Source organism: Delphinus delphis, chromosome 21 (assembly GCF_949987515.2).
Source record: "Delphinus delphis chromosome 21, mDelDel1.2, whole genome shotgun sequence".
Lineage (NCBI taxonomy): Eukaryota > Metazoa > Chordata > Mammalia > Artiodactyla > Delphinidae > Delphinus > Delphinus delphis.
The window spans coordinates 23,507,691-23,796,048 of record NC_082703.1 but is presented as its reverse complement, the minus strand read 5'-3'; the positions used below and the strand labels follow the sequence as shown (position 1 = coordinate 23,796,048).

The window sequence follows — 288,358 nt, the reverse complement described above, 5'->3', positions numbered from 1 at the left end:
TCTCTCCCTTCTATTGCAAATCATTAATATTTTGAGGCCAAATACACAGATTCACTTTGTTAAGCTTCAGATATATTACAAAATCAGGTAGAACAAATTTCCTCTTCTCCATGATTTTTTAGGTATTCCTGACATTAATTCAGTACTAATGTGTGCAGTTTCTTTAATCTTGGTCTATAGTACATCCAGATCTGGTCACTATGCAATCCCTACTGGCAAATCTTACTGACACTATGGTGCCCAGTCCTTGTCTCTAATTAATGTCTGGGCATGCAGCATTTCTCATAACGATCCCCCAAATGGAGCCACTTCACAAGTTCCATGTCACTGGTTGACAGTGAGATAGAATTGGTCTGGAGATAGGAGAGGCCATCAGTGAGTGAGGAAATGTGTTAGGCAGGATATCTGAGAGTCAAATTTTAGCACCTCCTAAAAACAGCATTTCAGGAAGGAGAGGACAGAACAATCAACAGATAATATGACCTTTTCCAGATAAAGATTTATTCCTGACTCCTCATCTTCTTCCTCCTCCGAGTGTCTCTCTCAGGCAAGATGTCACTCCTGAGTGTTGAGAATGTGCCATTCAGGTCTTCAAATAACTTATCCCCTTCCTGGCCACAACCACATATGTAGGGAGAAATTCAACATTTGGAAAAAATAGTCCTCTGCTGTCTAATGAACTATCAGGGAGCAGGGACGATAAACTCCTACATGGAGACCAACAGCTAAGTTTCTCTGCCCTTTACTCCATACACCCTTCTACCCTGTAAAGCCCACACATCACATGGCAGATATGGGAATGTGAGTTGGTGTGACCCTACCTTTCAAGTCACCATCCTCACAGTGTCTTCTAGTACCTGCTGAGCACAGGATCCCCAAGTAAGGATGGGCAGAGGTCTCCTTTTCTCCTATTCCTGAGCTTCCCAGGCTCTCTTCCATTCCTTAACATCCAAACTGCATTGCCCTTTCTCCTCCAGCTCCCTTCCCAGAGCCAAGTGTCATCTCCTCATTGGAGAAATAACTTTGCTCTGTGCTTAGTTTAAAAACTCTTGGTCTTTCCCTACCAGCTGCCTTTGTACTATGTGTGTGTGTTTGGGGGCAGGAAGAGATGTGAACAGGAGAGAGTAACCGTTACTGGCCTCACAGGCATGGGGTGGTCTGGACTGGATAGTGGCAAGGCTTAACCATTCCCACCCCTGCCCCTAAAGATTCCAGATCATATTTAACTCTCCCGAGCAAGAGCAAGTTCTCTGTCATGTTTTTAATCATACTGATTAAAATCATTTAATTTCTCTTTTCCATAATAAATATCAAAATATACATTTCCATGAATATATCAAAAAATATAACATTAAGAACACTTAATTATCGGCATTGGAAAACACAAAAGTTCAGCTGTGGAAATAGCTCTGAATAATGTATTCATCATGAACAAATGAGGTCTGTGAGAACAAAGTTCTAGAACCATCCAGCCTATCATTCAATATTTGCAAAACAAACAAAAAAACAAAGGGAATTTGAAAAGAGCATATACTTAGTTGGAAACTAGCTCACAGACCAATAAATTAAAAAGTGGTCTCCTTGTTCTGTCTCATCCTCCCCCGCCCACTCGACTTCCACAGGGGTGGAACAAAGATGCTCTGCCCAGAAGAGCACACTTTCCCGTGAGACATCGGGAATGTGGACACACGTTGGTCGGTATCGCCAGCGGATAGGATTTGGGACAGAAGGGCACGGGGTGTCACTTCACAGGACTGATCCCCTGCCCCCAGCCCGGGGCTCTAGGGCCTTTCTGAGGCGTTGACCGCGAAGCGCAGCGATTGGCACGGCCGGGCCGCAGGAGGCCCAGGATGGGCAGGTGGTCTCAGGAGAACACTGGGGTCGGTGGAGTCCCAGGGCCGCGGGAGGGTGCGGCGTCCCGGGCTGCCCCGAGGGGCCGAGAGGGGCGATGCGGGGCGCGAAGGGCGAGAGTCCACGTCGCGAGTGGGGGCCTGACACGGCGCGGGTCGGGCCGGGAGAAGGTGAAGAGACCGAAGGCAGAAAGGCCTGACGGGGACGGCCTCGGAGCGATTTTGACCGGAAACGGACGCGGACTCGGACCCGGCAGCCGAGCGCCCGGCATCCCGAGTCTCAGGGCGACGCGGGCTGGAGATGCGAGAACGGGGACCCCCAGAACCTGCGTGTGAAGGATGCGGTCGGGAGGGGGCTGTGGAGCGCGGCTCTGACTCTCAGAGCCGAGGGGCTCACTCACCCTAAGGAACCTTCGCTCCCGAAATCCGCTTCCGCGTCGGCAGGAAATTACGCAATCAGGGCGGGGCCTTAGTCGGGGAGAGGCGGGGCGGAGCAGCGTGGGCGTGGGCGAGGCCTGAGCCTTCCCGCCCAGCTCCCGGCCGTTTCCGGGTCAGCCCCTACCCCGGCCGGACACACCACCAGCCTCAGCGTTTGGGTGCGTTTTATTAGGCTGGTGTCCGGGGAGCCGGGCTGCTTCCTCGGGGCTTCAAGTTAAGTGTTTCGGACAACTCTAGGTACGAGCTTAGAGCTGTGAGCCCTTTCGTGGTAAATGCTGGGATGTTTCCCTGTTAACATGTTGCAAACGGTTTAGGTCGCGCCTGGAGACTCGTGTCCTGCGAGTGCTCGGGGCGCGACTCGGCCTCGGGCGGGGACCTCGCTGGGTCCAAGTGGGCCGTGGTGGGATCCCGAACAACGTCTGTGGTTCCTGCGCTTGGAATGGGTTATTCAGTTTAGTAAGGGCTGGAATTGTCTGTGCTGGCGATGGAAACCAGAGCGACCATGATTTCCATTTCTGCTGCCGGTTCACCAGAGACGCAGCCCTGGGCTCAGTATCGGGGACTTCATGGGGCCAAGCGTGGATGGCATCACATAATTTGTTGTTAATTTCTAAATATTTTCCCATTTTCCTTATCTATATTGCCACAGCTATCCGAAAGAATGTTAGTGTTAAAGAAAAAACTTCAGTAATACTTGTTAAAGCTGATGAAATAAATTTATATTTTAAGGCGGGACAAGAAAAAAATTAAACATAAAATTTTCTGTATTTGGACCTCCTCCCTCCATAACGTGCTGCGTGCATCTGCATTACGTGTTAACCAGAGCTCCTCAAAGATGGGGGTGCCTGCTCAATCATAAAGATCAATTTTTTTTTCTTTCTTCTTAAGCTAGTAATGTAACTTCTTAAAACAATAATGTTCTTTCCCAGCCCTGTAGGGGGTAATGATGACTTGCAGCTCGCTTTGTATGGGCTTACCTGGACTATGCATGCTTGGTGAACTTTCTGTAAAATATCAGTATGTCATTTTGATGTATGATCGTTTGTCTCAAAAATGTACTTGACTATGTCCTAGAGTTCTAACAGTCAGAGCTTTCTGAGAATCTGCTTCCCGACTTATAATCCTCAGTTTGGTTCAAATAAAAATTCCCTTTTTTCTTCTTAATTCAATTAACTATCAAGTTTTCTTCTTAACTTGACAGTTAATTGAATGTTCCTCGACAAAGCATCATAAGGAAGATTTTATTCTGGGGGTGGGCTCTCTCTCCAATTGGTATAGGAACCACTGCAGTGGGATTTTGTATTGGGTGAGAGAGATTGGGCTGAACTCCAAATACAGGATGAAGTGGGAATTTATAGCCAATGAGCAGGGTTGGGGGGGGTGTCAGTGGATAGAAAATTACTAAGAGGAAGCATCATGGGTAAGGGGAATTCTGGCTAAACTGATGAGCAGGTTTCTTTCAGAAGACACTCCATGGTGATCAGACATCACCTGTGTAATAGTAGAGAATGAGGAACCTGAGCAGATATCGAGGGTGGTGGATTCTCGTTGAACTAAGTTAGCAGCATTCTTGCTAAAACTGGATTTTACAAGGAAGTGCATAGATGGGCATAAGAGAAGCTTTAGGAGCCTAAAGTTTGGTCAAGCAAAGAATGTTTGTCTTCAACCCAATCAAAAAATGACAGAAGACCTAAATAGATATTTCTCCAAAGAAGACATACAGATGGCCAAGAGGCACATGAAAAGCTGCTCAACATCACTAATCATTAGAGAAATGCAAATCAAAGCTACAATGGGGTATCACCTCACACCAGTTAGAATGGGCATCATCAGAAAATCTACAAACAACAAATGCTGGAGAGGGTGTGGAGAAAAGGGAACCTTCTTGTACTGTTGGTGGGAATGTAAATTGATACAGCCACTATGGAGAACAGCATGGATGTTCCTTAAAAAACTCAAAATAGAATTACCATATGACTCTGCAATCCCACTACTGGACATATATCCAGAGAAAACAATAATTCAAAAAGACACATGAACCCCAATGTTCATTGCAGCACTATTTACAATAGCCATGTCATGGAAGCAACCTAAATGCCCATCAACAGACAAATGGATAAAGAAGATGTGGTACATATATACAATGGAATATTAGCCATAAAAAGGAACGAAATTGGGTCATTTGTAGAGACGTGGATGGACCTAGTGACTGTCATACAGAGTGAAGTAAGTCAGAAAGAGAAAAACAAATATCGTATATTAACACATATATGTGGAATCTAGAAGAATGGTACAGAACTGGTTTGCAAAGCAGAAATTGAGACACAGATGTAGAGAACAAATGTATGGATACCAAGGGGCAAAGGCGACTGGGGTGGTGGGTGGGATGAATTGGGAGATTGGGATTGACATATATACACTAATACATATAAAATAAATAATAGAAAAAGAATGTTTTAAGTTAATATCTATTTATTTTGGAAAATTTGAAGTTCATGCTGGCTAGAATTTGGCAAGATCAGATCCCAACTATTCACGCTACAGAGATTTTTCCAAAAGAAGACACGCTTCTGATTTTCCCAGAACTGTGAAAGGAAAATCAAAATGGAGTCAGTATTGCTGAGAGAGTTCTCTAAAATGGAGCCAGGAGACCGTTAAGGAAGTGTGACCTAATGCATCTCTCAGCCTGGATGGAATCTGACCTTTTGACCTGATGAAGGCATCCAGAACATCTGCCAGAAACTCATGACAGCCTATCTACGTATTGCACCCCTACCCTAAAACAACTTGTGATTCCCAAGGACAAATAATTTCTGACTCTCATCAGCATTAATTACAATTCTCACCAGGCAAGTTTTAGCAACTTTGTGGCTTTTTGTCTTTATAAGCCCCTGACTCTTGCTGTTCTCCTGAACACTCCTCTGGGGTTACCAAGTCTGTGTCTCCTGAATTGCAATTCTTAAGACCCTCCAAAATAAACTCTTTTGTTGTTTGCAGCCTCCTGCATTATTTTTTGGTTGATAGAACAAATACCATCTTCTCCAAGTTTAACATTTTTTCATATTAACGTGAACCAAAATCAATTTAAATTTTGGAAGATATCTTTTTCTTAGGCAGTAGAACTGGAACTACCCTGGGTTTCATATAGAGGAGGGGGAGCAGCTCTGCTCACTGCTCCTCCAGGTCTCTAGGGCTGAGTTCATGTCCCCCGAGCTCAGCTTACCCCTCTAATTGCATTGAAGAGCTTTCTGTAAATGCCTCTGTACCTAAAACTAGAGCTCAAGAATTCCCAGGTTTAAGCAGTCATGAGCAGTTTCTCTTTTTCTCAGCATTCCCTCTTCTGCTGCCCCGGGTAGTCTTTTCCCATAATATGCACAGATGCATGTCCCCAAACCTAGGAGGTGGGAATCTCAGGCTATATAATGGGAAAGGGGAGATGCAGGGAGCTTGGAGGACTGGTAGTTAATCCCTGGACGCTAAGTGAGACACCTCTACGCATCCCCTGATCACTTTCTGAGTGTCACTTAGTTGGACAGTTCTGTGGATCCCAGGTAGCCTCGTGCCCTTAAGTCTCTTAGGGTATTTCCCATAGAGGTTGGTGCTTACTTCACTTTGCAAGCCATACATTGAATTTAGAAAAAAAAAGTCTTTTCTTTTCTTCAGAAGGAGACTGCCTAAGTAAGCAGATTCCTGTAGAATGAGATAAAGTCCAGGAGGGCAAAGTTGGGAATGAAAAGGTTCCAGTAAAAAGGCCATGTGTGGACAAGACAGTAAAGCAGACCAGCATGTGTCCCATAAAGGAAATGCTGGTGCTTCTGTTCAAGGGAAATATGAGTAACACTGAAATGACCCCGCTGGCCATACCTGACGAGAGTTGAGCCGTGTTAAGAACGGGCCCTTATCTTGTCAGCCATGCTTTCACAAGTTTCACTCGTAAGGATCCCTGGTGCACTTGTCAAACATGCAGAGTCCTGGTGTCCATCACTGACTAGAGAGGAAGGGCCACTGATTCATTCTCATTTCCACATTCTGCAGGGGATTAATAACCTTTGAGAACTGTGGCTGGTGTTTCTCAAGCCTCACAAATGCACGTGTGGTGTGCATGCAGTTTTTCCCACACCAATGACCGATACTCTGACACCAACTGGATGTCCTACCTTACTCTTTGGGCTGGAAAAAAATCTCTGGGTTTTGACAAACGCATAGTGGTGTGTGTCAGTAAAGAATTGCATGGCATATTTCTACCCCAACCCCACCCCATGAACTGATTACCATCTGTGTAGTTTTGCCTTTTCCAGAATGTTGTGTAAATTGGTCGCACTGTGTAGCCTCTTCAGAGTGGATTCTTTCACTTGGCAATGCATACATAAAATTCATCCATGTCTTTGCATGGGTTGATGGTCCATTCCTTGCTATTGCTGCATAGTACTCAACTGCATGGATAAGGATGAAAAATAATTTTCCCTATACATTTCTAGGTTCTTGGCTTAGGCCCTCCTGTAATAAGTGAGAAAAAACAGAAGTTTAATAGCATGTATACTTCTTGTATACTTGGGAGATACCCAGGAAAACTGAGTCACTCTCTGAAATGGCCCAAGCCATCACCTTAAGTGCCATCTTCAGCTAAAAACAGAAGAAAGATGTTGGGGGAAGGGGGTACCCAGTTAAGGAAGGTTATTAGGCAAAGCACAAGGTGAGGCCCCAAAGTGGGGTCTGAACCCACCACCCACCCAGGGTGACTGCCCACACTCAACAGGTTCCACATGTCCCCTCTGAGGGGACCAGCTCCCAGAGCCTCCTCTTAGGGGGATTCACTTTGCAAAACCTTCCCTTCAGCAGATTCACATTACAAAATCTTTTAACAGGATTCGTCTCACAATCCTTTTTTTTTGGCAGGGCAGTCACGTGGGAGGCTTGTCACCCTGCAGTGGGTTCAGTCTCACGTCACCAGGCCAGCTTTCCTGGGCCACACTCACCACCTGCTTGTCCATTCCCAGCTTCGGCCCAGAAATGCCCCCTCGGTCCCCACCCCACGGCTCCACCTGGGCACCCACTCCTATCCTGCTTGGTCCTTCCCTTCCGTGTCCCCTGCAAGGTCACCAGGAGCTTCCACCTGCCCCAGGCAGGCTGTCTGTTCTGTCCTGGGGAGGCCTCTGTGGTGTCAGGTGGAAGAAACAAGAGGTACCCGTGGGGCTTCCCCTCATGCAGCACAGTGGCCAGCACCCGTCTACTGACCTCATCACTCTGGATGGGCCCAGGCAGGGGCTCAGGGGGTCCGCAGTAGCTCTTTGTTCTCATCTCACCCCAGCACCACCCACCGGGGAGTTGCTAAGCAGCTGTGCTGCCTGCGAAGGGAGGACGCTCATTCACATGCCACTCCCAGCCCATGGGGCTTTCGTGGGCAGGCCCTTCCCAGAATATGGAGCTCACCTGGGCAGGCACGCTGGCAGGGCTCAGCGCACAGGAACCGTGCCCATAGCCCTTGTTGCAGAGCACCCCCAGCCTGAGCACCTCAGAGCAGGATCTGAACTAACAAACAGCAGCTCCTGGACAGGGTGATCCTGGGCTTCACTCTGTGCGGCCTCCCTCTACCGGGTCTTCCAGAGGCTTCCACTGCAGCCGGGGCACCAGGCCTCCGTCTCCACCCACCACCCCTCCTCTCCCTGACTTCCAGATTCCTCCTGTGTGGAGAGGGTCTTCTTGAAGTTGTTTCCTACTCATGGGCCAGTTAAAATGATTAGAAAACAAGCCAGAGCTGCAGCCCCTTGTGTATCCTGACTCTCAGGACCCTACACCTGTTACTCGGACCTGGCTGGTACAGCAAGGCCAATTTTCTGTAACTATGAGCCCCTGATGGGCGAGGATTGGCTGGCCTGGGAAGCCTGACCCTGCCAGCCAGCCAGCCCTTCCCAGGTGTGCCTGGGTTGAGGTCAATATAACCACCCCGCCCACCTCTCCAGGCAGCAAGATTTCCTGTACCTGTGCCTGACACCATACTTCCTGCTCCATCAGCAGCCGCGGGACTGGGCTGGTGGGAGGGAGTGAGCGGCCACGGCCTTGTGGGTGTCCCGGCCTAAGTGGGGCTCTGCTGGACTGTCTATAGGAGTTGCCAGGCTGCCACCTGCTAAGGAAGAAGGTGTGTCACCCATACATGCTGTTGAAAGTTCTCCCCAGGCAGAGGTGAGGAAGCAAGAAGAAAAGAAGTAGGAGCCAGGACAGGAGGGGTAACTCAGGTAGGTAAGTGGAAAGCTTTCCGAAGAGCATCTGGGCCAGGACCATCCCACATGGCCTGCAGGAGCCAATTCAGCAAGCGCGCTGTCCCTGGTGTGGCTCCAGGCCCTTTCCTCCAGCCTGTAAGGTCCTTGCACATATTTAGGTTTGCTTCCCTGGGAAGGGTGGATCTAGCTCAGGAGCAGCTGGCCTGGGGTTCAGCTAACGTCTACTCAGAGACGCCTCCGCAGGGCCCACGAGCTTTCCAATGAGGACCCTCCTTGTGGGGACTGCTGGCTGCATGTGAGAAAATTCCCCACCTCCGACCATCTTCAGAATTATTCATCGGTGTAGTAAGTGTCCTGATTGGGTTTTATCTGTGTAACTGGCGGGTTCTTAATTAGCAACGTGAATGGTGACATTAAATAGCCTCATCAGGGTTGAGATACCTCCCCCCACATTTACAGGTGTAAGGACATGGGCAGGCCGTGGGCAGCCGGCACCCTTAGGGATGGACTTCCGACTGACCCGTCCACATTCTGGTGTCCAGCCACTGCTTTAGAATTTCTGGGGGCCCAATGCTGACTCTAAGGTTTCTGCAATCCAGCCTCTGTCTGCCTTTAGTGAGACCCACACTTCCAGGATCCTACCAAGCAGGGTCTGTGTGACTGTTCTGTGGCTTCTGTAACAAATGACCACAAGCTGGGTGGTTTAAATCAACGGGAATTCATCCTCCCCCAGTCCTGGAGACCAGACATCTGAGATCAAGGTGTTGTAAGGATGAAGTCCCTCCAGAGGCTCCAGGATAGGGTTCTTCCTGCCTCTTCCAGTCTGTGGGTTCCAGGCGTCCCCAGGCTTGCAGCTGCATCCCTCCCATCACTGCCTCCATCTTCACGTGGCTTCTCCTCTGTGTCTGTCTCTCCTCTTTTGTCTCCTTTAAGGACTTTGTCAATGGGATTGAGGGCTACCCTAATCCAAGATGACCTCACCTCGAGATCCTTAACTACATCTACAAAGACCGTTTTTCCCAGAAATGGTCCTGTTCATGTGTTCTTGGGGGCCATCATCTTTTGGGGCCACCATTCAACCCGTTATCTGTGTATAAATTAACCCACATTTTAGGAGATTACTAAGGTCCCGTATAGACTGGCACAGACAGCAGCCATGTGGGTGGGGGTCTGGGGAGAATGAGAACCCTGGCATCACCTGGAAAGGATCAAGGCCTGGTTTCATCAGAAGGTGAGCTCTTCCACCACAGGGCCCGTGAAAGCAGCGACTCCATCCTGTCCGTGGAAAGGGACCTAGTGCCAAGTGCGGAAGTGGCTACCTTGCAAAGCTGGCTCTTCTGGGATTTCATGATCAATAGGTTACAGTCATGTAACCAATAACTATGGGCTTGGAGGAATTGCTTTCTGGCACGTGATGACGGCACTGTCACTTTAGGCTCATCAAGCCTAGAATAGGAATGTTTGAAGGAGAAGAGTTCCGGAGATTGCGAAACTTTGTTGTCAAGGAAACCAAGCAGTTTTGTCAAGGTTGTCAAGGAACCTTCCCCTTTAAGCCAAAGGCAGAGCTCGGGGAGCTGAACTCCAGGGATATTTTAAAGGGGCTGCTCTGAAGCACCATTACAAGAGTGGTGGTCTCAGCCTGGGCTATGGTTTGAGAAAAGTGTGATCAAATTAAGCCTTACTTTCTGTTACAGTTGGGGAGGGTTTTGTAAAGCACTTCGGCTTTTAGGGCAAATGTTTGTTACTGGAACAAAGTGTCCCCTCCAAAATGTGCTGAAGCTCAAGGTGTCTCTGTCCCCTTCATGTGAAAGTCCAGGGCAGGTGGGTGCCAGGGCCCAGGATGTGTCCACCTTGTTTCTCCTCCTTGCTTCCAGGTGAGGGGTCCAACCAGCAGGGTGGGGTGACCATATGGGCACCGTGCCCTCCATCCTAGGATGCAGGCTGGCCAAGGCCCTCACCACCTCCACCCCTTCCCCTTGGTAACATGAGACACAGTGCCACAGACATTTTGGTGGTCCCAGTTGCAAAGGGTGGGATCGCTGGGAGGTGCAGGGTAGCCGGGAGCAAGAAAAATGAAAACAGGCTCACCTGTGGCAGAGTTGCCAGGACGCTAACCCACAGTCCCTGTGGGCTAATGAAATGTGATTACACATCAGCATAAGCTCTTTGATGCTTTGTGGTTCTGGAAATCCTATAGGAGGTGGTTCACAGCAGGTGAAGCTAATGCCCTCAGTGGAGGTGGTGAAGCCAAAGGTCTGCAGTTCAGACTGAAGGTGCCAGTGTGGGTGTATATACAGGACAAAACCATCTCGTGTGAGTGTAGTTCAGGCACGTTTAATGTGAATGTAGTCGTGTTATGCCTAAGGTCTTGTATCTTGTGTCTCTCTTCAGGGAACCCCCTCCTCAGTTCCTGAGGCTCCTGTAACTCACATACAGGGGGAATGGAGAGTGGGCTCTGTCCAGTCTGAGCCCTGAGTTATCCTGTGTGTGAGTCTGCTCGGGGCTGCCATAACAAACACCACAGACAGGCAGCTAAAACAACAGACATCTCCCAGTCTTGGATGCTGTCTGAGATCAAGGTGTTTCTCCTGAGGACTCTCTCCTTGGCGTGTAGACAGCCATCTTCTCCCCAGGTCCGCACATGGTCTCCCCCTGTGCCAATCTGTGTCCTAATCTCTTCTTGTAGGACATCAGTCCTATTGGACTAGGATCCACCATAGTGACTGCATTTTACTTTGATCACTTCTTTAAAAACTCCATCTCGAAATACAGCCACATCCTGGGGTCCTGGGGGTTAGGGATTAAGCATGTGAATTTTGGGGGACGCGACTGAGCCCACACCATCCTGCTTAGGAACTAACATGTGCCTTGGTCCCTCCTTTCCTCAAGTCCCACGGGGGTGATGTGATGGCCGAGGGAGAGACCACTCCTACAGTGATTGTGTCCCAGCTGGGGAAGCCTTCTCCGCTCCCTTTCATCAGGCAGCGGCAGTGCCAGCTCCCTCTTGAGGTGAGCAGTTCTGGGTCTGTCCCGGGAAGGCCCCATTGGGTCCTGCTCGGTTACACCAGGTGTCTGGGGCTCAGCAACCAGAGGAGGTGGGGAGCAGCAGGATCACAGTCCGCTGAGGGACCTGTTAGCCCCCAAGGTCTCCTGGCCTGCTGAGGTGCTCAGTGTCAGGGAACCTAGGAACCGGCAGTCTAGCGGGGATGTCGGGGACTCTCAGGGCCATGGGGGATGCCTCCCCCACCAGACACTCCAGCAAATGAGGGAAAACCTTCAGGGGATCACAGAAGGGAGAGAGTCAAGGTCTTGTTTGTGCTTCAGAAAGACCACATTGGGGTGGGATGTGAGATGCACCGTGGGGTGGGGAGCTTTGTCAGGGCCTGATGGAGAAATCAGGCACAAGATCGGGCTTGGGCCGGGGCTGTGGGTGTAGAGGGGAATTAGTGTGGGGACTGGCCACAGACTCTGGAGGAGGTGCTGACAGTCACTGGGGCACAAGGAAGGGGGAAACTGGGAAACCCCAGTGTTATTGAACCAAACTTGGGTCTGCTTGCCCCAGTGAAGTAAAGCCAACCTACTGATACCGGTTGTGGTGAAGGAAAGTGCAGCTTTAATTGTAAAAGCGCCAAGGAGGACGGGTGGCCTGTGCTCTAAAACCTGAATTCCCTGAGGGATTTCAGTAAAGCATTCTAAAGGCCAGTTTAAGGAGGTGGGTCACAAGGTATGTGATCAGCTGGTGCACAGTTCTCTGGTTGATGGTGAGGTCACAGGGCATTTAACGTTGTAAATTCTTAGGCACCAGAAGCTCTGGGGATACCTGTTCATGATCATCAAGTAGTTAATTTCTTCCACTTGGTGGTGGTTTTAGCATCTGTAAAACAACTCGGGAAGCATGCATCAGATACTATTATCCAGGTACTTCAGGGAGGAGCTACATCAGAGGATATGGGGGAGGGGTCTGTCCTGGGAAGGCCCCGTAGGGTCCTGCTCGGTTACACCGGGTGCCCGGGCTCGGCAACCTGGGAAGCTGGGGCTGCTCCTGGGTGTGGGGAGCTGCAGGATCACAGTCCTCTGAGCGACCTGTTAGCCCCCAAGGTGAGATGGGGATGTGGTGGCTGGACAGAGGCGTCTGGCCTGGAAGAGGGGTCCGGGCTGGAAATGTCACTGGAATCATCGCAGGGAGGGAGAGGAAAGGCCAATGGGGGCATGTAGGTCACAGCAGACCACGTGCAGGTGACTGCGGTCCTGTTGGAAGCAACTCAGAGCCAAAAAGGAGTGGCCATCAGGGGCTCAGCTTCATTCTCTTGTTCCTTTGCTTATCTGTAACTTCCCACTCCCACCGTGAGGAGCCTGGCTCCCACCATCTGCCATTTATCAATTCATTTCTCCTCTTCAGGTTACATGTGCAGAGGTTTCCTAATTGTTAGCTACTACACTCTGGAAAGAACTTCATAAAATAAAGCCCACTGTTTATGTACGGTCCATTTTGCCTTTAGTCTACAGATTCTGTTCATTTCCAAAGGTAACTTAGGTCAGCACCTTATACCCCATCCCCTACAGTGAGTTTTTTTCCATGCGTTTCTAATGCAGTTAGATGCTGTCGCATTGTGTGTTTCACCCTGTGGCACTCTTACACCCTAAATAACTAAATTTGAATAGATTATGATTAACCCTCTGGGCTATACAAGTCTGTGGGCTTAGACAAATGCACAGTGCCATGTATCCCTCCTAAAGTATCACTTCAAACCAGTGAAGTGATCTGCTTATCATCTATGTGGCTTTGCTTTCCCCAGAATGGCATCAAGGGGGTCACACTGTGTGCAGCCCCTCAGACCGGACACTTTCACTTAGCAGTATATACTGAAGATTTATCCATGTCTTTCCATAGGTTGATGGTGCATTCCCTTCTGCTGTTGAGTAGTATTCCATTGCACATGTATGGGAGAAAAAACAATTCTCACAAACTCTGCACGAGTGGCCTCTCCTTCAGCCATTACATCGCCTCGTGTGACTGGAGGGAAGGAAGGACCGAGGCACATGTTAGTTCCTAAGCAGGATGGTGTGGGCTCAGTCATGTCCCCCCAAATTCACATGCTGAATCCCTAACCCCCAGGACCCCAGGATGTGGCTGTATTTGGAGATGGGGTTTTTAAAGAGGTGATTACGGTAAAAATGAGGTCACTAAGGGTGGATCCTAATCCAATAGGATTGATGTCCTACAAGAAGAGATTAGGGCACAGATAGGCACAGGGGGAGACCATGTGAGGACCTGGGGAGAAGATGGCTGTCTAAGCACCAAGGAGAGAGGCCTCAGGAGAAGCCAGCCTGCAGACACCTTGGTCTCAGACAGCATCCAGGACTGGGAGTTAGGTCTGTAATTCAAGCTGCCCAGTCTGTGGTATTTGTTACAGCGGTCCTGAGCAGACTCACGTGCAGGGTAACTCAGGGCTCACACGGGACAGAGCCCACTCTCCATCCCCCTGTACGTGAGTTACAGAAGCCCCAGGAACTGAGGAGGGGGTCCCTGATGGGAGGCACAAGACAGAAGATGCTAGGCATTAACATGGCTGCATTCATGTTAAACGTGCCTGAAGTCCAATCACACGAGAAGGTTTTGTCCTGTATGTACATCGGCACCTTCAGTCTGAACTGCAGATCTTTGGCTTCAACTCCACTGAGGTCATTAGCTTCACCTGCTGTGGACCGTCTCCTATAGGATTTCCAGAACCACAAAGCATCGAAGCTTCATAGGACCCAGAGTCTGTGCGTTAGCGTCCAGGTGACCCTCACAGCAGAGCCGCTCAGCTGCCCGTCAGAAACCATTTCCCTTTTGCCTGTTCATGGCTACCCTGCACCTCCCAGCCTTCCCACCCCTTACAGCTGAGGCGCAGTTTCTCGTGTTACCAAGGGGAAGGGGTGGAGGTGGTGAGGGCCTTGGCCAGCCTGCATCCTAGGATGGAGGGCATGAAGCCCAGCTGGTCACCCCACCCTGCTGGTTAGAGCCCTCACCTGGAAGCAAGGAGGAGAAACAAGGGGGGCAGAGCCCGGGACCTGACACCCACCTGCCCTGGACTCTCACAAGGGGACAGAGACATCTTGAGCTTCAGCCCAGTTTTGGGAGACACTTTGTTCCAGCAACAAACTTTGCCTTAAAAGCCAAGGTGCTTTACAAACCCCTCCCCAGCTGTCACAGAAAGCCAGGCTTCATCTCATCACACTTTTCGCAAACCCCAGCTCACGCTGAGACCACCTCTCAGGTGATGGTGCTTCAGAGCAGCGACTTTAAAAGATCCCTGGAGTTCAGCTCTCCCAGCCCTGCTTTCAGTGTAAGGGAGAAGTTTCCTTGACAAACCTGCTCAGTTTCCTTGACAAGCTTCACAATCTCCCAAACTCTTCTCCTTCAAATATTCCTATTCTAGGCTGGATGAGCCTAAAGTGACAGTGCTGTCATCATGTGCCAGAGAGTGACTCCTCCAAGCCCGTAGTTACTGGTTACATGATGCTATTGATGATGAAATCCCAGAAGAGCCAGCTTTGCAACATAACCATTTCTGGACTCGCCACTGGGTCCCCTTCCACGGACAGAGTGGAGTGGTTGTTTCCACAGGCCCCGCGGTGTAAGAGCTCATCTAATGCAGCCAGGACTTCATCCTTTCCAGGTGATTCCAGGGTCCTCATTCTCCCCAGACCCTCACCCACGTGGCTGCTGTCTGTGCCAGTCTATATGGGACCTTGGTAATCTCCTAAAATCAGGGTTATTTTATACACAGGTAATGGGTTGAATGCTGGCCCCGAAAGATGTGCTCCCCCCAGAACACGTGAACAGGACCATATCTGGGAAAAGGGTCTCTGTATATGTAGTTAAAGATCTAGAAGTGAGGTCATCTTGGGTTAGGGTGGCCCTCAATCCAATTGAGAGAGTCCTTATGAGAGACAAAAGAGGAGAAACACAGACATAGGGGAGAAGCCACGTGAAGAGAGAGGCAGAGATGGTAGGGATGAAGCCTTAAGCCTGGGGATGCCTGAAGCCCCCAGAAGCTGGAAAAGGCAGGAAGAACCCTATCCTGGAGCCTGTGGAGAGACGTCCGCCCTGCAACACCTTGATCTCAGATGTCTGGTCTCCAGGACTAGGGGAGGATGAATTCCCGTTGATTTAAACCACACAACTTGTGGTCATTTGTTACAGAAGCCACAGAATGGTCACACAGACCCTACTCTGTAGGATCCTGGAAGTGTGGGTCTCATTAAAGGCTGACAGAGGCTGGATTGCAGAACCCTTAGAGTCAGCACTGGGCCCCAGAAATCCTAAAGCAGTGGCTGGACACCAGAATATTGAGGGGTCAGTCGGAAGCCCATTCCTAAGGGTGCCGGCTGCACACGGTATCCCCAGGTTTTTATGCCTGTACCTGTTGGGGGTAAGTATTTCCATCCTGAATCAGGACTTCTGATGTCACCGTTCACGTTGCTAATTAAGAACCCACTAGTTACACAGATGAAAACCCTATCATAACACTTGCTCCAGTGGTAAACAATTCTGAAGTTGGTCAGAGGTGGGAAATCGTCTCCCATGCAGCCAGCAGTCCCCCCGCAAGGAGCGTCCTCATTGCAAAGCTGGGGGACCATGCCGAGGCGTCTCTGAGTAAACGTGAGCTGAGCCCCAGGCCAGCTGCTGTTGAGCTTTTCCCACCCTTCCCAGGTAAAACACCTGAATATGTACAAGGACTTGAAAGCCTAGAGGAAGGGCCGTGGAGCCACACCAGCGACAGCACGCCGTCTGACTTGGTGCCTGCAGGCCAGCCAGGATTGTCCTGGCCCCGGGCGCTCTTCTGGAAGCTTTCCATTTCCCTGCCTGAGGTACCCCTCCTGTCCCGGCCCCCACTGCTTTTTCCCTTCCTCACCTCTGCCCAGGGAGAAATTCCAGCGGCAGGTATGGGCGACACATCCTCTTCTTTAGCAGGTGGCAGCCTGGCAACTCCTGTAGAAAGTCCAGGAGAGCCCCACTCACACCGGGCCACCCACAGAGCCGTAGCCCCTCACTCCCACCTACCAGCCCAGCCCTGACACTGCTGACGGGGCAGAGAATATGGCGTCAGCCACAGCTGCAGGTACTCTTGCTGCCTGGAGCGGTGTTTATATAGACCTCAACCCAGGCACACCTAGGGAGGGCTGGCCAGCCGGGTCAGGCTGCCCAGGTCAGCCAATCCTTGCACATCAGGGACTCAGAGTTGCAGAAAATGGGCCTTGCTGCACCGGCCAGCTCCAAGGAACAGGTGTGGGGTCCTGAGGGTCAGGATAGACATGGAGCTGCAACTCTGCTTGTTTTCTCAACATTTTGTCTGGTCCATGAGTGGGAGACAACTTCAAGAAGACCCTCTCCTAATGAGAAGAAGCCAGGAGTAAGGGAGAGGAGGGGTGGTGGGTGGAGACAGAGGCCTGGTGCCCCAGCTGCAGTGGAAGCCTCTGGAAGACCCGGTGGAAGGAGGCCGCACAGAGTGAAGCCCAGGGTCACAGACCTGTCCTGGAGCTGCTGTTTGTCAGTTCAGGTCCTGCTCTGAGGTGCTTTGTATCAGCTCTGGCCAACAGGTGGGCTGGGGGTGCTCTGCAATGAGGGCTACGTGCACGGTTCCTGTGTGTCCAGCCTTGCTGGGTGCCTGCCCAGGTGACCTCCATACCTGGGGAGGGGCCTGACCACGAGAGCCCCGTGGGCTGCAAGCGGGGGCGTATGTATAAGCGTCCTCTCTGTGCAGCCAGCACAGAGTTACTTAGCAACTTCCCTGTGGGCTGTGCTGGGGTGAAATGAGAACCAGGAGATGCCACGGACCCCTTGAACCCCTGTCCATCTAGAGTGATGAGGTCAATAGGTGGGTGCTGGACACTGTGCTGCATGAGGGAGACCCCACAAGTACCTCTTGTGTCTTCCACCTGACACCACGGAGGCCTCCCCAGGACAGAGCAGACAGCCTACCTGGGGCAGGTGGGAGCTCCTGGTGACCCTGCAGGGGACATGAAAGGGACGGACCAGGCAGGAGGGGGTGGGAGCCCAGGCAGAGCCATGGGGCTCGGGGCCGAGGGGGTCTTTCTGGGTCTGAGCTGAGAGTGGACGTGCAGGTGGTGAGTGTGATCCAGGAAAGCTGCCCTGGTGACGTGAGGCTGAACCTGCTTCAGAGTGACAAGCCTTCCGGATGATCCCAAAACAAGATAGTGAGACGGATCCTGTTAGAAGAAGGTAAGTGAATCCCCCCAAGAGGAGGCTCTGTGAGCTGGTCCCGGGAGGGGGGTGAAGGCAACAGGTGTGGAAGCTGCGGAGAGTGGGCAGTCCCCCTGGACAGGTGGCGGGTGCAAACGCCACTCCGTGGTCCCACGTCTGTGCTTCCGGCTGGATTACTTGGCTTCCCGGAGCCTCAGCTTCCTAGTCTGCTCGTGGGGTGATGAGTGAGATTCTCTGACTCTTTTTCACTGTCTGCCCCTCGAGCCTGTGAGAAATGGAATATTTCTTGCCATCTCAGTAAACAAAGGCTGTCACAGTCATCAGCACTTGCAGCCCTCCAGTGTGAGCCGCGGGCCCTGAGGAGCTCAGGATATGCAAATACAGAATGCAGGCCCCAGAGAGCTGAGGTGCACATCAAAGGAAGGATTTCAGTGAGCCCAGACTCTGGCATCTTCGCATACAAAGAAAAGCGCTACATTCCTCACGTTGGGAGAGCTGGTTTTCCTTAGTTAACAATCACCTTTTAATGTTCCCCATTACCTGCGCCAGGCCCCTGCCCTGTCCCCTACCCCGCCCCCCCCCCCCCCCCCCCGTACTTTAGCTCAGGAAAGAAGGAGCGCAGAGGGGCTCGGCTGAATAAGGGCCCTGCGAGCCTCGGGAGGAGTTTTCGGCCGCTTTCCCCGCAGTCGGGAGGAGGGGCGCTGACGAGGCAGCCGGACCCTGCGCCTCCCTTGCCCCGTTTCCCCTCAGGACGCTCAGGCTGACCCCCTCCCCACGCCCCCCAGGCCCCGCGAGCCAGGCCGAGGGCAGGGGCGAGAGGTGGGACTGAAGTTCCCCGGACCAGACGCTGGGGGCCGCTCTTTCTACACAGCAGCGGCGGGTGGCAGCGAACCCCTGCCCCTCGGAAGCTGGTCTTGCGCTGCCGCCCGAGCACCGGACCAGGCGGAGGGTCGGCGCCCACTTACCCGGCCCGCCGTCCGCACGACTGTCGCGGCTTCGGCCGCCGGGGCCCCTCCAGAGCCGGCAGCCTCAGTGAGGCCGCCCTCCCCTCGGGCACCGGGGCAGTTCCGTGACGGCGGAGGGAAAAGACCCCGAGCGGGAGTTCCAGCTCTGCGGAAACGCGGGCTCCTTTCTGGGCGCAGGGGGTGGGACCGCTCTGCCCCGAGGCCTTCTGGGAGGGAGGGGGCGTCGGGGGAGGGAGCCGTCAGGAGCGCAGGGTCCCTTCGGGCGTCCTGGAGGGGCGGCCCGGCCTGGGGGCCCCGCCCACTGTGGCCGCAGCCCAGGGCTTTTTTCTGTAATCCTACACAAAAACGTTAGCAAGATAGATACACAGTCTACAGTAAATATTCGCAAATGATTGTTGCTGTTGTGCTTACTATTCTATTAAACGTGTAAATTCCATAAAACACTTTATGTTCAAAGTTAAATATGAATTTTTACCTTGTTATCTACTATTCACAGTTGTGGTTAACGAATCAGAGACTGTGGCATCACTAGTTAAAAATGAGCTTGTTAAAAAAAAAATGGAATTCAGGCCCACCAGAACTACTGAATCAGAATCTGCACTTTTACAATCTCCCCAGTGTACTTGTGTACCCATGAATAGTTGAAAGGTACATTTCTACCTCGACATGTCTTTTCTGTCTGAAAACTACACACATTTTAACCAGTTTGATATAAATAAAACACTCAAAAATGCATATACCTGTGTTGAAACCCTCATTTTATCATTTCTTTTCCAGATAAGTATAGTCTCTATACTGGTTTTGTGGATCACATGCCATACTCTTTTCTTATAGTTAGAAATAAGGTAGAGAATGTTACTTTGTGAAAAAATATATATATAAGTGGATAATTCAAGACACTCTTCTAAATTAAAACCAGTTCTCTTGCTGTTTTCTTCTTGGGTCACATTATGAACTCTTCCCGTGGCCACATGGCATGTGTACTTTTAATTTCAGGGACAGGTGACATTCCAGGATGTGGCCATAGATTTCTCTCAAGAGGAGTGGGAATGCCTGAGCCAAGATCAATGGGAATTGTACAGGGATATGATGTTAGAGAACTATAGGAACCTGCTCTCCTTGGGTGAGGATACCTTCCTTCCAGAATTCCTTATCCACCCCCAGGGTTTAGAGTCCTTCATTTGTAGAATGTCTCCTGGAATCTTCTGCTTCCTACAATAGGGTTTCAGATTACAACTTTTCAGGAAAAATTGGGAGTTTGTGGGTATATTTTATCTTATTCTTTTAAAATTGCAGCCTCCCTTTCAATATACTTTGTAACTGCTTGGGATGTGTCTATATAAACTGTGTACTATATGCTTCTGTTATAGTCCTTACAATATTTTATTGTCTTATTTTCTGTAACAATTTTCCATGGATTCTTTGGACTTAAGGTATATTAAAAGGGAGACTGTGATTCTGGGACTTCCCTGGTGACGCAGTGGTTAAGAATTCACCTGCCAATGCAGGGGACACGGGTTCGATCCCTGGTCCGGGAAGATCCCACGTGCCATGGAGCAACTAAACCAGTGGACCACAACTACTGAGCCTGCGTGCCACAACTACTGAAGCCGGTGCACCTTGAGCCCGTGCACCATTTATTTTTTGGAGAATAAAAACACCTCAGAGTCATTAAAATTTAGACCAGCTAGTCAAAATGCTTTATCACCTGTTGTTCTAAAACACTGATCAACAGAACAAGTTATACTCGGGATAACAGTGTAATTGTATTCTTGAGTTCATATCGACAATACGGTTTATGACCTTCATACTGGATCAGGACATTTCAATGGTATAACTGCTATTAATGGTCTGTTTGTTCGATTAAAGTCCCACGTGATCTGAGTTCAGACTGGAGTCATCCTGGTTGGTTTCTATTACAGATTTCTCCCAGTGTGAAAGGACAAGAGAAATACGGCTTACTTTACAAAATGTCTTCAAACTAAATGATGATATAATCTACATTCAATTAATTGATACATACCCTACTGTAGAACAGGGTTTGTTACGGTGGCAGAGCCCAGTAATTATGTAAAACTGAAACCTTTATCTACAGTGGCTCAAGTCTTCTTCCTAAGAATATATTTATAATCAACATTCTTTCATAAATTACCCAATTTAATTCACCATAGCATTCCTCATATTAACTAAATGGAAAATCCTAGGCTATATACAAATCCAGAAAGGGCCAAAAATCATGAGCCCCTATGGATTATTACAACCCATTGCTGAGGCATTCAAATTATTTATTAAAGGACCACTATGACCGTCAACATCATCAATTTATATATTATTGCCCCAATGCTAGCCTTAACCCTGGCTCTCACAACATGAATTCCTCTTCCCATATCCTTTCCACTAATTAATATAAATGTAGGCATACTATTTACATTAGCCATAACAAGCCTAGCCATTTATTCCACCCTCTGATCTGGATGAGCTTCAAATTCAAAATACTCACTCATTGGAGCTCCACGGACAGTAGCACAGACAATCTCATATGAAGTAACGTTAGCAGTTATTCTATTCTCAGTCCTACTGATAAATGGCTAATTTACACTTTCAACAGTAATTATTACACAAGAACATCTATGACTGATTTTCTCCTGACCCCTACCCAGAATTTGATTATCTCTGCAGTAGCAGAAATCCAATGAAGCCCCACTTGATTTAACAGAAGTAGAATCAAAACCTGTATTTGGCTTCAATGTAGAAAATGTAGCAGGCTCATTCACCCCGTCCTTCCTAGAGAATATGTCAATTTCCTTATAATAAACATTTCCACAACAATCTATTTTTAGGAGCATTGGACAATCCTTACCTGCCAGAATTATATACAGCCCAAGTCATCATTAAAACACATCTAACAATCTCCTTTCTATGAATAAAGGCATCCTACCCACAATTTTGATATGATCAACATGTACATCTCTTACAAAAAAATTTTTTACTACTAACATTAGCCCTGTGTATATGAGAGCTTTCACTACCTGTCATCATACCAGGCAACCCACCACAACCTTAAGAAATATGTCTGACAAAAGAGTGACTTTGATAGAGTAAATCATAGAGGTTTCAATGCTCTTATTCCTGGAACTGAATTCTTCCTAAGAATTTTACATTCCCCATGCTACCACATTACACCACATGCTATATAATAAGGTTCTCTAAGGAAGCTTCAGGCCCATACCCCCAAAATGTTGTCGTATATCCTTCCTGTACTAATAAGCTCTCATTGTTTTTACTATCATTCTACTGACCATTATCTCAGGAAATATAATTGTATAACAAACTCACACTGGTTAATGGTATCCCCATTCTAATAAAAAACATGAACCCATAAGCTACAGAAGAATCCAACAAATATCTTCTAAAACAATCCACCGCATCAATACTACTTATAATGGCTATTAATCTATCATTAATCTAATATATTCTGGTCAAAGAACACGACGAATTACAAAAATCTTTAATCCAGCAGCAGCCACCCTCATGACAATCGCCCTTGTCACAAAAGTAGGGCTTTCCCCATTTCACTTCTGAGTGTCTGAAGTCACACAAGGCATCCCGTGAACAGCAGGCCTGATGCTATTAACATGACAAAAGTGCACCCCTATCAGTTTTATACCACATGTCACCATCCATCAACCTAAATATACTATTAATCATAGTGATATTATAAATCATAGCTGGAGGCTGAGGCAGACTTAGCCATACTTACCTGGAAAAAATTACACCCTCCTCATCAACTGCCCATACAGGATGGATAACAGCTCTTATAATGTATATTCAGATTATAACAATCCTAAACATACTAATTTATATCTCACAACACTCTCTTATTATTTATGCCCAGATCATGTACTGCAAGAGTATCATTATCACACACACGAGATAAAACACCTCCCATCACAATCCTTTCCCTCACCATTATAGTATCATTAGGACATCACCCATCACTATCAGGGTTTTTAACCCAAATGAATAATTATCCAAGAGATAACAAAAATGATAACATCATTCTACCAACACTAATAGCCATCATAGCAGTCCTCAGCATATATTTCTACTTGCAGCTAACATACTCCACATCACTAACTATGTTCCCTTCAATAAACAACACAAAAATAAAACAATTTGAACATACAAAGAAATAACCTTCCTATCATTACCAATCAAAATAGTCACACGATTACTACCCATAATACCCATTCTATCAGTGCTGGACTAGGAATTTAGGTTAGTTTAGACCAAGAGCTTTCAAAACCCTAAACAAGTACAATTTACTTAATTCCTAAAAATAAAATAAGGATCGCTAGACTTTATCCTACATCAATTGAATGCAAAGCAAACATTGTAATTAAGCCAAATCCTTACGAGATTGATGAGTTTTAACCCCAGGAAATTTTAGTTAACATTCAAATTCTCTAGTCAACTGGCTTCAATCTACTTTTCCTGCCTTTGAGAAAGAAAAGACAAAAGGCAGGAATATCACCGGCAGAATTGAAGCCGCTTCTCTGAAGTTACAATTCAGTTTGTTGATTCACCAAAGGGTTTGCCAGAAAGAGGGCTCAATCTCTGTCTTTAGATTTACAGTCTAATGCTAGCTCATTCATTGTACCTCTGTTCACACACTGCTGATTATTTTCAACAAATCACAAAGATATCGGCATTTTATATTTACTCTTCGGTGCTTGAGCGGGAGTAGCAGGCAGCACCTTAAGTATATTAATCCAGGCTGAGCTATGCTAACCTGCTGCGCTATTTGGAGATGCCCAAATCTGTAAGGTAGTCATAACAGTCCCTGCACTTGTAATAATTTTCTTTATAGATGCACCCATTATGATTGCAGGGTTTGAAAACTGACTTGGGCCACTAATAACTGGGACACCTGAGGTGGCATTTCCCCAAATAAATCATATAAACTTTTGACTACTTCCCCCATCATTCTTACTCCTACTCATATCACCAATAGAAGCTGGTTCTGGTACAAGTGGACCCGTATATTCAGCTCTTGCCTGCAATCTGGCCCACGCAGGAGCCTCTGTCGACCTAACCATTTCCTCCTTACATTTAGCAGGTGTCTCTTCAATTCTTGGTGCTATTACTTTTATGACTATAGTCTTTAATACAAAACCAGCAGTCATATCCTAATACCAAACACCATTATTTGTTTAATCTTCCCCAACTATAGCCATATGACTGTAGTTACCACTCTCAGTCCGAGCAGCCAGAATTGCCATACTGTTAAGAGATAGAAACCTCAACACTACTTTCTTTGACCCTGCAGGAGGAGACCGAGTCCTATACCAACACCTATTTTGATTCTTTGGTCACCCTGAAGTCTGCATTCATGGCCTACCAGGGCTTGTTATAACCTCACATATCATTACATACTATTTAGGACAAAAAGTGCCTTTCAGCTATTTGGGAATAGTAGGAGACATGTCCACTGGCTTTTTAGGATTTCTCTTGTGAGTCCATCATATGTTTACCATAGGGATAGCTGTCGACTCAGGAGCATACTTTGCATCAGCTACCGTAATTACTTCTATTCCTACAGGAGTAAAAGTATCTAGCTGATTAGCAACTCTTTTTTTAAGTTACTTTTTTTTTTTCTTTTTTGGCTCCGTTGGGTCTTAGTTACTGCACGCAGGCTTTCTCTAGTTGCGGCGAGTGGGGGCTATTCTCCATTGCGGTGCACGGCCTTGTCATTGCGGTGGCTTCTCTTGTTGCGGAGCACGGGCTGTAGGCGCGCAGGCTTCAGTGGTTGTGGCACACGGGCTTTGTTGCTCCGCGGCACGTGGGATCTTCCCAGATGAGAGCTTGAACCCGTGTCCCCTGCATTGGCAGGTGAATTCTTAACCACTGTGTCACCAGGGAAGTCCCTGATTAGCAACTCTTCACGGAGGTAATATTATATGACCTCCCTTCACTGAGGTAATATTATATGACCTCCCGCTCTATTATGAGTTTTAGGCTTTATTTTTCTTTTTACAGTAGGTGGTTTGACAGGAATCATCTTAGCCAACTCATCCCCGGACATTGTCCTCCAGGATACATACTATGTAGTAGGACACCTCCATGACCTAATGTCCATGGGAGCAGTCTTCATTATTATAGGAGGCTTCCTATACTGATTCCCCCTATTTTCAGGTTATACACTTAGCATGAGCAAAAATTCACTTCACAAGTATATTTGTAATAGTAAATATGACTTCCTGCAGCACTTTCTTGGCCTCTCAGGGATGTCACTACGTTAGTCTGAGTACCCTGAGGCACACAGAACATGAAATATGTTGTCTTTAGGCTCATTCACCTCAGTAGCAGCAGTAATGCTAATAATCTTCATACTTTGAAAAGCATTTGCATCCAAACAAGAAGTCTCAGCAGTGGAAACTGCTACTCCTAACCTAGAATGGTTACACGGATGCCCTCCACCATATCCTATGTTTGAAGATCCTACCTATGTAAATGTAAAATAAGGAAGGACTCAAGTCCTTTTCAACCAGTTTCAAGGCAACACCATAACAATTATGTCTTTCTCAATATATGAGATAAAAGTAAAAAGTGATGCAACTTTGTCAAAGTTAAATCATACGCTAAAATCCTGTATATCATTAAGGCATGTCAATTTCACCTAGGCTCTCAAGATGCCACATCACCGATTATGGAAGAACTTTTACATTTTCATAATCACACATTAATAGTTATTTTTAAAATAAGTTCTCTAGTCCTCTATATTATTTCACTAATATTGACAAACTAACTCATATACGTACAATAGATGCACAGGTTGAGAAAATTTGAACAATTTACCAGCCATTATTGTAATCTTAATTGCCCTATCATCATTGTGAATCCTTTGTATGATACATGAAATCAACAACTCTTCCCAAACCATAAAAACTATGAGTCAGTCATGATATTGAAGCTACGAATACACAGATTATGAAGATTTAAATGTTGACTCCTCTGTAATCCCCACATGAAAGCTAAAACCAGGAGAATAATGATTAATAGAAGTCAACAACCTAGCAGTATAGAGATAGTCATTGAATATTAGTTTCATCTGAAATTGTTGTACACTCCTGAGCTGTTCCTTCTTAGGCCTAAAAAGAGCTGCTATCCCAGGATGCCTAAATTAAAGAATCTTAATACCGACAGGATGGCCCTTCTGACGGATGCAAAGTGATACTTTTTGTAGTATTGATTTGCATCGCCCGCCTGTTTGTAGTGTTGATTTGCATCGCCCGCCAACAACTGCATTGTTGGCGAAGTTCAGCCGCTTTTCATGTGCTTTAAGGATGAATCCAATCTACCTCTTGAAATCCCTTTCCTGCAATTCTGCCTTGCTTACAAGTCCAAAATGTTTTAAATGTTTGGAAACACCAACCTCTTCCTCATTATCATCATCATTGCCACTGAGATTTACTGAGAATTCGCAAGTATTACATCAGTTAATTATCATAACAACGCGGGAGAAATAGAATTATACCCATTTCACAGATTAGAAAAGTGAGATTTTAGAAGTTCAGTATCCCACCCAAAGTCACACAGATCGTAAGTGGTGAAGCTAGGAGTCAAACCCAGGCATTTTGTTTGACTCTGGAGCCTGCCAATATGCTATGCTGTTCTAGTTTCTACATTGTGCTGTTAACCAAAAGGGATGGACATAGAGTTCATAAATACTCTGGAATGCTAAACAACCAGAAAGAATCCTATATTTGAAAAAACACTAGTTGGTAAATTTTCATAATACCTTAAAGAAAAGCGAAAAATTTCTTGAGTATGTACCTCCAGACATTATGGTAAGCTGCTATATATACAATTATTTCTTTTAATCCTCAAGTTGACTGAGGACATAATTCATTCTGCTATTCTTTCCATTTTTAAAATATGGGAACTGACTCAGAGATTTAAGAATCTTGGCCAAGATCACACAGCTAGTAAATGGTGGAGCCAGCAAGCATTTGAACTTAGCTTTCCTTTCTTCGAATTTATTCTCCGGGTTAGACTCCACAGCCTATCTTTAATCACCTAGCCTCTCTCTCCCTCCATCACACTTGCCTGAACCGACTCGGATTCCCACCAGCTCCAAGTCTGCACCCAGCAGTTGAACTCTGCCAGATTCACACAACTGGGCAAACTGGCTTCACTTCACACTTCACCATCCCACACCCCAGATGGGCTGTCATTATAACCCAGCAAGCCAGTGCTTGTTTGCAAATAAGATTATTGTCCTTGTCTCCACGAGAACCATTTCTTCTCTCAAACCTTCTGCCCTTCCTAGTGGCTTCCTCACATCCTCCATCTACTTCACCTTCTACTTGGTTGAGAAAATAGGACCTTCGCACCATCTGATTTACAAACTTACCTGCACTTGGGCCATTGTCCCTGTTTTGCTTCCTTTGGCAACTGAGCAAACAGCTTCCTTTCCTAGCAAGGGCAATCCTTCATGTGTTTTCTGGATCTCATCCCTTCTCAAGGATCCCATCCCTTCTCAAGGAATTTGCTCCTCAGTTTTCCCTTATTTCATCTTCAATTTTCCCTTCACTCATTTCCTAAAAAAACAAGAATCTTCCATCTTTTAACATCTCAGAATATTCTAGCCAAGGCCAAGTTAGGGTGAATGATGGGACCACTTTTTATTGGAATGAGCTAGTGTCAGGGTTAGTCCACAAGGCTTAGACCAGACTCACCTGCATCTGTTACAGCCTGACCACACGAAAGGACCCCCTTTGCTCCCGGAGCACTGTCCTTGTTTGTCTTCCGAGAGAACAGGAATGGCGTGTGCATCACCTCTTCTAGAAACCAGGTGCTCTGGCTGGATATGATGTGTTCTTGCTGAGGTAGGGTGTCCTGGTGTGGGAAACACCATGGTGATGCAGTGATCTCTTTTAAGAGGTTTATATTCTAAACCACTTGGAATAATTCTGGGGGCTCCAGCCTCACAAAGCTGACCCCGCTAGAGGCCAATTGTCACATAGATGTTCATGAGACAGGTGAGAGACAGGATAAAGACTGTTGCCCAGGTAACAATGGGAGACTGTGAGTACTGACCATGCGCTTGGGCTTTGGCTGTACACTCTCAGTATGCCAGCACATAACGACTGTCGTCCTTCAACCTTTCATTTATTGCTGGGCAATGAACTAAATGTACTGTCTGGACAGTCACTTCCCTGGAGAGGGTTTATTCCAGTAAATTATGTAGATCTTGAGGCTCTAAGCCTCTTCAAGAGTTCCAGGAATCTCTGCCGATCTCTCTGCCCTCCGACTTACCATTACAGATGGTGAAGTTCCTAGACCCAGAAATCTGTTACCCTAGCTTCATCTGACACATTGCCAGTCTGACTGCCCATGGATAGACTGCTATGAAGGAGACAAAGGAAGTGTTTCAGAAAAGTGAGATTGATCACAGAGTCAAATATGCCAGGCTATCGATCTTAGCAAGAGAGAGAGTGGTCTATCTTATAGATGCTCCAGTCAGAGGGATTTGACAAACTTAATTCTTACAGACTACTAGCTGTCTTCCCAAGACCCTCCCAGGAATAGCCCAATTCTCCATGCCCTTGACCATACAGGAAAGCCCAGTAGGATGAACTCCAAGAGGAAGACAGAGATGCAGAAAAGGAGAGAGTCAGGGGGGAAGGACCTCTCCTAGACATAGAGCCCGGCTGACCCTGAATGAGATGATAGGAACCAATGAGAAAGGAAGGAAATAATTCACCTGCCCTTTGAAACTGTTGTCCTCAAAGTGTGGTCCATACACCAGTGCCTGTCTTTGAACTATTTGTTAAGTGTATGTGGCAAGTACAGAAATAACAGTTTAGAAACTTCAAAAGCAATTTGACAGAGTAATTTTCTGTCCGTTGAATGTTGGGATTTGTATTTTGTATGTCTTTATTTTTTCCTAGAAATTCATTTTTATCCTATTTTAAAAAACTATAGATCTGGTAGAGATTGTGGGGGGCAATTCCGTTTTGTTTTGGGTTTTTTTCAGAAATTATTTGAGAAGCACTGCTTCAGATTCATGTTGTAGTTAACTCATGGTACGAGCCTCCTCCTTTTGGTGATAAACACACCACCACTTGCCCTCCTGTCCTGCCAGGCTTTACCTGAGAGCCATCCGCATGCTTCAGGCCAGAAAAGGAACAGAGTCTTTGGCGAAGGAGAGGATGAAGATAATAGAAGAAAAAGAAAAGAATGTTATTTATTAACTATTTATGATTTATATTCTACCTTATTTTCTTAAAGAACTGGAAAGACAACAAATGGGATATGTTTGGGAATAAACTACCTCCTGGGCAGGAAAAGGGATTTAGAGCCAGGAAGTGAGGTATCTCTTCCTTTAAGTTCAAAGAGAGATATAAGAAGGTAAATGAGGAGACAGATGAGAAAAGAGGAGGCAAGCATAACCGTTTGTATTCATTTGCTAGGCTTGCCATGACAATTACCAGAGACATGGTGGCTTAAACAACAGGAATTTATGTTCTCATGGTTCTGAACGTTGGAAGTTTAAGATCAAGGTGGCGGCAGTGTTAGTTTCTGGTGAGACCTCTCTCCTTGGCTTGCAGGTGGCCACCTTCTTGCTGCACCTTCACACGGCCTTTCCTCTGTGTACTCGCATCCTTAGTGTCTCTTCCTCTTCTTAGAAGGATACCAGTCATATCCTTAGGGCCCCACCCTTATGACCTCACCTTAACTACTTCCTTAAAAGCCCTACCTCTGCATACAGTCACCTTGGGGGTTAAGCTTCATTATGTGTATTTTTGGGGAAAACAGTTCAGTCCATGACAGGACCAGGCCTCGGCCGCTACTCAGAGAGTTGTCCTCAGTGTGGGCTACATGGCAGCAGCAGGATGTACGGCAAGCTTGTGTAGAGAGGAAGAAGGACACATTCCTGGCCTGCAGTCGTACCATATGCATTTCCTCACCATTCATTCTTGGTCATCTGGTACTTCACTTCACACCCTTGCTCCCCTGCCATGTCTCTGATAATTCAGAATCTGTAGAGTGTGAGAAGTGGATTCTTTCTTAACTCTGGTACCTAAGGTCATCAAAATGAAACCAAAATTAATTGAAATTGACAAGGCAGGACATTGTATAGGGAAAACTCTTAAAAGTATGGCTAAAGACCAAGTAGCTGAGGTCTATCACTTGCTCATAAAGTAAGTTTAAAAGGTCATTATAGTGGAATATTACTCAGCCACAAAAAGAATGAAATAATGCCATTTGCAGCAACATGGATGGACCTAGAGATTATCATACTAAGTGAAGTAAGTCAGACAGAGAAAAACAAATATTATATGATATTACTTATATGTGGAATCTAAAAAAATGATACAAATGAACTTATTTATGAAATAGAAATAGATCCACAGACATAGAAAACAAATTTATGGTTACCAAAGGGGAAAGGATGGGGGAGGAATAAATTAGGAGTTGGGGATTAACAGATACACACTACTATATATAAAATAGATTAACAACAAGGACCTACTGTATAGCACGGGGATCTATATTCAATATCTTGTAATAACCTATAATAGAAAAAAATCTGAAAAAGAATATATATACATATAAACATGTGTATATATATATTTCATATGTATATTCCATGTACATATACATTCCATATATATATTCCTAATCACTTTGATGTATACTAGGAACTAACATAACACTGTAAATCAACTATAAATAGATAAATAAGTAAAGGCAGGCGATTGTAGCAGATGGTGTCTGTGCCCTGGCCATCCCCCTCAGCCTTAACATTGTGAAACACAAGCACCCAAAGGCCTCAGGGCTTTCTCCAGTCCCAGAGCCAGCTCTGCCTGCAGGCAGAGGAGGGTGGAAACTCCAGAGAATTAAGCAACTCAGCCCCACCCCAGTAGCCCCCAGCTGGAGACTGAGAAAGTATTCTGTTCCACACTGGCTCCCAGTGGGATTGAGCTCTGCAACCACAGTGATGATTAGCTTGATGCTCCACCCCACCTAGGCTGCTTTCCTGCCCTGTCTCACTCTTCCCCTCTCCCACCTGTGTAGGAGCTTCCAAATAATGACTTGCTTTGCATCTTGTCTTCATTTTCTCCTCACCCTCACAGATTACTTATTAATTACTTATTAATAACAAAAGAAATCTGGCAGACCCCACCCTAAGTGAACAAATTTAGCATCGCCAATAATGGGAGAAACTGATTCAGTTGGAAGTACCCCACATCACTTATGAAATATTCTCGACAAAAATCTTCAAGCTCAATTCAATCATAAGAAACAATCATGCTATTACAGGTTGAATTGTGTTTTCCTCAAAATTCATATGTTGAGGCCCTAACCCCCAGTACCTCACAATGTGACCTTATTTGGAAATAGTGTCTTTGCAGATATAATTAGTTAGATCAAAATAAGGTCATACTGGAGTAGGGTGGACCCTAAATCCAACAAGTGGTGTCCTTATAAGAATACCATGTGAAGACACAAAGGCAGAGATTGGAGTTATGTTATCCAAGGCCAAGGAACACCAAGAGCCACCAGAAGCTGGAAGAAGCAAGAAAGGATTCTCCCCTAGAGCCTTTGGAGGGAGTGTGGCCCTGTCAACTCCTTGATATTGGACTTCTAGCCTCTAGAACTGTGAATCAACAAATTCCTGTTGTTTCAAGCCACCTGGTTTGTGGTACTTTATTACAGTAGCCCTAGTAAACTGTTAACACACAAATTCAGATTGTGGGATATTCTACAAGACAACTAGTTTGATTCTTTAAACATATCCATGTCATAAACAGCACCAACACAAAAAAATAGGTGGGGATTGTTCTAGGTTGAAGGAGACTAAGGAGACATGATAATTAAATGTAGTGTGTGACTCTTGATTAGATCTTGGCTATTAAAGGGACAACTGGGGAGATCTAAATATGGATAGATGAGATTACTATGCCAATATGTACACTTCTTGGGTTTGCTAATGCTGCTGTGGTTATACAGGAGATTTCCTCATTCTTAGGAATATGTGTCATGATGTCTACAACTTATTTTCAAATGGTTCCAAGAAAACTATTTAAGAAAAAAAATGTCAAAAAAAAAATGTCCCCACATACAGACTGATCAAGCAAATGTGGCTAAACAACTGGTGATTCTAGATGAAAGGTAAATAAATGCACTACTCTTTCAACTTTTCTTTAGTTTTGTAAATTTTCAAGATAATAAGTTGAAGGAACTAGTATATTTTTTGTGGATGGTGGTTTATGGCAACCACCATAAACCTTCACAGATATGATGCTTACACTTATTTTGTAACAAATTAACTAGTTGTGAAAAACTGGCTGACTTTTGTTCAATCCACATCTTGTTTAAGTGGGTGGCTATATGGGATATAAGAATGCATCCCTGGGACTTCCCTGGCGGTCCAGTGGTTGGGACTCCATGCTTCCACTGCAGGGGGCATGGGTTCGATCCCTGGTCAGGGAACTAAGATCCTGCATGATGCATGGCTAAAAAAAAAAAAAAAAGAAGAATGCATCCCCTTTGAGAAACCAGAAGGAAACTGAGCAGATCATCTAAAACTTATACCCCTTTGGGAAGTGTGCACCATTTCCTGCTCATATATGCCATACTGCCTCTTAGGCAATCTAGACTCTAGATGTGTCATTGGGCAGACATCCCATAAAACCGATACACACACATGCAAGCACCACATCTAACAAGTAATTTTCTGAGTTTCAACTAACTTGTATTTCAGCCCTGAAAGACTAGTATCTCAGTTTTGGATTTCAACATTCTTTTTGAGGTTATTATAAAATGCTGTAACCTTAACTCATGGAATAAACCTTTTAAAATGTGTTTTTCTCATTCAATTATTTAGATTCAAGGTTTACGTGACAGTGTTGAGAACTCTGAATATGTTTCCATCATATTCAAAATATTTCTACTCTCTGGACACCTCAGGGTAATTTCTGACATTATGACAAATATAAAAACCTGAGTGGCTGAATTTGTGAGTGCAAAGTAGTTATATTATGGCATTATAAAGAATCTCTGAAAAGGATCCTTTCAGTCATATATTAGAGTTCATTTCTAGAACATGGAATTTCATTTTTACACTGGGGAATCTCAGGAATAGTTGCTCTATATGGTTCCAGGCTTTGCTTCAAGCACAGTAAGAAACAATGCCTCTGGCATAACCATAAGAATACAAGAGTGAAGATGTACTGGTCTGGTCATAATTGTTAGCTGTAATGTCTGTAATTTGACCATGTATATTTTAAGTAATTTATTTAAACATAATATTTTTATATTTAGTATCTAATATGAATAGAATATAAATTTCAATTGGTCAAAAAATTATCAAAGAGAGTGAGTCAGGCACAGACTGTCTTCCTGGTCACTGTTGACTGTTTCCACTTTTGGAAACTCCTCCTCCACTGGCTTCCATGATACACATTCTCTTTGTTTTCTTCTGGCCTCTCTATTTACTCAAGTTTACTCTTCCTTTGATGGTTCCTCTTCCTCCAATCACTGCTTAAATATTATCTTTCCCTGGAGACTTTACCTGGTTCTCTCTTCATTCTACACATTCTCTCTGAGGATCCTACACATAGTTCCACCTAACACTGATGACTCCCAAATATTTCCTTTGAGCCAACATTGCTCTTCAGAACTTCAAACTCAAGTATGTTTCTTCCTGCTGGACATCTCTGCTTATATGACCCATAGGTACTCAAGCACAGCATGTCCAAAACTCATATTACCTGTGCCCCAACTATGTTCCTCCTTCTGCATCCCCATGCTCAGCAAGTGATATCTTTTTCCCACACAAAACTTTGGGATTATCTGAGACTTTTCTCTCTTCCTTGCCCAAAAATTAATTGTTCATTGTGTCTATTGAAACTACAGCATAAACATCTTTTAAATCTGTCTCTTATTCTCCATCTTCACTTTCAATGACTTGATTGATGACTCAATATTTCTGTAATATTCCAAAATCATCTCCCTTTTTTGTGACTATTTGTGAATCTACTCCTTACATTATTGTCAGAAGGACTTTCTTAATATGCAAATAATATCATGTCCCCTCACTGCTCAGAGTCCTTTAATAAAACCTCCCCTTTATTCTCAGGGAACATCCAAACTCCTTAGAATCCCCTACATAGCTCTTTCTGATCTTGATTTTTGCCCATTCATACCTGTTATGTCATGATAATGAACTGCATTTAATTTCCAAATCTTGCTCTGCTGTCTCACACCTCTTTGCCCCTGCATACACTGCTTTCTTTCTCTGCAATGACTTTCTTCCATTTGCTTTCCTAGCTGACTCCTACTGTCCTTGAAAGAGTGAGCTGAAGCATCAGCTCATCTGGGAAGACTGTCCCAGTCTGATTAGGTACTTCTCTATGTGTTGACATGCTATTCTGTTTATACGTCTATCATGCAATATAATATAGTGATATTATTTTATCTTCTTGTCTGTGTCCTTCACTGGATCATGAAATTCCTAAAGTCAGAGTCTGTCTTTTTTATTTTTATCTTTTAATAAATTTATTTATTTATTTGTGGCTGCGTTGGGTCTTTGTTGCTGCGCGCGGGCTTTCTTTAGTTGCGGCGAGCAGGGGCTACTCTTTGTTGTGGTGCGCGTCTTCTGATTGCGGTGACATCTCTTGTTGCGGAGCACGGGCTCTAGGCTTGTGGGCTTCAGAAGTTGTGGCACGAGGGCTCAGTAGTTGTGGTGCACAGGCTTAGTTGCTCTGCAGCATGTGGGATCTTCCCGGACCAGGGCTGGAACCTGTGTTCCCTGCACTGGTAGGTGGACTCCTAACCACTGCACCACAAGGGAAGCCCCCAGACTCTTTTTAATCTCTGTATCTGCATGGCCTGGCATATAACATCTGCAAACAAACATTTATTAAATGGAAATCTATGTTAAAAACTTGCATCAAAGAAGAATTTCAGTGCACTGAGTGATTCAAGTGTTACAGTTAATACTGAAGTTGAACATTGGTGGTGAGATCCACAATCAAACACTAGTTTTTCTCAGTGTCAAGTGACCAGAGATTTGTTGCCATAGAAAGGAAAAAGTAAGTTTTTAAATGGTCTACTGGAATTTGCTATAATGGTTGTAAATTCTCTAATGACATTACAGTAGAACCACTGATAACAAGATATTGTTCTGTTTTTCTAAGTTCTCAATATACTTTTACTTATATGAGAAACCTAACTATTTTTCAACACTCTGGATGTCACTTAAGCTTTCTACTTTGCATTCAGTTGAACTTCAGATAGCTGGAGATTTAAAGAGGAAACACTCTTTCATCATTTATATAACAAGTGCTGCAGGTTCTACAATCTTTATGAGATTCATGTGAACCACTGATTCGTGACAACATCAGTTGACATTTTATAGATCATCAGAATCTTCCTCAAGGCAGAAATTTACAGTCTGTTTCTAATAGCCAATAGTCACAGAAGTATTCATGTACTTGCTAACATTTATATTCTTGAGCCTCACTGTACAACTTCATTGTACTGTATTGTCTTTGACAGTACTTCTTTCACCTATTTTCAATCATTCTTGGTTATGAAGCTATAAAATTAAGAAAACATGAGTATTACAATCTTCTTTTAACTTCTTCCTTGACTGTGTTTTTTCAACAGAGAAATGAAATGATTCAGCTAATATGGAGACTTTCTTAAATCCTCCATTTTTTTTAATTCTCAGTCTGCTTCTTTCCAAGGAAAAGAGATACTTTGTTCTTCAGTATGGAGGAAAAAGAATCTTTACTCCTCTGGAATTCCGTATTAGGAGCTAGAATCCTATTGAGAGTATAGTCTATAGCATTTCCTTTTGTTTAAAAAATATGGAGGAGGGACTTCCCTGGAGGTCCAGGTCGTTTGGACGTGGCACTTTCACTTCCGAGAGCCCGGTTTCAATCCCTGGTTGGGGAACTAAGATCCCACAAGCTGCGCAGCGTGGCCAAAAACAAACAAACAAAATAAACAGGAGTTTTGTTTTTTTTTTTAATATGGGGGAAAGTTAGACAGGAATCCCCAGTATCCGAAGGTCAGGAGATACGATGATGCGGTAATGTGCAATCACAGTTCAGCACCACGGACAGTGGAACAGCACTCCACTGCCCCCTCTCTAATTTTTAAAAATATTCTGCCTACATGTAATTACCCAAAATGAGTTGCACTAAATGTTCCTTTGGGATGGCAGAAGAAAAATATTAGAATTTCCATTTATAATTATTTTTATCTAAAAATGTTTAAAGTTAAGCTTAATTAATATCAAGTATATGTAGAGATAGGAGTACACACGTATGATTTATAAATAAATACATATATATATATATATATTAGGGATGCATGCTCAAAATACTTTTACTGATATGTACACAGTCAAATGAGTTTTGAGATTACTACTAGAGATGATGGGGCACCACTGAAAATTTTGGCCAGGGAAATGACATGATGAAAGGAGAATCCGGGGAAAAACAATCTAAAAGCAGTATAGGGGTTAGATTGGAAAGAGTGTATGTTGAAGTTAGAAAGACTACTTAGGAGGCTATTGCAAGTATCTAAATATCAACTAGGGTGGTGACAAGGGGGAAGCAGAAAGCCATACTTGCAAGAGATGTTGTAAAAGAAGAATCTTAAATATTAGGAATGATAAAATGTCAAAGAATAAGTGGAAATTTTGAGCTAGGCTGGCTGGGAAGAAACAAGGGGAATCAGTTATGAGAGGTGAACCACACTGTAATTGCCACTGACAAAAAGGCCCACATAAATAATGCAGAATCTACAGTATTATCGTCTTGAACAGGAGAGTTAAGATCCTGAAAAAGCCCATAGTAGGAGATACATAGTTGAATAACTTAAAACCTTATAGGAGAAAAACAGAATTGTGGGGCAAGGATTGTACCCAAACTTGTGAAAGCTGTATGAATTTTTATGTTCAGAAAAATAAAATAATAAATACTGAGACCCCTCTGAGTAGTTTTGTATCCACAAAGTAAGTAATAAATATTAGATAAGAAACAGCAATCAATTAAGGAAATAGCAATTAAATGTACATATATATGTAACTGGTAATAATAATTACTATGTTATTTTCATTTGCCAGCTATAATATACTGGGAACTTTTCAGGTACTTCCTCTCCCATTTTCAAGACGTGCCTTGAAATTTGTTTTTATTTTTTGTTGGACAAATGCATAATAAAAATTTCTTTGTTGCTGTTGAGTCTTATCCTCCAAATTTCTTTCTGATTTTTGACTCGGATATATTGCTTTCTGTTTCTTGGACCCCACTGTGACTCCAAAGATACAAAGTAATTGGGATGTTTAAGGTACAAAATCTTTGGGTAACATTCAAATCACCTTAACCTTGGCTCTGCCCATGATAAAGTAGGGCTAAACTACCCGACACCAGTGCACCTTAAACTTCTCCCACAGAACCTCTGCTAGCCTTTGTGCAACTAGAAAAAGTCCTCCCTTTGTGTAGATGCAGCCCTGAAAATCACTGTGTGCATTTCAGTCTCCCTTCTCACCATTGGCCAGACACCAATGTACAGTGCACAATTTCTGTTGTTTTAAGCCACTCGGTCTGTGATATTCTGTTACAGCAGCCCTAGAAAACGAATTCATGCACCATCACCTCTCTCTCATCTCACACCTATGGCCAGTTCACCAGAAGAAAATATGGGCTGGTTCAAAGATGAGTCAACAGGCTATGTTGAAGTGAGCTAAAGCAGACAGCTGCTGCCCTGTAGATCCACTCAGAGATGCCCTTGAAAGGCAGCGATTACACTGGGCAAAGCAATGGGCACTGTACCTGGTGATCCCTCTGTATCGAGACAGAAGTTGTCGAAGGTAAGTATATATGCAGACTCTTGGGCAGTGGTGAATAATTTTGGCACATTTGTTATGGGCATCAGAGGGGTAGGTTTGGAAGGGGACAAGGAGGTCTAGGGAAGAAACATATGGATGAACCTACGGAAGTGGACACAAAGTGTGAGGCTCTTTCCATTGTGCGGTAATGCCTATCGGAGAGCTTCTGCCACATACAGGGCATTAAACAGCCAGACAGATGGTATGGCTCATCCAGCTGATGTTAGCCAGCCTCTATCCTTGCCACCCCAGTGCTTGCAAAAGTGCTCATGAACAAAACAGCCAGGTGGCACAGATGGAGACTGTTATGGAATTTGCTCTAGCTGTTCCCTCTTCCTGGAACAGTCTTTTGCAGATTTCTCTGCCCTTCAAGTCCTGGACAAATCTTCCCTTCTCAGTGAGACACACCTGCAGAGGCAGAGTGATGTGTGAAGCTAGCGAAGTTTCAGTCGCCAGACACATCACTCACACAAGCCTCCGTGAGGGCTGGAAGTTGCTGGTAGTTGAGTGTGAAGAACAGGACACGGGTTTACAGTTAGGAAATATTTCTATGTAAACACTTCTGATAAATGGTTTAATCAGAAGATAGGGACCTATAACTCTGATGTGACTAATTTCTTATAATCTTTTCTCATTCCACAAATGTTCACTTTGGGGACTAAGTTTTTAATTCCCAATTTTGCATTTATTTCTTAAGGAGGAAGCCCCCCAAACTTTACAAGCTTTGGGTACCACAAAGCCCGGCTGTCCCTGCCTCTTCCATCCACTCTGTTTTACTGCTCTACTGCCCGTTCCCGCATGGTGACCTCATTTACCCTGCTTTAAGTTTTCTCTTCTTTTTCCCACAGCCCTCATCACCTTTGAACATACTATTCGATTTACTGCTTGTTGCTTATTGTTTGAGCCCCCTCATTAAAATGTAAGCTCCAAGGAGGCAGGGTCTTGGCGTTAGTCCTGGACTCCATGTCCTAATGCAGTGCTTTACACATAGCAGATACTCAACAAATATTAGTGGAGGAGAAGACAGAAGGCAGGGAGAGAGAAATGGAGGAAGGGAGCACGGAGGGAGAAAGGCAGAAAGGAATGAGTGAAGGGAGGAAGCAAAGGCAGAAGGTGGAAACCATTAAGAGTCATAGCGACAGTAACGGCAAGAGCTGAGGTAGGATTGAGATGGCACGCGACGACAACAGAGCCCTGACCAGCCGAGAGGATAGACCACAAGCTCATCAGCCACAGGTGTCAACAGTGACTGCCAGCAGTGCGCAGGCAGAAGGCGATGGGGACTTCAACCCCAAAACCAGCAAAGGCTCAGAGGACAGCACAGGACCTGAACTTGAGGACCTGAGGCCTCCTCTCCTGACCACCAAGAGGACACTGAAGCTTGTCTCTATACCCAACATCTGGAGGAGGAAAAAGCAAGGGGGAAAAACTCTGAACACCTGAGCATGTACCTGGAGGAGTGTATTTGAACTGGAAGAGAAAGCATTAATTGGCAAGTCCTTCCTCCTCTCCCACAAGCCTACTATACACGTAGACTGGAAGTTTGAAACAAGACTATAACAATTATAGGAATAAACCATGTGTTCTTGGCATGTCTGAGTCATAGTATATAGCCTTTTAAAGACTAGGAAAAACTAGTGACAGAAGTACACAGAATAACTGGTAGCGTTTCGATACGCTTTATTCTAAAAGAGTGTCCACAAAAAGGAGAGTATCCATCAATATTTTGGTCAATTTTATAAGACAAGTCTTTCTTAGTATTTTTCCTTGCATGTGTACTTACTTTTGACTAATGACAGCATATACCCAAATAAGAGACACCTGGTGGTTTTTATTGTGTCTGTGCTACTTTGAGAAAATCTTGTTTTAGATGAGTTACTATATCATTTATAGCATTTTTGTCACGCAAGCTTCTGGCATGTAGCTTCTACTATATTAAAACTTAAATTAATTGGGTCTTAAATAATTTGTAAAACAAATTAATGGAATGAATAGTACCTCTAATACACCTTTTATTTACAGTCACATTTATATTCCAGTCACAAGGGATACACACTATGTACACAGACACACACACAGAGTCTTAGCCTTCGATGTGGAAAATCCTCCTCTTTGGCAAAAGAATACATTTATCTGGAATTTAAAGAAGCTAAAAATAAAAAAATATTTGTTTTTCTGGAATAAATAAAAACCAACATTGCCTTATGCATTCCCTTCCGGACATGGCAGGAAGTCTTTCCAGTCGGACAAGGGCTAATTGATCAATAGAAAATGCCAGTGAAGCTCACTGTAATGGGATTCTATCCATCTGTAATTTCCATTCCCAGAACCAAACACTTTCATCTGTTCCCACGTCTTCCAAAAGATTAGGACGCTTGGTGGTAAATGGAAACGTCTACAGATTGTCATCTCATTTTTGAGAACCATTCAGAGAGAAAGAGGCATACTACAAGCTTGGGACCAGAAGAGACTGAATTCATAAAAAAAGGCACAAGCCAAACTGTTCATCTCTGGTACATGAAAAATTATCACCGTTGTTAAAGCCATATGTTCTAGGTAAGAGGACAGGTTTTGTATACACTGTGACATTTGTTCTGAGGAATGTTAATGTACTTAATGCTAGCATGTGCTTAGCATCAATTTGTAAATTTGAAAAGTAACCCAGAGTTCAAAAAATGAAGAAGGAAGATAAGAAACTTTACTTGAGATATTTCTTAATTATCATTATGTCTGCATGTTAAAGCATGAGTGAAGACCCTTGACATTTGTCATCATTTCATTGCTTTAGGTATGCAGATTCAACCTTTAAAAGTTTGTTCATTCCCTAAAAAAAAGCAATTTTTTTAAGCTGCTGTAAGGTGAAATTACTAGAGGCTTTGGTCAACGAAAGTGACAGTGATTTGCACTTTTCAGCTGAAACCCTGCTCAGTTCCCCAGTCCAAGGTTTGAAAACACACACACACACACACACACACACACACACACACTATTTTATTGGTGGATAGCATATACAGCATACATGAAGTATAGTGATGTGCACTATATAGAAAAGGGCACAAATCATAAGTGTTTGGCTTGATGAACTATAACCAAGTGAATAACCGCATGTGACTTCCATCCACGTTAATAAAAGATTACCAGTTCTCAAGACCCCCCTTACCTTGCCACACTCAATCACCACTTCTTCCCTCTGCCCCACAGGTAGCAACCACACTGACTTCTAACACTGTAGATTTGTTTTGCTTCCTTTTGAACTTTATATAAATGGACTCTATGTGTTCTCATATAACAAACTCATAAGTAGACTTACAATATATATTCTTTTGTGTTTGGCTTCTCTCACTAAGCAATATGTCTGTGAGATTCCTCCATGCTGTTATGTAGAACAGCGGTTTGTTCATTTTCATCACCGATAGCATTCCATCACTGGAGTATACCACAATTTATTTATCCATGCTAATGTTAATTGGAGATTTGGTTGTTTCTAGTTTTGGCTGACTGATGCTGTAAGAACACTATTGTTAATGTCTTTTAAACACATGAGTATGCATTCTGTTGGGTCTCTAGCTCATAGTGAAATTGTTTGGGCATAGGGTATATACAAGTATATACTTAACTTCAGTAGATGATGCCAGTCTTCCAAAGGGGTTGTACCACTACACTACCACAAGACATGCCTTGCCATCCTGTAATAGTGTCAGCCTTTTTAACTTTGGCCGTTTTGGTGAATTGTAATTGTAACCCACTGTGGTTTTAATTTGTATTTCCCTGAAAAATAATGAGGTTGAGTGCCTTTTTATATTGGCCCTTTAATAACCCCTTTTATGAATGTCCTGATCAAAACTCTTGTCCACTTTTCTGATGCATTGTCTATTTTTCTTATTGATTTGCAGAAGTCCTGTGTAAATTCTGGAAACAATTCCTTAGTTACATGTATTGCATATATATTCTATATATTTGTTGCTTTTAAACTCTCTTAATAAAATACTTTGATGAACAGAATTTCTTATTATTAGTTGCCTGGTTTATCAATCCTATGACTTCCTGCTAAGGTTTTAAAATCTTAGAATGGATCCTGACTTTTATCAGATTCTTTTATGCATCTATTTATTGACTTTATAAATTTTCTTTTATTCCTTTAACTTAATGAATTATAATGTTTCCCCAATACCTATTTTGAAAAATTTCAAACTTACAAAATAATTGAAAAACAGTTCAATGAATACCTATATATCTTTTACTTTGTTTCACCAGTTAATAACATTTTTCCACATAGGTTCATTCTATCTATCTATCTATCTATCTATTATCTATCTTCTGTCCATCTACCTATCTCTCTACCTACCTAACTATATTTATCTTTGAAAGTATATTGCAGGCAATGATTGCTTGGATATGACACTAAATGCCCAGTCAACAAAATAGGAAATACTTGTACTACATCAAAATTTAAAACTTTTGTGCATCATGGGGCACTATCAACAGAGTGAAAAGACAACCCTTGCAATTGGAGAAAATATTTGCAAATCAATATCTGATAAGTGGTTAATAGCTAGAATATATAAAGAATTCCTACAACTCAACAACAACCCCAAAAAATTTTTTTAATGGGCAAAGGACATAGGTAAACATTTCTCCAAAAATAAACAAATGAACAATAAGCATATAAAAAGATTCTCAACATCACTAATCACTGAGGAAATGCAAATGAAAACCACGAGATACCACATTAGGATGGCTACTATTTAAAAGAGAAACAAAGAAAGTGAATAACAAGTGTTGGTGAGGATGTGGAGATATCGTGCACTGTTGGTGGGAATGTAGAATGGTTCAGCTACTATGGAAAACAGTATGGCAGTTCTTCCAAAACTAGAAATAAAATTACCATATGTTCCTGTAGCTCTACTTCTGGGTATATACCCAAAAGAATCGAAAGTAAGGATTCAAACAGATATTCGTACACCCATGTTTATAGCAGCATGATTCACAATAGCCGAAAGATGGAAGCACCCCAAGGGTCCAACTGATGAATGGATAAACAAAATGTGGTCTATACAGATAATGAGACCGTATTCAGTCTTAAAAGGAAGGAAATTCCCACATATGCTACCACACAGATGAACCTTGAAGACATTATGTTAAGTGAAATAAGCCAGTTACAAAAGGACATAAACCACATTATTTATTGTGTAATGGGCACAGAGTTTCCATTTTGCAAGACGAAAAATGTTCTGGGGGTGGATGTTGTGATGGCTGCACAACAATGTGAACGTGCTCAATGCCACTGAACTGTACACGTAGAAACGGTTTAAATGGTAATTTCATGTTATGCATATTTTATCACAGGTCAAAAAATAAATTTATAAAAAACTATATTGCAAGAGTTCCACTTTCAGAATGGCAATGTGAAGAGCCCTACAGACCCACTTCTTAGTGAAATAAGCCTCACTCGTGAAAATTATAAAAATGTAAAGTCTTTAAAAATTGTCCTAAAGGCATACAGCAAGTGAAGAAAAATTTATTGAAGAAAATCTACCAAAATTCAGCAAGGATAGCAAGAGTCTATGCCATGTGAACCACAACTCTCTCCTTATGTCCTCACTTCCAGCTCAGCATGAGGAAATCTCAGTCCAGGTGAGGGCAGCCAAAACACAGAATGAGAAGTGAACAGAGCCACAGAGAAATGTAGAACACTACCAAGTGTTCCAGTATACACATAATGGGAGTACCAGAAGAAGGATAGAGACAGGAAAGAGCAGGAAAATGTTCAAAGAAATAATGGCTGAAAAGTTTCCAAATTTAATGAAAAACAGGAATCTGCTCATTCAAAACTCTCAACTCCATGTAGGATAAATGCAAAGAGATCCATACACAGGCACAGTATAGTAAAAATGTTGAAAGGGAAGACAAAGAGAATATCTTCAAAGCAGCAACTGAAAAACAGCTTATCACAAGGAAATCTCAATAAGATTAACAGCTACTTCTCATCAGAAACAACGGAGGTCAGAAGGCAGTGGGATAACACAACCAAAGTGCTCAAAAAACCCTCAACAAACCCAAACACCCTGTCAAACAACAATCTTATACACAGCAAAACTAGCTTTCAAACACGGAGGTAAAGTAATATCACTGCTAGGTAAACAAAAACTGAGAGACTTCATTGCTAGTAGATCCACCCTACAAGAAAAACTAAAGAAAGTTCTTCAGTCTGAAAGTAAGTGATCCCAGGCAGTAATTCTAATCTCCATGAAAAAACAAAACGCACAAGCAAAGTTCATTATATAATTATGAAAGATACTGTAAAAGCATTTTTTCTTCTTTCTTCTCTTTTTTTTTTTTGCAGTACGCGGGCCTCTCACTGCTGCGGCCTCTCCCGTTGCGGAGAACAGGCTCCGGACGCGCAGGGTCAGCGGCCATGGCTCACGGGCCCAGCCGCTCCGCGGCATGTGGGATCTTCCCGGACCGGGGCACGAACCTGCATCCCCTGCATCGGCAGGCGGACTCTCAACCACCGCGCCACCAGGGAAGCCCTCTTCTCTTTTTTAAAAAATAATTTTAAAAACAATTTTATAAAATAATATGTATATAATTGTATTGTTGGGCCAAAAACATATATAAATGTTGTATATTTCCCAATAACAATACAAAGGGGGTGAGTATGAGCAATGCTATATCAAAGTAAGGAAATGACACCAGATGGTAACTCAGATCCACAAAAACAAATTGAGAGAACCAGAAATGGTAAATTGGAAGATTAATATAACAAATGCTATAAATACATACTTGGTCTTCTTTCTTCTCTCAGCTTCTTTAAAATACATAAAATTATATAAATTAATAACTGGAACAATGTATTGTTGGGTTTGTGATATTTTTGGATGTAACACATATAACAATAATTGCAAAAAGAGGGGGAAATATGGCATTTCACGATGATACGCCTTGAAACGTGTGTGTGTGTAACATCTGACCATTCACGGTTTTAGAGTCAACATTCCATAGCCCCTTCCATACACAGATATAAGATGTAGTGTAGAGACTTTCTCAAAAGACTATGTGAGCTAGGGATTGCCTTTCCAGCCCTCCTAATTTGGTGTGCCCAAGCTCTTGCTAAAGAAATGTGATCAGAAATGCTGAGTACGGTTTTCTTCTCACTTACCTAACAGACAGTCTCTAACCCTGGACTTGGCATTCCATCATTCTCTTCAGCTAAGATGGCAGAGTCCACGCTGACCTTGGAAGTCATATATTGAAGACGGTAGAGCCACTGTCAGCCAGAGTTCCTGAATGACACACATGTAGCGGAGAGTCACCTGCCAACCCAGAACACATGCCCTGTGACTTGAATGAAAAATAAACTGCTATCTTGTGTGAGTCACCACGTTCCTTTGTGCGCTTTGCTATAGCAGGTGATAGTTTCCTAGCTAATACAGTAGCCTTTAGAATCATAAAGGAGTGGAGGCAGCTCTTCCGCCTTCTGCTGACATTCTCTCAGCCTGTGTGTAGTTCAAGGAGGTAAATCCCTCACCTAAAGCTATGACTCCCAGTGTTCACTAATAAGCAGCAAAACTCACCTCTGAAGCCAGGAGGATTTGAAGCAGCTACTTAACAAGGAGAAGGACCTGGCTGGCTGGCATGCTTTCAATATTCTCTGTTAGCGTCACATACACCTACCAACGAAGAATACATTCCTCATGTCTGCAACCTTATTAGCTGTTCTCCCACAGAACCAAGAGCTGGGAACTGTCACCCTCACTGTGACAACAAAGCTAAAGTTAAATTTTCCAGGCAAATCTACTTTGTTAAGTAAATATTGATCCTAGTTCTCAGTATTTCTTCTTCTTTTTTTTTTAAGGGAAATGACCAGAAGGTATGACTGGAAATGATTATTATTTTATTTATTTTTGCTGTGTTGGGTCTTCGTTTCTGTGCGAGGGCTTTCTCTAGTTGCGGCGAGCGGGGGCCACCCTTCATCGCAGTGTGCAGGCCTCTCAGTATCGCGGCCTCTCTTGTTGCGGAGCACAGGCTCCAGACGCGCAGGCTCAGTAGTTGTGGCTCACGGGCCTAGTCGCTCTGCAGCATGTGGAATCCTCCCAGACCAGGGCTCGAACCCTTGTCTCCCGCACTAGCAGGCAGACTCTCAACCACTGCGCCACCATGGAAGCCCAGTATTTCTTCTTTTACTGTTCTATTTAATTCTGTATAGCCATGGGCAGACTTGCACAAAGCTGGTTGAGCTAATTCCTATGGCATCTGGACACTTGGCAAGTTTCCTTTGACAAGAGGTCCTAATGTTCTCTTTTCTATCATAAAAAACTGAAGGAACCTCGTGTTTTCCCACTAGCATCTGGCATATGCCTAAAGGCATTTTGAAACCATCTAGTATTTTCACGAAGGACTATTTTTAAAATATGTGAACATAGACAAAAAGCAGGGCTGTTTTCAAACATGTATTCTTATTACTAGAAGGTTCCCAGGATTGCTAAAATTACATTTCAGTCCTAAAATCCTTTTTATTTGTTTATGGACAAAAAAAGGCTTAGATAGTCAGAATCCAATATGAAGCCCCATGCAACCATATTTCCTAATATTAATATTCTGTGAAAAAAGGGTGACATTAGAGGGGGATTAGTTCCTGCTAGATTCACATTTTTACATAACGAATGCCTGATTGTATAGTTTCACAGCAGAGCTTTACGGCTACGAATCAAAAACACAGCAAAGATTCATCTTGCCTCCTCTTCCTGTGTGCCTTAAACAGGAACCTTGAATCACAATTTAATTATCACAGACAGTAGAATTCCATCAAATATCTGTAGCACCAAGTGCGTCAAAATTATGAAGGTAAAACCAAATTCTCAGTTTGCCAGTTTCAGGCAATAATTGACAAATACAGTTCCTCAAGTTCTGAAAACTTATAAGTATTCAGTGCCTTAGGGTCTTTTCTAATGCTCATGTGTGAAGAAGGTGCGTTTTGCTTTTTAGACTAAATTTTAGACTGAAACTCATAAATAATGGGGACTGTCAGTGAAGGCCAAATTGTCATCTTTTCTTTCATCTAAACAAAAAGCCCTGGGAATGGGCTTCAGATGAAAAATCCTCAAAGACGTGTAGAGAAGCCCAAGAATATATATCTGTGCATCCCTATAAATATAGTTAAATCTACCTACAGCTATTGCATAAGCTGTACATTATATCACACTGGAGACTTTTTAAGAGGTGATTTTTCACATGCATATAAGTTTAAAACAAGACATTTTCTGTATTCAATAAGTTACTAGCCTCTGAGACCCATAAGAGAAATTCTGAATTGACAATTTTCCTCCAGAAGAGGTATGAAAGAAGAACCCTGGCAAGCAATAACTTAATAATTTTCTCTTCTGTGTAACATTCAATAAATCCAGTTATTTTCTTTAACCAAGATCTATAAGTACAATAAAGGTAAATGATACTGCATCCACTGGACATATCTTACCTATATCCTGACTAAAGACAAAACTCAATCTAGCTTCCACAATAAATGAAGAATAATTGGAAAAGTCATGCACCTTAAATCTTTGTTGGTTTTTATTTTAGGGCTTAAAGGAAAATTTGTATAAGAAACAATTTTTATAAAGTCTATCAACACTAAAAATTTTCTTTTAGAACCTAGATGTGGTCTGAAATGTAATATGTGAAGTGCATGAACTGTAAAGATAGTTCCCTTTACTGGTAGTTAGTCACACCAGAAAGCCACTGTTAAATTAAAAATTAAGCCTGAGAAGAGAAAATTAAAAACAAAGTAAATATATAGCACTTATAGGCCAAAATACGACAGGCTAAAGCTGAATAATTTTGTAACTGGTGCTGTTTTGCTAATCATCAGAATCTTCAGTGTGATGTTCAGCCAGGATCCTCTCAGCCCAGAGGTCTTCATATAACAAGATATTAGAGTCGTTTTATAACCTAAGACCTTATGATGTTATGAAAAGATCTGACAAGAATGACGTAACCCTCACTCTGAAGGGAGAACTCTGTACCCTTACTATTAATCTGAGCATCAGTATGTACAACTATGAAGAAGGCTCAGTAAAGTCCTGTTATTCAACTGCTAGTTCCACCATACTGAAAACCCTAGAATGGGTTTTCTGTTTATTTGACCCAGCATCTACAAAAACATTACCACTGATGTACTTAATAGCAAAAGACTGAAGGCTTTCCCCCTTATCAGGAACCAGGCAAAGATGTCCTCTTTCACCATTTCTATTCAACATTCTTCTGCATGTCCTAACTAGTGCAATAAGAGAAGAATTTTTAAAAAAACAAAAAACACATACAGATTGGAAGGGGAAAGTAACATGATCACATACTAAGAAATTTACAAAAAAGCTACTGCAATTTAATTAATTGAACAAGGTCATGGGGCAGGGCAACACATCAAAAGCAATTATAATTCTACACTACAGTAAATAATGGAAATGAAATTTTAAAACAATACTGCTTATAATAGCATAAAAACATGAAATTCTTAGGGATAAATTTAATAAGATATATACAAGACATCTTACACACATTAAAAATCTATAAAACAAGATTGAGAAAAATTAGAGACCTTAATAAATAAAGCTATATACGTTGCTCAAGAATTGGATACTATTAAGGTATTTATTCTTCCCAAATTGATCTTCGATTAAACACAGTATCAATAAAAATCTCAGCAGACTCTTCTTTATAGAAGTTGATAAGCTGATTCTAAAATGTATATGGTGGGGCTTCCGTGGGGCTTCCCTGGTGGCACAGTGGTTGAGAATCCGCCTGCCGATGCAGGGGACACGGTTTCGTGCCCCGGTCCGGGAAGATCTCACATGTCGCGGAGCAGCTGGGCGCGTGAGCCATGGCCGCTGAGCCTGCGCGTCTGGAGCCTGTGCTCCGCAGCAGGAGAGGCCACAACAGTGAGAGGCTCGTGTACCGAAAAAATAAATAAATAAATAAATAAATAAAATGTATATGGTAATGAAAAGACATAGACAAGCCAAAACTCTTTTGAAAAACAAGAACAAAGTTGGAGGACTTACCCTACTTGCTCTCAAGATTTACTCTAAAGCTACAGTAGGGCTTCCCTGGTGGCGCAGTGGTTGAGAATCCGCCTGCCGATACAGGGGACACGGGTTCATGCCCCGGTCCGGGAGGATCCCACATGCCACGGAGCGGCTGGGCCCGTGAGCCATGGCCGCTGAGCCTGCGCGTCCGGAGCCTGTGCTCCGCAACGGGAGAGGCCACAGCAGTGAGAGGCCCGCACAGCACAAAAAAAAAAAAAAGGACAGGACAAGCCAACAAACATGATATTTTAAAAATCCTTAGAGGATTTTTTACCACACACACACAAAAAAGCTACAGTAATTAAGATAGTGGTTTTAGCATAAAGATAAACATTAGATCAATGGTACAGATATAGAGTCCAAAAAGAGCCATATATATATATATACATATTATATATATACATATTATATATATACATATTTTATATATATACATATTATATATATACATATATATACATATAATATGTATATATATATATATAAAATCAACAGATTTTTGACAAATATGCCAAGGTAATTCATTGAGGGAAGAAAACAATCTTTTCAACAAATGGTGTTGGAACAGCTAATTATCTATATGGAAAACAATATAAAACTCAATCCTTCCCTCACAACACATAAAAATTAACTCTAAATGAATCATAGACCTAATTGTAAAAGCTAAAATTATAAATTTTACAGAAGAAAACATAGGAGACAAACTTTATAATCTGGGGGTAGGCAGAGCTTTTGTAGCCAGGACACAAAATGCACTAAACAGAAAAGAAAAGTTGACAAATTGGACTTTATGAAAACTTTAAAATTCTATTCTTCAAAAGACACAGCTAAGAAGATGACTACAGACTGGGGGAAAATATTTTTGATATATTTATATGACAGTGAGATTATACACAGAATATATAAAGAACTCCTACAATTGACAAGACTGACAAATAGATAGCCGTAAGATTAATAAAAGAGAAACACAGAGGGGGAGACAACTAAACTAATCAAGAATTAATGTGTGGACATATTAAATGAGGCTGGAGACAGTAAACAAGATATAAACAAATTTGGGCCAATTAATTTGAAAACCTAGAGGAAATGGATACATCATTTTATGGGCTGAATAGCATTCATTTGCTGAAGTCCTAACACCCAATACTTTGGAATGTGACTGGATCTAAAGGTAGGATCTTTAAAGAAGTAAGTATAAATGGGATCTTTAGGATGGGCCCTAAACCAGTTGGACTGGTGTCCTTATAAGAAGAGGATATTAGGACACAGACAGACACAGAGGAAAGACCATGTGAAGACACAGGGAGAAGACAGCCATCTACGAGCTAAAGAGAGGTCTCAGAGAAAAACAACCCTGTCCACACCTTGATCTTGGGACTTCCAGCCTCCAGAACAGTGAGAAAATAAATTTCTGTTGTTAAAGCCACCTACTCGGTGGTACTTACTTATGGCAGTTCTAGCAAACTATAACACATCCCCAGAAAACATCTCAACCATTAATAAAACTAAATCTATAGTTTAAAAATCTTGCCACAAAGAAAACAGCAGCCTCAGATGACTACTTCTGCTTCTACCAAATATTCAACTGTTATATTCTATTCAGATAATTTCTCTTCCAGAGAATAGAAAAAGAGGTTGTAAAGCTAGCCTGACATAGATCTAAAAGTTTTAAACAAAATGTAGACAAACCAAATACAGTGATATATAAAAAAATACAGTACCTGATTATCTTATTGGGTTGATCCTAGGAATTCAAGGCCTATTAATGTAATTCACAATAATGTATCTTTGAATCAGAAAAACAAAATAATGGAGAAAAATCATTTGATAACATTCAGTGTTCTTCATAATAAAAATCCAGCAAGCTGAGAATAGAAAAAACTTCCTTCACCTGATAAAACACATCCTCATCAAAAGAAAGAAAACACCTGAGAAAATACCATATTCAATTATGAAATATTAAAAACACTCCCTTTAAGATCAGAAACTAACATGAACACCTGCCGTCACTCTTTCTCTTTAAGATTGTTTTGAAGGCCTAGCCATGAGGGAAGAAAAGCAGAAAAAACAGGAAAACATAGAAGGATTGGGCAGAAAGAAACAAAATTGTTATTATTTGCAAGATGATACAACTGTCTACATAGAAAACTCCAAATAATCTATAGATAAATTACCATAATTAATAACAGGATACAGCATGTTTGCTGGACAGTATCAATCTACAAAAGCCAATATATTTTAACACATTGGTAACAATCAGTTAAAATACCATCTACAACAGTAAGAAACATATGAAGTACCTAGGAAGAAATCTTACAGAGGATGTACGAGACTTCAGGGGCTACGTTTTGACAAGATCTTCAGGGGATTTGAACACACATTGAAGTTTGAGAAGAACTCTTTAGTACAGTGGTTTTTACCCTTAGCTATATGCAGTCTAATAGAATCAAAACTATTGTCTTATATTAGAATAATTCCCCATTCTAATGTGTAACCAGCGCTGGCATCAGTATGGTTCAAAAGCCCCTCAGGTGATGCTAATGTGTAATGAGGGCTATAAACCACTCCTCCAGGGGAAAACAGTAGGAGGTACTGGAGGAAGGACACATGCGGCTTCCCAGGCACTAGAAACGTTCTATTTTTTCCTTTGGGTGATAGATTGTTTGGAACACTGGTCTTTGTCATACATATACCTTTTATATTCTTTGTTGTATTTTAGATTTCAGTGTAACACAAATACCCCCTTACCAGTAGTGGCAGTGCAAAAGTTTCATTATTTAATCCTATCATGATCTCTCTAATGCTGTGACACAGTCATTTGCTGGTTTTCCTAATCATCGCAGAAATTTGAGACTGCTTGAAATCCTACCACTCGTCACACAAAGTTAAGCAACGTCAGAAACAAAACACAAACATCTGTGCCAACCATTTAGAACAAATGAACCCCTCGCAGAATCAGAGGACCCGGAGGGCACATTTCACAGGACCAGCCTTTTCTACCAGAAGCTTGGCCAAGATTTTAGCTAATAAGAAAGTATACTTTAAGTTGGTATTGTCTTTCTTGCAAATCAAAAATTCCCATCAACGGGTTTTCCCAATGGCCCTAGAAATTTTGGTCAGCCTTCAAGCACTGTTATACCAAGAACTATAATAAACAAATAGTTTGAACTTGGAAGTCTAGGCCCAATATTCAAATCACTTTTTCATGAAAACCTGAGAAATCATATTTATCTCACAGTAGCCTTTGAGAGGAAAATAATCTATGACTCTGTACAGACATAAAATCTTATATTCTGCACTGAATTTTATTTCAACTGCACTGAATTTTATTTCAACTGAAATTTATTTCAATTTGTATCTTCGTACAGTCAATTACGGACACTCACTGGACCTGCCCAGCCTTTGGGAGGCCCCCAATGTCTTTCTCTTTCCAAGGGTGCTTTTCAGACCTCATAATGTTGAGAGAGGTGAAACCAGGGAAACTCACAAGTGCTAAGCAAATAGGCAAAACCAAAAACACCCAGTGGAGCTGCTGAAATGTTGCTGCGACTAGAAATCCTCCATAACCGAACTTTCAGTAACCAGGAACAAAAAGTGAAGAATTATTACAGGTTTTTTGAAAATTACTGGATTCATTAAAGGAGCCAGATTAAAAAGGAGTCATCAGTGTTTAACAATAGCATAGTATCAAGGTAACTGTTACGTCACAGGATTACAAAGCTCTAAGTAATTTAGAGAACACTGAACTCAAATGTCCTTAGGGAAGCTATGGGTCTGAGAGGCTAAAGGTCTTTTTCAATGTCACACATTATTTATGCCAGGATTAAGATTAGCACCCAGGTCTCCCAAATCTCCCTGTACCGCCACTACTCCAAGGTCTCAGGGAACTCTGCACTGGTGAACTGAATTCAGAACACATAGGAGTTCTTATGTGGCTGCAAGTCCCATGTCCCAAGTGGAGAATAGCCACCTGGGTTAGTGACATCTACTTTGTTGCTGTCTTTGGCTTGACATTAAGGACTGCACGCTTGATCTCACTGAAATAATGTCTCATGGGAAACAATGCTCACCGGGTATCTCTCACCTGCTACCTGACTGTCCAGATACCTACTGTTCGGAGACTATAAATGGCAACCAATGCCACTGTGGAAACTATAACCTGTTTCAAACTATTTACCGTACAGAACCAATTTCATATAATGCCCAATAAAAAAGCCACATAGGTTTAAGGTACAAAAAATACGGGGAGGGGGGAGAAAAACAGCATGGTAGTTCCTCAGAAAATTAAACATAGAATTGCCATGTGATCTAGCTTTCCACTTCTGGGTATACGAAAGAATTGAAAGCAGAGACTCAAACAGATACTTATACACCCATGTTCATAGCAGCATTATTCACAATAGCCAAAGGATGGAAACAATCCAGATGTCTGTCAACGGATGATTGGATAAACAAAATGTGGTCTATACATACAATGGAATGTCAGTCACTCTTAAAAAGGAATGCAATTCTGACACATGCTACAACATGCAAGAACCCGGCGGGCATTGTGCTTAGTGAAGTAAGTCAGACGCAAAAGGACACATGTCGTATGATTCCACTTTTATGAGTTACCTAGATTAGTCAGATGTATAGAAATTGAAAGAGTAGAGTGGTTATCAGGGGCTGGGGGTTATGAGGTTATGGGAAGAATGGGGAGTTGGTATTTAATGGGTACAGAGTTTCAGTTGAAGAAAACAAAAAGTTCTGGAGACGGATGGTAGAGATGGTTGTACAAGAATAGGAGTGTACTTGATGCCACTGAACTGTACACTTAAAAATGGTAAACTTTACGTGATGTATATTTTGCCACCGTAAAAAAGGGGGAGATTTCTACTTCAAACTTGGAGTTGGTGCAGAGGAAGACATTAGTGAAACAATACATTATTAGGAAGAGCCCACTTCTAAAGAAACAGGATATTTCACTAAACCCTTAATTGTGTTTGCTACGTCTCAAAAGATCAGAAAGAACTGATGTTGAAATTTAAAGCATCCCTTCCACCACAGTGGTAGAATATTGCAAGGAAAGCACTGTTATCTTGATCTCTGTACCTGAACAAATCTTCTCATGTTTGTTGTCACACTTTGATGTGTGCCCCCAGCCAGCAAGCTACCCTGTTTGGCTATGTAAACTCCCCGTCTTGCCCTCGACCTTGGGGGTGACCTGGTGCGTTAGTGACTCCTGGCTGAGGTAAATGATACGGCACAGTAATAACGGCAACTGTCAGATCTTCCCCTTTTATCTACCACCATTCACTGTGAAGTGTCTCTCCCCCACTCCCTCCTACCAGGTATCAAAAAACGCAGATAAAGGGGAAGGGAGCTATCTGATGCATTGTGTGCCCCCGTAAGATATCCAATAATTTATGGTCACTGGAGACATTTTCTTTTAAGTGTGCTAGTAAGTGACCTAAATGTAGAGTTTTCCTCCTAACCCTTAACAGAGTCTTCCTTTGTCCTGCATTTAAAAATCTTAAACAGTCCTTTCCCTTCCTCAAGACAAAGACAGAAGTTTGTGAAAACACGTCGTACCCCATCACAATGCAGAGAAGGCGCAGGCATTGGAGCCCTGTTCTTTAGTTTTCATATTTCACCTTTTTTTTTTTAACTGATCCTTGGACTACAGCTAATGTCATTTTTGAAATGACGGTTGAGCAGGGCCATAATGCAGAGGATGTCTGCCATAAATTCTGCTCTGTCAAGGACAGGGAAGTGACACAAAAGAATTCCATCTTTGCAGCCACTTCCGCTGTCCCCTGTAGGAGTGAGAGGGTAAACCCCTGAGCTCACAGGGGAAAAGCTTCAAATCCCACTTGGGTGGAGGAATCTTTAGGTAGACCTAAAGATACATTTCATTCTCTGAAAAGTCTTCCACCTACCTCATCCTTGGTGCCAATTACACCAAAGCAGTTGGAGAGCTCCATATGTGGCCTGATCCAGAGGTTCTGTGAACTGGATGGATGTGAGGGTCTTTGAATCTTCGCCCCAGTGAGTGTTCCCACTTCAGGCGTCCCCACACTGCTTAAGGAAAGGAGCACCTGTTCATTTCCTCCAAGACGTTTTGCCATTGCTGTGTGTGGGATGAATCCACCAGCAATGTTCCCAACAAGAGCTAGAGAGTGAAAGGTCTGGGTTGCATCTAGCACCAGACTCTCTATACAGCCGTGGCCTGTGCCTCCTCTGGACTTCCATGCTCAGAACGGGGAGAAAGAGCTGGAGGACCCCAGGGTTCCAGGTCACCCCCCTGTGGAGGCTCCAGACCGTCAAGCGCACGACGGCAGGTCTAACAGCCACCCGTGCCTCTACTCTTTCCCTTTGCCCCGTGTTCACAACCCTTCTCATCATTATCATAAGGAGCTTTTTTTAGACATTTTTTTCCTAATCATTCCCCTCCATGAAATTTTAATAGTATAGGTATACTAGATATCTATTTCTGTACTATATGTATACTCGTACTTTATAATAACTATGAGGTTATTGTTCCCAAGAACCAACTGCTGCATCCTTGGGGGTAATATGGTCCCTGTTGAAGATGCATGCCCTCACTCCTTTGGAGAGCCAGTTGGACTAGATGTGACTTGAAGACAGAGCTGTGGTGTGGCATCTTCCTGTGGCCGGTCTGGCAGATTGGCAAAGCGAGCCAGCTCTGGAGTGAAACTCACCAGGATCCGCGAGCAAGCGCCACGCTTCCCTAGTGAGAGCGGTGGCTGAATGTAGGAAATTCCCATATTTCCTCAAGGCTCAGACTCCTCATCTATAGAACAGGGAGCTTTGCTACATTCAGGGCTGGAGTGAGAATTACAGGATGAAATGTGTATCAACATTACAGCAGCGAGCCCCCATCACGTTAAATGCTTAGCAAATCTTGAGTTCTCTTCTCTCCCTCTTCCCTTTAGTTTCTGTCAAAAATAGAATATTCTGGTTTATGAGAGCTGTCTTGTGTTCTTTAATAGGATTTTATTCCCTTTTCTGGAGATATACTAGATTGGAAGCTAATTTGCAAATGAATGTAACGTGTTGCTGCTACAGCTAGTGTGTAAATGTTAACGATCAAGAGTGAAGTAAGTCAGGGGGTTGCCCTGGTGGTGCAGTGGTTGAGAGTCCGCCTGCCAATGCGGGGGACACAGGTTCGTGCCCCGGTCCGGGAAGATCCCACGTGCCGCGGCGTGGCTGGGCCCGTGAGCCATGGCCGCTGAGCCTGCGTGTCCGGAGCCTGTGCTCCGCAACGGGAGAGGCCACGACAGTGAGAGTCCCGCGTACCACAAAAAAAAAAAAAAAAAAAAAATTAAGGAAGCTGTCAGTTACTTTTCAAGTCCTGGCCACTTTGAACTGATTGGTAAAGAGGTTACTGTTTGGTTTCCTGCACTGCTACCAGAGAGTAGCCTGAATTCCTTAAGTCAGACTTAGAGCAGGCCGAATTCCTGGGCTAGTTGCTGCAGGTCTGTGGATCAACGTTCTGTGTTCACATATGGTCGGGCCACTGTCTGTGTGCGTGTTCAGTGTCTCAGCTGACGGACTCCTTTCCCGAACTGACATCAAGAGATAGTTGGGGAATTGTTGTCTTTGTTGCTAAAACTTAAATAAAAATGTATCTACTATTTTTAATGCCTGAGGGCTGATTCAAATCCAACCTGGATGTGGAAAATCAAACCCAATCTGGGATGATATTTAAGGCAAGCGCAAAAAGGGAAAAACAACTTCACCCATATCAACTATACCATAATCAATTTGGATGCTGTACCGAGTGGTGAGTGAAAGAAGCGAGAAAGGCATTTCTCAACCTGTGCAGTGTCTTCAGAGCTGCTGCAGGAGAAACCTGAAAAGTTAGGGAAGATTAAAAAGAATATGAGTTTTCCTTATTAGGCAGAAGTTCTGGTAAATTACTGGTACATTTCACATATTAAATAATGACACCAATATAGATATAACCTAAGTACAGCCACATACCCAGGGTTGTAGGGTATATTTTGGGGCTGAATTTAAGAGACTTGAAAAGTGCACAACAAAATGTTTTAACAAAAGAGGAACGAAATTCTAGGATAAGTTTCATCTTTGTAATAATTTCCCTTTAAAAAAATAGACAGCTTATCAGTAAGAAAGCCTCCTAATAATCTATTTGACAATGTTACAGCTACATTTTCACAGTATATGTTCATAAACTTTAATTACTGGAATTAAAAGAGAGTAGCACATATGGTAAGACTATCTTAAAATGTAAAGTGACAGGGCTTCCCTGGTGGTGCAGTGGTTAAGAATCTGCCTGCCGGTGCAGGGGACACGGATTCGAGCCCTGGTCCGGGAAGATCCCACATGCCGCGGAGCAACTAAACCCATGCGCCACCCACAACTACTGAGCCTGCGATCTAGAGCACGTGAGTCACAACTACTGAGCCCGCATGCCAAAACTACTGAAGCCCATGGGCTAGAGCCTGTGCTCCACAACAAGAGAAGCCACTGCAATGAGAAGCCCGCGCGCCGCAACTGGAGAAAAGCCCTCACGCAGTGATGAAGACCCAACGCAGCCAAAAATAAATAAATAAATAAATAAAAATTAAAAAGAAAAAGTAAAGTGACAGATGTCTATAAATATTAAAATTCTGTAATTATCAATATAGTTCATTAATTATCTGTCTGGATCTTAAAAATAGGAATGGTATTTATTCACAAACATTCAGCCATTTAATGAATAAGACCTTGTATGAGGAAAATAAGACACGACAAGCTGAGGCTTTTTTAGGGTTAGTATTTTACTTCTAATAATCATGCAATCAGAAGTGGTGTGGTGACTTTTAATATGGTTTCATAGTGTGAATATTGCAAACCAGAGCTTAACTTGGATTTAAATAGACTGAATTTCCTCACGATTCTTCCTGAGAACTAAAGAAAAACAGTGTATCTAGTGGGATCATGGATATTGACGGGAAATAATTAGAATGTTATCTGACCGTTGGATAACATTAATATTAGAGTAAATAAAATATTAGTAATGCTCGGCTTTTCTTCCACTGGGGAACCTCATGGGGGTTTGGGCAGGGTGACTGAGAGCTTCCTCTCAAGGTTATCTAAACCAGGACTTATCCAAAGTTAATCTTCATACTAACTGTCTTGGGATATGGGTTCAGGGTGGGGCAGAGATGCTAGGCTGTTAGTCCCAGGACTTTAAGCAACAAGGTCTGGACCATCAGCCACCAAAGATTTTGATGTATTTCATACCTATCGACACCTTTATACAACTTGGCATGTAAAATATTTTACAAACATCTCTAAACAACATGCTCATTATTTATTGTCTGTCCTTTAGCACTGATTCCTTTAGAGAAATCTGTTCCTCAGGGCAAACTCCCCAGTGGAAATTGCTATGAACCCGGCAGCGGAAATTCCTGTCTGGCGTTAACCACGGTTATCCCAGCCCTCTAAGAAACGCAAATGCTCAAAATGGTCATCGTAAGTGAGAAAGTGGGAGGATATTATAATTCTGATGATTTAAATACAGGAGTCTCTGTATTATGAGATATTCTGAAGTAATGTGGTAAATGATTTCCACTTGCCTTTTCAAATTATTCACAAGTGAGTGCACTTGCTTTTGGCTATGGTGGGGGGTGGGGGGGAGGGTTTTGTATGATTACATTAATTCCTTTGAACAGGGGAGCCGCGTGGAGATCCAAGCCCACCCCATCGGCATTCCCCTGTGCCTAGAGGACAGGGGCTGGACAAGGCACCATTCCTTACTGTTTCCTCTTTAGACACTGCCAGAGGCTGCATGAGAAGAAAGGACTGTGGGCATCTGAGACTTGGAATTGGAATTCCAAGACCGTCCCAAGTCAAAGTACTTAGCCGGATGCCTGCATACTCCCTGATGCTCCAGCTCATCCTGAGTGCTCTCCAAGACAGACTTTCAGCTCCCCTTTCCTCACCCAAATGTGCCTGACCTATGTCCGTGTTTCTCAAGGCAGGGATGGGTGACTGCAAATTATCCAATGTTTCATGAAATGAAAGAGAACTGCTTTGTTTGTCTGAGCCTTCTCTCCATCTTTTCATGTTCAAATGTCCCCTGTCCTTCACGGTCCACGTGGATGCCACCTCCTCCTTGGAGCCTTCTTGATCCCCACAGCTTACAAAGCTCTACCCCTATAGGACGAGGCTATTGCACTCGTGGCACTCACCTCCATCTGCCTGATGTTATACATGAGTACCAGGTCTCCCCTAAAACACTGCCAGCTCCATGAGGGCAGAGACTGTCTCACGTATCTCTAGCAGGCACTCAGGAAAGATTCTGGAAAGAAGGCACAAATAAAGGCTACTATGTCCTAATGCCTGCCAAGGTGTTATTACAAACTAAAATAAAGCTCTTCTTATCCTTATAACATGTGTCACCTTATCTTCGATAATTCTAATGCCCCTTATATAGCATATTAAAATTGCTCAAGCATTTTCATAGACATTACTTTTTAAGCCAACGTAAATTTCCAATGTTGTGCCATGCATGTGCTATTTGGAGGACAGTGCACCTGTTCTTTTGCCCCCATTACAACCAGCCGTTGGCTGCCTGCACCTCAGTTAGAGATGTGCCCGGCTGACAGCTCTCTGGTTCCACAAAAAAGCCATAGCAGGAGCACAGCATGACGTTAGCTCTCCGGCTCAGGTGAGGTGAAAAACCCTTAGTCCCGAAAGGAAGTGTTCTGCTTAATATATTAACAGGGTGAGTGGTATATTTTTTCCCTTCCTCTCCTCTTCTTCTTCCTCTTATTTTTTTTTAAATTAACACTCCTGTTCCCACAAACCTATTTTACTAGATTCAAATTGCCATTTTGTTTCCTTCTACTTTTCATCTACATGAGCTTCTGTTGTTCTCACTAGTCCTTCTTTTTCTATGTCTTGTAAGTTTTCACCTCTTCTTTTCTACTTCCCAATTCTCTGAACCCTTTATTTTTATTGGCTAACCATTTGCCACAGACTGAATGTTTATGTCCCTCCAAAATTCATCTGTTGAAACCTGATGCCCAATGTAACCGTATTAGGAGGTGGCGCTTTTGGGAGAGGCAGAGCCCTCATGAATGGGATTAGTGCTCTTCTACAAGAGACCCCAAAAAGGTCCCTTACCCCCTTCCACCACACGAGAACACAGTGAAAAGACAGCTGCCTATGAACCAGGAAGCAGGTCACCCCCCTCACCAGCACCGAATCTACCAGCGTCTTGATCTTGGACCTCCAGCCTCCAGAACTGTGAGTAACAAATTTCTGTTGTTTATAAGCCACCTGGTTGGTGGTATTTTGTTAAAGCAGCCTGAACGGACTAACACAACATCTAAAATGTGGTGTCTATAATGGTCCTCTTATTTATTTTTTTAGTGATCATTTGTTTTCTCTTGTTTCATCAGTGTCTCTATTTTATAAATTTTCTATGCCATCATTTCCTCTACTATTTCAATTATTTTTCCATTTAAAATCTAGATGATCCAAAACCAAAATGAAACAAGCAAAAAACCAAGTTCAGAGAATTACACTACAAACACCTGGGCCCACTATTCTGCTAAGTTGGCTTCAGATTTTAATTTTCTTGGGAAAAAAAAATAGGTCAAGCAAGTTCTTTTCTATTCCTGTTTGAATAAAAACAAAGTGTTATCATGAATTGATAATGAATTTTATCAAGTGCTATATCTGTGTTTTCCAAGATGCTCTCATTTTTTCTTTTAATCTGTTAATGTGACAAATAACATAAAAGCAATTTTCTAATTTTAAACCATCTTTGCACTCTGCAATTAATCCAATTTGTTCGTGATATATTCTTTTATTTCTATATTGCCAAAGCTCAGTTTGCCAAAATTTACTTAGGATTTTTGTAACAATGTTTGCAGATGAGAGCCTTTGTAACTTTCCTTTCTTCCACTATTCTGGTCTGAGTTGGGAAGCATTTCCTCATTTGCTATTTCAGAGTTCTTATACCATCCAGATAATCATTTGTTATACACTTAACACTTCTGGGGTTAGGTTTTTTGGTTGATTTTTAACTACTGATAAAATTCTTCCATGACTTTTGATATTCAGCTTTTCTGTTCCTTTTCCAGTCCCTTTTGATAAGTTATATTTATTTGGGGAAATTGTCCATTTTATATGTTCCCAGCATTGGCATTAAGCTGTGAATAGCACTCTCCTCTGGTTTTCAGAATCTCTGCTCCCTCTTGGCAAAACTTGTCTTATTTAGTCTTAGTGTGGTGTGTGTGGTATGTGTGCTTAATCTCAGTTTTTTCCTGCTCCATCTGGCTTGCAGGCCTTACCATTTTATTGCAGTTAATCAGTTTTGGTTTTTATAATCTTCTTCATTGTTTCTTTGTTTTCTATTTTATTAATTTATGCTTTCTCTTAATTCCTGGTATCTCCTATTTTCGGGTTCATTCTGCTGAGTGTATATCTCATTCTTTTTCCAGTCTTTTTTTTTTTTTTTTGCTAAGCTATGGCATTTAAGATTATACATGTCCTAGTCACTGCCACTTTTGATGGACCCTGCATGTTTCTATCTGTTTCATTTTCATGATCATTCAGTTACAGACTTATTTTCTAAGTGGAGAAGCAGTTTTGGGTTGTGATAAAGAGGATCGTTCTGTAACCGAAAGTGGCGTCTGGCCGCTCGCTGCTCAAAAGCACAATAATGAGGCCAGGTTGGTGGAAAGGAAGGTTTGCTTTATTTTGGTTGCCGGCCACCGGTGCGCGGGAGGGCGGATGCCCAAAGGCCCACTCTCCGCAGCCCCACAACCAGGGGGCAAGAGCTTTTATAGACAGAGGGAGGGGCTACGTGCAGAAACAAGGCAGCCGGCTCTAACAGTCATCTTGAAAATGGTCATCGGTGGTCTGACCAGCGTCATCTTGATTGTGTAGGTACAGTTAATCTTGAGTTCCAGGATCAGTTTGTTTCCATTTCTCTGAGGCCAGTTCTCAGAATTGTGGCAGCTTATGTCATGGCTACATCCTGGTCATCATGTAGTTAACCTCTTCCAACTGGTGTGGGTTTCTGTAGCTACAAGACAGCTCACAGGATACGGCTCAGGATATTATCTGTAGCCCTCGAGGAGGACCTAAATGTCCTTGACTTTGCTTAATGACTGAACTATTATTATTTGGTCTCCTTTGATGGTTTTCCTTCGTTTCTGCATTTTCTCACTTCTCTGATTAAACTTATTCTTTGGCTTAAGTTTTTCCGCAGACAAAAGGCAGGTGGAGGACCTGGGGCAGGGGGGCAAGGACCGTAGGGTCCTGCTCCGTTTCAGTTCTGCCTCTTGGACAAGTTAATGAACCACTCTGTGCCTCAGTTTCATTATCTGCAAATGGAGATAATGATAGTTCTTATGGCACAGGGTCTTTACAAGCATTAAGTTGGCTAATCCATGAAAGATGCATTGAAGAGTGCCTGGCACAGTCATTGCTCAGTTAACATTATCAATTATCATTCCATTATAATTTTTTATTTACTGTGTTTTAGAAGTTCTTTTAAATTTCAAAATATATGAAACTTTGTTGTCTATTTTTATTAATTTCAAGTTAATAGCATTGAGGAAAGAGAATTGTGGCCAATATGATAAAAATGCTTTGGTATTTGCTTTGTGGCCCTAAAATATCTTGCCACATATACGTAAAAATTATGTCTATTCTCTGTGGGGCATAGGGTTTTTTATATAGCAATTAGATCACACTTGTTGTGTTATTAAAACATTATGTGTCTTTGCTAAACCCTTACCTGCCTGATCTATCAATTACAAAGAGTGATGTGGTTAAAAGCCTCTCCTTACCCTGGTGCTTTTGTTTATTTCTCTTCTGTCAATATCTGCACTTTACATTTGAGGCTGCGTCGTTAGGTGCATGCAATTTCAGAATTATAGTTTTAGGTGAATTCATTCATTATTTAACGATTTTCATGATCCCCAATAACGCTTTTCACCTTCAACTCTTTGATGCCCAGTATCGTTATAGCTCACAAGTTTTGTTCTTTTTTGCTTCTGTTTTGGTATATGTTTGGTTTCGGGTTTTTTTTTGATTCTTTACTTTTAACCTTTCTAGGTCATTATGATTTAAGTATATCTCTTGAACACAGAATATAGCACAAATTTTTAAAATACAATTTTTAACTGACATTGTATCCATTTAGGACTACTGATATATTGGAGTTATTTCTACCATCTTATTTTCATGCTACTTTCCATACTTTGCTTCCTATTTCTCCCTTCCCATCTCCTAGCGAATTAATAATTTTCATTGCCTCTCTTTTATTTCCAAATCATTTGTAAGTTATGGTTCTACTTTTATTCTTTAGGAGTTACCCTTACTACTCATGATGTATATTTGACTTAAAACCCAAAGTTAACCAATATCCTTACTCTCTTTTCAAATGTCACCAGGATTTCAAAATTCATTTTAAAATGCCTACAACCTTATATGTTACATTTTCCAGTAGTTTAGCTACAACATTGTTCACATATGCTCAAATTAGTCATTATTGTTGTTGCTAGTTTACAACAACAATAGCTAGTGCTTTTAAAATTTAGCCAAAATGTATACATTTGCTTGCTTTCTATTTATTCTTGCAATTCAGTCTTCCCTTCTAAGTGTAGTTTTATTCTTCCTGAAGAGGAAAATTAAATGGTGCTTTGGGTATGAGTCTGTTAAAGTAAATACACTGTCATGGTCCAAGTACCCCCCAAACCAAGAAATGACTGTAAACTGACATCTGTGGGCTGGGACAGTGGGTATTTGCCAAATCTACTCTTTCCCTGAGGTTACCGTCTTTCAAGGGCTCCACATTTACGTGGGGATCTCAGTTCCTACCTTTGCCCACAGGAGGCCCAAGGCCCCGTTTCTTGTACCCACAGGAAGGTTAAACCCAAGTCCCTATTTCCAAGGGACACTTTGCTGCTGCTTCCAGCCATGTGCTCACAGCTCCCCATATTCCTCTGGGTGATGCTTTCTTGAGCACTCAGCTCTACATTTTAGAGAATAGTTGTTCCATTTTTATTAGCATTTCTAGGAGTTCTCTGGAGGTGGGTTTTCAATATATTTCAGGCACAATATTGTCAAGACCTAAGGCTTAGATCTACAGCTTATGTCAAAAAATGGGATCATATTTTATTTTATTTATTTTTTTTAAATGGGATCATATTTTAAATCAAGCCTCCCTCTTTGATACTATCGTATATACCTTTCCTCTCTCCCAAAGGCTTAAGTAAATACTGAAACAAATTACATTAAAATAAAGTCTTAAAATAACTCTCAATAACCACTTTTGCTCTGAGCAGCACCTGTCTCCCACTCCCTCAAAAATGGGAAGAAGGTCGTTTTTCATGGATGGGTTCCTCTTACACCTTTCCTTTTATTACGTAGACAGTTTCCGAGACAGGTTTGTTGATGCTACTGTGAGTTACAGATTCACTTTGAACCTTTAAAGTACAAAATGGTTCACAGAAATGAAATGTTTCTGCACTAGAGAGGCAAACTGCCAACAGTTTACAAGAATAGGTTCCGGACTTCCTTGGAGCAGTGATTAAGAATCCGTCTGCCAATGCAGGGGACATGGGTTCGAGCCCTGGTCCGGAAAGATCCCACATGCCGCAGAGCAACTAAGCCCATGCACCACAACTACTGAGCCTGCGCTCTCGAGTCCCCGAGCCACAACTACTGAGCCTGCGTGCATAGAGCCTGTGCTCCACAGCAAGAGAAGCCACTGCAATGAGAAGCCCACACACCATAACAAAGAGTAGCCCCCGCTCGCCGCAACTAGGGAAAGCCCGCAGGCAGCAAAGAAGACCCAATGCAGACAAAAATAAATAAATTTTTTAAAAAAACTTAAAAAAAAAAAAAGAATAGGTTCCGGCAAACTCCTTTCCCAAGACCCTAAGAACCAGCTGTTCCTTGTGTGGAATATTTATTACAAACTCCTGAAACACTGGAGATGTCAATTGCTCTTCAGAAGACCTGTTCTTTAGCACTAAGTTAGGTACAGTGGCTGTCCCCAAGGGTCTAATTTTATCCTTTCACGGGTCAGACATACACACACACACATTTCTAAAAAAAAATCAAAGTCTCTGGAAAAGACTCTTTTTTAAAAATTTTATTTTATTTATTTACTTTTGGCCATGTTGGGTCTTTGTTGCTGTGCGCGGGCTTTCTCTAGTTGCCGTGAGTGGGGAGCTACTCTTTGTTGCGGTGCGCGGGCTCAGTAGTTGTGGCTCACGGGATTAGTTGCTCCGTGGCACGTGGGATCTTCCTGGACCAGGGCTCGAACCCGTGTCCACTGCATTGACAGGCGGATGGAAAAGACTCTTGTTGGGCTCAATTCTCTCCTTATAGCCAAGGAAGGAGAAATAGCAATAGAAAGAGAAAGAAAAACCAACCCCCCCTCCCCCCCTGCTCTGATCAAGAGAAAGAAAAGACTTTTCTAGTTCATGAAAGTCAGTATCTTAGAAAGGTCTGGGCGGCTCAAGGGGAAAATCACCACAGCAAAACATTACGGGTTCCATCTTCACGTTTCTCACAATGAGTAAAATGCCATCATGCTTTTTATTGATGCTTTGAGCCATATAACAGATACAAACGTAGAGTTTAACACAAGCACAGGTGTAACAATGACCCAAGTCAAGAAACAGCAAATGATGGTTGTCGGAGAGCAGCTCCCTAACCATCATTTCCTGGTCGCCCCGCCCCACGCCCCTTCCTCCCTATGCAGGTCACGCGCTCATTATTTCTCCCCAAATATGCATTCCCAACAATACAAAATAGTTTTGCCTATTTATGAACATCATATGGACTTTTAAATAAAATCATGATGTTTATATTCTTTTGTGACATGTTCCCCCTTAGCATTGGTTTGTCCAGGTTGTCATGTGTAGCTGTAATTCGTTCATTAGCGCTGCAATATAGTAATCGCCCTCTGACTCTACCAGGATTTACTTCCTTATTCTGTTGTTGATCCATCATATTTTATGGCGATAACCTCCTCCAGATCCTTGATGTTGACCATGTGCTTCCCAACTCCTCACCCCGGGGGAGAGCATCCAGCTCTTTAGATGCCGTGGGCATGGCATGTATTATTTTGGTCTTTCACACTCAAGAGAATCTGAAGTTGTTTATATTTTATTTGAAGTTCTTGGAATGTAAAAAGTTGCTTGGTTACTAGTGAATAATATTTTTCAAGGTATTTTTTCACCAGAAATCACAGCATTCATCTCAGATAAGGCACGTGGTGAGTGGCCAGCAAGTTCTTGTGGGTGGTAATACTGATGACGCCTGCCTGGTTGGTCACCAGAAACACTTTCAAGCAGAGTTTTGAGTTAGGTATTTGTTAAGCACATCTTTCCTTTCCACACTGAACTGAAATTATTTAGGTTAAAAGAAATTCACCTGATACTTTTTAAATTTTTATTTATTTATTTATTTATTATTTTTATCTTTTGCTGCACCTTGCAGCTTGCGGGATCTCAGGTCCCCAACCAGGTTCTGAACCCAGGCCACAGCAGTGAAAGCCCTGAACCCTAACCACTAGGCCACCAGGGAACTCCCCACCCGACGCCTTTTAACAACCGAAAAATTGTGAACGTAGCAGTGTCATGAAGAGGAATGAAAGAAAAATCAAGTTCCAGATCCACTTTGAAGCCCCGTTTGTTGGTGGTCTCTTTAGCTCTGTCACCTTCCCCCACAGTGCCCGGCAGCTTGTGTGGTGTCACCTGCTGCCAACTCCAAATCCACCAGGGCCAATGGACAGGAGAAATCTTACAGCTATTTTGGTGGGAGGCTGCGAGGTTTCCAGCAAACCATTAGTTGCTTTTTCAACGACATTGTCTGATTGAATAATCTATAGCAGTAAAGTGCTTTTAACTTTTTCTTTCCCTTCTTAGCTAGGAAATATATCAAATATAAATGATACCTAAAATATCTGTACAGTTCAAGAGAGTAATAAGGCAAACATCCGTATATAACCCGAACCAAGAATCAGAACGTAGGCGGCACTCCAAAGTCCCTCCCTCATCCCCTCCTGTCCCCAGTAGAAACGATTGCCGTTTATTTTGACGTTTCTAAGAATCATTTCCTTGCTTTTTTTTTTTTTGCAGTTTTATTGTCTATGAAAGCATAGTTTTGCCTGTTTTTGAATTTTGTGTAAGTGGAATTTTATTGTATGTATTATTTTGTGACCTGCTTCTCTTTTTCAATTGTGGTAAAATACACATAGTATAAAATTTACCACCTTAGCCATATTCAAGTGCACAGTTTGTGGCATTAAGTACAGCCACATCATTATGCTATCATCACCACTATCCATCCACAGAACTCTTTTTGTCTCACAAAGTGAAACTCTGTACCTGTTACACAATAATTCCTCATTCCCCACTCCCCACAAGCTCCTAGCAACCACCATTCTCCTTCTGTCGCTATGAATTTTACTAATCTAGGTACCTCAAATAAGGGGAGTCATACAGTATTTGTCCTTTATCGACTGGCTTATTTCGCTTAGCATAATGTCCTCAAGGTCTCCATGCTGTAGCATGTATCAGAATTTCATTACTTTTTAAAGCTAAAAAACTTTCCATTGTATATATTTAGGCCGCATTTTGATTACCTATTTATCCATTGATGGACACTTGGGTTCTTCCACATTTTGGCTGTTGTGAATAATGCTGCTATGAACATGGATGTACAAATATCTCTTCGAGTCCTTGCTTTCAATTCTTTTGAGTACATATACAAAAGAGGAATTGCTGGATCACACGGTAGTTCTAGTTTTAATTGCTTGAGGCACTGCCACACTGTCTTCCACAGCAGTAGCACTGCTTTACATTCCCACCAACAGTGCACAAAAGTTCCAATCTCTCCACATTCTCATCAACACTTGTTATTTTCTGTTGTTGTTGTTTTTTTAATAGTGGCCATACTGATGGATGTAAGGTAGCATCTCACTAGTGTTGATTTGCACTAATGATTAATAATGTTGAGCATTTTTTTCATATGCTTATTGCCATTTGTGTATCTTTTTTGGATAAATGTTTATTCATGTCCTTTCTCCATGTTTTAAATGGGTTGCTTGTTTTTTTGTTGTTGTGTTGCAGAAGTTCTTTATATAGTCTGGATATTAGCCCCTTATCAGATATATAATTTGCAAATGTTTCTCCCATTTTGTAGGTTGTTTTTTTTTCTCTCTAATTTTGTCCTTTGATGCACAGAAGTCTCTAATTTTGATCTAATTTTTTGTCTGTGTTTTTGGTAACATATCCAAGAAATCTTTGTCAAGTCCAGAGTTCAAGAAGCTTTCCCCCTATGTTTTCTTCGAAGAGTTTTATAGTTTTAGATCTTAGTTTTATAGTTTTAGGTCTTTGATTCATTTTGAGCTAATTTTTGGGTATGGTGTAAGGTAAGAGTCCATCTTCATTCTCTGCTGTCTATACCCAGTTTTCCCATCACATTTGTTGAAGAGACTGTCCTTTTCTCATTGAGTGGTTGTCAACAATCATTTGACTGTACATATAAGGGTTTATTTCTTGGCTGTCTATTCTATTCCATTGGTCTGTATGTCTGTCTTTCTGCCAGCACTAAACTTTTGTGATTACTAATGGTTTTTAGTAAGTTTTGAAACCAGGATGTGTGAGACCTCCAACTTTTTCTTCTTTTTCAAGATTATTTCAAGAGTATTCAGGGTCCCTTGGGAGTCCATATGAATTTTAGGATATGACCTGCTTCTTTCTTCAAATGTCAAATGCTTGTGAGTTTCTCCTGGGTTGCACATAGTGGTAGTTCATTTGTTTCCAAGGCCACCTTTTTTTTTTTTTGCGGTACGCGGGCCTCTCACTGTTGTGGCCTCTCCCATTGCGGAGCACAGGCTCCGGACGCGCAGGCTCAGCGGCCATGGCTCACGGGCCCAGCCGCTCCGCGGCATGTGGGATCTTCCCAGACCGGGGCACGAACCCGTGTCTCCTGCATCGGCAGGCGGACTCTCAACCACTGCGCCACCAGGGAAGCCCTCCAAGGCCACCTTTATCCAGTCTACTGTTGTTGGACATTTGGGTCCTTTCCATTAGGGCTACCAAGAACAGGGCTGCTATGCACGTTCTTACACAAATCTCCTGGCACAGATATGTAACAGTTTCTCTAGGATGTATGCCTAGGCATGGAATTAGTGAGTCACATGGTATGGCCATACTCAACTTTACAGAGTAGTGTCAAACTATTTCCTAAAGGGTTGATACCTATTTACGCTCCCACTAACAGTATGTAAGAGATCCCATTGCTCCACATCTTCATATATTTACCAAACCTTGTTTATTACAGCAAAAATATTCGAAGCAATGTAAATATCTATCAATGGGCAGTTGCTATATAAATTATGTTAGTTATAGAGTGGGATATTTTTCAACCATTAAAAATGACACGGACAGCTAAGCTTTATTGAGCGAGGCACTTTACATACATCATCTAATTTGTTCCTTACAACAGCTCCATGAAGTAAATATTATTATTCTACCCTTGTTACAGGAGAAGAAACTGAGACCCAAAGATAAAAAATTGCTCGCCCAATTTCACGTAGCTCATAAATAGAGGCCAGGATTCATTCCAAGGCAAACTGACTCCATAGTTATTATAAAATGGTCCAAAATAAAATTTTAAAATCTAACAAAAGTAATCAAGAAAACCAGAAATAAGCAAATCCCTTTAGTCTTCAGGCTACCTAACCTTTATACGCAATTCTGTGGATTTCTTTTCACCGAAGCTCACAAAAACAAATACAAATTTTCCTCCATGGCCACTCTTTGAGGCACAATCAAAAGGGTTATGTCATTCGAAGAGTTACTAAAAGTCAAAATAACACTGGAAATATATTTCTCATGCCTAACAACAGGGCCATTCAAAATCCTTTTTGTTTGCAAAATACTCAAAATGTAATACATTTACGCTTTGTCAATCAGCTGCAACATGTAAGTAGTTTTTAGAAACTGGAAGAGGACTTTCCTGGTGGCGCAGTGGTTGGGAATCCTCCTGCCAATGCAGGGGACACGGGTTCGAGCCCTGGTCCGGGAAGATCCCACGTGCCACAGAGCAACTAATCCCGTGCGCCACAACTACTGAGTCTGCGCTCTAGAGCCTGCGACCCACAACTACTAAGCCCACGTGCCACAACTACTGAAGCCCGTGCACCTAGAGCCTGTGCTCCGAAACAAGAGAAGCCGCTGCGATGAGAAGCCCGCACACCGCAACGAAGAGTAGGCCCCACTCGCCGCAACTAGAGAAAGCCCGCGCCCAGCAGCAAAGACCCAACGCAGACAAAAAAAAAAAAAAAGAAAGAAATTGGAAGAGCCGCCAGCTCCTGTTTTAGAAATCCTCTCTGTCTGCCAATATCCCTTCCTTTTCACCCCATCGTCTCCTCTTCTCAGCTGATGGCCTCATGTCCTGCTTCATAAAGACAGGCACCACCCCAACATCCTGTCCCCTAAAGTAGAAGCTCCCTGATCTGCTGCCCTCCCCTCCTCCTTCCACAGCAGACAGCATCTCTCCCTGTAACAAAGGTTCCCCCCGCCCGCCGTGCTCTCCACCCAACACTTCCCGCTCCCTCAGGAAGCCCCGTGCACCGATGATCCCTTCTCCTTCCACTTCTCCTTCTCCATTCAGCCTCTCCCATAAGCGTATATTCCTGCTCTGGTAGCTCCCATCTTAACGAACAGATAGACAGAGGATGAACTGGACATCCGGTTAATACGGTGCAGCGTGTTCGTGCTCTGACGCACTCTTTTTCTCGAAACGTATAGTAATGAGAGAGAAAATATAAAAACAGAAGTCAGAAATGCAAACTGAGCTCAAAAACAAGAAAACATCACTATGGACCCAAAACAGAACAGAACTGCAAAGCAATAGGCCAGCTGGGCTCCAGATCCAGATGAGGGTGATGAGGTGGAAGGATGCTAAGCCAGGCCAAGGGCTAAGCCAGGCTCGGGGCCGAAGCTGGGGCCGGAGCTGTGACACCGCCGGCTCCTGGAAGGAGGTGGAAGCCAATTGTTCCTGAACCTTCTATCAACCACATCTTTTATTTGCTGTGTTCTGATGATTTTGACCTCTGGGGCCCGGCTGACCTCAGCGAGACTGCCCCCCACCCAAAGGTTAGACAATTCCTAAAGATGGTAGACATCTCTACCAGGACCCAGGAACGTGCTAGGGACTTTCTCAAGGAGCATATAATTCTCTGCTAGGAATGGCACGGCTCTGCTCTGGAATCCCAGGGGCCTGCACTGTGATTCTCCCACTGGGGCTTGCAGCAGGCTGCACGCTGCATCTTTCCTCACCACTGACACCTCCAGCCCCACAGGGTCTGCTGCATCATACGGCCCAAGTAAGGCTGCTGGCACCACCAGAGCCTGAACATGGGCCAGAGCCCTTTCTGCTCCACTCAAAGCTGGCAGCCTTCACGCCATCCAGTAGGTGGAGGCAACAGTATTCTCAGCTGTGGAATGCACTGCTTCCAGAACCCAAGGGTATCCCACCGGGGGCAGTGCTTCCTTCCCTCTAGTAAGGATGTTATTTTAGAGAAGATGTCCCAGGATGTGCCGGATCTCTGAGCTCTAAAGTCTTCTGTCCAATGGCAGGGCTCTGAGTCTTCACAGGGTTCACTTCCCACCCTCTAGAGTATGTGTGTCTCACAGAGACTTCTTGGTCATCCCGTCTCATTGAAGTGAGACCATCCGTCCATCCCAGCGTCTCCTGACTACCGTTTGCCTGGGTACCTCAGGCCTTTCCACTTAGCTGCGTACTGGTCATCCCTTTCTCCAGGCTTCCAGGAGCCACCCCAGCAAGGACTTCTCCCCATCCCCTGGGGCCCTTGCCAGGATATTAAATCCCATCTCCCAAGGAATTGCTTATCCAGTGTCACATTCCACTAGTCTTGATTGAGCATCTTTAAAATTTAATTCCAGGGCTGCCCCCCCGGCTCCTGCCAGCAGATGCTGGACGCTTCCTGTCATTCTTTTGGTGTATGGTCTCTTTCCTCCCTTATCATGCCCAGTGCATCTTCAGCTGGGTTGCACTGGGATGTAACCCTAGTGATCATTCTGGCTGCCAAGAGAAGAGGTGGGGACCCCCAAGAGGGGACAACTGTTGCCTCATAGGCAAGGTCTCTGCAGTGTCTTCCCATCTAGCAGAAGTGCTAACTCTGACTGGGGAAGGGTGGGCACCTCTGTAAGCCTGGAGGATGGAGGTGGCTGGTGGTCACAGAGCTGACATGCGCAGGGCATCCATTCAGGTGACTCCATCGTATGTTTCAGAGTCTCAGGTTTTCCCCAACGGGGCTCAAATTTTTGTGTTACAGGCCTGCCTTGGCTAAGCTTGCAGACGTCTCTAACAGCTGTCTTCAGCCTACTCTCCACTGCGTCTGCTCTTCCACTGCAGGAGAGAAGGGCCCCTCTGTAAGTTACCACTGAGGCGCACACTTAGCCATTAACTGCCCTCAGTTTCTCATTATCCTTCTGCAGGGCATCAGCACAATTTAACAGTAACCAGTCAACTCTGTTTTTGTAGGCATGGCTCCCCCATATCGCTTGAGTGCCTGCATCATTGCTGTAGCCCTGGCACTGGGGCACTTTTTCACATCACCGCTGATGAAATCGTTAGTAATTAAGCCTCCACCCTGTGCCAAGACGCTTCGCGCCCCACCAACCAACCGGGTTGGCGTCCTCTTGGCCCACTTAGCAGTGCATGGGGCAATCTCAGATGCACATTTCTCATCTACTGTCTTGGGTTAATCCTGGTACCGCTCGGGCTAGTTGAGGTGCTCCAGGAAGCAGACACCAAGACAAGACTAGACATGCAAGGATTTATGAGGGGAAATGCCCGTGAAGGAAAATGAAGAGGCATAAAGGGAATGGCGGGGGCTTAGGGACCTACCACACTGCAGTTCAGGCCCCTGTGAAGGAGACAAGGAAGGGTGGAAGGTTAGGTGGGAGAGTCTTAAACTGCAACGCAGCGCTAAGAAAGTTCAGTAAGGCCGGAGGGGAGTCCTTGAGCCAAAGTCACCTGTCAAAGGAGTCTCGTGTCTCCCATAAACAGGTCTTCCTCCGGGTCCTTGCTGTGCCTGGACGTGTCCTCTGCGTGAATGTGGTCATGGGCACCAGAGCACAGCAGCTGGTGCCAACAGCTATTTATGCTCTTAGTCGCCAGATATCTGAGAGGTGCATGTTCATGGCCGCCACAGAGACACCTCAGACACTGGGATGCCCAGGCATATGCTGTGAAGCAGCTGCTTTTATGCGTCAAGGAGTAAAACACTAGCTTGAAAATATCTCCAGGAAACCAGAAACTATAAACATTGCATTAACAAAGAAACAAACAGAACCTCTAAAATTGAAAAACTCTGTAACTGAAATTAATTAGTCAAAAAGAGTTTCACAGCAGGCGAGACAGAGCGAAAGAGAACATTCCTGAACCGGATGTTGATGTTGGTCAGAAGAAATTATCTAGCGCGCAGCACAGAAGACAAAAAATACAGAAGAGAGGATTAAAGGCATAGAAGATAGAAGAGGAGGGTCTGATATACATTTATTGAGAGTCTAGAGAGGATGAAATGAACAAGTAAAAGACCATATTTAAAAGGATAATAACTAATGACTAATAAAAGAGACAAATCCACAGATTTAAGAAGTTCATCAAATCTTGAGCAGGAAAAAAGAAAATCCACATCTAGACACATCAAAGGAAACTAAAACAAAGCAAAAGAAGTTTCTGAAAAACCCTAAAACAATACCAATTATTTTAAAATCCAAAGAGAAAGACCTTAAAACCAGCCAGAGGGGGAAACATGAATTACCTTGGAAAGAGTTACAGTCAGACTGAGACCTAAGTCCTTAACAGCAACAAAGGAAGCTTAAAGGATGAGATTTTTCAACGTGCTAAGAGACCATAATTGTCAGCCTAGAATTATTTCAGGGAGGAGGGCAAATAAAGACATTTTCATTCAAACAAAACAGAGAGTTCACCACAGCAGAAACTCACTAAAGTAAATTCTAAGGGATATACTTTAAAATTTATTTTATTTATTTATTTTTGTCTGCGTTGGGTCTTCGTTGCCGCGCGCGGGCTTTCTCTAGTTGCGGCAAGCGGGGGTTACTCTTCCTTGCGGTGCGCGGGCTTCTCATTGCGGTGGCTTCTCTTATTGCGGAGCACGGGCTCTAGGCACGCGGGCTTTAGTAGTTGTGGCATGCGGGCTCAGTAGTTGTGGCGCACGGTCTTCATGACTCCGCGGCATGTGGGATCTTCCCTTAACAGGGCTCGAACCCGTGTTCCATGCATTGGCTGGCGGTTTCTTAACAACTGCGCCAACAAGGAAGTCCAGGGATATACTTTTAAAAAGGAAAATAATCCCATATGGAGGGCCAGAGATGAGGAAGGAATGAGTAGCAAAGGAAATCATAAATGCTTGGATAAATTTAATAAGCACTGACTGTATAAACCAATAATAATGACGTCTTTGGGGATTTAAAAATTGATACAAAGGTAATTGGTATAATCTCTATGGACGGAAACTTGGCAATATCTATCAAAATTACAAATGTACATGCCCTTTGATTTAGCAATCCCACCAAGAATTCTAGGAATTTATTTGAAGGTTACATAGTTCTTATTATAATTAGTCTTCCCAAATGCTTTGATTACAAATAAGACTATTTCAGATATGTGCACACTTAGTGGAACTAACAGAATCCTGAAATTGTGTGATTCTTCCCAAATTCTTTGATTCTTACTGGCTCTGTGTTTGTTTACCCCCACTGGATTTATAGCAACTTCTATTTCTAAATGTTTTACAATTGAATCACAATTTAAATGCATTCAGGAGATCATGTTATTTAGAGATTCCGTGATAAGTTAATCTATGAAGTTACAAATCTTTTTAATATTATAAACAAAATAGCCCCTAATTTATGTTTTTTAATTGCCGAAAAGTCTCTTGTTGAAGCGGACTACATTTCAAAAGCTTTTATCTACTTGTCTGAGTTCAAATGAATTTTCCCTAAAAGCAGTTTTATCAATGATGATTATGCTTACAAACAATCTCAAGCAAGCTGATATAACCCACAATGAGCTGGAAAATAGAAAAAGGAAAATTTACTATGGCTAGAAAATAGAAAATCGATGAAAAGAATTAGAAATATTTTTCTTCAATGTTGGTGCCTCAGGAAAAATGAGTAAAAATAGTGTAGATGCAATTAGACGGGAAGACAAAAAGCATCTTTTGTGAAACTCTGGGCCCTTTGGAAGCCTTTAGAAGTCTGTGGAAAACTTATAGATTGTATGATTTCCTTTTTCCTTGGAACAATGTCTAACAGCATAACATTTTCGCTTTAAGTCATGGTTAGTGTCATTGGTGGTGCCCAAATGGAAGCTGAGAAAGAAGAATAGAGCTAACCATTTCTAAAGGAACGGAGAAAGAACTGGGAGAGTATGGGGGACAGAGAGGGTAAAAGAGAATGAGTCCGTTCCCAAGAAAGCAATTGCATGAGATTAAATAAACTAAATTGTAAATGGTAAAAAAGGAAAAGTAGATAGGTACAGGTATGTCCCCTGAGGAATGATCACAATCCCTGGCCCTCATGTAAGCTCAATACATGTTTACTGAACACAGCCGACCTGGACTGAACTGGACGGAGGATGCCCGGGAGAGAACAGCTTGAGGGTAAATGTTAGTTACCCCTGTTGACCACCAGGTGGCAGCAGCATCTCATGACCTCTCCGGTGTCCCAGGAAAAACCCGGAGGGCAGGAAGAGGGGTCAGTCTACAGGTACTGAATTGTGTGTATGAAAGTTCATCAGTCAAGTGTTCATAATTGGGGAAGAACCTATATGACCTTTCTCAAATCAGGTGAAGTGCACTGGAGTAATATTATTGATGGAATTTTGGCCCCAAACTCCCTATCTAACTTAACCTAAAGTCATTGTTCTTCAACAATTTGCACCGCCCCCCAAAAAAAACTACATGTGTACATTTCTAACCATTAATATCAAGTTTAAAACACATGGACTGGGTGACTTAGCAACAGTTTTGATGCCCGACCTTCAGAAAGAACTATTGCTACAAGGTGTTACCTTTTTAGTGGCAGCTGTGAACTGACCTATTTCTCCAAAATACAATTATTCCAAGCTCCATTATTTCAGACTGATTCATATATGAATATTCCTCTGGGTATTATTAAAGTAAAAATCAAATGAAACATTAAAAACTATAATGATCCCCAAAGAACCCCTTTTTTAAAAAAACCTTCTCTCTGCCCATGCTACAGAATGATACCAAGATAGTTTAAAAGTTTAAAGCAAGCTAAGCAGAAAGAAAAACAAAATGTTCTTAGAACGTGTTGACAAAGATTTGGATAAATCCTTAAGAAGATAGAAAACGTAACTGAGAGATAATGTGTTTTTCTTTTTCTCTTTTTTTCCCCTCATTTTTTTTTTTTTCTCATTTATCTAAGCACTGACTGCTAGATTGGGATCACTTTTCATGAATTCTCCTTTCTCCGTGTACACACTGAAGGTTCACGCCTCTCTTCTCCTTCTGTACTCCCTGGCTGACGGTCCATCCTTCAGCACAGTTCTGTTTATCTCCTGGGGGAAAACTCCAAAATTATAGCCCTCACACAGATCTCCCTTTCCCTGCCAAGACTCGATCCTTTATCTGCTGAACACCTGCTACTGGGAATCTGTGAATCTTGGATTGCCCCAAGAACAAGATTGAAGTGAGGTTTCATTTCCTTTTCCTTACTAGGCAGGATTTCACATATGAATTCTAACATTTATGCAAGGCTTACTGGAAATGCATTTGATTGCAATGGACTTGAGTCTTGGACTCTTGACACTTTCCAAGGAGTGCTTCTGGGCCTTGACCATTTGCAGTAGTGGGTGCAGGGCCATGGTATCCTTGAAGTTTTATAAATAGACCTAGGATGAATGAAGGATGCATACACCCATATTATTATCCTCAGGTCTACAGTTTAACATGGATAAAATGTGATGAGGGCAAAACCACAATGAGATATCACCTCAGGTCTGTTAGGACGGCCATCATCAAGAAGCCAAGAGAGGGCTTCCCTGGTGGCGCAGTGGTTGAGAGTCTGCTTGCTGATGCAGGGGACACGGGTTCGTGCCCCGGTCCGGGAAGATCCCACATGCCACGGAGCGGCTGAGCCCGTGAGCCATGGCTGCTGAGCCTGCACGTCCGGAGTCTGTGCTCCGCAACGGGAGAGGCCACAACAGTGACAGGCCTGCGTACTGCAAAAAAAAAAAAAAAAAAAAGAAGCCAAGAGAACCGATGTGGGCGAGGATGAGGAGACATGGGAACCCTGTGCACCGTTGGAAAGATTGTAAATTGGTGCAGCCACTAACAGTATGCAGGCTCTTCAAAACGTTAAAAATATAACTACCATATGATCCAGCAATTCCACTTCTAGGAATATATCTGAAGTAAACGAAGACACTATGTCAAAGAGATATCTGAACCCCCAGGTTCACTGCAGCATTATTTGTAAGTGGCCATTTACAGATAAATAGATAAAGAAGTTGTGGTATGTGTGTGTGTGTGTGTGTACACACACACACACACACACACACATATACATATACATGTATTTCAGCCATAAAAAACAAGGATTTGCAGCAACATGGATAGACCTTGAGGGTATTATGCTAAGTGAAATAAGTCAGACAGAGAAAGACAAATACTGCATGAGCTCCCTTATATGTGGAATCTAAAAGACAAAACAAAAAAACCCAACAACCTCATAAGAAAAGAAATCTGACTTGTGGTTACCAGAGGTGGAGGGTAGGGGAAGGGGAAATTAGAGGAAGGTGGTCAAAGGAACAAATTTCCATTCATAAGGTAAGTAAGTACTAGAGATGTCATGTATAACATGATGACTGCTGTGTGATACGTAGGGAAGCTGAGACAGTAAACCCTAAGAGTTCTCATCACAAGGAGAAATTCTTTTTCTTTTTCTTTTTTTTTGTATCTACATGAGATGATGCAAGATACCTAAACTTTCTGCGATGATTGCTTCTCAATGTATGTAAGTCAAATCATTAAGCTGTACATTTTAAACATATACAATGATGTGTGTCAATTATATTTCAAAGTGGAAAATGACAACAATAACAAAAGATGTGATGGGAGTCCATGATATTAAAAATAGCATTTATAAAAAACATCAGAATTCTCCTTTGTTCCATTTACCACGTAGGACCTACTTTGAAGGGAAGTCTTGTAATATACAGAAGACAAGGGCAATATATTTGCAGAATATAAATGCTTGCTTTCTGCAGGTTCGACAACCTACACTGATTCTGAAGTAGTCTGATACGGCAGCAGTGTAAAGTATATTTGCTGATTTTGTGGATTTTTAAAAAAATATCCTTTAAAGTTGAAAAGGAAGGCTATTTAATAGATCACAGAAAATCATGAATGCCAATGGAAGTAATTTGGGCTTTATTTGTTAAATTAGGCAACAAAGGGCCACTAAGATATTTTAGGAAGAAAATACTAGCATTTGTGTTTTAGGAAAATAACTCCTTGAAGGATGCAGATCCAAAGCTGAAGTCGGGGGAAATAAGGAGTAATTGCAAAATATTGGGCAACTACTGATGAGCCCTGGACTTGTGAGGTGACTGGGACAGGTTAGAAGTATGGAAAACTTTGTGGGAATTGAGTTTATGGGGCTTGGGGACAAGGGAGCGGTGAGGGAGGGAAATAAGCGATGGTTGGGTGGTTTCATAGTTTGGGTCTCTAAGAAGATAGTGAAGTCATTAAGGGAGGGGGCGGGGCAAAAGAGGAGGAAAAAGTATGAAAAGACAGTGGGTTTGGCTGGAGGATTTATTAGTAAGACACAGCCGTGAAGATGTCTAACAGGCATCTGAGGAGTCTGTGTAGATCTCAGGAAGGGTGAAACTAGAGCTATAGATTTGGAATTCTTCTGTGTGACGGCCAGAGGCGGAGCCGGGAAAACGGATAATCACCTTGTGAGAAAATGTAGAAAGAAAGAGAAGGGTGCTGAGAAGGAACCTGGGGAACATTTCTATTCTGGGGTGCAGAGATGGCAGAGCAGCCAGTGGGGAGCAATGAGTAGCCAGAGAAAGGGGAGAAGCAGCAGGGTTCAAGGACAGGAAACCCAAGACCGCAGCCAGTTTCAAGGACAAAGCTTGAGACTGGGCTGTGGACTAGTTTGCTAAGGCTGCCATAACAAAGCACCAAAACATTAGTATTTACCACAGACCAAGTGGCTTAAACGACAGAAAGCTATTTTCTGAAGTCTGCAAGTCCAGGATGAAGGCGTGGACAGCGTTGTTTTCTCCTGAAGCCCTCACTCCTCGGCTTGTAGAAAGCCACCTGTCTGCACATGGTCCTTCCTCTGTGTGTGTCTGTGTCCTAATCTCCTCTTATAAAGACATATTGGGTTAGGGCTCACCCCCATGACCACACTTCACCTTAATTATCTCTTTAAAGGATCTACTTTCAAATACAGTCACATTCCGAGACACTGGAGGCTAGGACTTCAGCATACGAACTGGAGCAGGACACAATCCAGCCCATAACAGGCTGGGAGAACTGAACATCGCTCACTGGCCAACTAAGGGATACGGATTGTAATGGGCAGAGTTAACCCTTACTGAGCACAAAGTACACGCTGGGCCACATCGGGAGCATCTCACGTGTGTTAACTCATTTTAGACTCATAACCACCCTATGAGGTAGGTGCTAGTATAATCATCACCTCTTTCTCCAGAGCAAGAAACAGAGGGACCCAGAGATAACTTGCCCAAGGTCACACAGCTGGTAGAGCCCCTCAGCTCAGATTCTATGCAGTGGATTTTGGTCATGATTTCTTAGTTTACTATCAGCAGCAGAGATCTGCAGAAGTGGTGATGTTTCTGAATACTAAGTAAGACAGAAGCATTTTCCCATCAGCTGACACTGATTGCAGGCTTTCTTTGGAGTGAGGTGAATTCTGGTGGCTAGATGCAGCAGTTTGAGGAGAAAGGAAAAGAAACAACAACTAACAGATGGTTCTGATCAAAATGCCTCTGATTGGAAAGCTCAAAGAAAGTAACCCTAATATGACTTCAAATGTATTACATCTATTATGACTTCACACTTATTTAAATTGTGCTTCTTACTGGTGGGGCTGCAATCCAAGAAAGTACTGTAAAATGCGGGGAGCAAATATTCAACATTGCACTTGTATGTCTACAAATAAGGGTATTTAAAAATTGTGGTATGTGCAAACTGCTTCTAATCCTGGATTTTCTAGTGATTTGGGCTTTATTGGTTTTTAATCAGAGAAAACTTGGACAACTCTTTTTGACTCCAGATTAGACTTTAATGTGGGAAGGCCGAAGAGAAAGAAACACATACTAAGATACACACACATACACAGTCAAACATGTACACTTGGAAGTAAAGAAGTGAGAGGAGAAGAAATAAAATCAGGTCACTAAAAGAGAAATGCAAATCAAAACTACAATGAGGTACCACCTCACATTAGTCAGAATGGCCATCACTAAAAAGTCTACAAATAACAGATGCTGGAGAGGGCCTGGAGAAAAGGGAACCCTCCTGCACTGCTGGTGCGAATGTAAGTTGGTGCAGCCACTGTGGAGAACAGTAGGCAGGTTCCTCAGAAAACTAAAAATTGAATTACCATATGATCCAGCAATCCCACTCCTGGGCATATACCTGGACAAAACTATAATTCAGAAAGATACATGCACCCCTATGTTCACAGCAGCACTATTCACAATAGCTAAGACATGGAAACAACCTAAATGTCCATCAACAGATGAATGCATGAAGAAGATGTGGTACATGTAAACAATGGGATACTACTCAGCCATAAAGAAGAATGAAATAATGCCATTTGCAGCAACATGGATGGACCATACTAAGTGAAGTAAGTCAGAAAGAGGAAGCCAAATACCATAGGATATCACTTATATGTGGAATCTAAAATATGAACCTATCTAGGGCTTCCCTGGTGGCGCAGTGGTTGGGGGTCCGCCTGCCAATGCAGGGGGCGCGGGTTCGTGCCCTGGTCTGGGAGGATCCCACATGCCGCGGAGCGGCTGGGCCCGTGAGCCATGGCCGCTGAGCCTGTGCTCCACAACAGGAGAGGCCACAGCAGTGAGAGGCCCGCGTAAAGCAAAAATAAATAAATAAATAAATAAAATAAAATAAAATATGAACCTATCTATGAAACAGAAACAGAAACATGAACACAGAGAACAGACTGGTGGTTGCCAAGGGGGAGGGCGTTGGGGGAGGGATGGAGTGGGAGGTTGGGGTCAGCACATGTGAGCTATTATATACAGAATGGATAAACAGGGTCCTACTGTAAAGCACAGGGAACTATATTCAATATCCTGTGATAAACCATAATGGAAAAGAGTATGAAAAAAGAATGTATATATATATAATATGTGTATATATATATATATATATATATATATGTAAGTGAATTGGTTTGCTGTAAGCAGAAATTAACACAACATTGTAAATCAACTATACATCAATTAAAAAAAAGGAAAAAAATCAGGTTACTAAAATTAAATTTCAAGCAGCACCCACCAGTGAGAGTTCCTAAGAGAAGGTGGTAGCCTGTCACTTTAATCTAGGAGAGAGATTCCCCAGGCAATGGCTCAAAAGACGGGAAATGGTTCTAGAAATGTCTCAGAGGCAAGTCCCTTCTTAGACCCCTCTCCAGAAGAGCTGTCTAAACAGAGAAGGCAAAAGAGCCTGGATGAAGTTGCCTGAGGGTGAAAGTCTTCTGCGAAGACCGAGACCTACCGCCCCTGTTGAACGCCTGACCCATCACTGGCACAGCAAACCCTTTACTATACCAGATCTCAGCACTACCTGCAGAAGGGTGTTGCTGCTGCACTAGCCCTCCTTGCTTCGTTGAACCACAGTCACGTTCCATTGGGAACATCTGACTGGCTAAGCTAAGTTAACGTACTGCCTGTACTTCCTTCCTGGTTCCCCTAGTGGAAGGCAGAATTCCCTGCCTACCGTCAAGGCTCCCAGAGTGGGGCTGCATCCAAGCTTAGGAAGAGGGTTCAGAGGTTGGGAAAAAAGAAAGTCCACTACAATTTTTAAACACTTGTTGGAGACACTGAAAAGTTTGAAATCATGGGATGTCTAAATTAGAAACCTAAAAATTCTTAACGTATTCAGTAAGGACCATGTCCTTTAGAACATACTTTCTTTCCAAGGTAATGCAAATTACTTTTGGGGGTAAGGAGTTAAATGCGGAGGGATGGCAAGGAGAGACAAGACTGTCAGAAGCCAGAAGAGGGAGAAGAAAATGAAAAAGTGAACCAGCTCTGAATGGTGCCGCCCTGTTGTCTCAATGCTCCCTGCAGTTTCCTGAGGTGGGTACTTAAGTCTCCACGTAACAAAAGAAAACCTGAGCTCAGAGTAAAGTGGCTGTTAGGGTCACCCAGCTAATATGTGGTGCAGCCAGGAATGCAGCCAGGATCTTCCTGACCCCCCAACATGCAGGCTTTTCCCCAGGGCTACTGTAGCTTCATCTAGTGCTCCTAGGAGAAGCTGCTGGGCGCATGTACACACACACACACACACAAAACACAGTCAGAAAAAGAAGAGAAAAAGGAATACACACATGTGCCTCCGTATTTACGCACGTGTCCGTTATCTCCATGTTCACTGAAAGAGAAAGTAAGAAGGGACAAGACAGCACATTCTGAAACAACAGTCCAACTCTCTAGGTGTATCTTTCCATATATACCAGGGTCACCCCTCCTGTTTCTCTTCCTGGACACTTTCAGAGACTTACAGCCCGGGGAGTGACTGATTCTTCATGAAGCCAGGGTAGCAAAGGCATTCACACCCAGGAATCCTTGAATGGAGCCAAGGACAGGACTTAATCAAATAGGTAGAAGGTTGCTTCACCTGTTTGTAGGGAGAGTCTTCCAGCTTGCACCTTGGACTTTTCAAAAGAGGCCAAGAGTGCTCTCTGCTAAAAAGAAAAGTCCCCTTTCTCAACACACTTTTTGTTGTCACTTGTCAACACACTTTTTTCGTTTTTTTTTTTGCATTGAGAAACCAGAGCAAAACATAGAAGTGAACTTTGTAGCTGTTTAACTCGAAAACCAAAGACCAGCCAGACTGTTTAGAAGCCAACAGTGATCAGATGACCATGACTTTTAGCTGCGTGTTTGCAAACACACGCGTATATTCACGTACAAAATCACTATAGTACACACAACCTTTCTACAGTTCAACGTTAACCAGTACTGGCCCTGTGATATTTTTCGGCCTTCACAGAGTTAAACAGAAATCCATCAGGAGGTTTAGCTAATATGTGGCTGTACTGAATATATTTAAGTCAAGAAATTCTCAATATGACATTCTCTGGGCATTGAGCCCAAATTAGTTTCGTGGAGCTTAATCTCCCAGATTTATTTTTAAGTAAATGCTTTATAAATTATTATTCTATTATCCATCATATAAACTTTGAAGGATCAATATATAAGAGTGAAAAAGCAGAAGGCTGTGCAACTTACAACCACAATGGCAGAAAAATGGACTTTTCATGCCAGTTACAAAATAAGAGCCAAAAGAGTCAGGAGAATTTTCTGGGCTTTATGGCAGCTCAGAGTCCATCTGTTTCATCTGCTATTTGGCTGTGTGAACGGTTGGACTTTATTTCCTCTACATCATACTGAACTTTCTTTTTTTTTCCACTAAAAGAATCTTTATAATGGAAAAAATAAAAAAACATCAGTAGAAAGCTTTAGCCATCTAACAGGCAACCTTAACTTAGTCCATCTCCCAGCATCACAATTTTGAATCAGCTAATCTTTTTTTAAAAAATATCTTTATTGGAGTATAATTGCTTTACATTGTTGTGTTAGTTTCTGCTGTATAACAAAGTGAATCAGCTATACATATACATATACATATATCCCCATAGCTCCTCCCTCTTGCGTCTCCCTCCCTCCCACCCTCCCTATCCCACCCCTCTAGGTGGTCACAAAGCACCCGAGCTGATCTCCCTGTGCTATGCGGCTGCTTCCCACTAGCTATCTATTTTACATTTGGTAGTGTATATATGTCCATGCCACTCTCTCACTTCGTCCCAGCTTACCCTTCCCCATCCCCGTGTCCTCAAGTCCATTCTCTACATCTGCGTCTTTATTCCTGTCCTGCCCCTAGGTTCTTCAGACGCTTTTAATTTTTTTTTTAGATTCCATATATATATGTTAGCATACGGTTATTTGTTTTTCTGACTTACTTCACTCTGTATGACAGTCTCTAGGTCCATCCACCTCACTACAAATAACTCAATTTCGTTTCTTTTTATGGCTGAGTAATATTCCATTGTATATATGTGCCACATCTTCTTTATCCATTCATCTGTCAATGGACACTTATGTTGCTTCCATGTCCTGGCTATTGTAAATAGTGCTGCAATGAACATTGTGGTACATGACTCTTTTTGAATTATGGTTTTCTCAGGGTATATGCCCAGTAGTGGGTTTGCTGGGTCATATGGTATTCTATTTTTAGTTTTTAAGGAACGTCCATACTGTTCTCCATAGTGGCTGTATCAATTTACATTCCCACCAACAGTGCAAGAGGGTTCCCTTTTCTCCACACACTCTCCAGCATTTATTGTTTGTAGTTATCTTGATGATGGCCATTCTGACCAGTGTGAGGTGATACCTCATCGTAGTTTTGATTTGCATTTCTCTAATGATTAGTGATGTTGAACATCCTTTCATGTGTCTGTTGGAAATCTGTATATCTTCTTTGGAGAAATGTCTGTTTAGGTCTTCTGCCCATTTTGGGATTGGGTTGTTTGTTTTTTTGATATTGAGCTGCATGAGCTGCTTGTATATTTTGGAGATTAATCCTTTGTCAGTAGCTTCATTTGCAAATATTTTCTCCCATTCTGAGGGCTGTCTTTTCGTCTTGTTTATGGTTTCCTTTGCTGTGCAAAAGCTTTTAAGTTTCATTAGGTCTCATTTGTTTATTTTTGTTTTTATTTCCATTTCTCTAGGAGGTGGGTCAAAAAGGATCTTGCTGTGATTTATGCCATACAGTGTTAAGCAAACAAAAACTTTTAGCCAATGATTGGGTACAGATGTGTTGCATTATGTATTGAAATAGGCTTTATGTGCACCTCCTTTATATACCTTAAATAATTTATTGTATTGGGTCTCTAGAATCCTATTTCTTTGAGCATTTAACCCCCCAGTTCAGTGTCTAGCACAAAAGAGCGATTCAAGAATACTGGATGGGGGCTTCCCTGGTGGTGCAGTGGTTGAGAGTCTGCCTGCTGATGTGGGGGACGTGGGTTCGTGCCCCGGTCCGGGAGGATCCCACGTGCCACGGAGAGGCTGGGCTCATGGGCCGTGGCCACTGGGCCTGTGCGTCCGGAGCCTGTGCTCCGCAACGGGAGAGGCCACAGCAGTGAGAGGCCCGCGTACAGCAAAAAAAAAACAAAAACAAACAAAGAAACAAACAAAAAAGAATACTGGATGTTTGAAAGGCATAATCACTCCACATAAACTGGAAAAGCAAGCAAAATTGTTTAGGATTAGTACTACTTAAAGATTTTTGTCTGGTGTTTAAAAAAATTCTAATCATTTTTTTGGTAACATCTTTATTGGAGTATAATTGCTTTACAGTAATCACTCTTGCTTGTACTAAAAAATGTTATTTCATGTGGTTTGATTGTATCATACAATAAAGGTTGTTACATATGAACTATACAATATTTCAAAACAGTCCATATGATATATATTTCTTGGTATTCATAGATTACTAGCCAACGTTGTGTGAATTGAATTAAATAAAATTCCTATCAAGTTGGAATCATAGATCTGGAAGAAATCTCAAGACAGCAAACAGTGCAGCCTCCTCCCATATAGGTAGACCAACCAACCTCCTGCAAAAGGCAATGATGGTCTTTGCACATTTAGAGATATCTCCATAAAGACACCCTCTAGAAGGGCTGCCAGTGTGGTGAATCACTGAAGGGAGGGTAGACTCCAACAGGGAGGCTGATTGCCCACGGCCGTCTTCAAGGCTGTTGGGTAGATTGGACAGACTTGCCCCCAACACAGTCTCATTGGAGGAAGCCTGTCCTTGTTCCTTTTGTGGGGGAGTTTTTGCCTTATCCTAATCAGCCTGGGGTCACTGCCTGGAACCTATGTTTATTGAATGGGGGAAACCAGGTTTGGCCCAGTGGACCAAACTGTCCAGTGAAAGGCACCAACTAGGGAATGAGGGTAACTGCCAACCTAGACTTCAGCACCTAAGACCAATGAGGTTGACGGCAAAGGTGTGCGCCTTTGAAGTCCTCTTACAATCTAGTTTGGAATACCACGGCAGCATACAGCAGACACAGCATACAGCGGTGACAGCTAAAGCACGTGGACACCAGCAGCCAGCGTGTCTTCCCAGGCAGAACTGGCTCTTGGGTGAATCCAGTTTGCAAGCCAAGAGCCACCTAGAGGCATGTCCCTCTACAGAACACTGAGTCACCCTGCTCATTGTGCCAGTTGTGTTAAAATATACCTGTGGGATTTTAACTCATGGAGGTGACTAAGTGAACACGGAGAGGCTAATGCCATTGAAAGAAGTTGTTACTTACATTTTCCAAAAGAAGGGAACACACTACAGCACACGGGGCCACATGGGGAAGCACTAGGCTTGGTCAGGGCAGCAGCAGGAGCATGGGGAGAGCACAGGCCACAGAATTTCCTGGGTTTTCCCTGGGAAAGGCAAAGCTTAGGATTAGTCTGAATAATTCTAGCATGGGCTTTGTTTTTGTTTGTTTTTAAATTATTTATTTATGTATTTATTTTTGGCTGCGTTGGGTCTTTGTTGCTGCATGCGGGCTTTCTCTAGTTGTGGTGAGCGGGGGCTACTCTTTGTGGGCTTCTTATTGCAGTGGCTTCTCTTGTTGCGGAGCACGGGCTCTACGCACGCGGGCTTCAGTAGTTGTGGCTCACGGGCTTAGTTGCTCCGCGGCATGTGGGATCTTCCCGGACCAGGGATCGAACCCGTGTCCCCTGCATTGGCAGGCGGATTCTTAACCACTGCGCCACAAGGGAAGTCCTTTAGTATGGGCTTTGAAGCCTAGAGGCTGTCCTTGGTTGTCTGGTACCTGGCCGGGGGTTGATAAAGAGCTGGGGAAATACTGGCTTGGTGTGTGAGAATTAAATAAAAGAGGTGATGGGGGTGCTTCCCTGGTGGCGCAGTGGTTGGGAGTCCGCCTGCCGATGCGGTGGACACGGATTCGTGCCCCGGTCCGGGAAGATCCCACATGCCGCGGAGCGGCTGGGCCCGTGAGCCATGGCCGCTGAGCCTGCGCGTCTGGAGCCTGTGCTCCGCAACAGGAGAGGCCACAGCAGTGAGAGGCCCGCGTACCGCAAAAAAAAAAAAAAAAAAAAAAAAGAGGTGATGGGGGATATGGATCTGGGGTTGGCTGGAGGGTTTGTAATATGATTTTCACACACCCACAAAAGCTGGATGATAGGGGAGATGAAAACAACCTTGGCTGTTTAGTTTGGCCCTGTGATGACTGAATGCCAAGTGGACAAATACAGAATCTAAGAAAATACAATCATAACAGTTGGCTCCTATGTCCCTTTGATATATCCCATTGTTTTGCTCTCTGGGAACTTCTTTACTTTCTTGTACTACAAGATGCTCCAGGCACATCCTGTATTTTCCCTGCTCTCTCCCTAGAATCAGGCACTTCTCCAAGGATCCTTGGTTCCTTTTATTGGAAAATGGTGTTAGAAACCAAGATGTGGATGCTTGTCCTTGGTACTGCGTTCTTAGTAGCAAGTTCTTGCTACTGAGGTGCCGTTGTTTCTAGGTCCTCTAATGATATAAGCCAGGAAGTACATGTGTGTAGATAAACCCATGGATATACTCATATTTCTATCTATCTATCTACTTTCCTATCTTCCTATATTGAACTACCCATGAAAACTTGAGTTCATACTGATGTCTCCAACACTATTCTAGTACCACAGGGTTCACTCTAGATTTCCCCCTTGCTTATTTGTAACTTTTTTTTTTTTTTTTTTTTTGGACAGTGAGAAACCTGGCTCGGGTCTACCTAAACGTTTGCTAATAATAATGACTCAATTTTGAATGAAGACAGAAAGTAAAGGAAGCAATGTGCTCTTCATAACAATTGTCCACACTAACCACCACCCTGCTGTGATGTGGCCAAGAACACAGGTCCCAAAGTCAGTCCCCTTGGGTTTGACTTCCAGCTTCATCACTTAATAGCCATGTGTTTGTGGGCAAACAAGTCAAGTGATCTGTGCCTCAGTTTCCTCTCCTCTCAAAAAGGAGTCATGAAAGTACATACTCCATAGAGTTGATGGAAGAGAAAATGAGTTTACAGAAGCAAAGCATTTGGGATGGTGGCTCATGGTAAGTGCTAAATAATTAACTTTTTAAAAAATATTTGTTTATTTATTTTTGTCTGTACTGGGTCTTCGTTGCTGCGAGCGGGCTTTCTCTAGTTGCAACAAGTGGGGGCTACTCTTGGTTGTGGTGTGCGGGCTTCTCATTGCAGTGGCTTCTCTTGTTGCGGAGCACAGACTCTAGGCACGCAGACTTCAGTAGTTGTGGCGCGCAGGCTTCAGTAGTTGTGGCTCACGGGCTCTAGAGCGCAGGCTCAGTAGTTGTGGCACACAGCCTTAGTTGCTCCGTGGCATGTGGGATCTTCCTGGACCAGGGCTCGAACCTGTGTCCCCTGCATTGGCAGGCGGATTCTTAACCACTGCACCACCCGGGAAGTCCCAATAAGTAACTTTTTTAAAAAAAGTCTATAACAGAAGATTTATTTGACCAAAATATCCAATAGCCAACAGTGACCTGATGACTTCCAATTTTAAGAGTGTCTGTAAATATGACTCATGAATCAATATAATACATAAAGAAAAATCACTTCAATATGGAAAATCTTCAGTTTAATATTTGTTTTAGATGAATCAATGCATTCCTCTGCAGCAACCTCTTTAACCATAACTTCTCCAAATTACACATCATTCATTCAGCGTGGTGTCATAAGATCTACTTTCAATCCTCTTTTATCATTATTACTGTTTTCAACTGGACTTATTTCCTTTTCACTGAGAAACTTGAGAACTTCAAAACTTTCTTTTACTTGAAGTCTGATCTTCCTTCAGGTCTGAAGTTTTTCTTTTATTATGTAGTAGTCCATTTTTTTAATAATTCCAATGAGAAAGCGGCACAGGAGTATTAGTATGCCACCTTGACATTTTAGGAATATTTTAAATCTTTGCAGTGGCAGTTTCTTTAAAAATGTAAAAATATCTGAAATATTTAGCCTTCACAAAGATGTAAAAGACATGTCTTGAATTTATCATCCACGTATATCTTATTTGAGCATTATAGCTGCTCTGCAGACAGCTTGTACTTTTTCCTCTAAAGTTCACGGCTATTGGTTCATAATTAAAACAAAAGGTCTTGTACAGTCAGGTGAAATTAAAATATTATAGAACCGGAGGGAACATTCAAAGTCGATCAGAGCAATATTTACAAAACTCACTTAGTCAAAGGAGTAACGTGGAACTTATTCAAGAGAAGCTCGGAATTACTGTTAAACAAACAGATTCCCACTCCCTTCCCCTAGAGAGTCTGATGCAGTAGACCTGATCCTGCAAATCTGGATTTTTAACAAGACTTCCAAGTGATGTTCATCATCAGGAAAGTTTGGAAGCATTGATTTAATCCAAGATTCTGATTTCATAAGGAAACTGAGGCCCAGGGAAGAGGATCCCCCGCTCCCCCCACACACCCAATGTTCGTGAAGCACCTCCCCTTAGAGGGGTATGCTGAAAGGTTTGGGACAGTGCACTGCTATGCACAGCCAGTGGAACCACAACGTGGTACAGCCTTTCAGGCAGACGGTTTGGCAATACTTGTCAAAGTATTAAACGTGCTTATCTTTTGATGCTGTTATTCCAGATGAAAACAGAATTTCTTAAATTGTCACTCAGACCACTTGCATCAGAAGCACCTGTTGAGGATGTGGATCTCACCATCTCATTTCAATTGACTGAATCATAATCTCTGGGAGTGGGACCCGGCAATCTGCATTTTTTTCCTTTTTTTTTTTTTCGTACGCGGGCCTCTCACTGTTGTGGCCTCTCCCGCTGCGGAGCACAGGCTCCGGACGCGCAGGCTCAGCGGCCATGGCTCACGGGCCCAGCCGCTCCGCGGCATGTGGGATCTTCCCGGACCGGGGCACGAACCCGTGTCCCCTGCATCGGCAGGCGGACTCTCAACCACTGTGCCACCAGGGAAGCCCAATCTTCCTTTTTAACAAGGTTACCAAGAGGTTACCAAGGTTCTACTGAAGTTGTGAGAAACGCTACTCTTACGAGTGTGAGAGTCAGAGCCCTAGCGGGGGGGACGTCCAAGCAGATGGGCAGTCCGCCTGGTATGGGATGTGGGACTTACCAAGAAGGGTAAGAAGAGTGTGTGCTTGGAAGGGCAGTAAAACAAGCAGCACAGAGATGGTGTCCTCGTGGAGGTGCAGCCCAGCGTGGGGTGTCAGAGCCGGAGCAGATGAGTCGTTTGAGGGCGTCGGGTGCCCTGGTGTGGGGTATGGGAGCTTGAGTGGGGTGAGGAGGGCTCCTGCACGGCAGAGTGGCCCAGCACCGGGTGCGGGAGCCCACAGAGGGTAGGAGAGGCTTCTGGGAGGGCGTGGGCTGAACGCGAGGTGTGCAGGCCACGGGGTGGGTGGGGGGTGGTATCATCGGGGAAGGCACAGTGGCAGCCTTGGGAGGCTGGTTACATTCAGGGGTATCGATTAAATACATAAATACACTGAGGAGAAGGAGAGTCCGTTTTCTCCCTGTTCGAGAAGGGCGTTACAAACACGGAAAGGAAACAAAACTGGAGTGAGTGCTGTGATGTTGAGTTTGAACTGAAGGAATTCATGTGAACTCGTGGTTTTTGACAGAGAAATAGATAAGCATGTACATGTATCTACTAAGAGGGCCTGGGTGACCCTCCAATATCGGTGACTTCACCTAGATGCTCAGATGTTAGTTTCTAGATACCATTCACTGCCCACTAAAAGGACCTGGGGTCCTTGGAGAAATGGCTGAGTCAAGCTCTGGGACAGGGAAAGGATTAAAGGGAGCCTGGAAAATCTTCTTGTGCCAGAAAACAAGGAAATGCGCAAAGAATGATGGGGATATGGGACTTCCCGGGTGGTGCAGTGGTTGAGAGTCCGCCTGCCAATGCAGGGGACACGGGTTTGAGCCCTGGTCCGGGAAGATCCCACATGCTGCGGAGCAACTAAGTCCATGCACCACAACTACTGAGGCTGCGCTCTAGAGCCTGCGAGCCACAACTACTGAGCCTGAGCTCTAGAGCCTGCAAGCCACGACTACTGAGCCTGCGAGCCACAACTACTGAAGCCCGCACGCCTAGAGCCCATGCTCTGCAACAAGAGAAGCCACTGCAATGAGAAGCCCGCGCACAGCAACAAAGAGTAGCCCCCGTTCACCACAACTAGAGAAAGCCTGCACGCAGCAACAAAGACCCAACGCAGCCAGAGATAAATAAATAAATAAATTTATATTAAAAAAAAAAGAATGATGGGGACATGTCAGAGAACACAGGAAATACAATGAAGGAGCTCCCATAGGCCAAATCTAAGACAATTTGAGCGTAAAAGAAAAGATGGTGCAGTTGCCAGGAACGGGGGAGGGGGGAGCATGGGGACTTAGTGTTTAAGGGGCACAGAGTTCACGTGGGGAAGACGGAGTCCTGGAGACGGATGGTGGTGATGGTTGCACAACAGTGTGAATGTACTTAAGGCCCCTAAACTGTACACTTAAAAATGATTAAAATGGTAGGTATTACATTTATTTTACTACAAGAAAAAACGTGTCCCTAGTGATAAAAAAATAACAACAATCATGGCAGAAAGAGATAGGGAAAGTTCTTCACATAAAAATGCTGGCTGGTAAATGTAAGGAAAAAACCCACCATTTTGGAACCATGAATGTAATAATTGATGTATGTAAGCATGGCTCCTGAATAAACGCCAAATGCATGGGTGAAAGATTTGTTTGGGAAAAGGATATTCATATAGTCTTAAAGTATAACCCCACAGATAGTTATTAGTACAGAGGAGAAAAGAGGCCTTTGCAGTGGTATCAGATACACCTGTCAGATGCCACTTTGCATCATTCAGTGGTGCGTGGGACCAACGATGGGACAAAACTGACATCACAGGCCTCCTGATGTGATGAGGTGGGAAATATAAACCTAACCATGGAGTTTTCTGGACAAGGATTTTCATCTGAATCTTGAGGAAATCATCTAAACCCAGATTGTGGGATATTTTGCAAAACTGCCAGCCTAGACTCTTCATCATTGTCATGAAAGCAGGGGGATGTTCAAGATCGGAGGAGACTAAAGAGACAGGACAATTAAGTGCCACGTGGTGTCCTTGACGGCATCCTGTTTAAAAAACAACAAACAGCTGTACAGGACGCTTTAGGGTAATTGGGGAAATGTGGATATGGACTGTATATTAAGTAGTATTTATTATATCAATTTTAATCTGGGGGTTGATAATAATACTATGGTTATGTCAGAGGATGTCCTTATTTTTACTTTAAATGGTTGAATAAAAAAGCCTTTATCTACAAACAGAGATATAAAAGAGATAGTAACATGGCAACATGTTAATATCGCCTGGTGGATCTGGAAGATGCTTACACAGGTATTCATTTTATTATTCTTTCAATTTTTCTGTAGTTTTCACATTTTTCAAAATAAAAATAATCTAAATTTCTTGGGTGTGTCTCAAGAAGTAAATGGCTCCAATTTTTTATTTTTTAAATATTAAAATAACGGTATTACACCAACAAAATTACAGATATTTAAAGACACAAAAACACCACAATGCATGGGAATACCCAAATACTGAGAACCAGTACTGTTGCAATCGAGCAGGGACCTTGTTCTTGTTCAGCCTTTAGTTTTCAGAACCCTGTTCATATTAAGTGTGCAATAGAAGTTGAATGGATGAGTGAGGGACTTGTTTTATTTTGTGATTTGGTGGTCTAGGTAAATTCTAGAAGAGGTGATTTGGATGTTTTCTACAAAAAGAGTTGAGTGAGCTGAAGGGTGAGAGCTAAAAACACTGGCATGCACAGCACAGTTCAGTAAAGTCGGGCCTCCGCTGGCCTACCCGCTGCCCCTCCCCCTCCCCCCAGGACACCAGTGGAACAGTAGTCAGGCCATTTTAAAACTGAAAGTGTTTAGCAGCCAGACAGAATATTGGTTGTGTAGAATTATTGCTGTGCATAATTTCTTATGGTTTTAAGAAGTTCTGGTACAGGATACGAATTTGAAGGATATAGCTTCGTTTTACAGAATTATTGTAATTGGACCTTATTTGTATGTATATCTCAACATCTGTAAATAAACAAATAAGGGAGCTTACTCTATTTTAGAAAGAATAACCTTTAGTGGGGCATTTGCATTCACACACTGAATGTGCCAATTACAAGTACAATTTTCATCTGTTCATTAAAGCAGGTTTCCCAGGTCTTGGGTATTCCCACGCTTCAAGATAAAACTATAGTATTTCCGTGTGTGTGTGTGTGAGAGAGAGAGAAAGAGAAATGTAACATACATACAGAAAAGTGTATAAACATGTGCATATAGTTTAACAAAAAATATAAAGCAAACAGGTTTAAAAAAACCTCAGAACATTAACAGAATTCCTCTCCCCATGTCCTTCTCCCCAAGTTCAACATTATCCCTCCCTTTAGAAGTAAGCACTATGTTAACCTTTGCGGTACTTATTTCCTCGTTTTTCTTTATACTTTCACCTCTTACATACACATCTCTAATCAATATAGTTTGGTTTTACCTGTTTTTGTGAACTTTATGTGAATGAAATCTCTCTGTACAAATTCTTTTGTTTCTTGCTTCTTTTACCCAACATTATATTTTTAAAGATTTACCGAAGGGGTTTTGTGTAGCTATAGTTCATCCATTTATCATTGCTCTACTGTATTGCATAAATAAACCACACAATATATTTATCCACTACATTCTTTATCAGACAGTTGCATGCTTCACTTTTAGGCTACTGTAAATAATACACCCTAAACATTTCTTGTACGTGGATCTGGAGCATATATGTGTGAATTTCTCTAGGGATATACCTAGGAATGGAATCACTAGGTCATAGGATGTGGATATCCTCAATTTTCCTAGATATGGCCAAACTGTGTCTGTACCAATTTGTATTGCCACCCGTCACTGATGACAATACCTGTCGCTCCACATTCTTACCAACACCTGATATTTTTAAACTTAAGTTTTTGCCAGTGTAGCAGCTACATGAGTATCTCACTGTGGTTTTAGTTTTCATTTCACTGGTTCTTAATGATGTTGAGCAACTTTCCATACGTTTATTGGCAAAATACACTTCTTTGAACATGTTTTATTACATAGACCAATTTTTCTCCTTATTCAATTTGAATATCCCTAAATCAGACAAATTTGGGAGATTATACTGCAGTTAAATTTCTTAAAGCCAAATTCACAGCATTGAGTCAACATCAGGAAATCAAGAACTAAGAGAAAGAGAGAGGATGAAGTGGAGAAAGAGAGAAAGACTGAGAAATAATAAGTAGAAATAAAGATTTTAATGGAAAATTCAGAGGGATAGGAAAGGAGATATGAAATAGTTTTAAAAGATAGGGATGAGGGAATACCATCCCGTCTTTTAAAGAAGCTGTTTTTCGTGGATTATAAAGTTGGAATGGGGGAAAAATGCAAATTAAAGATGGTAAAAGGAAAATGGAACCTTATATTTTTTCATTATGTAAGAAAGAATGTCAGTGACTATTTATCCTAAGAGTCTACCCCACAGAGTATACAAGAGGTCCCCTCTGGGAGCCTCACACATACCAACATGGCATTGGAGCTTTTGTTCCTTTTAGTTAATAAGACAGCTATTAAATGTTTTCTATCTCTTTAGCAACCACAGCATTCGCTCAATGTGGGTCTCCCTCTGCAGTGAGTAAGGTAAAATCTAACCTGTTTGATGTTGCTTACTTGCTACTGAACTGGAATGATCGCTGTTGCCCAAGGTGTTGCTATAATGAGTAACTGGCAGGGAAGTGGCTGTGTTATCGAGGTTTCTGGTCTGGCTTGGCACTGGGAATTCTTAACGCTTATATGCCTATCTTTTTCAGGACTGTCTAGACAATAAGATTTAGGAATTGTGGATTAGGGCTACTGATTCATAATACCTAGAGATGTTATTTATTTTAACGTTTCGGTTGCAGAAGAGCAAAAACAAAAACAAAAAAGTCACTAGCTTGATTCAGGAAAGAAAAAGTTATCCTTATTTAGAAGTTCCAGTTGATATAATCCCTGATCTCCTTGAGGAGACAGGAGATATTAAAATATTGAAAACCAGTTCATCTTGTCCTATACATGAGTTGATTCAATAGCTTAAGCTTAAAGTTTATAACAATAATTCATTCAGAGATGGATTACACGCTAGTAACGAATTCTTACACACATCACTGAAAATGGAGACCACATTTTACAAAGAAATAAATTAAATCACATCAAATTACTGAAGAATTACAGGCCAAATACAGGACTATAGATGGGGTACTTAATGCTATTAGACTTATACTGATGTTTCTTTCCCAAGATTCAATCCTGAATCCTCAGCCCTTTACAGAATTTCAGATGGGTGACATTTGACCATGTATTTGCAGTCCTGACCTTTTGTTTGAGCTTGAGTCCCGACCTTTAACTTTCTGCTGGGTATCTCTAATTTCTAAAATCAAACCCCATATCAGATCCCCCTTTGGACTTCCTCATTTATTTCAGCTATTTGAGTTTCTCTTGATGGCCTAAAATCTTGGACTCATACCAGATTCCTCCTTGTGGTCGATTTACTGCTTAATCTAATCAGTAGCGAATTCTTGCCGGATCATTCCTTTTCATGCCTTCCTCACTTTATTTCTAATCCAGACCTTTATCTCTCTCATACCTATATTACCACACCAGCCTCCTAACTAGACGGCTCCAGCCAGTCTTGGGATCTTGCACACCAGATTCACCTTGGAGTTTCCAATATCCATTTCCTCCTACAAGCACGCCCTGCCACGCCGGTCCATTTTGGAATCATGTCCACTCATCTCGACCCCATCCCTTTTAATGATCATTTTCCTTATGTATACTGCTTTGACGAGACCTTTCTGACAGTCCCCATTCTCTTAATTTACTGTCTGAATTCTCCCTTTGACACTAAGGAAGTATATAGGAGGCTGTGTTCTTTAAATTTTATGATTGGCTCCACCTCCAGTGAAGTTAACAAGCAAGTGGTTTTTGCACCTTGCTTTTTTTCACTTAAAGATCCTGGACATCTTTCCAGGATCGGCACACACATTATCAGCACATACATTTTTATGCAATGCTTTTAATATGCCTGCTGAGTATGGATAATTCACTTACTTAGTCCCTTAATGATGGATGCTGGTGGTTTTTCCAGTTTTGTTATTATGAAGCATGCTACAATGAACATCCTTGCAAATCCTGAGGAATTTTAATATCCGTAGGTAAACCTGTAGCACCGGGATTGCTGGATTAAAAGTATACATATTTTAAATTTGGATAGTTATAACTAATTATCTGTTGAAATAAATTTCACTGTCTACTCCCATTTTTGATACCGCTAATTTTCCTGCCACGCAGGATTTGGACGTTGACATGGGAGCTTTGTTTAATGGCAGCTCACCTCCCCACAGACTATTAGTACCAGAGAAAATGTAAAGCTGGGAGAAAAGGGAATTGAAGGCCAGAAAACAGACTCTTCAGCGGCTAGTGCTGCCACAGACTGGGGTAATCTGGTATCCAGGACAGCAGACAGCATCATCCTTCTGTGCCAATGATCAACTGCAACCAAATGAAATCTAAATGTATCCATCTATAAACTAGGGATAATCTTCATTGTCTTAACCACTAGGAATTTTCCGAAGGGATGGTACTGTGTAAACTGGGTGAACTCAGAACAGCAGAGTGAAAACTTGATCAAGACAAAAAAACCCTGCAGAGGAGCAATTTTCCTTTCTGTCATCTTAACTGCTTTTGTGTGACCAAATGTTTCCTGTGCCACCCAGTGGGGGAGAAGAAGCGAGCTTGCCTCTTAAATGCTTCAGAGTTTTGTTTGTCTATTTAGGGTCCCTTTTTGAAGTCTTGAGATTTATAGAACAATAAATGTCATTTACCGCTGTGTGCCATTTTGGGTTCCTCATCGGTTTTAGAAGTTGGGTAAGAATACTTACCTGAAAGCTTATCAAATGTGAAATAACACCGAGAAGTATTGGGCAGTAGTTCATTCCAGTGAAACAAACTAAATTGTGGCAACAGCAAAGTGTGTTACTTTTTTTTTTTTTAACAGTAGGATGCAGACATTTTAATATAATTCATGTTTTCTAATTGGTTTTTTTTGAGGGGGGAAAGCACAGCAGGAAGCAAGGTTTAAACAAGAATGGCTTGGCTGGGTTGCCGAATGATGTTATTAGTATACCATAACACAAATTTTGGCCATGCTAATGGGCCAGTATAGACCAGTCCAAAACAAAGCACCTCGTTCACTCAGTGGTGTGAGAGATTAGTTTTAGCCAGGTCTCATCTTTTTCACAGCATTCATAAGTACAACCTTAAGATTATCCACTAGGATGTCACATCTCACCTGAACAGGAGAAGCTTGCCTTGTGTCATCACTTCCTTATCAATGGAGTGGGGCTGAACACAGGACCTGGAAGCGGGGGCTTCCCTTTGTTACAGGCGAAGCCTAGTTTCCTGGGTGTAAACGAGGAAGACCTAGAAAGATACAGTAAGTGAGTTCATCTTGGGTGACTCCGTTCCCCAACTCCTGCGACCTCTGGTAGCTCCTTCCCAGGAGTTCTCTCTAGAGTTTCTAGTAGTTAAAAGTTTCTGCCCAGATGCTCCGAGTACAAATACAACCCCTTCTAAGGCCCTCGCCCGAGACGGCAGGTCCAGTCCCCGCCGTGAAGCTGTTCCAAGCCTGACCCCACGTCCTTCCTCTCGAGGACCACCCTCCTCCCTCCACCTTCGAGATTGACCGCAGATGCCCCGACGGCCTGGAGAACCAAAGGCCGTCCCCAGCCTCCAGGGCAGCTGCTACACTAACCGCGCAGCGCCAGCTCCGCGCTGTAGAGAATCTCAATTCACCTGACTCCCTTACCGGTCTGGGCACCCAGGAGGAGAGGCGGACGTTGTTCCAAACCCCCTGAAAGCCCTTGCTGTGCGCTGCGTCCCGCACAAGGTGGGGAAGTCTTTACAAATTAGGCGGCAGGATTAAGCGAATTCACACCAAAAGGTGAATGATCTCCGGGTCTTCCTCCGTTTTCTTATTTTTACTCTAAAAGCAGCTGCTTAGTAACCCAGAAGAATATGAATGGGACGGTGGTGTAGACCTGGCTGGAGAGGAGTCTGGGGACTGGGAGGCTCCCTCCCAGACCGAGGGGCTGGGGGCACAAATGCTGTGTGTCCGAGCCCTGCCAGGCCTGCGGCTCATGGAACCGTCCAGCCCGGAGCCCGACGTCCGGACCCTCCTCAGGGCCGACCAGGGCGTAGTAGCTGCTGAATAAATAAATACTTGTAGAAGGAGAGAAAGTCCACGTTCCTCCCCGGACACATCCAGGGTCTAGGAAAGCCTGGCCGCCAGGCCGCCGCGTTTTCCTGCCAGCGGGCTCGCCCACACCTTCTGGGCCTCGGCGGGGCTCCGGGTGGGGGACTTCCCGGGGCGCGGGCGGGGGACTTCCCGGGGCGCGGGCGGACGTAAGGGGCTGGCTCCCGGGCGCGTGCACGTCCAGCGCAGGGCCCCCGTGTGGAGCGCCTCAGGCCCGCGCGCGGCGGACGACGACGACGACGACGACGACGACGGCCGCGGCGGGGGGTGTGGGGGGAGGGGGGGTGCAGTGGCTTTCCGAATCTGGCCCGAGTTTCTCCCGCGCAGCGGGGCACCGGGGCAGGCATGTCGCGGCGCCCTCGGACCGCGGGATCCGCCTTCGCTTTCCGCCGCGAGGCTGAGGTCACGGAGGGCCGGGCGCCCTACGGAGGGCCGGGCGCCCTGCAGAGGCCCCGGGGACGACACCGCCCTGGACGCGCCACTGACGCGCTTTCGAGCGCTGGCTCTGCTTTTCACACTTTCCCACCGCCCGGAACGCCCCGGGGTCCGAGGGGGAGCGGGGGAGCCTTTGTGCCTTCTCGGTTTGCTGGGACCTTGTCTTCCGAAGACAGCCTCCCCACCCCTTTCCTCTCGAAAGTCTTGTGGTTTCCCTAGAAGTCGGAAGGCGGTGGAGAGGGCTGCGGAGACTTCTCTTTAGCCGCCTTTCCCGTCCCGAAGCTCTAAAACCCCAAGTGGTCGGCCGTAGGGAGATATTTGGGGTCAAGGGGAAGCAGCGAGCAGCGCATTCCTTCTCCGTCTTCCCTCCCACCTGGCCCGCGGCTCCCTTCCGCCCCTGACTCGGGCCGGCGCCCCGGCAGGCGCAGCGTGCCGCGGGAGCAGCAGGGTTAAGCCCTGGAATGTGGCGGCGAGGAATGTGCATGCAGATGAGCCGAGCGAGGGGAGGAGCGGGTGGGGGCGGGCCCCGGGCGGGGCGCATGCTAATCGTATGCAAATGAGGAGACCGTCGCCGCCGCGGCCGCCGCTCCGCGGAGCTTCCCGGATCCGAGCCCAGACGGCGGCGGCTCGGGCAGCCTGGGCGCCGCGACCCTCGGCGGCCACAGGGGGACGGGGAGGAGGAGGAGGAGGAAGAGGCGGAGGCAGCGGCGGCGATCGCGAGGAGGAGGAGGAGGAGGGTTCGCTCGCCCGCTCCGACGCAGACATGGTGGACTGATCCCGCTGGGGCCGAGAGCAGGGTTTCCTGAGGCGCCCCCGCGCGTGGCCCCGCCGCGCCCCGCGCCCCGCAGCCCCACGCCGGCGCCCGGGTCGGGCCGGGCAGTCGCGTTCCCGCCGCGTCCCGCGCCCGGTCCCTATGGAGGCGCCGCTCGCCGGCGAGGCCGCCGACCATGCCTAGGAGGGCCGGGAGCGGGCAGCTGCCGCTACCCCGGGGCTGGGAGGAGGCCAGGGACTACGACGGCAAGGTCTTCTACATCGACCACAACACCCGGAGGACCAGCTGGATCGACCCCCGGGACAGGTGGGCTGCCGGGCCGCGGGTGGGCGCGGGGACCCGCCTCGGAAGCGCGGCGGCGGCTGTTGTCCGGGAGACCTGGCCGAGCGGCGGCGCCCGCGGCGCGGGGGGCGTGGGGCGTCACCGGCCCGGGTGGCCGGGAGGGGTCCCGGGAAGGAGGCGCGGGACCTTCTGCCCGAGCCGGGGCTGCGTCAGCCGGCCAGGCGCCCTGGAGGGGGCCGGTTGCAGCCGCCCCTTCCAGGGCCCTCTTGGCCACCCGCTCTGCGGCGGCCCCGGGACCTTTAGACACTCTGGGCGCAGAGGGAAGGGTGGAATTGACGCCCTGGGCGGTCACAGTGTCCAGTTCACGGACCCACAGGGGCCCCCTGAGCCCTGCTCCGAGCTCGCCTCCGCCTGAAGTTGGCCAGCAAGAGGCTGGAGGGTCCATTCGGCCTGGGAGGCGGGGCCCGGCCCTGGGCCTCCCGGAGGAGGAGGCCTAAGTGCCAGGCGGGGCCAGCCAGCCGTCCAGGCCACCTGTGGCATCTCTCTGGCCGTCCTTGGCTCCCAGCCTTGCCTGCACGTTCTTGACGGGGTGCGCCATGGTCGGGCCAGAGGCCCTGGGCCTGAGGGGGCCCCGGGCACCCTTCCTTGCTGAGCCCTGGTGGTGGGTGTAACTGAGTTTGCCCCCCAGAGTTTAGAGACGCTTGTTTGGGGGTTTACTGCTTAGTGTTTATCTTCACCTGAAAACTTGAACTGACTCTCAGATCTTGAAAAGGCAGATGCTGTGTTGAAGTAAGAAGTGGTGAAATGAACAGTGGAACCGAACCTTGGTTATTGAGGAACGCTGACTTGAGCTTAGCGTGGTTTCTTGTAGTTTTCAACACACTTTTTATTCCTGCTCAGAAGTGAAGAGGAGAAACATAACAATATCATCATCTAAGAAGTTCAGGGACTGAAGTTTAGCTGAATGTTCACAAATGTTGTTTCTCTTTTCCATTTTTCTCTTTACCCTGAAAAGGAAAATTTCTTATAGTTAGAATTATTGGAAGAATAAGAGGAGATATTCCTAATTGTAAATTTGTAAACTATTAAGGAGGTATTCCTATTTATAAATTTAAATAATATACCATTAGGGATAATTCCAAATTTTGGATGTTTATCATTTCTGAAATTTCTTTCCACCTTTTTATGGAATGGGGCCTTAGGGGTTTATAACCTTTTTAGGTGCTTCTCCTATTAAACATTCCCCCTTTTCTCAATTTGAAGCTGAAATAGTTTCATACTTTATGTTCTCAGTTACTTTTATCTCAAGAATATTGTTTTTGAATGCTACTAAAGAGCATTTATAAGAAAGTCACAAGTGACATTATAAATTTATGGAACAATCCTTGTTAAATTATCCATGAAGGTATCGGTTTAGGTTTCCCTCTTGAAATGAGAAAAGGCACCTGTGCTGAGGTCCCGTCTTGCTCTAGCCTGGCTGCGTGTTGCTGACCTGATGAAAGTTATGACAAGCATCACGCCTTCACAGTCTCTCCAGATGTATTAGTTGTTGTCATAAACTTCACGCTCCAAGCCAGTTATTGCACTTTGAAACTACTTAACAGATAGTAAATTTCAATGATGATGGTGTGCACCCAACAGTGGCTTTTAAGGCACCTGTATAAATATTTGACTTTTACAGTTGTATGGTAATTCTTTCTGCTTTCTGATACTTGGAGTTTCAGGTTATTGAAACTGCAATGCATTCTTGAAATATTTAGGCATTTTAGATTCTCTTTTACTTCAGTTTACATGTTTTGTTAATATCATCTCATTTGCATTTACTAGCAAGGATTACCAGACTGTGTAACGCCTGGGTAAAGCAAATAGAAAGTGAAATAAACTTATATGGCTTGGCTTATCTTTACCACTACTTCTTAAGAAAGTTAAGCATGTCTTTTATTTAAAATTGTTAATGGATTAACAATTATCATGAACTCTGTTTCTAAGAAACTGGGTAACCAGTTCATTTGATGGGGACAAACAGTTTTGACTAAGGTGATTTGTTATTATTCCAGTTTGCCTTGAAGCTGTTGGATCTTTAAGTATTTATAAATTTGACCGGTTATACATATTTCTGGATCTCAGTATTAGAGCTTTAAAGGACATTCTGTGAGATGAGTCAACATTGACATAGTTTAAATTTGGTGTGTTTTATTTTAGGGCAGTGCAGTGTCTATAAGTCTTGCTAACTAGTGTAAGAGATGGTGGAAGAGGATATTTGGAGGAACTATTACCTCTAGGCAATTTTGTTACACACTTACCAAACATACGGGCAGAGAGGTGTTGCACAGGCCAATTGGAATGTGCCCCTTCTTTTACAGGATCAAATTACAAATCCTGAAAAAAAAGTGACTTGATAAACTGTGGGTCTGCAGTACTTTTGAACTTTTAAATCCATTTCATTAAGATGGGCATGGTGATTTACCCAATCATATTTATGTTAAGAAAGATAATTTTGTGTTTTTCATGGTCTATCAGAATTTGTGAGGTATTTCTGATTGTATAGGCAATTATGCAGATGTCATGGGGGAAGGCCGGGAGATTTCACAAGAACATAATTTTATTCAATAAGTAGTGATTTTAGAATATTGAAGTATTATTTTAAAATGGTTTTAAGCTTTTGGATACATGATACAGACTCTGCTGCAATGTGATCAAAGCTTTCCTTTCTCCACCTTTATTAGCTGAGAAAGCTTAGATGAGTGTCTGAACCCCTCTAAAGCTCCATTTTCAACTCTAAAGTGAAGATCATACCACCAACCCCATGGAGATGTTTGGGGGCCCCTAACTAAGGCCTCACCAAAGAGTAGTAGCTGTAGTGTTGTCATTCCAATTTAGGAACTGACGGATAGTTCCGGTTACCCCTGAAGATAGTAGAGGTTCTGCACACATTTTCTCAGTGTTTTCTGTGTGACAGCCACCCTGCTAAGCTCTTTAACTGTGATCTCATTTTATTCTCCCAGAAGTCCTATGAGGTAGGTGCTGTTATTATCTTCCAGTTACAGATGGGGAAATGGAGTCGCAGGGAGACTGCCATTGTAGTTAAACGTGGAGCCAGGATTTGAAGCCAGATAGTCCGACTCTGGAGCCTGTGTCCTTTGTCATTCCTCTAGTCTTCCGGGACATCTGGGCATGCTCAGGGGTCTCTCGATGGAGGAGAACCTCTCTGCCCAGGGTTGACTTTTCAGGCTGATTGACCAGTCTTTTTTTTTAAATTTTTTACTTTTATGCAATTTTTTTTTCATTTTATACAATTTTCAAAGGTTACTTTCCATTTACAGTTATTACAAAATATTGGCTCTATTCCCCATGTTGTACAATACATCTTTTTTTTTTTGTTTTTTTTTTTGCAGTACATGGGCCTCTCACCGCTGTGGCCTCTCCCATTGCGGAGCACAGGCTCCGGACGCACAGGCTCAGCGGCCATGGCTCACGGGCCCAGCCGCTCCGCGGCATGTGGGATCTTCCCGGACCGGGGCACGAACCCGCATCCCCTGCATTGGCAGGCGGACTCTTAACCACTGCGCCACCAGGGAAGCCCTGTACAATACATCTTTGAGCCTGTCTTACACCCAGTAGTGTGTACCTCCCACTCCCCACCCCTGTGTTACCCCTGCCCCCCGCGACTGGTAACCACTAGTTTGTTCTCGGTATCTGCAAGTCTGCTTCTTTTATGTTATATTCACTAGTTTGTTGTATTTTTTAAATTCCACATAAAAGTGATATCATACAGTATTTGTCTTTCTCTGTCTGACTTATTTCACTTAGCATAATGCCCTCCAAGTCCATCCATGTTGCCACAAATGGCAAAATTTTTGTTCTTTTTTATTGCTGAGTAGTATTCCATTGTATATCACATACTGTATGCCACAGCTTCTTTATCTATTCATCTGTTGATGGATACTTAGGTGGTTTCCATTTGACCAGTCTTTCTTGGTCTTCAGAGGTTCCTGTCAACTAGGTAGGATGCTCTGATCCCTTAGCTGGCCACGTAGGATGAATGCCTTGGGAGTGTGGGTTGGGGACCCATCGAGCTGACCCCATTGAACCACGGTACTAGTCCACGTAGAACTTGGAAGTTCAGTGCACTCTTGAGCACATTAGAAGTTCAGTTTGGGGCTCTGTATCAACCTGCATAGATTACAGTTTTACTGTAACAGTCTTGACTTTGCCCTTCCTCTCCCCCCCGCCCCCGCTCAATTCTGGGGAAAGCTCCTGTCTGTGACTCCTTGGCAACCCTCCCCACCCCAGGTAGGCCAACTGTTATTTTGCAGTTCTGCTCCCTCACTCACCTCTTATTTTGCTCACCATGGGCACCCTTTGACTGCACCAAATGGTGTTTATGGTGGGCCATAGATCATGGCCAAATGGCCTGGTGCTTTAAAAAAAAAACTGTATTCAATGTGGGAGAAAAAGGTGGGATGATGGATTTATTTGCCTCTTGGAGGAGTAGGTGGCTAAGGTGGGCAGGGCTCAGAGACAGGATGAGTGGTTTTACAGACTCCCAGTGGAATTCTGTTTGCTTTCCGTCCTCAGATTGGACGTTACCCAGGGATACAATAACTTTGTCTAGCTGAACTTAAAAGAGGTACCACCACACAAAGTGACTTTACATTAAAAAGGGCTGATAGGCCATAATCTCTGGTTTATGACTTGGATCAGATGTTGAGCAACCTGTCCTTTCTAATTGAAGGGAAGAAATCCTGGGGGCTGGGGCTGGGGGACAGTGAGGAGGAAGACATGTCGGCTGGGTGTCACCAGTGTCTGAGTTAACTTTGGCTCTCCACACCCAGTTTGTGGCACCTGGTTAGGCTGTATGCAACTCTCTGCTGTCTTTCTTTCAAAGTCAAAGCAAGTAATTTTGCTAAACCTACTTACTGCTGGAGTGTGAATTCTTCAAAAGACCTAATTGCTTATTCCTGCTCTCTGTATCCTTTGTATCTGGTAGATGTTAAATGAATGTTGGTTAGGTCAGTTGATACAGAAAGTTTGTGAAGTTAATGAAAGAATACTACTAGTTGAGCTACTCTTGTTTCCAGTTTCTTGTTGTTGGGTTTTCATAGCTATAGCCATAACCACCAACAACCAGAGACAATTGATTTTCCAGTTAGATTAAAAATAATGAGAGAATTAAGCTGCCACATTTTGACTAACAGTATAAATATGTGAATTACTTATAAGAGCGGAGAACACAAAATCAGCCCCAGTAGTCTTAATCACAACCGCCCTTGTCATAGATTGCTGGGAGTCGTCCCTCTCCAGGCTCTGTCCAAGTCTGGGTGCCAAGTGGTTACTATGATTTCAGTGATTATGGTATTTGAAGCGTGGAGAGGTTCTTAAAAGAAGGTTTTTTTAAAAAATCACTATGGGAAGCCGTAATTTAAACTAAACTATGCTGTCTTCCAAAAATTCCCGACAGAATATTTCTTGTTTTCAACAGTTTGCTGTGATGTTAGCTGGAGCGAGCAGTGGTTGCCTAGTCCATGACTGAGGTTTCGTCCCTGACTTTACTAGTCCATAGTTTGCACCTTAATTTTGTTGGAACTCTCAGGACAATAATTGCAATGTCAAGAAAGACTATTATTTATAAATAATTTTTTCTTTTTAGCAGCAAATCACTAAGTTGTGAGCTACATAATCAGCCACTGTGACATGTGGCCTTCAAGCAAGCCAGGATTTCAGTTTCCTATGGGCAAGCCCTGGTGGGCTGGCAGAAGTGTAGAAGCCGCCCTGCAGCCTGACCAGGCCCTGTGCTGCGTGCCTCTGGGGCCTGGAGATGTTGCCTTGTGGATGGCACTTGCTCAGCTTCTAGGAGTAGTCGTCTGTAGGAGAATGATGCCACCACTCTAGAGGAGTGTGACCAGCCTCATTTTGCCAGTGGGAGTTACCGAAACGTAGGAAACAGTGTTAGCCCTAATGAAGTGTAACTTCCTTGCGATAGGGCCCTGGTCTTGTGTATGCTCCGGTCCTATGAACTTGACTGAAATTGGTTGAACTGATTTCTTGTTAGAATTTTGGACTAATTTATCTTTTTATTTTTTTTTTGCGGTACGCGGGCCTCTCACCGCTGTGGCCTCTCCCGTTGCGGAGCACAGGCTCCGGACGCACAGGCTCAGCGGCCATGGCTCACGGGCCCAGCCGCTCCGCGGCATGTGGGATCTTCCCAGACCCGGGGCGCGAACCCGTGTCCCCTGCATCGGCAGGCGGACTCTCAACCACTGCGCCACCAGGGAAGCCCTGGACTAATTTCTTCAGCCATTTCTTTTTTTTTTTTTTTTAATAAATTTATTTATTTTTTGTTTATTTATTTTAGGCTGCGTTGGGTCTTTGTTGCTGGGCGCAGGCTTTCTCTAGTTGCAGGGAGCGGGGGCTACTCTTCGTTGCGGTGTGCGGGCTTCTCATGGTGGTGGCTTCTCTTGTTGCAGAGCACGGGCTCTAGGCGCGTGGGCTTCAGTAGTTGTGGCACACGTGCTCAGTAGTTGTGGCTCACGGGCTCTAGAGCGCAGGCTCAGTAGTTGTGACGCACGGGCTTAGTTGCTCCGCGGCATGTGGGATCTTCCCGGACCAGGGCTCAAACCAATGCCAATCCCCTGCATTGGCAGGCGGATTCTTAACCACTGCGCCACCAGGGAAGCCCTCTTCATCCATTTCTGAAGCTCCTGTTACTGGAAAAAATCACCACAGAAGTATAACGAGTAGGAAAGGGATTTTAAAAGGCACAGTGTATATAAGCTGTGGGTTAAAAATGATTTCCCAAATATATAGCTTCAGAATGTTTTCAGTGGCTTTTTTCCCCATCACATAAAATTAGCCATCACATAAAATTAGCCATTTTAAAGTGTACAATACAGGTTTTTTTTGAGTATATTCACAGTGTTGTGCAACCATGATCATTATGTAATTCCTGAACATTTTTATTACCCCCAAAAGAAACCCTGTACCCATTAAGAGCTCACTCCCCATCCTTCCCCTACCCCTGCTGCCTTTGGCAACCCCTAATCTACTTTCTGTCTCTGTTTTTGTCTCTGTGTTTCTGCCTATACTGGACATTTCATATAAATGGAATAATACAGTATGTTTCCTTTTGTGTCTGGCTTAATGACATTTAGCATAATGTTTTCAGGGTTCATTCATGCTGTAGCATGTCCCAGTATTTCATTCCTTTTTATGACTTGAATAATAAGTTGTATGGCTATGCCACACTTTGCATATCCATTCATCGGCTGTTGGACATTTGTGTTTATTCTACTTTTTGGCTATTATGAATAATACTGCCATGAACATTTATGTATAATTTTTATATGAATATGTGTCTTCAGTTCTCTTGGATAAAATACCTAGAAGTGGAGTTGCTGGGTCATATGTTAATTCTATGTTTAACTTTTTGAGGAACTGCAAACTCTTCCACAGCGGCTGCACCATTTACATCCCCACCAGCAGTGTATGAGTGTATGAGTGTGTGTGTGTGAGTGTGTCAGTTTATGAGTGTGTGAATGTATGACTGTATGAGTGTATGAGTGTTCAAGCTTCTCCACACCCTCACCAACACTTGCTCTTTTCTTTTCTTTTCTTTTTTTAGCATTTCTGGTGGGATGAGCTAGTATCTTACTGTGGTTTTGATTTGCATTTCCTGCAGTGTTTTGATAGCCTCAGTATGACCCAAGTTTTCCTCCTTTATTCTAGCCTTTTAGCCTTTGCCACTCTACCCACCTTTTTTGTGTCTCCTAATAGGCAAAGGAAGAAGAGTTAGGGTGAATTAAAAGTAGAATCTACTGGCAAAGTCCATATTAATTTTTGTCTTCATTTCAAATATAATATATTTTAAGAGGCATAGATGTGAATCACATAGATAATGAATCATAATGTGTGCGTCTATGTATACAGCCAGCTTATTCAAGATCATTTGCTGTTTAAAAGCTTTAAACTAGTAATATATAGTAAGAATTAAAATCATTTATATTATTATTATTATTATTTTTGTTGTTGTTGTTGTTGTTTTTTGCGGTACGCGGGCCTCTCACTGCTGCGGCCTCTTCCGTTGCGGAGCACAGGCTCCGGACGCGCAGGCTCAGCGGCCATGGCTCACGGGCCCAGCCGCTCCGCGGCGTGTGGGATCCTCCCGGACCAGGGCACGAACCCGTATCCCCTGCATCGGCAGGCGGACTCTCCACCCCTGCGCCACCAGGGAAGCCCCATTATTATTATTTTTAAAGCAGTTGGAGGAAACCTAACAAACATAGCCTCAGCCAGGTGGTCAAGGTAAATGTCAACAGTGATAAGTCGTGTTGATGTACCATTGATATGATGTGATGACCACTTTTTCTTTGCGATCTTTCTCCCAAAAAGCTATCAAAACCCCCGTCTAATCGTGAGAAAAACACCCACTAAATCTCAGTAGAGGGCATTTCACAAACTGTCTGACTAGTATTCCTTAAAACTGAGGTGGCCATCAAAACCAAGGAATGTCTGAGAAACTGTCACAGCCAGGAGGAGCCTAAGGAGACAATAGGGTGTCCTGATGGGATCCTGGGACAGAAAAAGGACATTACGTAAAAGATAAGGAAATCTGCATCTTAGTTAATAACAATGTATCAATGTTGCTTCATTAATTTTAATAAATGTACCACTGCAATAGGGGAAACGGAGGGTGGGATGTATGGAAACTGTATTAACTGTTTGCTTTCTGTAAATCTAAAACTGTTCTGAAAAAATTAGTTTACTTTAAAAAAAATTACAGAAAAACACACAAAACAGTTGGAAGTGTTTTTCTTTAGTCAAAGTGGCCGTACTATATAGTTATGGTTTTTTGGTATACTTGAAAAGCAGGGGTGGGCTAACTGTGGCCCAAGGGCCAAATCCCAGCCTGCAGCCTTCTTTTTGTGTAGCCCTCCAGCTAAGAATGGGTCTTACATCATTAAAGGGTTGTAAAACAAACAAATAAAAACAAAGAAGAATATGTGTCCAAGATTGTATGTGACCCATAAAGCCTTAAATATTTACTCTCTGGCCCTTTCCAGAACCTCTGATGTAAAGTGAGATGATCAAGTCTTTGAAATATTTTATTCAAACATTTAAAAGAAATATTAGTCCTATATGATAAAATGGCATGTTGATCAGTGACCATTGATCATAGCTTTCACAAATAACTTGGACTCTAGGCACTGTTGTATAAAAATAAATCAGACATGGGTGCCGAATTGGAGGAGTTGCTTTGCTTCTCTTATTACTTTTCTTCTAATGACATGCAGCATGCTACTTAAAGTTTTCCAAACCCATTCTTCTCTGATGGAACTGGAATTATACATAGGGACAGGAGAGAAGCAGGCAAAAAACCCCACAAACTTTTGGAAGTACTGTAGTTGTTTGTTTACAGTTTACTCTTGGCAGTATAAATATAACAGTGATCTGTTTTGATCGTTGGAAACACTGACTTTCTTGGAATAGTATTTACTTGGGATAGTATAGGTACTTTCTTGATAGTATTTATAAAATCATACAGTTGGTGATGATTATCAAATAGAAAATAATTCCATGTACTATCTTTACAAAGCTGGTGCCTGTCACAGTTACAGGTGTCCCAAAGATGCCATGAGGGACTAAAACTGTTTAACACTGCGAATAGTTTTTCCTATACTATTAACCCTGATGTCAGTCAAGAAATCATGGTTCTGAGAAGACAGCAGTGAGTAGCGTTGAGAACGGAGCCCACTGGGAAGTAGACCAGGAGCAGAGTAACCGAGCTAAGCTCTGGGAGCTGTTGCTTTACTCCTGTAACATGGGAGGAGCTACAGTGGTCCCAGTAGAGAATTTGCACAGAGGTGTACATTTAACCTGCTTTGATCTCACTGGGGGTGGAGGCAGGAGATTTAGTTTTGAAGAAATGTGGACATTATTTTGACTTAATAGTGACTTTTAGCTAAATAAGTCTCCCTAGTATTATATTTCTGGAAAAATTAGTGTGTTGGGATTTAGCAGGTGGAGAGTGCCACTGGTTCCTCTCTGACTGTGCTGTTTTCTCTTGGGCTCAAACTTGAGTAGTGACAGTTCACGTTGTAGGAAAGGTTGACCTAAAGAGATTTGTGCTATAAATTCCTGATGAAGATTCTGACTTAGTGAGCGACCGTGGAATTACTTTACTGATACTGCTCCATTTTATGCAGGAGGGTAATTTTATTAAGTGGCGCTGATATTCAGTAAAGTTTAAAGCATGGTAGAAAATGTTTACTCTCAAAACTTTGAAGAGCACACAGTTTCATTTAGTACCAAACTCTACTTTGCAGTTTTCTTAGTGTTTTGGTTTTAAATAGAGATAACTTCAAATGCGAGTCTTTTTTTTTCTTTGAAATTATGACAATGAAGGAATGTGTGGAATCCGTATTGTACGTGGTATCCCTGGGTTGTCAGTTTTGCCAGCTTCTAGGTCCAGGTTTGCTAATTTTTGACTGGTCAGTAATACTCTCTACACTTTATTCTTTCCCTTTTTCCTGATTTTCAGGGTGTTTGAACTTGTTAGAAACAGATCATTAACTTACTCCCCTCATTGCCTCCCCTCCCCCTTTTCTGCTAAGTGACACAGCTAGTGACAGCTCTCAGAGGACAGCATGACTCTAAACCGGTATTTAACTTGGCTGAATGTGTAACATAACATTAATGCCCTGTTTTGCTATTGCAGCTCCAAAGGCTACAAAGCTAACTTGATTGTCTAATACCCCTTCAGTCCTTTTCCCCTCTAAAGGTATGCCTTTAGATTTTATGTGGATACATTCTTGAGAGATTTCCTGATGTCTCATATGTAAGGAGCGTCCGTGTGTCTGCATCAGTTATGTTCTCATAAATTGATTTCAAGTCAGTTGGGGGTGGAGACCTGCTTTGCGTGTGTACCGTTCCTTTGTGCCCCCTGCTTAGCCTGCCTGTCCCCCCGGGACACTTAGGAACAGTGCAGAGCCCATACTCATGGAAATGAAATGCAAGTTTTTGAAGGACCCTTGCCTTCTTCCAGCAGCTTCCACAATCTGTCCCCAGCGTACTTTTACTGACTTGGCCTCCTAGCCATCCACTCACTCATTCATTCATTCAGCCATTCATCAAACATTTATTGAAAACTCTATGTGCCAAGTACATGTATCTTAGGGACATAGCAATGAATAAATTCTGCAAGGTCTCTACTTTGGTGGATTTTATATTCTAGTTTGGGGGAGACAGATTATAGAGGCAGTACTGAATGTGTCTTGACGAAAATAACCAAGGTACAGAGAAAATGCTGTCAGTGGGAGCTACTTTGAGTGGAGTGGTCAGGCCTTTCTGAGGAGCTGACAATTTAGCTGAGCCATGAGGATAAGAAAGCACCATCCACGTGAAGATCTGGGGGAAGAGTCCAGGAAGAGGAACAGGTTAGGTTCCTAGCCCTGCTCTGTCTAGTAGTCAATATGATAGCTGCTAGGAGTATGTGGCTACTTAATCAAAATTAAATAAAGTTAAACATTTAGTTCCTCAGTCTCACTAGCCACATGTTAAGTGCTCAATAGCTACATGTGCAGATATAGAGCATTTCTGTCGATACAGGAAGTTCTGTCGGGCTGCACTGTCCCAAAGTGCTAGGGAGGTTGGTATGTTCAAGGAACTGAAAGGGAGCTGGTGTGGCTGCAGTGCAGAGATGAGGGTGGGGGAGTGGGAGGGCTTATGACAGGAGACAGAGAGGTCAAAAAGGCGTCTGATCATGTATGCCTTGTAGACCATCAACATTTTAAGGGCATCCGGGAGCCGTTGGAGAGTTCTCAGTTGAATGGAGGAATGATGGGGCGTGTGTGTGTGCGTATGTGTAAATATGTTTTTTCCCATTTTTTAAAAAAGAGACCATTGCTCTGCGGAGAAGGAATCATAGCAGCTATTGCAGTGATATAATATAAATGAGAAGCAATCAGATCTTGAACTGGAATGATGGCTTTGGCAATGGATTGGGGATATGTTTTTTAGGTGAAAGTGAAAGAACTTACTCATGCTTTAGATATGTGAGGCATAAGGAAAGGAGAGGGATGAAGGATTTACTGATTTACGGATGGGAAAAAGACCAAGGAAGGAATATGGTTGGTTGGTTTCCAGTTACATCAGCGATCCAGAGTTCTGTTGCAGATTTATAGGTCTGAGATGCCTGTTAAGACATGTACGTGGAGATATCTGATAGGCAGCTGGATATAGAGTCTGGAGTTTGGGAGACAGCTAAATTTGGGTATATACATAGATAGTATTTTTAAATTGTGGGATGGGATGAGACTCTAGGGAGAGAAGGAAAAGAAGAGGTCCCCGGACTGAGCCCTGAAGCATGCCAGTATTTTGGGGGGAGTGAAACCTTGTTCCAGCTAAGATGGTGTATTTGTTCTCACTGGAACATACCTTATACTTTCCACCACTGTGCTAAAGATGATGATAATGATGATGTATGCACCATTTGTTGAGCCTTCATATATGTCATTTCAGGCTCCATGACGGCAGGTCCTGTGTCTGTCTTGTTCACTGTTGTATTTCAGTGTTTAGTTCTGTGCAAGCTCTTAATAAATACTTACTGAGTAAATGAAACCTTTGACAGGAGCCATTAGCACCCCCATTTTAGGAAACTGAGCTTAATAGGTAAGGTGGCTTGTCTCAGGGCACAAAGCTGTTAAGCAGAGGTGGCAGGCCTCACCTATGTCTGTCTGACTTCAAAGCTGTGCTTTTCGCTGTGTGTGACCTCCAGGTACTACCCAGTAGAGCCCTTGGCCTTGGGTTTGGGGTTGGAGGTCACAGCTGCCCTTGAGGACTTAATTTCAACACTTGAAGCTTTCCTCGACAGTTCAGCCCCAGATCAGCTCTTCCAGATTCTTTAATAGAACTCTCTCTTTTCCATTGATTTAAATCCTAATGGGCAGTCTGTTGTCTGAGATGGCCTTGGTTTCACAAGTGTGTAAATTACAGACCTTGATTGGAATTCATTTTTACCTTGACCCTTGTAGTTGAGCTTAAGTCCTGAGGGGAAGAATCATCTTCTGTGCATTGCCTTGTTAGAGTTTGCTTTACACTACTTGGATTTGTATTCAGGCTCTGGCCTTGGTAAAAGGGAAGTGATAGAAACTTAGTGAGAGTGTGGTATATTTTTGTTTGATTTATTTACGCTGTGAAACTTACCTGGGAGAATATAAGCACTTCACTGAAATGGTGGTCATAAAGGAATCTTTAAACCTGTACATTCCTTATCCGTGTCACAGATGTGATATCTGAACAATATACTGTGTAACTGCTGCTATTTGGGAATCTGGTATTCTTACATTTCTACTTTTGACTTCGTTTGAGATCCAAGTTTGTGAATTTTAATTAAATGCTTAGATTATGCATGTGAAAAATCTTTTGTTCCTGTGTTGCTACGAGCAACAGTTGTTAAAGTTAATCTTCCTTTTTAAAGGAATTGTGGGCAAATAAATACATGAATTTGAACAGGTTAAAAAAGGTCATCATTTAATGTTGTGAATGTTCTGCCTATAAAATAGTTACTATGACCATAATGATCATGGTGAAGGGAAGAATGCGGTAGAAGTGAATAATCATCCGACACTTTGACAAAACATTCCTAAAATACTATTCAAATGAGGAAAGACTACAGGCTGCAGCCGAGTAGCCAAGCGTTGAGTCGTCCGACTGCATTTACTATTGTGGCCGAAAAGAAGCCGTGTGTAGTGGTTTGCATAGAAAACCCATGATTCATCTGAAATTTCCCAACTTTCTTTTTTTTAAAAGCTCTGTCTCTCATCCTCCCCTCACCACACTTTATCTCCTTCCTAAAGACTTCTTTTGTCCTGATGGTATTTGTTTCGTTGCTCTCCACCCTACTTCAGCCTAAATTTTCCTGACTCCTGGTGGCTGCTTGCTGTTTGACTCTGTTGTGTGATTTGCCGATTATACTCCTTTGTGCTGGTTAAACGAGCAGTGTTTACCTAAATTAGCAGCGGTAGTGAAGGCACAGGTTGGCCCATCTGAAGGGAAGTCTAGAGCTGGCCCGGCAGTGGAGGCTGCTGGATGGACTTCCCTGAGATCACTCTCCGGAAGGGCGCTAGGAATCGGGCTGGACTGCGGAAGTCAGCTCCCCAGTTAGAGGCAGGAGGGCTGGGAATGGGCCGGTTTAGGGATTTATAGTGACAATGTAATTGATTCTCCATTGGAGAATGCAGGACTCAGTGAAGAGACGCCCTTTGTCCTCATCCTGCATTCTCGCCTCTTCCCCAGCTCACTCTTGAGAACAAACCCTGAAGCACTAGCCCTTTACACAGTTTGCAGACACAAGACATAACTTTCTTCTTTAAGATTTCAGAAGAAACTGCGGCGCCTCTGCACCTTCAGGAGGGGATCAGGCACCTCCTCCCAGGCATCTCTATGTTGCCATCTGTGCCCTTTGTTTTTAAGATTTTTTTTTTTTGATGTGGACCATTTTTAAAGCCTTTATTGAATTTGTTACAATATTGCTTCTGTTTTATGTTTTGTTTTTTTGGCCGCAAGGCATGTGGGATCTTAGCTCCCCAACCAGGGATCGAACCCACACCCCCTGCATTGTAAGGTGAAGTCTTAACCACTGGACCGCCAGGTAAGTCCCCCGTGCACCTTTGCATGTTAAGAAACGGTGATTTCTTTTTTTGAAACAGAAGTTTTATTTTAATTTTGAAAATTTAAATTGGATTTTTATATTTTTAATATGTCAGTTTTAAAAGCACAGATATAATGTTAGGATGTTAATTCTAAAATATATTCTGGGATAAGAGTGAGAACTTAAATGACCGTGTAATATTTGAGATGGGTATTCACTTAACTCATTAAGGAAGGTTTTTATATGTAAATCATGGAAAACCATGCCTCTTGTATATGAGGCTCATTTCTTTTCCACTATTGTCAATTCTTGTTCAGAGTTCCATATTTAACCCAGAAATTCATATTCATTCAGAGTGGTAATTATATAGTTCTTAAGCAGTCCATTCAAGGAACTTGCATTTGTTTGTTGAAGCGTTTTAAAGAAAGTCACAACGGAAATAGAAGTCGCCTAAACCTCTGGTTTCATCACGATATCTGAAGTAATGTCCTAGTAATGGAGGTAAAGTTACCTTTGCAAGTATAGAAAGGACACTTTTAATACTTTAAAATTAAATCCTTCTAAGTTAGTTAATAATTTGGGGATTTTAAAAAAACCAGGAAAGCTGGCTTTCCTTTTCTGGTCTTGAAGAGTCCCATTTGTTGAAAAACTAGTTATTTTAGAATTTTCAAGGTCACAGGGTCAGCTGCCTGAAGGGTTGTGTGTATGTACGTATATATATAAATTTTATTGAAAAACACCTTTATTCATGTTAAATAATCATGACGCGTAGAATGAAATACTATGAATTGATAAAGAAATATGGGTACTGAGACACAAAGATCTCTACTATGATTCCATTTGAGTTAAAACACACACACCCTCAGGCTTCCCTGGTGGCGCAGTGGTTAAGAATCCACCTGCCAATGCAGGGGACAGGGGTTCCATCCCTGGTCCGGGAAGATCCCACATGCCACGGAGCAACTAAGCCCATGAGCCACAGCTACTGAGCCCACGCACCACAACTACTGAGCCTGTGCTCTAGAGCCCGAGAGCCTCAACTACTGAGCCCAAGTGCCATAGCTACTGGAGCCCACGTGCCTAGAGCCCATGCTCCGCAATAAGAGAAGCCACCACAATGAGATGCCCGCGCACCACAATGAAGAGTAGCCCCTGCTTGCCGCAACTAGAGAAAGCCCGCACGCAGCAATGAAGACCCAGCACAACCAATAAATAAATAAAAACACACACCCTCATAAACTCCTACATTCCAACGTTTGTCAAAGTAGGATGGTTTTGAACAAGGAAACTAAGTTGCTGCAGTTGTCAGAGCTCCTGTAGTCATCCCACATGTATTATCTCAGTTAATTCTTACTACAGCACCTCGAGGTGGACATGTCCATGTTCTTTAGTGTTGGCCTCCTAACTTCATTTGCTTGTTTATTCATTTGTACGAAATATTCTACTACCTGCCCCATCTTTGCAGTTTTTCGTGGGCTCTGCAGCTCTATTACTGTGGTCCTCAGTCTTTAGGGGTAAAATGAAACCTTCTTTCCCCATCCTGCTGAAAGGTAGAAGATGCCTCATTATTTTAGCAAGAAAAGAATCAATCAGCAATGTTTTTCCTTTAAATGATTGATTTTTTTCTATTATTTTTGAATAGGTAATACATGTACGTGTTACCAAATTCAAGAGCAAGAAGATACTCAGTGAAAAGTAAATCTCCCTCCCACCCTTATTGACTCCCCATTCCTCTCCTCAAAGGGAGATATCTATCACCAGTTTCTTGTATATTCTTTTAGAGCTGTTCTCTACATCTACAGACCTACACATGCATACGCATACTTCTACATATACTTTAGCTTTTAATTTTTGTTTTTGTTTTTTTTTTTGTTTTTTTTGCGGTACGTGGACCTCTCACTGTTGTGGCCTCTCCCGTTGCAGAGCACAGGCTCCGGACGCGCAGGCTCAGCGGCCATGGCTCACGGGCCCAGCCGCTCCGTGGCATGTGGGATCTTCCCAGACCAAGGCACGAACCCGCATCCCCTGCATTGGCAGGCGGACTCTCAACCACTGTGCCACCAGGGAAGCCCAGCTTTTAATTTTTTGACACAATTCTAATACTATTTTGCACCTTGATTTCTCTCCTTGTAGTATGTCTTGGAGATTGTTCTATTCCGTTGCATATAACCTGCCTCTTAACATACTGTTTTGTGAGTATACTGCACATTTTGGAACCATTTCCTCATTGATGAACATTTAAGTTCCTCCCAGTTTTTATTTTTCTGTTACAAATGGCTTTCACTGATACTAACATGTATAAGTCTCTTTAATGCAAATGAATTCAAGATATATGCATTTACAATTTTGATTGGTTGCTTCAGCTTGCTCTCCATGGGGAGTGTACCTGTTTCTACTCCCCACAACCTATGAATTAGTGCCTGTTTCCCACACCTTTGCCAAGCATTATGTTTCAAAGCATTTGGTATTTTTCACTGATAAGAGAAATGCAAATTTAAAAATAGCATTTTTAAATTTGGAACACTTTTTCACTTTTTTATTTTATTTTTAAAATTTTATTTTATTATTATTATTAGCCGTGCCATGCAGCTTGTGGGGTCTTAGTTCCCGAACCAGGGATCGAACCTGGGCCCACAGCAGTGAAAGCTATGAGTCCTAACCACTGGCCCGCCAGGGAATTCCTGTTTGTTTGTTTGTTTATTTATGGCCACACCGCATAGCTTGCAGGATCTCAGTTCCCTTACCAGGGATTGAACCCAGAACATGGCAGTGAAAGCCCGGAATCCTAACCACTGGGCCACCGGGGAATTTCACTTTTTAAAAAGTCACCTATTTTTCCTTTTTTGCGGACTAAGTCTTCCTATTCTTTACTTTTTGTTGTTGAATAGTTGCCATTTTTATTACTTATTTATAAACATTATATATTAAGCAGATTACAAAATCAGTGGGGAAGAATGGATTATTCAAGAGATGGTGCTGGTACAACAGGTCATCTATATTAAAAAATAAATTCAGGTCCCTATGTTTTCCCATACACAAAAATTTGTAGATTGATCAATGTGGAAAATCAACATGGAAAAACAGATTTTTAGCTATTAGAAAATTATCAGTAGGTGGGCATCTGTATGACATAGTAGTCAGGACTAAGAAGTCCAAGCTGTTTAGGAAAAGACTGATACATTTGACTACAGAAGAACTCTTGACGTAACATACGGCATAAGTGAAATCAAGAGACAAAAAAAGGGGGCTTCCCTGGTGGCTCAGTGGTTGAGAGTCTGCCTGCCGATGCAGGGGACACGGGTTCGTGCCCCGGTCCGGGAAGCTCCCACGTGCCGTGGAGCGGCTGGGCCCGTGAGCCATGGCCGCTGAGCCTGCGCGTCCAGAGCCTGTGCTCCACAACTGGAGAGGCCACAACAGTGAGAGGCTCGCATACTGCAAAAAAAAAAAAAAAAAGACAAAAGAAGGGAGACAGTGTTGCACATAACTAATTAAAAATTAGTATCCTGAATGAATAAAGGTCTGTAATTCCGTAAGTAAAAGAGAATACACAAGAAAAGGGACCAAAAATTACAGCCAGTTCTAAGAAGAAGAAAACAGAATGGTTATTGAATGTGTGGCAGAATCTCACTTTCACTAGTAATAAGGGAAATGCAGAGGAAGAAAACTCCAGTGAAATACCAACTCATTGTCATCAGATTTACTAAAATTAATAAGCCTGATAACACTCAGATATGGAGAGGATGTGGGGAAATAGCTTTCATCACTGCTGATATAAGTGTGAATTGATAATACTACTAAGATAGCAACTGGCAATGTATGTCAGTTTAAACATTTGCATTCCTATAAGCCCAGGATGCTACTTAGTATATCCGAGAGAAACTCTTGCACTATGTACAAGCAAGTTCATTGTAGCATAATTTATAAAAGCAGAAAATTGTTAACAATCCAGATGTCCATCGATAGGGGACTGTATTAAACAACTTTCACGATTTAGTCATACAATGGAATGCTATACAGCAGTTAAAATAAATGAACTAGAATCTTCCTACATATATCAGCATAGATAAGTCTTGATGATAGGGTTTAGAGAAACAAGGCAAGTTTCAGAAGTATATGTATGGTATAGCATTCATGCTAAATTTTTTAAAAACGTGCAAAACTAGAATGTATAGCATTCTGGGATACATATGTATGTGGTCAAGATTTAAAAACAGGAATGGTCGGGACTTCCCTGGTGGTCTAGTGGTTAAGCATCCACCTTCCAATGCAGGGGACTTGGATTTGGTCCCTGGTGGGGGAACTGAGATCGCACGGGACAACTAAACCCGTTCACTGCAACTACTGAGCCCGCGCGCTCTGGATCCCACACGCCACAACTAGAGAGAAGCCTGCGGAGCTGCAAAGAAGAGTCTGTGCACTGCACCGAAGATCCCTCGTGCCACAACTAAGAGGGATTTATTTGGCTGTGCCGACACAGCCATGTAAATAAATAAATAGAATTAAAAAATGAAATGAAATGAAAACAGGAATGGTCTACCCTGACATCAGGATAGTAATTGCCTCTAGGGAAGGAAAGGTGTAAGGGGGTCTGTCCTGAAAGGTGTCTATAATTCTTTATATTTTAAAGTCTGAAGGCAAGAATGGTAAAATATCATTCCCTAAATCTTGGTATTGTAGACATGGATGTTCATTTGTGTTTGTTGTTGTTATATATTAAATACACATATTGAATTTTTTCATATACCTTTTTACTATGTAGAGATAATTTGTACTTTAAGCTATTAATATAATGAATTTTATTAATAGATTTTCCTAATTTTGAATTTTGGTATAAAGCCCACTTGGTCATTTAAAAAAATGTATTGCTGTATTCTCTTTGCTAGTATTAGGATTTTAACATTAATATTCATGAGAGTAGTCTAATTTTCTAATTTTTTTCTTCTCCTCTTTTCATGCTCCCTTGATCAGATTTTGTTCTAATGTTATGCTGACTTCCTGAAAAGAATTTGGAAGCTTTCACCGTTTTCTATGGAACAGTTCGACTATCGTTGAAATTGTGTGTTCCTTGCAGTTTGGTAGCGTTCACATTCATGACTTATTTGATATCGTACTTTTTCTGGAGGATTAGTTCTTGGATAACTGTTTTGGTATCTATGTGACTGATTAGATTTTTCCCTGTCTTCAGGGATCAGTTTGGTATTTATATTTTCCTGGAAAATCATCAGTGTTTTCCAATTTATTGGACAAGATAATCCCTTAACATTCTTCTCCTTTCTACTGTATCTCTGGTTGTTTTCCTGTTCTCATTTATTACCTAGTGTATTTGTACTTTTTCATTTTTTTTCTTTTCAGTTTAGGTTACCTAATTGCTCAGCTTTTTGTGTATTTCTTTTTAAAGTAACCAACCTGAGTTTATTTTAATTATTTTTCCAATTCAGTACTTTCTGCTTTTTATCTTTATTCCTTCCTTCCTTCTGCTTTTTCATTTTTTGTAACTTCTTGAGCTTGTTTAACTTATTTTCATTATTACTTATTTAGTAGGATTAGCAGTTAAAGCTATGGATGTTCTTTTTCTCTGACGGGGTTCAGGCACACACCTGAACCTATCATATTCTTCCACGACCATCAGCTCTTCATCAAAGTTAGTATAAAAATAACGGGTCTAACTGTTTCTTTGGATCTTCATTTCCTTATGAAGGCTCCCATGTCACATAAAGCTTATTAGATAAATTTGTGTGCTCTTCTCCTGTTAATCTGTCTCTGTCAGTTTAATTTTTAGACCCTACCAGGGACCCTAAGTGAGTTGAGGAAAACTTTATCCTCCCCTACAGATTACAGATCCCTGCTGTAGTTGTATTCGAGCTTCTGAAATGTTATGATTTCATGGTTATTTTGCACTTAATCATTAGTATTCAGTTTGAATTCCTCTTTACGTCAGAATTTAGAATCTATGGTAGCTCAAACCTCTCCACAAAAGCTTAAAAATTACTAGACGCACTAAATTTTTCTGATGCAGCGTGTGGCCAAAGAAATCATCCCAAGTGTGGGAAATGTCCCCAGTGCTACAGCCCCGCCAAGGTGAGCCTGACTGTCCTCAGAGTAGCTGAGAAGCCACCATCTTGGCCATTCAGGTGTTCAGATGGCTTTTGTCCACTGCAGACCAGAACTGGGTGAGAATCAGTTATTGTTCTGGATGGTTTGAGAGATGATTCCCGTGCAGCTCTTCCAGGGTGATGTGTGCAGTAGCGAAGACTTGATCCTGGGAGCTTGCTCCTACGTCTAATGCTCTGGAATCCTATTATGGCAGAGGAGGGCATCAGATGCAGTGACCTTGATGCCCTTCCCAACCCCACAGGCATCCTGGGGCTCCTCTAGATATCCAGTACCTGCCTCAAAATACGACTTGGTGGGTGATATGTGGTGTTCTTTCTACCCACTCTTGTCATTTTCAAGGCAGATAAACCTAGACATTTCTTAGGAATAGCAGAGAAACTGTTGTAGATGAAACGGAAGCAGTTTCTTTAGAACTTTGTAGGATTTCCATATTACTGTATTTTCAGGTCAAAGGATAGTTTACCTTTTACATCAAACCTGGTTGCGTGAATGCGAAAAATAACTGTGGTTTGGAAAGTCTTCCATGGTTTATGTATGCACACACTAGTTTACTTTTATTTATGTGTGAGAATGGGAAAAGAATTGTGAGAAGGAAGCAGAAGGCTGTACCAAAATTCTCTATTATGTTGTACACTGTAAGATTTGTTGCATTTTGAATTAGGTGCAGGGTTGAGTGTGTGCCTGTTTTCAGTATTTCAGGTCTTTATTGCTCTACACTTAGTGGCTTAAATGGGTGCTGACTTGACTAACAGAAGGCGTTGTGTGACTCCCATGCTTACTTCACCTTGGACTTCCTTTGTAGTATGATACCATGTTTTTCTAGCCAGAGCGGTTTTTCCAATGTCTGTGTTATGTTTCAGGCTCTCCACTTGGAATTCTTGTATCCCTCTTCCTTATAAGCCATGTCCCGTGGATTTGTTAAGAGATAGTTTCAGTTTTCAGTCTCCTGAAATACATCTTGTAATTCTTTGCTCTGTCTCGTCTGTCTCGGATACTTAGTATATGCCAGTTGTGGAAATTCTGCCCCTTCTGTTGAAGACTGGTTCAGGAGTGGACATGTGGCCTGTTCTGGCCTGTGAGAGGTGAGGGAGGGGAAGTCCGCCTGAGGCTAGGAGACAGCTGGAGAAGGGGACAGTTTTTCCTGTTCTCTATGTTGTTTTGCCTGGATGTGTTGCCTGGAGCCGTGGTCCCCGTCTTGCTGCCAGCCTAAGAATGAAGCCAGCACAGAGGATGGCGGAGTAGAGATGGACTGAGACGAGGTCCTTAGTGACATTGTTGAGCCACTGAAACCATCAACCCTAGAGGCCCCAGCCATCCTTGTGTGAGGTGGGATGATTGCTTTTCTTATTGTTTAACCAGCTTCAGACCAAAAGCTTTCACTTGCAGCAGAAGCCTCACCCCTGCCCCTCTGTGTAGTGTTGTGGTTCTGGAATGTAGGCTTTGGAATCTGATGGAATCAGAATGCTGGTTCTTCTGTTTACTGGGTAGCTTTATGATCTCGTGCAATGGTGATATTAACTATGACTTAGAGAGGGCTTAACTTTGTTTTGGTGCCAACATAATTATATCAGTTAATCCTTATATATTACCATTTCATAGATGAAGAAAACTGAGGTTGAGAGTAATTAAGCTTGTGAGTGAGTAGGGCCTGAAACAAAACAGATCTATTTGACCCAGTTTCTCAGAGCCTCATTGTTTAATGTGAAAAATGGCGATATTATGAATAATGCCAAGCTCATAGGATTGTTGGGAGGAGTAAATGAGATAATTTAGAGCATTGTAGTACAGGGCCTGTTACATAGACATCATTCAATAAATAGCTGCTATTATTATTACTCCTATTGCTGTTATCACATTCCTTGTTGTGTGCCCGTCGCTTAGTTTGGTGGGCGTGTTTTGGGCTCTTGATAAGTATTTGCTGACTCATGAATGATTCAATGATAAATTTCACCAATTCTGTCAATTATAGCATTCAGGCATATCGGGCCTCATCATGCGTGCCATTTGACTGCTTCCCTGAGATCTCTGGCCTTTCCTGTGATGTTAATTTCATGTTCCTTGAGAGTAGGGAGCAAATACCACTTGGTTCAGTGCCACCACTGAAGTTTTTAAAAGATCTAATACTTGGCACACTAAGAAGTGTTTTTCAACAAGTTTCTGTTTGGAACAGTTGGCTGCTTTCATTCATTATCACCATTTTCACAGGAATTGGAAGTTTTGTAAACTATCGCACTGTTACCAGTTTTGGGGGCCAGATTAATAGAAAGAAGAGAATTTACTTATGGATCACTCCTGAAGTTCCTATTTTCCTTGTATAACACTTCGTGTCAGAGAAACTAAAAACATTCTTTATAAACATTTCCTTTATTCATCAGATTTTCACTGAGGCATGAAAAGAATTACAGTGTCTCCGTCTCATGAGTTTGTCAGTAACTTCTTTTGCTTCTTGAGAGACACCTGAATCAGAATTCTAGTCTGAATTTCTGACTTCTAACTTATTCTTGTCTTATTCACTACCCCAAACTTTCTCTCAGAAATTATACATATGGGACTTCCCTGGTGGCGCAGCGGTTAAGAATCCGCCTGCCAATGCAGAGGACATGGGTTCGATCCCTGGTCTGGGAAGATCCCACATGCCATGGGACAGCTAAGCCCGTGCACCACAACTACTGAGCCTGCACTCTAGAGTCTGTGAGCCACAACTACCGAGCCCATGCACCTCAAGTATTGAAGCCTGCGCGCCTAGAGCCTGTGCTCTGCAACGAGAAGCCCCCGCTCATCACAACTAGAGAAAGCCTACGCGCAGCAACGAAGACCCAGTGCAGCCAAAAAAAAAACAAACCAGAAATTATACATATGTGTTTTTTCTAAGACAACACACGGGAACAGTGGCCATTCCATTCTGTCTGCCCTCTGCATAGGAAGATCATGGTACAGGTGCGTGAGACCTTGCAGGGCTAGATTAAGATAAATGTGGCTGGAACAGCCCAGTAAACTCAGTTTCTTTATTTTAATCCATTGCTTTATTGTTGTAGCAGTCTATTTTTCCCCCCTAAATTACAGTTCTATACCATATAACTCTGCTATATTTGTATTACCTATAGAAAGGGAAGGCATTTTGTGTGTAGGCTTAATAAATTCACAAATGCTTTTCAGGCCTGGTTTTGTTTTATTCTGTTTTTAGGTATTTTATGAGGAATATATATGCATTTTTATGAGGAATTAGCTCTGATTTGCTAATGATGATGTGCGGTTGTAATATATGACTGTCTTTTATTTTCTAACTATGCTGAAGACCTATGGCAACACTGGTGGTGTTCAAGGAGATCATGGGTCCTTTTGGTCTTAGGCTTCACGACTGAAAATGACTTGTGAGCCCTTGAAATACTTTAATATTTCTCTTCTTTCTTTTAACTGCCCACCTTCTTGAAGTAGTTCTTCCACACTCAACATTCAACAATATTTATTGGGCACATGCTCAGTAAGCGATGTGAATGATGGCTGGCTACTTTTTGTTTAATGCCCTCTGATCTCGTTTTCCGGTCCATTGCTTTACTACAGTCTGACTTTTCAAAAGTAAACAGCGGTCTTCTTAATAAATCCAGTGGGGTGGCAGTCAGGGTCCATTCAGGAAAACAGGCTAGTCTCTGTATTCTAAGGGATAAAAGGTCTAACGTGCAATCTGCTGCTTCCTCACCTGAGAGAAGAGTGAGGAGAAGCTGCTCCTGCGGGTTGCGGAGGCTGGCAGGCCTGGGCCTGAGCCCAGGGGGCGGACCTGGGAGCTGGCCTGGGCAGGCTGCAGTTCCGCCAGGCTCCCGCAGTGGCCCGTATGCCCTGCGGGGATGGGGTAGTTCTCAGGATCTGGGGCAGGGAGCCGCTGTCAGCCTCGTCCGGGGTTCTGCCCTCTGCTTCTCTTCTGTCTCCTCTTGTGGCGGACTCACCAGGAGCCACGCTGGCCAGGGGCTCTGAGGAGTGGCCCCTGGCCTCTGCCGGGTCCCTGAGGGTGGGGTGACACGGGGAAGGCGGCACGGGGGCCCTTGCCCACCCCCCCTCCTCCCGGGCTTGCTTTCATGGTGACACTGTCACGTCCTTCACCTGCTTGAGACGCTTCAGCCGTAGCTCCCATGAGAGTTTTTGTCTCTGATTTTGTCCTCTTTCCCTTCCCTTGTGACCCTCCTCCTACCTGGGACTCTGAGACGTGTGACACAAAGCTCGAAGTCAGAGCTTTAATGTGCTTCACATATATTTTCCATTTAGATTTTATAGAGTTTTATGATGCTTAATGTCTTTTTGTTTTGTTTTGTTTTTTTGCGGTACGCGGGCCTCTCACTGCTGTGGCCTCTCCCGTTGCGGGACGCACAAGCTCAGCGGCCATGGCTTACGGGCCTAGTCGCTCCGCGGCATGTGGGATCTTCCCAGACCGGGGCACGAACCCGCATCCCCTGCATCGGCAGGCGGACTCTCAACCACTGCACCACCAGGGAAGCCCGATGCTTAATGTTTTGAATTTTTATTTTATGCGTTTATCCTTTTGGGTTTTATAAAATGCCTGGAAAACCTTTTTCTGTGTGAAAATTATGAAAATAGTCATTACTTTTCTTCTAGTCTTTTTTTTAAAAAGCAATTCTTTTATACTTAATCTTCAAATCACTTTCCCATCATTATTTAACATGTTCAAGGTCAAACTCACCACCTTTCCTTTGTAACCAGTTCTGCCTTCTGGTGACGTTTGTACTGCTGTAAATCTCCGCCATCCAGGCACAGGATCTTCTTTGATTCTCGCTTCATCAAGTTTCTTTCTCGGCTGTTTCTATAAAACATCCTCTTTTTTCTCCACCTTAATCTTTGACTCCCTACTCCGTTTTCTTATTGGGTCTTCCTCTAACTCCTAAAAAATGAGTGTTTTTCAAAATACTGTGTAGGCAGGGCATGTGTACCTTGTTACCGTTGTGTGACCAAGGCAGCCACAGCTCTTGGCACATACGAGAACCTGTATTTATTGTATGACTTGGTGAATATCAGTGGGTGAATATACATCTGTCCTTGTTCTCTGTTTTCAGGATATCTCCACATTGACATCTAGATGTTACCTGCAGAATAGAGTGTCCCAAAATAGTCTCATGCAGTGGACATGGTACATTTAAGCAATATATTGTGTCACATTCTTATGAAGAACGTGGTGAAATATGGACTTGTTAACCTCTTAGTTAGACATGCTAGTAATTGAGTGACCTTACCCAAAGGTGTCCATGAAGGATCAGTGGAATCTGAAGAGGAAATTTCTTTGGGCTAGTTCTAGGATTTTGGCGATAGCTCCAAGTTCAGTCTTTTTTTATTAATATCTTAGAGGAAAACATAAGTTTATCAGACTTGCAGATAGGACCAGGTGGGGAAACAGGGCTCATGAGAGAATCAGGACCCTAATGTCTCGTAGACTACTTGGTTGAAGTGATAAACTAAATGAAATTTAATGCAACACTGAAAGGCCTTGCACCAGGGTCTAAAAATCTATTGTGTAAGTACAGGATTGCCTGGTGGAAACACAGGGGGGAAGGACAGAAAACTTTTCACTGGTAATTTGAGCTCAGCATAAAGAGTGTGACCTGATTTCTGAAAATGCTAAGGTGCTCTCATATGATCAGAAGAATAAATTCTGGTTTTTCCTGTGATGTTACACCTAGAATACTGCGTTTGGTTTAGCGGTATCAGTCACCTGGAGCTTGTTCAGAGCTAAGGGCTTAGGGACCGTGAAGAGCCTGGGGATAATGTCCCAGGAGAAATGAGTGGTGAGAAGGCGAATGCTGAGCCTGAAGAGGGGAGTATTTTGGGGGAGTGAGGAGGTGTCTCAGAACTGAGGGATCATATAATTTATTGTCCAAACCAGGACTCTTTGAGAGTGAAAGAAGGTACTGTTAGTAGTTATGCTGGGATGATGGGCACACACTAGGACCGTCCTGGGCAAATGAGAACATGATCACCTAATTATAATCATCTTAAATATTTGAAGGTCTGTTATATGAAAGAAAGACAAGACTTCACCTGTGCAAGTGATAGGACCAGTGGATACAACTACAAGAAGACCTGCACCTTCTTCCTCATAATGAACTCCTGTCTGATCTCTTCAGTTGTTGAAGAATGGAATAGGTTACCTTACACGGTGGTGTGTTTCCCATCACTGCCGATGCCAAGAATTTGTATAGCTGCCCTTTCGAAGTCTTTATAATATACAGATCAGGTGAATCAACTTGTACCAGTCCATCAAGTATTTGTGTACTTACTCTTCCCGAGTCCTCGGCGGATGTCCATTTTCTCATTACGTGTGGAGTAACCATCTGTATACTAGCCCTGTGCCTGTCACTAGAGAAGGCTGGGGTCTGTGGCTTTGATGGCTTTCACAATAGGCCTGGCTCTGCAGTTGGTTGATCTCTTGTCCCAGCTACAGACTCCATTCGTTCTGCATCAGGGCATAGTGACCTCTACTGCTGTTGTCTTGTTCACTGTAATGTCTTCCCGATGCCTACATGCCTCTTTTTTTATTTTTGTCTTGGTTTTTATGCTAAATAAAAGATGTCTCCTCTTCCACGGGCCAGCAGCCTCTGACCTGTTAGGGACCCCAGCTTTGGGTCAGCTCATTTCTTGCTGTGGGTGCTGTGGACATTCCTTGGCTTCCACGGGGCACTGATTCCCTGCTTGAGTCTTTGGTACTTTCTTTAGTCCTTTACAGCAAAAGAGACAGATGTGACTGTTTCTATTTGATATATGAGGTTTAGAGAGGTTAAATAATCTACCGGAGGTGACCCATCCAGTAGGTGTCTAAACTGGATCCAAGCCCAGGTCTCCTCATTTGTCCACTTATTTATTCATTCAGCCAGGGTCTGAGCGCCTGCGTGGTGCCAGGTCTGTCTGCTGCTCCAGATTCGTAACGAGTCCCCTTCCCCTCTCTCCGCAAATACACACTGTAGTCACACTACTCATTCTCCTGGACCTTCAGGGTGCCCTACTTCTTCCTGCACGGTCAGTAAAGACGGATGCGACCACCGTCCTCCTGTTGTTTGGATTCTAGATGTGCAAACATATAGAAGAGTAGTTTTCTTTTTTTTTTTTTTTTGTTTGTTTGTTTTTGATGTGGACCATTTTTTTTAAAGTCTTTATTGAATTTGTTACAATATTGCTTCTGGTATATGTTCTTTTGGTTTTTTGCCCACGAGGCATATGGGATCTTAGCTCCCCAACCAGGGATCGAACCCACACCCCCTGCATTGGGAGGTGAAGTCTTAACCACTGGACCAACAGGGAAGCCCCTAGAAGAGTAGTTTTGTTTTAAACATCTGAGTATTAAGAAGAGAAGCACAGGGTGAAATGGCGGTGTGCTGTGTGGCCCATGACTTACTCTGGGAACCAAGGAAGTGACATTTAAATGGAAACCTGAAGGATAATAGGAGTTAGCTGGAATGGGGGGTGAGATTAGACCATTTTGGGGCACAGAGGAAAGAGCACGTGCAAAGTCTCTGAGCAGGGACACACTTGATGCCTTGGAGGTTCAGAAAGAATCCAGTGCATGTGCGCATGTATCGGGAGTGGAGGGCAGATGACTTGATATAAGACTGGAGAGTTAGGCAGGGGCAGGGTCAAGGTCTTGGCAGTTTATCCTGAGACAAAGATATTTTTTCCTTTCCTTTTTGATCTTATTTGTTTTCTGAATAGGTAAAGTCATCACATAATTTGATATTCAAGGGCACCAAAGGGTATAGCAGTCTTGTCTCCTTTCCACCTCTGTCTTCCTGCCATGCATTTCCTCTCCCTAGAGACAATTATACTCTATTTCTCATGTATCCTTCCACAGATATTCTGTGCACACACTGGCAAACACATAACTATTTTTCCTCACCCTTTTTTTACGCAAATATGAAGGTTCTATATGCCTTAGTTGTGAACATAGTTTGCATGCCATTCCATGGCAGTATAGAAAGAGCTGTTTCATTCTTTTATATGGATGCATAGTATTCCGTTGCAAATATGTACTCTAATTTATCTAATTAGATTTATTAACAATAATAATATAATATAATAATAATATAATAAACTTATTAATTTATCTGTTAGATAAATTAGATTTCTCTAAATAGATTGATGGGGGAAGGGCAGTATTGCAGAGGTAGAAGATAACTAGTAAACCATTTCAGTAGTTGAGACAGGGTGTGATGTTGACTTGGATTCTAATAGTGGTAGTGGAGATGGCGATTAAGTGTCTGTATGTAGGAGATCTAACACTAAGATCAGTTGATTGATGGGCTGTTAGGGGTGAAGCAGAGCCGTGACTTCTAGCCTTTCAGGCTCAGCAGTTGGGTGGATGATGATGTCACTTAGCAGGCTGGTTAACACTAGAGGAAGGGCAAGTTGAGTTTAAGGCATTTGTGAGACATGCAGGTGGAGATGTGGGGTAGGCATTTGACTTTGCAAGTCTAGAGCTTAGGAGAGAGGGTTAGTCTTAAGATAGAAATTTGAGAGGAATTATCGTACAGTAATGAACATTTACAGCAATGGTAATTGAAATTTGGGGAATGGTTGACGTCACCATAGTCAGTGACGTGGTCAAAATGTTGATGTAGTGGAAAGTGCTTAAAAAAGACATGTCCTTTTAATCTTTGAGAAAATGATAAATGATTCTACACAGTTGTTATTAAAGCTTTCTGAGTGAGTTTGTAGAGATTATTATAATTTGTTGTTTGATGACAAGAGTTAGCACATTAGTAAGTTTGTTGAGGAATTTAATTTAGTGTCCTGCCTAGAAGTTGGCTGCCACACAACTTTGCAAAGCTTATTTATTTACAAACGCATAGTAGATAGTTGGAATTTTGCAATTTTCTTCTAACCATTCCTTTATTCATGTAACACATACGGAGTGCCTACCTTGCATAGGGCAGTGTTCAGGAAGAATATTCATATTTATCATTGTCTTGAGGTAGTTATTGTTTCCAGTTGCTTCTTTTACTTTCTAACTATTAATTTCGGTTTGCTGAGTGTCACTGTCTTCAGTTTAGTCCTTTGGGCTATTTTGTTAACTCAACGTTGTGATGCACATTTACAGCAGTGGTATTTTGTACCCATACTTTTCTAGTAACAAAACTTCAGACATACGTGAATTGTGCTTAAAATATATATACATATATACATTTATTGCTAAAACAGGGAAGTATATAGTATAATAATCCTCCCAGATTTTTCTTATATAGCCACAAGTTTCTGTTAGTCCTGAGTTCATTTTCCACAAAAGCATAGAAATGGTGGGTGGAGGAGGTGGCTTGTGAGGAATTTGACTCTTCAAAGGTGGCTACAAGGAAATTTCAGAGCCATTGGCCTAGCGTAATGGCTACCAACTCTGACCTAAGCATTAACTTAAAAGAATTATAAGTTAATAATTATAAAATTTATAAAATTATGAATCAATAAAAAATTTGTCCTTATCCTAGAAAGAAAAGAAACAAAATGGTATAGAAATAAAAAACATTATAGAAAACAAAAACACTATATAACTGTTTATGAACTATGAATATTATGATAAAGTATATTTTTATAAGGAAAGTAGTATGGTAGTTATAAAACTTATTATTTGATTGATATATTCTCTCTTTTCAGAGTCCTAACTTTCTAAAAAACTCTTCATTTTGACCATGTTAAAGACTGACCTCTTTCTTACAACTCAGTAATAAGAAAACAATGAACCTAATAAAATCGGAGCAAAAGATCTAGGCAGAATCTTGACCAAAGAAGATATGCTCTTAGAAGCTATATGCATAAAAGACGCTAAGAAAGTATTAGTCATTCAGAAACTGCAAATTAAAACCATAATGAGATAACCACTGCCTCTATTGGAATGGCTGAATAAATAAACAAACTTGATAATATCAAGCACTGGTGAGGATGGGGAGCAACTGGAACGCTCATACGTTGCTAGCAGAAAAGCGATATGATACAGCCACTTTGGTAAGCAGCGTAACCTACCTCTCAATCCAGTGATCCCACTCCTAGATTTGTGCTCAAGAGAATAGAAAGCATGTACCATCAGTTATGAATGGATAAACACACTGGCATTTTTTCTTTTTTTGGTTCTATTTATTTATTTATTTTTAAATTTAAAATTTATTTTATTTTTGGCTGTGTTGGGTCTTTTTTGCTGTGCGCAGGCTTTTCTCTGGTTGCAGCGAGCGGGGGCTACTCTTTGTTGTGATGCACGGGCTTCTCATTGCAGTGGCTTCTCTTTGTTTCGGAGCACGGGCTCCAGGCGCGTGGGCTTCAGTAGTTGTGGCACTTGGGCCCAGTAGTTGTGGCTCATGGGCTCTAGAGCGCAGGCCCAGTAGTTGTGGCTCATGGGCTTAGTTGCTCTGCAGCATGTGGAATCTTCCCGGACCAGGGCTTGAACCTGTGTCCCCTGCATTGGCAGGCGAATTCTTAACCACTGGAACACCAGGGAAGCCCAACAAACTGGCATTTTTATACTAAAATACTATCAATAGTTAAAAGCAACAAATTATTGATAAATGAAGCAACATAGATGAATCTCATGCATTATGCAAAATCAATGATTCTCAACCTTTAAAAAATTATTATACCCTGCAGCCCTTTTACATATTTTCCCTAATTGCTCATTCCCCTCATGAAATTTTTTTTTTTTTTTTTGCGGTACGCAGGCCTCTCATTGTTGTGGCCTCTCCCGTTGCGGAGCACAGGCTCCGGACGCGCAGGCTCAGCGGCCATGGCTCACGGGCCCAGCCGCTCCGCGGCATGTGGGACCTTCCTGGACCGGGGCACGAACCCGTGTCCGCTGCATCGGCAGGCGGACTCTCAACCACTGCGCCACCAGGGAAGCCCCCCTCATGAAATTTTAATACCACAGAGGTATTGTCTATCTGTTTATGCACTGTAGCCCTTTGGCACACTCAGACCATTGAAATACCTAAGGTTTTTACACGTGCCAAGAATCAGTTTTCACCTCTTTGGAGACAGTAGGGGTCCTTCACTCCCCCATTGAGAATGCGTGGACTTAGGAAGGAGGCCAAATTCAAGTGGCTACGTACTGTGTGGATTGATTTATATGACATTCTTGAACAGGAAAATCTATCAGATCAGAGAACAGATCTATGGTTGCCAGGGGTACAATGAGGGACTGACTATATGGGGGAAGAGAGAGCTTTTGGAGGTGGTGGAGATGCTCTGTTTCTTGACTGCAGTGGTGGTTGTACAGTAGTGCGCATTTGTCAGAATTAATAGAATTGTGTACCCAAAGGGTGAATTGTATGCTGTTTAATTATACCTTAATAAGCCTGACTTTCCCAGACATAGTGGCCTGGGTTGAACCTGGAATGGTTATGGGGAGTGAGAAGATTGGAAGTATCAGAGGCAGATCATTCTGGAATCTTCCATCACAAATTGTGGACTGTATGCTGACAGTCACATATAAAATAATAAATAAACCCATAAAACTTTCTTTTTTAAAATTGAAGTATAGTTGACTTATAATATTATATTAGGTTCAGATGTATAACAGTGATCTGATATTTTTGTAAATTACATACCATACAAATTTATATTTTTATTGACTCTATTCCCTGTGCTGTACATTACATCCCTGTGACTGACTTACTTTATAACTGGTAGTTTGTACCTCTTTATCCCCTTCACCTATTTCACCCTTCCCCCCTCCTCCCTCCCCTCTGGCAGCCACTAGTTTGTTCTCTGTATCTGTGAGTATGTTTCTGTATATTTGTTTGTTTTGTTTTTTAGTTTCCACATATAGGTGAAAACATACAGTATTTATCTTTCTCTGTCTGACTTATTTTGCTAAGCATGATACCCTCCAGGTCCATCCATATTGTTACAAATGTCAAGATTTCACTTTTTTATGTCTGAGTTTTATATACATGTATATGTATGTGTGTGTGCGTGTGTGTGTGTGTGTGTGTTTGTATCACATGTACTTTATCCAGTTATCTATCAATGGATACTTATGTTACTTATACCTGTCTTGGCTGTTGTAAATAATGGTGCAACGAACATTGAGATGCAGATATTTTTCAAATTAGTGTTTTTGTTTTCTTCATATAAATACCCAGGAGTGAAATTGCTGGATCATAGGTAGTTCTATTTTTAATTTTTTGAGGAACCTTCGTTCTCTTTTCCATAGTGGCTGTACCAATTTACATTCCCACCAACAGTGCACAAGGGTTCCCTTTTCTCCACATCCTCTCCAACACTTGTTATTTCTTGTCTTTTTGGTGATAGCTATTCTGACAGGTGAGGTGTTATCTCATTGTGATTTTGATTTGCATTCCCGTGATGATTAGTGATGTTGAGCATCTTTTCATGTACCTATTGGCCACCTGTATGTTTTCTTTGGAAAAATGCCTATTGAGGTCCGCTGCCCAGTTTTTAATCAGATTGGTCTTTTGATATTGATTTGTGTGAGTTCTTTATATATTTTGGATATTAACCCCATATCAGACATCACTTGCAAATAACTTCTCCCATCCAGTAGATTGCCTTTTCATTTTGTTGATGGTTTCCTTTACTGTGCAAAAGCTTTTTTTTTAGTTTAATGTGGTCCCATTTGTCCGTTTTTGCTTTTGTTGCCGTTGCCTGAGAAGATAGATCCAAAAAATATTGCCAAGACCCATTGTATAAAACATACTGCCTGTGTTTTTTGTTTTTTTAAAAAATAAACTTATTTATTTATTTGTTTTTGGCTGCATTGGGTCTTTGTTGCTGCGTGTGGGCTTTCTCTAGTTGCAGCGAGCGGGGGGCTACTCCTTGTTGCGATGTGTGGGCTACTCATTCAGTGGCTTCTCTTCATTGTGGAGCACAGGCTCTAGACATGCGGGCTTCGGTAGTTGTGGTGCGCGGGCTCAGTAGTTGTGGCTTGCAGGCTCTAGAGCTCAGGTTTAGTAGTTGTGGTGCATAGGCTTAGTTGCTCCGCAGCATGTGGGATCTTCCCAGACCAGGGCTTGAACCCGTGTCCCCTGCAATGGCAGGCAGATTCTTAACCACTGCACCACCAGGGAAGCCCCTGCCTATGTTTTCTTTGAGGAGGTTTGCAGTTTCAGGTTTTATATTTAAGTCTTTAATCCATTTTGAGTTTATTTTTGTGAGAAGATGGTCTAGTTTCATTCTTTTTCGTGTAGCTGTCCAGTTTTCCCAAAATCTCTTATTGACGAGACTGTCTTTTCCCCATTGTTATATTCTTGCTTCCTTTGTCATAATAATTGTCATAATTTTTCATAACCATTCACTATATGTACATGGGTTTATTTCTGGGTGTTCTGTTCCATTGATCTATGTGTCTGTTTTTTGTGCCAGTACCATACTGTTTTGATTATGATGGCTTTGTATTATAGTTCAAAGTCAGGAACCATGATACCTCCAGTTTTGTCCTTCTTTCTCTCAAGATTGCTTTGGCTATTTTCAGAGAAACTTCTCTAGTAACGAACAGAAATAATCCCAGGAAGTATATCCTTAAACACTTAAAACTTTCTGGAAACACACACACACAATGTGAAACCCAAGATGCAATGAAAGAATAGTGTAAAAGGAGGTTGTCTGGGAAGTCTTTTGAGGTTTGATGGCCCAGCCTCCTTGGCACAGAGGCTAATCTAGATTAATCAAGATTGGAAGTCCTAGTTTTTCCTTGGGACTTGCTAAAACCAGGTTGAGATTTAATTTGCAAAAAAAAAAAAAAAAAGAACTGAAGGAAAGCTGCCTTCTGCTTCTTAGTGGAAGCTGGCTTATTGTTTGTCAATGTGACTTTTGGTGAAAGTTTCCAGTTCCTGTGGAATCCAATATGGGAAAATGTTTTTATGCTACATTTGCTTTTTTATATTTAAAGCTGAGACTTTTCTCCTTTACTGTAGGCTCCAACTGAAGTATGTTATCATCCTGTATCAAGAAGAGCCTGGAGAAGCAGGGGTGGTGGAAATACAGGTTTTGCTTTTGGAATACCTTTAACAAAGGTATTTGAATTTCTAAACGTTGCCAAGAAATGGAGTTTCCTCCTCCATTAAAGTTCTTATGTGTAATCATTCTATGTCATCTGATTCTGAGCCAAAATGTTATATTTTAAATGGTCTGGTGACAAATGAGCTATTTTTCTTTTCTTTTGAAAACCCTTACTGAATTGTCACATATTCTGGGGAGGTTCCCAGTTAGTGGTATAGGGAAAATCTGCCTTTCATGATCTTTATACTATAGTACTAGATATAAGGGTTGTAGTAAAGTCTGTTAATAACTACAGCAGATATTAAGGAGGCACCTTATGGGCTGTATCTTAGTGGATCTGAAAAGTCATGAAGAAGATGTTACTGACTTCACTGATCACAGATAGGCATCTTGTCAATACCTGTTAGTTGACATTTACAGCATGTCTTCTGGGTTTAGAGAGCACTTTTTCTAGGAACACAGAGAATACAAATGAAACTGAAGACATGGAGTCTTCAACTTAAATCATGCTTTCAGCGGACACTTAAGGACTGGGGAGTAATGCTGTACCTCCTTGAGGGTGCAGTATGTACATAAATTAAAACAGTATTTTTATAAGCTAACAGTGGATATTGGAACCCAGAATTAAAACAATACCATTACAATAGCTTCAAAAAGTTAAATACTTAGATAAAACCCAAAGTACACAAAACTGTAATCTTTACAGTACTTAAAACACCAGTGAGGGCTTCCCTGGTGGCGCAGTTGTTGAGGGTCCGCCTGCCGATGCAGGGGACACGGGTTCGTGCCCTGGTCTGGGAGGATCCCACGTGCCGCGGAGCGGCTGGACCCGTGAGCCATGGCCGCTGAGCCTGCGCGTCCGGAGCCTGTGCTCCACAATGGGAGAGGCCACAGCAGTGAGAGGCCCGTGTACCGCAAAAGAAAAAAAGAAAAAATAAAAAACACCAGTGAAAGATATCAAGGAATACCTAAATAAATGGGGAAATATATTCATAGATTGGAATACTAAATATAGTAAAGATGTCAGTTCTTCCCAAATTGATTTAATCAGTTCCAGTAGAAATCTCAGCAGGATTTTTTGCAGATATTGACAAGTTGATTCTAAAATTTATATGGAAAGGTAAGTGAGTTAGAAAAGAGAAAAAGATTTTGAAAAAGAATAATGAAGTCGGAGGAACACGCTGTCCAGTGGTAAGACTTACTGTGAAGCTCTAGTAATTGTATTAGTCAGGGTTTTCCAGAGAAACAGAAGCAATAGGAGATATATTTGAAGAATTGGCTTGAAGGGTTGTGGAGCCTGGCAAGTCCAAAATCTTCAGGGTAGGCCAGCAGGGAAGAATTGATGTTGCAGCTTGAGTCTAAAGGCAGTATAGAGATAGAATTCCCTCTTCCTCAGGGGACATCAATCTTTTTTTCTTTTAAGGGCTTCAGCTGATTAGAAGCAGCCCACCCACATTATGGAAGGTAGTATGCTTTACCCAAAAGTCTACCGATTTAAATGTTAATCTCTTCCAGGAAGTACTTTCACAGCAACATTTAGACTCACGTTTGACCAAATATCTGGGTGCTATGGCTTAGCCAAGTTAACACATAAAATTAACCACCAAGTAATTAAGACAGTGTGGTATTTGTGAAGGGTGAGTGTATAGATCAGTGGAACACAACAGAGGATCCAGAGATCGATCCACACAAATATGGACAGTTGATTTTTGAAAAAGGCTCAAATATACTTTATTGAAGAAAAGATGCTTTTTTCAACAAATGGTATTGAAACAGTTGAACATCCATATACCAAAAAAAAAAAAAACTGTAAACTTCACATTCTCTACAGAAAAAAATCTCAAAACAGGTCATAGATGTGAATGTAAAATGATAAAAATTTTAGAACAAACAATGGAGAAAATTTTCATGACCTTCTGTTAGGCAAAGAGTTCTTAGACATGATACTAAATACATGGTTCATAGGAAAAATGATAACCTGGACTCCATAAAAGTTAATCACTTTTCTGAAACATGCTGTAAGAAAATACAAAACCAAGTTATAGACTTGGGGAAAACATTTGCAAATCACATATCTGACTATATATTTTATAAATTACTCTCAAAACTCAACAGTTAGAAACATAAAATCCAATTTTAAAAATGCCCCAAAGATTTGAATAGACATGTCACTAAAGAAGATACACAAATGGTAAATAAGCAAATGAAAAAATGTTCCACATCATTGGCTTTTAGGGAAATGCACATTAAAACCACAATGAGATACCACTGCATGCCTATTAAAATGGCTAAAATGAAAAAATGGCGACATTACCAACTGCTGATGGGGTTGTGAAGTAAGTGGAACTCTCGTCCATTGCTGATGGAATGTGAAACGGGATGGCTTCTCTGGAAGAAAGTTGGCCAGTTTCTTATGAAGTTACATACACACTTACCGTAAAACCCAACAGTCCCACTTGTTGGTACTTTTTCTAGAGAAGTAAAAACTTACTTTCACACAAAAACCTATACACAAATGTTTATAGCAGTTCTGGTCGTAATCCCCCCTAACTGGAAACCACCCAAATGTCCTTCAGTGGGTGAAGGATGAACAAATTGCGGCACTTATATCTAGTTGAACACTGCTCAGCAGAGACAATGATGGCAACAGCTTGGATGAATCTCAGTGGCATTATGCTTAGTGAAAGACTTCTGTCTCAAAAAGTTCAATACTGTATAGTTCCATTTATACAACCTTCTTAAAAAGATGAATTTATAGTGGTGGAGAACAGATTAGTGTTTGCCAGGGTTTGGGGTTGGGGATGGTGGGAGGAGGAGTGTGTGACTACAGAGGGGTAGAATGAGGGAGTTTTTGGGTGTGATGGAATTTTCTGTATTCTGACTGTGGTGGTGGTAACTTGAATCTATACATTTGTTACATTTCAGAAATTATACACTCTCCAAGATGTCAGTTTTACTGTATGTCAATTAAAAAATAGCTTATGATTGGGACTTCCCTGGTGATCCAGTGGGTAAGACTCCATGCTCCCAATGCAGGGTGCCCAGGTTTGATCCCTAGTCGGGGAACTAAATCCCTCATGCATGCTGCAACTAAAGATCCCGCATGCCGCAACTAAGGGTCTGCATGCCACAACTAAGACCCAGTGCAGCCAAAATAAATAAGTAAATAAATAAATATTTTTAAAAAATAGTTTATGATAAAAAGAATACATTAAGGTCAATACACGATTAAAATTTAGAATTTATCCATGTTGATGACTGTTACTTACTTATAATTATTGCTGTGTGGTCTTACATTGTATAGATATAGCAGGTGGGCATTGGATTTGTGTCCGGTTTTTCCCTATTATGAACCGTGCTGCTCTAAGCATTTTTTATACATCTTCTCAGGCAAGGGAAGTTTCTCCAGAATGTATATCTAGGAGTAGATTTGTTGGGTTATATGGTTGCATGTACACCTCTAGTAGGTAAAAACAAATTTTCAAAAGAAAAAAATTTTTTGTAAAGCAGTTTACACTCTCCAGTTTACACTCTCCAGCAATAAATGAAATTTCCTGGTTCCACACATTTCTTGGCAACATTTGGACATTGTCTAACTTATAAAGTTTTTCATTTGAGTGGGTTTGAACCTAATACCTCCATGTGGTTTTAATTCTCTATTTCTCTAATTATGAATGAGGTTGAGCATGTTTTCATGTGTTTAGATGCCATTTGTTTACCTTTTCTTTGAAATTCCTGGGTGGGAATTTTTTTGGTTGCTCATTTTTCTGAATGGTTTGCTAGTTTTTTATTGATTCTTAAGAGTTTCTTATATATTTTAGGAACAAAATTTTGTGAGTTATTTGTGCTGTAAATATCTTCTCCCAGTTTGTGGCTTATTTTTCCCTTTCTTCCTGGAGATTTTGATGAATGACGGTTCTTAAGTTAGTATAGTCAGGTCTGCCCATCTTCTTATATATGATCGTGCATTTGTTTCTTGTTTAAGAAAACTGTATCCTATATCCTGAGGTCATAAGGTATTCTACTGTATTATGTTTGCAAAGCTTTAGAGATTTGCCTTTCGCACTTGGGTCTTCAAATCACTAGGACTTGGTTTTTGAGTGTGGGCGGTGGGATGAGACCAGCTTCATTTTTTTCCCTACATGTCTAACTTGTCACCACAGTACTATGTATTGAAAAGTCCAACTTTTCCAACTGAACAGTAATACATCTTCCACATCAGTTTCTCTATCTCAAGTGTCAATCTTTGTGTGGTTCTATTTTTGTGTTGCTCTTCAGTTCCTTTGGTCTATTTATACAGTCCTTTTGCCATTATCACATTGTCTTAAATATTATAGTTTTATAATGAATCTCAGAATTTGGTAGCAAAAGTCTCCTAGGTTATTTATGTGAAGACTGTGATAACATTTACAAATAAGGACACTTTTGTTCTTCCTTGCTTATCCTTAATCCTTTTATGTCTTTTTCCTGCCATATAATACTAGCTTGGAATCACAATACAGTGTTGAATTGAAATAGTAATAAGGGGCATCTTTGTTTTGTTCTAAATCCTACAGGAAATGCTTTTAATGTAAATAGGCATTTTGTGGACACATTTATCATGTTAAGGAAGTTCCCTTCTGTTCCTAGCATGTAAGAGGTTTTTGTTTGTTTGTTTTGTTTTCCAAAAGATGTTGAATTTTATCAAAAGGTTTTCTGTTCTTTTTGAGATAATCAACTAAGTTATCTTTTGTGAATGGCATGTTGCATTAAATACATTAATTGATATTTTGATGTTAAGCCAACCTTGCATTCCTGGGATAAACCCAAGTTGGTTATGAATTATTCTTATTGTTAGAGTTTGATTTGCCAATACTTTTTTTTTCAAATTGAAAATGCCATTTATGTAACATACACCCCTATTTCAAGGATATTAATTTTTTTAAGTGGCACATCATGATTATAAAGTATCTTAGACTGTAAGATGTTTTGGTTTTAGAGATGTTAAAATACTTTAATGTATATGTCTTAATGCCAACTAAATGTCCTATTGTTTTTTTTTATGTCTATGTTCTTAAGTGAACTTGACCTATAATTGTCTTTCCTCATTCTTTTGTTGTCAAATTTTGTTGTTAAGGTTATGTCCCATGATACAATGAGTTGGGGAATGTGCCCACTTTTTCTATACTATTGAATAGTTGATGTAATATCAACCTTACTTCATTCTTGACTGTTTGGTTGAACAAGCCTATAAAATAATATATGGGTGTAGCATTTTAACTGCTGATATAGTTTCTTTAATGCTTATGAAACAATTCAAGTTTTCTCTTTCTTATTCAGTTTTTTTGGGTTTCAGTTTTCAGGAATTTGTTCATTTCATCCATATGTCCAAATCTGTTAGCGCAAAGTGATTCATGAGAAGTTCATATATGTTTAATCTAGGTAGTAGCATCTATACTTGTGTTTCCTCTTCATTTCTGCTATTGTCTATCTGTATTTTAATTTTTTGCCTTTTTCCGTTTTTGTAGGAGGTTGGTCAATATTACTTTTTTCAAAGAAATGAGTTTTGACATTGACATTATTCATTCTCTTTATCATTTGCTTTCTGTTTCATTACTTTCTGCACTTATTTCCATTCTTCTACTTTGGGTCGATTTTACTGATTTTTTAAAAAGTTCTTAAAAGGGATGCTTAAGATTTTGGTCTTTTCTCTTTAAAAATTGCACTTCATGCATAGTAAATCTAACGACATGGTTCTTTTCTTGAATTTGTTTATGTTTTTACCTGTTGGGTTTTATCATGCTGTTTTACACATTTTATAGTTTTTAGCTGTTTTGTTTTGTTTTGTTTTTTACCCAAAACAAAGATTTGTCTTTGATTTTGATTTCTGATGCAGTTGGAGTCAGAGAATATGTATGTATATTGCCATTTTAGTGAATATTACATGTGTGCTTGAAAATAATGTGTATTCTACAGGTAGTGGTTGCAGCGATTCTTTCCTATGCAAGACTTGAGACCACTGTTCCGAGGGGAGAGTGGCCAAGTGCTGCTAATAGAGAGAGACCAAAGCAGACTTGCTTCATTGTTATTCGTGGAAGGTATTGACTCACAAAGGAGTCATAAACGAGAACTACTTACTCAGAACATCTCAATACTTTGAGGAATATATTGAGATAACAGCTATTTTTAGTGCACACAAAGAAGCATTCTTTTTTTTTTTTTTTAACATCTTTATTGGGGTATAATTGCTTTACAATGGTGTGTTAGTTTCTGCTTTATAACAAAGAAGCATTCTTTTTAAGCAGATAGAATTATAGTTTTACTGTTAGATAAAATGATTGATGAGACCTTATAAGGACAGCATTGGAAAGGAAAAATAAATTGCTTTCTTGATTAATGCCCACTTTTGTTTTCTCTACTAAGATTATAGTGTGACATTAGTAATAAAAGCAATAACCTTTACAGGGTTTTCACTGTGGGCCGGTCGCTGAGTTGAGAGCTTAGACCCTGGATTCAGACTGCCTACTTTCAAATCTTGGCTCCTCCACTTAAAACTGTGTGACCTTTCTGTGCTTCAGTTTCCTGAAATGAGGGTACTGGTTATACACACTGCATAGTGTTATTTTGGAAGTAAGACTGGATGGCCCTGCTCCCGATAATAGTACCCAGTATTATTTGGCATTTACTCTGTGTGACATACTGCTCTAAACTTTTACCACAGGTTAGTTTAATTTTCACAAGCCCCTATGAAGTGTATTATTGATACCCCCATATTTAGATTTACCGAGGCTTAGAAAGACATGGAGATAGAAACAAAACCCTTTCAGAGCTGACTTGTGTTACTGCAGCAGGGGGATCCTAACCAGAACAGCCCGTCCGTGAGGATGAGACAGGTTTGTGGCGAACCACATGGGGAGGACTGAGCAGGAGAAGAGGAGCCGGTTTCGAAGGATTTCAAGGCTGTTACGCATCATCTGATTTTCGACTCTCTACGTGTTAGTTGTGCTGCTATAAGGAAACGCCACTAGCTCTGGAGGCTAGAAGTCCAAGACCAAGGTGTTGGCCAATTTGATTTCTGGTGAGGGCTATCTTCCTGACTTGTAGATGTCCCCTTTTTCATTGTGTCCTCACGTGACTTTTCTCCACCAGTGTGGGTGGAGAGAGAAGGATCCTTCTCTCTTCCTTTTCTTATAAGACCACTAGTCCTATCAGATTAGGGCCCCACCCTTATGACCTTATTTAACCTTAATTAACTCCTAAGGACCCCATCTCTAAATACAGTCACATTGGGGGTCGGGGCTTTAACATTTGGATTTTGGAAGGGCACAGTCTATAGCCCCTCACCATCACTCCAAGGGACAAATATGGCATCTTCTGTGCCTGGATAGGTTCTCTACTACCTTCTAGTGAGTGTCAATTTTAACAAAAATTATCACCAGAGTGACTAGGTTCACATTTGTATCACCAATGGGCTTATTTCAAAATATTTGGCATTTCTGTGGGCAGCCAGGTGGTATGTGTTGCTAAAATAAGGGGACTATTTGGCATTGCTGGGGAGGCCTTGGGAGTACATCTTTCTGCCCTGGTTGGAGTGTGTTGTAGGCATACAAATCTGATATCTTCATGTCTCATATGATACATTTCTGAAAAAATACAGTCTAGTAGTCATTCATTCCACAAATATTTAATTCTCCTGCTGTATGCCAGGCACTGTTCGTGGGCTTTGATAGTATGTGAAAAGCATAACAGAACAAGGTGCTGCCTGTGTGGAGTGTTCACTGCAGGTTAGCAGGTAAACAGAGGAATGAATAGCACCACGTCTGTGCTGTGAAGAAGGAAGGTAAGGCGATTGGGGAACAGCAGTCTTGATCGGGTGGAGTGCTGTTTTAGAAAAGTGGTAGGAAAGTGAGGGCATGAGCCAGGGAAATATCTGAGAGAAGAACATTGTGGACAGAGGAGACATCATGTGAAATACAAAGGCCCACTACTAGTTGGAATATTCTTGGCAAGTAATGGAAGGGTAACACCCCCAGGTTCTGGGGTCATATTGCCTGGAAATGCTCAGATGTTAAGTATCGCTATTATTAATGTGATTAGGGTGCAGATATAACTCTAATAAACAAAACTTTTTCTGCCCAAATGCACTTTTTTTGTTGGAAGCTGTTACCAAGATCAGCTTGCTACCCCTCTCCCCTTTGAAAATCAAGATACATTTTCCGAGTTAGTCCTCAGTTTATGGACAATAATGGCACAGTGCTGTGTTTCTCTGAGCTTTCCACCAAAGTGTTCTGAATGCAAAGACTGAACCCAAGAGGATATGTCTGTTTGTGTGTGTGTGTGTTTGTGAGTGCGCGCACGCAGGTCTTTCCATAAAGGGAACATTTTTTGTAATCTCTTTTCTTCTAAAGATCCATGCCAATTTTGTGTTCTTCTCAATAATGCATTTTTGCCTACTTTAATACTGAAATTACATTTTAAGTGCCAGGCCTGTTTTGTGGATTTGAATACCCTTGCCCCCAGGCACATTCCCTGGCTGCACCCTTCGAGAAGCCCTGGAATAGAGCCATGTGGTGTATGGTCTGGCCCCTGTTCAGCAGCAGGCTAATGTTACCCAAGGGTATCAGGGTGTGGGCTGGGTGGTTTTACTGTTAGTATCCTGTAAAGTGAAACACAAGAATGTTCAACTTCCTTCCATAAATTATATATAAAGTGAAAACCAAGAAAATGCAGTTTTCTTCCCAGAATGAGCAATGTAAAGTGAAGCATAAGAAAATCCAGTCTCCTGGCGGAATGAACAGTGAAATTCACTCTGGCACCATCAGAAGAGAATCACCAGATAGAAGATGTAGCAACAAGCGAAATTTTCCCCAAATCACTTTTATTTGGCTTTGGAATTCATAATGTGCCACTCACTTTTGCAGGCTAATTTTCTTTTTAGATTATGTTTTATTGAATTACTAACTTGGCAGTCTCTGAATATTTATTAATAGTGGGCGTAGGTGACTTAAGCATGGCACCTGTGCTACTGCACTCTTCACTTGCATCCCAGTCCTGGCTCTGTTGCATCAGAATCCTTCTCTAAAACATGCTCTGGGAGGTCATTACTAATTGATTAGGTTGCCATAGAGATGAGACTCATTTGCTGTCTCTGTCATGTTAAGTATGTATGGACCTCTTTGGATAATTGGGAAGCAGCTGTAAATAATCTGGTGATCATTCTTTTAGTTTTATATATTTTTAATAGTATACAATCATTTTAAGGTAAGAATTAGGTTAAGTTCTATTTCTAGAATATGAGATGAAATTTAATGAAAGTTCTTAATAAAATTGAAAATGCTGCATATTTTAAGTTATGAATTTATATGGGGTTGATGTTCTTAGTGTGAGCTCTTTCTTCATAGAAAGGCCAAACTACTAGTGAAGATGAAATTGAGATAATGGATTCAGAGCCACAAAGAAGGAAATAATAATAAACTTTTCAAGGACCTTTTACAGGTGCCTGTATTTCAGAATCCTGTGTAAATCCACTTAAAACCTGTGTAAATCCTGTGTCAATCCATATCAACCGATGTGCCATTTGCACATCTTCAGAGCTTCTCCTGAATAATCAGTTTCCCAAGTTTGAGTTACCTGGCATTTGAAATGTAGCAAAGTTAAGTTACCTTTTAATAGTTGGTTAATTAACTTCATTAGTTTAGTTTTCAGGAACTTCATTAGTCCAAATCAGGGAGCTTTTCCTCTGGTTGGCGTATACGTGTTGAAGTGGCTGCAGAGATAACTTAAGGTAATAATTTGGTGAAATGTGACCATTTTGACTTGAATAAATACTAATTATTTACTGTGAAACCTTAGTGTTTAATTTAGTGTCCTGTTTTGGAATTTCAGTTGAAAATTAAGAAAGTTTACAAATTTAGAGATTGTTTTACTAGGAGATTAGTACTGAAATGTACTAGGGCAAAGAAAACTGCTTTGTCTAATTTCATAATCTTGGAGCATTGCTAAATCATTCGTTTGAAGGTTAAAATTAATATTCAAAGATACTAATTAAGGCCGTGGCTGCCAGGACTAATTGAAATCTTTGTAGAGAGAAAATGTATGATCCCAGATGTCATTACCCATTCATGCTATGTCTCATTAATAAGAGGTTATTCCAGTTTCAGTTGTTTTCATCCTAACTGCTTATAACAGGACAAGATTTGTTTAATGACGTTCAATTGTACATGGAACGCTGTTCATTGTAAACACGTTGTATTCTAATTAGAGGGTAGTATGCAAGCAGACATTATTATTTTTAAATATTGGGGAAAAGTGTCACCTCAGTAACATCTAGAGCATTCTTGAAGCCACTGTGCTTTTCTTGTGTCTCTAAGTGCTGGCTGGATTTGGTTTTATTTAGCTGATGAAATCTGACAAAAATCCCAGCTCAAGGAAGGATGGCCGTAGACGAGCTAGGGTTCCCATAGAACTCTCTGTGCTTCTGTAGAGTGAGGACTCCATAGATGGAGAGAAAGTGTCATGAATTTAGCCCCGCAGTTGAGAAGCAGAATGGCCTGCCTGTTGCGAGTGGTTTTGATTCCGGCATTGTGGATTCCTGACTGTGCAGCCCTCTGGTAGGCTTCTCTGCCTGTTTCCTCAGAGGGTTGTTTTAGAGAGGGTTCTTTAAATGTGTGTTATAAAACATTTGGATGACAACTGCCTCAAAGTAAGTGAATATAAATGAATATCAGTGACTTTTACATAAATAAAGAAAATTTTGGGTAATATTTATTTATCTTCAAGCCGTGTGAAAACATACCTGGCAAGCATGTTTTCTTTGATCATTGTTGAAAGATGATAGACCAGCAGTATTAAAGAATAGTTGCTAATAATTACCCATATGCCCAATATTTAAAAATAATGTTTGCATATTATCTTCTAAGTATAGTTTATTTGCGCACATGTTTTATATTGTTGAAGTCACAGTGTATATAAGTAATCACTCTGGGCAGCCGAATATGATTGGCCCTTCCTGGCCACATCCTTGCTAGGGAGCAGGTTGGGCACAGTGGTCCCCACTGTAGCCACGTGGGAGCGGGCAAGACATCTTCCCTCTCGCAGATTAGGGGTGCTAAGCAGCTGAAGCGACGGAAATCCACTACAGTGCACAGTCGGCCTTCTCATTCTGTGTGGGAGGCTTTTCTCGTCCAGAAGTATTTGTCTAGTAAATAGTTATGATACTCTTGGTCCAGGCCAGTAACTACTGAGATGTATACCTCTGGCAAGTGTCCATCATAACTGTTGTTTAGAGTATCTGTTTGCAAGAGTGTTGCTCCTTTTGTCTCGTCTTGAGACAGAATGGTTGAAAAGACATAAATTGTAATGAGCTCCGTGACTTGGGTTTGGATGAGCATTTTCCACAGCTGGGTCAGGGAGGTGGGTTGTGGGTGTGGACTTGGTTCTGGGAACTAGCCAGCTAGATCTGTAAAACCTTCCCCAGTTGACTTGTCAATTCCAAGTAAAGCCTTGAAAGTGAGACGTAGTTGTTGGGAGTTCCCCTCTGCCCCAGGTACCTTGGGTTGGCAGAACGATGCCTTTTCTGGACAGGAAGGGTCACTCACTTGGGATTCAAATGGGCACAGACCAGCCTGCTCCTGAGGGCACTGTACAGCCTGGGTGGATATCTGTCTGTCTGTGTACCAGGGTGGTGCTGGGGTGACGATGTGACAGTTACCTCATTGTCATCAGGAGAGGACTGCCAGGAGGGGTAGCAACCAGCTGTGGTCTGGGAAGGGAGCCAGCGAAGTCAAAAGCAGAGTCTCCAGAGCTGGGCAGTTGAGGGAGCTGGAGTGGCGAACGGGGAAGGAGAGGGAGGTCAGCCAGAATCAGGAAGCGGGATGAGGAATCGCGAGAGGATGCTGGCTGTCAATACTCTGTGTTGTTAGAACAGTAGTTCTCAAACTGTAATATTCTTAAGAAACACCTAGAAAGCTGATGAAAACCCAGTTTCCTGGGTTCATCCTGAGAGATGGTAATTTGTGAGGTTGAGCTGGGGCCTGTGCCGTGAGTTTGCATTTTTAACAGGCTCACAGGCCGTGTCAGTGCTACAGGTCATGGACCACAATAGAAGAACCACTATTCCAGACCTAGAGTGTATCATAGGCAAACTTTTCTTACCCCTCCACTCTCAACATTTCTGATGAGAAAAGAGAAGGAAGTAGGAACTTTTGAGTTCTCACTCTATCTCAGATGCTATATGTGTATAGCATTATTTAATTCTCACACATGTACATACATAATATAATCTCTATTTTCTGTAAGGCTATGGAGGCTCAGAGAGACTAAGTAATTTGCCCAAAGCCACACAGCTCATGTGTGTTATGACTGGGTTTCTGAGTTAAAGCCAGATCCTTATTATAACTCCTATTATTTTCCTTACAAGTAACTGCACAACAGGGTAAAGTTTGGGGCAACGGAGGGAGCTTCACACCTGTGATAAGGAACAAACACTCAGATTACTCTGTTGTCATTGTAGCTTCCTAAAATGTGGCAGTTTTACCAAGTGAATCTCAGAGATTTTTAATTGGTAAAACCTCTTCAACCTTTTGCTTAAAAATGTTGTAAAAGGATGATATTGACAGCATAATGAAATTTTAAAAGTTTAGGATCAATCTGAAAATGGTACAGAAATTTCTGATGTTTTCATTTAGGATTTCAGTATATTCTTGTTGTAAGAGATTTTGAATGATGTTAAAACAAAGGATTGTCCAAACAATTTATTTCTTTTAAGTTCTGTTTTCCGAAACATCATAAAGACAAACATAAAAGCAGATCAAGACAAATACAAGAAGAAAAGGTGAAACATATTTTTCTCTGGTAAAGTATATATTTGCACATGCTAATATATCTCATTCTGTGTCATTGTTCAATATGAATGGGAACAGCCTTTATAAAACAAATACTTAGAATGATTGTATTGAATAATCCTTTAGCTTTGAGTAGTTGAAAAAATAAAAGTAGGTTATAAGAATTTTTAGAACTCTGTGAAATTATAGCTCTGCAGTTAGCTGATCTTACTAAAACTGCCCTTAAACTCTGGTTTACCTACTTGAGTACAAAAAGTATATGTAGCGAGTGAGATTGGTGGTTGTCTCACAGTACTTTAGGTATGCACGCTTCCCCTTCATATAAAAATACCTGTCTTGACTCAACAGTGGTTTTTTGGATATAAAGTGATTTTGGGGATATTTATATATAAAAACTATCCAAGAATTAATCTGGTAATGACATATCCCATATTTATATCACTGCTAATGAATAGTGAAATTTAACAAACTTGGAATAGAATGCCTGTTGAACTTTCCTTAAATTATATCTAGATCTTAGAGTTTTAACTAAGTGAACATATTTAGGATTATCATGCTGCTTCTATATCCTCCTCCCCATTTTAAAATTAGATGAAGAACATTGAGATACATCTCTGATTTTTCTTGCTAAGCTAGTGTAATGTTTACCGAGCTCTGCTTTTATGTTCCCTGCTGCCTTCTTTATTTCTCTGTAGGTTAAATGTGGTTCCCTTCCTCTGCAAAGTTGGCACTAGATAAACGACATGAATAGCCTGCAGGGTTCAGGGAATGACGTAACATCTCTGCTCCTTTGTCTGTGTCCTGGCTCTAGCTCTTAGCTCGTCAAGGAATTATCCATGTTCCTGTGCAACTTCTGTCCCTGAATTTGAGCTCCTTGTAGCAGAGACTTTCTTATTCAAGTTGGAGTCTCTAGAAGCAGCTCTCTCCCAAACCAGGGTGTCATGAAGGAGCTAGAAAAAAAGATCTGAAAAGCATTTAGTAAAGATGAGCAATTAAGAACAGACCCACCAAACCTCCTTCTCACCCCCACATGAAGGTGAGAGATTTCGTTTTTTAAGAAAAGGCAAGGCAAATACAAACCCAGTACCCCCAGGCATTGTAAAGATTATATGGTGTCCCTCCAGGATAACTCAAAATAAAGAGTATTCCTTTACTTAAATTCCTTTACTAACTAGTAAAGGAATTCTAAGGACCTCCTCAGAGTTCTGACTTTTTCTCATAGTGACCTCTTCATTTCCTTTATTTTTTTTAAGTATTAAATCCAAAATTATTCTTTCTATTGGAATAGGAGCAGGAGAGGAGAATTTTATTACTGATATTCTAAGCACTTTAGCATACTTAGTCTGCCTAATGGCTAATCTGGAATTACCTTCAGAATCTCACTCTTCTTTTTAAACTCTTTTTTATTGTATATATATGTGTGTGTGTGTGTGTGTGTGTGTGTGTGTGTGTGTAGGAAGAGAGAGAGAGAAACCAGATAAAACAAACATACAGCTTAACGAATTGTTGTAAAGGGAATACCCTTCTAACACCACTCAGGACACTAGAACTTTGCCAGCCACCCCAGAAGACTTCTATAGCCCCTTCTTATGAAGTAATTATCCTGATAAAACTACATGCACCATGGATTGATTCTTTAAAAAAAAAAAAAAATCCCTTTAAGCATTTTATAATCCACAGCTTGTCTTCATCCTTTTTTTCCTGATAGCATCCCCATTGTGCGATTTTGTATTTCTTGTAAATTGATAATAGATCTATAGGTTTGATCAAATTCAGGATACATAGATATATACATATTTTAGTGGTAGAAAGCATACAATGTCTGAGATATTTCTCTATGACATTGGGAAGGAAATTAGTGTTGTTGATGCTGAGTGTCTAGATCTATGACAACTGGGGGTTGCAAGACGATGATGTCAGTCATCCCTTATTCATTTGTTAACTGGACTATTTCTGTAAAGAGGGATTTCCTTCATCTGCTCTTTTGTTAGTTCATGGGAGGCCTCCGGGGTGCATGGGAGTTTTCTGCCCACCAGACTGCCTTCTCAGGCGGTCTGGCGAACAGACCAGGAAAGGGCCATTTGATAGGCATTTTGGTTCTTGGGTTGGACAAGGAGCGAGTGGTTGGCCTGAAAATTGTTAGTTGTTACCTACTCGTTACCGTGAATCCTTTTTCAGGAGAATGGACTCTGCCTTTTCATTAGAGCTACTTTTGTTTCTGGATCTGTTCCTATTTGTTGACAAATTTAAAACCTTATTTTGCTAAAGAAACCACTACATATCATCTGGTCCTGTCTCTTGCCTTCAGTGGGTAAGGTGAAGATATCTCCGTCTTACACAGAGTTTAGAGTCATCACAGAGGCTCACAGAGGCCAAAGTTGTCAGTTTAAAAAAAAAAAAAAAGATTTTTAAAACAAAATAATCTCAAAGGTTAAATTTTAAAGTAAATACTTTATTTTGGCATAAGCCATCCATATAAATTGGAATCTAGATTTAGGATATATTAATGCAATTTTTCCTTAATTAATGCAAGTTTTCCTCAAAGTTTCAGAAAGGAAAAAGGGGGATGGAGAAACATTGCTTGTCCCTTGGACTCTGGAAAGCATCAGTATAGTTTAGACTTACTCATGCACGGAGACAAAAGTTATCTGCCTGTTCTTGTTTCTCTTATAACAAAGAAAAGGATTTATTTACTTTAGGTATGCTGTCTTGTGTATATTACATTTTTTTGTCTTCCAAATAACTTGAGATTGTTGGTGTTATTTACAAAGCTCAGGTTAAGTACCTTCCCTGAGGTCACAGAGCTGGAGAATGGACCAGCTGTGATTCCAGCAGTGCTCCAAAGCCTGGATATGGCCCTCTGTGCTTCACCACCTCTCAGGAAAAGGAACAGGAAGATGGAGTCACATATCAGATATTTTTTCATGGTAACCCAGCTAAAATGTTCTATTTCATTTGTGTTTATTTCATTTTGGTTTTAACACCATAATTCATATTTATAACTAAAATATTTAAACATTTAAAATACCTTTTAAAAATGATTATTGTTATTAAAGAAAAATCTCCATACTATATTGTTATTTTGGTTAAATAATTAAAATGTCAGTTTTTAGTAATTATGATTGCCCTACAAATAGTTATAATTAATGAGCTCTCTATTTTAACAGTAACTTAGGTAACTTTTAAAAACAAAACAAAACAAAATTTAATCATCATTTAGTGCTGTTTAAATTAGACTGCATTCTAAAAATTAACCCAAAAGTATGCAATTAAAATATTATACTTTTTGCTTAATTCTTAGAATGCTTTTATTTCATCTATTTTGATATATTTGTATTTATATGATGGTTGAAAGTGTGGACTCCGGAGATTGCCTGCATTTGAACCCTGGCTCTACCCCTCTCTGGCTGTGTGATTTGGGGCAAGTTACTTAACCTCCGTGGGCCTCAGTTTCCTTTTACGTTAAGTCATAGGAGTACCTAACTCAAAGGTTTGTTAATGAGGAGTAAGTGATTAGATACCTGCTGGAAACGTGTTAACTATTACTACGATTACCTTGAATCGTGCAGACTGAATATTTGAGTTATATGCTATTCCTGAAGTTTCTGGCCTCCAGGGAATATCTGTGTGTGTGTGTGTGTGTGTGTGTGTGTGTGTGTGTGTGTGTGTGTGTGTGTGGTCAAAATGGTCAACTACTTTTACTACATTCTCACCATTCTGGCTAAATATTTATTTTCATAACAAACATTTATTGGGCCCATAAATTGGGCTGGGAGCTGCAGATAAATAAATAAAAGGGATAAATAAAAGGCAGTTTGCTGTCATAGAGCTCAGTCCATGGGGGGAGTTGGGCAAGGGAATGAATGACTTTCATACGTGGAAACATGGGAAGTAAAGGGTGTGGCTCTCTGGGTTTAGGATGAACTTTATCCTCGGGAGCTCTTAGGGGGGTTGCAGACTGTCATTGCTCAAATGCTTTTTGTATCTTTTTATTTTAAAGACTTTTCAAAGAGGAAAACGCAGTTTAAAAATTTGCCCTTTGAGCTGGGCTCTTGATTTTGTGGAACTGGACTGCAGTTACAAGAATTTTTCTTTCAAAAACATTAATTTATTTTAAAACTTTAGATGTAATTGACATATATCATAATATTAGTTTGAGGTACACACCGTAATGATTTGATATTTATATACATATAGTGAAATGATCTCCACAATAGGTCTAGTTGACATTGGTCCCCACACATGGTTACCCCCAGGGAATATCTTGAAATGACCTTGAAGCCCTTGTCCTGAATAAAGAGGAGGGAGGGGTCAGGTACAGCCTTGAGTTTCCCCCAGTGCATCCACCAACAGGATCTCTGTTTTTATAACCAAATGCTTATATCGTCCATAGAGAATCTATCTTGTGTTACTGCTGAACTTTGAAAATATGGCAACATTTCATTCATTTAGATTTACCTAATTATAACGGTTAATAATTTGAACTGGGTTAGGATGTAGTTCACACTTCTGTCTTTGGGGGTGTTGTATGCTGACCCTCGGTCCCTCCCCAGTTGGGATATATAGCATTGTACTGCCAATGGCCTACGCTGGAAGCACCACGCTCCCTGGTGGCAGCGGCCCCTGCTACCTTCCCTGCGCCCTGGCCCCTCCTCTCAGACCACAGCACCAGTTCTTCCCGCACCATTTTCGTTTCATGCTTCTTTGAGAACTACAATAGTTTTGCTATCTCTGTGCTCTCACAGCTGTTGTGTCCCATTGTATTATAGAATAAGTATGTGCAAAGCTGGAGCAATAAAATGGATGAAAGGAGGGGGAAATTATGGGCAAAAATTAGACAATTGATAGTCCAAAAATTCAGAACTTTGTAGGGCTTCTGTTTCCTTCCTCCCTCCTTCCCTCCCTCCATTCCTTCTTTCCTTCCTTCTTTTGCTTTTTTTACTTACTTACATGCAGCAAGTTCTAATTACTACATCTTCCAAGAAGAGGGAAGCGGTTGAGTCGGTGAGAACAGGCTTCATGGAGTTCAGTGGACCCCCAAGTGGGGCTTTGAGGATTAGCAGGGAACGCTGGGGGTCAGCAAAGACACAGGAGCTAGTTTGGCTGAAGGAAGATTAGAGAACAAGTTTGGAAAAGAAGCTGAAGTCTAGATGGTGGGAGACCTTGAATACTGAGGGTAAGATATTTGAACCCGATTCTTTATAAGTACCTTTCAAAGGGTTTTGATAAAGGAGTCACGGCATAGAAGGTGTATAGAATGAAGAATCTGGAAGAGTATAGCTGGAGAGATTGAAAGGAAGAGTGTTTGGAGGGAGGGGGACTGATCTGGACAAAGCTATAATGATCTAGGGATGTTGAGGGCGCCTGGGTCAAGTGCTGCCGTTGGAATGAAGTCATGTTAAGTCACTCCATTATTCTTTCCTCTCTTAGCAGTTGGTTGGGCTATATGCACTTGAAAGGAATAAGATGCACTTTAAGAAAATGTCACATAATATAACCTTTTTGTTTGGTCCTTCTCTCTATGTGAGTGCCTGCTGCTCTACAGAATCAACGTACAGAGTCGTTGACTCAGGAACACCCAAGGAAAGGCTGAAAGAATTTTTCCCTGCGCCACTTGGCAGGGTTGGTGGTTTAAATCACAATTTTGAAACCTATATTATGGAGCCTGATTCCAAGATTTTTTTAAATTTCTGAATTCAGATTTTAAGATGATGTGATAGTATTATTTGTGAATTTCTAATTCCCTTTTGTTCTTCATTCTTTAATTATACTCCCTTCTACTCTTTCTTGGCCTTGTTGTTCTTAGCCAATGAATTACGAACTTGACCAGAAAGTATAGATTGGAAGGCTAGGCAAAATTTCTCTCTTTCTCTCTTTTTAACTTCTAATTTTGAAATCATTATATACTTACAGAATAGTTGCAAAAAGAGTACAAAGAATTCTCATATATCCTTTACCCACATTCTTCAAATGGTAACATTTTCTGATGGTCAGTTTATCATTCTCTCTTTCTCCCGCCCTCCCCTTTCCCCTCCCTACACACACACACACACACACACACACACACACACACACTCCCTTATATACATTAATTTTTGTTAACCATTTGAGAGTAAATTACAGACTTGCTACCCTTCACCCTTAAATACTTCAGTTTGCATTTCCTAAAGCAAGGACACTCTCTTACATAGTCACAGTACAATGATCTATTCTATGTACTTTATTCAAATTGTGCTAAATTGAATTTGTGCCCCATTATTGCCCTTTATAGGACATGTCCCCCATATAATTCAGGCTCTCCTGTTTTATTTAGTTGTAATGCCTCTTTATTCTCCCTTAATCTGGAATAGGTTCTCAGTATTTCTTGGTCTTCCATGAACTTAACATTTTTGAAGAGTATAGGTCATTTTTTTGGCGTAATGAATGTCCCTCAATTTGTGTTTGTCCAGTGTTAAATCGTGATATATTCAGGTCATGCATTTTTGCTAGAAATATCCCAGAAGTGATCTGGTGTCCTTTTCAGTGCATGATATCAGGGAGTATGTGATGTCTGTCTGTCCCGTTGTTGGTGATGTCTACTTTGGCCTTTTGTTTAAGGGGGTGTCTGCCGGGCTTCCGACGGTGTCTACAGTGTGGTTGCTTTCCTGGATGGCTTTTGTCGGGGGAGGGAATGGGGGAGGATTTATGTGCCCCTAAATTGTTGAAGAGTTTTTTCTCTTGCAGTTTTCTAAATTTCCCGTCTTGGCTTTTTTCTCTTTACCAGGAGGTTTCCAGAGTGCCTCCTCTTTCCTTTCTACCTTGTTTTCCCCCAAACAGTCGCCTTTCCAAGACTGCCTCTGGTGTCTGGATGCACTTTTTTTAAATTAATTTTTTATTGAAGTATAGTTGAATTACAGTGTTGTGTTAATTACTGCTGTACAGCAAAGTGACTCATTTATACATATGTGTATTCTTTTTCATATTCTTTTCCATTATGGTTTATCACAGGATATTGAATATAGTTCCCTGTGCTATACGGTAGGACCTTGTTGTTTATCCATCCTATATATACCAGCTGGCATCTGCTAACCCCAAATTCCCAATCCAACCCTTTTCCTCCCCTCTCCCCCTTGGCAACCACCAATCTGTTCTCTATGTCCTTGATTCTGTTTCTGTTTCACAGATAGGTTCATTTGGGTCATATTTTAGATTCCACACATAAGTGATATCACATGGTATTTGTCTTTCTCTTTCTGACTGACTTCACTTAGTATGATTATCTCTAGTCGGATGCACTTTTAAGTTAGTTCCTTCCCTGTAGTCCTCTCCCCACCCCACCCCCCAGTATTTTCCCATTTAGGGGGACTTTCTCTTTTAGGCTGTGATTTTAGATCCATCTTAAGACCACAGCTACCACGCAGTTTTTCCTGGGATACCATTGTTTCTGTGATGACTTACAGCAGGAACATGAGATACACAGTCAGTCCTCCTGCAGTGCAACCTATGCGTTCTTCAACATCGTCATGCTGCGCAAAACTGCACAATAAAAACCACAGGGTTTGTGGGGAAAATGGGTTTGAGAGCATGTGTTAGTTTGCTAGGGCTGCCATAACAAAGTACCACAGACTGGGTGATCCAACAGAAGTTCATTTCCTCACAGTTCTGGAGGCTAGAAGTTGGAAATCAATGTGTCAGCAGGGTTGGTCTCTTCCGAAACCTCTCTCCCTGGCTTGTAGAGGGCCTCTTTCTCCATCTGTCCTCACAGGGTCTCCCCGCTGTGTGCATCTTTGTCCTTCTGTCCTCTTTTCATAAGGACTCCAGTCCTGTTGGATTAGGGCCCACGTGTATGACCTCATTTTATCTTAGTTACCTCTTTAGAGGACCTATCACCAAATACAGTCACATTTGGAGGTACTGGGGATTAGAACAGCAACATACGAATGTTGGGTGGGCGATGGGGGCCACACACACAATCTATAACAGGGCACAATACTTAAATACTGTCCATGGCTCATTACAAAAATAGGAACCTAATAAAAACTGCAGCGCTATTTTTACCCATGTTAAGTCATTAGAAATATCAATCCAATAAGTATGGTACTTCACCTTGAGAACGACCTGAAGTCTGCCTGTGGGGCGGCCTTAGGAAGGACTGTAGCTTTCGAGTTGTTTTATCGAATGGAAAGTTGTAAGACCAGGTGCGGATGGGTGGGTGCAGCTCCTAGCTCCTGTGGTGAACTGAGGGAGCTGGTAGATTTTCAAGGCGGGCAGTGTTTCCTATTCCTACCAGCTTGGTTCAGCTGGGTGCAGTTTTCTGCATTCACCTAGTGTTTCTTGCAGATGAAGATGCTCATAAGCAAACTCAAAATTCTTATTATGTTCTACTTGTTCCCTAATGTGCCAATCATATTTGAACACCAAAATTTGCGTTTTCAAAATAAGTGTTACAGCAGAACTGATAGTAGCTCACTAGGGTTTGGTATTTACTTTCTTTACTTACAGGTAATTTGAATAGTTTTCTGGTTATCCTGAGGCATGGGTTTATGTAGTTTTATTTGTTCTTGCCTTTTAAAATTGTCTTTTTACATTTTGAAGAATTGTTGGAAGATTTGGCTTTAACAGCTGCTGTTATTGCTGGTACTCACATTCTTCTTACAGACAGAATTTCTCTTTTTAAAAATGCTTGCATCACAATAAGTTAGTTTTGTGAATAATTGTACTTTATAGTGAAATGTTATTGTAACCCTTCTCTTCTGTTTCTGTATGCCTTATTTATATAATTAATTTCTCCGTATTTGGTCAGAGTTTAGGGCTCTTTTTATTTTCCCTAAAGTTTCATCGTTTCAGTAAGATTATAAAATTTTTAGCCTAATTTGGGCTAGGTAATTGTTAAGCAGGGATTGGAATGAAATAAGCCAGAATGCAACTTTGTACAGTTCTCATGTGCACACGTATGTTTTACGTAGATAACACCAGTCCCACAGTGGCATGGTTCAGGTTTCAGCTACCAGGGTGTACTGACTGTAACTTCACAAAGTACAACCTTTGCTTCAGTCCACAAATCACTGCATAGATAACAAATGTGAATGATGATCAGTGATAAATCATATTGCTTTTTTTCAGTTCTGTCAGTGATTGTTCCCTGTGCGTCTGTTATTCAGTTCACACACAGACAACAAAGCGTGTAGTTGTATTGCTTCTTTATCTCCCAGTGATAAACCCACACATCATTTTACAAGAATGAATAATTGAAAGAGGGAATTGGCCAATAAAAATGAAAGCACAGAAATGAAAAGGGATAGTGCTAGAAGTGAAATTGGAAGTGATTAGAAGATGTGAAAATGTTGACAGCAAAGCAAAGATGGGATGAGACCTAGGCCTGCATGAAGCATATTGAATGCATCCTGTGAATATAAAAACAAGGTGAAGTCATTTCAGCATCTTTTAGTTTAAATTGTGCTAGGAACAGAAAGTTGCTTTTGGTTGAAATAGGGTGTTTACTTATATTTTGGATCGAAGACTGTAATTTTAAAAATCCCAATCCGCTTGATTATCGTCCAGGCCAAAGTATTGAAGTTCGTTGCCACATTGAAAGAAAATAGTAAATGTGTGGATATTGAAGAAATACTGTCTGTAAAGACAGGTTTCATCATTCAGAAGTCGGCATGAGTTGATTAATGTTAAGCCATCAGGTGAAGCTATAGCACAGGTAAGGATGCTGCTGAGAAACTTGCATCCAGGTCCCAAGGATTAGTTAAGGCAGGTGATGATGATACTCAAATATTTAATGTTAAAGGGGCAGGATGGAAAGCAGTCCCCTCAGGAACTTGTGCCACAAAAGATGTCAGATCCCGATGTGATTATAAAGGAGTTAAAAACAGGGTAACTCTTCTAGTAGGAGGCGATGCAAAAGGAGACTTTAAAACCTGTGCCGATCTATCTGTCTGAGAATCCTAGAGCATTAAACAATCATGAAAAAGCATCTCAACCAGTCATTTGGCATGCAAATAAAAGATCACGGGTCATGGTGTCATTGTTTCAAAACTTGTTCCAATTGTGTTTTTGTCCAGAAGTATGCAAAATAATTTAACTTCTGAAGCACAACCACTACTGTTAGATAATGCTGTAGGTCACCCTGATTCTCTCAGGGACTTGAATGAAAATGTCAGAATTTGCTTTCTACTAGCTTTTGAAGCCTCTTATCTTAAATGGACTTTTAGACTGGTTATTGATGCTACAAGGGGATATCGTGCATTTTCTGTAGCTGAATTTTGGAAGAAATATGAGATAAAGCATGCATTGGAAAACATCCAAGCATTATAGCAGGAAGTAACAGTGGGTAGTATGTGTGCAGAATGGCAGAAACTTTTACCACACTGTGCAAATAACATTGCAGGATTTGAATTGAACATAAATGGAGTTATAGAAGAAATAGTTGGCCATGAGAACGTTGACATTGCCACCATTTGCAAGACGAGACGTGTAGCCATAGGAATTTAATGAAGGCAAATGTTTTGGCTTAAATGAGGTAAGTGACTATGATGAAAAAGATGAAGATATCCCAGGATGCCACCAAATATCTTAACATTAAAGGAACTCTTGGAGATAATTCATGACATTAAAAGCACAAAGGCTAAAATGTTGGCAGCCGATCCAGACTTAGAAAGGAGTAGGGCAACCTGTCAAGGTATAGAGAAGATTCTCTTTTCGGATCGTAAGTTATACAACGTGAAGAAGACAAGCTCTATTCAAACTACTCTTGATAAGTTTTTTACAAATAAACACTTTCTATTTCTAATGTTTTAAATTACAGTATACTAAATAAATATTAGTTTTACTATTTTTTCATTTCTCTACACATTAATAGAGAGCTTTTAATATTTTGATGAAAAATTTCAAAGGTCCTGGAACAATTGAAGCCTTTTCCCATTAATTATTAAGATTACTTTGCACAATTTCAGCTTGCACATTCATTTTCATGGTCCTGTGCTACTGTGCAGAGTGAGGACTACCTGTACTAAGAATAAAAGTTCCTTATCTTCCAGTGCCAACACTTCAGCAACCATTATCAGCTGTATTGTTGTCCATGTCTTCCTATATTCTAAGCCTCTTCATGGTGTTTCCCATTAACATGCCACCCGTTAGTCTACATGGTGCCTTGTTCTCCAGCTGCCCCGGCCTGACATTGCCTCATCTCCCTGGCCTTGTTTCTGGTCTAGAGAGTTGAAAAAAAGCTGTCTTTTTCTTCTTCTTCTTCTTTTTTCTTTTCTTTTTTTTTTCTTCTCTTTTCTTTCTTTCTTTTTTTTTTTTTCTTTTGTGGGACTTTTACGTTGTCTGACTCATGAGGAACAACTCTACTACTCTGTCACCCAGCTCTTCTTCTCACCTCCCCCCCCACCCCCCACCCCATAGCATTGCCAAGTCTGGTGAATCTAGTTAATCTAGTCCAGTGGTTATCTTTGGTTCTGAGAGCATGTGTTTAGAGTCTCATCCTTAAACCCAAGGTCTTATCAAGGCCTTTGCCTTTTCAAATGTATTCATCTTTCTTTTGTGTTCCAAGAGGCATCATTATTTCCAGCATTCAATTTTTGTTCTTCTCTATAGCACCTGGGTGAGAGGAGATGACTTCAAGGAAGAGAAGCCCTCGTACTTGAGAGAGTAACAGTGAAAAGCCTTAGGCTACCATGGTGATTTGCATTAGGGACCAAAGAGGATAGGACATAGCCATGAGACTCTTTCCCCAGTGGACATAAGGGAGAAACACTCTGGTTGGTGAAAAGAAGTGATGACAGTAAAAAGGGAAGCAGGCTGACTCATCCATCTGGCCACAGAGAGGTCAGAAAACAAGAGTCTTGGGAGCCATGTGGAACCTCGTGTGCCGAGGTTGTGTTATGCACACCGCACGCTCCCAGCTCGCCTGGCCTGCAGGATTTGGTGGACTGGAGCTGGGAAATCTCTCCTCTCAGAGGAGAGACCCAGAGCCCACAGCTGAAGGAAATAATCAAAACAGAGTGACAGATCCTTCTTCCAGTAAAAAAGCTTGTCGTATGATAGGGAAGATGCAAGAGCTTTATTTACATAAACTGTGAGTTTAAGAGACTTCTGTGATCTGCTTTGGGGGCCTAAGCCAGTGAGTAACCGGAGCGCTTGAACAGCTGATTTACAAATAAGCTTTTGGAGCCTAACTCCAGTGTAAATTAGCATGTGTTCTATTTCCTTTATTATTTTTCATCTTGATTGTTTGAATTGACCCAAGTTATAAGTCATGGCCAAATTACTTTGGAAGTATCTTCTAGGTCATTGTACAAAAGTGATTTGTGATTTAGCTTATAATTTTATAACATAATTACACCGAGAATTGAATTATTGAGTAAGGTGGCAAGATAGATGGGAGTGGTTTGCTTTAATCTTGCAGGTTGTATTAATTTTAGAAAAAATGAAATTAGTGTTCTAGTGGACAAGTGAGCTAAGTTACTGAATTACTCTATTCAATGGGCACTGACTCAATTTAACAAAATGGTACTTTTAGAGTTTTTGAGGGTAATGAGAAAATGGAACCGAAATTAAAATTCTCTCATGCCACGTGGACAAAATAATTTCTGTGAGCAGCAATTAAGAAGGTCCATATGGGCTTCCCTGGTGGTGCAGTGGTTGAGAGTCCACCTGCCGATGCAGGGCACACAGGTTCGTGCCCCGGTCCGGGAAGATCCCACATGCCGCGGAGCGGCTGGGCCCATGAGCCATGGCCACTGAGCCTGCGCGTCCAGAGCCTGTGCTCCGCAACGGGAGAGGCCACAACAGTGAGAGGCCCGCATACCGCAAAACAAACAAACAAACAAAAAAGAAGGTCCATATAAGAAATTCACTTTCTGCTCTAAATGTCGCTTAGGAAGACTTCATAGTCTTAAACCACCTATTTCTTTACTTGTAAAATATTATGACTTAATGTAGGTCAGTGTCCCCTGCATTATGTGATTTAACAATTTTTTTTAAGTAATGGGAAAAGGAAGAAGAGATTGGGACTTGGTCTTCAAAAGACAGAGAAGGTTAGAACTAAGAGATTCCTGCTTTTTTTAAAATCGAGAATATTTTAGGAAACTCTTAAGCCAGTCTACGCTGTTGGAGAAAATCTTTGTGATACATATGGCTTTGGAGCTGGCAGAGAAGTAAGTCCTCTCTTGTGGGTATGGGTCCTGGAATTGATCAGGTTTAGGCCAGCTCCACCCACCTATCATGAGGCTGCTTCTCAGTGGAGCCAGACCTCCTGGGTATCCCTTGACCTTGAATGGCTTCTGGGGACATGGATGGATGTTTTCCAGAACCAGGCGAGTTGTGGCTGGCTGGCTGCCAGTTGTGTGTGACAGCCTTCAGTGTGGTTCACCACCATAATGACTTATCCTGACCAATGGTGCCCTGTAGAAAAGGCACATTTGGGACAGTTAATAAACCAGAGGTATTAATAACAGTTGCTGGGTACTGTTGCAGAGGTATTAATAACTAATAAATGTTAGCCTCATGTAAGCACCGTGTTCACAATCTTTACCTCTAATGGACCATAAACAAACATTCCATTTGTTCCAGAGTCTTACATCTACTGGGTAAACACGCATGGGAGCTCAGACCACGGTTGGGCAGAGTTGATCTGAGGGTGGGTCAGGGAGTGAGGGTGGGAGGAGGGGTTCGGGGGGTGGTGGTGAAAGGCCTCTCCTGACTTGGAGAGTCAGAGAGACACGTTCGCGCCAAACGTTGGAAGGGCCTCTTGATTAGGGTCTGGTATGTGGAGAATGGAAAGCCGAGTTGGTAGGCTTTCTTCTTTTCCTCCTAAATTCCACTCTGATAACAGCAGAAAAGCATCTTTGACCTGCGTGGCATTAAAATATCTAAGCACGAGGGGTCAGATGCTAGCCTGAGAAGCTGCTGAAGCCAGGCAGCATCCAACGTTCGTGGAGATGCGGCGTCCAAACAAAGCAAGGAACAGCGCGCTGCTTCTGTCCGTAGCTTGGGTTTAATTTGTAAGGGACGCAGCAGGCCTTTCGAAGGCAGTTTAAGGAACGGGTGTGGAACGGGGTGTGGGGGAAGGAAATCTCAGCAGAATGCTTTTAGATATTTCCTGCTTTGTAAATGCTACATACTTCTCATGCCTTCAGACTCTGAGCAAATGGGAATGAAGCCTGTTGAGGCTTAAATTGAACTGTTGTTACAAAGAAGGAACGTGGAAACTGTATAGGTAATGAAGGAACTTTAAAAACTGGCACAGGGCTTCCCTGGTGGCGCAGTGGTTGAGAGTCCGCCTGCCGATGCAGGGGACACGGGTTCGTGCCCCGGTCCGGGAGGATCCCACATGCCGCGGAGCGGCTGGGCCCGTGAGCCGTGGCCGCTGAGCCTGTGCATCCAGAGCCTGTGCTCCGCAACGGGAGAGGCCACAACAGTGAGAGGCCCGTGTACCGCAAAAACAAAACAAAACAAAACAAAAAACTGGCACATAGTGCAAGTTTTACTTTTTCATCCAAATCCTATGTGTGGCATTTGAGTACGGTCTAATGAAATATACTTGGACAAAAAAATGAGTGTGTTTGATGTTTTTAAAATTCTTTTGTTTAATTCATAAGACTTATGTTTTAGTAGAAGGCTCCATCTTCAGGTGGACATTCCGGAAGATAAAGTGCCTCCTTTATTGGGTCCCCGAAATAACTTGACGCATCTGCGTGGCAACATTGTGATGCATGCCTGTGGCACATCCAGGGCTACGCTGGTACCATGACACTCCACGCTTCCTGCTTCTAAGATTTGTAATATGTTAAATTCTCTCTTTCTCTTATTTATGTTTCTTTTTCTTTTCTTCCCCCCTACTCTAACTTAGCCAGGTCTATCTATACTAGTGGCTGAAAGAAGCAGCTAATGAAAGATTTTTTTCACTCTCATTTTCAGAAAGTCAACAGAACTGCATAAAACATTTGGGGCAGCTGTGTCGTAGCCTGCAGCATTCAGGGATGAGAGTGATATTTTCTGTTATGTAAATGCCATATCTGTCAAGTTCATTGCAGTGTCCTGTGGGGACCAAGGTAGTCCTAGTGGTCAGAATGTCTGGATTTCAGACCTGGCTTCTCACTTAGCAGCTCATTCTGGACAATGCTGTTCGTTTCTGTGAACCACAGTGTTTCATAAAATGGGGACTTCTTGTATCTACCTCATGGGGTGTTTTTACACATCAAGGAGTTGGGCTGCGTCGTGAAGCAGGCCTGAATCAGCGTGTGTTTGAAGTGTGCCTCCACAGGGCCACGGGAATCCTCATTCCAGTTGCTGTGTGAACCTGGGACATCCCTGCGGGGAAATGGCTCTCTTTGGGGTGACCAAGGAATGTGGCTCTTCTCTGTGTGAACTGTGCTTCTGATTTAAAAAAGGCGTGTACTGACTTGAAAGAACCTAATGTCATGTACAGAAATCTCACATACCTAGGAGCTCACTCATTTATCAGATGTTTACTGAGCACCTACTATATGGCAGGCATTGTGGGGAGTATAAGGCTGAATCATTTCATGACTCAGACTGTTGTATACATAACTCAGATACACAGCAGAAATGATCATCAAAAGGGGATACAAATTTCCAGTGTGATGGAGGTTTAGGGGAGGGATTTTATTTCCAGTAAATATTCACTCCAGCTGGGCTTTATGTAGAGCGATCACATGTCCCAGTGTGTTGGGTGAGCCCCAGTTTATTTCTGGCGTCCCATCCAATTAACATCCCCTTTCACTGTCAAAATTGTCGCAGTTTGGATGATAAATTATATGGTCCCCCTAGCTTTGAGGATCTGGTCAAACTTGACTCTGTGGAGACAGAGAACAGTCTAGGTAAAGATAATACCATGAATAAAAAACATGGGCACTGGGAAGACTTTGGAGTGGTTAAGGAAAACATGTTTAGTTTGACTGTAGCTTTGGCAACAAGAAAGGGAATCATTGGAGATAAAAGTTGGGAAGGTGAGTTGAGGTCAGATTTTGAGTATCCTGAATGCCAGACCACATCCCTTGGATTTTATGTAGTTGGCAATAGAAGCCAGTGAATGATTTTTTTTTTTTTTTAAGTTTTAAAAAGATCCTTGTATTTACTGCCAGATATAGTAAAGGGCTCTTTTGGGGGCACAGGGGTTTGAAACAGAATTGTTAGGGGCCACTGCCAATTAAGGATCATTTAGATTTCTAAGTCAGTGAGAAAATAAGATATGAATTACGACACTCTACGGTGAAGGACTGCAGAATCTAAAAAATCATTAAGATTTAGCACGTGAATTGACTTTGGATCTTTGAATCAAACCCTGTTGTTTTATAGTTGAAGAAAACTAACAATCAAAGAACTTGCTAAGTGTTAAAGCTCTCCCAGCAAGCTATTGGAAGAGATAGGGTCAAACCCAGATACTCTGATTGTCGGTGTAGTAGGTTTTTCAGTTCACTATAGAGCTGTCTTCGGGGGACTCTGCGATTACTTTTGGCCCAGTCACATCATTGTCTCTGTGTCTCGGCTTGGTTGTGATGAAGTAAAAATGTCTACTCCAACGTCAAGGGTGTCAAAGCTTATTTTTTGTTAAGTGTCTAGTGCCTAGAAATTCTTTGAAGAAAGCAAACGTTAAGGAGGAGATTGTTAAGCCATTCATTCCCTCCCTGTCTGTCACTGAGTGTCAGGGTGCATGCTGGCTGCAGTGGAAATCATCAAGGACAAAAATCTAAAACAAGGACGATAGATACCATTTTCACGCATTGAAATAGGATTTTAAATTATGGCATGTGTAGAAATACAAGAGTTTTTAAAAATTATCTTTAAATATGAAATGTCATCTTTTTATGGCATGAAGTATTATAAAGTCTATATCTGTATTTTTAAAAACATTTGGAAATATTAAAGTTAACAAAGTTGATCAAGTACAAGCGTACAAATCATTGGCCTGAGAGAATTTTATTTTACTCTAATTACATAATCACATTATTGATACTCATTGAAATTAGATGCGTTACTGTAAAGCTGTTAAGGTTTGAAGAAGGAAAGACAAGTGTGTTTTGTATATTTTTTATTTTTATTATTATATTTTTAGATGTCCATCAGAGAAATCCTGAGGAAATACAATTTTGGAACGACCCTCATATACCCAAACAATGGGGTGAATATCTTGATGCATACAAACCAGAATTGTTTATATCACGTAGCTTTTGTATTAAAGGAAGTAATTTTGAAGATTCAAGACCTGGTGTAAAGAAACAAAGTGTTAAGTGCTACAACTTTCTCCTGTAAACCAGTGAATTACTGAATATCTAACGGTTGAATACTCAGTATGACTATCAAAATAATATGTTTTCACGCCAGAAACTTTTGAAACCTGATTCTAGCTTACTTTAATATAAACGATCAGGTAGTTGTTCACCTAAGTAGGGAAGTGACTATGAAATCAATAGTTTCTCATGGACACCAATCTGAGCTTCAAAAGAAGAGCATACTTCAAAAGGATGATTTTTTTGGAAAATAGATTTTCAAGGTACTCAGAAAAGACAGTAGTAGGTTTGTTGGACAAAAAGAGCATAAAGCCACAGCAGAAGTAATGATGAGAGGAATATTCCAGATGGCACAGTCCAGATGCTTATTCGCTTAAGAAGACAAAAACATCAGGTTAACAGTTGCTGTGCTGGCCAGAGAATGATTTCCACTCTAGAAAATAGTGGGTCCTCTTTGACCCATCATGGCTGAAAACATCCGATTCAGGAGGCAGACACTTGAAGTCACAGCGGCGACCGGCTTGCCAGCCAGCCTGAGGCTCGGAGGGTGTGGAAATTAAACATTCAGAAACCTTCGTGAGGATGATCTTCAGGTGAATGACAAGAGCTGCAGAGGCTCCAGGGCAGACTTGCGGCTCTGAGGGCCTGGAGTTGCAGTCATCTGGAAGGAGCTTGTGGTAGTGGATGGGGAAAGGAGGAGAGCACTATTGCCAGGTTCAGGGCAGGCACGGGGAGAATTAAAAGGAAGCCCTGGAGGTGCAACACGCGGATGTGGAAGTGCACTTTGGGAACATAGGAAGAGTCATTTCTTCAGATTAATTTGTCTTTCTGCTTTATAAAATGGAGAGAGAAGGTAACTGATGAGAACGTAGCGTGACAACCACTGTTTCAGATGCAACCAGATGGAAACTTTCTTTAATCAGCTGCCTTCATTGCTTCTTTGTACCATTCACATGGTTCCTAGCACACACTGCCTTTTGTTGTGTATGTTTCTGCATATGCCTTATCTTTCCAGTTAGATTTCAGCCTCTGGAAATGGAAATAAAAGCATTTATGCACTTTCCAGAATATTTTTCATATATATTATTTGGTATCTCTCAACAGTGTATTGAATGTAACAGGGGCTTCCAAATAAAACCCAGAAGAACAAGGTATAATATTTATATTTTCTGTTTTGTTTGATTCACTAGAACTTAGTTTCTACTAAAAGATTACATTGGTAATAATTTCTGATTTTTAGGTGATGTGCTTTAGCGTACCGGGAGAAAAATACTTTAAGCTCTGAGCAAATGTAACTTTAACAAACTGTAACTTCAAAAAACTTAAAAAATGTAAAACTTTAGGTGAGATTTCTCTAAGAATAAATTTGAAATCAGTAAAAAGAGACAGTACAGAAAGTTTTCTGATTTTTGGAATTAAAATTGGAAACTTATGGGAGATTTTACAACTTTATCTTAGCCAGAGTTCTATCTGTAAATGATGAATGAACATTATAGGTTCTCAAGCACATCGGCAGTCCCCGACCCACTGCTCTTCCCTATACATGATTCTCTCTCCCCAGAGTCAACCACTTTTACATATTTAATTGTTTCTTTTGGTATTTACCTCTGTACTTTTTTTTTTTTGCGATACGCGGGCCTCTCACTGTTGTGGCCTCTCCCGTTGCGGAGCACAGGCTCTGGACGCGCAGGCTCAGCGGCTATGGCTCACAGGCCCAGCCACTCCGCGGCATGTGGGATCTTCCCGGACCGGGGCACGAACCCGTGTCCCCTGCATCGGCAGGCGGACTCTCAACCACTGCGCCACCAGGGAAGCCCTACCTCTGTATTTTTAAATAACACTTGTATATGTCTTGATTTTCTTAGCTGTAGATTTGGAGAATTGACGTCCCACTCGGGGTGAGGATTCAGCTCTCCTGGGTGCCCTCCCCATGTACACATTTCCCTTCCCTTCATCATCCTGGAGCGTTATATCACCTTGTAAATAAATCAGTATTCAATATTTACATTTTTATGACTATGTAAATATTGTTTCTGGATGACCAATCTAGTGTACTCAGCTGAATTTCCTTTGGTTTTCTCTGTAGTTAATAATTGTCTCTTTTTTTTCCATTGACCTAATTTTCTATGTCCCCATCACCAGTTTGCTGCCAGAATTGTAAATCTCCTTTCAGTACATTTAAACACAACAGGTATTCTGTCAGTTTCACACCTGCTGTTCCTTCTATTCTTGGTTTCCAGTTCAGCCTGGTGAGTCATGTAACTGTAACTGCTGCACGGGTCATACGCGCCTGGGATCTCCATTTACTAGAAATTAAGATACTTTAATTTTTGAATCCCATGTCTTCCAGTTTTCTTGCTTTCTTCTCTCCTTTGGGTAGAGTTGCCTTAGGGGGGCATAGGAGAGAAATTTGTTGAGTCTATGCATCTCAGAAAATGCCACATTATTCTACTCTCATACCTGATAGACATTTTACCTGGGGATACAATTTCAGATTGGAAATAATTTGTACTGAAAAATGGGACCATGTTTCTCTACTGACTTGTAGCCTCCAGCCTTGTGTTTGGGAAGTCCGGTGCCTTTACGATTCTTGTTTTCCGCAGTTTTATTGAGAAATAATTGACATATAGCACTGTATAAGGCATACAGCGTGATGGTTTGATTTACACGTACTGTGAAATGATTACCACCATAGGTTTGACTCGCTCACATTGAATCTCATAGACACAATAAAAAGAAAAGGAAGAAAAGAAAAAATTGTCTCATGATGATAACTCTTAAGACTTACTGTCTTAACAACTTTCCTGTGTATCACACAGCAGTGTTAGCTGCTAGCTGCTAGTGTGGTCACCATGCTGTACATGACATCCCTAGTACTTACTTAGCTTATAACTGGGAGTCTGTACCTTCTGACCACCTTCCGCCAATTCCCCCTTTCCCCCACCTCCGCCCCTGGCAACTACAAGTCTGATCTCTTTTTCTTTACTATGAGGTTTTTTTGGTGTTTTGTTTGTTTGCAGAGTCCGCATATAATTGAGATCATTTATATGTATTTGTCTTTCTCTGTCTGACTTAATTCACTTAGCCTAATGCCTTCAGGGTCCATCCATGTTGGCACAGGTAGTAGGATTTCCTCATTTTTTTTATGTCTGAATAATATATATATATAATATAGTTGTGCTGTATATAGATAGATAGCACAACTTCTTTACCCATTCATTCATTGATGGACACTTAGGTTGTTTCCACGTCTTGGCCATTATAAATAATACTGCTATGAACATGGGGGTACAGATATCTTTTGGAGTTAGTGTTTTGTTGCCTTTGGATGTATTCCCAGAAGTGGAATTGCTGGACCATATGGTGGTTCTATTTTTAATTTTTTTGACTATTTTCAATAGTGGCTGTACAGTCCCACCAGTGGTGCACAAGGGTTCCCTTTTCTCCACATCCTTGCCAGTATTTGTTATCCCTTGTCTTTTTGATGATGGCCGTTCTAACACTCATGAGGTGATATCTCATCACAGTTTTAATTTGCATTCCCTAATGGCTCGTGATGTTGAGCATCTTTTCATGTATGTGTTGGCCTTTGTATATCTTCTTTGGAAAAAGATCTATTCAGGTCCTTTGTCTACTTTTTAACTGGGTTATTTGTTTATTTTTGCTGTTGAGCTTTATGAGTTCTTTACATATTTTGGATATTAACCCCTTATCAGATATATGGTTTGCAAATATTTTTTCTTATTCCATAAGTTGTCTTTTCCCTTTCTTCTTGGTTTCTTTTGCTCTACAGAAACTTCTAGTTTGATGTAGCCCTACTTGTTTATTTTTTATTTTGTTGCTTGTGCTGGTGTCATATCAAAAAAGTCATTAGCAAGACTCACATCAAGGAGCTTTATTCCTCTGTTTTCTTCTAGGAGTTTCATGGTTTCAGGTCTTACATTTAAGTCTTTAATCCATTTTGAGTAAATTTTCCTGAGTGTTGTAAGATAGGGGTTCAATTTCATTCTTTCACATGTGAGTATCCAGTTATCCCAGCATCCTTTATTGAAGAGACTGTCTTTTCTCCATTGAGTATTATTATCTCGATTGGCAAATATTAGTTCACTGTATATGCTTAGGTTTATTTCTGGGCTCTTGATCCTGTCCCATTTGTCTGTTTGTCTGTTTTATGCCAGTACTGTACTGTTTTGATTACTATAGCTATAAGTATAGTTGGAAATCAGGAAGTGTGATGCCTCTGCTTTGCTATTCTTTTAGGATTGCTTTGGCGATTCAGGGTATTTTTGTGGTTCCATATAAATTTTAGGAGTATTTTCTCTACTTCTTCAAAAAATGCCCTTGTTATCTTGATAGGGATTGCATTGAATCTGTAGATGGCTTTTGGCAGTACTGACATTTTAACAATATTAATTCTTCCAATCCATGAAAACAGGATACTTTTCCATTTGTTTCTGTTGTCTTCAATGTCTTATAGTCTTCAGAGTAGAGATCTGTCACCTCCTTGGTTAAATTTATTCCTAGGTATTTTGTTGGTTTTGATGCCATTGTAAATGGGATCAATTTCTTTATTTCTTTTTCAGAAAATTTGTTCTTAGTGTGTAGCCTTTCTGATTCTTGATTTTTCTTTTTCTTTTTTTTTTTGGTGACCTGGTTCCTCTCGAAGCTTTTAGACTCTTCTCATTGCCTCCATGTTCTAAAATTTCACAATATTGTGCTTTGACATAGGTCTTTTTTTTTTAACGATTCTTCTGGGTGGGCTGTTTATATTCAAGAAACCAGTCATTCAGTTAAGAGAAATTTTCTTGTATTACATCTTTGATAATATCTTCCCCTTCATGTATACTTTGTTCTCTCTTTCTGGAACTGCTGCTACTCTGATAGTAGACCCCCCTGGACTGGTCCTCCAGTTTTCCTATCTTTTCCTTTCTATTTGTCTTTCTCTCTGGGAAATTTTCTTAAGTTAATCTTCTAACGCTTCAATAGATAGGTTCATTTCTTCTATCGTATTGTTCATTACCAAGGGTTTTAAATTTCTTTCTCCAAATATTTATTGTTTGATGGTCTGTTATGCTATTGAAATTTTCTTCAATTTGTCTGAACAAAATTGAAAATTTCTTCTATGCATTAAATTGTCTGATTCATTGTTTTAGTGTGTTTGTTTTAGATTCTGCTTTTATTTTAGAGACCTAGTGTTCTTAACTTATGCATTAGAATAGCTCATACTGATCATTCTGGTTCTTCCACTCCTTCCAGGCACATGAGGGGATTAATTTCCCTGCCTCCATGTGATGTGTTTTGGCTGTGGAATGTGAACAGTATGGGTGTACGTGTATCCCCAGCCCAGAAGACTGATGGACTGAGATCTGTCTATCTATCTATCAATCTATCTGTCTATCTATCTACCTAGCTATCTACCTAGTATCACAGTGGAGGTGCCAGTCACCCGAGATGCATCCTGGAATCCTGAGCCATACTGTGGAGGCCAGCTGCCTGGGGGAGTCATCCAGAACCACTTTGAACTTGGCTTGAGTGGGAAATTAGTGTTTGTTGTGTTCAGCCACTGAGACTTTGGTATTGTTTTTTATTAGAGCGTTACCTAGCCTGTCGTGACTGATACAGCTATCAGTCATATTTAAGAATGAGCCATAAAAAGCAGTTTGGAAGCTCTATATTGTGGGTGAGGCTTAGTCATGTAGTGATCTGGCCCACCCTTCCTATAAGGGCACTCCCAGGTATTAATGTCAATAGATCTCTTCTGAGCTTGTTAGTTTTCCCAGGAAAAACGCCACCAATCTCGTGCTTAGCAAGTGTAAGACCAGCTACCAGTGGTTCTGAAAACTGAGTGGGGAAAGGGGGTCCGGGAACCCCACTGGTCAGTGCGTGGACAGTCCCTTAATGCTCGTGTTTTCAGTAAGGTACGCCTTCTTTCAGCTGTACCAGCTGCCAGGAAGTCCAGAATCTTTGTAGTTGAGTCTCTCTAGAGAGGAAACCTTCAGCTTCACCCAGATTGAGCAAAGGCAGGCTGAGGGGCTGGCTACTTCTTAACAGACTTCCGGCCAGTCCTCCACAGCCACACCCAGCCGTCTGAAGTCCTTGATGCTGGAATTCCAGAGCCTTTCAAGGGTTTGCAGTATGAATCAATCAGCTGCTCGGCTTTCTCTTGCTGACTTAGGTTTCCTGTTTCTCCGTCAGCTAACTCAGTTACCACTCGGCTTTCCACAATCCCAAATTTTGTGGCTCATGTCCTCTGAGCTGCCCTTTGTCCTTCTGTGTTTATGACTTTTTAAAATCCTTTTTCTGCAGTTTTCTAGACGGAGTGTAGGCAAACATGTATTCAATCTGTTGTGTTTACTGGAATTTCCTTAATGAGGGATTTTTTTCCCTCCTAAATTTTTATTATGAAAAATTTGTAGATCTGACAAATAATTTATCACCACATTTCTTTTATCCTCTCCTCCCTCTCTCTTTAAATATATGAGTGTATTGTATTGTATTTATTTTTTATTTTTTTTTTGTGTGTGTATTGTATTTATGTTTACTTTTTTTTGCTGTAACATTGGAAGGTGAGTTACAGATATTATGACCCTCCACCATTAAATAATTCAGCATGCATCTTCCAAGGAAAAAATATTCCCTTACTCACCATAGTATCAATTATTACAACTATGGAAAATTTTTAAAATCCTGTCATGTCATCTAAAATCTATCATCCAATATCTAGTATAACATCTAGTATATTTAAATTACCCAGTTGTTCTAAGAATTCTTTTATCCTTTTTTAAAAATTAAAAATTGGGATCCATTTGAGATAAACGTGCTACAATTGGTTGTTATTTCCCTCTTTTTTTTGGCAGGGGGGTGAACCATGCAGCTTGCAGGATCTTAGTTCCCTGACCAGGGATCAAACCCGGGCCCCAGCAGTGAAAGTGCCAAGTCCTAGCCACTGGACCGCCAGGGAGGTCTCTGTTATTTCTCTTTCGAATTAGAACAGTTCCTCAAAGTTTTTGGTGTTTGTATTCTTTCTTTTAATTAATCTTGAACAGTACCAGCACCTGTAGAGCTGGATTAATAACTGAAGATGAGGCCCTGTTAAGGAGATGTTAGTGAAAGTATATGGGAATAGGACAGACTTTATTTTATAAAGTAATTTTTATGGTTTGTGTTTCTAACTCAGGTGCTACCAATTGAAAACGTCACCGAGCAATGCTTTGCACCTTCAGCGTATTAACATTTTCGATAACGAAGCAGTATTTGTCTTTGCTGCGATGAAGAACTATATTTAGAGCCTTCCCAGCCCACCCCACAGCAGCCTGCACGCTTTGCCAGTACTCAGCCTCATGACTTTTGTTTGCTTCGAGTTGAATTTGAGTGAGCTCAAAGGGCATTTCTGTTTATGACTAATGGCTGAGCTCTGAAGTTAGTGTAGTTATCAGACATTCCTGACATTCCATACGTCTAATTTTTAGTGCTTGGAGGATCTGGTGCTGTGCCAGAGGAAAACAGAGGCTGGAAGGCACAAGGAAATACCACCAAAGAAAGTCTTCCTATAAGTTACAAAAATCCAATCATGTGTTTAACTAGCAAAGCAAATGCTGGGGATGGAATTGATTTGTAGCATGTTAGCGCCATTCCTTGGGCTGCGTAAGAACATTTCTTAGTTTTCTGATACTTGATTCTCAGAATTCCAATCCTGTAGCTTTAAAAAAAAAAAAAATCCGTGATTCTTTTGGTTTGTGTTAGTTGTACTCAGAGCCAGAATGAGGTGCTTTTCAGTGCAAAAGCCTCGTATCCTGAGAGGGATTTAGAGTGTGGTTGCCAGGGATCCATCAGTGCAGATGCAGTGGTCCGCGGAAAGGACAGTCATTGAGCACGTGTTGGATGAGTACCAGCCATTGTTCTAGGCACCAAGGACTCCAGAAGTGGACAAGACAGGTCGTAGGGAGGAAGGAAGAAAGATAAATCAATCTTCAGACGACATGGGTGTACCACAAAAACATGCTAAATGAAAGAAACCAAACACAAGAAAGCACAAATTTCCATGCTTCCATTTGTATGAAATTCCAGAAAAGGTAAATCTACAGAGACAGAAAGTAAATTCCTGGTTGCCTGGGGCAGGGGGTAGGGGTGGAGCAGGGACAGACTGCAGATAGGCATAAGGGATCTTTCGGGGGTGGTCAGAATGTGCTACACTTAGATTGTGTGGTGGTTTTAACTCTATAAATTTACTAAAATTTTCTGATTTGTACACGTACAACGGGCAAATTTTCTGGTATATACATTAAACTTCAGTGATCCTATGAAAAAAAAAAAAAAGCTAGGCTTGGGATTATTAAATTCCAGCATGACCTGTAACTGCTTCCTGTGGTCAATGTGATCAGGGACGTGAAGATGGGTAGTTAACCATGGACTTAGTGTGTGGAAAGGAGAGAGATCGAGTCCATGGGGGCTCTTGCAGCTGGTTTTCCTGGCCTCGGAAGGTTACTTCCCTCTTAACAAATATGGAGTCTCTGCACTTAAAAGACAGAGAAATGGGTGCTTTGGTTCAGGGAGTCTAGCCCTGTGTTGTTGTTACGAGGACGACTTTGTGTTCCCCTACACTCCACCCAATGTCAGAAAGACTAGCCCACTGGTATTAATCCATGGTACCACAAAGAGGCACAGTCCAAGTGCATTCGTCTCCAAAGCAAACATTGAGCTACCACTGGGGAAGTGATTTATGCCACCCCGCAGCTCCCACCTAGAGGACAGGCACTGTTTGTCTGGAGAAGCTGCTGGGGACGAGAGCCATGCTTCTCGCGACTCGTGTGTCCCAGCACACGAAAGAGGCTTTCAGTAAACGTCGGGTGACCTCATGGGCGCATGAATGAAATGTTCCTTTGTTGGTAGTTTTATTATTATTACTTCCTATTGGCAGGAATGAAAAGATTAGAGGCTGGAGTGGGTTGTTGTTTTTTTTTTTTTCCTCTTCCATTTGAAGTCAGTTTCCTCAGCATCCTTACTGTCCCATTAAATGTGGGCACATCCCAAGGCCTTGCCTGGCTCATTAATCTCATCCATTATCTGATCTCCACATGGAAATTTTAGTCCTCATTTTACCTGCATGTCCCTCTGGCGCCTCACACACAACATATTTTTAAGTTAATTGTTCCTGTTCATTTTGCTTACCCATGCTGATATCACTACGCTCCTTTGAAACTGCCAAACCATAAGCATTGTAGACTTTATCATTTCTGCTTTCACGTTTAGTGAGTGCCCTGTTTCCGTAACACCCCCAACTTTTCGTTATCCACCTTCTGCTTTCAAATATCCAGTGACTGGGGGGTCTCCCGTGACTAGGAACCTTTTCTCCTCGGAGGCAGCCTCGAATCCGCTCATTTCCTTTCCCGCAGCCCTCCGCGCCGCCACCACCTTGGCCACCTTTCTCCTCATCATTGCAGTTGCTTACTCTCTGATGGTAAAAGGGAAGGTTGAGGTCTGTTTCAGCCTCTCCAGCCCAGCAGCTCTCACAGGCATGAGAATCACGTGGAGAGCTTGGCCATAGCCTCCCAGTTTCTGATTTAGTAGTTTTGGGGGAGGAGCTTGATAATTTGCATTTCTACCCAGTTCCCAGGCGGTACTGATGCTGCTGGGTCAGGGACCACACTTTGAGAACCGCTGCTTTAACCTGCCCAGGGCGTCACTCTCGGGTTCACTTTCCTAAATTAAAACTTGTCCCAGGTCTGCCGCTCCTTGCTGGGTGTCTTCCATTGACCTAGGACCATGGTTCCCAACGTAGGTGCAGTGGAATAGGAACATCCCGTTAAGTAACTTTTAGTCTTTTTTTTTTTTCATCTATTTCACTTTTCAAGTCTTCTGATTAGATCATGGAGAAAGTCTGTTTGGTGCTACTATGTCTTTAGCACCTTTCTGACACTTAATTGCCTTTTCAACCAAGTGAGCAAACCATCAGCTCCAAACCGCTGCCAGCAATTCGCTAAAATTTTAGAGTATGATTTTGTTGTCACTGTATTTATTTTCAGTGGCAAGTGTTTTAAGGGACTACAGTTTGAAACACTGGGTTAAGGAGTGCAATCCAGAAGTCCTAAAGAATTCTTCTATATCTTTCCTTCTAGTGGGTTTCATACTTCAGTTAGTTTCATGTATCACGTATAGCTCTTTTGATTTATCTGGAATTAATTTTGTTGTAACAAAGAGGTAGGATCTAGCTTTTATTCCCTAACTGGCTATCCAATTAGCCCAACACGTTTAAATAATCAATCGTTTACTCATCATAAACAAAGTTTTTGGATAAGTAATATCCTTGGAAAAAATATTTGCCACTTGACAAAGGATTAATACCAAAATATGTTAAAAGTTGCTACAAATCATTAAGAAGGACAAACAACACAATTTTAAAAAGGACAATTCACAAAAGAAGTAAATAAACGTACAGAAAGGTTACAAACCTTACTAGCAATTACTAGATTGCTCCCCCCTCCAACGATCATATTGAGAGGTGGTGGAATGTGGGTAAATGAGCCCTCGCTTACCTTGTGGATGAGAGTGCAAATCGCTAAAGCCCATGTGGAGGAGACTATCAGAATGTAAAAACGTAAATGCTAGTATGTCTTTAACATCTCTTTAATGCATGTTGAGATTTTGAAATTTAAAAAGGGTGTATGTTCTTTGACTCTTCCAAGGGCTTTAGTCTAAAAAATTGCACAGCTGAAAACATTTACAAGCAAGTTCTTTGAAGCATTAGTTTCTCTTGAAGGAAGTTGCCACTCATGTCTATTAATTGATGAATAGTTAAATAATGGACTGTAATACACTCAGTAAAAGATTGAGGTAAACCTATATGTATGCTCATTGAAAGATTTCTTACTTATATTGCGAACTGAACAAAGTCATAGAAAATGCGCATGGTGTGAGCCTATTTGCATGTTTTGTAAAAGTCTATGAATTTATAGGTGGACTATAAGATACCAGAATATTGCAGTATGTAGCATTCTACAGGTGAATGAAGGAGGGACTTTAATAATAGCTTAGCCTAGTTTACGTATTCTTCATAATGAGAATGTATTACCTGTATTTTTTTAAGGTAGGACCCAAAACTATAGTATATGTATAGTTTATTTAGTTTTATTCCAATCTTGTAAAAATGTGCATAATATTTTATGTGCATTGGTATACATATGTATATATTTATATAAGAAAAACATAGCCTAGAATGAAACATATTGTTAACTGGGGTTCTCCTTTAAGGTCTTAGGGATTAAAAAACATCTTCCCAGTTCCTTAAGTTTTGATAAAAGTAATACTGGTTCATTTAAATCACTTAATTGACCTCTCTAAGAGAGAGGTTGCATCTAACAAGGTCCTGTGCGTGCTGAGGGGTGGGTGGGTCGTGTGTCAGTCCTTTGTTGTTGTGACTGGAGCACATTCTCTTGGGTGAGTGTCCCGCTTCTTCCCGTCCTGGCTCTTGAACAGTTATTATCTGTGATGAAATCCTTGTTGGTTGTGTGTTGTTTAAAGTCTAGGGAGGAGGACAAGACAGTCTTGGTGGGTTTTTGTTTTGTTTGTTTGGACAATAATCTCTTTAGCCCTCTTCCTCTTTCAAACATTCCTACCTTCTTTGCCAGCATATCCACTTAAATTCTCAAACTATTTTCCAAAACCAAATAATCCAACAAGCAAACATTTCTTGGCACTTAGCAGAGAAATGAGGTTCAGGTTAAAGTGTTTGCTGACCTCTCTGTTTTCTTCTGTAGGGTAAGATACTTTTTTTTAAAAACTTGCTGAATTATTGAAACACCTGAAATAAATTCTTTTACCTCTTCGTAACTAAGAATCTGTTCCCTGTTTAGCTATTCATTTATGATACATAATATAATTATAGTAAACTAAAGTAAGTTATAGGACCAGATATTTTGATGCAGTTTTGAAAGGTTTTTTTCTCGTATCCTGCCTGTCCCATGGTCAGGAAACATGTTTGTCAACTATCACCTTAATATCAACCTTCATATTGTTTTCTTAGTAAATGCATTTACCATTACATCTTTGTAAATTGAACATTTTTAAAAAAATGACAGTTCTTCCATGGTGTCCCTGTTTTCATTTCTGTCTTCCTTTCTAATCTGCACCCACTCAGTCAACGTTGATTCTATGCTGACTGTGTACGAGGAAGGCGTTGGGCTAGAGATGCAGAGACGTGTGCAGAGGCCCTGCCTTTGAGAAGCTGGTCGAGAAATGAGAGTGTAGTAAAGGTGCCTGAGGTGACTCCTGAGTCTCTGTGGAGGTGGTCAGGCGGGACAGGATTCAGGGGACACTGTGTAAGAGTAGCATTCCTGGGTTACGTGGAATCAAGACTTTAATGGTTTTTTAATACTGCCGAACTGTTTCTTAAAAGGATGTATCAAGTTACAGAATCACCAGCAGTAAACGAAAGTAACTGATTTCCCATATCCTCACCAGAACTGAATTTCATCCTTAGAACAAAGCAAAACAAAACAAAAACTTGATATCCTAATAGACTTAAAATTAAGCCTTATTATTGTTTTATTTGGCATTTCTTTTTATTATTAGTGAAGTTGAACATTTTCCCATCTTTTTATTATTTTACTTACTCCAAATATTCACTTGGAGTCTTGACGTTGTTATAACTTGTTACTAATTTTTAAAAACAATTTATTGAGGTGAAATTCACACAACACAAAATTAACCACTTTAACGTGAACAATTTGGTGGCATATATACGTTCGCAGTGGTGTTCAACCATCACCTCTGTCTAGTTCCAAAACATTTCCATCACTCCAGTACCCGTTGAGCACTTTCTCCCCATTTGCCTCTCTCCCTAGCCCCTGGCAACCATTGAACTACTTTCCGTCTGCATGGATTTAGCTATTCTGGATATTTTATATACATGGAATTATAATATATGACCTTTGTTCTGGCTTCTTTCACTTAATATAATGTTTGGAGGTTCATCCACACTGTAGCATGTATAGGTACTTCATTCCTTTTTATGGCTGAATAATAATATACCACGTTGTTTATCCATTCATCCATTGATGGAAGTCTGAGTTCTTTCCACCTTTAGACTATTGTGAATGGTGCTGCTGTGAACATGTGCATACATGTAATTGTTCGGGTACCTTTTTTCAGTTCTTTTAGTTATTTGCCTCGGAGTGGGATGGTGGGGTTATGCAGTAATTCTATGGTTAACTCTTTGAGGAACTTCCAAACTGTTTTCTATAGAGGCTGAATCATTTTACATTCCCATCAACAATGCGCAACATTCCCATTTCTCTGCATCTTCATCAACACTTGTTGTTTCTGTTTTTTAAATTATAGCCACCCTAGTGAGTACCTCATTGTGGTTTTGATTTGCATTTCCCTCATGACTAATGATGTTGAATACTTGTTACTATGTATTTCATATATGAGAGAAAAAGAAAACCTTTCTTTTAAAGAACTTATTTTAAAATTATTTAAATGTTCCTTGAGGGGAAAAAAAAGTTTACTTAAAATTAAATGAAGTGGCCCAAATCTGAGAATTATTAAGCCATTAATTTTGTCTAAACATTTCATAGTTTTCATAGTAGAGGTATTTGGTTTTTTTGTTTTTTTTTTTTTGCGGTACGCGGGCCTCTCACTGCTGTGGCCTCTCTCGTTGTAGAGCACAGGCTTCGGACGCGCAGGCTCAGCGGCCATGGCTCACGGGCCCAGGCGCTCCACGGCATGTGGGGTCTTCCCAGATCGGGGCACGAACCCGTGTCCTCTGCATCAGCAGGCGGACTCTCAACCACTGCGCCACCAGGGAAGCCCCAGTAGACATATTTCTGAAGCATAGGCTTTTGTCGCCAGGTTCCTTTTTTTAATAAATTTTTAAAATTAATTTATTTTTTGTTGCGTTGGGTCTGATGCGCGAGGGCTTCCTCTAGGTGCGGCGAGCGGGGGCTACTCTTCGTTGCGGTGTGTAGGCTTCTCATTGCGGTGGCTTCTCTTGTTGTGGAGCACGGGCTCTAGGCACGCGGGCTTCAGTAGTTGTGGCACGTGGGCTCAGTAGTTGTGGCTCGTGGGCTCTAGAGCGCAGGCTCAGTAGTTGTGGCGCACGGACTTAGTCGCTCCGCGGCATGTGGGATCTTCCCGGCCCAGGGCTCGAACCTGTGTCCCCTGCACTGGCAGGCGGATTCTTAACCACTGCGCCACCAGGGAAGTCCCAGGTTCCTTTTTAAATTCAGTTTGTTTTCCTTTTCTCCATCACCTGGGTGTATTAGGCTGTAGTTTGTGCCCTTTAACCAGCGGTTCTCAAAGTGTGGTCCAGGGACCAACAGCATGAGCATCACTGGGGAAGCTGTCAGAAATGCAAATCCTAGTAGGTCAGGCCCCACCCCCGATCTGCTGAGTCAGAAGCTCTGGGAGTGGGCCCAGTAATCTGTTTTAATAAGCTTTTCAGATGAGTGGGATGTGCTCTTAGGTCTGAGAACCACTGCTGTAACTCAACATTTCTGGGCCAGTGTTGTATTAAAGAGCCCTTGTGGGAGATGGCATCCACAATTTTGGCCTTGTTAGCACCAACTTCTCTTTTATTTTTTTAATTTAGTTTCTTTCTTTCTTTCTTTATTTTTTGGCTGTGTCGGGTCTTGGTTGCGGCGCGCGAGCTTCTCTCTAGCTGTGGCGTGCAGGTTTTCTCTTTTCTAGCTGCGGCGCACAGGCTCCAGGGCGCGTGGCCTCTGTAGTTTTGCGGCACGGGCTCTCTCGTTGAGATGCGCGAGCTCAATAGCTGTGGCGCGCGGGCTTAGTTGCCCTGCGGCGTGTGGGATCTTAGTTCCCTGACCGGGCATGGAACCCGAGTCCCCTGCATTGGAAGGCGATTCTTTACCACTGGACCACCAGGGAAGTCCCCCACCTTTTCTTTTTAACTAAAGGAGGCAGACAATATAAACAATTAAATGGAATCCTATTATAACCTCCTGTTTAAGAATTACATACTATATGTATAAATCATATAGTTTTACCTAGAAATTGCTATTCAGTCTACAGATCATGTGAAGAGAGTATTTTTTAAAAGCTGCTTTTGATCTTTGGTCAGATCCCTAAAGAATTTAAGAGTTGCGTGTCCTTGGTGTGTGTTTTTCCTCTCTCCTGTGATCGGGTCTTAGTTTTTACTTCTTTGGAGCCTCTTCTGCGAAGGTTTCTGGTACAAAGGCCCGCGATGACGTGGGCCCCGCCATGTACGTGCTCAGGCAGCAGGAGCACTCTGTCCCTCATCTGCAGGGCCGTCTTAAAGCGCAGGCCCACTCCCACCTCCTCCCTCCAGAACTTTTTAAAGGGACTCCTTTCTTGCCATTTCTTCCAGAAATTGGTGGCTAGTTAATCCAAGTAGCATATCAATAGTTAAATCCGTGCCTGGAATGACAGTAGTGATGGCCACATCCTGCACAGGAATGGAAACTTCATGGCTGGAAACCACAAACTTTGACTAGAGAGAGAGGTGTGTGCGGTACAGTCACAGGCTTGTTTCATTACAAGTAAGTTGGGTTTTTTTTTTTCTTTTTCTTTTTTCTTTTTTTTTTTTTTTGCGGTACGTGGGCCCCTCACTGCTGTGGCCTCCCCCACTGCGGAGCACAGGCTCCGGACGCGCAGGCTCAGCGGCCATGGCTCACGGGCCCAGCCGCTCCGCGGCACGTGGAATCCTCCCAGACCGGGGCACGAACCCGTGTCCCCTGCATCGGCAGGCGGACTCCCAACCACTGCGCCACCAGGGAAGCCCAAGTTGGGGTTTTTTTATTCCTGCACAGGGTATTCAAAGGGCGATAATAATTGTATCTACTTTGCGGAGGTTTATGGGGATTTAATTCACACATTTATAGACATGAAAGCATGTGTGGTACATGGGAATCACTCAGTGAATGTTTTATATTATTAGGATAATTATGTAAAAATTGACCTTTTTTACATAGAATATTGTTATTGACATTTTTACAAGTAATGTTTGGGTCCCCAAAGCAACAGCACAAGCCGTGTGCACTTTCGAAGGTGATTGCTCACAAATGTTGCCTTTCAGGAGTCTCTTCATGAAGGAATTAGAGAATTAGGTTAGGTGGCATAAGGGAGATTTTAGGTCCTCCAGATCTAAAATCCCTAGGTCAGATAGAGTGAACGGTTAGGAAGCAAATGTCAAAAGAGGAGCCGGGAGATCTGAGGGAAGGCGTTTTGAAGGGTAGGGGGTATTGAGTCCTGTATATCTGTAGGCTGAGGGAGAAGGCATTAGCTATGTGAGAGGAGATTAACCCTTGATAATAACAGATGGAGTGAAGTTGCAGAGCAGGTAGAAGCGGATGGGATTAAGGGCAGGAGATGGGCAGGCTTTTGAGTGGAGGAGAGATATGAGAAACGGAGAGGGGATGGGGCATCCGTGTTCCAGGCGAGCAGACTTGGGAAACAAGATGGTTGTGTTTAAATATTTGAAAGCCCATCACGTGGAGGAGGGATTAAACTGATGCTCTTTGGCACAGTGGGTATAAACTGTAGGAAGACCAGATCTAGAGCCCACGTAGAGGACACCTGTCTGAGCACAAGGAGGTCCAAGAGGACATGATGGACTCAGTCTAAAGAAATGAGCCCAGTTAGACGCCACTTACCAGCTAGCAACCCTGCATGAGCCGTTCAAACCCAGGGCAGCAGTCTCCTGAGCGCGTCCATTGCCCCAGGTCCAGGCCTGCCCATCTGGCAGTTCTCTCCTGTCTGATGTGACCCTTTGAGAAGAATTTAAGCTAATTTCCCCAAAGACCCAGAACTAACTGCGTTACCCTCCTCTGAAGAGGTTTGTATTCTTAAAAGCCGGTTTCTTCCTGCTGCCTCTGTTCACTCATCCCTGGCATTCCCCTCATTTTGTTCCTTTGCGTTGCTGGTTTCCCTGCCTAGGATAGTGATCAAAACAGATAAGTTGTTTTTAGGGGACTAATCAGCAACATTATAAATTAAAATTCCCTCAGAACTATGGAGAGATTTCTGGTATTTTACCCTCCCTGTAAAATTCACATTGTGAATCTCATCTTGAATTCCTTCCCCGTTCTCTTGGAGCAATTCAGGCGGGTTTATGTGGGCCGATTCTGTAGCGATCAGAGACCTAGTCGACGATGCGAACTCTGCCTTGAGTTTCAGTTAAACGACAGCAGCAGCAGATGCTGTGAAGGAAAAATAACTCTTCAGACCTTTAACATTCAAGCTGAACTGTACATTTGGGAGGCTGGAACCGTGGCAAGAGTTTTATTAACCTGAAAATGGTTTTCTCTGTCAAGTGCCGTTTCGCTTAGTGCAATAAGCACAAACTCGGTCGCAGTTAGCGCAAAGCCATCGTTTCGGGCTGTGTGCTTGCACACGCAGCAGTATTCACCGTCGTGTAATTGGGAAGAGTAAATTCATCTGTGTGTGGCATCTCATGTCACAGGACAGGGATCCGTGGCCTGACAATAAATACTAAATGACAGGTTGTATAAAAGAATGATATAATGCCCCCAAGGAGAGGAAATACCTTGCAAAGTTCAAATTTTGTATGTAAACTGTGGCAAAGTGCTGCAGTAAATTGCCATTTTCTTCACATTAGTCACGGTGCAAAGGAAGACTGTTTTCTAAGCAAAGAGTAATCTCTGGAATTTCGCATAAAGATGGTCCGTAATTTCAGGCCTTCCGCATGCTGTTGCTCCTTTGTGGGGAACCGACGAACTCCGTCCATTTTTTACTTCCTTAACATCAAGGTAAGACTGACTGTTTCAGAGGTTCCTTGTGCAAAACAAGAGGAAGGAATTTAGAAGCTAATCAACATTTCTGCTCACCGTATTTGTTCTAAGTCATGTTTGTTTCTAATTTTGGAATACATCTGTTATTTTTGTTTCATGTTACTTCTTAGTATATCATAGTAATATGTTTTCTTTATCAGGATAGCAGTATATTTGAGTGATTCATTTTGTTTGGTATCTGAGAATGTTATTTTATTTATGTTTTATAATTTGGATAAGAATTAAAAATTTGACATTTATAAATATGTATTTAATGGTTTTACTTATTGAGAGGGTGTGGAGAAAAGATCTGTATTTATCCAGATACAGAAAATACAGTATTAAACTGATTTTTGCAGTAACGCCGCAAGGAAGCTTTTACGTTAAAATTCCAGGAATGGAAACGTCTGAATTTTTTTTTTTAATTTTATTTTATGTTTTATACAGCCGGTTCTTATTAGTTATCTATTTTATACATATTAGTGTATACATGTCAATCCCAATCTCCCAATTCATCCCACCACCACCCCGCCACTTTCCCCGCCTTGGTGTCCATACGGGAAACGCCTGAATTTTTAACTGAGTTCACTTATAGGTGTAATTCTAGTGTTAGAACAGTGACAGTTAATAAAGTGCTTATTATCTGTTGACCAATAAATAGGAAAAGATGGGTTATTTCCAAGTGTAATCCAGTTACCATAACTTGTAATCATACTGCATGTTCTGAAACTTTTGTGACTTCTAATTCTAAAAGTAATAAGTATATTCATATCGTACTCATGCTTAAACATGTTGCTTTGGTGCCAGGACAAAACTTGTGTAATGTCTCTCTTCTGTCATTTATACGTACCATTTCCATGTCTCCTTCTTCTTTATTTCTTTAGGGTTCATGTGCCTTTTAGACAGCAGAGATAGAGGAGTTTAAGGAAGGAGAATCGTCAAGCAGAATGATACGCAAGGGGCTTTGTCTAATCAGGTGGTCGAAGCTCAGTCTTACAGACAGAGTATGAAGACAAGGCCACTTTCCATGGTGTGGGGAGGGTTTTTAAAAATAAATTTATTTATTTATTTTTGGCTGCATTGGGTTTCCATTGCTGTACGCAGGCTTTCTCTAGTCGCGGCGAGCGGGGGCTACTCTTCGTTGCGGTGCGCGGGCTTCACATTGCGGTGGCTTCTCTTGTTGCAGAGCATGGGCTCTAGGTGGGCGGGTTTCAGTAGTTGTGGCTCATGGACTCTAGAGCGCAGGCTCAGTAGTTGTGGTGCACGGGCTTAGTTGCGGCATGTGGGATCTTCCCAGACCAGGGATGGAACCCATGTTCCCTGCATTGGCAGGCGGATTCTTTAACCACTGCACCACCAGGGAAGTCCCAGGGAGTTTTTGATGTACATAGTATCTAATTCCTTTGTCAAAAGAAAACTCAATTTTCCTGCCCAGTTTTTATGATATAAGGTGGGATTTGAGCATAATTCTAAGAGCCAGTTTTGGGACTCAGATTAAGTTCAAATCGACCCCAGGTTTGCAAAGCAAATATGGCAGATTGCCATATTTGGATGCATTGCTTAACATGTCTGAGATTCATTTCACTCATCTACTGCCTATGGAAGCTTTCCACTTATCAGGCATTACACCGTTTGGTTCTCATTTAAGCTTCATGATCTCCCCCAGTCCCTACCTTTTTAAAAAATAATAGATTGGAAAACAGGGGCTTTTCAGGTTAATAACCTGCCCCACGTTGTAAGATGGCAGAACAAGCGTTTGAATCCAGGTCCCTTGGATCTCGAATTTCAAGTTCTTAAATTCTGAGCCAAATTCTCTAGAATTACCTGGAAAGCTTGATTAAACATACATTGCTGGGCCCTAGAGTTCCTGATCCTGTAGGCATATACTATACTAGAGGGCCCAAGGATTTGTTTCTAACCAGTTCCCAGATGTGGACGCTGCTGGTTGTGAGGACTAGACTTTGAGAAACACTGCTGTGCCTTGTGCTCCCAGACTTGGTTCCTCTGGAGGGTGAGAGGGAGAATTCACGTGTGATGCTTGGATTCACAGTCACTGACATTTACTGACTGCTGCTTGACCATGTCCCAGACACTTTTCTGAGTTAATCCCTTTTCATCCTCCCATTAATCTTAGCAGGTAGTTAAATTGCAGGGAGAAGATGGGGGGTGTGATCACCACTTAAAATGAAGAGAAGGAAACTGAGGTAGAGAGAGCTGCCCAGTCAGGAGGTCTCACGGTGAGTCAGTGTGGTGACTGAGTCAGCCGGTGTTCGTGAATGCCAGGATCCCTGCAGCCGTCTCCAGAAGCGGATTTCATGCTTAGGGAAGGTTGAGAGAAAAGGAGACACTTCTTTCTTTCATCCCTTGGTGTTTTACATCCTTGGAGGAGGGCTGTTGGCAGGCCACACCTGGGAAGAAAGGGTTTCCCTCCTTTTCATGTTTTTCTCCCAGCGTTCTGAAGGGTACACGACACAGTTCATTATTCTGATGAAAGTGATGTGATTCTGGGAACGACCTGTATTTCAGTTGCACTATGAGATCATTGATATTCACTAGCATGGATCACAGAGACTCCAGGTGATGTCATACGTAGGAACTGTGCTGGTGGTGCCAGTGCATTAAATTAGCAGAGATGTCACCTGAGGTTGGCCACCCTACAGCAGGGCGGTCACCAGTCTGTGGTGCTGGCCTGCCTGCAGCTGCTTTAACAGCCAGGGAAAATCTCAGATGCGAACATGAAGGAAGTGAGAGAGAAAATCAACCCATAATTAACTCTGAAACCTGTACTCTGCTTAGGTAACTAGTTTCCCGATTAGTTTTAAGGCTTAAAGAGAAAGTTTAAGGCAGTTTCAAAAGGTGAGATCACATTGATAATAGAAATACTTTGTGTGTTTGATTCCATTAAATATTTTGTTGAGAGACTGTTAAGTACAGGTATAAAAATATAAGTATAAAAATAAGATCTATTGTCTCTCCTGTCAAGGAGAGCTCTTTGTGGACCTTGCAGGCGAGTTAATATATAGTAGAGCGTCCAAATCTGAAGTTAGTGTAGCCTGATGCTTACCTCGTCTTAGAGGTACTGGTATGATGATTCCCATGATGCTGGTACTCGAATGCTGGGACAAACTTTTCTTTTCACTGAGATGGCTATCTAGCTGCAGAGCTCAAGCTAGATTCCAGCCCTCCTGACCCCTCAGCTTGGCGTTCTCCCTGATTTAAGATGGCCTTATTTATTTATTGTACAGATTTGTCTCCCAATCTGAAGCTGTGAACATTCCAAAGGGTATTATGACTTACTGCTACTTTTTTGGATATTCATCTCTGCATTTCAGCCTTGTTGTTTTTTTCTTTAAAGATTTCAGACACAGTAGTGCAAACTCTGGAAACAATCAAGAACAAAAAGGAAACGCAGCCTGGATGCTTAGCACGTGGGTAGGCTGCTGGATTTAAACAGACGCGGTTGGATGGAAAGAATCACCTGTACCTTTATTCTGGTTTGTTACAGGCTGACGAAGCCCTTGTCGTTTGCTGACTGTGTTGGTGATGAGCTGCCGTGGGGATGGGAAGCCGGGTTTGACCCTCAGATTGGTGTCTACTACATCGATCACATAAACAGTAAGTTTTCCTCTTCGGTACGAGCAAGCATATCGGAAAATCTAGAGTCATACAAAAGAGTAAACATTTTACAAAGTGAATTTCTTTATTTTAAACCCCCGCTTTCCAGTGACTAATATTTAACTGAAATGTCCATTTTGGAGGTTGGGGCATGTGTGTAGAGTTAGGCTGATGGAGCAGAGTGGGAGAAAGGGGTCTGGTCTGCCTGTCTGCCTGCCTGTCTGTTAGGGCCTGAGTTTTCTTCAGCGCACGTCTAGGGCCTGTGGAGACCATGAGCCATCTGTCTCTTCTTTCCATGGCCACTGGGCCTTCAAGGTGGGGTTCCCCCTTTCTTGTCCTTGCCATGGAAAGAGATGGGCACGGGAGCAGCCTGGTCTAATGGCACAGCTGCCTGTGTGCCGGTGGGGTCCAGGGAGGGCTTGACACTCACCAGCGACTCTGCAAGACGCAGCTGTAGCTGTGGCGAGAAGACCAGAACCTCGTCTTGTTTCTGTTTCCTGATTTCTTTGTGGTTGGAAGGGGAGCACCTCTCACCGTAATAGCGTTTAGATCTGTCACGTCCCTGTCATGGTAAGCCTAGGGCAGAGGACCACTGTGGCTGTAAACAACTTTTTAAAACACGTACTTGAAGTAGTATTTTTTGTATGTTTTTTTATATTGTGTATGTGTTTATATTTCTATTTAGCCCTCTAGCCACCCCTATAAAAATTTTATTCAGATGGTCGAATGTAATAATCACTGATATTCATTTTGCTTATTTCACTTAAAAATAATTATTTTATTTTTATAGGTTCTTAGGAATACATAATGAACTTATACTCCATTATCTTAATATTCTTAGGTCTATCGTTACATTAAAATTTTATTTAATAAGTACTCATTAATATCTTTAGGAATAATATCATTATAGAAAAGTGTTTTATCTGATGTTCATTTACGAGTGACGGCTTGCGGCTGCCCTTGTCTAGATATAGGATAAAGATTTTGAGAGGCACAGAAAGCCCATATTTATAGCAGTGATCTCTTAGAAATCTAAGAATGTGAAATATGTTCACATCACGTATCGAATTTGTGAAAATATCCTTGCACAGATTCCCTGTCAGTCTCTTTCTTTACCTGTGCAAATACTCCTTTCCCAGCATGACTGGGAAGGTTCCAGAAGTGACTGGGCTGCTCCGCTCTGAAGTCTGCAGAGGCCGAAGGCCGTGGGGCGGACGGCCAATCGGGTGGGAAGGCTGCATGTGTGCCTCCAAGTGACCTAGTGTGAGGCTTCAGTGAAAGTGAGTTGAGATGAAGGACTCACTTCCAGTAATTTACACTGAAAGGGGGTGCTCTGCCTAGAAGACCACCAAGCACGGATAATAAAATGCTCACCCCACCCGGAGGCAGCCAGGGAGCCAGAGAAGCTGACTCTTGAAGAAGCCCGGCTGCGTGTTGCTTATGCCTTGTGGCGGGGAGTGTACAGGTAACAGTGTGAGTAGCTTAGTTGTGGTGGAATAGGTTCGAGGGCTGTGACATTGTCTAATTCTCACAGGTAGGTGAGATAGAGGGGTTGAAAGGAGCAAGGTCTTGGACGTATTAAGTCAGGTTTTCAACAAAAAGACGTATGGTTATTTAAATCTCACTTTTATACTTATTTTATATGGATAAAAGATTAGCTTTTTTTCCTTAAATAATATTTAGGGAACCAGAAACAAACCTTCCTCTCCTGATTCAATGGAAATAAGTTCTCATGGCACCAAAATGAGAAAATTAATTAGCTCAACTTCCCTCCCACTGCCGACAGTCTCTTCAGCTTCTAAACCCACCTCCAGGGCTCTCTGCTTTTTCTCAGTGGAAGAGGTGTTCTTCTGAATCATCCACCTCAACCCCCAAGACCCCGCTTAATAACTTCTATGTCCTATCCTTCTCTCCTAGGTAGTATCTTTACCAGTTATTTTCTGGTTTTAAAAATTTCTCCCGGGCTTCCCTAGTGGTGCAGTGGTTGAGAGTCTGCCTGCCGATGCAGGGGACACGGGTTCGTGTCCCGGTCCGGGAAGATCCCACATGCCGCGGAGCCTGCGCATCTGGAGCCTGTTGCTCCGCAACGGGAGAGGCCACAACAGTGAGAGGCCCGCGTACCGCAAAAAAAAAAAAAAAAAAAATTTCTCCCACCATTTCAATTTCTAATGGTTCTTTCATCTTAGTATTTAAACACTGGAGACTCTCAAAATGAAACCAAACCAAAACTACCAAAAGAAAAAACAAATAATAACAATCTCTCCCCCCCTCCCTCCCTCCTTCTCACTTTCTCTCATTCTCACTCTCTTGCTCACTCCTACTTGAAACAATCTTTAAACCCCCATCCCTTACAGCATGTCATCTGTTTTCCCTTCACCGGGAAACTCACTAAAAGCCACACACAGCCCCCATGGACTTCCCTTCCTCCATTGTTGGCCATGATTTCACATAAACGCTCTTGCCGAGGTCACCTGAGACCCCACAGGTGACGGAATCCCAGCGCCCCAGCCTGTCTTCCTTGGCCTTGATCTGACAGATCCCTGCCCCCACGGGCTACTCCCTCTTGCTCTTTACCCCTTTGGATTTCATGACACCTTCTGTTGGAATTTATTTGGCATACCTGGCTGCTCCTGCCGTTTTCTTTTGCCCATCTCTTCTTCTCCTGTACCTGCTATCAGGATTTCTGTAATCGTCTTCTCTTTGCAGCCTGCAGATCTCCTTGGGTGATGGCCACATTTGTCTCTTAGGGCTCGTCCGGAGTTCCAGATGCGTATATTTGATTCCTTACTGTGAGGCTCTTTCCAGTCTGCCCCACTGGCCTCCACTTTCATCTCCCACCCTGTCCTTCCCTGGCACGGGATGACGCTCCAGCTGTGCCTTGTGCTTCCTTGGCTTTCTGCCTTTCTTTGCATTTGTTGGTTCTAGCCCTGGTCACTCTCTGCGCAGCCCCCAGGCCTTCCCTTTCGGCCGACTGCGATATCCTTCTAGGGTCCGTCTGCTCGGTCTGTCTGCCCACTGTTTCCCAGAGGCCTTCTCTGGCACCTGACCCTCCACCTTGCAAGTCCCCACCCCATTCTGAATTAGTTGCCCCGTGCAGGTATTTCTTAGTACCAGGTGCTTAAGGATTTTAAAATAGCACTTGTTATATTGCATTTAAATTATTTATTTGTATGTTTTTCCTCGCTAAATTGTGAGCTTCTTGTGCACAGTGACTGCATCTTTATTTCTCTATCTTTGGGTGCCTGGTATGATGATAAACTCTTACATGTTAGAACAAAGAAGAGCTTTATTGTTTAACTCACAGATTAAAAGCTTTCTGTTTGTTTTGAAAGAAGTTGAAGTGCATTTCAGTTATAAATTATGCTTCAGAAAGCACTACTCTGAATACTTCAAAACTTGATTGTCAGAACACACATGTTTAAGTCTCGCATTTTGCTTTGGTACAGTAATGGTACCCCAGTGACCTGATGGATTTACTGTGCCCTAACGTGCCCCTATTACCCACAGCAGGTAGTTTTCCCACTAAAAAGGACCTGGTCCGTTATCTCATTAATCTTAAAGACATTCCTATGAAGTAGTTAGGGAGCAAATTGTATTATCTTCTCTTAACAGCTGGTCTACACATATGTTGTGTCTTGACATTGTATAGTTTCAGCATTATTTTCTCCTTATTTCAATAAAAAAATGAAATTAAGACTGCTTGGCTGTTTAATACTATTTCTATGTAACACTGTTAAATATCTAGAAGGAAAAGTTTTGACCTTGACAGTGATAGTTATTTTAGGCCCTAAGTGTTTTCTGATAGAATTCACCTTTTAGTGGCTGTGTGTGCGGAGTCGGGGTGTAGATATTGATGGGGGTGTTTGTAACTAACTAGAAGGTAATTATGAAGTACTGTTTGTAAGGTTTTGATATTATCACTACAACCAGAAGCAAATCACTTTTTGATAGGGTCAGAGTTGTACTTAACTTTTTTGTCTTTTAGTAATTAAGGTCTTATTTACATATAAGAAAATGCACAGATTTTAAGTACGTATTTCGGTGAATTTTGACAAATGTATACTCCTCTGTAGTTGCCAGCCAATCAAGATACAAGATATTCTCACCCCGGCCCCAGAAAGTTCTTTCCTGCCCCTTGCCCGTCACCCCTCCCCACTGCTGCAAATTGCTTTGATTTCTATCATCACACCTTAGCTTTGCCTGTTCTAGAATTTCATATAAATGGAGTGTGTGTTCAATTTGTGAACGGAATCTTTTACTCACGTTATTTTTAAGGAATATACTACTGATACACACAATATCACAGATGAATATTCATTGTACACATATCTTATATATCCATAGCCAGGATATATAAGCACTCCTGGAAATCAACATTAAAAGGACAAACGAACCAATTTAAAAACAGGCAACAGGGCTTCCCTGGTGGCGCAGTGGTTGAGAGTCCGCCTGCCGATGCAGGGGACACGGGTTTGTGCCCCGGTCTGGGAAGATCCCACATGCCGTGGAGCGGCTGGGCCTGTGAGCCATGGCTGCTGAGCCTGCGTGTCCGGAGCCTGTGCTCCGCAATGGGAGAGGCCACAACAGTGAGAGGCCCGCGTACCGCCAAAAAAAAAAAAAAACAGGCAACAAACTTAAATAGACAGTTCCTCAGCTCTCCTCTCTCATCTTTCCCCATGCTGTCTCGGAGAGATTGGATGGTGTGTACTTCATATTACCCTGAATCAAACTCCTCTATATTAGCTTTGAAGCAGCACATGTGTTCAGGTTTGATGAAAGTTCCTCAGGTGTATATGCTATTTAATATGGAGTTGTTTCCTTTAGGAGAAACGAAATAAATTTTTGACCCTTCTACTTCATCTCTGATTTATTTCATCCTTTATGTTTTCCTAGGAGGATAAACTGTTAAGATATATATATTTTTTGTGGTACGTGGGTTTCTCACTGCTGTGGCCTCTCCCGTTGCGGAGCAACAGGCTCTGGACATGCAGGCTCAGCGGCCATGGCTCACGGGTGCAGCTGCTCCGCGGCATGTGGGATCTTCCCGGACCGGGGCACGAACCCATGTCCCCTGCATCGGCAGGTGGACTCTCAACCACTACGCCACCAGGGAAGCCCTGTTAAGATATTTTATAAAGAAAAAATTTAGATACTTAAAATATCCAAGTAGAACATATTATGCTGGTAGTGATACTAACACTTATTAGTTAGCATCACTGATAAGTGATAAGTTACATATTTCATATAGTTGTCAAGTTCAGGGACCTCTTCATAGTCACAGTCATCTGTCTCTTCCCCCTGGATATAGAGCTGACATAGATAACCACGCCTTTCTTCTTAAACCTGTTTTCCTCACTTCACTGTTCCTTCTTTCTCTCCTCATTTGCCTCATATTCCTTTTGAGAGTCCCTGTATCCTGTCACTCCCCGAAGATGTGGCCTTACCCACCTCCCCCAGCATGCTGTCCTTTATCTACAGCAGTACCATCCTTTGCCATTACTATGTTAATGACCCTTCTATCTGTCTATCTGACTCTGATTGTCCTAATATTTGTCAAACATTTCCAATTGTAGGACACTGCTACCTATTTTGCCATTGAAACTTCAAACAAGTACAAAATGGGATTCTTCAGTTTTCCCTTTGACTTCATTATTTTTCGAAACACAGTCCTCATGGTTACTGAGTTGAAAAATGTAGAATCATCTTGTCAATTCTTGTTGATCTTTTCCTCTATATTTTCAGATTTGCTCCTTTAGCCTCATTTTCACTGCCATTTTCCTAATTCAGACCCTCATTGCCTTGTGCCTTTTGTTCCTTTCCCGTTAAAAAATATATATATATATTTTGTTTGTTTGTTTTTGTTTTTGTTTTTGCGGTACGTGGTCCTCTCACTGTCGTGGCCTCTCCCGTTGCGGAGCACAGGCTCTGGACGCGCAGGCTCAGCGGCCATGGCTCACGGGCCCAGCCGCTCCACGGCATGTGGGATCTTCCCAGACCGGGGCACAAACCCGTGTCCCCTGCATTGGCAGGCGGACTCTCAACCACTGCGCCACCAGGGAAGCCCTAAGAAATATTTTTTAATAGAAGTAATAGATATGATAGGAGAAAAGTAGAAAATGTGGGTAAATAAAAGGAAGAAATTATCTATATTCATACTACTCAGAGATAATCAAGTATTCTAAATCTTGTAGTGTGTATCCTTCCAGACTTTTTCATATTGATACACACAGACACATGCACACACGCACACACGAGTGTTCAATATATTGTATACATCAAGTGGGATTATATTACATACGTACAGTTTTATAAACTGCTTTTTTTAACTTATTGTATAATCTTTCATTCAAAAAATTTTCTGCACAATCATATCAACTCTTTTGATAATAGAACCTCACATTTCTCTCAGATGATCCTCCTAAAATATAGCTAAGATCCTTTCATGCCCTTACTTAGAGCCTTTCTACTGCATACTGTTGCTTACAAAATGAGTTTCATATTTATTAACCTGGCGTTCGAGAAACCATCTAGTCCCTCCTGGAGTATTGGGGAAGAAGTGAGAACGTAGAGCAGAATTCTAGTACCACCATCACTAGCAGAACAAAGGAGAACAAGTGAAGCACCATATCCATTCTGAAGGGCATGGCTGCAGCTACTTAGAGAAGGCGCTTTAAGCTCATAACCCAAAGGATGAGTAAGTTACCAGTCCTGGAGAACACGGGGAGGGGGTAGGCTTTGGGAGTTTGGAGGAGAAACTGCCTGGAAGAAGGAAGACCCACAAGTAAAGCCAGAGGTCTGAAGAGGCCTCAGGAAGCAGGACTCAATGAAGGAAAGAAAAGAAATTCAGTGCAGCTGAGGCTGGTGTGAATGAGGCTGGGGAAAACGGCTGGAGCGGCAAACAGGGGTTTGGTCCTTGAAGGGCCTCTTGTCTGGGACCTTTCAAAGCCCTTCTTAATCACTGCCTGTTCCATGGGACCTTACTTTTTCAGCCAGAGGAAACTCCCGTGTCTCTAAACTTCTGTGGCACTTGACCTTTCTCTTCTCGGGGCTCTCGCCATTTTCTACCGTATAAAACAGTTGTGTCGTTGTTGTTGTTTTAATTCCTGTGTCACAATTTCTTCTATACTTTATAATTTCTTTGGAAGGAGGGATCATACCTGAACATCCTGTTTTCCCTAGTGCATGCAGTAGATGCTCAATTGTCTGTAGAACAAACAGATAAGTGAACATAGCAGATAGTGTCTATAAAGGAAGATAAGGAGAGTTACTCATATTCATTTCATTCATTCTTCCTGAGCACAGCAGAAAGAATAGAAATGTGCATGAGAGACAGAAATAATATTCCTTTGAAGAGTCTAATGTTATCTCCCCTGATAAGCTCTTGTAACTCACAACGTGTTCTCTATCTATAAAGTTCCACATCTATAAAACTGATGGAATGTGAATTCCCTTGAGGTGCGTGACATTTTAACAGTACTACTTTAACTACTTCTTTCATATAGTAGACAACATGCAAATTATATTGCATTATAATACAGTGCTATCCCAAGGCCACCAGGTCTTAATAAAAAAATACCACGTTTGTATAATATACCTTTTTGAGTATTTACATTTAATAAATATTCTTCACAGGTCTATTCAGCAAATATAACTGATGGAGATGAAGCACAATCTTGCTTTATGAAGGCTTCTTCAAAGGCGCCTCTGGGAACCCACTTCTGTAGTTCATATTTGAATGGGGCGGTATATTGGAAATGTCAACGTTTCCTGCCGAGTCTCTTGTAGCATCCAGTATTTAAACCAGTCGACTGGAGTGTTTCTGCTGATGTATCCAAAACAAATGCTGATAGTTTATTATTATTATTATCATTGTACTTTATTCATTTAAGTGTCAGTCAGTGTTACTTTCAGGGTTTTGTGGCAATTTAGCTGTTGACAAGCATTTTATTGAAAGTATGCCAGTTCGCCAATATGTAGGGAACTATGATTAGGTAAAACCTCCAGAGATATTGAGAGAGAACTGGAAGTGTGTATCTTGCTATAGCTGTTATAATGTAGGAACATTTCAAGTTTTTCATGCACATTTTCAGTTTGTATCATCTCTTTATTTGGTTAGTTTCCTAGTTATATATCTCACTGTAACAGGTTGCATTTATTATCTCGTTGTTTCTTCGGGCGCTGAAGCCAAGCAAGGCTGAGCCAGGTCCTCTGGCTCCAGGTCTCTCACAAGGTGTCCTCAAGGTGTGAGCCAGGCTGTGTCACCCCCAGGCATGACCAGAGGAGGCCTGCTTCCAGGCTCACTCGTGTGGTGGCTGGCACGATTCATTCAGTTCCTTGTCTGCTGCCGGCCGTCACCCCCCTCTCCTCGCTACGTGCATAGGATGGCATGTAACCTGGCAGTTGGCTTCACTAGAGCAAAAAAGCCAAGGAGGGCCAGGCAGAGAGGGCACGACGGCGGTCACAGTGACACCCAGTCTCTGTGTGCTCTTCGTTCGAAGCAAGTCGCGCATGCTAGCCGGTGTTCAGGGGTGTGCACACTAGGAGGTGAGGATTATTGGGGGTCATCCACAGTTAAGACCATAAATTTCTGTTTGTTAGAGGATGAATTCTCTGTGCTTTGAGTCAGTTTGCATTCGTATATAGAAATATTGGAAATGAATGTAAATATTACATGTTTGGATAGCCAGAGACCTGAGTTATAAGGAATATTTAAAATGGAGACGTTTAGGCTCTTAGTGGCTGATCACTGTCTACTCTCCGTGTTGCCCAGACGCTGAGCCTGCCCCTTGCGACGATGCCCTTGAAGATTCTTGGCTGGGGGGCTGTCTGTCCAGCACTGCCCCCTCCTGCATATCTTCTTTGGACATTGACTCTAGCGTATTTTTCCCCACAATTACGTGAGATTTGCCTCTTTTGCACATTGAAGTATTTACATCTTTAAAAATTCGTGTTCCGAATACTCACTACTTTAGAGAAAGCGCTGATGTTTTCTCTAACCACTGACGGAAGGGACGGCTGTAGGTCTGAGGCAGTGGTGGCGGTGCCCCTGGCTGACCCAGGCCTCCCTTGGCCCGAAGGGGACCCAGGCTTCATGTCTGAACCACTGTAGTGTTATCACTTATCCCTGGAGACCAGGTTAAACATTTCCAGAGCCAGCCTGGCCGCTGGAGATAATTGTGGTCACAGCAGATCGTCTACTATCATTCTCTGCATTTTGACTCACTGGAGTCCTTAGGGGCAACCAGAAATACCGAGTTGGGGTACATTAAGGTTGAGAGTCACACACAAAGCATTTTGAAGACAGTACACACCACTGGACATTCCAGCAAATTGATAAGTTAATTATCCAATCGTAACTTGTCAGGAAGAGGTAGGTCCTCATGTTCATGCAGTGGCCAGCCCGTATGACCCATCTGTCTTGATTGTACCTGGGATTTAATTTCTAGAGATGGCTGAGTGACAACACAAATAGGTCAGTGCCATCGAAAGAAGTTGTACTACTTACAGTTCCCAAGAGAGGGGGGCCACATCACACCATGCAGGGCCACGTGGGGAAGCACCTGGGGTCTGTCAGGAGGCAGAAGGAGCGAAGGGGAAAGCATGGGCCAGAGCCTTTATTTTGGCTCCCTCTGGGAGGAGTGGGTGAGGCAGAGGAGGCAAGTTTGAACAAGTTTAGAATGGGATGTTTTGAATAATTCGTAATTCCATGCAGGAGGCAGTATGTGAGCTGTTGCAGAGCACAGACTCTCAGCCACAGCCGCTCATGGGAATCACTGGAGGAGCTTGTAAACCTGCCATTGCCTGGGTTCCACCCACAGAAACTCTAATTGGTCTGGGATTTATTTTAGAGCTCTCTAGGTGATGCTAGTGTGCAGAAGTGCAGAACCAAGAACTGTGCCTTGGGGTAATCTCCTTAACCCGTGACCGGGGTTTGGTCTTTGTGTTTGTTTGTTTTAAAATCTCTGAGCCATTATGGACTAACTGATATTTTTATAAAATAACAATAAAAATGAATTGGAAAAGTTGAAAAAAATGCAAAATGCAAGGCCCAGTATTATTATTATTAGAGTCAACAGATATAGGATAACTGTATGAAATTGCTGTAAACATTTCAAAATGTTTACTCTTGATATCTGTACTTATTGTCACAGACACGTAACAGAGTTTACGGACCGGCGCTGGTCTGCAGACCACACTTTGAGTACTGCTGATGTAGAGGGCAGCCTGGCAAGAGTCCTGTACTGAGTGAATAGAAGCATGGGAAGCAGGTTGGGTTCAGATCATACAGGGCCATAAAAGCTTGGCTTTTATTCTGAAGGTACTGGGGAGCCAGACAGTTCTTGAAAGGAAGGACCTAAGCACAGCCCTGCTGCTGTGCTTACCTAGGCAACACTGTGTCTGAGGGACTGGCAATGAGGATAAACTGCTGACAAGGACCTGAAAGGGGTTGGGATGGGGAGGCACTGGGTAAACCAAAATAGACACTCTATCACACTTCTGGAGAAGTCACTTTATACCACTAATAAACTACTTAAAGGAGGTAAGAAATAAAGATGGCTACTTTTTTGAAAGCTTAAATAAATAGACAAAAAAAATTATTAAATTCTGAAAAATAACCCACCTAATATACTTTCAGAAACCACGCAGATTGAAGATCCAAGGAAACAATGGAGGGGGGAACAGGAGAAAATGCTCAAGGACTATCTGTCCGTGGCTCAGGATGCCCTCAGGACGCAGAAGGAGCTGTACCACGTGAAGGAGCAAAGACTGGCCCTGGCCCTGGATGAATACGTCCGGTTAAATGACGCCTACAAGGAAAAGTCGAGCTCTCGCACCAGCTGTAAGTACAGCGTGGCTGTTCAGACCTGAGAAATGGGGACCAAGTCGTAGGTAATAGAAGGCCACTTGGGTTTCTGTGGGACTTTGTTCTGAGTCCTGTTCCTTCCCGGGCAGGAAGAGTCCCTCAGAGCCACGTGAGGCTGAGGGCACACATCAGATTTCTCAGTAAAACCCCTTGACCCCATTCCAGATAAAAGTCTCCTCAGTGGGGGATTAATGTTTACCTCTTCAGATCAGGGCAAATAATTTGGCCCTTGTGCTACTCTTGTACAATGTTTGCAGTGGGACTAAACTAAAACTGGAGCTATTAACTAGAATGAAGTTTCTGTTGAACACCTGAGTTGACCGACCTCTCTCTCATCTCAGAAATTGATAATCTGGAGCTGGTCTTGTTTAAAGAAGCATCTGTGATGGGCCCAGAAGTTCTACTTAAATTACAAGTTTCTGGATAATGCAAAGCTCTGATAAACTGGGTCTGCAATAAGATTCTCTAAGATTTTATCCATAGATATAAAATTCAGAGGAAAATGAGGCGCTGGGGTCTTTATAACATTCCTTTTTCTTGAAAAAAATTATAAAGGTTTGAAGATGACTTTTTATATTTAGGTGTCTGATGAATGACAGTAAAGGAGTTATAAAGTTAAGTAAGTATCCACAGAAGCATGTAAATCTTGTTGTTTTTAGAGTTTGTAAATTCCAAGTTGACAACTAGTTATGCAACTTGTACAAGTTACTTTTTTTTTTTCTTTTTTCCCTTTGAAAGTATTCTCAGGATCTTCATCCAGTACTAAATATGACCCTGATATCTTAAAAGCTGAGATCTCCACTACGCGATTAAGGGTAAGACTTTTTTATTGTGGTTCTTCGTGGAACGTATGCCTAGAATCTGGAAGGGGACTTTGTGGTCATCTGCCCTCTCCATTCAATGCAGGAACCCTTTCATTTATCCTCGATGGGTAGTCTTTCTGCTTCTGTTAGAACATGTGAGTGATTGAGATTGTTCTTTCTATTGAGAGAGAGTGTGTTCCTTTTCTGGGCAGTTTTATTATTTGCAGTTAGTATACTGCATCAAAATTTGAGTCTGGAAAACTTACTTTTCCTTATTGTGCTGAAATACACGTCCAGAGTTGAGCCTAGTTGCTCCTTCATCAGACAGCCTAATATTTCAAGATGCCCACGGTTCACATCACCACGTCACTTCCTTTTCTAGTGCCTCACACTTCCTCATGGGTTGTTTGCCCATCTTCACCCTAAATCTTTTTGACCACACTGCTGTTAAGGTCACAGCTTGTTTACCCTTGACTTTTGGAGTCTTACAGACTGTTCACCAAGTAAACAAACTCATGCAACCAATACATAGGTCATGAAAGAGATTATTGCCATGACCCCAGAAGCCCCCATGGTATCCCCTCATCATCATCCTTCTCCCTAAAGGTGACACTAGGTGACCTTTATTTATTTATTTTTGCGGTACGCGGGCCTCTCACTGTTGTGGCCTCTCCCGTTGCGGAGCACAGGCTCCGGACGCGCAGGCTCAGCGGCCATGGCCCACGGGCCCAGCCGCTCCGCGGCACGTGGGATCTTCCCGGACCAGGGCACGAACCCTTGTTCCCTGCATCGGCAGGCGGACTCTCAACCACTGTGCCACCAGGGAAGCCCACTAGGTGACCTTTATTGGCAATACTCTAAGTTGATTTTCTGCCTGCTTTGAACTTTGTGAAATTGGAATGCTACCTCATGGATTATTGATGGCTTCTTTTGTTCAACATTTTGAGGTTCATCTGCATTCACTTTTATTGCTGTAAAGCAGTCCACGTTCGTATAGATACCATGAATTCTTTATTTCTTCTACTGTCGACGTACATTAGCGTTTATTCGAATTGCTGGTAATTAAAAATTATGCCTTAGTGTCCGTGTCTACTACACATGTCTTTGGGTGCACAGATGTACACATTTTTGTTGGTTATGCACCTAGGAGTGGAATTGCCGTGTCAAAAAATATACATAGCTTCAACTCGAGCAGATACTGACACACGGTTTTGGGCCTTGTTACTTCCTAATATCTGCCCTTAAAGCTCTAAATTACTTTCTGTGCATGGCTTTTGCATACATCCCATAGGTTTTGAATTTGTATTTTTATTATCAGTCAGTTCAAAATATTTTCTAATTTCTTTATAATTTCTCATATGAGTATATTACTTAATTTTTAAACCGGTTAGGATTTTCTTATCTTTTATTATTGGTTTCAGCTTAATTCCACTGTGTGTTTTTTCAATTCTAAAATTTCTATTTATTTTTTGTTTCTAGTTACTTGCCCAAATTCTGCATGTTGATATAATAATTTTTCTGAATGAAATAATCACAGTTATTTGAAAATTCCACGTCTTAATTAGTATAATATCTAGATTTCCTGTATGTTGGATTCTTCGGTCTGTTTTTTTCTCTTGATTTTTGGTCAGTATTTGACATCTCACAGCTGCTTACTTTTAATTAAGAGCCATTTATTACGTATGAAAGAGAATAAAGATCATTTGAGGTTTGGGATGATCTTGTTATCCTTCAAAGAGGATTTAGTTTTGCTTCTTATAGGCAGTTAGTCCAGGGGTAGATAGTTTTAATTCAGTCAGCGTTTGAGTTTTCTGAATTCTGGGCTTCCTTCATTTTTCTCAGAGTGGGTCTATTTCCAGTCCACCCTTTCTCTTAGGGCGGAGCTTTTCAGAATCCCAGTTGAACTCCTGGGCTGTTTCCTGAGGGTCCCTTTGCCGGATTGAGGCTGGATTCCAGTCTCTCCCCGAAGCCTCTCAGCTCTGTGGGACAGCCGGTGCTTTCTGTGTGTCAGGCTCTCTCGGTCACTACATTCTCCCAGCTTTTCACTTTCCCTACACATAGGCAAATGCCTCAAAAGGAAAAACAGTGCCAAGTTTGGATCTTGACTATGGGCTTCCCTTATTGCCTTAGTCGTTCGCCCGTGTCTTCAAATAGATGTTCTTTTCTGTTTTGTTTTACCTCACAACTTTTCTATCGTTCTCAGAAAAAGAGTGTGAAAAAGTTCGTCTATACTTTCTGGAAGCAAACCTCTCTTCAGTCTGGATTTCTGGGTTTCACTTATGGAAGTCATTGTTAGAAGTGTTCTTTTCTACCATAAACAACCCTTACTCTGTCAATCCACCTTTATTTCTCTGTACGTTCCTTAAGAATCTCATGGGCTGGTTTGTGGGATCCTTGCTGCTCCATGTCTACCATGTGTGTACATTTCTGTGATCTGCTAGGCAGATACCTTATCTAAAAAAGGCGGTGGGGGGGCGGAGAATGAAGGTATTTTGTCAAAAGTTACTCTTGCTAAACTTCAGTATTCCCTTGAGTTGTGCACTTCTCAAGAAGTTATTACTTATTATTACTGCCCTTTGAAATTTTAAACATTTTTCACAGTTCTTTTCTTTGTAAGACATATTGTAAATGGAATACCTCAACAGGCTGTCATAATCTGTCCATTTAAATGCTATTTTAGGAAAGATGCAAACTAAGGGAGGGATTTAAAATCAAAAGTACATATAGGATATCTCACACAAATAACTGTTAGAAGGAAATGGAGCCCCGTCTCACTGGGGGAGATCCCAGAAGATCCCAAGTAGTCCTGTCCCCTGGACATGTCTCCTAATGCAGCAGAATCCCTCAGACAAAGCTTATGTTGTGCCAGGTTTAATGTGCTCTTAATATCAGAAGCCTGTGTTTCATGTGTATGGCATCACTGTGGGACCACAAAGGTGAGTCAGGAAGGAGTGCCTTCCCCACGAAGGTGCTTCCTTCAAGAAGAGGTAGAAGACATTCATAATAACTGTAATGAAAGATGAGAGCATCTCTTTCATTAGCAAATAGGCACTTGTTTAACACTTCCTGTCAGTGCAAATGCCTTTTTTTTTTTGTGGTACGCGGGCCTCTCACTGTTGTGGCCTTTCCCTTTGCAGAGCACAGGCTCTGGACGCACAGGCTCAGCGGCCATGGCTCACGGGCCCAGCCGCTCCGCGGCATGTGGGATCTTCCCGGACCGGGGCACGAACCCGCGTCCCCCGCATCGGCAGGCGGACTCTCAACCACTGCGCCACCAGGGAAGCACGCAAATGCCTTTTTATAGAAACACTTCCTTAGCACATTGGCCCTTCTGGTCCATGCTCTATTGTGATGTTTTGAGCTGTGTCATGGTTTGAACATGGCGGGGCAGATGGTTCCCTCTCTCTGTCATTTGAGCACTTCTTGGCCAGGTGGCTCTTCCCCAGCCATTCAGAAGGGCTGGATAACTTGAGCAGAGTTTCATGGATTTTGATAACCTAGTTTTTCTTGGCTTGCCTATCCTGTAGAATCCCTGCATATACTAGTCCCTTTCACAAAGTAGTGCCGCAGAAATAGTAACTCATGAATTAGCTAACTCTTCATTGCTTTGGTGTCTCAGGGGACCTGCCTGCATTTTTCGTCATAGTAACAACTTTTCAGATGAAGTCAAGCACTGGCCTCATACTTCATTATTTTACTGTAACAATATTAGTAGGTGCTTCATTTGTTTTATTGAATTACAGCAAATGGGACAAGCATTTGAGAATCAGGTATTTAGGAACATCTGTCTAAAGCATCTGTTTTGTATTATTTTATATTATGGTCACAGGTGTTGGTGATCATTGGGCTATAGTTTCCTCCTCGGGCTAATAGGATAATGGTATTTCCTGGCATCTTACTCCTAGTTGTTGAAATGGAGAAATGAATAAATTAATGCCGTTTTAGTAATATATTCATAACTTTTAGAGGTGGGTGTTTAATTTCTTGAGAAAATCTATTTTTTTAGGAAGAGGAATGTAAAAAATTTTACACCAAAATTTATTATTTCATTCGTTCATTATAGATACTTAGGATAAGGAATGGTGTATCTTATACAAACTCAACCTTCAATTCAATTGATATTTTTAAAAATTTATATCCCAGATTACAAATAGGTGAGATGTGGTGAAAATTGGATGTAGAAAATTTTTGCTGAATTTTGATTAAGTTTTTACTCTTGTTTATCAAACTGAAATAAAATGTTGGAAATGTAAAAGTATAAATTTCTTTAGAAATACAAATGTGTTTGAGAAATTTATTGAGCACCGCAGCATATGATCTGATGTAACTTTTAATTTTGTCAAAAAGGAAACAAACGCTCCTCTGGTTAAATTATTTGCTCTCCACGCCAAATACATGGCTGGTTAGTGGGCATTGCTGTTGATAACAGGGTGCTGTCTTTATTCTCAGATATATTTAGCCCCACATTGTTAATATGAATTCACTTTGAATTATTTTTCGCAATGGTGATGGACTTAGAAAAGCCATCCACAATCTCACCTGTTTGCAGTCTTGGGCACAGATTTTAAAAGAACGGCAGTTGAATGTAAGGGTTAGTTTGTAACTGTGTAACTGTGAATGGAGTTATTAGCTCGTGTGCACATCAAACTGTGACACTTTAACCAGTGATGTAACTAACATACAAAAGTCATAGCAGTGTGCTTCAGATGAAAAGAAATATGCCTTCTGAGAATGCAAATTGCTACAAGTAAGGATTGTCTCTTGATTAGACATGAGTGATGTCTTTATACTTAGCTTACATCCCAAGTTCTTTCAGCTCCAATTTCCTGATCTCAAGGTTTTGAAGGAGATAGAGCAATACTGATTTGCAGTAGCAAACTGTACATCAGAAATGGTTATTCTTTTAAGATATCCAGAAATGAATTTATGTTGTAGTTGGTGTTGGGTTTGAAAATAGTACAACAGTCTTCATGAAGTTTGAATGAAATGAAGAATGATATGACTTGATTCACCTTCACTAAAGAAGCAAGACTGAAAGAGAAAATGGGAGAGAGATACTCTACTTAATGCAAGAACTGGTCTTATCTCTGTTAAGACATGCTAGTAACTGGAAACGATTAAATTTCATAGCACGGTAGAGTTTTTTTCAAAAAGCATACTCAGTAGAGTGAAATTATAACAATCACATTTATTGATTTCATACTGTTTTGTTTCTCTCTTTCTTTCTCTCTAATGATTTTGGTCTCCTTTTCTAGCTTTGAAGGGTACCATACTGCAGGCTAAATAATTATATGTCAAAAGAAATTCTTCATCAAAACTGTGTTGCTGCGGGAGGAGGTATTTAGTTTCTCCTCACTTGGGTGAACTACTGCCTCAGTCTCTCTGGCCATGACTTCCAGACTTCTCCATCTTCACTCATAAACACCCTCATATCCGTAGTGCTCATGGCATTTTACAAAATCAAGTGCAATTAACTTCTTCTGTGAGAGAATGTACAGTCTAAGCAGACAGGAACAGGGAATAAGGATTCCTAAAAATCAATTTTAAATGATTCTATGAAGGCTGCAATACTCATTCTCTCATTTTTTTGAAGGACTGTGGGAGTTAAGCTCTGTGGAACTGTGTGAGATAAAGATATTATAATGAACACAACTCAAACCAACACTTCATTATATTTTGATACTTTTCCTTGACATAAACCCAATAAATACATTGACCTAATATGTTCATGTTAAATTTTGAGAGAATCAGCCTCTTGAGGCCATGACAATGAAGTTGTGAGAGGAAAAAAATAGCTATTTATACTATATACGTCTCTTACGAAGTTAAACATACACTTAAAATGTTACCTAGCAATCCCACTTGTAGGTATTTCCACAAGAGAAATGAAAGCATATACTCAAAGACTTGAGTGTAAACATTCACAGGAGCCCTATTCTTACTAGCCCAAACCTGGAAACAGCCTTCAGGTTCACCAGTGGATGAATGGATAAATAAATTGTGGTACATCCATAAAATGCAATCAAAAGGAACAAGCTGCTAATACTCATGACATGGATGAATTTCACAAGCAATATGATAAGTGAAAGAAGCCAGTCATGAAGACTACCTACTGGTGTGCTTCCATGTGTATGAAATGCTTGAAAAGGCATAATTGACAGAAAGCAGGACAGGGGCATGAAGAAATTACCTTATTTATTGGTTCTAATAATTACTCATTTAAATCTTTTCCCCCCACATAGAAAATGATCACTTATTCACTTTTATTGCTGTTATAATTTATTATAAACTATTTATAATGAAATTCACCAAATTTAAAAGTACAATATGATGAGTTTAGACAAATATATATATTTTTGAAGTTGATTTCAGTCACCCTCTTTTCTCTGTATGTAACTATTCATAAAAACCAGGTTGTTTATAGAGGTCTTCATCTGACTTTTGTATCTTGTATCTTTTATAAAAAAATTATTGGCCCGTATAAATTGCTAATTAGATGTAGAGATTATGAGATCTAGGTTTTTTTTTTTTTTCTTAGTGGGGAGTAGAATTCATCATGGTTGGTATTACATTATCTCCCTCAGGCATACAATGTCCCATTTTTCTTTTTTATTATAGTAGTAGTCATTCATGATCATCATCTAGGTCATTTCATTAAGGATTACAAAATGATGATAGTCTAATTATATTATTCCTTATTTATTTATTTGTTGGGATACTTCTATAAAGTGAAATTCCACACCGCCCAACTGCTACTTGTTATTTGCTTACCCTCAGCTCATATTGGAAAGATGAATAAATGTTAGATTATTTTCCTTTTAAAAAAAAAACAAATTTCAAATGATGAGCTATGTCCTAGCATCTGTTAGAGATGACCAACAGAGTTGAGTTTGTTTGTTTAAGTATCACTGTGTGATCACGAATTTAAACATTATTGATATGTCATTGCAATTATTCTTCTTATTGAACCTCACATCACTGTCTTGTGCGTATAGGAGCCTTTTTATATTGACTCCTGAGGCCTTTGATCCCAATATTCTGATAGTTTCTTTCTCTTTGGTCTGGAAAGATGTTCTTGATTTTTTTGTATAAGGTCTGGAATCAAACATTTCTCCAAGAAGCTCTGATTCTTTTTTAGCGAGAAGTGGTATTTAGAGACCACAATCTGTATGCATGAGTGTTTATTACAGTTGGGTTGGCAATTGTATATAGGTCTTTATCTTAATATATTTAAAATACTTAAATCTCCAGTAATTACAAAAGTGTGATATTGACACAAAAATGAAAGATCAGTGGAACTGAACATTGAAGAATATGCAGAAACACCTTGTCGAATTTAAAATGTGATAAAAGTGGCACTCCATATCATTAAGGAAAAAATGGATTATTCAATGAATGCTTGGGACATATCTTGGCCCATTTTAAAAGAAATGAAAGTGAATCTGTACCTTTTTCCTTTAATTCCAGATGGATCAGCAATTTAAATGTGAGAAGTTCAATCATAAACTCAATTAAATTAACCATAAGACATTTAAAGCAATAACAGAGCACTAAAACTTGCTTTTCCCTAAGAGAATTTGCCACGCTGGGTGAACGTCACCTTCCATCGTGTTCTTTTCATGGTCTCATGGAGACAAAGCCCAACTGCATAAAATTGGGACCCAAAAGGACCAAACCCTCGGTGTGAGAGGAGCTAGGATTAAACTCCTCCAGCCCTGCCACCCCAACATACCTGCCACTGCCATCACCCACCAGAAAGCAGTAGGAAAAGTGACCTGTTTGGAGAAACAATGAGAAACCATTCTGACCTCTGAACATATCACCATCTGACACACCTTATATGGGTTTGCAGGCTGAGTTCACACTTACCTGGAAGGTCTGAGAAACTGCAAGCTGAACACTTACTTCGAGCTGTGGCAGGTCTAGAAAGTGGCAGGTGGCTGCGCTGCCAGTTGCCTGGAAGTGCATATCCTCTCCGGAGAAACGCACCTGCACCTGTGTCTTCCACAGGTAGAGCTCTAAGGGTACAAACTCATAGCCCAAAATCACAAATTTACACAGAAACAAGGTCACATCAGTAAGAACTGCAGAAAAAAACAGACAATAGAATCAGGTCTTCAAATGCTTCAGATTTTGTTGATTTTAGATACAGAATGTAAAATATGGGTGTTTAATATGTCAAGAAATAAAAAAGGAATTGAAAATATGAGTAAGAAAGATACTATGACTGTGAAATGACCAAGGATATATGGCAAAAGAACTAAGTAGAACTTCCGTAAATTAATCATATAATGGTTAAAATTCAAAGCTGCCCGAGGAAAAAAGATTATTTGCAAAGGTCTGACAGTTAGAACGATACTCCTGACTATTCCATAGTGATGATGAAAGGAAAATGATAATGTAATACTTTCAGTGCTCTAAGAGAAAATAACCATCAACCAGAATTTTATACACAGGAAAACATCTTTCATGCATATGAATGAGATAAACATGTTTTCAGACAAAATTTGAAAGTAACTAATGGCACCAGAAGTTCTTCACCATTGGAAATACTAAAGAAAGCAGGAAAAGAGAGAAGAGAATAGAAAAGGCAAGCCAATGAGAAGTTTAATGTAAGATGAGTAAATTAAACCCAAATAATTAGAAATAAGTGTAATTGGATTAAATGTTCTAGTTTAAAAGACAAAGATTTACAGACTGGTTTTGGAAAGAAAAATCTACCTATATGATGCTTATAAGAGACACCAGAAACAAAGATACAGAAGAGTTAAAAATAAAAGGATGGGTAAAAAAGATGCAACAATCAAATTCTAGTCAGAATAAAGCTAGTATTGGGACTTCCCTGGTGGTCCATTGGGTAGGACTCCGTGCTCCCAATGCAGGGGGCCCGGGTTCGATCCCTGGTCAGGGAACTAGATCCCGCATGCATGCTGCAACTAAGAGTCCACGGGCTGCAACTAAAGGTCCCGCATGCCGCAACGAAGATCCCATGTGCCACAGCTATGACCTGTCGCAGCCAAAATAAATTAAAAAAAAAAAAAAAGAATAAAGCTAATATAGCTTTGTTAATTTTGGAATAGGTAGATTATAAGGCAAAATGCTTCACTAAGAAGAAAAAAGAGGGCAATGAATGTGTTAAAATATGAGCCCCCAAGTATAATTGAGCACAGTTACAACAACACCATGTTGAGTAAATGAAGCTAGACATAAAACAGTACATACTGTATGATTCCATTTATATAAAGTTCAACAAAGACAAAACCACTTATAGGGTCGGAAGTCAGAATAGTGGTTACTTTGGGGAGAAAGAAAGGGTTAGTAATTTGGTGGGGCACAGGAATGGCTTCTGGGACTTCTTGAACTTTTGACCTTCCCATGGGTGTTTTACCATTCATTTATTGAATGGTCTACTTAAGATTTTCTTTTTTCTTTTTTGTAGGTATGTTATACTCCTAAGTTTAAAAAACTTAGAGGCTACTTAATTTGGAGGTCAGAACCATACACTTCTAAATAATAATGGGTGCTCTTTGATAAAATTAGTGAGTAAAACATTGAGAAAAGGGATATTTGTGTAGCCTCACAGTATCTCCCCACAGATATGTATTACTTAGCTCTGGTGATTTTTAACATGTCCACTAATCTTTGATACTCCTCTCTTCTTGAGTATGGACTGGCCTGGTGATTATCTTCTAACAAGTAGAGTTTGGAAAGGGAAAAACAGTAAACTTAAAGTGAAGAAATCTAGGGATTTGCTACCATAACTAAGTGATTAAGTTTAACATCACCAGTGATGTCAGGTTGACAGCATGTACCCCGATATCATTCGATGAGAAGGACACATCACCTCTGTCATATTCTTCCTCCCAATCTATAACCTCAGTCTGATTATGAGAAAGCATCTAGCAAACCCAAGGTACACTTCATGAAATATCTAACCTATTCAAAAGCGAACAAGTCATTAAAGATGAGAAAAGACTGAGGAAGTGTCACAAATTGGAGGAGTCTAGGGAGACATGACAAGTAAAGACAACATGGTCGGATCCTGGGGGATCCAAGTAAAGTCTGTAGTTTAGCTAATACTGTTAGTAGTGTCAGAAGAGAATTGGAGAAAAGTTTTAGCCTTGCATGCATATACTAGAAAATAAGAAAGTCTTAAAATTAATGAGCAGTGAATTCCATCTAAGAACAACAGAATAAATCTGAAGACAGTTGATGAAGGGAAATAAAATTAAGGGAAGATATTATTTAAATAATAAACATGGCTATAATAGAGGAGATCAACAAAAGCATAATTTAGTTCTTTGAAAGAATAATAGAATTGACAGGTGTCTGTCAGGATTGATAAGAGAGAAAAGAAACAAGTAAAAATATACAAGGAATGAAGAGATAAAACTCTAGATGCTTAAGAAATAACAGGACATTTTGAGTAAATTTATACTCCTACATTTTAATTTTGAGATGAGATGAATAAGTTATTACTAAGATATCGTTGACCAAAAATGACTCCAGATGAAAGAAAGAATCTGACCAGCCCTGTTACTATCAGTGAAATTCCAGATACACCCTGAAGATTAGGCTAATACAACCAAATTCTGACAAGATAATATGAGGGAAAAAATAAGCCAGCCATATTCATAAGCTTAGATAAAAAAATCCTAAGCAAAATATTGGTAAACCAGATGCAGGAACATTCAAAAATAGTTTGTCAGGACCAAGTTGGGCTTATCCTAGATATGTACAGTCTAGGATTTGAAAATGAATTATTCACTACACTAACAGAGTAAACAGAAATCATTAATCATTCCAGTTGATACAGAGAAAGCATTCTGATAAATTCAGCTTCTAGTCATGGTTTGTTTTTTTAAAAAATCAATCTAACTAAAAATAATTGCTGTATAACAGGGCATGAGAGATGAAGAAGGAGAGCTGGCTGTAGTTTTGTATAGAGTATTTAGGGTAAGTCCCACTGAGAAGGTGACATTTGAGCAGACGCTAGACAGAGGTGGTGAAGTTAGGTGAGGAACAGCCGGTGTAAAGGTCCAGATGTTAGAGAAGGTCTGGGATCTTCAAAGAACAGTAAGAAGTCAAATGTGGCCCCAATATATGGAGAGAGAAAGTGAGAGCAGTAAGATAGGAGGTGAGAGAGGTAACCTAGACAATGAGATGAAGACAGAATTCATAGGCCTTGGGGACCACTGTAGACTTCGGATGTTAATCTGAAATAGGAAGCCATTTGACCAGGTGTTTATCATTTGTATTAATTTTTTTTTTGCTAGTTTAAGTGATATATAATGATACCATGATTTTCAATTTTGTCTTTGTTAAGAGGTGATTTTTTTTTTTTTGGTGACATTCTACCTTTTCTATTTCTGTTTGCCAATTTATTTTTTGAATTTAACAGCTTTTTGAGAATTAATTCCCATACCACACAGTTCACCTGTTTAAAATGTACACTTCCGTGGGTTTTAGTGTACTTATTGTTGTATCCCCATCATCACAATCTAGTTTTAGAACATTTTCGTGTCCCCTAAAGGGAACCCTGTACTCCATTAGCTGTCACTGCCCATTCTGCACAACCATATCCTCTATCTCCAAAGCCCAAGCAACCACTATCTATTGTCTTCCTCTCTAGATTTGCCTATTCTGTTATACATTTTGTATAAATGGAATCATATAATATGTGGTCTTTTGTGAGCTTCTTTCACTTGGCATACTGCTTTCAAGGTTCATCCATGTTGTAGCATGTGTCAGTACTTCATTTCTTTTCATTGCTAAATAATATTCCATTGTACAGATACATCACATTTCATTTATTCATTCACCAGTTGGTGGGTATTTGGGTTGTTTCCACTTTTGAGTGATGATAAATAGAACCACTACAAACATTCCTGCACAGGTGTTTATGTGGATATAAGTTCTCATGTCTCTTGGGTTTATGCCTAGGAGCGGAATTTCTGGGTTATGTGGCAACTTATTGGTTTATTTAGCAGAAAGAGATCTAGAGTTGACCTTCCATATTTTTATCTATTATTTGTATCTCAAGGTAGTATATTTCAAAAATGTTTCATATTTTTCTCAGTAGGTTTTGTTTTTTCCTTTTCACTGTTGTTAAACAGAAGTTTGGGATTTTTAAACATATATTCAATCATCTCGTTTCTGATGACAGAATCCATTTATTGGTCATCACAAGTGGTCCTAACAGCATCTGGGATTCTGTTTCCCGCTATTCTTTAGTAATGTCAAACATGTTTTTATTATTAATCCTCTGATGATCTGGAGCTGATTTCTCATTTTCTTTAAGGGTGACTTGAGAGAGGAGGCGGGTGGTGAGGATTTTTAGTGAGGTGGAAGCAGTGGTGATGAGGAAGATTTCCAGAAGAGCAAGATGACAGCTGCCCTTTGTCGGCTTTGCTTAGGGAGCTCCTGGCAAGACGACGGAGGGAGTGGTGAGAAGGGACAGTAGTCGTTAGTAAAATGTCACTGTGATCATTGTAACTTTAATGTTGCAAGGGTCACTTTTAGGGCAGATTTCTGAACCCTGCCTGTCTTGTGATCTTCCCAAGGTCCACAGGTTCTGGAATTTACTTTTCCTTCATTGCCATCTTGTTTCTCCTTCTTTTAAAAGAAAACTTATTACACACTAGGATTGTAAGAGATGGTAAGAGGCTGTATGATTTCCAGTCGTGCTTATCACATTGAATCACTCTCTTTCTGGATTTCAGAACTAACTTTAAAGTCAATTCAAAATGTCAGTTGCTTTGGTGCAGTGGGTATAAAAGGCAGGGAATGTGCAAAAGTCGCGGGTCTCTCTGCCTCCGATTTGGGACTCTCAGGTTTGAGATTTGAGCCGTAGACATAGGTCTGGAAAATTAGATGGTTGGATCCAGCTGCAGAGAGTTCACCACGTATTGATATAAGGCAAAAACAGGCTCTAGGGCTTGTGAGGCTCTTCACATATTCAGCTTGGGTGGGATAGAAGAATACCGACATGGGGCTTCCCTGGTGGTGCAGTGCTTGAGAGTCCGCCTGCCAATGCAGGGGACACGGGTTCGTGCCCCGGTCCGGGAAGATCCCACATGCCGCGGAGCGGCTGGGCCCGTGAGCCATGGCCGCGGAGAGGCCACAACAGTGAGAGGCCCGCGTGACGAAAAGAAAAAAAAAAAAAAAAAAGAATACTGACCTTTCTAAGGTAGAATAAGGGCCATAGGCTTTATTTAGGTCATTTTGCTACAGTTCTAGTTTGTCTTTGATCTTATATATATTATCATGCCATTAATAACTAAAACTTTTATAACTGTAGTTTTAAAACATTCTCCTGGGTTCTAGACCGCTCTCTGCTGCTTAGTAGCAGAGTAACCTTCAGCAGATTACTTACTTATTCTCTTTAGGTCTGAGATTCCTCACCTGTAAAATAAGAATTTAAACTGTATCCATCTACTAGAGTAGTTGTGAGGGTTGAAAGCACAGTGCCTGGAATACCTGAAGTGCTTGGCCTTTTAGCTCTCACTGTTGTCTCCAAGTAGAGTCCACATTGTGTTAAACGTGCAAATCAGCATTAGCGTAACCCTTAGCTGGGATCTAAGGACACTTGTTTTCATGTTCTGTGTCCTACATTTGAAAGTGGGTTGGAGAATGAGAGTAGAAACAGTGATCCTCCAATAGCTAACGATGCCAAATGGTTCTCTGAGAAGAAAGGGTGTTGAACAGTTAAGACCAAACTCTTAAAACCAGAAACAATCGGAAATAATGTTGGGTTGGAAATAGCAGTATCTGTTTTCACTTATCATTATAATAGAATCAAACTTTTTCATCCTTAACAAAATAAAATGCACATTGATATTTGGCAGCTGGAAATCATTCAGGTAATCCACTCCGAAGACTCCCCAAAATGAAAGCAGTGGCTTTCAGTCAACTGTAGGTAAAGCAAATAATGTGGAAGAAAACACAGGTGTTAGCCTCCTTTATCATTGTCACCCAACATACAATAAAATCTCACATCACTTAAGCAGAGAAGAGTCTGAATTGTCAAAAGTTAAATTTACAATGATCATTTTTGAAAGAAAGTAAATGGGTGTGTCATCGCAGCCCAAATGATTTTAAGTGGAGTGCCATTTTATGACCATGAGATACGCTAATTGTTTTAATTCAGCTGTTCCAAGAGGGCTTGATAGTACCATTGTTTTGGGGTTTTTTTGTCAACTGTGTTTTCAAAGGTAGAGACAGGTTTCAGCCCAGTTACTATTGATTTTTGGATTGCTGTTGTTATTTTTAAATAAAAATGTTAGTCTTTTTGGTGAAAAGCTTTTGAGAGTGCTGTCAGAAGTAGAATTACATGTGGAATGAGCTGTCGGTTACTGATGGCTCCTGACATGATGATAGTCTGATACTAAAACTGCAATGTCTTTACTGGACACTGTGAGTGAGCTTGTTGCTATGCATGAATATTAAAGTACCTTCAAGATCCTTCTCTCTGAGGGCAGCCCTCCTCCCCTGGCCTAAGTAGTCCTCTCCTCCTTTGGGTTCCAGTAACATTGTTTGTACCTCTCTTTTAGTTAGGAATTGGGCCTTGCAACACAATTCTTTCTATTTCCTTCTCCCTAATAAAATGTAAGTGCCTTAGGGCACAAACTGTTAAGCCTTCAGATTAACTTAACAGATAAATTATTGAACATTACTGTATCAAAAATATTGTGCCTCACGGTCTACAAATGTGTCACAACAGCCCTTGTCTTTGTCGTTTGGTTCCTCATAGGGCCTTGTCCCCCCGGTTACTTTTTTCCCGTCTGTTCCACGATGCTCTCTGTTTTCCTCTGACTTCTCTGGCCTCTGCTTCGCAGTGTACTTTGTCTCTTTCTCTCGTTGACCTGTGAGCGATGCAGATGCCCAAGGTGTTCCTGAGCTGCCTTCCCTCCTCCGTACACACTCTCTAGTTGATCTCGTTTATCCTCGTGCATTTAGAACAGCATCCTTATGTCAGTGACTCTTTATTTTATATCTCTAGCCTGGACACTTCAAGTCCACATATTCCACTTGCCTTGAAGTGCCATGGGTGTCAGAAAAATAAATGTCTCACAGAAACCCTTTATCTCCCCCCCCAGGAAATCACCTTCACATACCCAGGATTTCGGAAGTGATCTTTGACACATCTTCTCCCTCACCCTCCACATTGAGTCCGTCACCAAGTCCTGTTGATTCTACCTCTAAAATGGATTTTTCCTATAGCACGGCCCGCACGCCAGGCAGGATGGCCCCTTTGGGCCCCTCTGGTCCAAGCACCATAGAGTCTCCACAGTGATCTTTTAGAAGCATGAAGCAGCTCATGCCTTACAATCCCTCCGTGATTCTCATTGTTCTTAGGAGGAGATCTAGAAATCCTCAGCATGGCTTCAGGTTCTGTGTAATCAGGCCTCCTTTTGCATTCTCACCTCATTCCACACGCCACCTCTGTAATCCAGCAGTGACAGCGTTCTTTAAATCCCAGAGACTTGCTGAGTTTCCCCTCCCACAGTTTAGGGTTTGTCCACAGGCTCTACCCTGTGGGGACCCCTTCTATCAGTGAAGCCCACGAACCCTCTCATCTCCTCAACCCCTCAGGCTAAATTAGGTCCCGTCCCCCTTTTAGATCGTGAAGTATCCTGTGCTTTTCTTTTATATCACCTGTGGCAGTTGGAAAGATTTATTTCGTTGGACAATTATTTGCTCCATACCAGGCCCCCTCGTTGTCCTGTAAGACACATAAGGGCAGTAGGTCTGTTTCATTCACACTTTCAGACCCAGGACTTGACACATTGCGCAGAATCAATAGGTGTTTGTGGAATGGGTAGAATAAATAGGAAGTAAAAGTGCAAAACACAGGGAAATACTATACAACAGGATGTGCTTAAAACTTAAGGCTATAACTCACTATATGGAAATAAGTTTCTGACACCCATGAGAATACCTTCAGTTTGTGACTGAACCAGGCTTGTGCCATTTTCCTGACCTGCCAAACCTTAGTATTCTTATTACCAAAGATAACAGGAAGAGAACAATTTGTATCAGTTTGACAACAAGTATTTATTGATCCCCTGCTGTACACCTGGTTTTATTTTACAAGCTTGGGGTACAGCTGGGTGATGCTTCTTACTTTCCCATGGGGGACAGACAGGAAACAAGGACAATTTCAGCTCTTGGAAAATGCTGCGAACTAAACAAAACAGACCAATGGCCTGGGTGCAGTGGCCAGAGAAGTGCTGTTTGCAAAGGTAACGTGGAGCTGAGGCTGAGTGACAGGGAGTCAGCTAGTGAAGAGCTGAGGGAAGGGCCTTTTAGCCGGGGGAACAGCACATGCCGAAGCCCTGAGGCTGGAACAGCCTGGCCTGTTTGGGGAACAGAGGGGTGGCCAGGGGTCCTGGAGAGTCAGGAAGGAAGGGCAAGCGCAGAGTCCGAGAGACCCTGGCTGACCATCCTGCCTTTCCCCGTAGTGGCTGTTTATCACAGAGCGCGGACGATCGCTCGATCGCGATGTCCGGCTCATAGCAATGTTGCTACGTCCGATGATGAGAGGAAACTTGAGTAGTAATGCACATCGCTGATAATCTGCCTTCCATAGAACTTATGTCCAGGAGAAACTAGTCGAGTCAATGTCAAACTAGTGGCTGTGTTTATGTGTTTAATGGTTTACTAATAGATTACCTTTTTAAACTGTGTTGCTGATTCATATTTACATTGATTTCTCACAAAAGGTTAAAAAGCTGAAGCGAGAACTGTCACAGATGAAGCAAGAATTGCTCTATAAAGAACAAGGCTTTGCAACCTTGAAACAGTGAGTATGAAAATACTGAAATTGACTCTCGAATAATCCAAAGCCCCTGAACCGATACAAAGGAAAAAGAAGTATAGATTACATAAGAGTTTTCTCAAAGAGCAGTAGAATACGAAGTGCAAAGCTCTGCACCAAAAAAAAAAAAAGCAAAAATCTTGGGAAAATCTATACACTTGAATAGGTGTGAAATGTTCACTAATCTTTGGCGATCCAAGGAAACCAAAGTGAGAAACTTAGCTTCGTCTCTGGGCCTGCCAGCCTGCTCTCAGTTTGAGGCAGAGCCAGGAGATCGAGCCCAGGAAGGGCCTCCCCCTTCTCTCCGGAGGCTCGGCTCTGTAAGCCTGCGCCCGCCGAGCCCCGGGCTCGGGGCCTGTCCGCCTCTGGCAGCCCCAGGGGGACCTAATGCTGTCTGATCTCAGGGGGCAAGTCGGGGGTGTCTGCAGAGGGGCTGAGTGAGTGCCTCGGCTCCCGTGTTCCCTCTGCCCTTTCCTGCTCCATGCTGAAGTCTGCTGGACCCTGGCTCCAGCTCGAGCTGAGTCAAGTGAGAATGGAGATGACGGAAGGTAGCAGGATCTGGAAATCCCTGCCCCATTCCCAGCCCCTGGAAGCCACTGCTCTTCTGCTGACGAGGCCCAGACTAACTGAACCCCAGCAGGCACACCGAGACCTTCCAGCTCCTGCAGTGCCCACCCCAGGGTCTCCGATGCAGGGAAGCAGCGATGGTTCATCCAGCACACAACCCCAGGGAGGGTTGAAGACATCATCCCTTGAAAGGCATCCAGCTGCTTTTCCCTTCCCTCCTCCTTGCTGCCCGGTTCAGTGCCCCCCGTAGCAATGCAGGATTCATAGGGGCTTCCCTGATCGGCGGGTCTCATGTTCTTCCTTGTCTCCCTTAGCAGTATCCAAGGCAGCAAGGCGTTACCCCATTAAAGATCCCACGTGTTCGCTGGCCAGGCCACATAAGCTGATTGTTCTGTGTGTTTGGTTGACGAGTTATATTTCGGGACCCCAGTCACTCCTCTTGACCACCAGCCACATGACTTTCATCTCAGACATTTGGTTTACTGGATCAGTTTTATTTTTGACACTCACCTCACGTGATCATGACCATGATATTCTTTCAGATGCTCCCATCCTGGTGGTTCTCTAACCTGACTGCATATTGGAATAATCTGAGGAGCTCTTAAAAATCCCTGTGTCTTGTCTCCAGCCCAAGTCAGATTCTGTGAGACCCCCATGTGGTTCTCAGGTCCAGCCCTGTTCAGAGAACCTCAGCTGGTTGCAGAGCGCCCCGAAAAACTCAACAGACCTGGAATCACCTAAATGTATTATTTAGTCAGTTGTACATCAGCATAACGGAGGGCTTTGTGGTGGGAGAACCACGAAGCGTTTAGCCACACGTTGCATACTTTTAAGGCACATGAAATTATAACTCATTCACCACTGGGATTAAAGGTTAGCCAAACTTGCTGTTTTTGTTATATTGATGTAACAATGCTGTATTGTTTCAAAGCAGTTTGCTTGCAAGCAATTTTTATAGGAATCCAAGGCATGTTTAAGAATCTGTCAATAACATTCCACAAGAAAACAATAGACATTTGTTGTAGAAATTCAGGCTTTCTCTTGCAGTGATTCTAATCCGCTGAACCAAGAGCAGAAAGATAGGATATCTAACATCAGATTCCTCTCGTAGATCAAAATAAAGCTATAGACAAAATAAAGCTGTTTTCATCCAGTTGTTCAACACCGTACTACTAGAAGATTGAATAATAATTGATTGAACCCAGAGACCATACTTTTCAAGAAACCGCATTCCTGGTACTATAAGGGGACTTTTTACTTGGGTTACGACAAAATATATTTCAGGAAAAGATTTATACAGAATCCCACTGCAGGATTCTGTAACTTTTCACTTATTCACAATAAAATGGAAAAAGTTTGTGGAATCTGGAATTAGAATGTAATTTAAACCCCGGTTTTTATTTTACTTGATGCAATAGTTTATGCTGGATGAATGAATGTAGTTTTATTCTTTACGTTATTCATTTCAGACTGTGGTCCCAAAGTTGACTTTGGCCTAAGCGATAGTGTAGCTTATGTGTAGGTGGATGCCAGGAAGAGAAGCATATTTCCGCTTTGCCACCTCCAGTGTTCACTCAAAACTGGAAAATGGAAAGTGCTGAAACACCCAGCAAGCCAAGAGTATATACAGAATCTATGAAAGTTTGGCTCAGGGGGTACACATTTTCCAGGGAAGGCATGCATGGTAAGATATAGGGAAAAAATTAACTATAGGGTACCCAGAAACCAAAAACAATGTTTCTTTAATTTTTAAGGGATGAAAGTAAAATTGTATTTCTCAAGAACAAAAAGCACAGTACGTACTTCGTTTTAAAAAAAAATAAGTCAGCAACTTATGCTGATACTTTATTTTATGGTCAGTTAGGGTCAAAAGAGAGAAAAAGGGGGAGATGAAAAGTGGAGGAGAAAAAGGAAAAACGTGGAGGTAGAGGGCAAAAGCAATAGTTAAAGTAAAGTAGAAATGTTCGGAAAAGGGGAAAGAAAGACCAAAAGGGGTTCCCTGGCGAATGCTGCATGGAGGTGGTTCTTGTCGTATTTAACATTTGATTGAGCAGTGGCTGTCCGAGAAATTCTCATCTATTTTTAAAGCTCTCTGACATTTAAATTAGCAGTCTTGAAGTAGCCCTGCTTTTATTTTTCAATATTAAAGTTTATTTCTGAAAACTACTCACTGGCTTTTATTTTCAAATGTCAAAGTTGATTTCTGAATTAAAGATTTGTTTTACTATTAAATTCTGAAGGTTTTATACAAATCGGAAGAAATTACTTGGGCTTTAGAAACTGCCTTTGACAGTTTGAGATACCTATATTACTAGCTGTTTCATGAAATCTCACAGATTCTTTTTCTTATTAAAATAAGCTTTTTGCCTCAACTAAGTGAGTAGATACACACTTAAAGGTGTCAGCAATTTCATTGATAAAGCCCTCCTGAAATAAATATAATCAACCAATATTCAAACTACTTCTGGGGTTCTTATCAAATATTCTAAATGTAATAGTCATAAGAGCCCCAGGCCTAAGTCTTTCATGTTGAGGACAGTTGTGCTACTTAGCTAAGTGTTTATGCAATTTACAAGCTAAATTTGCATAGACTTTCTGGTCTCAGTTTCTTTTTTGGAAGAAGCATGACTAGGTAATCTCTAGGGTCCCTTCCCATCACAAATACTCTGTGTATGTGTGTGCACACGCACGCGTATATGTTTAATTCAGTGACTTCATTGGTTATACTTTTTTATAGAATGACCTTATGATAAAATTAATTTTATTCTCTTGGGTTCTTTAAGACTTTAATTATTTGTTCAGCATCGTAAAATATTTTCTAAAATGGTACTTGTTATCTACAAGTACTATTTTAGTTATCAAGTTATCTACAAACTGCACTTGTTTGGGTAAACTTTGGAAGAGTGAATAAGATAATAATTGTGTTAGTTTTTTTTTACTTTTCAGACTATGCCCTTCACGTTGAAATAAATACAAATTATTAAGTGTTTTAAACCAAATTAGGTCAGAGCCAGTTTTCTGTGATTTAGTAGGTGCCATAACTCTGGAGAGTCTGTGGATAAGACAAGGATATGTCTGAGAACGCATGTAATAGCGTTGTTGGCTGATGGGCAGAGATGTGGCTTGTGTCCCCGAAGGGAAGCCCAGGCTCTTTCCTAATGAGTCCCAGGCAGCATAGCAATCCTGGGGAGAAACAGGAGAGTGATGGTGAAGAAAATGTTGAACCGTTTTCTTTTTTCATTAGGTAATTTGGTTGGGCCGTTCGACCACAAAGATTAGGTTACATGAAATCCTCTGACACAGGGTGACCCTATGAACTGTAAGGACATTTGGTGAGCAGATCTGCAGGGGCAGTAAATAAGCTCATCAGGGAGCTCTTTATTCAACGTTGGTGGACAAATGAACACATCTGCTGCCCCCTTGTTCCTAGATTTGAACTCATTCAGCAAGGCGAGCAATTTATCTTGACTCATAACTGTCGTAAAAGAAGAATACATTTCATATATCTAAAAAGAAATAAGAAACTAACCAAGCAATCCAAATATTACAAGATAGTCACTAGTATAAATAAAAATCACTACCCTTTATTAAAGGTCACCAAGCTGTAGGCACTGGGCTAGGTTTTGCACAGACATCGCAGCATGTAAAATTAGGTGGCAGTGATGAATCCTGAGGTTCCTCTGCTCGCCCAGTTTATTGGCATTTCTGTCCTTCTGCTTCCCCGTGTCCTGAACCTTTGTCAGGATCAGCATGAGATGAGGTTTGAGTTCAGCCAGCAGTGGGATCACCCAAACAGACTGAAAGCAAAAAGCCTGAGCCTGAAGGTGATGACAGTGGACTGGGGGATGGAGTGGGGGATGGAAGGGCTCTCAGCTCCAAGTGATCAGAAGAGAAAGGAGAGAGCTTCATCAGCTTGAAACTGGTGTGTGTGAGTCACGTAGTAAAAATTAGCCAAGACAACCCCAAACCCAATTCCTATCTCTTTAACTTGTACGTTCGGTTATTCTTTGATTTTTCTTTTTTCCTTTCCTCTTTTAACAGAATTGATAAAAAAATGTCTGGAGGCCAGAGTGGCTATGAACTTAGTGAAGCCAAAGCCATCCTAACTGAACTGAAGTCTATCAGAAAGGCTATTAGCTCAGGAGAAAAAGAAAAACAAGATCTGATGCAGGTATGTGTTGGAACATTTTTTCAAGTCACGCTGCTACCTTCTTGGGCCTCAGAAGCTTTCCTTGAGGCAGAAGTTCTCCATCGGAGTCTGGAAGGCCCTTTACCACCACACAAACCCCACTTCTGCCCCATCCATACGGAATTTGGTCCCGTAGGAGATTGTTACAGGCACTGAGCCAGCCACCTGCCTTGGAAGAAAACGGATTGGTTCCAAGGTTCTGATATGCTTATTTGAAGGCAGACTTTGGATGACCTTTGAGACAGGGGCTGCTGGATCCTGGAGCCCATCTAAGGAGATTAGCATCTTGGTGCACCCTGTAACTCACTGCAAACTTCATGTGGCGCCCTGATAAGCAGGGTTATCTAACTCAGTGGTCCTCAGCCTAGGGTACAGAAAGGGTATGTCACCTGCTGTCAGTAAGTAGATGAGGTGCCTTGAGGAGAGGGGGAAGGGGTGTGAGGAACTTAGAAAAGCCATTCCCCACCCCAGGAGATTCCGAGGTGCTAGCTGGGGGTGGCAGGGAGAACGCTGACCCAGCTGGGGGACATCTGTGTAGTCACCCTGGGAGAGATGCTAATGGCAGTAGACCCCCTTGTTACACCTGTACACTTCTCACCTTATGGGTCTGAGCTCCAGTGACCCAGCCTTATATGTAGAGAAAACAACCATTCAGTGATCAATATTCTGCATGTTGAGTATCTATATTTAGCAGATACAGTCAAGTTTTTTAAAGAGATATCTCTTCCTCCTCTTCCCTCCCTTCCATCTCGTAATTATCACAAGCACTGAGAAGTCTTTGTAATATTTTAGACATTTGGAGTTCTTTATCTAGCTGGGTGAGGATTTAGTCTGTGTCTTTCAAAAAATGTTAGAGCCCGTGGTAAGCAGAACCTCTGCATTTAAGTACCAAATTCAGCTACTTCATGTCAGTTTCCAAAATGCTGGTTGAATGTGGGTGAATATTGTTGAACCCATATAATTTTGCATTTGGGGAATTCTGAAATAACTTGCAAGAAGCGATCACATAGAAAAGACTGACTTAAAATACTGACTTTGTGCCAGGCAGTCTTCTGCCTGCCTTGCATAGAAATACTTCATTTAATTCTCACAATAGCCTAAAGATAGGCTCTGTTATTATCCTCAACCCGTAGACAAGAGAACAGCAGTGTGGAGAAGTTGTTACTTGGTAAAAGTCACACAGCAGGTAAGTGGCAGGACTGAGGTTCAAACCCAGGCAGTCTTGCTCTAGAATATGTGGTTCTAACGAATGTGTAACACATACAGAACTTCACTTGGATGTACTTTTTGTTGTTCTGCAATGATCCTGCCAATTAAATCAGTCATTCCTGAAAAGCACAAAATAAGTCCTTTGAAAAAAGTTAATGGAACTTGAACAGAGTTAAATTGGAACCTCATAATTTAGCAATTTCAGGTCCTCTTTGATTCTTTCTGTAAACTTTGGATTTATACATAGGCCAGATTAAATTTAAAAGCTAGATTCCTTTTTAATTACTAAAATATAAAAAATAATTAATAAATACAGGAATCAACAGTAGAGCAGAAAGGGACATTAGTTATCTTCTATGACTTTTGAACCTCTTTGGCTATGACCCAGAGTAAGAAATACGTATATTTTACATCAAAACCCAGTAATACAAATGTCTTTAACCATAGATACACACACCAAATTTCACAGAAATATGCCTGCTTTTAATACTAGTAATATACTTTGATTTTACTTTCTAGTCTCTTCTATTTCATTTAAAAACATACTAGTCATCGGGGCTTCCCTGGTGGTGCAGTGGTTGAGAGTTCGCCTGCCGATGCAGGGGACACGGGTTCGTGCCGCGGTCCGGGAAGATCCCACATGCCACGGAGCGGCTGGGCCCATGCGCCATGGCCGCTGAGCCTGTGCGTCCGGAGCCTGTGCTCTACAACAGGAGAGGCCACAACAGTGAGAGGCCCGCGTACCGAAAAAAAAAAAAACCATACTAGTCATGACCTACTAAATTGATTGAGTGCATGGTCATAGGTTTGAAAAATATACATCTTTTCACCGTTTGCATGAAAAAATAGAAAAGACTTGTCCAAAGTCCCTGAGAGGTTTCTTCATTCTTTTCTATAATATATTATGTGATGTGACCATTTAAGTTTTATCCCTCATGCATATACATTTTGTATAAATATGCCTTTGAAAGAAAATAGAGAAGGTTAGGTAAAAAAAAAATCAGATCTCTGATATTTCTAATTTCTTATCGTGAGAATTTTAAATATCAGGATGAATCCTGGCTCTTCTTAAAGTTGATAATAATGAGCTTCTTACATTTTTATTAGTGTTTTGTACGGGGGTTCTTTGGTAGCAATTTAAATTTTTTCCTTTTTAATACTCTCACTGACTCACATCCTCCCTCTAAAGTAAACTCACCCTATGAAAACCCGGGTGCCGACACCAGTCACGTTCACTTGTGATTAGGCACTTTCCCAAACCAAACATCACTGCAGGTACTGAGTGACTGTGGCTTCTGGGCCTCCATTCCTAATCTCTGACATCTATGTGAGCTAAATAGTCTCCTGGATCCTGTCCAGATGTCAAATGGCATAACTGTAGAAGTCTTCTAGGTAGGAAGTGTGCCTGCTTTAGGTATCCTATGCTTCCATAATTCCTACTGCATAAAGTGGGTAGTTCTTATTAAAACAGACTTCTTTTTAACAGAATTTTAAAAATAAGAAATGCATGTATTAAATATAAAGATACCATTAGTCACAGGGTGAATAATTCCCAGGCTGTCTTGGGAAAGATAAGATAACCTGTTTAATATGATCTTACATATTTTCAAAGTCCTGTGTGTATGTGCAAAAATTATATTCTACTCTTATTTTTTTCAAGAATTTAAAGTGATAAGTACCTACTAAGATAAAGTAGTTGTTTTTTCCATTGAGATTAGCTTAATTTTACCTGGTGGGGAAGTTTCATGCTCTTAAATGTTCAGCTTTATGAAGTACTTTGTATTTCCTGAACAGAGTCTTGCTAAGCTGCAGGAGCGGTTTCACTTGGACCAGAGCATTGGCAGATCTGAGCCAGACTTGAGATCCAGTCCTGTGAACTCTCATTTATCTCTCTCCAGACAGACCCTGGATGCCGGGTCACAAACAAGCATTTCCGGGGATGTAAGTTATCCACGTGGAAGGGTTGGCCCCGGCACTGTCCTGACGGGCCCTGATTACAATACCGATGGCAAATGGAACGGGGGCCAGGAAGGTGGTGCAAATTCCAGCTGTGTGCATTCAGCATTTCATACTCATAAGATTGGATTTAAAAATCTTAACCTTATCTTTTCTGCCAAGGTGCCAAAGTATATCAGAATTTGTCCATATGAATAGCTTTGTTCAAACTTTCTCATACTGTATTTATTCAGAGACTCTATTGAAAGGGAAGAGACACATGAAAATTTGAGTTTTTCCTATTAAGTTTAGAGTCTTAGACATTAAGGTCCTTCCAAATAAACATTAAGGCTAATGAGAAACAAATATATGCCTTTAAAAACTAACCACAAAATTTGTTTTTATAAATCTGAACTTGATTATATTAAAACATTTGATTGGTGGTTTATACCTGGCATTTGAAAATATTTAATGTGGCTTGAATATTATTACCAGTTTGTATTCTACCTTTTGGGACACCATTAGTAGATATTTACTTTTCAATAAGTTCCAGTTATTTTTGTGTTCTCTATGCTTCTTTGAATTCTGTGCTATGAAAGTATAACAGGTAGAGATCAACAGTAGGGCTTACCTGTTTGAAAAATTTAATTTTTGAAGTAATTTATTTTATGTTTATGCATTTGAAAGTTAGATGATGGAAATTTTGGCTCATAGAGACAAGGAAATTAGTTCCAGTTCATAAATTTTATTGACCTGTACACCCTTCATAAACTCTTAGATACCAGAAACATTTACCTGATATTTTTTATCTTGAATTTAATGTGTGGAGAAAAGGACGTTAAAGTCTTTGAAAAACAGACAAGCTTGTATTAAAAAGAAATGTTTTGTCCCTACTGAGACTATAAAGTAAATGCCTTTTCAAACTGGTGTTCCCATCTTCTTTAGCTTTGCAATTACTTGCACTTCCTAGAAACAAAAGCAGTTTACTTCATTCATTTGCAGAGTTAATTGACTTTTTCCCTTTTGTTTTTTACTAGATCGGAGTGAGAAGTAGATCAAATTTGGCTGAAAAGGTCAGGCTGAGCCTCCAGTATGAAGAAGCCAAAAGAAGGTAACAGCAGGGGAGCTGGGTAGCGGTCAGTGGGTAGCGGTCAGTGGGTAGCGGTCAGTGGGTAGCGGTCAGTGGGTAGTCAGCTGGCTCACCCGGGTTTCCTTTTCCAGAATTCATCTTTACTCACGTAGGGACGTCTGCTGGGCGCTCGCCAACGTTCTTACCCAGGTCACCCTTCAGATCTTAGAATATAAGGGTTACGGGGTCCCCTCCCCCGAAAGCTGAAGAACAAGGAGATTAATGAGAAGGGAGGGAATGAAACTTTCCCCTTCATTCTGGAAGAAAGAAGCTTTGAGCTTATACGGTACTTCCTTACTCACAATTCAAAGTGCGGAGGTTGGTTTCTCAGATGGAAATGTGATACCGTGGCTCAGGTGCAGGGCTTGGTAGCAGCTGAGGAGTCTGAAGGTAAAGAGCTTCAAGCATCTTCCTTGGCTTGAAGGGAAGAGCCCCTGCTGACGTCCTGGGGGATGCTGAGCTGTCTGCTGTGTGACTCACTTCAGGGAGTGTTTCCCTCCTTGACCCTCTCAATTCTTCTTCAGCCCTGCCTCGATAACTTTTTCTTACCTTGTGACTCTGCTGGGGAAGGCCTGGAAGACTCCTCTTTCCTTGCCTCGGTGACAGACTCAGCTGGTTGTCATAATGTAGGAACTGAATTTGTTCTGAGAGAGAGGGTCATACTGATACATTTCATTATTTTCCTTTTAAGAGTGTAAAAACGCTGCTGTTTTATTATTTAGGAAGGCATTGGGTGACAAACCTGCATTATCATGCACGTGAACAGTTCGGCTGAGAACATACTGGAGCATCGTGGCTTCCCACCACAAGGAAGCCCGTAAGATGGATACTGGAATATATCCATTATTATTGGTGACGATGAGAATTTAAAAGTCACTGGCCAGAGTTCTTAGAGGTTGTCTGGCTTTAACAGACTCTCTATTTGATCTGCCTAAATATAATATTTGCCTCTGGGTAGCCTCTGTTACTAATATTAATATTACTTGGTTCTTTGATTTACTGAAAGAACCCGAAGCTTTATTCCATAAATCATTAACCACGTGAGCTTGAGCAGGTCACTTAGTCTCTCTGAGCAACATTGCACTCGGCTAATTTTAATGCCTATAAAATTTCCCAGGTAGATTATAAATGGCTTGAGGGTAGGAAACATTTTGTTTACTGTATTGTCTACTTCTCACATGCCAGGCTGATGCTTTGCCCTCAGTAAGGACTGAGAATTGCTCTGTGCTTTTGTGGCCCAGTGATGTGGAAGCCTGTTTGGGGCCCTCTGGCTATAAGCACGCCAGTTCCTGAGCTGCCAGAACTCCTAGGTTCTGACGTAAACAAAGCCAGGATCTGGTGTTCTGGTGTCTGGTTTTCTGAAGGAGAATGGCCATAACTCAGAGTTAATCTTGGGGACCAGGCCTCATGCCCCGGGGCCCTTGGGGTTTGACGCGACTTCCCTTGGGCCAGCTTGAGCTTCTGCTTGACTTTGGCTCCATGTGGAGCTTACACAGCACTTCTCCTCCTAGGTGGTCCCGGAAACTTTCATGTTTTCTTGCCCAGAAAGCTATTTCCAAATAAAATTCAAGACCTACCTAATGCCTGATCCCACAAGTAATAGATGCTGTTCTTTCCTTCACTACATCGTTGCTGTCAGTTCAATCGGTTAATTCAGTCACATCAAAACTTAAGACATTAGTTCTTTCCCATTTGGTTGCATTGCTGTTCTATTACCATTTGGGGTTTTATTTTAAAGTTTCTAGCGATTCTGATGAGAAGGTAAGTCTCAAGTGTTTATGCATATGTTGAAAACGCTTTTTCTTCCTCAATTCTGAGTAAGACGCGGGTTGTGTTCTCCTGAAACCTGTTTTCTCCTCCAGCTTTTGTTTTATGTGCTTAATGAAGCTAATACTGTCTTGCTTAATTTTCCAGTACGTTGGGACAGTTGTTTATGGTTTTGTGGTTAAAGCTGACGAGTAGCTGATGTTACATCTGTCATAAGTGCAGACAATGGGGGAAAATCCGAAGGACATTATATATGCAGTGCAGTTTAAGATGGCAATTTTATTTTTAACTCATACAAGGAACTTCAGGCAGAAGAATGTGGAACTACTTCCCTTTTTGTCCTGACAACATTTTTTGTTTCGTTTTGGTTTATTTATTTATTTATTTATGGCTGTGTTGGGTCTTCCTTGCTGCACGCATGCCTTCTCTAGTTGCAGCGAGCGGGGGCTACTCTTTGTTGCGGTGCGCGGGCTTCTCATTGCGGAGCACGGCCTCTAGGTGCGCGGGCTTCAGTAGTTGTGGCACGTGGGCTCAGTAGTTGTGGTGCGTGGGCTCTAGAGTGCAGGCTCGGTAGTTGTGGCGCACAGGCTTAGCTGCTCCGCGGCATGTGGGATCTTCCCGGACCAGGGCTCGAACCCACGTCCCCTGCATTGGCAGGCGGATTCTTAACCACTGCACCACCAGGGAAGTCCCCTGACAATGTTTCTTGTTCAACTTTTTCTTCTCTTCAACAGCTTTTTACATCAGAAAGGGGAGGAAAACGTCCCCCCTTCTCTGTCTGTTTTTCATTTTTCTCGTGTGCGCTGTAACAATATGCAGAGTAATCATGCAACATTTTTTAATAGGAATATGGATTCTTCGTGCCAACATCAGTTGTGTTCATAGTTTACCTTGATCTTGTGCCTATGGTCAAAACAGCCAAGTGCCATTTCCCTTGTGAACAATCCCGATCGTCCTCACAGCGCCACAGAGCAAGTTATTTGATTCTTGGTCATTCTTATTGAATCAGGAGTTAACTTGACCATTGAGTACGAAGCTCTAGAAGCAGTGACATCTGGGGCCAGCAAAATTATGAAACCGGTGAAGGTTCCCTTTGCTGCGTTTTCCTCCTCCCGCCCCTCCCGGCCCCGTCGCTTCAGCACCTGTTGTCACTCCAGTGGGCCCTGGGTGCTGCTGATAAGTGTGTTCAGAGGAGAGCCAGGTCAGTGCCGTGTGTACAGGGCCAGCCCAGTGAGCGCCCCGTGTGTGCTGTAGACTCCATGCAGACCCTGAGCAGGAAGCGAGTTCATGGTGCACAGCTGAGGAATGTGGGTGGGGGAAGCCGAACCCCGCCCCCTTCTCCTTGGCGATGCTGTAGCCTTGAGGGACGGACTTGGCTGTGGTACTGCATGGCCTAGCCCCTGCCCTCTTTTCTCCCCTCTCCCTTCCCTGATTGGCTGATCCCCAGTTGCTGCCAGCCTAGCCTGGGGACAGCGTCTTTACGCAGAGGAACGAGATCTAGAATAATGCACTTCCGGCATCATTTACCAGAGATTCTTTTTTTTTTTTTTTTTTTTTTTTTTTTTGCGGTACGCGGGCCTCTCACCGCTGTGGCCCCTCCCGTTGCGGAGCACAGGCTCCGGACGCGCAGGCTCAGCGGCCATGGCTCACGGGCCCAGCCGCTCCGCGGCATGTGGGATCTTCCCGGACCGGGGCACGAACCCGTGTCCCCTTCATTGCCAGGCGGACTCCCAACCACTGCGCCACCAGGGAAGCCCTACCAGAGATTCTTTAAAGGAAGCTCTCGAGTGTTCCTCCCGCCACCTCACACAGGCAGGCACACGTCAGGGCTGACCGCCCACGGCCCTCTGCTTTTTAAGCTTCTGTGTACTTTGACCTTCATCCTTTTTCCGGTAGGTAGGTGTGCTTACTCAGATATTAAAGGTGGGGAGGATGGATGAGGCAGATAAGAAGTAAGTGTAGCATCCGCTGCCGCTGCCCCGGGACCGGACCAGACCGGACCGGAGCCTCACACCAGCCATCACGCCCGTCCCTGGGGGGTTAGTCCCGACCGTAGCCCGCCTCGTGTTTTCCCTTCCTTGGGGCTTCTGACTACGTGCACAGCTGTTATTTCATTCTGTCTTATTTTATTTTAGTATGGCCAACTTGAAAATCGAACTGTCGAAACTGGACAGTGAGGCCTGGCCTGGGGCGCTGGACATTGAGAAGGAGAAGCTGATGCTGATTAACGAGAAAGAAGAACTTCTGAAAGAGCTTCAGTTCGTCACCCCAGAGAAGCGCACCCCGGACGAGCTGGAGAGCCTGGGTGCCGAGAGGCAGCGGCTGGAGAAGGAGCTGCTGTCGGTCCGGGGGGCGCCCAGCCGAGCTCTGGCCGAGAGGTGCGTTCCCCTCCCCGGGCCCCAGGTGGCTAACCCGTGGGGGGCTCAGCTGGGCCTCCAGGCCGTTCTCCCTGGTCTGCGGAAATCTCAGAGGCCTCAGCCCTTAGTGGACTGAGGACTTCTTCCTGTAGAGCAGTAAAGCACACCCTGCTTAGTCCCCGTGGTTCCTCTACGCTTTTGGGGAACGTGAAAATGCCTGAGACAGATGTTGAATAACTAAGGAATGTTGACAGAAAACCAGGAATGCAGTCCATGGCTGACCGAGGCTGATAACAGTGGCTGTAAACTATTGCACTCTGATAAGAGAGATTATCTGGACTGTTAGAGCGGCTGAAGCTTCCTATTCTGGGTTTATTACTCACAAGAATGCAAAAGTTTATTGCTTTTCATTTCACAAGGAAAAGACAACTTGCTCCCTTTGATATCTCAACAGGTCACAAAATGTTCACTTGGATTTTGTTTGTCAATTGAAACCCTCCTCTGAAGCAGGAGAAAATATAAAGGAAAATGCTTTAAGCAATTTTCTCATCTTTCTGTGGGAAGGTGTAAATTGATCACTTAATCTAAAAACTCCAGTTCTGTAGGCAGATCAGCTGGACTCTTAAGCAGGGAACCCCTGTGTGTGTTTGCCGTGAGGACACCTGCACAGCAGCCCTGTGTCCAGGCCTTGCTGACTAATGGTCAGACACCTGTTTACCTGTTTCAGCCATAGACCATGTGGCCCTTTAGAACCACTGCGCATCCATCTTTTAGGCCAACAAGTAAGGAGCAGAATGAAGGGAGAGAGATTCACATTTGCTTAACTTCAAGTGACCTGGGAATAAGTTTAAAATACCCACCCATCATCCAGTCACTTTTTTTTTTTTAACTTCTTGCCTTCTTGCCTTCTAATTCCTTGTCTTCTATAAATGTTTAAGGTTGTGTGTCAACATAATATCAAAACATTTGAAAAGTGTGGTGGTGGAGGAGACGGGGGAGGGAAGAACCTCTGACATTCCTGGTGAGGTATTAGCGTGAGCACTTGTTTAACCGTGTGAGTTAAACTGCTGCTGGAGATAACGCATAGCTACAGCATCACAGCTTTAGGGAGCGTGAAAAAGTATCAAAGGGGGAACCCCCTACAGATGCCATCCTTTCACCATCTTAAATAATTCTCATCACCCACCTGCCCCTGCTTCTCCTCCCCTCCCGCTCTGACATCTCTAGAAGGTGTCAGCAAGGCTGGCCAGGTAGGGAGCCATCCGACCAAGACCACAAGGAACAAAAAGAAAGGGCGAGAAGGCAGAATTCAGTTGTTTTCCTGAATTACCTCGATGTTGTATGTGAGTGTCTGTGTCTGTGTTTCTTAAAGTCCGAGGATAAACGTTTGATAATCATCAGCAAATATGATGAAATGGTTCGCTTTGTGTGGCTCGTAGATAAAACACCAGTGATCTTTTGTGTTATGTCGCCCTTAATAAATGTCATATAATTATACCTGTGTAACGTATGGACATCTGACATCTCAGCTGTCCTACTCTGCAGTATCTGAATCCGGGAAGGGCCCTACCAGTGGACTTTAAATTTTTTCTGGGAGAGAAAGAAAACAGGCGTGTGTTTCTTAGTTTGAATCAGCTTTTGCAGGCATGATGTCTTGTCTTTTTTTTCTTTTTTTGGCCGGGCCACGTGGCATGCGGGATCTTAGCTCCCCGACCAGGGATAGAACCCGTGCCCCCTGCACTGGGAGTGCGCAGTCCTAACCACCGGACTGCCAGGGGAGTCCCTTGTTTGTCTTTTTCATTAGGACTGGAGCTTCAAAAATGACTAATGAAGTAACGTTAAAAATATAGTTTAAGTGCCTAGACTTTGGCTTTTATACTTTTGTTTGCACACACATAATAACTGTCAAAATTCCAGCAGAAACAGTAGGCTTGATCTCATCCGGAAGAGGAGCTATAAAATATTTATACAAAATAATTCTCTATCTAGTGAGATCCAGCCGTGGGGTTTGAGTCGCACAGGGAGTAATGGGGGCCATCCACGGGTTTGGATGGCCCTCTGACTCACGACCGCGCATGGGCCCACGTCCCACAATTGAGATCTTAGCAGGAAGGGAAATGTGTATGTTTCACATTTGTGATATGTTGGCTGTCTGAGTCATTTGGAAGGGTCAAGTCATTTAGCATTACAGAAAATGGACACCAGCTTCCTCTGTGCTGTGCATGGCCAAAAGCAGAGCCCCACGATAAAGCAGGGTGAGGCTGAGGGACTCACACTTTCTTGCTGGAGCGCCTTGCAGTTTTCTCACTGCTCTCCTTGGCTGCAAAACGGCCCAGCATTCCCTGTGCAAGAGAGCAGAACCCCTGCGAAGTGCACCCGGAGTCCTTTGTTTCCCAGTGGGCACAGCACGGTGTGGCTTTGGGCTTTGTTGGTGGTGGTGGTTTCACTTCACTCCCCATATGCTCTCCCCGTTTCCTACCATTCACCAACCTCATCGTTTCTTCCCACTGCCTGTGTATATTCCTGCTGTGCTTGTCGCTGCTCTTGAGCTGAAACGGGATCATCCCCCCAGCCAGAAGGCCCGAGAAGCCCTCTGCAGGCAGTGTATTTCCTCGGTGCTCCAGCAGGAGGTCGAGGGAGACACCTCTGGGAACTTGACATTCACTGTGTCAGACTTAGTTTCATCGCAGAGCAAACGGTGCTTCACCGACCCCAGACCCCCTCCGTTTCTTCTCGGTACCTACACGCCTGTCAGACAAGCACTTGCTGCTTCCCCCAAATTATCCTGTTTTCCACTAACATTGTGGGTTTCTCATTATTTCAGGGGTGGCCTCAGGCGAGATTCTGAGTCATTGCTGACTTTTGGTCTCTGAAGGAGCTAAACTCACATGAATTTTCAGCCGCTGTGTGAGCTCCCAGAGTCCCCCAGCTGTGCCCACCAGCCCCGTCCTCAGTGTCGCCTACTCGCGGGACCGCCCACGGAGACGGAGCTCGCCCCCTAGTGGTCATAAAGCGCATCGGGAACGAGAAATTGCTCTCAAATGAAAAAAAGACTTGTTACACATCCTTCTATTCTTTCCTTACAGTTATTGAAATTCCTTAAACTCTGTGCTTTTCTGTGGCTGATAAGATCTTAACATTGCTCCTTCCTTTTTCACAAATCTTAGGGGTTTTGCCTTGCATCTTGCCAGGGTGTCTTGTTTCTTAATCATATGAATGTTTTTGCCACTGATTCTGAAAAAGTTCTTATAGCAAGTGGGCGGGGGGTATGAGTGTCATATATTTTTTAATGGAAAAGGAAATTCTTACTTCTGTAGATGACATAGAGCTTTCCCCCTCAGGGCACCGAGGGCAGAGGTGGAGGGTGCAAGGGCCCCCTTGTCTTGTCCAGGGCAGCTGGGCAGGGGTGTGGAACAGCGGGACTGTGGGAGGGGTCTTTCGGGGTCAGGTTGAAGAGGTCTTTCTCACCCAGGAGGAGTAGCAGGACGGGGGCTGGAGAAGGGTGAGGAGAGACAGAGGCGCACCCTCCTGAGGGGGCTGACATCTCAGCAGTTTCTTCTAGTCCCTGGTCCAGAGGAAGTGGGGGAGGTCATTTCCCAGGAAGGATACCAGGAACCAGCTCCCACTGGGAGAGGCTCTGATTCCATCAGAGACAGAAGGTGCAGTGCTTGACAGAGGACAGCCACAGGGTTGCCAGCAGGGTTTCAGGGAGACACCTCTGGGAACTTGACATTCACTGTGTCAAACTTAGTTTCATCGCAGAGCAAACGGTGCTTCACCGACCCCAGACCCCCTCCGTTTCTTCTCGGTACCTACACGCCTGTCAGACAAGCACTTGCTGCTTCCCCCAAATTATCCTGTTTTCCACTAACATTGTGGGTTTCTCATTATTTCAGGGGTGGCCTTAGGTGAGATTCTGGGTCTTCGTTTCTGTGCGAGGGCTTTCTCTAGTTGCGACAAGCGGGGGCCACTCTTCATCGCGGTGCGCGGGCCTCTCACTGTCGCGGCCTCTCTTGTTGTGGAGCGCAGGCTCAGTAGTTGTGGCTCACGAGCCTAGTTGCTCCGCGGCATGTGGGATCTTCCCAGACCAGGGCCCGAACCCGTGTCCCTGCATTGGCAGGCAGATTCTCAACCACTGCGCTACCAGGGAAGCCCCCTACTTTTTGACATTCACTAGACCTCCCCAGGGCCTTCTTTAAGCTTCTTCCAATGACGTGATCTAGACACCTGCAGGGAGGGGACCGGGGAGGGGCGCCGGGCTCTCCAGGCAGCCTGGGTAGAGGAGGGAGAAAGAGCCCGAGCCTGCCCTCCGGGAGCTTAGGGTTCAACTGGAGAACACAGGCCAGGCCTCAGTTCAAGGCAACCGGGAAAGGTCTGGAAGGGCAGCACCTGAGCCATTGCCAGAGGAGGGCCTGGGGGGACCATCACATGTGACTGACTGGAATGGGAAAGATTTGGATTTAAATTTCAGCATGAAACACACTGTTGCCCTGAAGCCTCCTTACCATACCAGAAAAGCCTTCATTTGTGTGTGTGGGACTTGGTTTTAAAACTTACTTCAAAAGTATTGCTCTGGGATTCCCTGGTGGCGCAGTGGTTAAGAGTCCGCCTGCCGATGCAGGGGACACGGGTTCGTGCCCCGGTCCGGGAAGATCCCACATGCCGCGGAGCGGCTAGGCCCATGAGCCATGGCCGCTGAGCCTGTGCGTCCGGAGCCTGTGCTCCGCAGCGGGAGAGGCCACAACAGTGAGAGGCCCGCGTACCGCAAAAAAAAAAAAAAAAAAAAAAATATTGCTCCTGTATCAGGAGACATGGGTTTTAGTAGATTCGGGGACTTTCTCTGGACCTTTATGTACCTTCTAATTCAGTTAATCTACTTTGAATTAATATTTTTTCCTGGTTGAGTTTTTGTTTATATTTAGGAGATTTAAAAAAAACGTGGTGGTTTTCTGGGTCCCATTCTGCTCATTTCAATGATGTCTAAAACTCCTGACACAGACAGTATGCTTGATATATTTAAAAATGGCTTACTCAAGTACACAATTCCATAATACTCAGATTTTTTTTTCTAAAAAATCCTCATAAAAACTTGTTCAGCTGAATGTGGATGAAATTTCATGAAAATCCAGTACAGGTGATGAGAGGTGCCATCAATGGGAGAAAGGAAATCACTTTTATGTCTTTTTCTTGCTTAAACAGTTAAGCCCAAATTAGCTCACACTGGCAATATGGACTAATTTGTTTCTTCATCGCCAACATTCTCATCAAAATAAGATTGGAATTTGTATCACTAACTATGATTTTGGAGCAGCCCTTACCAAGTTCAGTACTCAGATGATCTTTTCTAATTCCCCGTTATTGCAGTCAAGTGTTTTAGTAACGGAAGCTCAAGTCTCAAGCCTGCAGAAGGCTCTTTAATCTTTGTTCGGTTTTTTCGTTGTTCTTTTCCTCCCCACTGTCTTCCCCTAACTTGTAAGAGCGTGAGGTGTTCTTACCCATTTAAGAAAGTTTTAGACTACCAACATTTTACAAGTTCTCAGTAATGCCGGCCATTTGGTGCAGTCCTTCGCCCAGTGGCCGTGGACGGCTCTGCCCACTTTCCTTCTGGCAGGTGGCTCTGTTTTCTCTGTGTCGAGTTCATTTGGATCTCACAAGGGGAAAATAATGAGGATCTTTCTTTTCTTTCAGAATCTTTCTTTTCCTGCTTGGTCATAGTTCTGTGAAAATAAATTCATTTCTTTTTCTTGTCTAGATTGAAATTGGAAGAGCGAAGGAAAGAGCTGCTACAGAAACTTGAAGAAACTACTAAATTAACTACATATTTGCATTCACAACTTAAAAAGTAAGCCTGTTTGCTTCTTGAGGGGAACATTTTTGTTGACTGCATCCAGGCATGTTGTAGTTCATCTTTGATTACTTTTCTCTATATTTTCAATGACTTAAAAGTAGGAAAATTGTTATACTAATACAGTTAAAACTCGGATGACCACATTTAAAGATGCAGGGATTTGGGTTTGGTTTATTTTTGTTTCATGAACCCCAAGGTCCTTTTTGGAACATGTTTGAAATGTGTTGGGAAGAAGATGTATTTCAACTATCAGGACATACTTAGGAAAATGACACATTTCTCCACGTCATCCCTTCTTTTAAAAAGGGAAGGTGGGGGAGATTTGCCTGAAAATATACATCCTGAAATATACATAGAAAGAGGAGGAAGGCAGTGAGCCCAGGGGCCTTTGTCTTTAGAAGCTGGCCTCTTCCTTTCTCAAAATAAAAAGTTTGATTCTTTAAAAGTAGAGTCACTGCATTAACCCTTCATGCTGTTGGGTTCATTACACCTCCCTCCCACTTCTGTATTTTTTCTTAGTCTGCCATGGTGCTTTTTTTTTTTGCGGTACACGGGCCTCTCATTGCTGTGGCCTCTCCCGTTGCGGAGCACAGGCTCCGGACACGCAGGCTCAGTGGCCATGGCTCACGGGCCCAGCCGCTCCGCTGCATGTGGGATCTTCCTGGACCGGGGCACGAACCCATGTCCCTGCATCGGCAGGCGGACTCTCAACCACTGCGCCACCAGGGAAGCCCAACTTCTGTATTTTTTAATTGCATAGTTGCTTCTGGATATTTATGCAGGTAGATTTATCAGTAGGTATTTGATCGCTTTTTAAAATCTTTGTAACTTTTGCACAAGGGGGATGATTTTTAATGAGCAGGATTGCTGCTTAAAGAGTCTTCAGAGAGTCAGGTTGGAAGCATTCACAAATACACTTGGAAACGTGTGGGGTGACAGCAAGTTCTCTTACCCCGGTCGTTGACTCTGCTCTTTGGTGTCACGGGGTTTCTTTCCTCTCGGCCCGAAGGAGCCGGCAGGGTTCTCCACATCATCCCGGTTTTTACAGCTGTGCTTTCCCCTCCCAGCCTCTCCGCCAGCACGCTGTCCATGTCATCCGGGAGCAGCCTGGGCTCGCTGGCCTCCAGCCGGGGGTCTCTGAACACGTCCAGCAGAGGGTCCCTCAACTCCCTCAGCTCCAGCGAGCTCTACTACACCAGTCAGGGCGACCAGCTGGACCCGGATTATCAGTATAAACTGGACTTCCTCCTGCAGGAGAAAGGTGGCTACATTCCTTCCGGACCCATCACCACCATCCACGAACACGAAGTGGCCAAGTCCCCCAGCCAGCCTGGCCGGAGCGGTCCCTGTGTGGCAGCGGCCGCGGCCCCGGGCCGCGCCCCCGCCCTGCCCGAGGCCCCCACGTCCGTGGCGTCCCTGTCCTCCCGGTCCTCCCTTTCCTCCCTGTCCCCGCCGGGCTCTCCCTTGGTCTCAGAAGGCACGTTCCCCCTGTCTCCCCACGACGTCGTCCCTCTCCATCACTTCTCTGCTGACCTTGAGGACTGTGAATTGAGCAGCCACTTTGCAGACATTGGCCTCGGAGAAGATCAGCCGTTGCTGGACTCTGACCCGGGAGGAGCGCCCCCGTCTCTCTCAGAGGATAAGGACCTCACCGAACGCGCCAGGGCGCTGCCGCATGAAGGGCCTGCAGGTAAACGGAGACCCTTGCTCTCGCGCATCCCTCTTGACCGTTTCACGGAGAGTGACCGGAGATTACTTTTTCCACGGAAACAAAGGGTATATGTCCCCCTTCTCTTTCTGCTGCTCTTTTCTCATTTTGGCTTCATTTGGGAAAGAATGTTTATTAATAAACCTACACATTTTTTCGTGATCAAACGCAAATCCCCTTCCGTATTTGATAGATTTAATCATCGAGCATCCACTCTGTCGTGTAGAACCCCACTGTGTATGGCATCTGCCCGGGAACACATTTTGTGAACGTACTTCGTGCTTGCAAATAGGTTCTGGTTCTGAAATAGCAAGAAAGGGAAGAGGACCTTCTTTCCAAACTTGGCCTAAAACAGATGAAAACCAAGACAATTAGCATACCAGCTAATTAGTACCAAGGTTCAGTGTTTAGGTTGCTGTGGGAATTCTATATAAATAACGATGAGTTTTGTTTCATGCCGGACTCTCCCTCTCTGCGGAAGGTTACTGGGGAGAAAGACGGTTCCCATGCGTGGTGTCACCCTGCCCTCTTGTGGCCACGGTACTAGTTGCAGCTCAAGAGAGCGCAGTGGCCAGAGTCCTTACTGCTGCACCTGTGCTCACAGAGACCCAAACAGAGGGAGAATCTAATATTTTTAATTGTTTGCCGTTGCAAGGCAGAAGGTTTTGCTATACTAGATGTGGTTGTAAGGAGAACGGGGTGGTACCTTGTTTGGCAGGTGATCGCAGTTGGGCTCCGAGGAGCTGGCCCCAAACCAAATGAGAAACAAAGTCCAGTGCTGGTCCCAGGAGGCCTGCTCAGAGCCACACAGGCCCCTGTGTGGGCCTACAGCGCAGGAGAACACAGGCTCTTTAGAAGGATTTTCCTGCTGTTTCCGTAAGCATATTTATTTTGTCCTTTTGGTTCTAGGAATTCTAGGTGTTAATCGATTGGCCATTTGAGATGTTTAGAGAGGTAGAGGGATCCATCTCGTTTGTGTGGTTTCAAACACTGAGGACTGAGCCACCGCCTGCCAGTGGCCTGGGGCAGAGACAGCGTAGGAGATGCTGTGTGGTTTGTGTGCTGCCCGCCTGGCAGGTGCCAACAAGTGATGTGTTGTTGGAATAATAACCGCAAAGAAAATAACACAGGAGCGCCGCTTGCCTAATGGCTCCAGCAACGCAGAAACCTGCCTTGGGGCCTCGCGCGTGGCCCGGCGCGTGCTGCCCCTGAAGCCAGTCCGGACTGCCCTCGCGTCGCAGTGGCCCCGTAGGCCGGCCGTGCTCCGGCGAGCACGTCACCCGGTCTCTCGGGCTTGTTGTTCCTCATCTGCAAAGCGGGCACGAGGCGGTATCTACCTTGTGGGGTGCTGGAAGGGTTAGCGCTCTCATAATGCCTGGGAAGCACCCAGCCGTGCCTGGTTCTCGGCACTCAGCTCACAGTAATTAATGTTAACTGTATGACACTAAGGAATACAAAAACTCTGCTAAACCCAGTTCCTGTCACAAACCACCGACATTCACGAAAGGAGGACAGAGCAAGGGAGAAAGAAGGAAGAAAGTGGAGTGGTTTTATGCCACTCTTCTGTGCTTTGGACCTGAAGGATCTTACAGTTCTTGAGCATTTCAAAGCTGTTTTTGCTCTTCATGTACTTGGAGTGTTCTCTAGTGACCACCTGTCCGCATTCAGCCAGTTTGGAGGGGCCAGTAAATGAGGCTGCGTGCTGGTGAAGCACGAGATGAGGGAGAAGACCTCCCGGGGTCTGCCCCGCCTGGCTGTCCTGAGGCACCAACGTCCCTGCGCTTCCCGCAGTGTCCGACGCCTCGCTCCCTACCCTTGATCTGCTCCCGTGTCTGTCTGAGGGGTCTGTGCCTGCAGAATGGTATCTCCAGAGCGTCTATGAAACAACGTTTAACTTTTTAAATGCACGTTAGTTAGAAAACTGCTGTTAAAAAGTCACACTAGGGGAAAATATATCCAAGAGCTTTGTTTGCAAGTAATATTCAGTTTCACATGTGAAAACAACCGAAAGCATATATTTAACCCTAAAGACTAATTCTCTCCAGGTCAGGTCAGCGACACTCGGTCCATGGGGGGATGTCTGACCTTGGCATGGGGGCAGGTGGCTCGTGATAGTGACTCTGGTCACCTGTCAGTGCTCTGGACTCTTGTTCAGCTAAAGTTGAGTTCCTTTTATATACATTTGACTGTCCAGCACCAGTCCCTGCTGGATGGCAGAAATCAAGTTGGAATAACTCCGAAGTCCTTCCGCAGTCAGTCTCTGTCATTGTCAAAGTCAATTTCAGGCTGCTGTGGTTATTCCTGGGAGTAATCAATAAATCACGTCATCACCTTCACCCCTCACAGAGGGGTGGGCAGAGAGAAGACACTTCATCATCGGGGAAAAAGCATTCCCACGGCCAGAAATAAAAGGGAAAATGCAGCAATCAATCCTGTAATCTGAAGCCTTAAAATTTAAACATCTTCACAAGATGTAAAGTCGTGACTCAGAAGGGGGGCGAAATGCATACCAATATTGATCCCGATCGCCTGCCTGGGGATGAAAGAACGCCATGGGCTTGCAGCTTATTACACAGGAACACAGCTTTAAACGAGGCTCCCTGCTCTCTGCAGGTTGCCGGGGTATGAATATGAGTCAGAGATCAAAAGTTAAGTGGTGGTTGGTGAAGATTCAGTAGCACGAAGTTTTTAATGGTATTAGCCAGTGAGGAATTCTGTAAGTCAAAGACTGTCTCTCTAATTTCTATTAGAGCAGCAGCTCAGGAGAGGGAGGCTGGAGAGAAGGGGCGAGCAAAAGAGGCGGAAACCTTTCTCTCCATTGAGCGCTAGAAGCTCTCTCATAGAAACGTCTCCAGTACTTGAGGGAGGCAGACAGCTTCTTACCCGCGACTGTGTTCTCTGCAGCGCGTACCGAGAAGGGGGAGGCAAGGGGCCCGGGAGAAAGTGTGCAATTGATCCCTTCCCTTAAAATATCCAGGACAGAGGAACAGCCGATTCTTTCTCAAATAACTGGCATCCCAGGAACCTTATAAGTCGCAGTGCCTGGACTCCTTCACTTCTGTTGATTTGAATAGTAGCATCCTTGATTCTCAGGTCGAAAGTTCGTTTTGGATTTCTCAGAACCAAACCATGTGTGCATTTTGTACTTAACTTTTTCTAATTAGTGCTGTCACTCTCCCCTCCCTAGATGTGGAAAAGTCATTACCAAAAAGAAGAGGAATCCACTTGCTTGGGGAGAAAACCACTTGCGTGTCGGCTGCGGTCTCGGATGAGTCCGTGGCCGGGGACAGCGGGGTCTACGAAGCTTTCGTGAAACAGTAAGGACCCAGCGCGGTGCCCTCTCCAAGCAGCCGGGTGCGGGGTGACAGACCGTGAGCGCGCTGCCCTTATTCCACTCTCTGCAGGGGAAAGGGCTGTAGGCATTAAAGAAGTGGCAGGCTGAAAATTCCAGGGATACCAGAACATCCCATCAGCAGGGAAAGGAGGAACAGGCCGATATGCTCAAAGGCAGCCGAGCCTCTTAGAGACGTAAACTCGTTTTTAATGAGAGCGTTGCAGGGCTTGCCCAGTGCCTGTTTGGCGCGTCGTGAAGCGTTTCGTGTATGCAGATTTCGGAAAGCCTGGTGTATCTGGGGTACCATACACCCCGGGGAGGCTCTGGAAGCCCAGGCACCAGAAAGTCGCTCCCCTCAAGGCCCCGACGCAGACTCCTCTTGACAAGGTGAAGCAAGACTTTTACAAGTGAGCTTGCACTGGGGTCAGGTCCACTGGCTAGTAGAGGAGTGCTGTGTTTTGTTTTGTTTTGTTTTGCTTTTAGCTATGCCGTGTGGCTTGCACAGTCTTAGTCCCCTGCCCAGGAATGGAACCCGTGCCCCCTGCTTTGGGAGTGCAGAGTCCTAACCACTGGACCACTAGTGAAGTCCTGAGGAATTCTGTTAGTTCAGGTTTCCATTCAGAATCAGTCAGTGGCAGACAGCAACCATAGCTCTGCACGTTTCCGTTCACGAACGTTCACCTGCACCTGCTGTTTCCCTGCCCCCAGGCCCAGTGAAGTCGAAGATGTCCTGTACAGTGAGGAGGACGTCGCTGTCACGGAGACGGCCCAGGTGCAGATCGGACTCAGGTGCGGATGTGCGCAGGAAGGGGCACGTCTCGCCTCCGTGCGGTGACAAGTGGCCCATACTCTTCCTTATCTCATCAGCTTCTCTTTTGACAGATATGATGCAAAAAGGTCAAGTTTCATGGTGATTGTAGCACAACTCCGAAATCTTCATGCCTTCCTGATACCTCACACTTCAAAAGTGTAAGTAAAATCAGTGGAGGACAAATCAAAGAACTTAAGATTGTCCGTATGAGAATTTTCCATCGTAATGTAGCAATTCATCCAAGTGAAGATGTGGGAAAGACATAGCAGGGACGACTGTGTCTTAATCGGCACTAGATAAAGGCGAAGAGGGGGTGATACGGGCCGATCCCCTCCTTTGGTTTTATGAACCATGCAGGGAGGAGGGAGGGCATGTGGGGGAGTGGCTTGATCACCCCAGAGAGCCCGCTTCCCAGCACTGAGGTTAGGGATCCCTGTCAGTAGTGTTCAGGGAGGACCGGCTGGTGATACCTTCCGTGACTTCCCCCTCCTGATAAGTATGCTGAGATCTCGGAGCACACCGTGGACAGCCTTTTAATCTTCGAGTGGCCTGTCAGGGAAAGGACAGATCCGCCAGGGATCGAATGTGTGAACAGGGAGAGCCAACCCGCAAGTCCAGGCAAAACTACGGAATCCCCCAAGAACACGGCACGAAGCCCCTGATGTCGGGATGGGGCTGCCGGCAAACGTCCCGCCCCTGCCAGAGCAGGGCGCACGCAGGATGTCACAGGTGGCCTCCAGAGTGCGAGGCCAGGCCTCTGCTCCTGGCTGCCCTGCCTGACCCTTCCTGAGTGCATGGCAACGTGCTCTTAAACCCGTAACGAAAGCCTTGGCCTAAATATGGACACTGCTCAAGACGACAACTAGCATGAAATATCCTCGAGCCGTTCTTTCTTTCTCCTAACGTCAAACCTTTTTTTTTTGATTATTAATGACGACAAGCAGAGTTGATGCGTCAGCGGGTTGGCGGCGGCCACAGGGTCTCTGTGAGTGACCCCCAACCCCCTCCCCAGCAGCAGAACGAGAGGAAAAGCACCCCAACTTTCCTTCCCCTATGCCTTTGGTTCCTAACCCTGTAAAGTCTCACTTTCTTCACTCGGAACCATTTGAGGATGGTGTAAGTGGTTAGGCCACCGGGACAAGGTGAACTGAGTCTGGAGAAACAGAACATCCCGTCCCTCCTGCCCGCCTCTCTAAAATACCTCCCTTTGCTGCTTTTTCATGAAGGCAGGGAAAGAAGGTTTCTTCTGCTGCATCTCCAGCCTTAACGACTGTGGCCCAGGGTCCACTAGGCTTTTAATGCTGAATCTCCATAATCAGTGTTGATACAAACTACGGAAATAATGTGGCCTTCCTCCGTTCTTCATGTGAATTTACAGTTTTTATAATTGGAGAAAGATGCTCTTCAGAATATGAATTAGAAAGCTTGGAAATGGGGGAGTGGGGAGGGATTTAATGGGTGTTCTCTTTCTGGTATTTAAAAGAAGATACCTCATGCTGTTTTCAGGAATTGTCAATCCTTGTGTAATGCGTGCTCAGAAAACTCACTTTTAAAGTAGTATTACTACCAAATGTAAAATAGATAGCTAGTGGGAAGCAGCCACATAGCACAGGGAGATCAGCTCGGTGCTTTGTGACCACCTAGAGGGCTGGGATTGGGAGGGTGGGAGGGAGACGCAAGAGGGAGGGAATATGGGGACATATGTATACGTATAGCTGATTCACTTTGTTATAAAGCAGAAACTAACACACCATTGTAAAGCAATTATACTCCAATAAAGATGTTAAAAAAGAGAGTAAAAAAATAAATAAAGTAGTATTAGAAGTTATTGTTTATCTCTGACTCTTCCTCAAAATATGACAAAGCATAAAACGGTTTGTCATATCTGAGACTTCTGAGATGCTAGGCAGTGCTTTTTTGAACTTTTAAAATTCATCTGTTTTAAATTTTCTTAGCAATGTGCTACTAGCGTTTCTTTTCCTCTAGTAGGATAACGTGTTCCATTCCTGGGGAATGACCGTCAGCAGTTCTTGTTTAATACGCAGGATGAGTATTCTTTGGGACACAGTCACCCGTGTCTACTTGGTGTGTTCCTGCTTTCCCAGGTTCAGGTGGCAGTCACTGTGGAATGGTCAGGACACGGGCAGGTGGGACGTAAATCCGTCTGCCCCGTGGTCTTCGTTCCTCTCACTTCCCTACCACGTGCCTTTGCTGCAGCCCCGGGGCAGGCGGCAGGCTCGGCCTTGCATGATCGGAGCACCAGCGGGTTAAGAACAGAGCCTCCGTGCCCCTGAGCATGACGACCATGGTGGCAGCAGAGCTTTGGGTTGAGACGAAGTCCGTGTCCCTGTGCTTCTCTCCCAGGCAGATACTTTCAAACACCAGCTGTGAATCCAATATAATTGAACCAGTGAAATCCATTTCATCCTTGTTCTTTGCAGATACTTCAGAGTTGCTCTGCTTCCCTCCTCAACTGATGTCAGCTGTCTGTTTCGAACGAAAGTCCATCCAGCCGCGGAGTCCCTGTTATTTGGTGATGTGTTCAGAGTGGCCATCTCCCAGACAGCCCTGCAGCAGAAGACGCTGAGGGTGGATCTGTGCTCTGTCAGTCAACACCAAAGGGAAGAGTGCCTGGTAGGACTTTTCATCATCTCCATCATCAGATAACACTATCGGATATTCTGAGAATAATTTTCTAGTTGTTGTTTTGCCAGCCTCCATACTTCTACCGATCTGCCCAATGCCTCAGACACACCCAACAGTGGCTTCATTTTTTATCTGAAGTAGTGATTTCTGGTTTCCATTCTCTTATTCCAGACCTTTCAAATTTGCTTAGAAATTATGATTCTCTGTAAAATCTACTTTTTATTTCTAACCTTTAGATAAAGAAGAGCTTTGGCCTCTGTTATGACCATCACTGTGGAGTATGCTTATTATTCCCAATACGAGTCTGGTGCTGGGTGTTTTGTAATACATTATCTCATTTAATCCTCTTGACAGTCTTATGAAAAGGGTATGATGACCCCTATTTTCACATGAAGGACTGCTTAGAGAAGTAATGCATCCAGGGTCACACAGCTCATCAATGATGGATAGATATCAAAGGGACATCCCACACCTAATTGACTGCTACAGATTTAAGCAGGACACTGAGTATAGTTCCTTCATTCAGCTCGTTCTCCCAGCCATGGTGTTAGAGCTTCTAGGAAGTCTTAAGTGTTACTGTTTAGAGCAATAGCATATTTAAAGACTAATGCAGAAGACTTCACACATAACTAATAGCAAGTTTAACACATCATTGCGCACAGTGACCAGAGCAGCATTACATAAGGTGTTCAAACAGGTGTCTAGAGGTGTGCCCAGGTGTTCAAGAAACACTGCAGTCTCCAGTTGAAACCCGTGTAGTCCTAGGGTCAACCGTAATCCCGATCTAAAATCCAACCCTGGGGTTCTTTTGTGGTCCACTTATACACAGATTTTTTTTTTTCCACTAAATTCACACTATAGTACTACATGATCCGTGGTTGGTTGAATCTGGGGATGTGGCACCTGACACGTGGAGGGCCAACTGTAAAGGCAGACGTGGATTTTCGACTGCAGGATCGGGGGTGTTGTTGCCGTCCCTAACCCCACACTGTTCGAGGATCAGCTATATTTCTTATTTACTCACACCGGAAAATATAAGACATTGCCAGGTTTTTAAAAAAATCCACCAGTGCTATATATCATGAGTATTGCTTTTTTTTTTTTTAACTTGTCCAGTAATCTTAATTATATCAGAGAGAGCAAATATGAATTGAAACATTTTATTTTCTCTTGTTTTTTCTTTTTTTCCTTTCATTTCACATAGGCGGGAACTCAGATCAGCCTGGCAGATTTACCCTTTTCCAATGAGATTTTCACTCTGTGGTATAACTTGCTTCCTTCAAAGCAAATGCCGTGCAAAAAGAACGAAGATGAAACTGAGGATTCAGTATTTCAACCAAGCCAGCCACTAGTCGATTCTATAGACTTGGTGAGTCAGAGTTGGAGAAACACATCTCATTAAGACCTTTAGATCTGCAGCCCATCTGAAATTAATCTTTGTGCAAGGTTTGAGGTAGGGGTCAAGATTGTTGTTTACCCATATGATAGCCAGTTGACCCAGGATTGTTTGTTGAAAATACTTCCTTTCCTAGCTGCACTGCAGTGTCACTTTTGTCATAAGTCAGATATCCTCTATGTGTATAGTCTGTTCCTGAACTTTCTATTCTGTTCCGTTGACTTAGTCATCTATCTCTGTAGACAGTACAGTCATCTATCTCTGTAGACAGTACTATGCTTTTTCAAAGTGAAGGCTTTCAATAATTCATCATTCAGAATGGTTTTTCTGAGGCTGTTTACAGATAATTGCTATCAGATTAAGGAAGTTTCCTTCTCTTTCCAGTTTGCTAAGAGCTTTATTATGCATGGATATTGAATTTTATCAAGCATTTTTACTGTATCTCTTAAGAAGATTACGTGGTTATCTTCTTAACATTATTCTGTTAATGTAGTGGATTATACACTGATTGACTTTTGAATGTTAAATTGCCCTTGGATTCCTGGAATAAAACAGACTTCATTGTGGTGTATTTTATATGAATTTTTATACATATTCAATCATAGAGAATATTGAGATTTGCATGTGTTCCGTTTTAGTAAAAGTTCCATGTGCTCTTGAAAAGTGTGTATTTTCTGCAGGTCAAGTTTGTTAATTTTACTTTTCAAATCTTCTGCATTTACTGATTTTTCAATTTGTTTATTTTATCAATTATTAAGAGGTATAATAAAATCTCCAATTTGTGATTATAAATGTCTCTTTCTCCTTTTAGTTCTGTTAATCTTTGCTTTATGTATTTTGTATCCAGGCTATTAGGTGAATATAAATTTAGCATTATGTTGTATCTTTCTGTTCAACTGACCTTTTTATCATTATAAATTATCCCTCTTTATCGCTAATAACACTTTTTGTCTGGTATCAGTAAGGCTGTATCAGTTCTTTTTGGCTAGCATTTGCATGGTTCACCTTTTATTATTCTTTTACTTTCAACCTTTCTGAGTTCTTATATTTAAAGTGTTTCACCTGTAAGCAGTACATAGTTGGTTTTGGTTTCTTATCCAGTTTTTAAATCTTCATCTTTTAATTGAAATATTTCATTTATTTACACTTAATGCTATTAGTGATATATTTGGCTTTGAACCTGTCATCTTACTCTTTGTTTTCTTTTAGTCCTATCTCTGTTTCTTTTTTTCCTTCTTTTGGATTAATCAAGTTTTTTAAAATTTTGGTTTTTCTTCTCCTAGACCATTAGTATTACAGTCTTTTCTTTTTTGCTGTTACCCTGATGATTACATCATGCATCCTTGACTTAGAAACTGTGTTAAATTAATGCTTTTGCTTTTTTTCAGACAGTGCAAAGATTTTTTTTCATTGAAATATATTTTAATTAATGTATTTTTAATTGACATATATACACTAATATGTATAAAATGGATAACTAATAAGAACCTGTATAAAACAATAAATACAATAAAATTCAAAAATTCCAAATTAAAAAAAAAGCAGCTGTTGGATTGCCTAAGGTAAAACTCATGGATGTATAATATTCTCTCCTGTAAGATTACTTACAAGAGTAATAGTGCTAGGGAAAATAGGTAGATGCAATGAAAAACAAATTAGGACTCAAAGTGAAACGTGTAAAAATTTAAACAGCCTGATATTTTAAAATTTCTATATAATAAGGCTTCATTGACGTGTGTGTGTGTGTGTGTGTGTGTGTGTGTGTGTGTGTTTAACAAGCAACACTGCCCAGTTGGTCCAACAGTGTGGAAGAATTGACACTGATATGCCATCAAACAAACACCTTTCTCAAGACATCTTCATTTGCTCCATCCCTAAAAAAAAAAGAAAAGAAAAGAAATACATTATTATTTTTTTTTTGATGTGCAAAGATTTTTAAAGACTTAACTCCATGATTCCCTTTCCTCCTTGTGTGCAATTATTGGTCATATATTTTAGTTACATTTATTCTAAATCCCACAAGACATTATTATTATTGTTTTATTGACAATCAGTATTTATTTAGATTTTCCTATATCTTTACCCTTTCTGATGTATTCTTTTCCTTTCTGCATTATTGTGCTTCCAGTTTGGGTCATTTTCCTTATGCCTGGAGAATTTTCTTTAGTATTTCTTTTAGTACAGGTCTATCGGCATCTTTGTTTTGATTTCATTTGTGAAGGACTTTTTTTCCTGCGTATTCAGAATTCTAAGTGAATAATTAGTTCTCTGAACACATTAAAAATAACATGTCATCTGGTTTCCACTGATTCTGTTCAGCTGATGGAGGAGTCTAATTGTTGATCCTTAAAAGGTATTACATCTTTTTTCTTTCACTGTTTGTAAAATTTCCTCTTTTTCTTTGATTTTCAGCAATTTCACTCTGATGTGCTCATGTGTTTTTCTTTGTGTTTATCCTAGGGAAATTCTCCATTGTTTCATCAGTTTTCTTGAACATATTAATTCTGACGTTTTTAATTCCTTTTCTAAATAACTGTAGTGTATGGACCACCTGTGGGTCTGCTTCTTTTGCTTCTTATTTCTCTTGGCTTTCAGCCATTGGGCCCTGTTTCCAGTGGAATGCTGGATATTATGTATGGATTGTAGAGGATCTGGCTGATAGCTTCCTCCAGAGAGGATTTAATATTCTTCTGGAAGGCAGATGACAATATGGGCAGATCACCTGGATCATTTGAGGGACCTGAATTCCAATTTTTCTCTCCCTAGGACCATGAGGCAACTGAGGTATCTGCTTACTGTTTAGCCTCCTAGCAGCTGGTTTTGCTTTCTCAGCTTCTTGCTCTGCACGTATGTAGCTGAGGAAGGGCAAATGTCCCAAAAGGAATATTGTGCAGAACATTGGGCTCACTTCACAGTTCATTTTCTCTGGCCCTTTGAATGCTGGCTACCTTGTCGCCAACTCAGTTTTCATCTCTGCATCCTCCCATCACTGTCACAGCCCTGGGCAGCCACAGTCTGTCAGCCTGTGTGCCTCACCGCTGGAACTGAGACACGCCCCCCAGGGGAGAAGAGTGGCAGTGATGGTCCCTTCACCTCCTTGCGTTTCCCTTTGCCCTGGGATCTTGGTCCTCGAGTGCTAATTGCCTTTGTTGCTCTCCATTGCTTTAAAACAGCTGGAATTTTTTTTGTGTTTGTATTTTGCTTTTTATTTTACTTTATTCAGCCTTCATATTTATTCTCAGCAGGAGAATTGGGTCTCATACCTCTTCTTTTTCACAACTAGAAGCGTAAGTCCCCATCCGATAAGTTTTTCAATCATTTCTTGAAGTATATGGTGTCCATTGCCCTGTGTTTTACCTTCTCCAGGATGCAGTGTCAGCCTTACTTGCAAGAACATCAGCTGAGCTGTTGGCTGTGGAACAAGAATTAGCACAAGAAGAAGAAGAACCAGAGCAGGAGGAAGAGCAAAGGGGTCCAGATGGAGATTGGTAAAACAGCGATTTCCTTTTGCTACCGGGATCGCAAAGAGGATGTGTTTAGATTCTCAGAAGAAACTTTCAGGGAAACCTTTATAGGTTTAGATCTTATTCTGGAATTAATGGAAAGTAGCGCAGCTTCAGGGGGCTGCCCCTAGGGAAAGTCTTTCCTTGGTCATTAGAGACTTGAAAGGGGTAGTGGCGAGTTTGCGGACAAGCACATGAGCGAGATTCTTGCTTCAGTAATCTTGACACTATTTCTTGGGCTTTTGTTTGGTTTTAAGTCTAAACTACCTATTTTGAAGGGTATGGTAGTTTATTTCAGAGACATAGATAACTTTAAAAACTGACTCTTTTTCTGCAAATGACCAGAAGTACCATTTAGGCTCTGGGAAGTCAAAGCAGATATTTAGAAAATAGCTTCTGAAGAGCTCTTTTTCTGTTTGTGGCCACTTTCACCTTCTTTTTCTGTTTCCTTCTCATTTTCCATACCTCATTGTTTTTAAAAAAGAAAAAAAGGTTATTATAGCGTTTGTCTAGATTCACATACGTATAAAGAACTATCGTTCCAGGTTTGCACTGTTTTCTCTAAAACAAATTTTAGTGAATGCATGTTTTTTTAGTATATGTGTAAAGTCGTTTGGATTAATTTTGTATGTATTGTTGCTTATTCTGTTATGTTTGAACTACTGTTGACACATATATGCATATACATATATAGCAGCATTTGTGTTTATGTGTGTATATATAAAACTTCTTACAAACTTAGAGTGACAAGATATAAATAACAAAATTGTGGACATTTGGAAGGAACAGCGTACTATAGTGATGTGAAAAGCAGATATACTTTGTTCTTATCAAAAGTCCTTTACAGTGAATAAAGTTCAGAGCACCGAAAAAGAAAAGTAAATATGAGAGTGATTATGAGGTTCATCATATCTTGAAATACTGAGCCTTCCTTGCATATGTAAAATACGCAACTTGTTTCACCCACATTTCAAAAAATGCACTTAGAACGTAATCTAAAGGAATTGTTAACTTACAGTCCTCATTGCTGATCCCCCCGTGTTCATTTCATGACCAGGTGTTTAACAACTAGTCTGTTCCAATCTGTCAGTATATCACCAGTCACAGTTAAAGCTTGACTTTTCATTATCAGTGGAAAAAAATGTTCCTATTATGAGAATACGAAACTCAACAAAGCGTGAGATATTCTTACCCATCCTGGTCCTCTTGCTTTCCTGTCAGTACAGTTTATACAGAATATAAACCGTAAGTGTATTCTGCAGCCTCACTTGTAGTGCCACCCAAGCCCAGGCCATGGCTTTCGTTAAAGACAAGATCATAGACCCTTCAGAGTCTTCTGTTAGTTCAGTAGTAAGACTCCTCTACCCAGGGTTCCACCTCTGCTAGACCGTGAGCACAGTTGATAATGGATATTTTTATTCACTCTTAGCAGAGAGTCACTGCATTCTGTTGTTTGAATAATTTTACAATAAATGAACAACTGATACCAAATTATATTATAGCGAGTGTCCGTATTTTCAAACCATGGGTTAAACTTTATATGTGATTTTTTAGCGTACTTCTATTTAATATTTAGGAATTAGGTCAAATTTCATGAATTTAACTTTTCAGTACGAAATTATGATGACTTTGCTTCAGATTTCTGGAGAGTAGGGTGATAATTTTATTTCTCATGAGCATTTTAGTAGAAGTTCCAGCCAGAGAACTGGCTTGAATCGTGATGTGTGAGTCTGTTCATCGCCCAGATAACGGGTTAACATGCCCAGGTTGCACTGATCACAGAGCACACCTGCTTGACCCTGAACGGTATTGTGTGTTGTTTCACCCATAGGTTAACCATGCAGAGAGAGGCCTCTGATGAAATTGTGGCTGAGGAAGGGGCTGAAGTGAAATTGGCAGAGGGCAGTTGCTGTGCAGAAGACGTAAGCTCACGCCCGAGTGTGCCTGAGGTGAACGAGGACACAAGTAAGACAGAAAACAACTGTGCCAACGACCTTGGGAGTCAGCCACCTGCAGGAGTGCCCGCCCTGGTGAGTGTTCTCAGCGGTCCCCTCCTGAAACTGGTCTCCTAGAGGCACCACACAGACCAGGTCTGTCTCATCAGCTATAACTCCATGTTAGGATTTTGTGCCAAAGCTGATCAGGATGGGCGTTTGTGGGAGTAGACCATAAGAAACATTGTAAATGCCTTAACCTTTTCAAATGGGCCCCAAATATTCATTCTCCAATTAAGTTTCATATAAGAAGATAAATAGTGGCGTTTAGGGCTTCCCTGGTGGCACAGTGCTTGGGAGTACGCCTGCCGGTGCAGGGGACACGGGTTCATGCCCCGGTCCGGGAAGATCCCACGTGCCACAGAGCGGCTAGGCCCGTGAGCCATGGCCGCTGAGCCTGCGCGTCCGGAGCCTGTGCTCCGCAACGGGAGAGGCCACAGCAATGAGAGGCCCGCGTACCGCAAAAAAAAAAAAAAAAAAAAAAATAGTGGCGTTTATCTCTCTGTAAATGTTCTGTGAATATTTACTGAAAGCATTTTCAGAATTTCCTGAATAACACCAGGATGCCTACTTACTTGTATTAAGTTTCATAAATGTTATAAGTTTATTTCAATTTCAAACATGAGGTAAACGTGTGAAGCTCATTTTGGTTAGATGGGGCTCTGATTGAAACCAGTTCAGGAAGGTGGCAAATGACTCGGTTTAGGCACAGATGCCATGTTACTAAGCAGGTAACTTTGCTGGTTGGTGACAGACATGTTGAGACTGCCATCCCCAAAGGGGGAAACTCATGTTCAAGGTTTGAGGATGCTGGCAAACTTGGGAGTTTAGAAAATAACAGTTATTTATTTCTAAGAAAAATAATGTTATACCCTGACTGAAGACTTCATGTGTGTATATATATATATACACATACATACATACACACACATATACATACATACAGTCGGCCTTCTGTATCCGCGGTTTCTGCCTCCACGGATTCAACCAACCGCGGATCTGATTCAACCAACCGCTGATAGTAAACAGTACACGATTGGCTGAATGCGAGAATGTGGAGCCCCAGATACAGAGGGCCAGTTGTGGGACTTGAACACCCACAGAGTTTGGTGTCCGGAACCAATCTCCCACGGATACCGAGGTATGGCTGTATATATAATTGCATGTTCTGCGTTAACCTGAGGTTTAACTAGTGTATTTTCATTTTCTTATATTTACTTTTATCGTTTACTCTGAAAAAAACTAATCAGAAAGTTGAATAACGTTTAATGATGAAGAATTCTCAAATAAGGTTTTTTATAGAAGCACATTTACCCTCTGTAAATCTAAAGCTTCCTTTTTTAAGGTCTAATCTGTTAGCGGTGGTGCTGCCACTTATAGGTAACCCTGTTGGACAGTTATTATCCTACCCTACCTGAGGGTAACTTCCTAAGAACTAAGTAGAAAACCACCTTCCCATCAGCAGAAAGACAAAGCCTGTCTCACAGAAGTGGTCCTGGTGCTAGATGAGTCTCTTGTAAGATTAGGTATTTCTTTCATACTTAGAAGAAAGGAGCAAGAAACGTCTCTCCCCTCCTGACAAATTACTGACTTCTAGGTTGATAAAGAGACAAATACCGACGAGGCGGGCAGTGCCGGTGTGGCGGTCCGCCCCAAAGACCGCAGCGGCCTGAGCGCCCGGCAGCGCCCCTTCGTGCGGAGCAGCGTGATCGTGCGCTCGCAGACCTTCTCCCCCGGCGAGCGGAGCCAGTACGTCTGCAGGGTAAGGCGTCTGCGGGGCGGGCATGTGCAGGGTGTGAGGCGCGCAGTGCTCTTAGGGGGCTGCCGCCTCTCCCCGCCCCCTGCCAGGGAGTGGCCCGTTAGTGACAATAGACAGTGCCAGGGGATCTTCAAGCTCGACTACAGATTCTAATGGCTAGAAATGCCGTAAAATAAAATATAAAATATAAAATACCACACTCTTAATCATTCTTTTTAGTTTGGGTGGTGGAATTTTTTTCTTTCCTCAAATTTAATGTCTCTTTGCTTCTAATGCCATTTATTTGGCAAAGAAGTGATATTAAGGACCAGGCTGCTAAGTCTGTCTGGACCTTAGTGTGTGTTTAGAAACTTAAAGTGACTCAAGACTTATGATGTCTTGTATATTTCTGCTGTGTATCATGCATGCTTCAAACCATGTTAGTCGGGCTTCCCTGGTGGCGCAGTGGTTGGGAGTCCGCCTGCCGATGCAGGGGACGCGGGTTCATGCCCCGGGCCAGGAAGATCCCACATGCCGCGGAGCGGCTGGGCCCGTGAGCCATGGCCGGTGAGCCTGCGTATCCGGAGCCTGTGCTCCACAACGGGAGAGGCCACAACAGTGAGAGGCCCGCGTACCGCAAAAAAAAAAAAAAAAAAAACATGTTAGTGCTGCTGAGTCAAAGATTGTGAGTTGGGTTTTAGGACAAAAGTCGCCTTTACTAATGCCTCCAGACACTGAATCAGATTCCTGCTTCTGTGGAGAATATTATGTGATTTGCATCAGTTTACCAAATTCTAGTTCCATAAGTATTTATGATTTATAGTAATTTAGATTTAACATTATAAAGTGGGTTAGAAAATACTTTCAGAATTCTAAACTTACTCATTCAGTTCACCAGACATTTTTATTAAGCACGTTGCCGGATCCCTGGGATTCGTCCGTGAACCAAAGACCCAGAGCCCCCTGTCCTTGCGGGGCTTATGCTCTTGTGAGTTGAGCCAAACACTCAACATGATGAGTAAACTGTGAAGTCTCTTGGGCGGGGACCAGCGCTCTGGAAAACAGTAGAGCAAGTTATGAAAGGATGGAAATGTTGAGGATGAGGGTCGCAAATTTAAGTAGGTTCAGAGTAGACTTCACTGAGAAGGTGACGTTTCAGCAAAGGCCTGAAGCAGGTGAGGGAGTGAGTGTGGGCTGCCTGGGCTGGGCGTGTTCCCAGTTGTACGTGCTGTGACTCCACTCTGACCTTGAGCTCTGTGCATTACACAAACCTTTCTTTTAAAGAATGGATAGTGCCTAGTAGCTAAAAATACAAGGGATAATTTTATTTCAAAATGTATATAATTTTCTTAACAAATGACTTATGATAACTGTAACCAAAAGGCAATTATTTAAAGAAAATCAAGTTATTTAAGAAAAGCAAGAAAACAGGGAAAATTTTGTTTGGGGAGGATTTTCTTAAAGAAATAAACTACCAAAAAAAAAAAAAAAAGACATAAACTACCTTCTTTCTGTGATAAAGTTCTCAATTCCAAGCTTCCTCTAGCACCTTGGTACGCACTGATTTCCTTTTCTTTTCTTTTCTTTTCTTTTTTTATCCTTTGTTGCCAGTTAAATCGAAGTGACAGTGACAGTTCAACCCTGGCTAAAAAATCACTATTTGTGAGAAACTCCACCGAACGGCGAAGTTTGAGAGTCAAAAGGGTATGTATTCCCTCAGCGGCATCCCGCTGTCCCGGACCCACCCAGCGTCTTGCATATCAGAACGTGAGCACCAGGGCTGCTGGGTGTCCTTGCTCCGTGCTCTTGGGAGCTGGGATGAAGCCACTGGGATTACGGAGACACAGCTGTTGTGTCAGTTATGGAGAAGGATGTGCTGGAGAGCGTTCCTTCGTCACCGGTGTAGAACCTCTGATAATGAAGGGTAAATCCACTTTGCAGCGTGGATGGAGACGGGCCTGCCGAGTCGGGGGGAGCATCTCTGCTGCCGGCTGCCTGGTCTCCACACCACAGCCAGCTCTTGAGCAGCTGTGGGGAGAGTGTAACACCCGGTGCCTTTCGTGAGGGGCAGACATTCTGGAAAAGGAGGACACGGCTTTAGTAGCTTGCTTAAAAACAGATATTTTTAGAAGATGAAGATGAATGTAGATGGAAAAGCTCAAGCCAGGTTTTCCTGGAAGCCAGAGGTCTCTGGATGAGCTCGAAAGGGACGAATTTTAGATAAATTAAAAGGTTGGACTGTTCAGAAATTCCTGTTTATTTACCAGCAGCTGAACTAGTAATGGAAAGTTATTTGTTTACTAATAATTTGTTTCGTGCTAATTTCCGAAGCTGCTTTATTTCGGTTTAAAGCATGGTGTTCAGTAAAAATGCAGCGCTGTGCACACTAAGCTCTGCAGTGACGGGCAGGACCTCCCTGCCTGGAGGAGGTCTTCCAAGGGCACACGGGCGACTCCGGGTGCAGATAGAAGGGCGGAGTGAGCTCACCTGGTCAGGAGAATCAAAAACACTTCGCGGGGAAGGTGTCTGGCCTTGACACCCATATAAAATTTCTCAAGAAAGTGGTAGCTTTGTTTCAGGGATGGAGCTGGATACTGGGTGCTGTTGGATGGGTACTAGGTGGCCTGACGTGGCACAGGGGCAGGGAAGCACATTCAGGGGATGAGGAAGGACCCAGCTCGGTCAGGCTTGGGCCCCGTGGGTGGGAGTGGAGATTGGAGGGGAAGTTGAGTCACTCTGGTTTAGTGTCGCTGTAGGCAAAGTACTGGGTGTGTGACTGGGCAACATGTAACTTCCTGGTTTAACTTCCTAGTTACTTGACAGTCCTAAGCATGTTTCTTTTTTCTAAAGGTAGATATGCAGGCATTTCTTTAACCTCAGCATTTTCAGGACCTTTTGAAACACAGATCTTTCAGATTACAAAACTTTGTGCTTTAAAAGCACCTAAATTTCCATCATCTTGGATGAAAATTCGTCTCAACTCTTTTCTAAGTCCCCTGCATTTTTAAAAGCACATACTTTTAGAGGATGGTAGCACTCTTCAGAGAACTTTTAACCAGCAGTGTTTATGAATTGAGAGGAGCTGAAAAACAGTCGGGTTACTGATACTTAGTTTAATCCTGAAACACTGTTTAGGAGATCGCTGTTAATAGCTTTTAAAGTGGGCAGATAGAGTTTGGTAGAAGTGAATGGGGAAGTGTGTTCTGATTTAGGAGTTATAGCATGAGAACCATGTAGAGGTGAAGAGAACAAAAGCATCTCCGGAGATCAGTGGAAGGCTCCCTGGCTGGGAAGGTGGCAGCCCGGCCAGCGAGGCATGAGGTTGGGGGGACCCATCGCCACATCTCCCCCCAGTTCAGTGACACCACACTGACAGCCTGAGAGCAGTCATGGCGGGGAGCATTGACACCAAGGAAATGGGCAGAATCTTACAAACCAGCGAGCCCGCTGTTACACACTTAACCAGCAGGCCGTGCCCACGGGAGCCTTTAGAAAGCCTCCATGTACCTGACAGCTGGGAAGGATTTCTGATCTAGAAAACATGAGTAGTACAGTCGAAGAGAGTGTGTGTCTAGATGATTCTTCTGTGTAATAAGTTTGTTAGAGCAGAAGTTGAACAAAGGGAAAGCTACTAATAAGAACATTAGAGAGTGTTGCAGCAGGATATGTTGGGCAAGGAGAAAGAGGAATCCGAGGAGACAATGAAAGCTATTCAGACCTGGGCTGCGGCTCTGAAATGAGAAGAGGGACAGACAGGCCTCTCCTTTCCGTCTGTCATGAGCACCACCATTGTTCCAGACCTTCCAGCTGGAATACCTGTCAGGTCTGAGTCCGTCTGTCTTGTATCAAATAGTACCCGTCTTTATTAGTAATCTCTTATTTTCCATTCCCACTGCCAACAGTCCAGGCAAGAAATGCCCTCCTTGTTTCCCTCTGCTCAGGGAGTCCTGCCCAGCCTCGTTTGAAGGCCTTTCCTCAAGCGAGTCTGACCCAGCCCTGAGTGATCTCTCCCTCCCCTGACTTCCTGGGACACAGAAGCCGCTGCCAGCGGACATGCATTCATACATATTCAGTAATTATTTCTTGATAAGTGGATAAGCTTGGCCCCAGAGAGAGCACAGTGATTCAGGGGTGAAAGTACTGAAGAGATATTAAGCGATGGGAAGCCGAGGAAGGAGTCAAAACCCTAGCTCCCCTGAGCAGCTGTGTCCTGGCCAGTGCGTGCAGAAATGATAAGAGAGAGGTGTGAGCTGCGGGGACGCAGGTGCGTGGCCTGAAATGGAGCAGATGTGAGTTTCTCATAATGTATTTGTCGTTCACAGAGGCCGGCTTCGTGCAGTAAATTGGTCCGGCTAAGCTAGGCTCTACCACGGTGCCAACTTCAAAACTCTCTGCAGTTTAAAACAATAAAGGCTCGTTTGCTGCTTACCTGCGTGCTCAGTACAGGTGGGCCGGGGGCTCTGCTTGTCCTCCTTCAGGACCGAGCCCCCCGGCCTCCCCGCTCTAGGCCTTTGCTGCCCCTGTAACAGGGGTCAGGAGGTGCCACATCACTGCCACTCACCCCTCATCGGCCAAAGCAGGAAGCAGGGACAGTGCCCTCCTGTTAGGTGATCATCAGCCAGAGCAGGGAGCAGGGATAGTGCCCTCCTGTTAGGTGACCACCGACGTAATGAGGGTGTCGTGCTGTTTCCAACCCTCCAGACGGTGTGCCAGCCGGTGCTCAGAAGGGCAGCACCCGAATGCCCCGTGCGAACCTCTCTGGACCTGGAGCTGGACCTGCAGGCCTCGCTGACCCGGCAGAGCCGCTTGAACGACGAGCTGCAGGCCCTGCGGGGCCTGAGGCAGAAGCTCGAGGACCTGAAAGCCCAGGGCGAGACAGACCTTCCGCCGGGTGTGCTGGAGGACGAGAGGTTCCAGAAGCTTCTGCGACAGGCCGAGAAGCAGGTACAGAGCCTGGTGGTGCCGTGAGCTCCGGGGCGCTTACGTGGAGCTCACGTTGCCTAAAGCCCGCCGGGTAGAAGGTACTCAGCCTACACCTCAGTCTTGCTCGAGTCTTCAAGTCCTTTTTCTAGAACTTAGAACACATTTGTTCCCACTGTGTTTCATCCTGCCTGGTGGCAGCCCTTGCATCCAATGATAGTGAAGAAAGAGCCCACAAAGCAAGGTGCGTTTGTACCATTTTGAGAATAATCTGATTCCCCTGAGTACAGATTTTTTTCATCTTTATTTTTGCCAACTCTGTATGTCTAGATAGATTATTGGAGTTACGTGCCTTTTTTTCTCATCCCTGAAGTTTGTGCTCACCCGCTCTGTGAAAGAGAAACTGTTTCCAATTGTGCACCTCTCATTCCGGCCACAGAAGTTGGTGAGAGCCATTGGCTTCTCTCCTGCGTGCTCGTAAGCCCCACGTCCACTCCTTATACACATGCGGACACACTGGCGCACGTGCACACACACACATGCTGCCCTTTCGCATCCACCTTCCTCCCGCCCGCAGTTGGGGATTTGTGAGATTTGCAGCACAGTGGCCATAAAATGCCTAACGATGAGCAAACAGCCTTCCAATTGCCATAAAAAATACGGCTCCCGGGGAAACTGTGAACGGAGTCCAGCAGCAGAGCCCAGATCTGCCTGCCTTGTTAGGAAAGCTGTCAGGCCTCTGCGTCACTCTGCATAACCTTCCTCCTTTGTGGCTGAAAGTCTGTTTTGTAGCTCAGAATAAGAACTGAATCAGTTAGTGTCCTCGTGTATAGTACAACCCCCTTAGGAAGCAGAGCGAGCAGCTCAGGACTGTAATTAGGACGGGTTGTGTTCCTTACTCTGTCAGGCTTCTTAACGTGACGGTAAGTAAATCACTGGACCTTCCTGCAGGTCAGGCCCCCATCACGTAAACTGAAGGTTAATCACACTCTCCTGGAATCTGGGCCATAAAAACCGGCTTCCGATCCTCCTGAACCAGGCAGCTCATCGTGACTTGTCGGGTGAGAAGGGGAGAGGCGTGCTGAGGAAGGGCTGGTATTTTTCCAAAGGAGCCTCAGGTTGCTTACAAAGCAGAAATTTCTTTTTCTTCCTCTGAGTGTTTCCCTGTCAAAATGCCAGTTCTGTGACGCTAGGCTTCTTAAAAGCTTAAAATAATACAGATGTTAACATTTGTAAAAGTTAGAATCTGCTAAGAAAATTATATGTCAGAAATATTAATACAGCTCATTCAACAAAAGAACTCAGTGATTACGGTGAAGTGCTCGGCACGGAGCCTCGACTGCCTGCAGAGCTGGTGACTATCGATTATTAACACCTGATGAAAATGTTATGCTATATTTTAGCACCCAGACTTTTGGAGGAAGATACAGACCCGGGTACAGATATAAATACATAAACACAGAGACAAATGGAGTCTGCAGTGAAGTGTGTTCTTACTCAGCAGGGAGAGGAGGCTCTTCGTGTGTTGCAGGGTGGTCGGTCTTATTTTGCACAGAACAAAGCCAAGTTTCAGAGGGACTCGGCAGCCATCACATAAATGCTGGTCGTTGGAAACAGCAGCAGCCGCAGGCTACTTCGAGGGACCATCTTAACAGTGTGTAATAGGCCTCATGCTCCCATTCATACGGAAGGGAACAAAATACCGAACAGGATCCCGGGGGCCTGTTGCATCTCTGATCTAGTGAAATACGCTTTCTTGGGGAAACCGGGCCAGGTTTTCTCCCCTAAGTATATCCGGCATGTACCTTCCTTCGCTGGTTTTTCCTGATCTCTCCGTTTGTTCAAGTCAATAAGGAGATGCCCATTTTAAGATTGGTTTGTTCATCTTATAAGTTCCCCAAAATTAGAATAGCAGCAACATTTCAGGAGAATTACTAGTTTCCTAGTTGGATGTACCACATCATGGTAGAAGTCATTTCTCTGTGTCTACTAAGTCAGTGGTTCCCAACCTGGCGCCTAGTGAAAAATCATCCGTTCGCTGAAGGTACGACTTCACAAAGTAACTAAAACATCACATCTGTCCCCTTTGAATTTGAATTACACAAATTCAGAGGCTCCGAGTGACAGCTCACCTATCTCATCAATTCCAAAATAATCAAGAAAGAACTGCTACTTAAATATAGGCCACTTTTCTAAACAAAATCGTTCAAAACAAGGAGAGGAAAGGGGAGCAGTAAAAAATATCTGGAAAAGGGAGCCTTTGTGGTGAAAAAAATCAGAAGTTACTGCAGTAGAGTATTATTAGCAAAGTACTAACTAGGTTATGCCCCACTGTAGTCTGTTTAGCTTTCCGTAAAGCGGTGTGAGTGTAACTGAATCTTCATCGGTACTTGGCTGAATAAATAGTTTTCGTAAAATGTCATCTTTCCTAAAAGTGCCACAAGCATTTTTGCTTTCAAATTTAAACTGAGTTTAGTGCACTTTGTGTGTTGAGAATATTTTAAAATTTAGAAAGTTTTTTTTAGTTAAAAAATTAACATGTTGTAACAAAGCCAAATAATGCAGAAGTATATAAAGCAAAAAGTATTGATAGACGTGCCCCTGAGTCCCACTCCCCAGGGATGACCTCTGTTGACTGTTATATGTCCTTCCAGCTCTTTTTTACGCCACGTGTATGTGTCAGTGTTGGGAAGAGTTACAGAAAACTAGGGTCTGAAGACATACTGTTCCGCACTTATTTTTTTCCCCACTTAATTCTAGTCATGTAAGATGAACAGCTTTCCATATTTGTATATGTTGCTGAAATTGACTGTTTTAAGGCATTTGTAAGACACATTATGAATATATCATATCATATTTATTTAATCATAAATATATCATAACTATTTCATTATTCTACTAATGGTAGTTTCCCAAATTTCAGTCATAGACTGTGGAAGTGAACACTCCTATACATTTTGGGACACCTTTCTTGTATCAGTAGCGTTTCCAAAGCATGAATAGAGTTCTAGCAGTAGAATTGCTGTTTGTATCCGTTCGGCTGTGAACCAGTCAGACTGGTTCTTGTCTTTGTCTTGTCTCTTAAGCCGGAAGACCTTGCTCTTTACTCTAAAGTTTATAGCTGCCTGTGTTAACACAAGCACAGCAGTCGGCTTTTTCAAGTGCAGAAGGGTCCCAGTGATGGGACCATCAGCTTGCTGCAGGCTACAGGCACCACCGTCAGCAAAGCCACTTTTCCTTCCATCCCTTTGTGCCGACTACTTAGTTCTGATCCCAAGCTGATCTCTCTTGTAAGACTTGAAGCTGCAAACACCAGTATTCTAAATTTCCTCACCCATTTCCTTCAGAGGTCCAGCTGCCCCACCATGACCAGTGGCCTCCACTGAGCAGGAAATTCTGTTACGTAGCGCCCCACTTGGGAGGTCATGGGGAGAAGGTGCCCAAATGAGTGGAGTCTCCCCAACCCCTGACTCAAATTAATAGTGTCCCCTCCCAGTACACACGCCCGCCCCTCCCTGCCCAGGGCTAAGCGCAACTCACAACACGTCCTCCTGGGAGTAGAAGCCTCTGTGGAAACTTACAGGCTGGGATGTGTTCTGTCCCCTCCCTGGGATGTTTACAGTCTGGGAGTTTTGAGAAAAAGCTCTTCGAGCTGCACGCGCGTCTGTGTGCACTTTTTTGGTATGTCAATTCTACTTCAGTAAACAGCTTTTAAAAGGTCTAAGATGGAAATAAAAAGGGGGTTGAAAAGATGAATAAGAGGTTGAAAGTGTATTCTCCAAAATGTTCACAGTAGATATTTCTTGGACATGGTGCTGTAAGTAGTTTTTAATTTCTCTTTTGGTGGGTGGAGAGGGGGGCAGTTACCAGGTGTTCCAGATGTAACAAGATGATCCCACATTGCCTGTGTGGTAAGATTTTTAAAATGCATTAACACACACTTGCCCCGACCCAGGAGCTGCTCGCTGTGGGCGTGAGGTGGGCGCATGGGTGTCGTCCTGCTGGGCTGGCCTCCTGACCTGAGCCCGGCGTCTTTCAAGCCTTAGAGCACGCCTTTGGGAATCTCTAATTAATGTTCTGGGGGGCTCTGTGTTTTCATTTCCTTACCAGGCCGAACAGTCCAAAGAAGAGCAGAAGCAAGACCTGAACGCAGAGAAGCTGATGAGGCAGGTGTCCAAGGACGTGTGCCGGCTTCGGGAGCAGAGCCGGAAGGTGCCCCGGCAGGTGCAGTCCTTCAGGTGAGCGCCCGTGGGACGTGCGGGGCTGTCCCCGAATCACGCAGGCCTGCACCGCAGGGTGGCTGGCAGGTGACACGTGTTAGGATGTGGGACACCACGCCCTCTGCTTCCGGCTTGATGTGTGTGTTTCCCTGAGCTCACAGACCCTGCCGGCCACAGTCCTGACTCCGTTTGAGCCCGGCTCCCCGGGGACCCGGGGTGTCCCCAGCTCTTAGAAGCAGTTAGACATCTCATTGAGAAATCTTAATGCAGAAAACAAAAAGGTACAGAAAAGTCACCTGTCTTCGGGGTTTTGCTGTTCCCTCCCTGGACCGTTCCTCAGGCCCCGTGAGCCATGCACGGGGCTGGGCCCGGGCACCCAGAGAAGGGCAAGCACCCCTGGCCTTACGGAGGCTCCGGTCTGTGTGAGGGGGGTGGGCAGTGCCATGCGGAAGGAGCCCCCTGAAGGCCAGGGGAGCGCACGGGAGTCTAAGGGGCCGTACAGGGTAGAAGAATGGGTACGCGTGTGTCAGGCACCAGGGGTGGTGGTTTTGGAAAGGGCATCGGGGCAGGGACAGAGGCACAGAGCCTTAAAGGTCAGAGCCAGCGGGTGAGCCTGTCGACCGCACAAGGCCCCGTGTGCTGTGTCGAAGCTTCCAGCGCTGGCTCTGAGTGGTGGGGGACCAGCAGGGGTCTCCAAGCGCAGGAGTGAGTGAGGGCGTAGAGGCGTTGTGGAGAGCGGCCGGGCAGACTCTGGAAAGGGGAGGCCAGGCAGGCGCCAGGAGGGTGACGGGAGGTGGGCGGACAGAGGGGCGCTAGGGGGCGGGGAGAGTTCTGCTTTTGGACATACCAGCCTACCAGTTCCCGTAGGCCAGCTTGGGAAGCCATGGTCAGTAGATAAGTAGAAATAAAAATCTGAAGCCAGGATTAAGGATCAGATGGGAGATAAAAATGTGAGTCTTCGTCTCACATGTGGTGGTTCCACAACAAACGTTGGTCTGACATCCCGGAAAGTGTGAGAAGGTGACCAGGACAGGAGACTGTCGAGACTAAGAAGGAATGGCCAGCGAGCTAGAAGGAGAACTGGGGAGCGTGGTCCTGGAACTGAGCAGGGAGGGTGACAGGTGCTGTCAAAGGCAACAGCAAAGAGGATTGAGACACTCCCCAGGCTGGGGGCCACTGGTGACCATCCCGTGACAGTTTCAGTCAAGTGAGAGGGGGGCGACGGGAGAGGTGTGGTTTTATTGGTCTGTGGGGGGTGTGTGTGTGTGTGTGTGTGTGTGTGTGTGTATGTGTGTGTGCTGTGGACGAGTCTGTAGGAGGCTCTTGGGCTGAAGAGGTAGAAGCCCAAGGAGCGTGTCTGACGATATGGGGTGGAGAGGGCTCGTTAGGAAGGGATGGGTTTGGTGCCAGAGGGCGCAGTGGGAGTTCCTGCTGTCCTGGGTGAGTCGGGTGCGGGGGAAGGAGACGGGTCATGGCAGGCTCAGACTCTCTTTAACGTGATGGCTTATAGTAAAGAGTCAGCTTTTTCCTGTCTCCATTCAGCTCCAGGGTCACTCTTGTAACTTTCAGAGGATACTGCTCCTTGGATTTCTAGAACTGCAGGGTGGTGTGGGGAATCCTCTCGTGCCTTTGGTGCAAGAAACACTGTCCAGAGGAGAAGTCATCCAACCTCAGCTGCTGCTAAAACCCGAAATAAATGTTTATAAACACTCGCTTAGCACCCAAAGCCAGGCCTATCACCAGACGGGTGACGGAGGAGAGGGAGATGGACCGGGACACGGCAGCGGCTCTGGAAGCGCGCCGAGGCCTGGGACACTCTCCCTGAGCTGCTCTCTCAAAGCCCAGGGCTCCCTGCTCTTCCGATTTGCCGAGGGAAGGTAGAAACCAGGAATTTTATGTGAAACATCTCAAGCGTAGACACTGACAGCTAGTTTGTGTGTTTAAAAAGCACCGCGTGAGCCCAAGTAACTCGCTTGCAGGAAGTGATGAAGCAAAGACCCCAGTTTCGGGTTCTGCCTTCAGTGATATCCTGACTACTTTCACTCGCCCCTTTAATTCTTAATTTTATCTCATAGAATTGAGCAAACGGAAAGGACGCTGTAGTACAAAAATAACTCTCCTTCTACCTTGCCCAGGGTTTTCATGCTTCCCTCCTTCTCTCTCCTTTCCTTAGAGGTAGAGCTTTTCCGCCTCAGTTCCTGCATCATAACCCCACGCTCCTGCACCATCTCACCCCCAGTTTCTCGAAGGAGGGCCAGTGCTTTATTCCTCCTTAGGGCTTCCAGTGTGGCCCCACGTGGGGAAGCCCCTCAGCAGCCTGTGTTGAGGGGAGACTGTTCGATGTGAAGGCTTCTTAGAGGCTGGACGTACTGGTCCTGCCCTTGGCAGCTCTACAACCCTAAAACCTTACTTTCTTGACACTCTGCTAAGCTCTGAAAAGCCTCCCGCCCCTTCTTTCTCAGCCTCTCCCTCTCAGGTTGTTTCCACTTATCCCCGCGTCGGGCTGCGGCAGATCTGCCTTTAAGACGGTCAGGCTCCTTCTCTTGCCTCATCTGAGCCCCGGTATCCATCGCTCATCATTGTGCCCTTACCTTAGCATGGTACTGAGTTTAAAGAATTCTCCCCAGATCGTGTACTTTCCTGTGAGGACTCTGGCCCCTAGAATCCTCTACTCCCTGGTCTAGAAATGCTCAGACCTAGACTGACACGCTCCCTCCACACCCCCACCCCAGTGGTTTAAAGCCTGTCTGAGGTTGGAAATGCCTGTGTCGACCGGTGGTTACCGTGGGTCAGAGCTGCCGTTCGCCTTTATGTCCTTCCGTAAAAAGGTGAAGACAGTCTTTATTTTAAATGGAGCTCTAGCTAAGGACAAGATCTCCCATCCGGGCCTGTGGAGACAGCGCTGGCGTTCTTGGGACTATTTTTAACGGGCACAGAGCATTTTCAACATCCTATTGAAGCCGGTGTATTTCTCACCCCGGCTGTAGGGAGAAGATTGCCTACTTCACCAGAGCAAAGATAAGCATCCCGTCCCTGCCGGCTGATGACGTCTGATTACATCGCTGACGAGACCGTGTTTTCACCTCTTCATTTCTTAGGGAGGGCAAAAGACTGAACGTTTTCTTGTTTGGGGTTTTGTTTTTTGTTTTGGGGGGTTTTTTGTAATATAACTGTCAATTCTTAAAGAGCTTTTATTTCACATCAGATTTTCAACATGTTAATTTGTAAAGTACCTTGAATGTAATTCTTACATGTTTAAAAAAGAAAAAAAAAATCAGATAACCAAAACAGGATCATCTGGTAACAGATGTACAGCATACGTGTATTGCCAATGGGCTTTATTTGGTAAAAATGGAATAGAGGCGGGACCCAGCGCGCATCCTATTGGACCGGCTGTGGAGAAATAACTCAGCTGAGCAGCACGCGGCTTTCGCTTTTCCTTTGTTTTCCCGTGGGCGACTGTGAAGCCAGCAGTGGCGCCAGGTGATACTTGGTGCCAGAGGGCAGCTCGTTCGGCGTGAGGTTGAACTTGAGCGTGAGCTTCAGTGCAGAGTCCCGGGTCCACCTGAAACAGGTGCTGCGTTCATTTCCGTCACCTCTGTCGGAACACTTTGTTTCCTTAAAACAACTGCCTTTTTTTGTCCTTTTCTATTTGTCTAAAGAAAACAAAAACAAAATGCTGAGTGCAGGAAGGCAAGAATGCAAAGGAGCAGTGCTCCAGCCACACTACAAACCCCGTGATTTAGGACTTTAAGGGTAGGGAGATGAAAGCAGAAAGCCAGTCCGCCTCAAATACACTAAAATCAGCACGTCAGTGAGCAGCTGCTGCTTCTCACTCAGCCTGATTGTGCGTCAGTGTTCAGACGTGAGTGTCTGGCTTGCACCAGTCATGCTTCGTCCTAGGTGTGAGGATGGTACCAAGTGGGTGAAGGTAGGGGCCAGGGTGCTGAGGACACACAGTGCTGGTACTGTGGAGGGAAACACATTAGCATCACTTGCTGAAACCAGGAACAGAGGAAAGGGTACCTCGATGGAATCAAGATTGCCAAAAAATTTTTAAATACATCAGTAAACAGATCTCTGACATTTACTAGAAATTACTTTGCAGCTGTCATTTTTAGGGCATCCTATCTGTAACTTGTGGTAAGGAGTTGGGAGGCAAAGAGAAGAGAGTGCCTGGGGAGATTATTAATTTGAAGTAAAAGCTGAGTCGTTTGTAAAATATAAATAAATATATATTCCAGACAAACAAGATGGAAACTGACTAAAGTTTCCTCCAGTGGAGAATTTTAGCTTACCCAACCCAAGCACTTCTTAAAAGAAACAAATCCCCAGGTCAGCTCTGCCAGCATAAAAGGCTTTTAAAAGAAATCGTTTTATGCAAATTAAATCTTGCATGTTACTCGGTCTGTAATACTGGAAGAGGCAATGTTTGGTGAGCCATCTTATGTAACAAGTGAAATCATTTTTTTTTTTTTAGAGATGAAAACATCATCTTAAAGGAATGGGCCCCTTAAAAAAAAGAAACACAAGTTCTATTCCTAAGCTAGAATCCTCGTTGGTAAGAATATTTATTTGAAAGTAATTACACATGTTTTGGAAGGTTCATTTTATCAGAATCAAAATTCAGATCAAGCCATTTCTGAGCCTAGAACTGTAATGACTTTTTCCTAAATGTCCCACCATTTATATACAAAAGTCTTTGAAGGAATAACTGGACGTGACACTACTTTGAACAAAAACCAGCCTCGTGAATTGACTGAGCACAGTCCTTGCAGGCGGCCCAGTTCATCCTGTTAGGTGACCAAGGAGAACTGGAGGAAGAGCACCGTTCATCCTTGTCGAGGTCAAATGTGAAAAACAGAAGTTTATTTAATGTAGAGTTAAATGAAGGTCAGCTGTTTTCAGCTTCTTAGTTTGACCATGAAAATGTTTATAGGATTATGTGTGGTTGTACCGTACGATTTTATTTTCTTCATTTATTTATTTACGGTCTTATTTATGTTCTGTTTAATATATAGTTCGGTTCTGGCCATCTTAAATGTTTGACACAGAAGAGGCTATATTGGAATATTTACAGCTTTATAAATTCCATCAGATTAGCTGTTAACTTTTTGTACGACAAAGAGTTTCAGACAAGCATAAAAGAATAAAATCTGTCTCAGGCTGGTAGTTAGCAGTTGTGACCAAGATGCTTTTGGTTTTATTTTACAGCATTTGCTCATTTCTAACATGAGAGACAAACTTAATATAATCCTTTTTCACTCTTTAAAAATCAGCAATAGTGTTATGTATTTATAGGCAGCTTTTAACAATCCTGTCATATTTGTACTAACCCAAATGATTCACAGTGACAAAACATTTTAATAACTTGCTCACAAAACCATATGGACAACATGAATTTTAATATTATAAGTACTATTTTTTAAAGGTAGAATTTATTCTTCACAGGGTAAAAAGAATGTAATATTTAGTTCTCAAGTTTGAATTATCAGTATGTTATTACAATTTTGTATATCAGAATCTAAGTGTTACAGGTACAAAAAGAATATTGCTAGCCAAATGAACAAAGTTTAGCTGGATCTCTGTAGCATGCAAATCAAATAAATTTAAAATCTTTTTTTTGCTATTACTTTATATTGTATTAAATATCAAAAGCTCAGGACTGAACTAAATATTTAATCAGGTTAAATTCTGAATATGTTTCTGTTTTAATTTGTCTTGTTTGTAAAAGTATGCAAATACATCACATAGATTAACTCTGGTTTCTGCACTTTTCATGTGTTTGTGGGTGGAAAAAAATTCAGTGTTTTCTTTTTAAAACAAAGATACATATTACCTAATACTTTATTTCAGTGTCATTTATTGTTCAGTGAATTTCCCTGACTGGCGCAAACACAAAAGTTTACTTGAACTATATACCAAACAAATATAAAATCTTTCATGAAGAATTCCCCAAGTTTGGTGGCTTCCCTGGTGATGCAGTGGTTAAGAATCCACCTGCCAATGCAGGGGACACGGGTTCGAGCCCTGGTCCAGGAAGATCCCACGTGCCGCGGAGCAACTAAGCCTGTGCACCACAACTACTGAGCCTGCACTCTAGAGCCCGTGACCCACAACTGCTGAGCCCCCATGCCACAACTACTGAAGCCCAAGCGCCTGGAGCCCGTGCTCTGCAACAAGAGAAGCCACCGCAATGAGAAGCCCGCACACCGCAACGAAGAGTAGCCCCTGCTCGCCGCAACAAGAGAAAGCCCGCGCACAGCAACGAAGACCCAATGCAGCCAAAAACCAACAAAATAAAATAATAAAATAAATAAATAAATAAACTCCCCAAGCCAGCAGCTTGCTGTGAATAGTTCTTGTTTGGCCCATATATATTGCTGATTTTTTTGTTAAAGGGGGTGGGGGCATCTGCCCACGCCCCCCAGTCCCGACCCACAGTCGCCTTGTGGCTGCAGCATCTACCGCAGAGCACAGGACACAAGCAAAAGGACGTTGGTGCGGTAGATTTTACATGAATCTTTAAAACACAAGACTGCCCTCCTCTGCTTCTGACACAGTAAAGAAGACGTGAATGAATGGAAGAGTCTCCATAGAGGCACTGAGGTCTCCAATTTAAAAAGAGGTGATGTGTCCCCAGTGTGCACCTCTCAAGCTTTCAGAGAGCCAGCGATTTTTTTAATATAATCAGATGTCATACCTTTTAAAAAAATAAGCAGCCAGACTTTAGTTTCAGTGTAATAGGTGATCTTAGACCCTTGAAAGAAGTCAGTGATCAGCAGTAACATTTCCAATTGCCAAATGATTCATCTTTATTAAATGACACCTTCAGAAGATGTGTAGGTACTAACACAACGTTTTATTTACCGGTTCTGTGCAATCACTGAATCTATTTTAAAATTGAGGAAACTCATCCCCAGTAATGAGTATGATTACTGTTAAGTCTTGATTGGTTTTGGTCTCAGGGTAGAAGATAAAAGTGGTTTACCATCTTAGAAAGAAATGCCAGTTTCAGAAGCGAAGGGAAAACGCATTTTAGAAAATCGAAAGCATAGTGAATGGGTTACTGTGTAACAGGAAATCCTACCAAATCATCTGAGGGCACCGCTGATCCCTTCTGGCTTAGTTTCAGGTGAGTGGTTTTCATCTCCAGGTGTAGACGGTGTGGCGGCGTTTCTGCCACTGCATAGTGGCCGGAAGCCAGGGCCCAGGCGGCCCAGTTTAGCAGACACCCTCCGAGCGGGAGAGAAAATCCAGCAAACCAGCCGATAAAGAGGGCCTCCCCAAACTCCCACCTGGGCACAATCTCGGGGATGGTCTCATCCCAGAACTCCTGGACTGTCCTGTGGGCGACCCAAGAGACAGGAACAAGGGCTGTGACGCCTGCTGTCCAGAACAGAATTCCTCCCAGGATTAACAGCTGCTTCTTGACATCCTGCTGTCTCTCTCCAATTCTCAAGCAGTCCAGGCCAAACCCCGAGACCAGCAGGCCCAGGAATCCCAGGCCGTTTGAGAGGAACATTAAAATCCTGGAGATCCTGAGCTCAGCGGGCAAAGCCAGGATAGAATTGCATCCCCACTTCCTCTTGGGTGACGCAGGTCTGCCAGAGTCCCATGGTCAAGTTTTCCATTTCATTTAAGTCCAGGTTGAGATTTTTCCATGTGGCAGGTAGTTTGTAAGACAGGATAAAACCCATCCCAGCAAACATAGTGAAATTCCCGCTAATTGTGCCACAGCTCTAAATACTAAAGCCATTATAAAATCCTGTGACCTTAGCCAGACCAACCCCTGCCTTTCAGTGGCTGTGAAAAGAAGTGTGACACTTGTGTTATCACTTGCAGAGCTCAGAACTATTTTTTCATTGAGTATATAGGAGGATTCTTGCCAGAGTTGCTATCGTTCAATTCTATGTTGAATAGTTTTCAGAAAAGGATAGGGAAATAATTCTGCAAACCAGTAATGACAAGGTGTGGCCAAGATCACGTTCACGTCCTATAGGCTGCATTTTGTAGTAGGCAGTTTGTCCCCGAAATAACATTAAGTAGTAATAATCCTCTCATTGTTAAAGTATAAATGGCTTTCACGTGTTCCCAACCTTTCTGTCAAGTCAAAGAATTAAGAAGTCTCCGTGCAAGATGTTTAATTGACAGTTTGGTTCAACTCCTGCTACTATATATCTTACTAGTTGCACCTATCAGATTTTCATCTGTTAAGAGGTCTCATTTCAATACGCATACTGTGGTTATAACTGAGTGTTATCATTTTAAAAAACAGGTTCAAGAAAAGTATTTCTTAACCAAATAAATCAATCTCAGAAATCTCTTCTGTAGACCTTAAATCAGACTTTTCTTTTCTTTTTTTAATCTCTTAGGCTACGTATACCCAATAACATATGAAACGATTCTGAACTAAATATCGAGTCTGTTTACTTCCATGCCTTCCTGACAGCTTCACACACAGGGACATAAATGCTTGCTATATTTTTGTTTCTTTGCTTTAAATATGCTTTCTATGCCGTGGAAAAATTAAGCAGTAGGACTGCGTAGGTTAGAATCAACGCCTCTGTTGGTTCATCCCCATGCGTGTAACTTTTAACTGAACAAAGGAAAATTTTTATTAGGGCAGATGAGCTGGATATTAAGCAAAATATTTTTGGAACTGTTTATCTTTTTAAAGTACGAAGCTTTTGAGGGAAGAGACGAGAAGAGATTGGCCAGTATTTTAAGTCTGAGAGTATCACAGTGTACTGAAACCCTTTAGCCTCATAAAGTCCTGCCGCACAGGCTTCCTAGCAATTTCCTGAACACAAACCACCTCTGTTCAAGAAAGACCAAATCATGGTTGTGGAAAGAGCACTTTGGATAGGCTGAGCATGTGGTTTTGCTAGTGCAGGATGCTTAAAGGATTTCAGATTGTTAGGTTTTTTTCTTTAGGAGACAGGAACTAATTATCAATTTCAGCTACCAACAAAACCAAAAAAACATTTCTAGTATCAAATGAACACAGTAAAGCTAATTAGTGCTCTCTTGGACAACCACCACCAAATTTTGATCTAAATACCGAGATGAATGAAAGTTTGTTTTGTTCATTCCTATGTAATGCTTACCACAATCATTTTCTTTTAGATATAAGATTTGCCTCTTTCTTACTTCTCCAGGTTTTGGGGGGATGGGGTATCTAGGATAGAAAAGTCATGATTTAATGTATTTAGTGAGAAAATGTTAGCATCACAAACATAGTTACATAACAAAGAACCCTTTTTCATGTAGACCGGCACAGTTGATATAGGGAGATACACCTCTCTGGTTTCATCAAAGTCTTACACTGAAGGATTGGCAGTTCCATTCTCCAGGTATGAACACTGAGTTTGCATTTCTGCCACTGCATAGTGGCCGGAAGCCAGGGGAATCTGGGTCCCGCAGGCGGCCCAGTTTAGCAGACACCCTCCGAGCAGGAGAGAAAATCCAGCAAACCAGCCGATAAAGAGGGCCTCCCCAAACTCCCACCTGGGCACAATCTCGGGGATGGTCTCATCCCAGAACTCCTGGACTGTCCTGTGGGCGACCCAAGAGACAGGAACAAGGGCTGTGACGCCTGCTGTCCAGAACAGAATTCCTCCCAGGATTAACAGCTGCTTCTTGACATCCTGCTGTCTCTCTCCAATTCTCAAGCAGTCCAGGCCAAACCCCGAGACCAGCAGGCCCAGGAATCCCAGGCCGTTTGAGAGGAACATTAAAATCCTGGAGATCCTGAGCTCAGCGGGCAAAGCCAGGAAAGAATCAAAGTCCTTGCATTGCATCCCCACTTCCTCTTGGGTGACGCAGGTCTGCCAGAGTCCCACAGTCCAGTTTTCCATTTCATTTAAGTCCAGGTTGAGGTTTTTCCAATGTGGCAAAAAAGTTGTAATAATGGATAAAACCCATCCCAGCAGAGATAGCAAAATTCCAACGAATTGCATTGCTACTCTAAAGACTAAAGCCATCGCAACAAATCTTAGGACCCTTGCCACCTCTATAGGAGCTGCTGTCTTGTGGTGGACAGTAGTGTGACAATCTTGGTTCGATGCTGCCTGGGGAATATAAGTTTTGGTCGTTAACTCTTTGGGCACTCTGAAATGCGTTTTTGTTCTTCTTGAATATAATGTTTCATGTAAAGGACGAAGGACTCTGTTAAAACTATGAGTTAGGCTTTCTGATAAGGATTTGATCTGTTACCTTCCAATTTGCTTGGTAAAATTATATCCCCAATGCCTGATGATTATATAAGTCTAAGGATGAACAAAGAGCGCTCTATGACCCCTCACCCTAAAATACAACAGAAATCTTTGTGCTTCAATATGGATTAATTAGATTTTAAGTGGTGATAAAAGGCCAGCTCTTTCTACAACAGGACCTCATTGTAATAGCTGAATCTGAGATGTCAGAGATGCAAAACAAGACCTTGTAAAGAAAGGTAGACTGTTTCCCTATAATCTTTATCATTCTCAGGCTTCCTTAACCTACACAAGAACCTGGCCCAGGTTCTTGACTGTCACAGGGACTCAGTTGGGACTTGGCAGAAGACTTTCCCTCAGATTCCTTTGCAGAGTAGAGGCTGGTTCACTGGGTGAAGTAAAATGACGAGGCTGAGGCTGTGCCCATAGGTACTGAGGGGAGAGGGGGCAGGAAGCTCTGGATTTCATTCTGAGATTTTCTCCATCCTTGTTAAGGACTTGGGGTAAAACGTAATTTCTTAGTGTCCAGGAGGTGGTGTTTTTTGTTTTTGTTTTTGTTTGTTTTTGCCTAGAGCTGAGCTGTCTTCACTGTCATTTAAGCCACAAAGACAAAGCAGCACCAGGCAGGACAACTCCTGCCAATTCCAAGACAAAATAGCCACCATGGGGCTGACCTTCGAGGCGTCATCTTGTTTGTGTGTGTTTTTTTTAATAAATTTATTTATTTATTTATTTTTGGCTGCATTGGGTCTTCGTTGCTGTGCTGGGCTTTCTCTAGTTGCGGCGAGCGGAGGCTACTCTTAGCTGCGGTGTGCAGACTTCTCACTGCAGTGGCTTCCCTTGCTGCGGAGCACGGGCTCTAGGTGCGCGGGCTTCAGTAGTGGTGGCTCACAGGCTCAGCAGTTGTGGCTCACGGACTCTAGAGCACAGGCTCAGCAGTTGTGGTGCATGGGCTTAGTTGCTCTGCGGCATGTGGGATCTTCCCAGACCAGGGCTTGAACCCGTGTCCCCTGCATTGGCAGGCGGATTCTTAACCACTGCGCCACCAGGGGAGTCCTTTGTTTGTGTTTTTGATTGAAGCCACACCTGAGTGCATGCTTCTGCCGAACAGGACCCTCTCTGCAGGGCCTCACAGGCCAGGAGGAGAGACCACGCCCCCCATTCCCAGGGCTGCCCCTGCCCCCAGGGCCACCACGCTCCTGTCCCCACAGCCAGAGGCAGGACCTGATGCGCCCGCCTGGAGCGGGAAGGACATGCAGCTTCCTAAAGTGGAGCCACTGCCCTGGACGATTCTAATCTGTGAGCCAGCTGCCCATCACATTTCTAGTCCAGGATTGGAGAAGGTCCTTTACAACCTCAACAGGGGATCAGAGAGACAGCACCCCAATCCCGACACACCAAAGTGAGCACAGGAGTCGGGTTAGATGTCCCTTCTTCAGCATTCTCCAGCATCATACATGAAACACGAAGATGAATTCTTTCTCAGCTTTGACAAATGTTCAGAATCCCTTCGGACTGATGGCTGTCCTCAGTGTACTGAAGTGAGCTGCTCTGGTTTGCACAAAGGCACAAAGGTCCAGAAAGGGCGAGAGACTTGCCTGGGGCCTCGTCCCAGGAGGCGGGATATGGGTGACCTCGAACTTCCCTTCCAGGGGGCAGTCAAGTTAATGAAGCCCTCAAGAACAATCGTTACCAATTACGGAGAGACGCGTCTTCATATCGCATTGAAGCTGAACAAAAGATGGAATGGGACGGGCTGCTCTGTGAGGCAGGGCGCTCTCCATCTCCGAGGTGTTAACAAGGTGATTCTCACCTGGGCTACAGGGAGGAAATTCCTCTGCGGTGGGGAATGGACCCGGATAACCTCCAGCTCATTTATTCTTGCAGCATGTAAAACAAACAAATAAACAAACAAATAGGGGCTTCCCTGGTGGTGCAGTGATTGAGAATCCGCTTGCCAATGCAGGGGACACGGGTTCGAGCCCTGGTCTGGGAGGATCCCACATGCCACTGAGCAACTGGGCCCGTGAGCCACAACTACTGAGCCTGCGCGTCTGGGACCTGTGCTCCGCAACAAGAGAGGCCGCGACAGTGAGAGGCCCGTGCACCGCGATGAAGAGTGGCCCCCGCTCGCTGCAACTAGAGAAAACCCTCGCACAAAAATGAAGACCCAACACAGCCAAAAATAAATAAATTAATTAATTAATTAAAAAAAATAATAAATAAAATATTTGAGGACCTCCTCTGGGCCAGGCAGTAAGTGCTGAAGACACCACCAAGACCAGTCTGGATACAGGCGCTGCCCCTGCCTCTGGGGGCTCATATTCCAGTGGGAGAGGCCATCGGGAAATAAGTAAATCCGATCATTCAAAGAAATAAAAAGGGTGGAGTGTGAGGATTGCAGGCAGAGGAAACCCTAGTGCAGCCGCCCTGAGACTGAAAGCACAAGGCCACCCTCCCCTGACCTGGGGCTCCCGTCTCCACGTCTCAGTTCGTGGATTAGCCGCTTAGACCCCGGTGTTTCCAGAGGGGGATGGGAGTGAAATTCAGCCAGGAAACAAATACTACCAGCACGTCGTTCAGCGCGTGGAGGTCTGCATTCTCTCTGTCTCAGGAACGTTATGCTTAAAAAGACAGAAAACAAAGACAAACAAAAACAAAACCCCACACAACTCATAAACAGAACGTGAGAGGCCAGCGGAGTATGTACATTCTTAACAAACAGAAGGTGAGAGTTACCAACCAGCCCAGTGTGCCCAAAGCCACGCATCGCGGGAAACCTCTCCGTCCAGGGCAAGGGTTGATGAACGTCCCCAGATGAACCATCCCGCAGTGTAGTTGCTCAGACCAACGAGCGTGTACGTGGAGTTTGCTCAGGAATCTGCAGTCAGTGGGGAAAGTGTGTCTCTGCCCCTAGCAGTGTCAGCTGAGGCTGAGTCTCCTTTTAGGACCCAGGCTCCGAGGTCACAGAGCATCACTTCACAGAAGAGGCAGATCAGGGAGAGGGAAAATAACACCAAGGTTCTGGAAGAGCTTGTGAGACGGAAGTACTTTTGTGGCCATTTCTGGAAGACAGATCTATCATGAAAAGTAAACCAGATGGACCTGTTAACGAACCGTTGAGCAAATCTAGATTCCAGGAGATGCATGGCAAGCACTGTATAGAAAAGCCAGCCTTTCCTTCTCTCCTTGGCTTTTTGCTTTCATGCTCAAGATTAAGTTTGTGGTCACAACCAAACTACTTGGGCTGTGGAGACCTTGACACACTTTACACAAACTCTTGCCTCTGCCACCCTGTGCCAGTTCGCATGCCGTCGTCCTGCCCTTTCTGCTGGTCCAGGGCTGACAGAAGGAGGGCCCAGGCTGGCTCACTGATTCAGCCTCACCTGTCTGCATCTTTGACCGCATGAGAGCCAGGGGTGCAAAGATCTGTCCTCAAGCGAGACTGGCCCAATAAAAGGAGACTGTGTAAAATATTCTCTTGGACGTGGCACTAAGGGAGAGTGGCTATTGTGGGAGAGGAGAGCAGATTTTGTTTTTAATATCAGAGCACAGTTGGTTAACAATGAATGCTCTGTTAATTTCAGGTGTACAGCAAAGTGATTCAGTTAGACATATACGCACTCTTTTTCAAATTCTTTTCCCATTTAGGTTATTACAGAGTACTGAGCAGAGTTCCCTGTGCTATACAGTAGGTCAAAGTTGTCTTGAAAGCAAGGGTCGCTCCTGGAAGCTGGTGGGGGGAAAACTGAACAGCTGTTAGCCGGGGAGAGCGAGGGAGCCTCCAGGAAGGAGGCTGCGTTGCAGGGCACGGCTACGTAATGCCAGATCATCTGGATTTTAGGACATAGATCATTAAGAGCCTCTGAAGGATTATAAGCAGGGATTTGACAGGGTCGTTTTTGCATCTTGGAAACCTGACTGGTGGCTCCAGTGATGAGCTCCTTTGTATCATCTAAGATACAGAAGCCACACGGATGAGGCCACCCGAAGCCAGACAGTAGCCTGGCTGCTGCTGGAAGTGCTGGTGGCCCCTGGGCAGGGCCTGCTCGGTGCTGTGTCTTCAGACTGGTGTGGGCGGCCCTGCTGCTTGGGAAGGGGCACAGGAAGAGGGGCTGAAGGAGGCAATGGGGCGGGGAACCAGATGTCCTCTGAGAGCGTGAGTCTAAAGTCAGTGGAGAGACACGAATCCCCTGTTGTCAAAATCACCCTTAAAAAATTCCCTGGAGATCCGAGCACACCTCCCAGCGTCCAGCACGCCGGCCTCTCCAGCGATGGGCCAGGTCCCCCCACCCGGTCCTGGGTCAAGCGCAAGATGAAGCAGTTGGCTTGGTCTGGGATCTTCTAGGATAAACACCCACTGAACCTTAAGACACTTAGAATCAGCACTGCTGTGAGAGACGAGGGCCCTGGGGACAGCTAATTAGAGAAAGAGCAAACGTCCCTACCTCCCCAAGGAGCGTGAACCTAACAAGGTTGGATCGACCTTTCTCCTGACAAGGGCTTCAGGCAAGGGGGTTCCTCCCACCACACACAGGTTTTTTGATTAAAAGGAAACCTATAGTTTACTTTGTGTTTCTTACTATTCCTTGTCCTGCTAAATAGTAATCCTCACAACCAACACCGTGAGCTCACTAATCAGAACAAAACACCCAGTAGCCTTCGCAACCCCCAGAGCACGCCTTGTATCTACTAGGTTCTCAACAAGCATGTGTCTAAAAGATGGACGAGGTGCCTCCTTGTAGCTGATAGGGAACGTTTGTCTGCAATGCCAGCACTGGAAACACCGCTCCCCTGGCCAGTCACCTGTCCTCATGGCGACAGGCCATGCTGGCGCCTGAGCAGAACCAAGGGACTCTCAAAGATGTGAACTCGATCAACCACCTATAGTGGGATGGGAAATGTTTCCATAACATCATGAGTTGGCCATTCCCAGAGGATATCGGGATGGTCTCGGGAAAAGATGAGAAGGCTGGAGGCGAACCAAGATGATCACAGGGTGCTAGAGAGGGATGCTAGTTCTTTTTCTCATTTTCATTATATTTTCTAAATTTTCTACAAACCAGGTAGGATTCTCATAAGAAGAAAAAAATGATAAAAGAAAAAAAGGTAACCTGCTGAACTAAGTTTTTAATGTTTCGTCAGATCATAATAAATAGGTAGCAATGATCAAGTGCCTTCTACTTACCGGGCACTGTTCTGAGGACTTTTACATATATTATCTCAATTAATCCTCACAGTCACCCAGTAGGGCAAGACCCTATCAGCAGCGCCGTTTCACAGGTGACAGAACTAAAGCACAGGGAGGCAAGTGACCTGCCCAGGATCTCAAAGTCCTTTTTAGTGCTTTGGATGAAGGTGCCTCAATTCTCTCCCAAGAGCACAGAGATCGTAGGCCACTGGGTCCCCTGCGTCTACACTTAGCAGTGTTGTTCCAAGAAGAGCTTCTGTCTAAATCAGAACAACCTCAGGGGATTATTCCAGCTTGACTTGTGGGTTCCACCCCCAGTGGTGTGCTCGTAAATGTTTATCAGCTCTTCTCAGGTGGTGGAGCCCTGGTTTATAGACATTGCCAATCGCCAGTATGTAAATACTCTCATCAGGCTACCAATGTGAATCACTGGATGTGGAGTTAGGAAGAGACGTACCATAACCCACCATTATACAGACATACCATAATACACCATTATACAGTGTATACAAATACTGTATACATTATACAGTATTTTACCATAGAGATACATTGATGTAAATAACCTCAAGAGCATAGATAATAATAAGGAATAAGATAATCAGGAAGTGATGTTTTGAGTACTAATACTTTGTTTTTAATATAACTTAATTCTAAGTTTATATCGTATAATTCAATTTTAATGATAGCTATGTTTAACAACCAACTCCCCAAATTCCTGAAAAATTAACCCTCAGCTCTGGCGAGTCAGCATGAGACAGCTCCAGCTCATCACTGAGACCAGCCCAGACTTTGCAAATCAGGGTCTCTCAGAGGAGCTGGGGGGAAGGATTCTAGAGGTTAACAAGCTCCTGCAGGAATTCACAAACACGCTGAGGATTACCACGGGGGAGCCAGACCCCTTGACATTGCTGCCAGCTCAAGTCTGAGACCCATCAGAAGCCTGGGCTGACCCCACGCCCCCCGCTGAAGCTCACCCTCAGGGCTGCGGAGAAGGCGGAAGCGTGGCTGGTCTGGTCTGGGTTTCGCCAGCCCTTTCTATTCATTCCATCTACCTCTTGATTTTTGCTGTTTTACTCAAAGTGACTTCTCTCAGATATAGATGTGGTCCCTTAGGCCCTTCTGTTCCCTGAAACACCACCAGCTCTGTGACTCTGAAGTCTCTAGACATTTAAGACATTGGTGGTTAAAATTTTAAAAAATGATGTTTTAAAATTCAGAACACTTATCAATTACTTGGATTGATTTGATTTATAATTGCCAGGCCGTGTATTGAATGGCCCTTGAAACTTTCATCAAAGGGTTTTGGGGAGAAAGAAAAAGAAAGCTCCCATCCTTGCCCACTGGAGTAAAAAAAAAAAACCACTTTGGTGGACATCACAAGACTGTAAGGAAACATCTATCAACAAGTATAAACGAATATGCTCTGTGATTATAGCATGCGTGCCCGGGTCTTCACACTTACAGCCAGTGGCTTCCTGCGTCAGACAATCTTGGGGGTGGGGGGGTCAGCACCAGAGAGTTATTCCCACTGGCCTGACATGTTCTGCTCAGGACGTTCTGGGGGTGAACGAACTGAGAGCAGGTGGCAGGAGGGGTTCAGTCCAGCAGAGCAGCTAGGGGGTGTATCCGGGAGGATTATGTGGACCCTTCCCTGGGGGCTGCCCTCCAGGTCCCAATGCAGAGGGGGGTGTCCGAATGTCCACACCAGGATGCATCGCCCACACGTAAGCACCGGTGTGTGAGGGGCTGCAGGGGCCCTCAGTCAGTTTCAGGTGATGGCATTTAAAAGAAGAAGTAGGGAAACCTTGGAGGAACCAGTGGATTCCCAGCACCACGTCTGAAAGCCCTTTTCATCGCTGGGTGTGTGTGGGTGGAGTGTTTCTGAAATCCTAGTTATCTGATGTTTCTGTCCTCTTAGGGCCCAGCTGAGATTTTATTCCAAGCCTGAAAAGGACTAATATTTAAAAGATATTGTAAGATCTGAGCTCTGAAGAATGAAGGGGACACTGTGTCATGCAGTGACCGATGGGACTGATGGACACTTTAATATTAAAGTATAATATTATATACTTTATAAAGTTTAATATTAATAACCAGTGTTTACTGAGCACTTACTGCTTGCTGGACATTAGGAGAAGGGCTTTATCTGTGTTATCTTGCTTATCCTCGGAAGAACCCTGTGATTAGGCGCCATTATTACTCCATTTAATAGGTAAGGAATGTGGGGTTTAAACAAGCCAACTAGCTTGCTCTACGCAGAGGAAGATTTCAGCCCAATGGGGGTTGAAATCTTGAGCTGAGCTTCAGCGGTGGGCGTGGGGTCAGCCCAGGATTCTGATGGGTCTCAGACGTGAGCCGGCAGCAACGTAAATGGGTCTGGTTCCCCCGTTGGTACTCCTCAGCGTGTTTGTAATCAAACACTGAAGTCCGGGTCATAATCATTTTATGCTGTGAAGAGCGACCTTTGGCCGTTGTCACGATCGACTCTCCGTTTTGTCTAGAAGTGTTACCTGCTCACCCGCGGCACCCACTTAGCACAGTGTCGCCCCCTTGGACCAGAGTCGGGCGCTGAGTGCATCCGACAGCAGGGGAGCTGAACCACGGAAGCTGGGGCTGGCTTCGTGGCTGTAAAGTGAGAAACTATATCAGCAAAGGGCCTTTACAGGGAGGAATGTGGGAACTGTCCTAGCCAGGGACTCTGTCCCCACCCACCTTGCAAATAGAAATGAAAAGCCCTCTATCTCAGGATTAACTAGGTTCTTGCTTTGTAAATCCTTCCTAAGTATCAATCTAGGCTCGCAACGCTAGTGGCTAAGTTGATTTCCATTTAACAGATGGGAAAAGCAGTGCAAATCAGCGACAGCTTTGGCACCTCCTCTTGAGCAGGTGAGTGTCAAGAGAGTCCTGGAGTCCGGGGTCAGCCCACACCTCAGACACCGCAGCAGCTTCATTTTATAGGAAGTGAGGCCTGAAGAAACAACACACCTGGTTAGGACCAGCATCAAGACGAAGACCTGGCCTCTAGACTCGGACTCCGGGGATCTTTCTGAAACCCTCCCACACTGCCAGGCTCCGGCAGAAGCCACAGCCCTCACGGGGGCCCTGGCCATCAGGGTATTTGCCCTTTCTCCGGGAGAGAGACCGAATCCCATGCAAACAATAACCGTGCACCTGCCACGCACTGGAAAGTACTAGGAGCTGGGGGAGGGCCAGAAGCCAGGAGGGTGGCACGCCTTCAGGTCGGGGGGACCGGGCAAAGGCAGGGCCATGTGTGGTGCCCAGGCTGGGACCACAGTAGTCCCTCTTCCCAGATCCCGGCTGGAGGGAGGATGAGGTGGGCAGTGGGGTGACAGGAAGTAACACTGGACAGATAGGCTGGGGTCGCAATCATTCAGCTAGTCCACGAATGTTTATTGAGCAGCTACTACGTGTGAGGCCCTGTGGCAGGCCTTGGGGTTAAGAAGGTAATGAAGAGATGCACAGACCTCGTTGGCCATCCGTCAGGTATGGAGGCAGACAATACAAGAGTGGAAGGGAGAAACCAAATGATGGAGAAGCTGGTGAGATTCACGATGGGTGGTCTCCGTCTCTCTGAGAAAGTAACACGTGAGCCAGGAACTAACCAGTGGGAAAGTCAACCGAACGAAGGCCCGGGTGAACCTTTCCAGGCCGAGGGAACGAGAGCGTGAAGCCTCATGGGAACGCGCTTGGCGTGGTGGCGGAACCAAGCAAAGGGCACGGTGGCAGGAGACCTGTGGGCAAGGTGAGGCGGGGCCACGCGCAGGCCCGAGGTCGGAAGGAGAGGTTGAGGCGGGGGCTCCCGCGCTGGAGGCGATCGGCTCGGCCTGGGGCGGGACTGGCGGGGATGCAGGCATTCAGGTGCATCCCTTGGAAAGGGCACGGGCAGGACCTGCTGAGGACTGGCCTGTGGCGTGGGGAGGAGTCGGCGGTGCAGCTGCGGATCGCGGTTCGAGCCCCTGGATGGCTGGTGACAACGTGTCCTGAAATGGGACAGACCCAAGGAGACGGCGCGGGAGAGAAGAAATGAGTCCTTTGGGGTCTTTTCATATCCGAGATCCTGTGAGTCATACGCATAGCGGTGCCGAGTAGGTGGCTGGATAAACGCGTCCGGTGCTCAGAGATCCGAGCTGGAGACCTATATTGGGAGTCACGGGCCTTCAGAAGCAATTTAAAGGTGTGGACCCGACGACCCATCTGAGCAGCCGGCTGTGCCCCAGGGCCTTCAGAGCCGGCCTGGAGCGCTGGACGACGGCCACTCCAACCCAGAGCCACGCAGGCGCTACCCAGCCCGGAGGGGGCGAGTCCCGGGAGGAGAGAGGGTCCATGGGTGGGGAGTGCACCTTGGGCCTCCCCATCGCAGCGCACCTGCCGCTGCCAGGTACCCGGCTCCCCGAACACAAGGCCCTTTGTTCTCTCAACAGCTTGTTTCACTCAGGTTTCCCCAGAGCAGCGTGCTAAGGGGTCTGAAGGAGATTTCTCTCGTAAATCCCCTTGCAAAGGAAATCCTTGTGTCCCAGTGATATTTTTGGTCTTGACCTCTCTTTCCTAAACTCTTTGTTATCTGTTAACACACCTGTTCCTGCTCAGAAGCTGTAGCAGCCCACTTCCCTGGCTCCAAGGGAGGAGGTGGTAGCAACCCCCGGACCCTGTGGTGGGCAGTTCCGTAAGACGATGCTATTTCACCGAGGCAACATGAAGGGCTTTTGAAAATCCCCACCTAATACTCATAAAATGGTCTTATTTCAGAATTATTGCATGAGTTTCCTTCCCCAGGCAAGAGAATGAGATTTCTCCATAAATCAAAGATTTATTTAAAGAAAAGGCGAGAGTTTGGGCTCTGGAATCAGAAAGACCTGGATTCAAACCATTAACTCTGCTACTTACATTTCTGTAATGGAGACAACTTATTTCGCTTCTCTGAGCCTCAGTCTCCTGATCTGTAAAATGGTGTTAATAGTAACAGTTCACCAACATTCACAAGGTGACTGAGACAGCTGGGGATAATTATGGAAATTGAAAAGCACATAGGAGGCTCTCAATAAATGGGAGTTACTATTTTTATTTTGTATTTTGTCTTTCAAACCCATGTTCAGAGGATGATGGGGAACCGCATGTCTTCTGCAGCTGGGTTGTTATTGTACAGTGGCCAAGACAGGTGCCCTTTTTCAGAGTCCTTCTACACCTGGAGTCTTCTAAAACTGGGCTTTGTGCCACCTGAAAAGGCTTGGCAGGTGGGTTTGGCTTGGCCATCCTGCCGGTGAAACCCTTTCTTTCTCCTCAGATGCGCGTGAATGGTCCTCTCATCAGGTTGCTCCTCTCACACTGCACCGTCCATGGCAGTTTTATGTGACTGTCTCCTTTGCCTTCAGATTAGGAGGATCAGATGCCCCGGTCATCGACTGTGGTTCCTGTGGCCACCAGCCCAGCGGCTCCACCTGTGGCCAAGCCTGGGAGGCTGAATCCAGAGTCAGTGTTTCTTGCCAAGTTTCCCCAGGATCCTGCTTTGGGAGAAGGGCTGTTGATATTATCAGCACAAGATTTCCATCAGCCTTAGCTGGAAGGGAAATCTTATTTCCAAGAGGAGAAGAATTGATTAAAGACATTGTAAATGTGAACTACTTTGCATCTGCCCTGAATTTTTTCATCATCCATCCATCCGTCCACTCATCCATCCACCCATCCATCCATCCACCAACTCGTTCCCTCCTGCACCAGGTGTCTCCCTCCATGTTGCATTCCTATAATAAGCTAAGTTAGTAAAAATGTAATTTTTTCCCATTTGGAAGAGCCCCTTTCTTGGAGTTCATTGACTCCAAGCATTAGAACGCCTGGTCCAGCTTGATTACCTCCTCCTTCCCTGTCCCCTCCAGCCACTATAGATTCTGACGTATTTGTTTGTGTTCATTGCCTTCCTGTCTTCACTAGAATGAGAGCTTCTTGCAGGCCGGAGTCCATCTGTCTTTTCACCTCTGTATCCCCAGAGCCTGTCAGAGGCAAGTCTCTGCGTATATTAGGTGCTCCGTCAATGTTTGTTGAATGAATGAATGAGTCACGCCACCCTAAGGGTTTTAGACTTTAGAAAGGGATTTAGGGGCGGGGGTCAGAGTGGCATGATGAGATTTACCTGCGGATTTCAAACAGAGTGTGAAAAAAAATCCGTGATGTTACCCATGCTGTGCCATCTATTCTGGCCCAGAGGAGGAGCCAGGATGGATGCAGAGTGACTCTGGTGCTTTTGAAGCTTATGTGATGAACTTGCCACTCCTATCATCCATTCATTCAGCCGATGTTTACTGAGAACTGATCAGATGAAAGGCATTGCGGTAGGATCTCTGACTCCTGCAAAGATGGGTAGATTTGGTCCCGTTGAGTTTGGAGCATGGCCCACACGCAACATTTCACATTCAAGAACTTACTTGTTACTTGATTGAATACATACATAACCGGTGCTGTGAATGCGCTCTGGGCAGTTGGATGTGGTTCCTCCTTAAAAGACAGTATACAATCTTACAGGGGAGACAAGACATCCACTTAATAACTAACATAGGTAAAGATGGGGTGGGCCATTGGCCAGAGACAGATTAAAGGAGGTGCATCGAGGGGAGAGAGGAGGGCCAGCTAAGGAAAAGGAAGAAGTAGGCTGATGTGGAGAGGTGTCGAGGAGAAAGTGGCATTTGATATTGTATATTAATGCATATATGTGGAATCTAGAAAAATGGTACAGGTGAACCGGTTTGCAGGGCAGAAATAAAGACACAGATGCAGAGAACAAACGTATGGACACCAAGGGGGGAAAGCGGGGGGAGGGTGCGGGTGGTGGTGGGATGAATTGGGAGATTGGGATTGACATGTATACACTGATGTGTATAAAATTGATGACTAATAAGGACCTGCTGTATAAAAAAAAATTAAATTTTTTAAAAAAAGAAAAGAAAAAGAAAGTGGCATTTGAGTTTAGCCCAGGAAGTTGGGCAGGATTTGAATAAAATTCACTTTGAATGGTTTATTCCTTGCCAGTAGAGCCCGATCCCAGGTCGGAGTTCTTTATCTTTCTCCTTGATGTTTCTTTACTAAAGATTCAGCTCCAACCATCAGACGCTGTGAATAAACCTTCCTCATGTGAATTTTATCCCACGTGCCCTCAGCGTTCGATTGGACTGCTAAGGCATCATGACTCCTTCATAATTTGAAAGTTATTTTTATAAAGGTGAAGCTGTCAAGCAGTCCCATGATCCTTATTGTAAGGAAAAGACAAAGATATTTTACTTCACTTATGACGTTCATGCAACCCTTACTTGAATCTTTGGTAACAATGGAGAAAATCATGGTCTTGGGGAAAAAAATACCAAACACCATGCTTCTTGACAAATTTAAAACCTGTCATGGAAAAACAAAACTGCTTTAGGAAATCAAAGTAGAAGCAAATCTTTAACAACCAAGGACTTAATTTATCGTCAAAGAGACACTAGAAACTATGAGATAGAGTGTTAATATGTCATCAATCAAAAGAATCAGAGAAGAATGGACTTTGAATTATAAGGGTAGGTACTATAGCAAATGTTTCTTAAACTTGAGGAATTTACAGGGAAATAATTTTTAAGTCCTCTTAGAATTTGCTCATGAATCCCAGTTTGAGAAAACAATGACTTAAATCAAAGTCTTTTTATGAAAATACCAAATGCAAGTTGCCACTGTAAGTTTTCTCTTTATAATCGCTAATTTTGAAAATTTTTCACTAAGGCAAAAATACAAAATGAAAATTTTGCAGATGTTTAGGCATCTGTGATTCTCAGTTTGAGGAACTTTGTATTTCAGAAGATTACAGTTAAAGTAAACAGGATGTCTGGGTGCCTGAGAAAGAGTAGTTGCTGTTGTCTTTACATGATATACTGAAAAAAAATTAAATTGTAATTATAAGTGGCTACAACCTATGATAGAAAATAGTAGAATCCAGGGATCCTATTTTTACTTATTAATTTATAATTTATATCCTACCTAACCTACTTCTCTAAAGAATCTGATGTTGGCAAAGACAATCATAAACTCTGCACAGCAACACAGCTGCAAGAATTTTTCGTTTTACTGATTTATCGCTTTTCCACCAGAGTACGTGCAACTTTAAAATTTTGAAGATTACATGAAAAGCTTGGTTTATGCAACCATCTTTAATATCAAATTCATGCAAAGTAAACTCTTTGCTTGAGCAAAGACTAATGTGCATCCTGTCTAAATTATTAGATGAAAAGTTACTGTTAACATATTTATCGTCATTGCAACGAGAAAATGGTCATGGTTGGGAAATAACATTCGCTTTCACCAGTGCATTCTGTGTGCTGTGACCTGCTGTTTTGTCTGATTTCCCTGCTGGTTGGATGTTTGGGAAAGTCCTTAAAGGCAATGGCCATATGCTATCCCTTTCTGGAAGTTTCTTTCTACTCCTGGCGCATTGGGCCCTTCAGAGACTGTCTTGCTGTGGCCACTCAAAACAAGGCTCCGACCACTCAGCCTCCTCTTGCCCAGTGATGCCTACGCCCTCTCTTCTCTGCCAATCCGCCCTCGGTATTGTCCTTGTTCTTAGGCCTAGCTTTCAGCACAATTCTCAGCCCTAATTTTTTTTTTTTTTTTGGTTTTTGTATTCCTTGCAGTTGCCTCAGATGAGAGTTTCTGTACCCACCCCCAATGCAAGGAACCCCAGCCCTGGTCCCCCAGTGTGTCCAGAACTTTGCAGTGGCTCCTTTATGTCTGTCAAGTAAAGAGAACGAAGCGTTGCTAAGGACTCGAGGACCTAAACTGGGTTGTGATACGTGTGCGATATTTTGTGAGGTCTTTGTAGAGCAACATAAAAGAAAAGGAAATCTGCTTCCTCACAACAAAGTTTTGGTTGATAGTTTTTGTTTCTTTTTTATTTTCTGGCCTCATTCCATAAAGGGATTCTGAGGTCACTGAAACAAAGACTACAGTCCAAAAGGTGTTTGGAAGAAATGATTCTAATTTTACTAAGGCTGAGCGATAACTAGAGGACCAGCTGCCTACGAGACCCCAGAGCACTCCCCTTGCTGCCACAGCTGTGGGTCAGAGTCCCCTCATCTCCAGGTTCTGAGATAAAGAGAACTCAAGGACTCACTTGCCTCGGATGCCTCACAAGTTTCTGGTCCAGCCCTGGATTGCTGCAAACCATAGGCCCTGGTGGCCACTGTAAGTACCAGGGTTCCAGGCACTTAAGACGGGTCAAACGTATTTCCAGCTGCCATGGTCCAGTGTGATGAGTGTACAGAGGAGAAAAGGGCAGGATGCTCTGGGAGCTCAGAATGGCAGCTCCTGACCCAGAACGGGGAAAAGATGACGTAGAAATGATGACCTATCATTTCAATGTGGAGGAAGCACAGAGCAAAGATGGAGGTAGGCCTCCGGGCAGAGGAAACAGCAGGTCTGGGGCCGGGAGGCAAGAAGCCCCACGGTGTCCCGATGGCTCTCCAGTCGGGGTCATCTTGGGCTGACCCCGAGAATCTCCACAGGCAAGGCCACGCCCTAGAATGAAGCAGCCTCCCATCTAGGGCCACCCAACTAAGTTCTGGGTTCAGTTGTACCTCCATCTGCAGGGACCTCCACGCTCAGTCACCTGGAACGGCTCCAGTTTGGGTGGAAGGCTGTTGTTTGCTGGAGATGTTGGGTGCATGGGGGGTCTAAACCTCCACACACGTACAGGGTGGAATTTTCTCTTTTTGCAAGTGAGGAAAGGCAGAGATAGAGTCACGCTCTCAGTCCCTGCGTGGTTTCCCAGAGCACCCCTCCAAGGCCGACAGAATTCCATTTAATCCGTACTTTCACAAAGACCAACTTATCACGCGAACCCCAGCCATCTTCCGTAAAGGTGGATGAGGGAGATTTTGCTGATCCAGACTAATACAAAGAATTCTTGAAGTTTTCCCTCAGGGACAAAATATGCCTCACATGTGTGGTACAAGCCTCCTTAGAAGTCGCTTACGTTAAAGAGAAGTGACTACCGGGCACTGGCAGCGCTGCCACCCTGGTGACCTATTTACTCTTCCCTGGGGGCAGCTGGCTGCATTTTTTTGTGCTGGGAACCCTACACAGACCTGTGGCCACCTGGCCCGATCCCAAGCTGATGGATTTCAAACCCCCAGCAATGACAGAAATATCACTTAAAACAATCTCCCATCTATTAAGCTAGCACAATTTTTCTTTTTAAAGAATAAAGCACAATGCTGGCAGGACTTTAAGGAAATAAGCACATTCATACCCTGCTGGTGGCCCTTTAGAGTGGTTCCTCTCTCTCCTGAGAAAAATTGGACAATGTGTAACAAGAGCTAAGAACGGTTTGACCCAGTAATTCCACTTTTGGGAATATGCTACAAGAAAATAACTCCAAAAAAATATACAACATAATATGTACAAATATATACACAGCAGCTGCCGTTCAACACAGTATAAAACTGGAAACGGGCCAGACACACACAATAGGGGAAACCGCTAAGCAAATTATGTGTTGACATGAAATACCCTATGGCCATTAACAACGACAAGTGTCCTGGACCATGCCAGCGTGTTCAGAGCTGGATATTTAAGCCATGATAGAATGTAAAGCGGTATGCCCCTGCTGAGGGTGACTATATTTTTTAAAGTATGTAAGTATTCTACAGGGCTTCCCTGGTGGCGCAGTGGTTAAGAATCTGCCTGCCAATGCCGGAGACACGGGTTCGAGCCCTGGTCTGGGAAGATCCCACATGCCGCAGAGCAACTAAGCCTGTGCGCCACAACTACTGAGCCTATGTGCCACAACTACTGAAGCCCACGTGCCTGGAGGCTGTGCTCTGCAACAAGAGAAGCCACCACAATGAGACGCCAGCGAACCGCAATGAAGAGTAGCCTCCACTCACTGTGACTAAAAAGAAAGCCCCCATGCAGCAATGAAGACCCAATGCAGCCCAAAATAAATAAATAAATTTATTTTTTTAAAAGATACAGTGTTAAAAAAAATAATAAAGTCACCATGCTGTACATCACATCTCCAAGATTTATTTTATCAGTGAGCATCTTATAGTCAAATCATTTGATGGAGCCGTGATTATTTAAAATAAATTTCTACAAATGCATTAATTTGATCAAATAATTTTAAATGATTAATTAACAACTTATTTAGTATTACTATTTAATATTAATTTCTACTTTATTAATGATTTAATCCAAAAACTCTTGATGCATAGCATAAAATTGCTCCCTAGAACTGTTATATCGACCTACAATCCCATCAAGAACATAGGAGAATACCTATCTCCTTGCACCAGCTCTCATCAACCTTGTTGGATAATTAAGGAAACCCAAAGATCTAGTTGTCTCAGATTTTGCTGCTACAGAAATGCAAAGCTGTTCATTGAGAATGTGAGGGCAAAAGAAATTAGCTTTCTGAGCAGTGACTAGAGCTTCCCGGAGTGGAAAAGATCCTAGATGAGAGAAAAACAGGCGGCACCTCCACTGCAGGGCTATCAGGAGCTTGTCTGAAATAGTTTGTAATGAATGGTTTAGGTCAATGAGAGGGTGATTCCAATTAAGGAATTTTAGCAGAGAGAGGAAGGCAGCTGCTGGCTTGAGTAAGTGAATGGCCATTATTGTCTGAGATTAAAGCAGCAAACCCCTGAAATAAAGAACGCATTGTTTGGAAGACCTGATTAAGAACGCGTCTGAAAACAGACGTCAGCGTATAGGGGAGGGTTGTTCTAACTATAGAGTTTGTGATTTACACCATGACATTGACCTTATCTTGAGTGAGTTATGATATTTTCTGGGTCTCAGCCAAGGGATCTCTCACTGAGCTGACCTCATTGTGATAAAATGATCAGAGCTCGGGTTTGTCAACGCCATCTATCTGGGCATACCCAGGAAAAATAATGAACGAGCAACTGTGCAGCGCTTAGATAAAATCTCATTAGGAGGCCTTTGCAGTGAGATGGAGGGAACTGAATTATGGTGACCTAATTCCATAACCTATTCCGAAATCTCAGAATCATTCTCTGCTATTCCAAAAACAATTCTGCCTAGAATTAAAATATATCTGTTGTAAAGTCACTTTGTGTTTCAAGTGGAATCACGAACAGATCCAAACTATGCAATGTTGGATGGGTACAGAAAAGAGTTGTGACAAAAGTCTGCACTGGAGCCAGCGTGGGACCTTGGAGGGCTGTTCAAAATCCCAAGGAAACAAATTGTTCATCCACAAAATCCAAGTCTTGCAGATGGGAAAGTTAATATGTATTCAAGACCTAAAAGAAATCAAGCTATAGGAAAGAAAAGATGTTTAAATGAAAGTTGAAAACAAAACCCACCACATGGATGGACTTGAAGGGCATTGTTCGAAGTGAAATAAGTCAGACAGAGAAAGACAAATACTGTATGATATCACTTGTACATGGAACCTAAGAAACGCAACAAACTAGTGAATATGACAAAAACAAAAAACAAAAGCAGACTCACAAAGAGAACAAACTAGTAGTTACCAGTGGGGAGAGGGAAGGGGGGAGGGGCAACATAGGGGTAGGGGTGTAAGAGATACAAACAGTTAGGTATAAAATAAGGTACGAGGATATATTGTACAACACGGGGAGTAGAGCTCCCCCAATTTTTTTTTTTAAAGAACAGAAAGAAAAAGAAAATCCACCATTGTGAAGACCACCCCCATCCTCAGATAAGTCTACCTTGAGTTCAGCATGACCATGGCTTTCTTTTCTTATGTCTAACCTTCACCTCTTCAATACCCAAGTCTCCATATCCTCCTGGTACTCCCTCCTTCCCTCCCTTCGTTCCTCCTTCCTTTATCTATTCCTTCCTTCCTCCCTTTCTGCTCACCATCCACAGGCAAATAGACATTCACCAAGGACCTACAAAGCACTGTTCTGGGGGCTGAGGCACTACAAATGTCCAGAGGACACGGTCTGCAGCTCAGCCCCTCTGCCCTTTTCCAGAGGTGGTGTCCAACGG

General features: G+C 42.9%; 4 protein-coding genes, 1 long non-coding RNA gene and 1 pseudogene across 8 annotated transcripts in view; 1 reads left to right on the top strand and 5 right to left on the bottom strand.

Moving 5' to 3' along the window:
• Positions 1-2,291, bottom strand: part of ZNF596 (zinc finger protein 596) — a 13,624-nt gene extending 11,333 nt beyond the window's left edge. For both annotated transcript variants that reach the window (XM_069540287.1, XM_060001107.1), the window contains exon 1: positions 2,252-2,291. The gene's annotated coding sequence lies outside the window, so the exon portion shown is untranslated. The remainder of the gene's footprint in view (positions 1-2,251) is intronic.
• Positions 2,292-6,229: 3,938 nt separating this feature from the next.
• LOC132417566 (uncharacterized) lies at positions 6,230-7,624 on the bottom strand. Its single transcript, XR_009517875.1, has 3 exons — positions 7,524-7,624; positions 6,561-6,721; positions 6,230-6,317 (listed from the first exon to the last, which is right to left on the bottom strand). It is a non-coding gene; the product is annotated as an uncharacterized lncRNA (long non-coding RNA).
• A 66,374-nt stretch (positions 7,625-73,998) lies between these two features.
• LOC138413944 (uncharacterized) lies at positions 73,999-99,883 on the bottom strand. The gene is made up of 5 exons (XM_069540305.1): positions 99,337-99,883; positions 98,053-99,185; positions 97,537-97,667; positions 86,380-86,500; positions 73,999-74,064 (listed from the first exon to the last, which is right to left on the bottom strand). The coding sequence occupies exons 1-2, from the start codon at positions 99,881-99,883 to the stop codon at positions 98,515-98,517; spliced, it is 1,218 nt and encodes a 405-aa protein (XP_069396406.1). The 3' UTR covers positions 73,999-74,064; positions 86,380-86,500; positions 97,537-97,667; positions 98,053-98,514.
• WWC2 (WW and C2 domain containing 2) lies at positions 99,548-266,161 on the top strand. Of its 3 annotated transcripts, none has more exons than XM_060001212.1 (23): positions 99,548-100,012; positions 186,067-186,176; positions 196,813-197,016; positions 197,779-197,855; positions 214,568-214,647; positions 219,271-219,400; positions 222,422-222,568; positions 223,600-223,673; positions 227,594-227,836; positions 233,568-233,657; positions 234,731-235,353; positions 238,559-238,688; positions 239,414-239,494; positions 239,588-239,674; positions 241,958-242,150; positions 243,367-243,531; positions 246,925-247,046; positions 248,893-249,091; positions 250,653-250,817; positions 252,405-252,497; positions 255,495-255,737; positions 259,824-259,951; positions 262,921-266,161. In XM_060001212.1, exons 1-23 carry the CDS (start codon positions 99,882-99,884, stop codon positions 262,985-262,987), a joined length of 3,582 nt encoding a protein of 1,193 aa, XP_059857195.1. In that variant the 5' UTR covers positions 99,548-99,881; the 3' UTR covers positions 262,988-266,161. The 3 variants fall into 3 exon arrangements, with proteins under 3 accessions (XP_059857195.1, XP_059857194.1, XP_059857196.1); XM_060001211.1 differs by having other exon boundaries at positions 239,573-239,674; XM_060001213.1 differs by lacking the exons at positions 99,548-100,012; positions 186,067-186,176 and adding an exon at positions 197,622-197,659 and having other exon boundaries at positions 196,881-197,016; positions 239,573-239,674.
• On the bottom strand, positions 263,342-267,692 carry LOC132417751 (claudin-22-like; annotated as a pseudogene).
• A 1,564-nt stretch (positions 267,693-269,256) lies between these two features.
• On the bottom strand, positions 269,257-269,919 carry LOC132417586 (putative claudin-24). Its single transcript, XM_060001262.1, has one exon. The coding sequence runs from the start codon at positions 269,917-269,919 to the stop codon at positions 269,257-269,259; it is 663 nt and encodes a 220-aa protein (XP_059857245.1).
• Positions 269,920-288,358: the final 18,439 nt, after the last annotated feature.

Coding starts and splice junctions, on each gene's coding strand:
- LOC138413944 (XM_069540305.1), bottom strand. CDS start 99,883: ATGGTCGGCGGCCTCGCCGGCGAGCGGCGCCTCCATAGGGACCGGGCG. Junction 99,186..99,336: donor CTGCCGGGGCGCCGGCCCGA/GTCAGGGGCGGA, acceptor GCTAAAGAGAAG/TCTCCGCAGCCCTCTCCACC.
- LOC132417586 (XM_060001262.1), bottom strand. CDS start 269,919: ATGGCTTTAGTCTTTAGAGTAGCAATGCAATTCGTTGGAATTTTGCTA.
- WWC2 (XM_060001211.1), top strand. CDS start 99,882: ATGCCTAGGAGGGCCGGGAGCGGGCAGCTGCCGCTACCCCGGGGCTGG. Junction 239,495..239,572: donor CAGGTGCAGATCGGACTCAG/GTGCGGATGTGC, acceptor TTATCTCATCAG/CTTCTCTTTTGACAGATATG. Junction 247,047..248,892: donor AGGGGTCCAGATGGAGATTG/GTAAAACAGCGA, acceptor TTTCACCCATAG/GTTAACCATGCAGAGAGAGG.